The sequence below is a fragment of the Hyperolius riggenbachi genome, chromosome 1, assembly GCF_040937935.1.
Source record: "Hyperolius riggenbachi isolate aHypRig1 chromosome 1, aHypRig1.pri, whole genome shotgun sequence".
Taxonomy (NCBI): Eukaryota; Metazoa; Chordata; class Amphibia; order Anura; family Hyperoliidae; genus Hyperolius; species Hyperolius riggenbachi.
In genome coordinates, this window is record NC_090646.1 from 225,551,012 (window position 1) to 225,839,369 (window position 288,358).

A 288,358-nucleotide genomic window follows, 5' to 3' on the forward strand; every position below is an offset into this window, starting at 1 on the left:
GGACTTCCTCCAGCCCCCTTCAGGCTAATCAGTCCCTCGCTGTCCTCCACCACCCGGATCTTCTGCTATGAGTCCTGGTAATTCAGCCAGTCAGCGCTGTCCGGCCGCATGCCGCTCCCACAGCCAGGAACATTCTGCACCTGCGCAATAGTGCTGCACAGGTGTAGTATGCTCCTGGCGGCGGAGTGTGTGCATGCGCACTACGCCTGACTGGCTCAAGTACCTGGACTTATAGCAGAAGATCCAGGTGGTGGAGGAGGACAACGAGGGACTGATTATTCTGAAGGCGGCTGGAGGAAGCCCCAGGTATGTATAAAACTTTAATTTCATCTGTCTCAGGTTTACTTTGTTACAGTAGTACTATACTCTACATATGCACTCCCCACAGAGCTGCAGGGAATCCACTGAGAATGCTGTGCACATTGAACACAGAGGTGTTGTCTGTTTACAATCTCCTCCTTCCCCTGCAGAGTACCTGCACATCATTCTTACATGTACCCACACTTACATTGCCTAGAGCCTGATAGATGTTCTTTGTTCCGGTTTGTACCTTTTACAAGTACTCTTACCAAGGACTAGTTTTAGTCTAAAGGGAATAAATATAGTAGTCTACATATCCTTCTCACTTCAGTTGTCTTGTAAAATTCCTAAGCGTTGGCAGTTAAGAGACGAATTTCACGTTACATACTTTTAATCAACAAAATTGTAATATGCAAATCAGAGGAGTCGGAGTCGTGGAGTCGGAGTCGGTGGAATCCTAAACTGAGGAGTCGGAGTCAGAGTCGGAGTCGGTGGATTTTTGGACCGACTCCACAGCCCTGCCAGTAAGTGTATTATATTATCATACCACCCTACTTTTGGTGCCAGGAAAAAAGGACGCTAAGACATGCCTCTGCCACACATTTAGCAACACTTCAGTTTTACATGCCCCGTGTCCCCTCCCATATACAGGTTTGTGGTTTCTAGTGGCCTCTCCCTCACCTATACAGTACTCTGGTGTCTAGTTTTTCCCCCATCCCCAATGGCTTTTCTGTTTTTCGACTGTCCCTTTCACCAACAGCTTCCCCGGTGGTCTTCCCCCCCATATCTCCTATATGCACCCCCCCTTGTGACCCAGGATGCCTCCTTAAACGGGCCAGCCTATTCGTGTTGGGAAATTTGAGATAGTGTCCTGACCGCAAAACAAACCTGTGTCTTTGTTGCTGCTCGGTGATTGCTAACCACTAAGCCGCCATGCTGCTTGCACAGTAAGATCATCTCCCTATTCCTGTTCAAAATGGCCTGATCAGGCAATGATCACTTTGTGTTTGCAGCTACCGCAACAATACTATCAAAGTACCTCACTAAAGGGGATCTCTGAGCAGGTCATAAAAATTAACCATGTTCTATGTTCTCATAGATGCCCAGTGAGAGGAGGTAGCCTAGGACAAAAGGGGGGGGGGGGGTGGAGGGGATCAGGGGGGTGCTACACAGGACATGGAACCGTGCCTCTCCTGCCAGAGCAGTTCTGGTGGAATAGGAATAGTTGGGAGGCATGTATTAGGGCCCTTTCACACTTCCTAAGTGCTGCAGAGTGAATGATACCTTAGGGATACATTGTGCAACACACCAAAGGTAACTTCCTCTGTTTGACAACCTCAGTATGATTGCTGAACACCATCCCAGCCTAGACTCTCTCATTGCAGTGACAGCCCCCCCCCCCCCACCTATCGTGTCATCACACCTTTCCTTTAGATTGTAAGCTCCCTCCATTGTATTGCCCTCCCTCCTTGTGTATTTTACCTGATCATGCATCCTGCTCACAGAATTACACGTACTTGCACTAGGACTCTGGTGTATGTCCAATTTCTAGCACAAAATTGTTCGAGCGATCAGAAATTCTGATTGGAAGTGAAATCGTTCACTACACCATCAACGAACTAATCTTTACTTCCTATCTATCACAACCAAAAAGAAAATCCAAATTTTGGTTTGGCAAAAATCCAATCGGACGTATTTTTACAATCGCTCATAATCGATTGTGCCCATCAATAGAGATTATTTACAACCAATCCGATCAGAATTTCTGAACACTCAAACGATTTTACGCTAGAAATTGGACCGTTAGTGTCCACCTTTAGGGTCAGTTAACACTTGTTTAAAAAAGGTATCCGTGGCTCCGCTTTTTGGCCCAGATCAAAATCGGAGCCATGGATACCAATGTTTAAAATAGCGTCCGTCTTCACACACTTTATCCGCGGGATCTGTTTTGAAAAACTGAACTGAGAGTATGGATTTTCAGGCTTTTCAGGGACCCCAGATACACGGAGGAGTAGTGAAAGGCTACACAAAAACAGATCTCCCTCTACACAGAGAACTTTTTCACACACAACAGAGGCAAAAATGGATTGCCTACTGCCTGCTCCTCCCCTCAACATCATCTCTTATCCAATAGAAACACACAGGGAGAAAGGACATTAAATGGACTGGAAACATTTGCTACAAAAGGACAACATTTTGAAAAACTGATCAGTTTTACATCAGTTTTTAGAAAAACTGAAACACACCCCAGTGTGAATGGGCCCTTATGCTGCAAACACACAGAGGTTGTATACAGCAGCAGCAGCAAAACACACAGAGGTTGTATACAGCAGCAGCAAAACACACAGAGGTTGTATACAGCAGCAGCAGCAAACCCCACAGAGGATGTATACAGCAGCAGCAACAAAACACACAGAGGATGTATACAGCAGCAGCAAACCACACAGAGGTTGTATACAACAGCAGCAGCAAAACACACAGAAGTTGAATACAGCAGCAGCAGCAAAACACACAGAGGTTGTATACAGCAGCAGCAAAACACACAGAGGTTGTATACAGCAGCAGCAGCAAACCCCACAGAGGTTGTATACGGCAGCAGCAGCAAAACACACAGAGGTTGTATACAGCAGCAGCAAACCCCACAGAGGATGTATACAGCAGCAGCAACAAAACACACAGAGGTTGTATACAGCAGCAGCAAACCACACAGAGGTTGTATACAACAGCAGCAGCAAAACACACAGAAGTTGCATACAGCAGCAGCAGCAAACCCCACAGAGGATGTATACAGCAGCAGCAACAAAACACACAGAGGTTGTATACAGCAGCAGCAAACCACACAGAGGTTGTATACAGCAGCAGCAGCAAAACACACAGAAGTTGCATACAGCAGCAGCAGCAGCAAAACACACAGAGGTTGTATACAGCAGCAGCAGCAAACCACACAGTGGTTGTATACGGCAGCAGCAAAACACACAGAAGTTGCATACAGCAGCAGCAGCAGCAAAACACACAGAGGTTGTATACAGCAGTAGAAAAACACACAGAGGTTGTATACAGCAGCAGCAGCAGCCTGTTCACCTCAGAGTACCACTTGCCTGTCAGCCTGGTGTGTAAGAAAACAAGATCAACAGAAATAAAGATCTGATGCAGCCCAGGATTAGCAGGCCAAGATCCCCATACAGACTTCCTGGAGCTCTCCTCAGAGCAGCAGGCCCTGCCCCCCAGTCTGGGGTTTGTAACCCAGAAGACCAGTGCACTAAACATCACTCAACTTTATCCAAATCAGACAAAAGGTACAAACTCAGAGTGCAAACTCTAACTCAAAGCTCACAGAGTGACAAAAAACAAACACAAAAAAACACCTCCCTGCCTTAGCAAAAAAGCTCTCCCATGGTGCATCACTTCTTCTGAAAATGCAAATCATCCTTTTCATGCTCAAAGCCAGACACACATCCAGAAGCACTGGAGTGTACATAGCTGATTTAGGCCTCTTGCACACTACATGCAATTCCGATTTGCAAATTTGATTCGATTTTCACATGCAATTCCAATTTCCGATTTTTAACCTCCTGAGCGGTATGCACATTGTCGGGCATGCCGCTCAGGAGATTTTCCACTGCCCTATCCCTGCTCTGCACAAGTTAACTAGCTACATGCGTGCTTTAGCATGTTAGCTAGCACTCTGAGCACCAGTTTTAGTGTCTCTGCTTGGCGATCTCCCCGCGCTGGAGTGATTACCCCCTCCCCCCCCCCCTCCTTGATCCTCTCGCTTGTCTCGCTCCCTTCCTCTCCTTCCCTCCCTCCCTCAGCAGCCATAGCAGGCGGGCAGCTGGGGCTGATACTCACAGTGCCTCTAGCCCACACAGCTCCCATCGTCAGTTCCGATCCTCTCTGTTTACAATATTGGGATGCCACCTGATGATGTCATCAAGCGGCACCCGATACTGTAGACAGAGGGGACCGGATCTGGTGATGGGAGGTGTATGGGCAAGAGGCACTGTGAGTATCAGCCCCAGCTGCCCGCCTGCTATGGCTGCAGAGGGAGAGAGGGAAGGAGAGGAGCCAGAGGGAGAGGATCGTGAAGGTGGGAGGGGGTAATCGCTCAAGGGCTGCAGAGAGGGGGAGGGAGACTAGGAGAAAAGCAATCACTGGCAAGGAGGGGGGGGGGGGGAGAGGGGGGAGAGCCGCTGCAGGGGCATCCTGTACTGGTGCACCTATAGTTTAGAAGCTTTACTATCTAACCTGCACAGTGGCACCCATACAATCTAACCTGCACTGTGGCAACTGTACTATCTATCCTGTACTGTGGCACCTATACTTGGCTACCTATACTGAACGAACTTATACTCACTATCGCTGTGCTGATTCCTCATCGCTTACGTCCGATAGTGACATGTTCCTCGGCGATCAGTGTTGATGATGCCAGGGTCACGTAGCGTCATCAACATCTGGTGACATTTTTTTTATTGAATCCAATCCAATAACATTCAGGGGGATTCTGAAGACGTATGAGCACCGCACAGTGGGTGACACAGGACAAGTAATGTATAAATGCAGACATGGGGGGGGGGGGGGCAGCGGTGAGGCAACGGATGTGGACGAAATTGATCAGGAATCAGCCTGTGGTGTATAGGCAGCCGGTAGATGGACAGACGGCCAAGAGACAAATCTCTCTCTGATCGAATCTGATCAGAGAGAGATTTGTCTCTTGGCCGAATTTGCCCATCATCGTTAGATGTATGGCTATCTTTACATTCGCTTTTGTGCAGGCCGAGCAGCTGCAGCTAGGAAATGTATATGTTCAGAGATTTTAGAGAGTCATTTTGAAATTTTTGTTTTGATTTTGTGTTTTGAACTTTTATTTTACTCAAAATGTATACTAGACCCTTGCTTGACACATTTTGATAAGTTACAGGAAAAAGGGTTGTGAAAATTAACTGGATCATTTTTTGCACAGAAATCCAGGAATAACTAAACGCCAGGGAGGTTCATTGGTACTGCATGCTGCATTTTTTCTGCCTTTTCCTTTTGATAGCATCCAGGGAAAATCGGAATCGCAAATCAGAATCGGAAATGCAAATAGGAACCTCAAATCGGATTTGCAGTGTGCTGGGGGCCTAATTCATGTTTAAGTCAAATGCTATTGGATTGGAATTTCATGTAGATGCCAATATGGCAAATGTTTACTAATTGTTCTCATTTATGTAATGCTAATATATTTCTCAAAACAGTTTCATCTAGACCAGTAAATCACTTACTGACAACAAGAGCATATCCCTTTTCCCAGCTTCTGTTCAGGAAATTTGGAGTTCCTGCTTGTAAATGATTCCCTTGCTGTAACTACTGTATGTAACACTATGACACAATGGGCCCATATGCAATTCAGTTTTTCTCCTGAGTTTTCTCCTAGAAGATACATTTCCATCTTCGATTTAAAATACCTTTCTAACATTTTGCAATTGTAAAAGTACCAAAAAGTAAATAAAAAAGTACTGTCAAAATAATTTTGAATATTTGTTTGCTTGCTGGTGGTTTGAAAGACTTTTTATTTACAAGTTGTGAAAATATCACCTAAGACAGTGATCTGCAAACTTGGCTCTCCAGCTGTTAAGGAACTACAAGTCCCACAAGGCATTTGCCTTTATGAATCAGACTCCTGCAATGCATTGTGGGACTTGTAGTTCCTTAGCAACTGGAGAGCAAAATTTGCAGATCACTGACCTAGGAGAAAACTCAGGAGAAAAATTGAAATGCATATGGCCCAATATATGATAATAATAATAATAATAATAATAATAATAATAATTATAATAATACACAATTAAATGTGTTTACGTGTGCCTACCACTCCCTCCCTCAATAAGCTACATCTACTGGCCATTTACCACCATCTCTAGTCATGTCATATCAGAGACTGGATCAGTGGGTACCAGTCTAGTGACAGTTAGTCAATGGAAACAGTGCGTGTGTCTGTGTGTGTTTTGAGTATCACTCCATAAACAGCTGGGCATAATTTCACTTTAAAAGAGGACCTTGGTGGCTATTCGCAGAAGCTGAGGAAACTGGAGCCTGTGCTTTCCTCAGTACACCTCCTGGTACATGCTGAGGTGGGCAGACCACCACTTTAGGCCTGCAGGAACATACAAAAGCAATTTAGATTGTGACAAATCATTAGAGAGGAATTTTAGAAAAGGTTCAAGTAACATTTTATAGACACGTGAGAGTAGATAGAAAATAATATGCAAAATCATTCATGGTAAAATGATCAATTTGCTCACATAGCCTGATGCAGCAAATGAGACAGCCAGACTTTTCAAATGCATACATTTATTTTATTACCACGAGCAGGACATATTAGAACCATGGTGTCTTCTGTTCTAAACTTATATGTATCTGTAAAACATCCCAGAGAGCTATCAGGCGGCAGAAGAAGAAGAAGCGCCACTGACAGGATATGTTTGAGAGATGAGTGTAGATGTCAGACTCCTTAACTACAGATTTTCCCTTGAAGATTTTTATGTGCAACTTGATATTGTGTGAAGTGCTTATTTTACTGGATACATTTCACAAACACGTGTTTGCCGGATAGTTAAGCTGTGAAATGGACTAAACATTTCATTTTTCAGGCATGAGGGAATACTTGGTACAATGATACACTGTTTTGCTGGGCTGATATGGAAATAAGGTTTATGTGTGGGATTCCCTGAGGCTTTACAGGACTGGAAACCGGTCAGAATCTATTTCAAGGTGCTTGGGAAAAATAACTGATATCCAGATTTTTTTCATTTACACCTTGAAAATACAACCTTAGTCTTAGGGAATATATTTACCTAAAATATCCAATCAGATACAGGATAAATTCCTACTCTGTTTAAATTCTCATGAACCGAAGCTGTGATAAGCTAGCCATTCACGGTACCTGGTTGGTACCCAGTCCTGCTAGACAGAGCAGGATTAAGTTCGGCACTGTACATCTATGGATGCTTTTAGAGCCTTAGCAAACAGTCAATGGACCGTGGAAGATACATATTGATCATTTTTAGGAATGTCTGTGTGCATAGCTATGGAAAAATATCCAGCATAAAAAAAGTGAATGCTAAGCTGTAGTTAAATGTCTGTAAACCAGTCTTTACAGCTTGTAAGCCTAGTCTTAGCAGTACTGGAAAGCTGTAATGCCTGTTCTGTTCCTCTTCATTGGTAGCTGAAAAAACATATTTTCGGTATGGCGCCTATATTTAATGAAAGCAAATCATTCATGACATACTCTCATTTGCGTCATTATTTTTATCCACATATTGTTAGTATGCAGCTACACAAAAATGGTAAGGGGAAACGGATTACTGTCCACAGTCAGTGGAGTATGAATGCCTTTTGATTTGGGCGCTGGCTGATGCCAATAGTTAAAATATTGATAATGTAACATTACTGATTTTTTATTATATACGTACCTGGCCCCCTGTTCTCACACTAACCTTCCCTCCCAATGCCTAACTCTGATCCTCCATCCTAATGCATAACAATAAAGTTCATCCCAATGCCTACCCCTTGGAGCCCAAACCAGTGGCATAGCTAAGGAGCTGTGGGCCCCGATGCAAGTTTTACAATGGGGCCCCCCATGCACTCTATACATAACAATTGATACGGCGCACCAAAACCTGCCAATGGCAACTACAGTGTCTGAGGTGCAAGAAGGGGATGGGCAACAGTTTGTTAATGATTACCACTATTGAAAGCATCTATAGAAGTGATTATTATGAGCACAGGACCAATAGAGAGATAAAACTGTAGTTGAGGGAGGGCCCTTCGGGGCCCCTCTGGCCCAAGGGCCCCAATGCGGTCGCAACCTCTGCAACCACTATTACTGCGCCCCTGGCCCAAACTACCAAACGGAGACTGAAATCTTAAACCAATCAGCTATTGGAAGTACTATCTGTTAAGCTACTGATAGCTGATCGGCGTGTCAAACTATAGCCTATATTTGCTGATGTACTAGCTGATCAGCTAGTATTGGGCACAATGTGCACCCAACTCACTGCCTCTGCGCCTGATTATTGATCACTGGTTTTTATTAGGCGCCTGCTGAAGCCAGTGCCCAAATGGACTGGATCAGTACACACTTACCCTTGTCATTTACAAAATTCCAGTTTCTAACCTGCTGTCATGTCATGGGAAGAACCATTTTTTTTCTTTTTAAGCTCCCTGGGTAAATGCACATTATAGAACTGGAATGCAGGTTGTCACCATGGTTGCTATTTCAGCTACAATGGCAAAAAAGGATAAAAACATCCAACTGACTTTTTTGCCATACACATACAGTACTAAAGCTGGGCTCAAACAGAAATTAAATCAGGGTCTTTTGGTGATAGGTACGCCTCTATGAAAATTCTAGTGGATATCCAGCAAAAATAAACAAAAGAGTGATAATGGTGCATTTAGAATGATGTTTACTGCATTTGGCCAAATGAGTGTTGAGAGCACAGCACCATGACTAAGGACAAGTGTGCTCCAAAACATGTTGGTTAAACTGTTCCCTGGATGTAACTTTGTCATTTGAAGACTGAATAAAGGTTGCATCTAGCCTACTTCGGCATTGAGGGGACTTCCTTTATTGTGTGTTTAGTACAAGGTGTAAAATGTATTCTATGATCACCTCCTCTGCTTGAACTTTTTTATAGGCTTGAGCTGGAGCACCACAGGAGCATCAGCAGTTCAGGGGACTTTTAGAGAGTGTTTTACATGTCCTCATGTCTCAAGTTCACCAGAATTGGCCCTGAACGGTGTGCACAACAACCTCAGAATCACAGAAAATGATTTATTGTATTTAAACTCCTAACTCTAGGATTGACCACTACATTCACTCTTTCGAGAACTATGGCATACCAGGAATAGGGTAACACTGATCCAGCAGACCTTATAATGGAAGTTGAGAAGTGTCTAAGCTCCATGACATGTCACGTCCAGCCTATAGTATCTGCTACAGGAAAAAGCCTGGGCTGGAATGAGGAGAAACTGTCAAATCAGTGAGGAACTGTAAACAATAGCGGAGCCGCCGTCGCGCAGGGCAGCGTGGCAGCGGCCTCCGCATCCCAGCCGGCGGTTTCCGTGCAGCTCACAGAGCCGCTGGCACAGAGCAGGGCGGGCGCCGCCACGGCAGACAGGAGGAATTGTGGGCACTGATGGATGCGGACACCGCCGCCGCCACTAGCAACACGGCGGCGGGTCCCGCAATGCGGCCAGCGGACTTTGGGACGCGGGCGCGCGTGGACTCGGGGCCTGGCCTCTCAAATGCTCTGAGGCAGAGGGTCACACGCGCGCGCAAGAAGGCAGGACTCTTACCTCCTACGTAGGAGGGTCAGCTGACTCTCCTGTCAGCTGACATCAGGAGGGTTCCTGATTGGTCGGGCTTCTGGACGGATTTGCTGAGGGACTCTCAGCATATAAGGAGCTGGGCTTCAGTTGCTCCTTGTCTGCTGTCGTGAATACTCTTGTGTTAGCGCTCAGACCTTAGCTCAGTGCCCTGGTGTTGATACTAAGAATTTCACATCTTAGTTAGGATTGTAGTTGATATTGCATCTGTGTTTTTGACTCCGGCTATCCTTGACTACTCTCTCTCTCTACACTATTGTACTTCTGCCTATCTGATTCTTGTTGCCGACCTCTGCCTGATTACCGATTACTCTTTTGCCTTCCGTTCCTGTACTGCTGCTGTCATCTCTGTTGCCAAACCCTTCCCTGTCTGACCTTCCTTCCTTCAGTGGAACGTCTCCCACTGGAGGGTTATCTCTGAGGCTTGCCTCTCCGAGACGCTTGCCCCAAGCAGACGATTACTGCTAGGGGTCGAGATTCCTCACTCTGCCTGGTTAGAGGATCTCACTCACGGGGTTCCCATTCAGAGGTAACCACACCTCTTAGGAATTGCCGTGAGGTGGATATTTCCACACTTTTGTGATATTACTGTATTTATTGTGTTCCTTTTGCTGGGTGTCCAGAGGTTAGCGATATATCCGTATTATCGGTGATTCTGCAGATCGCCAATAATCGGTTATATATCTGTATTCTTGGCGATACTGCAGATCGCCAATAATCAGATTCCCTCTGGGCGCTGACACAGATCGTTACAGGAACCAGTAAAACCGTGTAAAGAGCAAAGTTTCCAACAATATAAATGCATGGCATTAAAATATAGCCATAACAATCTGTTTCCAATTTTTTTGTTTGCCAGTTGTACTGATAAAAAACAAAGTAGATGTAACTCGGAAAGTAAAAATAGCACTGAATACTTCATTACTACATACATAATTTGGCTCTCTGGAAATAGTTAAAATAAAATGTTCTCCTACAGGATGAGGAAAACATGGAAGCAAAAGACAGTGGTTGCAGTTTGACTGTATCTGTGAACGATGACAGAATGGGAGCCTCTCCATCAGTAGAAGGACTGAGCTCAGAGAACATTGTGGAGGTTCAAGGGCCATCTTTCCCAGCCACAAGTATTTCTTCCCAGAGAAGAAATCAGTCCATACTTTGCACTGATGAATGCCAAAACAGCCTGAGACAGCTGTCTGAATGTTAGATTATATGACTCTGTAAAATTAATAGTGTATAGGCATGCTATAAACAAGTAGTTCTGGATGTGTGCCTGACTTTCCAGAAACATAAATTAATGATTTGCATATTCAATCACAGACCTGAAATTATGCATTATTGAAGTAAAATATTGCTCACAAGAGAAAAAACTTTATTCTTTTGCAAATACCTACTGCTTTTAAAAAAGCAAAATTGTTTTCAGCATTGTTATTTTATCAGGGGAACTTTTTGGTTCCTTTTGGTCTTTTTACTGGACAGGGTACTCTTTAACACATCAAGCATTCTAGTCCTACCACAGATCCATACCTAGCTATCCATGCTTTGCACTGTTAAAGACAAAAACAGCCTAAAGGGGCCCATACACTTACACTATTTCCCGCCAATATACAGCAGATTCGATCACTGTGATTGAATCTGCTGTGAAATCGTTGCGCAAACGCTGACCAAACGATCGATTTCCGTCCGAAATAGATCGTTCCCGTCGATCTGTCCGTGCACAAGATTTCGCTCGATTGCCGGGAGTGCGTCGATAGCGGTGTTTGAATGTCTGACGACCGGCGCTAGTGGCAATACATTACCTGTTCCGCCGGTGTGTGTACCCGCTGTCCCCGCTGTCCCTTCTCCGCGCTGGGCTCTGGCTGGCTTCACTTACTTCCTGTAAAGTGAAGCTGGAGCCCTGGAGCCCAGAGCGGAAAAAAGACAGCGGAGACTGGGGGACTCACGCCGGGCAGATCAGGGAATGTATGCAGGCGGCTGCGGCAAGCTCCACAGATTGTGAATCGGTTTCATAGTGAAATCGATTCAAAATCTGTTTGCAGTGTAGGCAGTCAATAGATCTCTCTGTGATTGAATCTAATCAAAGAGGGATCTATCTGCTGGTCGATCTGATGGCAATCGACCAGTGTATGGCAGCCTTGTTAATTGGATTATATTAAAACCTTTAACCGGGATTGAACATCATCCCAATCAGTAGCTGATAGCCCCTTTCCCACAAGAAGCCTTTTCCTTTTCTCGATTAGATTAGGGACATCTGTACAGCTGACCTAGTAGTGAAACCCCTCCCACAATGCATGTCAGGGCCATGGCTGTTTGCTGTCTGTCAACCTTGTTGCATTGTGGGAAACAAAGGCTATTTCCAACTGCCAAGCAAGCAGTATCTCCCTCTGTGAATAGAACTCTCAGTAAATGAACAGTCAATAGAGATCACCTGGCAGGACTGAAGATGTTGCCACCTGTGCTAAATTTCAAAATGTAACTCAGGGAGCGGAAAGATTTTACAATGGCCAAAAACTGACCCAATAATTTCAAATCAATATTGTAAAAAATAAAATATTTATATTTTCACTACAGTTCCTTTTTCAAGAAATTAATTTCCGATTCACTTGCTTACCTGAAGTGACGCATTTTAAGAATAAATTCTTGCTCACTAGAAGCTGAATTTTTGCAAATTCCTTCTCATTTAGGAATGTAAAATAGAATTTTTGTATTCTCAGAGATGTGTTATTAGCAAGCAACAAAAGGAAAGAGAGAGGATATGGAGAAAGATTGTTTTAAAAACGACTGTGGTAGCCTGTAATTTCTTTTGGGAGCTCCCATTTGGTAAACAAATAGTAATACACAGACAAAGGTTTCCAGCTTGACAGTGGTTTCTCCTTGCAGGACCTGTCCAGCATTGTATCGCCATTGCTGCTAAGCAACCTGTACCACTAGTGTAAACCTGTCTCCCCGGCACTGTCCCCTATTGTAAAATGTGCACCCCAGTGCCCCGTGCAGTATACTTTACCTATCGGTGTCCACCGCTGGCTCCATGCTCCGTCTTTTGTGCACATACATACGCCCCCCGTGATTGCCGGCGTATGCGTGGGCACGTGTGTGACGCCACATTCACCCACATTGCGTTAGCAACCATGCTGGCAAGCTCAGGTTTTACTAGATAAACTCTAAAAACAAAATCATGCATGTATTAAAGCAATAAAAACTGATACTTAACTTTGAAATGTTTGCATAGTTCAAATTCTATGGCCTTTCTTTGCTGATGGTTTCCCTGCTTTCACCATTCTTGCTGAACTCCAAGAAAAACACCTGTAGAACACCATACACCTCAATCTTAACAGAAAAAATGGATTTAGTTCATGAGTGGTCACATAAATCTCTTTTTAATGACCAGCCTAAACCAGTTCTGGATGGCACTGCTGTGGCCCCTTAAAGAGAAACTCCAACCTAGAATTGAACTTTATCCCAATCAGTAGCTGATACCCCCTTTTACATGAGAAATATAATGCTTTTCACAAACAGACCATCAGGGGGCGCTGTATGACTGATTTTGTGCTGAAACCCCTCCCACAAGAAGCTCTGAGTACCGCGGTACTTTTGGCAGTTTGTTACAATGTAACAAGGTTCGCAGACAGGAAATAGCTGTTTACAGCTGTCTCTAACAGCCAAAACAGCTAGGAGCAGCTACATAACCTGCCCACAGTAAAAATGTCACCATGTAATAAATGTCAGAATGTAAATCGGGGAGAGGAAAGATTTTAAAATGAGCAAACACTGACTAAATCATTTATACATAATTATGGTAAAAAATGAAGCACTTTTTTTACTACATTATTTTCACTGGAGTTCCTCTTTAAGTACCAGAGCCTTTTTCAAATGTTTTTCCCTGTGATCATTGTGATTGGTTCACAATAATCACAGGGTGCACTGAACAGCGATATTGGAGGGAGCACGGGAGACCAGTTATTCAAATCCACACCATGGCAGAGATAGGAGTCTCCAAACAGTGCATAGATTTCAATTAGCTGTGCCTGGAACCAGTTAAGCTATGAATGTACTTTGCATTCCTTTTACCCAAAACAATTGTTAGAGCTTATTGTCAGTGGCGGTATATGTATGAGCTCTGTAGAGTTATTGGCTGAGAGTCTTGCTTTATGGAGAATGAAAGGGGGGGATAGATATGCACCTCCAGCTCCAGCCAGTTCAAAAGAGGTTCCAACAGAAAGAACAGCCATCAAATGAGGGCAATACACCTGAATTGCTAGAAAGGAGGCCAGTGATGTCAGAGGACACCTGAGTGTTTTAGCTGAAGATCTAGTGCATGTATATATTACAGTTCTTAGTCAGTTAAAGCTATATACTGAGCAAAAAATATTTTACATATTACACCACAGGTTGCCCCCCCCCCCCCTTTGTTTTTGCAATAGTTATTTGTCATAGGGTCCTGACACAGAGAAATTGGATATTACTTTAATATCTGATCGCAGAAGGCAAGGGGGAGATTTCTACTGAATTGTGCTCTATGGATGATAGCATACTGACTATGTCTGTCTAAACTATGATGTTGACAACTTCTTGCAGCTTATTCTATGTAAACTAAACTGGGAACAGTTCATTTTTCTTGAACATCTGTCAGCTGATGCCACCGCTGTTGCAACAGATGTGAACTGTTCTTAAAATTGATGTGGGACACTTCTGAGTTGACCTTTGGTTGTCCGAGAAATGTAATTGAAATGATTAGTTCTCTTTCTGCTTTCAAGCCATAATTTTTGACATTTACATTAAACCAGTTGTCAGTACCTAGCAGAAACCGAATTGCAGCACTGATGGCAAACACATTTGAGAAAAAAATGTTTTTATGCAAACATCTTATAAACATTAAACATTTACATTGCTCTTGTTTTGGATAAATCAAGATATATGTGATTGGTAAAGTACAAAATGCTAATTATGATGGCTAAAGATTAACAGGAAGCCACATCTAGTCAAGAAAACTGGAAATGTGAGTGCAAAATCTTTCAGAATTGGATCAACACTAACCCAGGAATTTTTAGAATAACATAGTATGTTCATTACATGATAGATCATAGGATAGACAGAACACAGCTATCAACAGATACTTAAAAGCTTACATCAGCCAAAACCTTTTTCCCTCATTTTTGGATATGGAAGTGTCAGAATCTTTGTAACTTTATTACTACTTTCTGTTTACTCGATGAAGAGAATTTCCTTCATACCTTTGCCTATAGGCATTCAGTGCCTTGGATGAATGCTGGGAAAGGAAATGAGGGACATCAGTAAAAACTTGACAGATTATTTTTTTCTCCCATGATTCTTCAGAATGCAATTTGTTGTCTTTACTCTCTTTGCTCTTTTGTAGAGTTTTACCACCTCTTCTTGTCTTTATCAATTTATTGTATTTATAAAGCGCCAGCATATTACGCAGCGCTGGACATTAGTTAAAGTTACAGACAATATTTAGGTGTGACCTACAGCAATAAGACAATACAGGAATACTTGCAAACCAGATCACGCAGCAGAGTATGAGCACAAGGTAATGCTTTGTCAGTCACAGGATAGGAGCATGGAGATTAGGCCAGTTGAGTTCACTCAGATCCATAGGATGGATGTACGGTAATGGAGGTGCATGAACAGGTAGGAGACATGAGGAGGAGGACCCTGCCTGAAGGCTTACAATTTAGAAGGAGAGGTAGGGACATGAACAGTAGGGGACCAGAGTTCAGCTGTGGGTTTAGAGCTCTAGCGAGGGGGGGGGGGGGAGGTCAGAGTGAAAAAGTGCATTTTGAGGGCCTTCTTGAAAATGTTGAAGGAGGGGGAAACCCTAATGGGGGGAGGTAGGGAGTTCCATAGTGTTGGAGCAGCTCTTGAGAAGTCCTGTAGGGGTGCATGGTATTGGGTGATGCGGGGGGCAGTCAGGTGAAGTTCACTGGAGGAGTGGAGTGAGCAGCTAGGTGTGTATCTCTGAGTAAGATCAGAAAAATAGGTTGGGCAGGTTTTGTGTACAAAGTATCTTGAATCTGATTCTGGACTGGATAGGAAGTCAGTGGAGGGATTCACAGAGGGGAGCCGCAGTGGTGGAGAGATGGGAGGAGTGGATAATTTGTCATGCTGTCATGCTGACTACCTGTTACTGGAACAGGAAGTAAATAATATCCTATACAACAGGTAACACAGACAGAACTAAGGTCCCAAATAGTTCTAACCAGGGCCACCATCAGAAATTTCAGGGGCCCCCTGCTGGGCAAACCTACTGGCCCCCCTAGGAGTGTGACGGAAGGGGCATGCGGCCCAGAAAAGTACATGCACAGTGGTTCACAACCCAGCTGGATCAGGGACCTAGAGGTCTCCCCCTGTATGTATAAGCCGAGGGATGAGCAGCACAAACCGAATTTTATGCAATACTATGCAAAGCATGCACGCAGCACTGGAGAACCCCAATCTCCATAAGAAATATATAAATACAGAGGGTACTGCAGCACACATCAAGAAAACAGTGACAGGGGCTCTTGGTTACGCTTTAACGCGTTTAAGCTCACCAACTGCGCCAAAGTGTCCCCGATCTGGTGAGTCCTACTCTGACCAGGCAAAAATGCTAGTTTTTATCAGCGTTCTAGTGGGAACCATGCCAAAAGCCCAGGGGTCAGCTAAATTGGAGAAATGAAATTAAAAACACCTCACCTTCTACTAGCTACTAACTGAACTATGAGCACTGCTCATTTATATGCTTAACTGTGCTAGAGATGGGTGTGGTTATGCACGCTCACAGGGGAAAATAATATAAGCCGAGGGATGAGCAGCACAAACCGAATTTTATGCAATACTATGCAAAGCATGCACGCAGCACTGGAGAACCCCAATCTCCATAAGAAATATATATGTATAGCCAGATGTGTCCCCCTTCCCCAGAATCAGGGCCGGATTTGTACTCTTTACCGCCCTAGGCCACTGTCGCCAGCCTCCTTCAGTATAGGTAGTGAGATGACCCCTCCCCCCTTCCCTCTAGTATAGGTAGCCTGCTGACGCCCCCCCCCCAGTATAGGTAGCCAGATGATCCCTTCCCCCTTTCCCTCCAGTATAGGTAGCCAGATGACCTCTCCCCCTTCCCTCTAGTATATGTAGCCAGATGACTCCTTCCCCTTTTTCCCTCCAGTATAGGTAGCCAGATGACCTCTCCCCCTTCCCTCTAGTATATGTAGCCAGATGACTCCTTCCCCTTTTTCCCTCTAGTATAGATAGCCAGATGACCTCTCCCCCTCTCCCTCTAGTATATGTAGCCAGATGACTCCTTCCCCTTTTTCCCTCCAGTATAGGTAGCCAGATGACTCCTCCCCCTCCAGTGTAGGTAGCCAGATGACTCCCTTAATCCCTCCTTCCCCCTTTCAGTATAGGTAGCCTGCTCACCTTCACACCGCAGAAGCCATCAGTGTCACTTATTTCTACACTCATCTCCAGTGCAGAAGCTTCCTCTTCCTTTCTGTCTCCAATGCTTCCCAAGTCCATAGCCGCTGGCCACAATGCAAACGTGCACAGAGAGAAAGATGGGTGCTGCACAGGTGGCTAGCAGCAGAGTACCACAGTCAGGCACTAGCCTGATCTACCTGCATTGCAGCATTTGCAAACTTGCAAATGCTGCACCAGTTTAGCCTGCTGCTTTGGTGCCCTTCCTCCTGTGGTGCCCTAGGCCGTGGCCTTGTAGGCCTTGGCCTAAATCCGGCCCTGCCCAGAATAGGTAGCCAGATGTACCCCCTTCCCCCATAGATAGCCAGATGTGCCCTTCTTCCCCCCAGATATACCCCCTCATATACATAGTGGGATGTGCCCACCGTTACCTCTGTATAGATAGTCGGATGTGCCCCTCCTCCTTACCACATTACCCCCATATAGTCATTTAGATGTGCCTCCCTTTTCCCTCTGTACCTTCTAGAATCTCAAATAAGCAGAATCTAATAATCTAGTCATCTTCAGAATTAACCTCAGAACCTTTGCATCCCAAGCCTCCTGTCATGTTGCTCCTTCCCTATGGGACTCCTTACCCCATTCAATAAGTACTGCTCCATCCTTTAAGGTGTTTAAACCTAGATCAAAATCCCATGTGATCAGTATGGTATTTAGAGGCACTTTGATTGAATTTTTGCAAAGATACATTCTGTGTACTATTTAATAATGCTCCGCTCCCTCTCTCTGACCATTACTTAACTTAAGTGAGGATTTCATTTCATACAAAAAAGCCTGAGGGTAGGAACGCACTAGGCAGAAATGCTAGCGTTGCTGACAATGACGGCAGAGTTCCTGTGAGCCGGTCAGGAGCCGCTTTCATTGGCTCCTGACCTTGTCTATCAAAGTAAGCCAATGGGAGTTGCTTACATTGATAGACAGGGTCAGGAGCCAATGGAATTGGCTCCTGACCTGCCCACAGGGCTCTGCCATTATAGAGGCAGAAGAGCAAATGAGTTGCGGCGGGAGATAGGAGCGATGAGAGCGGCAACAGCGGGCAGTGTCGGTGAGTTGAAATCTATACACTGCCAGCCACAGCAGCATCAAAACAGGGCGTAGATTTCAATTAGTGCCATCCTTAAATGGTTAATTGTTGCATATTTATTCCATTCTACAATGAGTGCTTCATTCATACAAGCCATTGTGCTCACAGTTGCAGGGTATTTATTATGCCAAATGTCAGCCTATGTGCAGGAATACCCAATTGAGTTCAGAGCAAAGGAAAACAAAAGTAAAGTTTTCTATTTGTTTGCATAAACCTGTGCTGAACAGAATGGCTCATATGTTTTTCCAAGTAAGTGGAGGTTAAATTATCATGTAGACAGCATTCATGAAAAAAAAAAAACTAGTGGCACTTATGATTTCCATAAAAAAAGCCACTGATTGAATTTTGTCAATCATTTTGGCTATAGTTTTAATGCATTGTGTTATTGTTGCATGAGAAGTCACTTGCAATAATAGAATCTATGTTCTGTGTGCAAATGGTTTGTTTGATTGGAAGGGTTTCAGTAATCTTAAAATATCCACAGCAGACTGTCTTACATGTTGATGTCTATATTTGTTTTTGAAGCATTGCTCAGCTGGTTGAAAGGTTCACACAGCAGTCGTGATGATTCTTCAGCCTATGAGAAGCTTGGAGCCACCTAGAGTAGTTCCAGCGTTTCATTTATGACAGACCGAGAATTTTGATTAGAGGTAAAGTTAAAATAAAAAAAAGGAAGCACTTAGATGAAACTGAACCCCGCTGCTTATCCATGCTCATAAACCTTTTATATCAATTAAAATAAATGCATATGAAACGTGAGACACTGGATTAGAGTTGATGTGACTATGGACAAGGCTCCCTCCTTATCTATGTGCTAAATATGAATTGGCTATTTGGCACACGTTGGCAACTTAGCACACCATTAAGCTACAAATACACTGCCCTGGAAAAAGTATGGGTTCTCGCAGTAATTTGGGTAAAATACCTCACGGGCTGAGGGAACCTAACGTTCTGTTTTATCTTTTACTCTTTATATTCTGGTAAACACAAAAATGTAACTTTTTGAGTGGAAGCAAATATAGCATATTATTTAAAGTAGAACATGAAGTGATTCTAATGGAGTAGTACACTGTAACTAAAGTGTGTCACATATGCCATCATAGAACCCCCAACCTGAATTTGGGCCAGGTGTGAGATTACAGCACCTGTTATCAGTAGTGCCCAAAACTGGGATTATGTTTCAGTTGTCCATTACAATTTCGGCAGTTCATTGGGTTTCGATCCTGAAGCCTTAACAGCAACAGGAAGATTTGGTAAAGATGACATTGGTCAGATGTTGAAATGAAGATAATGATTATTGGTTTTGGTTAGGTAAGGGTGTACATCTAAAAAGGGCACTGCAGTAATTTCGGTTTCGCTGAAAGATGGTAGTAGAATATCAGTAAAATTATGATTATGGGTAATATGATAGTAAAATATCAGTCAACCTAGCTCTATTCTCACACTTACTCACAGTAACCCTCCTTCTGCCAAATTGCCAATGCCTAACCCTAATAGAACCCCCGCCACCGGTATGAACCCTGCCTTCACTGCTAAACTCACTCTCCACCAATATCTGTGGCACATAATTCCTATACTTAACGGGCACCACTGACACCCACATTACCCACTGGGTGCCATTATGCCACAATTGACATTGCGGTCTATGCATTGCCCATTTTACCGGAGTGCTGCTGGTGCCTAAGTTGTTGATTTTTTCTGTTTGCGATTGACATTACACTTACATCACAATCAAAATACAGAACTGTTATGTTGGTTTTTGGTGATGTCATTCGTAATGTGGAACACATTGCCGATCAAAAACATAGTTGTATGGATGGCTAGCTTTAGTTTAGGGGAAACAACAGGAGGAATTAAGGATTTTTGTGCAGGGTTAAGAGGTTAAGGTAAGGTAACAGGAAGGTTTTTTTCTTAGTTTTAGATGTCAGAAGGAGCACTGTCATTAAGGGGGGTAGGGGCAGAATAATGGGTATAAATGCTCAAAAACAAGATTGCTTAGCCGCAGCCAAGAGCAGTAGCAAACTCTATAGTTCTAATGCAGCACCAGCACCCAAACCAAAACTCATATGTACTCCAATGTGGGGCCCAACTCAGAAGGGTTTATGCTTACAAATACTGAGGCCCAAATGGGGCTATAGCATATAGTAATATGAAAATTAAGCTAAACACTTACTTGTGTGTTAGGGGAACTGTGCCATATTGCTCCAGTTTTCAAGCAACCATATCTGTAGAGCAATAAACAGTGGTTACAGTGACCCAAACCACACTAAAATAAGCCTGCAGTTTACTAAATGCTTATTGATCACCCTTGTACATCATCACTGTTCTCTTATTAAATGAGTCCAATCAAATCAATATTGTTGCTCTTGGGACATAGCTGGGTATGGCCCTCTGTACAAGATATTTGATGGATAAGAGCAATAGTTACTTGATTTGGTAATAATATTTCAATGGTCATCAAGAGATAACCCTGACTGATCAGGAATTAGTAACTGGTCAAGTTCGGAAACTCTGTCGGATTACTGTTTTTTTTTTTTTGGGTGTAAGTGATAACTGAGTTGTTTTTAAACTTTTCTATCTCTCCTGTCTCCTTCCTGTTAGCAGTTGACATTTCTGGAAGTAATTAGTAACTGTACAAGTTAAGAAACCTTGTCTAAATGGTTTTATTTAACTTGGGTCACTGATAAATAAGTTGTTCGTAGGAAATGTCATAACTTTCCTTTCTCTGTCAACTACATACTAGGGGAGAACTTTGAATTTACCCAATAGTACAATTTTGCCTAACTAACCTTAACCACTTGAGGACCCACCCTTTACCCCCCCTTAAGGACCAGCGCTGTTTTAGCTGATCTGTGCTGGGTGGGCTCTACAGCCCCCAGCACAGATCAGGGTGCAGGCAGAGCGACCAGATCGCCCCCCTTTTTTTCCCCACTAGGGGGATGATGTGCTGGGGGGGTCTGATCGCTCCTGCCTGCCTGGGTGTTGCGGGGGGGGGCACCTCAAAGCCCCCCTCTGCGGCGAAATTCCCCCCTCCCTCTCCTCCCTCCCTTCCCCGGAGATCCGAGGCTGCACAGGAACGGATGTGTCGTGTGCAGCCTCTAACAGACTCCTGTCTGTCATGTGACAGCGATCCCCGGCCGCTGATTGGCCGGGGATCGCTGATCTGGTACAACACTGCTATTGTTAGCAGCGTTGTACGTATGTAAACAAAGCGGATTATTTCCGCTTGTGTTTACATTTAGCCTGCGAGCCGCGATCGCAGGCTATTCACTGAGCCCCCCGCCGTGAATTGACAGGAAGCAGCCGCTCGCGCGAGCGGCTGCTTCCTGATTAATTATCTGGCAGCCGGCGACGCAGAACTGCATCGCTGGTCCTGCAGCTGCCACTTTGCCGACGTGCGGTATGAGTGCGCGGTCGGCAAGTGGTTAATATGAATGGTTTTGCAAAGTGATTTCATAAGAAAGTTACTAAGGATCATGGGATAGGACGAGTCTTAGTAGAACACAAACATTGAGCCTTATATTCTTTGGCCCCTATTCAATTCACTTTTCTTCCATGTTTCCTCCTAGGTGATATTTTCACGCCTTATCAATAAAATGTCCTTTTAAGCCACCAGTAAGCAAGAAAATACTCAAAATAATTTTGACCACACCAGTGGCGTAGCTATGGAGCTATGGGCCCCAGTGCGAGTTTTACATTGGGCCCCCCGGCACGCTATTCGTAACACTTGATGTGGCACAACAAAACCTGCCAAGGTCATCCACAGTATTAGTGGTGCAAGAAGGGGATGGGGAACAGTTTGTTTATGATTACTACTATTTAGAGCATCTATAGAAGTGATTATTACTAGCACAGGACCAATAAAGAGCTAATACTGCAGCTGAGGGAGCGCCCCTTGGGGCCCCTCTGGCCCAAGAGCCCCGATGCAGTCGCTACCTCTGCAACCCCTATTGCTACGCCACTGGACCACACTATTTCCCCCACAATACTTCTGGTGCATTTCCAGTTGTAGAGTTATTTTAAACAGAATATGAAAAATGATCTCCTAGGAGAAAACTTAGGAGGAAAAATTGAATTGAATAAGGGGCTATATTTCCAAATACATGCCTTTGAAAATGATTTTATTTTTTTTCCATCTAGGTGAAGTAGCCAGTTTATGACTCCATCTTAGCGCTAGAGCCTCATGGAAATGCACTTCGATGTTAGCAAAATGCTTTACAGCCAGTAAGTGAGCAATAATATCCTAATGGATCACATACAGCACATGTGGTACATTGACATACCACACAAATGCGCTCAGTTAGTAAAATCAGATGGCGCCTGCTGGCCAATCTGATTAAAACTGTAATGGGCAGAATGAGAAACAAAATCTGGTGTAACATAATTCACAGGGTTATTTGTTTTAATTTAGCAGTGGAAATAAAAAAAAAGCTATACAGGCTGGAAGGCAAATTTTTAGCAAAACATAATATTCTCCTAACAGGTCTGTGGTATTTGGTAACACATTTTAATTTTTTCAGCATTTCATATGTTCTTATTTAGTTACAAAAAGTTGAAAAATCGGCACACAATGGCATGTAAAACAGGCACAGCTATTGGGTGGTCCAAGTAGGTGCCAGAAACTTTCCTGACAAAAGACTTGCTACGATCGCAGGATACCAACGTGTATTTTCTTTTAAATATAATTCTTATTAATGGTGCTATTGACATTTTACTCAGACAAATAAAAAAGAAAATCCTCCCAGAGACGAATATTTGAAAAAAAGGGCTCGGTTTACGTTTTCAGATATAACTTTGCAATAAAATGGATTAATTTATATGACTTCGAAATGTCTTTTTTAGAGCACAAAGCATATTCAGTATTGAACGGTGACAGCAGAACATGATAGCATGCTGAATTCTTGTCCTCTGTTTGACAGTCTTTTCATGGTACAAATCAGCTAGATTAGGAAGTTTAATGCATGTTTGCTCTTTTCAATGGCTCAGTCATGCAAATAATAAAAAAGCTATTTTAAACATGGCAGGGCAAAATGTTAAAAATGAAACAAACAAGGAAAGGATGATGGATCATTGGAAATGAGATAGAAAGGAGCTGTGTGTCCAAATACTAAAATATCATTCTATTATATGGAACAGTGCAAATCTTTTCTAATAAAAGGAATCCAAGTTTTCACATAATGTTATTGTGAGATTTATTACAGCACATCTTCGAGATGCCTGCAAAACAGGAAAGTGGCAATTATCTTTGGACGTGTCATTACAAGTGCATACAAGTGTATTCAAGGACACAAACATTTATTATTCTTTTTTTTAAATATGATTTATTGATGAGGATGGGGATCATTATTAGTGCTGGCATTCAAATTCTGGAGATTGAATTTAGAAACTCGAATTATCACATTTCAGCACCTGAAAAAGTGGGCAGGATCATGGGGAGTTAATTCACTTGCAGTTCATGCTGCACATCACGTGACTCTGAAGCTTTCTCCTTCTAAGCTGGACCGTGACTCTGTCCACTTCTTTGTGTGCTGAATTGTGGGGTGTCACACACGAGCCGTGAAAAAAAATGCCATTGCAATCGGTTTTCTGCACCGATTGTGATTAATGGTACAATTCCAAATGTATGTGTAGTTATAGCAGAATGCAGATAACTTGGGGTCTGTCTATTGTAGCAGATAGCAGAGCTCTATTCATGGGATTACTTTTGTTCTATGATCAGGCCAATGCCAATGTTTGTATTCAATTAATCGGTCCAAAAGAGTCTTATTTCTCAGCTAAGTGTCAGCAGTAGCATTTGGTTTGTCCTGCTGTAGAAGTCAGGAAGCCCACAGCAGAAGGGCCTATTGAGAACTAGGGTCTCGCAGATATTTTGGCTCCAGCCTCAGCATGACTCTCAGGTGTGCAGCACATATGGGAAATACACCCATTCATTTTTTGGTAAGATTGTAGCAGAATGCCACTGACTATCTCTATGGTAATAACACACTTGAGCACAGATGAAATTGCACACCTTTTAAGATATTGTGGAAGGTCATAGGTCTTTCCAAAGCCGAGATATTAATTTTGATGCAACTAATTGGGCTCGACTATTGTTCCTTGGTCTCAATAAAACCACCCGGATCCACTGTGTATAAATCTGTTATCAGCACAAATATGGCATTTATCATTTTTGAATTACAGTGTTCTACAGTTTAAACCTAAAATCTCACGCCAAGGAGATGGACTGGGATTGATTTGTAAACCGGAGGGGGCAGGCTTTGTCCCACCCCAAAACTAGCTTTAATCAAGCCAAGGTGCATGCAGGGAGGAGGTGTTCTCCTGTTTTCCATCTGACCGGAACCAGCTGGAGGACCTTTGAAGCTGGGTTCCCTGTTTCCTTCAATCTGGAACAAAGTATTTTAACTTGCTTCCACAAATGGACATATCCATTTTTGTTTATTTTTCCCTTGTATTTTACACTGGGTTATTATTGTCTAATTGTTACGTTTAACAATTTTCTGTATATATTAATTATTTATATTGCATTTATAATAAAAAAAAACTTGAAGTCATTTATTGTCTCAGCTGCACCCTGCTATTCAGCCAACCAGAAAGAATCCTAGTTTTTCCAAAGATACACTACTCAGAAGTATTGTTCGTTATAGCCAGAATAGTGTGTTCTAACCATTTTATTCGCAGGTCTTAGAATCAGTGAGAATAGGTCATCTGTCCTCTACAGAGGTGGTGGCAACTTTGTACCCTGAAATAGGTGTAGTTTGTGTTACCGTAGCTCACAAGCTTCCTTCTAGCCTGTCTGCTGCCTAATTTCAGTGGTTTCAGCTCATCGATTGCGTCCACCAGGTTGGATGGTCTGTGGGTTGAAATACATTGGAAGGCATTGAGCAGTCCGTCCACTAGGGGGCGTGTGATAGTAGTGGCAGTGGTGGGATGGGGTTCGGGAGAATTCAGTTTTTCAAACTCCATCTCAGGAATCGCGAAAACATCAACACTACTCATTATTATAGTGGTGTTCATCAGTTGTGTGGAGGAAGTAGCGAATATAAATACCCTGTGTACATTTATAATTTTGGGCTATGGAGTAAAGAGGAAGGTTTGGCGTTTTTGCCTGTTTTGCTTAACAGATAAATTGCAGTTTCTGTTCATCACTGCTGCTGATTTGGTGGGCAAGTTACATCCTGTTTCACTATTATGCCTACACAAAGCTGAGGGATTGTACACTGCAATCCTTTGACTTGTGACTCCTCCATTAATATGTAAACTAAGGTCTGAGAAGTTATTTATATTCTGATTGGTCCAAGGGGGATAATTAGAGTTGGTCAAGGAGATTCAATAATTCAGAGTTGATACAGGACTATGCAACCTTTGTATGCAAATTTATGCAGGGTGAAAATGGATTAATCAAATTTTGCCAAAGTAGAATTTGATTGGTCCATTTTCAAGCTGCATACATTTGAATAGAAAATTTGCATAATGCTGCCTCAACTCAATCAATTACTGGCCATCCCTACTGATTACTGATTCAGTAAAGGTGTTCAGCAATGATAGAATCTTCATTGTGCAGTCTTAGAAAATTTATGTATTACAATGAATATACTTTGAATGGATGCTTTAGGTAGTTCCTCATATTACAAAGAAGTGTTAAGATTGTACAATGAAGATTGTATCATCAATGGGCACCTTACGCATACCTAAAACTAATGTATCTTTGGGTATCAAAATTCATTGTTTTACTTGCCATAGAGTGCCATATAGCAGCATGAAAAAGCTTTCCTCATTTCTTCTATTTTTGCTTGTTTGGAACATTTGCAGAAAATTTGATTTTATGAAATATTGCAATTGAAGTAGTCCCCGTGTGTCTTGTGAGTTTAAAAATTGTATGGTTATGGTTATATGGCATGGTATTTTACTATTGTTATTTTTATTACAAAAACTATGAGCTAAACCAAGTTTCACCAACTTTTAATATAAATGCAGCTTCACGGAGCAGCAGTTGTCATGAAGTTAGATAGATTTGTGTTAAAGGATATCACAGCCCAAATGAATATGAGTAACGAGGAGGCATGTATGGTGAGCTGTCCTGATGCTCACCGCTCCCCCCGTTCTCCATTCTGCTCCCTCCATTAGCTGCAATTTCCCTCTGGCACTTTCTTCCGATCGGCCATCACTGCGCCTGCACTGGCTCGGCTGCACGCATTCTAAAGTATGCAACCACGTTCGGGAGTGTTCTGCGCATGATGTCACGATGACGCCATGTGCATATGCAGAGCGCTTCCAGCCACGGTTGCGTACTTTAGAATGCTTGCAGCCGGGCCAGTGCAGGTGCAGTAATGGCTGACCCGCCCAACCAGAAGAGGGTGCCAAAGGGCAATTACAGCTAGCGAAGGGGGCAGAATGGAGAACGAGGGGAGCGGTGAGCATCGGGACAGCTCACCATACATGCCTGCTCCCCCCATTTCTCATATTCATTTGGGCTCTGGTATCCTTTAAAGGACCACTGGCCTGAGTGGAATATGGAGGCTGGCATACTTGTCTACTTTTAAACAATGCACACTGCCTGGCTGTCCTGCTGATCTTCTGCTTCTAATACTTTTAGTCATAGACCCTAAACAACAAGCATGCAGATCAGGTGTTTGACTTAAGTTTGATTCCATTTGCTTCATGCATTTTTCAGGTGTGTGATTCAGACAGACACTGCTGATACATGAAGGATCAGCAGGAAGCCAGGAAACGGGTATTGTTTAAAAGGAAATAAATATGGCAGCCTCCTTATCCCTCTCAGGTCAGTTGTCCTTTAAAGAGAACCCGAGGTGTCACAATGTTAAACAAGTAAATACTTAAGAAGAGGGAAGCCTCAGAATCCTCTGGTCCTGCGCCGCTCATTGGAACCCTCCTTAACATTGAGGCCATATCTACGCAGTAGCATAGAGCTGCTTGTGCATGAGTGGCTCTAGCTTGCTGTGCAGGTGCCAGGCGACGGCGGGGGAAGCCTCTATAGGATCCAGAGGCTTTCCTTTTCTTAGTTAAGAATTTACTTCTTTAACTTTGTGACACCACAGGTACACTTTAAAAAATATAGGAATCAATCTGAAAGCTGCCAGAACTGTGTGGATAGATGTGTGCAGAAGAAGACAAAACATCACAACATACCTAAAACAGTGGCATAAACACAACAGGCTAACAAATTATCCTCCAAAATCAAACACCGCTTGTAAACTATTCACGTGGTGTTCAGCTTGAAGCATCAGGTTCCAATTAAAGGATAGTTACATCTGACGGAAAAATTAATGGCCCGAAAAAGAAATTGTGTGCCTCCCTTCCATGAGCACTTATTTGCAGAATTTCTGCTTTGAATAAAAAGCTGGATGGCAGCCAGTAGAACATTAGCCTGATATCCTTAACAGTTGAATAGGTAGTCATGCAAAACACATGGAAAGTGCAGAAAGCAAGTGTTCTCTATTTTGCTGTGTGTGTCTTTGACCACATAGGTGTTGAGCAGCATTTATAGACTGTTAGGCCAGTGGCAACGATCATGCGTGCAGTAGGGGTGTCACTAAAGGTTTTGCCGGCTACTGAAGTCTATTGCAGGAAATGTTATTTGTAGTTTGTAAATCATTATTATATAATTATGTCATCTGGGATGATTGCTTGACCATTCAAGCATAGTTAGCCTATGAACCAGATGTGTATTGATTTTCCTATTTAATGGTAAACAGAATGGCATTCAAGAAATGTAAAGTACGATAAATCAGTTAAAGGTCTGTAAATGCATTCGGAGTGAACTCAGCAATCCAAATGATATGCTAGCTTGATCTAGAGTGTAGGTTGGATAGTTCCATAAGGCGGTATCTATTGTCTGGCTACTTGTCAAACAGATCACTAATCACTCTGCCTGCTGTACTTACTCTGTCAGCTGCTCTGCCAAAAGACATTTCATGGCCTGCAGTATCAGAAGTATTTTTGTAATGAAATTAATGGAGCTTTGCTGGAAAGAGAAAATCTCTTTACATTTGCTGAGACCGAATATGTTCTTGTCACCCTGAAATTCTGCTTCAGCTTTACGAGTCGGTTTTGGCTCTGGATCTCAGAATAATCACTTCTAGTTTCAAACTCAGTTTTCCTCTCCCTTTGGCTTATTATTGCCACATTTTAAGGGTTATTTATAACCTTTCTATCTTGACGTGGTCACTGTCATATAAATCATCTTCCCTGAGCTCGGGAAATTCAATTATACTGCTCACACTTTTAAGTTTCTCTGTGTTAAGAGTAAGTTGGCTCTTGAGAATATTCTCTAGCGGATCATGGGAGGCAGATTTGATACTGTGCAGCATTTCATGTGTTCTAACCATTATTTAGAATCCCTGGTGTCCTAGTTTACCCCAAACAGTTCCGTTACTTGTCTCTCCATTTCTTTAGTATGGGCTTCTCACTAGCTCACTAGGTTTGCAGTAAGCCCGGACAATATATACATGCATAGTTGTATATATACCATCCCCTACTTGAAACAGGTTCCGTACCGGGACATTGTTTGTAAGTTTCATTTGTTTCTAAGTTGTGTCCTGAGTTAAACAGGGTGAAATGTGAATTACCTCCTCACATTCACGTATACAAGATTTTCCACGTACTTCACCCCTCCTTTGGATTGCCCTTCCACAACACATCCATCACTCTCTAACCTTTGATATCTTTAAACGCTCCCTAAAAACTCACTAGGCCAGTCCCCCTATGACCTCAGGCCAAGTTGCACTCCTACTAGATATTCTAAAAACACACTGCCTCTAGTTATGTTTATTGTATACTACCCCACCTCTTGTTTTCCCCCTATTCCTTTGGATTTTAAGCTCGTAAGGGAAAGGGCTGTTTCACCCTTTGGTGTCTTGGAATCTGTTACAAATTGTATTCATTGTGCTACTTTTGTCACTGTAATTGCCAATTCTGTATTTTGTATCGATTCTATATTTTATCACCAATTCTGTATTTTGTATATTGGTTTATACCATTGTCTGTATTATTATGTACCCCATATTTGTTTCTTGTTTCTTAATTTAAACAGTGCCATGGAATATGTTGGTGCTTTATAAACCAATAATAATAGTAATATGGATAAATAATGTTTTGATGTGCTTATAACAGTTTATACAGTACTGTAACATTAAATACCAAAGATATGTAATAAAAGAGTATTTTATATTTTGTATATGAAGACTTTGTATCTCTAAAAACTCAAGTCATTTGAAGTAGGGGATTGCCTCTCTCTCTCAGTGATATTTGAGAAGTGAAATGAAGTTTATTGGATTTACAGAAAGTGCACCATAATTGTTTAAATAAAATTATGCAGGTGCATAAATTTGGGCACTGTTGTGATTTTATTGATTCCAAAACCTTTAGAACGAATTATTGGAACTCAAATTGGCTTGGTAAGCTCAGTGATCCCTGACCTACATACACAGGTGAATCCAATTATGACAAAGAGTATTTAGGGGGGTCAATTGTAAGTTTCCCTCCTCTTTTAATTTTCTCTGAAGAGTAACAACATAGGGGTCGCAAAACAATTCTCAAATGACTTGAAGACAAAGATTGTTCACCATCATGGTTTAGGGGAAGGATACAGAAAGCTGTCCCAGAAATTTCAACTGTCTGTTTCTACAGTTAGGAACATATTGAGGAAATGAACGACCACAGGCTCAGTTCAAGTTAAGGCTCGAAATGGCACACCAAGAAAAATCTCGGATAGACAGAAGCGATGAATGGTGAGAACAGTCAGAGTCAACCCACAGACCAGCACCAAAGACCTACAACATCATCTTGCTGCGGATGGCGTCCCTGCGCATTGTTCAACTATTCGGCACACTTTACACAAGGAGATGCTGTATGCGAGAGTGATGCAGAGGAAGCCATTTCTCCACCCACAGCACAAACAGAGCCACTTGAGGTATGCTAAAGAACATTTGGACAAGCCAACTTCATTTTGGAATAAGGTGCTGTAGACTGATGAAACTAAAATTGAGTTATTTAGGCATAACAAGGGGCATTATGCATGGAGGATAAAGAACACAGCATTCCAAGAAAAACACATGCTACCTACAGTAAAAATGGTGGTGGTTCCATCATGCTGTGGGCTGTGTGGCCAGTGCAGGGACTGGGAATCTTGTCAAAGTTGAGGGACGCATGGATTCCACTCAGTATCAGCAGATTTGGGAGACCAATGTCCAGGAATCAGTGACAAAGCTGAAGCTGCACCAGGGCTGGCTCTTTCAACAAGACAATGACCCTAAACACTGCTCAAAATCCACTAAGGCATTTATGCAGAGGGGCAAGTACAACGTTCTGGAATGGCCATCTCAGTCCCCAGACCTGAATATAATTGAAAATCTGTGGTGTGAGTTAAAGAGAGCTGTCCATGCTCAGAAGCCATCAAACCTGAATGAACTAGAGATGTTTTGTAAAGAGGAATGGTCCAAAATACCTTCAACCAGAATCCAAACTCTCATTGGAACCTACAGGAAGTGTTTAGAGGCTGTAATTTCTGCAAAAGGAGGATCTACTAAATATTGATTTCATTTCTTTTTTTGTGGTGCCCAAATGTATGTACCTGCCTAATTTTGTTTATTTATTGCACACTTTCTGTAAATCCAATAAACTTAATTTTACTTCTCAAATATCACTGTGTGTGTCTCCTATATGATATATTTAACTGACATTTTTTATCATAACAACCAACGATTTATACAAGAAAATCATGACGATTAACTAGGTTGTCCAAACTTTTGCATCTCACTGGTATGAGCATTTCTGCAACTTTTCATCTCCTGGGATTCTTATGGACATGAGGTCAGATAGGCAGAAATATTTACTTTCAAGCCTCAATAGCTCAGATAACCACTCCACACAACAACTGTGGGGAACAGAAAATCATCTCAGAAGGCACAACACTTAGATACATTTGGGGGTTTCACTCCTGTCACCCAGGAACAGGAAGGTGATGCTGCAGGGATCTCAGACTCACTCAAACTGACCAGATGAGGTTACCATTAATAGCATACACCCATAGACCCATAGTCCCCAACCTGCCACGTTTCTGCAGTCCAGGCTAGTGGTAGTTTGGGATGTGGTAAAACAGGAGATTTGTAGCATGAATCTGCTGATATTGCATGCAGTTATTTTCAGCATGAATTTCCTAAACCATTACAGAATTCAAGTCATAAAGAACTGAGAGTGGCTTGAGGGAAATGAGAGGTCATGTAGTATAGTTCCCGATAAAGTGCCCAAGGGCTGTATGTTATCTAACTCAAGCTCTGCACATAAATACTTTTTTGATCTGTAAGGTCATTTATTAATGTGATTCAGATAAGTGGCATAAATACAAATCATGCCTCCCCCCCTGAAAACCTTTTATGGGGCCCACAATGGTCACATCCTTTCCCTGGTGGCCCTCACAGCCTGAGTAACTAAAATACCATTAAAGTTCCCTACATGTTTCACCCCAGAAGGGCTTCACCAGGGGGAACCCTGGATAAAGTGCTGAGTGCAAAAGTGATGGTTGTAAGGTACTGTAGTTATTATAAAAAAGAGGCCCTCTCCCCCCAAAAACATTTGATGTTGCTTGATAAAAAAGAGTTGATTATCTTTTTTTGCCTTTCTTTGTTTTTAGCTAGAGTTTGTGATAAAGCAAGATGACATATTTTTATTTTTCAGCTCAATGGACCAATGCCACTAAACTGCACAACCTCTTATGATTAACATATACTTGTAGATCATTTCCTGTAATGGTGAAAAGTAAAAGACAGTGAGTCCACAGAAACTAGACAGTTTATTTTCTGCAACTGCTTTAGAGATATACCAGTTTCTACCAAACACAACTTAGCTGTCTTTTCCTCCAGTTTCCTCTAATAGTCAACTGGCTTCATGACTACGTCCAGGAAATAAATTACACTTCTTTAGCTCGTACTTTAACGTCTATCCTAAACACAGAGACAAGAAAAAGGAGTTGCTTCCCTTAAACTTGAAAAGAGAGCTGCATGAAAATTGTTTAATACGCCATGCTAAGGTTCTTGTTTCAGGAGTACATGATGGAATGCAGGTTAGATAACTCCTGCATATGTGCAGACTCCACAGGCTCTCTGAGAATCTGTGTGTCATTCCTCTGCTTCAGTGTCATCAGCTACAAGTTCCTTGAAAATGGCTCATATCATAGTTATTATTTAGACAATGCATGGTCAGTTCTCCAGTTGATGCACTGAAATAATCATAAAATAATCAGTAATTCGCTGGCATTTTTTTTGTGCTAATTTTTATGTATTTCAGTCCTGCTTATTACGCCGTACAGCTTTTGCCTCTGGAGACATTCTGACATAAGCTTAAAAAAGCCTCACAACTTTCCACCTCAAACACTGCCAAAACCCAAACCGATCTCGAGTGGGCAAGCTGAGCTGTTAGGAACACAAATACATCCATTTAGACTAGTGAGGTGAAGTCTATTAAGGAGATGTAATCTGCCAACTCTCCAACTGAAAGCCAGGTTTACCATAAACAAAGCAGACCCTGGCATGGAAAGAAATATTAGCACATTGCATTCAAACCTCATACACTATCCCTCAAAACCACCACATTAAACCATGTTTTTAGTATTTAATAAAAACCCTCAGACACCTACTATAAAAATATAGAAAGTTCCTTACCTAGTTCTTATTGTATTCAACAAGATCTTAACTGTGGGTTTTAATGCATCACTGGTATCCAGAGAGGGAGGTAAGTGTTTGTTCGTGAAGCTTGTGACATCATTCGGAAAAGCAGAAAAGCAGAAATTTGTAATATTCATCATGATGACAGTAGCTGTACAGTGCTTAAGGTGTGTGAGCCACAAAAGATACATGACATACTAAGCTTGCAGGCACAGCTTCCCAACTGCTTTTAGCCAGAGGAGTTGCCAACTACAGATGAGATCAGTGTTTTGTGGTAAGTGCCCACTCACATGCCACATTATCTGCCCCTTGGACCAGAAGTTCAGCCCCCAACTCATGTGTTGTAGGGGGAAATCTCAGAGGCGGGAACAGGGCAGACCTTTTCTTAGATGGGGTTGTGTTGCCATTTGATAAATCACAGACTCCCTGACTCAGCTGTCATTGCTGGGCACCAGAGAAAGCAGACATATGACATGTAAAAAATACCCTCTGAACAGAACACCATGTAGATTCACATGTGAATATTCTTAGAAGACCATTATTGCAATAAATACATTATAAATATAAAAAAATAATAATAATAATAAATACATATAAGATGTTCATTTGTTCCAGAGTACAATGCACTATATACTGTATATTAGACCATCTCCTTGTTAGGCATACTCTGGGTTTTCTTAATTTTCAAAAACACTTAGTGAATGGCATTTGCGAACATATGAATGCAAACTCTATATTTTTGTGAAATAATGCCCACATTTAAAGGGAAACTTAAAGTGAACCTCCGGACTAAAAATCTACTCGGCAGAACTGAAAAGGCTTGGTGTTTCTTTAACAGTTTCACAGCATCAGAACTTTGTTTTTCTTACCAAAGCATCATTTTTAGCTGCATTTTTAGCTAAGCTCCACCCATCAAAGAAAACTGCCGGGCGGTTTTTCCCTGATGCTGTGCAAAGCAGGATGGGATTTCCTATGTTGTTATTCACATTGCCTAGCAACTGGGAAGGGTGATCAGCACACAGGACAGTTGGAACTGTGTCTCATGCTCCCTGTCACCTCCTTTCAACCAAAAAGATGGCTGCCATCATGAAATCAAACATTTGCCTGTCCTTTTAAAACAGGGTGGGTAAGAGATTATATTACCTATCTATTTTAATTAACATAACTAATGTAACCTAATGACAGTATGTTTGTTTAGGCTGGAGTTCCTCTTTAAGCCACATAAAAAAGCCAGTTTTACTTACCTGGGGTGTCTACCAGCCCCCCACAGTCACCCTGTACCCGCAATGGTACTCTAGGATCATCCGGTCCCCCGCCGTGGCTAAGTTTCAATTTTGCCAGGGCTGAGCAGGCGCAGTGGTCAGCGACAGGTTTAGTCGGCTAAAGCGAAACTGAGCAACGGTGTCAGACCCGAGGATCCTAGAGTACCGGTGGGGGCACAGGACGACTGCAGGGGGCCGGTAGAAGCCCCAGGTAAGTATAACTGGCTTTTTTATTGTGACTTAAGGTTTCCTTTAAACTGTGTACAAGATACAGAGGCGCCAAAAGAATAAACGGTAATTAGATGAACTTAAAAAACCAACTGGTTAAACAGAGGAGGCAGCAGTGGTCTTACCCCCTCCAAACAGACACAGGCAAGGACTGCGATTCAGACAGTCAACGATTTATTTGGAACTCCAAAAAACAATGCGACGCGTTTCACGGGCAATACATCCCGCTTCCTCAGGCAAAATACAGTAGGAGTCACAGCATCTGTATTATATCAGCGAGCTCGGCACCTCTCAAAATCGGCCCAATATCGATTGATTGGTCAATCAATTTGCGATCGATCGGCCAAAAATCAGCTAAGTGTATGGGCCCCTTAAGCCAATAACAAAAATAAAAAAATCCAAAGGCTCTGGTCCAAATTATACTGTAGCTAAGCCACAAGCCATAATCATCAATATACAAAATGGCCTGATTTCAAATATTAATGGGCCTATATTTATTACCATCAAAAACATCTGCTGGAAAAGATGAGATGAACTATATTTATTATATTAAGAAAAAAGGTGAAATAAAAATATTTTTCACACCTCCTACAAGTGCATTTGTATTATATTTTAAAATCAAATACATGTGTTGTAATTTTTTTTCCCTACCATATCAAGAAACCTGTAGAAATCCAGAACTATTTATACATGAGACATAAATGGAAACTGCTGCCAATGGCAGAATGCATTAAATGTAGGAAATCGTACACTGTAATGAGGCAGAAGTTGTTTAAAGTCAACCTATACATTAATTAAAGCAATTGCAGCTTTGTGAGTACAGATGTATCTCTAAGTGGAACTGACACTCGTTATTGATCTCATTTTGATGCAAATTGAAAGCTTCCCCTGCAGGCAAGCAGCATTATAGCAAACAATGCTAACCGTTTCCGAGAACAAAAAGATTGACAAGGATAATTAGAAACCCAAAATGACATGTAAGAGACACACATGGTATTGTGGTAAAAAAAAAAAGCAAATGCTTAATCAATGGTCATTTTATACAAAGGATTTATATTTAGGTATCCAAAATGAAATAAACAATATAGCCCTTTCCGATGGTGGTTGACCTCCACATCTTTCTATGACTTACCAATTTTTTGAAGCAGGTAATTTGGGTACTGCTTGGCACCTGAATTACATCAAGAAGTGCCGGGTAGTGTTAGATGATGTAGGATTTACACTAGTGGTTACATTTACATATAGGAATAGCTAGCTAATCATGCCTTTTTTCTCCCCTATAGGTGCTCCCAGTCTGTGCGTGCGTGCAGCTGCATAAGACACTGTACAGTACACCTGAGGGAGCGGGTAGGTCCAAAAGAACATGTCATCCTTTTCTGTGTCCAATTATTATTTCCTCCTACCTGAGGTAAGTTTGTTTCATTGCACACTACATTGCCCATTTTTTGAATATACAGTATATGTTTGGATGATCCTAGTGCCCACGTTTACAGATAGCACTATATTATTGTAATCGTCAACTTGAATACAGTCGACTGAGACACTTTATGGCTAACTAGTAGACCCAAGCCCGGTTAAAAAACGCTCCCTGGTCCCGTCCAGCTGTCCGTTACTGCGCACATGCGCAGTAGCAAAAACAGGGACACAGGGACAGCTGGATGCAGCGACACAGGGATTTTATTGTATAGGATGATATTTGTACTCCAAAACTATGAATACAGTTTTGTAAGCACATGTGGATTGTTTTTCATGTTTTTCAACATTGCTGCCCTTATGTCCTTTCCGTCACCCATTCAACAAAGTGTCCCATTTATTTGTGCTATAGTAACCTTAAAAACTTGGACAGTTTAGTGATGTTTATTATTGTTGTTCCTTTATGCAAATACATTTCACTTTTCTCAGTTACTTTTTAATTCTGTTACTAAAAACCAGCTGGTGCTTTAAATAAAACTATTTTTACAACGGGAATAAAACCTTTTTTTTAATTTTGGTGAAAATATTGCTTCTGCAGTGTGATACCGTGCTGAGGACTATACTTGTAAATGTTACGTAGTGTTTATGCTCCTCTTTTTTTGTACAGGCATCACCTATTGTCACAGTAAGCACTGTGGCTAAAATTAGAAAACAAAAATGAGTTACACCGTAATGGGACACTCTCAGGGATATGACTCCTAATTATGTGATCCCATAGCAAAATATGACAGGACGTCTTATTGCTGCATGCATGTTACATCTCCCCTGGTCTCTCCTGACTGGATAGAACCCTGTAAGGACCTTAACTGTTATTAGAAAATAGCTTTGATTCTAAACTTAACCCCTACTTCAAATAGTCATGATGCTAACATTAACCCACTTAAATAACTTGACATTATCCTTAGCCTTTCCCTTAGAATAACCCCGATGGTACCATAAAAAATCACGAGGGCCCGATTTCAAAAAGGGGCAGGGATTTCAAGATCATATGTGGAATACAGACCCTGGGGGTAAGAAAATCATACATTATTATAAGTGATTTAATAAATCTTGGCAACTTATTAGATCTAAAACAAACTGTAATTTATAATTCAGGTACTCTTTCAGTAAAATAACTCTTATCTTAGCAACAGCCTTCTTTTAGTGTAGGCGCTAACTGTCAGGGTTCTCTTATTCTATGTGCAAATCTTAAAGTTAGGCTCTCCTAACAAGATGGTCACCCTTCCTTGGTCAACCTCATAGATGCTATATAGTGTTGGGCAAATTTGGTGTAGATTATGTAAGGGTAAGAGGCACCCAGAGGTATATAAAAGAAAGTTAAAAACAGATAAAAGAAAAAAGGGGAGACGCTCATTACTTTGGCTTTCTGAACCCTTGGCACTGTTATTGGCCTAAGGAAGTGAATTTCCTGTGCTTATTAAATTTAATGACTCTATGAAATTGATGTTTTTGAGGTAAGCCACCTCCTTTTTTCCTTTTATCTGTTCTTAACTTTGTTTTATATGCCTCTGGGTGCTTATATACACCCTCCACCCTCCCTAGACAGAGGGGTTCATTTTTTCCTCATTCAGTTTTAACCACAGTGAAGGTGATCTATTTTTACCTAGAGATCGACTGCATCCAACCTAGATTGGATACCCGAGTGGAGTCGTACTGTATTTCTCCAACTGCTCTAAGTGGTCCGTTGCCTTCCGGCGCTATTTGGGCTCACGTTGTCTCTGTGCTTTCTTTTTAAGGTGTCAAGACACCCAAACACATTTACGTTGCAGGTATAGAGTTTAACTAAATGTGCATTTCACACTACAGTTGCATTTGCAAAGTTTTCTAATAATGTCTTCCTTTTTGTTCTGGAACATCTTGTTTCTTTTATGTGAAGTTCTCCATTGAGACCTGAGATATAAAAGGACTGCTATTTACTCAAATGATACTTGGTGAGAGGGGTGCAAAATATCCTATGGGGTCAACATTAATAATGCATTCACTTTGCATTATTGATCAGGACACAGCTTTAAAATATTGATGACAAATGTCATTCATCTTATAGACCAAAATCTTTTGGTTTCCATAATTGAAGCTATGGAAAGGAATGATCATTGCAAATGTTCAATGAAATAGATCAAACTGGAGCAAATAAAAAGAAGATGTTTTACTTGAAATTATCCATTTGAAGAGTCTAAAAGATCTTTTTCTTGATCTTGATCATCATGCCAGGTAAATTAGATTGAATCTTTGTGAATCAAAGTAGTGGATTATTGTTCTTTATTGATTTGTACTAGTTGATCTGTTTATAATAGGGCATACATTTGAAAAGGTCGCTAATTTAGCCACCACATTAAATAACAATATTATTAGCAATATCGGTAAATAACAATTTTTTTACTTTTCATTTTTATTGAACATTTTTGATAATAACAATGATAATCACAGATAAAAAGATATTCCATCCCAACATAAAGATCTTGCTAGAATACAACAGCTTGTTCATACACAAATCTATATTGATTCCTCGTATCTTGTACCAGCGTACAAGCCAGGGATCAATATTTAGTAGTTCAACAACAAGTTTAACAGTACCATATCATCAACATAGCTTCATGGCCTTGCCAACATACTTGCTCAAAACTAGTACCTTTGTTAAACTTATATTAATTAAGTCATATGTTGTGTATTTACATTGGGATATCCTTTAACCCTCCTGGTGGTTAATTAATTCTGCCAAATAGGCAGAAATACATTCTTTTAAATTTTTTTTGTTTCATGTAAAGCTACCTAGCTACATGAAACAACACTAGAGGGCGCATGTGTCCTTCTAGTTCGATCGTCGCTGGCATCAATAGAAAACAGGGGAAAGCGTATATAACGCGTTCCCCTGTTTGGCTTTTCCTGTCACCATGGCGACGATCGGAATGACGTCATGGACGTCAGCCGACATCCTGATGTCAGACATCTCTGATCCAGCCCTTAGCGCTGCCCGAAAGTCATTGGTCCGAGCAGCGCAGGGCTCTGGCGAGGAGGGCCCCCTTACGCCGCTGCGTGCGGGCGATTGCCGCAGAGCGGCGGCGATCAAGCTGAACGCGCGGCTAGCAAAGTGCTACCTGCGCCTTCAGCACTTTAAATGGGGCGAATCGCCCCACCAGGGCCTGAGAAATCCTCCTGCATGGCATAGCCCAAGCTTAGCTTGGGCTTACCACCAGGAAGGTTAATCCTTATCACTAAAAGGTACTAACCTTGTACCTTCAACTGCTTACATAAACTAAACTACATATCTCTCATGAAATACTCCAAGTTTACTTCTTTACTCTGCTAGTCTTTGGTCATTGTTGTAAAGAAATAAGTAAAATTATGGATGTGTTTTTCCATTAAAGAAAGAGGTAGGATGTACCTAGGGGTAGAAAATATTTTTTAATCCTATTATTCTTGAATAGACTGGGCACCTTGTTTTACCTAGTTATTCCCGTCTGGCCAGTGGGGAAGTAGATATGATATAGCGGTGGGGCTTTGATTGCAAGATCTAATTTTACTTTAATTTTCTATGGGTAGGTTACTTTCAAACAAAAATTTAAGTTGTGATACAGAAGGTCTATTACTGAGTTTCCAATTTTGTGTTATCAAAGCTCTGGCTGCAGGCCTACAGCTAGTAAATGGAAAATTATAGGTCTATGGTTGGAAGGAATATCATCCATTCCTATGTTGAGTAGGGCTATTAATGGGGAAATAGGCTTTGATACTGATGTAAGGGTATGGATCATTGACTGAACTCCTGTCCAGAGCCGGCCTTAGAGTACGTGGGGCCTGGGGCGAGTGTCATATGCGGGGCCTAGAGGCATAGGTGAAGGCCATGTACAGTACCATACCACCACAGTCACAGGCTTGTCCACCTCTAAAGCAGTATACCTTATTGTTTAACCTCCTTGCCGGTTATCCCGAGCTCAGCTCGGGGTAACCTGCGCAGGAGGATTTCTCAGGCCTCGCTGGGCCGATTTGCATAATTTTTTTTGTTACAAGCAGCTAGCACTTTGCTAGCTGCTTGTAACTTCCGATCGCCGCCGCTCGCCGCCGATCTGCCGCAATCCGCCGCACCAAACCGCACCCCCCGACCCCTGCGCAGCCTGGCCAATCAGGGCCAGGTAGCGCTGAGGGGTGGATCGGGATTCCCTATGACGTCCCAACGTCGATGACGTCGGTGACGTTATCCCGCCCCATCGCCATGGCGACTGGGGAAGCCCAGCAGGAAATCCCGTTCTGAACGGGATTTCCTGCTTACTCCGATCGCCGGAAGCGATCGGAGTGGCTGCAGAGCTGCCGCTGCACAGCGGCTATCATGTAGCGAGCCCTGGGCTCGCTAAATGATTTAAAAAAAAAAAAAAAGTGCTGCGCTTCCTCCTTGCCGGGGGAATTAGACCGGCAAGGAGGTTAAAAACTTATTAAAGGCCCCTAAGCCAACCAATACAGGAACAATTCCAATACGTAATGTAATCAAACTGTACCTGTCCCTAGCTCCCCATGAAACCTAGCACCAATCCCCAGCCAGTCTGGAAGCTCCAGCCTGAGCCCCCTCTAACTCCAGTCCATGCTTGACTGACCTAAATGCCCCTGGGGCCCTCAGGCTGAGGCTCTTGCACGTTACCTTAATCTGACATTTGGCAAGCTTCATGTCAGTGCAGAAAATCATTACAAAAATGCAAAGGGCATAGTACAGTAAAGCATGCTGAAGACGAAAACCTAAGCAATAAAAGGGGGGGGGGGGGGGGGGTGTAAAATATAAGGTGTGTAAAACAAAATAGGAAAATCTGAGTATTTGTAAATGACACACTGCTCAGAACACAAACCGCTAGACTTCTGTAGTCCTTTCCTTCACCACCACCAAAATGAGCATGGTATGGCGGGTATGACATGCGGGCCCTCTTCATGTGCGGGGCCTGGGGCGATCGCCCCACTTGCCACCCCCAAAGGCCACCTCTGCCAGAAGGGACATTTATTAGGACACTCCCAGAATATATGAAGTAACGTTCCTGTTTTGCCACAATTGCGCCAACAAAGATGGGATTGGGTAGTGTCAAATGAGGCCAATTTCCTCGGTGTTATATACCATTTCAATAAAACTTTATGTAACAGTTCCCAATGCGTGATGCATTTAGATAGTTTCGAAGCTGAATGGAAGGCTGCTTGTACCTGTTGGAGTGTTATTTTGGAATCTAGGTCGTATTCCCACACTTTTATATATTTTATTAAAGGATTATCCCTACTTTCCATAATGTAGTGATACCACATAGACATCCCTCCTGTAATAGGGGGTTTACTGTTCAATAATTTGTATATCTGAGATGGGATGTGTGGTATGTAAGGTTTGTTAGAGATAATGCAATGTTTTAATCTCAAATAAGTAAAGATTTTATTGTTCGGTAGCTGGAATTTACTTTGTATATCTGGGAAGGGTTGTAAACTTGTGCCATCCCAAATATCATTTAAAAGGTGTAACCCTCTACTTTCCCATTGCGCAAATGATATATCACCTATCAGAGAAGCGATTGAATCTAAGTCTATCTGCAAAGGAGAATCTGCTGGGTTATTAAATTCATAAGAGAAATATTTCTGCCATTTGTTAAGGGGTGTTTGTATAACCAAGTTAGATGATTTAGGGGTAGTGATATGTATATGTCTTATAAGAAAGGACTTGAGTGATTGTTGAGATTTGTATCGTTCAATTTGGACCCAATGTTTATCAGATCTATTTGCCCACCAAAAACGCAGATTATCAAGAATAGCTGCCGAGTGATATGCCTCAGCCTCTAAATTGGGTACTCCCATTCCCCCATCTTTTTTAAGAGTGGTGAGAACAGAAAATGCTACTCTAGGTTTTTTACCCATCCATAAATATTTAGATATTATGCACCTAGCGTTGGTAAAAAAGGATTGTCTTAGCATGCAAGGAATTTATCTAAAATAATATAATATTTTGGGTAAGGTAAACATTTTAAAGACACTTAAGCGTCCCGCCCAAGAGACTATGTGTTTAGCTAATGAAGTAGTTTCTTGTTTCAGAGCAGAAAGTAATGGGATGAAATTAGTTTTATATAAATCTGCAGGGGAGTTAGATACTTGGATGCCTAAATATGATATGGTTTTCTTTGCCCAAGGGAAGGGGAATTTAGATGAAATCTTTTACTTCAATTTTTGTGGTATGTGGATCACCAACATTATGGATTTAGATTGATTTACTTTATAATAAGAATCCTCTGCAAAGGTCTGAAGTGCAAGGGAAACATGTTCCAAAGAATTCAATGGGTCAACAAGTGATAATATCACATCATCGGCAAAAAGGCCGATCTTGTGACTAATGGGGCCAATATCTACTCCTCGTATTTTATCATTGGATCTGATGAATTGTGCAAGAGTTTCCATTATTAAGATAAATATGAGAGGAGAAAGTGCACAACCTTGACGGGTACCATTCAAAATGGAAAATGTTTTGATAGGAAACCTGCAGCATTGACCTTTGCAGACGGGCAGATATATAATGCCATAATCACTTTTGCTATATCCCCTCGAATCCAAATTTGTATAATGTTTGTCTCAGGAAGTCCCAGTGAACCTTGTCAAACGCCTTCTCAGCATCCAAAGTGAGGAGCAGAGAAGGCGTTCGACAGGAATCAAGGTGGTCCAGTAAGTTAAATATCCTTCTCGTGCCATCTCCAGCCACTCTACCTTTCACAAATCCTACTTGATCTATGTGCACTAGGCAAGGGAGAATATCTAGCATACGTTTCGCCAATAACTTAGAGTATAATTTCAAATCTGTGTTGAGTAAGGATATGGGTCTGAAACCAGCGGGAGTAGAGGTGTCTTTCCCAGATTTAGGCAGTACGCTAATCGTTGCATGGAGAAATTCTTTGGGTATAACACCAGATGTTTTAAATTCGTTAAAAACTTGAGAAAGAAGAGGTACTATGTTATGCTGAAAGCATTTATAGAATTCATTTGAGTAACCATCTGGTCCAGGTGCTTTACCAGATGGAACTGTTTTAATAATGTCAGAAATTTCCTGGGGGGTTATATCTTGATTTTAATGAACATTAATTGGGAACGAGATAGTGATGGTCATTTTAACGTAGATAAAAATTCTTCTATATTGCGTTGAGAAGGTTGGGGAGTGTTGGGTCTGATTGTAAGTTGTAAAGGTCCTGATAATATTCACTAAATAAATCTGCTATTTCTTTAGGGTTAGTAGTTTTAAAACCCGTTTTAGGGTTGGTTAAACATTGTATCTTAGATTTTGATATATCTTCCCTTTATTTTCTTAGCAAGGAATGAACTTGCCCTTGTTATTTTGTGAGTAGTACAGGAGTTTAGCTTTTTGATTATGTTCATACTGATGGAGTAATAACAACCTTAGTTTATGGCAGAGGGTAAAAAGTTCTTGTTCTTGGACCTGGGATAGGGATTTTTTATGTATTGATTCTAGTTCGGAGATCTTTTTTAAAAAATCAGATACTTCTGACTGGTATTTCTTGTTATATCTAGCACCCATTTTTATGAAAATTCCCTGCAGATAAGCTTTATATGTACACCATAATGACGAACTGCTGGTTTCAGAACTCAAATTGCATTGGAAAAAGATATCGCTTTGCTCTTTTATGTATTTTTGGTTGTTCTCTCCGCGAAGGAGGGAGTTATTGAGTTCCCACGTTCTTTGGCAAGGAACAACCACTCCTGTAATCAAGGATACGTGGATAGGAGAGTGGTCCGACCAGATAATGTTACCTATAGTTGCTTTTTTGATATTTTGTAGGGTGATTCCATCTGTAAGGAAAAAGTCAATCCGTACGTAGGAATTGTGGACTTTAGAATGAAAGGTGTAGTCCTTCTCAGATCCATATTTTAAAGGGATACTGTAGGGGGGTCGGGGAAAATGAGCTGAACTTACCTCTAATGGTCCCCCACAGACATGCTGTGTTGGCGCAGCCACTCCCCAATGCTCCGGCCCCGCCTCCGGATCACTTCTGGAATTTCTGACTTTAAAGTCAGAAAACCACTGCGCCTGCGTTGCCGTGTCCTCGCTCCTGCTGATGTCACCAGGAGTGTACTGCGCAGACACAGACCATACTGGGCCTGCGCTGTGCGCTTTTGATGACATCAGCGGGATCGAGGACACGGCAACGCAGGCGCAGTGGTTTTCTGACTTTAAAGGCAGAAATTCCAGAAGTGAACCGGAGGCAAGGCCGGAGCATCGGTGAGCGGCTGCGCGGGCACAGGATGTCTGTGGGGGACCATTAGAAGCCCCGGGTAAGTTCAGCTCATTTTCCCCCGACCCCTACAGTATCCCTTTAAGTAAAGCTGCGCTTAAGGAACAATAACATAAACATGGAGCGCACTAAAAAACAATACTGTAGATTGTCACCAAATGTCACTTTTAGAAGATTAGAAGCGCTCAATGGCTGAAATTAAGGAAAATCACTTCAAACAGTCACCATCCAGTGGTTTAAACTGTGTCCAACTGAATGTCCCAGGACTCTAGAAGATTTCTTTAGTCATCAGCCGACATGTCATAAAAAAGAAACAGAAAAGGGACACATAGCGTAATCCAATTAGCACAAGCGTTGCCCGTCACCACTCCAGAGTGAACACACCACTGTGCTTGGACACACTCCCCCCTATGTGCCCGCACTCACCCAATCAACCTCCAACAGATCCGGAGGTAAGGATATACGGCATGAGCGGGGGGCAAGGCAAGGATCAGACCAACAGGACCAGATTCTAGGACTCAAAATAGCACCATAGTGTAAAATCATTTAATAGAATACGGATAAAAAAAGTATCAAACTCACAAGCGTAGGTGGTTAACAGGCATGTAAACACATATGCGGATGCAGTCCCGGGTAGCCGCTCACACACACGCTGCCTCAGACCTTCCCTTCTTGCGACTTCCTGATTGTGCTGGTCATGTGACGTAGCTCTGCCCTATGCATTTCGTCATGAAAATGACTCATCAGGGGCTCACGTCACTCCAGCAGCACCGGCTCATATATTCCCTTAGCCAAACCCTCCCCCCTTCTTAACCCCGCCTGATATTACCTGTGTCTCAGCGCTCACCCTTCTATATAGATTAAAACTAGGAACATACAGAATAAAGTTTGCAGGCAATTGAGCACCATATACCTATATCTAATGAACAATACTAATGCACACTTCGCAAACAGTACTACCACACAAGCCTTCGTAAGGGCTGGTTCAGACGGGCGTTTTTGTGGCGTTTAACGCAGCGTTTCAGACGCAGCGTTTTTTGGGATCTACTGCCATCCCATGCAAGTGAATGGGAGCGTTTAGAGCTGGCTTTTGCAGGCTTTCATGAAAGCCTGGCAGTAGATCCCAGCGTTGCGTCTAGTCTCAAAAGCAACATGCTGCTTTCAGAGGCAGTAAACGCGAGGAAACAATAGCAGAGACCAGAACTGCTAGCCTTGAACGCTTTTCAAAAGCTTTCAAAAGCTAGCTTTTAAACGCTGGCGTTTAAATGCTGGCGTTTGAACGCAATGCCAAGCAAAAGCTCAGCAGACGCCCGTGTGAACCAGCCCTAAAACCCATTCCTTCCCTTTTCTGTTTCTTTTTTATGACATGTCAGCTGATGACTGAAGAAATCTTCTAGAGTCCTGGGACATTCAGTTGGACACAGTTTAAACCACTGGATGGTGACTGTTTGAAGTGATTTTCCTTAATTTCAGCCATTGAGCGCTTCTAATCTTCTCAGATCCATGTAAGGCCCTCCCAGGGTCATATACATTTTCGCTTACTAGGAGTTTCTGTAGTGAAGGTGACCTCCTACGTTGAAATTTAGAGGAGTCCCAATCATTGGATATACATAAGTTAAAGTCTCCTCCGTAAATTGTAATTCCCTTTTTTATAGCACCTCCAATTCTTTTTTAGAACTCCCTCTGTCCCTTATCAAACAAGGGACAATCAGCCCCTGTTTTCACCCATGCACAGCACTGAACAGAACCCACCTCCCCGAATAATACCTACAACCCCCAATCAGCCCAAAACCAGAAAGAGGGGCTCTAGGGGTAAAGGTAAAAAGAAGAAGCCAGCTACCACCATCACACCCAATGACCCACCTATAAAATGTATCTTTAACCTGTCTAGCCATATCCTCACCACACATGAAAACACACTATTGGAAAAAGGACTTTCATTCTGCCCCATTAACGCTGCTAATATGTTCAATCTCTTTACAGACCTGAATGCTTACATCAGAAAAAGTACATTAAAGAGACACTTCGCCATTAAAAAGAATCCCACACTGTCTACCTCGGTTCCCCTCATCATTACACAGAACGACAATATCCCACTCACCAGGGTCAACCCCAATGAAATTCAATTAGAAAAATGCATTACTACCCAACTTAAGGGCAAATCCAGATTCTATCCCACAGCATCCAAAGGCCATTTCATTGAAACATTCTATGCATTAGTTCTAGATGACCTCCTCACTCTTCAGACCCACACCCCCATGATCAAAGATAATCTCACCCATCATGAGAAAATTGTCCTTAAGTCACTCCTCAAAAACCCCGATCTGGTTATCAAACCCGCCGATAAAGGTGGGGGTATAGACATCCTCAACAGACTTGCCTATCTGGAAGAAGCTAATCGACTTCTAGACAACCCTGACCACTACAACAAACTTACCTCAGACCCAACCATACCCCTCAATAAGATCCTCAAGACTTTCATCAACCAAGCTTTACTCTCAAACATTATTACCAAAAATGAACGTAATTATATTGTCAATCATCATCCCAAAACACCATTCTTCTACTACTTACCAAAAATACATAAAGACTTACATAAACCACCCGGCCGACCCATTATCGCAGGCATTGATTCCATGACCAGCAATTTGTCCCGGTTCATTGACAAACACCTACAACCCCTCGTAATAAACTTACCTTCCTACCTCAAAGATTCCCAACATCTCATACAGCTTCTATCCCCTATCACCTGGTCCTCTGACTATCACTGGCTTACCTGCGACATATCCTCACTTTATACCAATATCCCCCATCAATTTGGTTTATCTGCAATAAAACACTTTCTAAACACTCTTCCATCCATGCCCTCAATACAGCAACAATTCATCCTACAGTGTACCGAATTCATTCTGAACAATAATATATTCTCATTCAACAATAATTACTATCACCAGACCAGTGGAACTGCAATGGGCAGTTCCTTTGCACCCTCTTATGCAAACCTCACCATGGGCCTCATAGAACTTCAATTACTATACATCAATCACCCATTCCATAACAACATCATTCTGTATAAACGATATATTGACAATTTATTTTTTATATGGAAAGGCGATATCTCACGAATCCCATCCTTCATTCAATATCTTAATACCAATAGAGCGGGCCTTCAGTTTACAAACAAAAACATATTTTAAATCCGTTGATTCTAACAATTTTATACACTTTAATAGTTTCCACTATCGACCTTGGACACAGAATACACCATATTGCCAGTTTAGACGGATCTACAGAAACTGCACAGACAACCAAGATTACCACGTTCGATATGATATACTCACTAAGAAATTTTCCGCGCGGAAATACCCCAAAAAACTTATCCGGGACGCACGTCATAAAGCACAACTACCACACAACCCCAAACCATCAACCGCAGAAAGCAATAACCCACCCCCCAGATTCATCACTCAATATTGTAGAGAACACCAAACTAACAGGAAAATTATGAACAAGCGTTGGGAAATTCTACTCCAGGACACATTCTTGAGACCCCTCCTCCCCACCAAGCCACTTATCACCTATCGCAGAGCCCCCAGTCTCCGCAATTTACTAGCCCCCAGTAAACTTCGCTGCACCAAGACTGAACTTACACACAGTTCAGTTCCTTTGACACCTGGTTCACGACCCTGCCAACGTTCCAGATGCCTAGCCTGCACCTTTGTAGCCAATGTTACCACCTTTACGTCCACCGTTACCAACATCCAATACAATATCAAAAAACATCTGTCCTGCCAGTCCCGATTCGTTATCTATGTCATTTCATGTCCCTGCCATCTTCAGTATGTGGATAGAACCACACAGGAAGCCCGGAGCAGAATTGGCCAGCATAGAAGAAACATTCTGAATAAATTCCCTATGCACAGCGTGTCACGGCACTTTCACCAAGCTCACCAAAATAATCCCCAAACACTTTCCGTCACCCTTATCGACAGTACCTGCGATAACGAACCAGCGGCATTCGAAAAATTGAAAAAGCTCAAAATGTACTGGATCCAGACCCTGAGGACACTGGTCCCAGGGGGTCTGAACGAGGTCCTGGAAAAAATATACTAAATTCTCTAATTTCATATGATGCATACCTTTTGTTCCGTTGATTTTTAATTAGTCCTCTCTTTTTATAATTTTATAGTATTATGATTTTTTATCCTTACTTTTATGCAGATTGAAATAAGAATTTTATGTTGTACCAGTTTTATGTTTATGTTAATGTTATTTCTTAAAATTTGTCTGAACGACTGGTTACAAACATTTCTGCTTAAAAACACCCATCAACCCTTTTTTCACTCCCCCCCCTTTTCATCCCCCCCCCTCCGAAAATCATATCTGGCAACTTTAATGATACTCCAGCTTACCGTTGATCTACCATAAGTACAATAGTGTGTTTTTTTAACCAAACTTCAGACCTATTTTTCATAAACGTTTTATTTCACACCTGCTAATCTATGTTGTAAACAGAAAAAAACTCCCCCAAACCCTCTACCTTTCTCTTCTCTCCCCCCCCCCTCCCCAAAAATCATATCTGGTAACTTTAACGACACTTCAGCATACCGTTGATCTACCATAAGTACAATAGTGTTTTTTTAACCAAAACGTCATACCTATTTTTCATTAACGTTTTATTCCACACCTTTTAATACTGTTGGCTATATGCTGCTTTGATTGTTGTACTTATCAAATTAAGAATATGTTAATCTATGTTGAAAACAGGAAAAACTCCCCCCCACAACCCCTTCCCCCCACCCCCCCATACAAATCACATCCAGCAACGTTCCCAAAAATTTTAAGCATACCATGGATCTACCATAAGTTTAGTAGTGAATTTTCAACCAACATCAGACCACTTTTCTTTTAATACAAATGTGACATAGACCTTTTACTTTGTTCTTTTAATATTATAAGCTATATGCTTTATGTATATTTATGTATATGCTTTTTTATCAAGACCTGGTTAATCTCTGCTATTTATTATGCCCTTTTTTTATATATCTTTTTGGCAAATGTTGAAGTTACTGCTGTGTATCTGGGCCACCTCCAAGATGGCGGCCCATCAGTACTGAGGACCAGGCATGCCTCTTCCAAGATGGCGGCCTGACTCCTCTTTAAAAGGGTAAGTCCTTGCAGGCTCCGCCCACTGATGATGCACTTCCTCTCTCTAATTGATGTCACATCCTGCACACTATTTAGCATGCTCAGACACTCTCTGCCATTGCAGAGGCGCTGAGTGTCGTTTGTTTTGCTAGATGGTAAGTCCTGGTGGGTTTATCCACTTACATCTTGTATTTACTGCTGCCATCCATATTATCTAACCCCATACTGTGGTATGTTAGTTTTGCTGCCACTGTTTCGCTTGTTTTGCTGCTATTCACACTCTTTTTACTATCTTTGACCTACAGTCACCCCTGATGCTACTTGCTCTGTAACTTGCACGTCCCATGGCCACAATAGATAAACCCCTTCCTTTTCTTTTTCCCCCCTCTTCCCCCCCCCTACTCCCTCCTCCTGACACACACCCTTCCCTTGGTCTCCCCCCCCCTCCCCCCCTAGATTTCCCCCAACCCCCACCCCTGTGTGGTTCTCCCCCCCCCTCCCCTCCCTCTCTCTCTCTCTCTCTCTCTCTCTCTCTACCAAATTCTTTAACCCCCCCACCAACACAGCCCACCAACATAACAATTCTATAATACAAAATACTGTAACTTTACTGTCAATGTACTATATTATTTTGCACATGTTTGTCACTCAATGATTGAAGTTTTAAATGTAGGATGTATTATAGCAGAAACAATATAACCTCTGATCTCTGTCATTTGCAGCTGTAACTCCTTTTTCTATTGCCTGAGGAAGCGGGCGCTGACCCGTGAAACGCGTTGCTTTGCTTTATCTGGAGTTCGTTAATAAATAGACTGAATGTACAGTCGTGTTGTGTCTGCTTGGAGGGGGTAAGTCCACCACTGCCTCCTCTAATTACCAAGTTTTGGCTTTTAAGCTCCTTTAAAACCCCTTTTATCCTTTTGGCGCCTCTGTTCTCTTTTATATAATATTGTATCCACCCTTGGTGGAGGGTTGCGACCCTTTCTACTATCTACAGAGAGCGACTTCTTATTCCTGAGTGGGGTCAGGATAGTAGTGATCTGCATTTCTGCAGTGTTTGCTGAGAAAGGTCTGTGTAGAGACTAGTGTTGGGCGAACACCTAGATGTTTGGGTTCGCGAACGTTCGCCGAACATCGCCGCGATGTTCGGGTGTTCGCGCCGAACTCCGAACATAATGGAAGTCAATGGGGACCCGAACTTTCGTGCTTTGTAAAGCTTCCTTACATGCTACATATAATTTGCAGGGTATGTGCACCTTGGGAGTGGGTACAAGAGGGAAAAAAATATTTGAAAAAGAGCTTATAGTTTTTGAGAAAATTGATTGTAAAGTTTCAAAGGAAAAACTGTCTTTTAAATGTGGAAAATGTCATGTTTCTTTGCACAGGTAACATGCTTTTTGTCGCCATGCAGTCATAAATGTAATACAGAGAAGAGGTTCCAGGAAAAGGGACCGGTAACGCTAACCCAGCACAAGCAGCAGAACACGTGATGGAACAGGAGGAGGCGCAGGAGGAGAAGGCCACGCTTTTTGAGACACAACATCCCAGGCCTTGCATGAGGACAAATAGCGTGGGGATATAGCAATGCTTTTTGCCGCCATGCAGTCATAAATGTAATAAAGATGAGAGGTTCAATAAACAGGGACCGGAAACGCTAACCCAGGCCAGCAGCAGCAGCAGCACACGTGATGGAACAGGAGGAGGTGCAGGAGGAGAAGGCCACGCTTTTTGAGACACAACATCCCAGGCCTCGCATGAGGACAAATAGCGTGCGGGTATAGCAATGCTTTTTGCCGCCATGCAGTCATAAATGTAATAAAGATGGAAGGTTCAATAAACAGGGACCGGCAACGCTAACCCAGCAGCAGCAGCAGCAGCACACGTGATGGAACAGGAGGAGGCGCAGGAGGAGAAGGCCACGCTTTTTGAGACACAGAGTGGCAGTAAACACAATGCTATATAGTGTGGCTGAGCGAGGTACACAGAGTGGCAGTAAACACAATGCTATATAGTGTGGCTGAGCGAGCAGTGTACTACTGTTCCCAGCAGACACAGAGTGGCAGTAAACACAATGCTATATAGTGTGGCTGAGCGAGGTACACAGAGTGGCAGTAAACACAATGCTATATAGTGTGGCTGAGCGAGCAGTGTACTACTGTTCCCAGCAGACACAGAGTGGCAGTAAACACAATGCTATATAGTGTGGCTGAGCGAGGTACACAGAGTGGCAGTAAACACAATGCTATATAGTGTGGCTGAGCGAGCAGTGTACTACTGTTCCCAGCAGACACAGAGTGGCAGTAAACACAATGCTATATAGTGTGGCTGAGCGAGGTACACAGAGTGGCAGTAAACACAATGCTATATAGTGTGGCTGAGCGAGCAGTGTACTACTGTTCCCAGCAGACACAGAGTGGCAGTAAACACAATGCTATATAGTGTGGCTGAGCGAGGTACACAGAGTGGCAGTAAACACAATGCTATATAGTGTGGCTGAGCGAGTAGTGTACTACTGTTCCCAGCAGACACAGAGTGGCAGTAAACACAATGCTATATAGTGTGGCTGAGCGAGGTACACAGAGTGGCAGTAAACACAATGCTATATAGTGTGGCTGAGCGAGCGGTGTACTACTGTTCCCAGCAGCGACACACAATGACTGGGGGGACCCTGGCTAGCGTGGCTGGAGCGCGAACTACCCTGCCTGCCTACCCAAAGCTAAACCCACAGACAAATGGCGGAGATATGACGTGGTTCGGGTATTTATTTACCCGAACCACGTGACAGTTCGGCCAATCAGAGCGCGTTCGGGTCCGAACCACGTGACCCGTTCGGCCAATCACAGCGCTAGCCGAACGTTCGGGGAATGTTCGGCCATACGCTCTTAGTTCGGCCATGTGGCCGAACGGTTTGGTCGAACACCATCAGGTGTTCGGCCGAACTCGAACATCACCCGAACAGGGTGATGTTCTGCAGAACCCGAACAGTGGCGAACACTGTTCGCCCAACACTAGTAGAGACGAATGTGACTATAAGGGTCAGGCAATGATCCGTTTTCCTTCACAGCATGCAGTAATTTTTCTTTAGTTTGAAAGAATAAAAACCGAGCGATGACGTCTCGGGGCACTGACTCCGCCAAGGATTTCGGTTTGGGGAGTCTGTGGGCTTGATCAATGGTTAATTCCACCTCAGTTATTGAAGGTAGTGTTGCTTTCATTAAGCTTTTCATATAATTTTCCAGGTCGTGTTGTGATACTTTTTCGCTTACATCTCTAAATTTTAGATTGTTCCTCCTCCTATCCTCCATATCTGCCGCTTTATTTTTAAGCCATGTAATGCCATCGGTATGTGCATCAGTTAAATCCACCAATTTGTTGTGTTCAATGGAGAGCTCTGCAATCCTGTCTTCATTTCTAGAGACTCTATCCCCTATGTCAGATAGTGAGCGCTGCATTGATAGGTTGATGGTGTTTATCTCTGCTGATATGGATTCTTTAAATGACAGTAGAATGTCTTTAATAAATGCTTGTGACACCTCCTGGCCAGACACTGGGAAGCTCTCAATGGCTGCTTGTGTGGAGGATAGTGAGCCTGATCCCCTGTCTGGGCTAGGCCCCCCTTCCTCGATCATGTTGGAGGGGTCCTTTAGCTTATATTTAGATTTAACTGAGCTCCTTGCTGAGGGAAGATGTCGGAAGAAGAGGATGCGGTATCGGAGTCTTCTCCTACATGATGCGGCTGAGTGCTTGGCTGAGAAGAAAGGTTTTCCGGTGGTTCTGCAGAGGAGCTGCGGGCGCCATCTTGGGAAGTGCAGCTGGATCTCCGAGCCTGCTTGGTGAAGAAGTCTGTCAGTTTCTTAGGCTTAGCATCGGCTTTCTTCCTTTTTTTACTCGCCTCCAACTCCATTGCATGTTCCTAGTTGTTGTCTGTGGACATGGTGTCTGTAAAAGTTGTGTGGCAAATAACAATTTAAGCACAATGTTGAATAACAAAATCGATAACAAAAAAACAGTAAATAACTATCTAATTGTGATATTACATTATCTGTATATTTACTGATAATGTTGAACCGAACTATAACCTAACCTCTCCCTACTCTCACACAGAACCCTCCCCTGGTGGTGCCTAACCTTAAGAACCCCCTGGTGGTGCCTAACCCTAAGATCCCCCTGGTGGTGCCTTACCCTAAGACCCCCTTAGCGGTGTCTAACCCTAAAACCACCCGGGTGGTGCCTAAACCTAAGACTCTTCTGGTGGTGCCTTACTCTAAGACCCCCCTGGTGGTGCCTAACCCTAAGACCTCCCTGGTGATGCCTAACCCTAAGACCCTCCTAGTGGTGGCTAACCTTAACACCCCCTGATCCCAAATACCAATAATACAATACATTTAAATTTAATTACAGCCTGTCGCTAAATAGAGTAACGGCTTTCTGTACTATGATAAATAACAATTATGCCCACATATATTGATAAATAACTATTGCGCCCACATATGTTGATAAATAACAATTGCGCCCATTTTTGGCCGCAACTTTTTCAACTGCTCCTATAATGGGCGGTGTCGAGGGCACGTCCTGCCAGCCAGGGGCTGGAGGAAGCCCTAGGTAAGTGGATTAGTATTTTTATTCTTTTAACCAGCGAGCATTAGAACCTGTAATTGGAAGTGCTTGTATTTTCCTCTGACATTAATTTCTGAGCCACTTATAAGGGCATCTTAATCTCATCTGTACCTTATCACAAACTGGATCTTGACACCCTCTGGAACTCAACACCCACTCCATTCCATGCTCTCTGGACATTGGCACGTATGCCCTTCAGCACGAAGGACTACTTGGCACTTACTGCTGCTTCACACTCACAGCATCTTAGCCTTCCAGACAATCTGCCATTCCTGACCTTTTGGCGACATACTCGGGGCCACTGTACACACTAGATTTTGGCAGAGATAGCCCATGGTTGCATACACACATCCAATTTTGATTGCCCAATGTTTGGCCAATTTTACCACCTACATGTAGTATGAGAGCTTGCTTAAGAATATTTTCATGGAAAAAGTAGCCAATCATTGGCCAATCAAAATTAGATTTTTGTACACACCCTTAGCCAGCCACCTCTGCATAGTTTGTGTAAAAATGGCACCACAGTAATTTGAGTGCCATCAAAAGCCTCTAGTAGAATACAGGTGAAATTATGAATATTCTATTATTGGGCAGTGGCCAATTCCAATAGCAGAATATCAGTAAGGTTTACTAATATTTTGCTATTACCTAACCCACTTCTCACAATTACCCTCCCTCTACTGAAGCCTACTGAAACATTAACTAGAACCCCACCACCCCTGCTGCAGTATCCGCCAATATCAGCACTGTCTTCCACTGCTAAACACTTCCTCGGACAATATTTGCGGCACCTACAGTATAACTGCCATTTATCGGCCGCTGCTGATTCCCAAATTACACAGTGGGTGCTGCTGTAGCCACAATTAGCATTGTGGTCTATGCAGTGCCCATTTTACTGAATGGCCACCGGCGCCCAAATGCTCTGCTTCGGCCTAGTTTATTAGCATCTGTTTGCACTTTTAGTAGTGTTACATTGCTCCCAACTATCCCTGGTGTTAAGTTTATTAATGACTTTAATATCTTCAATGCACATCAATGTACACACTGAGAACATTATTTACAATTGCTAAAAAACAATTTTTTCTTCTTTTAACCATGCTTTCAGTACTCATTTTGTAGACAGGAGTTATCAAAATATTGCACAATATCTTTATCCAAACTAGAGGCAGCTGGTTGTACAGAATTTGGAATTCCCCACAATGTTTTTGTGCTTATCTGCTTATTCTTTATTGAGATTCTGCAAACCTAAATGTACTTGGGAGTGCATTGTATCTAAGTATAGGACAGATACTGACAATGTGCAATAAGGACATACTGTCTTATCAGGAGTTGGTTTCATAGATTTATCTGAATTCTTTAGCATTACTTCTCTCAATACATAAAAACACAAAGGAATGTAGAGATTCATGGCATTGAATATAGCTAGCATGAAAAGATGCTCTTCTTCAACAAAGCTGACATTTAAACTCAATATTATGTTAATCTGAATAATAGACTCAGTCTTTTTCAACCTTAGTAACTGGTTGCACCAACTGTGGCAGCAATCATGACAGCTAAACATTTCCTATAATTTGATATCAGCCCTTCACATTGCTTTATAGGAATTTTGGCCCACTCCAGTCTTGAAGAACTTTTGTATGCATACACACTACAAGGACTTAGCTTATTATATTACAGGACTAGATTAAGCTGACAATGCTACATCAGCTCAAATAAGCCCCCAAAGCTGGGTAAAGAATGTTCTGGCATGTGCCACAGATGTCAGGTTACAACCCTGGTCTACCATAGGTATCATTGTTTGACTATTATGTTGTACATGCCTGGTGTTATTCAGGCATTATATGACATCAAAGAGCATTAGAGATGGCTCAAACTGTTCGCCAGTGAACAGTATTGTGCAAACTTCCGCTATTCACGTTTGCGGCAAACAGCGAATATTTGGCCTGTTCGACCCGCCCCCTATACATAATCATTGAGCTAAACTTTGACCCCTTATCTCACAGTCAGCAGACACATGGCAGCCAATCAGCTAGCAACCCCTCCTGAACCCCCACCCCCTATCAAAATAGCAGTAGCGGTGGCCATATTGGATTAATTCTCTGCTAGCTGCTGACTGTTAGTGAGAGCAGGGTCAGACTTACTGCAGATAGGTAGGGAAAGCATTAGTTAGGCCAGTGTTCTTGTTCATGACTTGCTGTTAAAGCACTCCAAACAGCCTTTTTGAGGGCTAGTACATTGGTCTCCTGTGTTTTTTTTTTGTTTGTGGCACTCCACAGCCCACTGACACCCAGAGCTGTGTGCACACTACTGCTGCTGCTGCTGTTGCTACATTAAGTTGCACACACACAACCACTTGAGTGCATTATTATTTCACTGTATTCTGATAGTACTATTGCATTTCTCTGTGTGTGACACTCCACAGCCCACTGACACCCAGAGCTGTGCATAATGTGATTTCTGCCCTTTAGGGATTAAAACCCGACTTTGCGTCAACTCCGTTATTTTTGGTGGGACTTTTGGCTTGGATTCCCTTCTGGCATGCCACAGTCCAGGTGTTAGACCCCTTGAAGCAACTTTTCCATCACTTTTGCGGCCACAAAGATCTTTGTTGGTTTTAAAATTCACCTGCCCATTGAAGTCTATTGCGGTTCCCAGATTAGCCTGTTCGCTAACATTTGTGGAACTATGCGTTCGCCGTTCCCGAACCCAAAATTTGATGTTCGCGACATCTCTACACAGCATACTGGGTTAATAACACAAACTTGATATCCACAAAATATGGTACTCCTGTGTAGCCTCTCCTGCCCTCAGTCTCCCTACTCAAAGTGAAGCTGTAAGGAATAGCGGAGATGCCGCCGCGGAGACAAGCGGCATGGCGGCTATCTCCGTGTTTCAGCCGGCGGCCTGTGCCCGCAGTTAGATGCTCAAGTTATGCCTGGTCCTTCCATTGCTCACAGGTTAAGGGCTATGCGCAAGTGAGCAGAGCGACAGGATCTTTATGCAGCTAAAAGGGGGGTCAGCTGATCTTGCGGTCAGCTGACTCCAGCTGGCATCCGGATTGGCTGGGGAATTGGGGCGCCGCTATGGAGCTTGCTGGGTATATATAGAGCAGGCCTGTCAGTAGCTCCGCGTCTGCTGTTGCGTATGCTATATTGTGTTAGCTCTCAGACCCCAGTCAGTTCCCAAAGTGTGTTAGAACCCGCCGGAGCTGGGAATTCACACTTAGCTAGATTCTGTTGATAGCTTTAAAGTACTAGTGCATTGTTTATTTGTTAGGACCTATTGCTTCCTCTGACTATTCTTCCGTTTGTCGATTCTGTACCTCAGCCTATCTGATTCAAGTTGCTGACCCTGCCTGTCCCTGACGCTGAATCAGTCTTCCGATTCTGTACTTTGTCTGTCCGCTCGTTGTCAACTCTGCCTGTCTGACCACTCTACCCGCACTGGTGGGCCCTGCCGCTAGTGAGGGAAATCAGTTTCCTGCACCAATCTCCTAGGTGTAGGATACTGTCTTGTAGTCGGGATACCTGCTCCTCAGGTATGCTAGGCTACAGTACTGTCTGTCTCACTCCATCCTCGCCTGCAGTACTATCTGTGTCACTTGCCATTAGGCTGCAGTACTATCTGTATCACTTGCCAGTAGGCTGCAGTACCGTCTGTCTCACTCTAGCTTAGGCTGCAGTACGCCTGAATTATACGGGGCTACAGCACCAATTGTATCAACTACTCCTAGGCTGCTAAACAGTCAGCTCCATCTGTTCTCCGGAGGAGCCTGAGTTCAGTACTACTGTGGTTCTCTCCTTATACTGTGCACCAAAACAATACCAGGCTGCAGTACACTCTGAATCACTTGCCCCACAGGTGATCAGTTATCCAGCATTATTGTATTATACACATTAGCCCTCTTGCCTGCAGTACTGTCTGACTCGCCCCACCATTAGGTGAGCAATCAGCTGCAGGCTGAGTCACCCGCTCCTCGGGTAGGCCTCTCATCTGAATTACTGTTACACCCAAACACAATCCTCCACTGGTTGTCACGTGTCAGGCTATACTAGTATTATTGGTGATTCTGCAGATCACCATATAATCAGGTATAGCATCTGTATTATTGGTGATACTGCAGATCACCAATAATCAGAGTTCTCTGTGTGCTGACACCGATAGTTACAGAAGCATTGGTAGAAGGAGGGTTCAGTGGGAAAATAGGGTTAGGTGTAGCTGTATTAAAATGTCAGCATCTATTTTCTGCAAGACTAAAATATTAGTTAATTTACAAATATTCTACAATCAGGTATTTCTGGGCAACCAAATCTCCGGACGCCCTTTTTTCATATACTGTACGTCCACTTTTGTTCACAAAAAAGGAATCCCTTCAGCTTGGCTATACATATTGTTAGGATTAATAGCACTTATTTTTCCATGAGCTTAATTTGTATGACTGCTCAGCTATCGATTGTAACAGAGCACCTGTGGTATTTATAACGCCTATTAAAGCTCAGCATGATAACCAGGTAACCCGCATCTTTTTGAATGAAGTGCAGATCAGTGATGGGCCTAAATTTTGCATCGTAATCGTAATGCAAAATTGCAGGGAAAATTGTAATTGATTTCATATGTAATAGTAGTATTTCATAATTTTCCATAATTTTTCGCGTAATATTCCCGCAATTTCGTGAAATTTTTTGCCGACTTTGGCAGTTAATAGCAAAGCCCCCATACATGCTATTGCTACCAAAATTGGTACATATGTTAAGGAGAATATTGCGTGACAATTAAAAATGGCGCACAGCGCCAGGGGAATGAAAAGGGCGCCTCATACACTTACATTATATAACGCTATTTAGCGTTATAAGTGTTAAAAAATGGCGCAGGCAGTGGACCTTACACTTATAACGCTAAATAGCGTTATAAGTGTTCACAAATGCAGAGGGAGGAGAGAGGCAGCGGGGCTCGGGGCAGAGAGAGGCAGCGGGGCTCGGGGCTGAGAGAGGCAGCGGGGGTCGGGGCTGAGAGAGGCAGCGGGGGTCGGGGCTGAGAGAGGCAGCGGGGGTCGGGGCTGAGAGAGGCAGCGGGGGTCGGGTTAGGTCGGGGCAGAGAGAGGCAGCGGGGCACTGGAGGGCAAAGGCATCAGGGGTGGATGTGTGCAGAGACATACATTACCTTGTCCTGGGCAGCCGATCGCTCCTTCCCTCCGCTCCTGCACTTCTTCCATGTGTTTGCTGTAGTCCTGCAGCCGGCCAATCACCATGCGGAGACTGAAGCTATATGGTGATTGGCCGGCTGCAGGACTACAGCAAACACATGGAAGAAGTGCAGGAGCGGAGGGAAGGAGCGATCGGCTGCCCAGGACAAGGCAATGTATGTCTCTGCACACATCCACCCCTGATGCCTTTGCCCTCCAGTGCCCCGCTGCCTCTCTCTGCCCCGACCTAACCCGACCCCCGCTGCCTCTCTCAGCCCCGACCCCCGCTGCCTCTCTCAGCCCCGACCCCCGCTGCCTCTCTCAGCCCCGACCCCCGCTGCCTCTCTCAGCCCCGACCCCCGCTGCCTCTCTCAGCCCCGACCCCCGCTGCCTCTCTCAGCCCCGACCCCCGCTGCCTCTCTCAGCCCCGACCCCCGCTGCCTCTCTCAGCCCAGACCCCCGCTGCCTCTCTCAGCCCAGACCCCCGCTGCCTCTCTCTGCCCTGACCCCCGCTGCCTCTCTCTGCCCCGACCTAAGCCGATCTCAGCTGCCTCTCTCTGCCCCGACCCCGCTGCCTCTCTCTCTCTGCCCTGACCCCCGCTGCCTCTCTCTGCCCCGACCCCCGCTGCCTTTACTAGCAGCCCCTGTGTGTTTTTTCATGGCGCACCGCTCTGCAATAAATGTATCATAAAACGCTATTTACTGTTTTAATGTATTTACATTAAAACGGTAAATATCGTTTTATGATACATTTATCGGCAGAACGGTGCGCCATTTTTCTCCCTGCGCCATTTTCAGATGGACCCGAATATTGAGTACAAGTCAAAAAAAGAATTTTTCAAAAAGACATTGTAGTTTTTGAGAAAATCGATTTAAAAATGCAAAGAATAATGTTTTTTCAACTGTCACTTTTCCAAGTTTAAAAACCATTTTCTTTGCATTCTTTAAATCGATTTTCTCAAAAATTATATGGTCTTTTTGGAAAATTCTTTTTTTCCCTTGTACTTACTATTCCCTTTAACATAGGTAGCAATTTTAGTGTCAGTAGCATGTATGAGGGCTTTGTTATTAACCTCCAAAGTCGGCACAAAATTACGCGAAATTTCACAAAATTACGTGGATTTTTATGCGAAATCGTAATTTTGCTGATTACGATCATCACTGGTGCAGATGAGATCATTTATATTTTTCTCAGTATAAGCTTCCATTAAACTACATAAAAGAAGAATAAAGTCAATAGGCCAGAGGGTGGATGATCACCTGGTTGGGAACTGGCAGTGTCTCAGGTAATCCACCAAGTCAGACATATACTGTAAATCCACTGCTCAGGACAACCAAATGCAGCTTCCAACCTGGCGATACAATCACTGATAAACTAAAGTAAAGGTGGCCATATACATTGCAGCAGATTCGACCATCAGATAGATTTCTGTCAGATGCCTGTCAATTCAAATCTGTCAGGAATCTATCTGATGTGTGCCACACACTAGGAACAGATTTCCAATAGATTTCAGAATGAAATCTTTTGGAAATCTATTGAAAATCGATCTAAATGCATTATTTGACCATTAGATCCAATGCAACTCTATCGGCCATCGATCTGCTGCCAGCAGCAGATCCACCTAGATTTTCCATCCTTGTAAGATAGATCAAATCAATCGAAATTGGCTGCAAATCGATTGATCAATAGATTTGATAGAATCGATTTCTGATCGTTCAATCGATTCTATAGAATCAATTGATCGATCATTGGCTGAAATCAACCAGTTTATGGGCATCTTAAGAAGGCAGTTGCCTGCAGAATGGTTCAGAACTATATTCTAAAAAGCTTAAAATGTGCTTTTGCACTGTCAAGTACTAGCATGTTTAATCTCTAGAGAATATGGGTTCCCTGAAGCTACATGTATGCCATGGCAAATAGCTACTCTGTGTGGTCCTTTCCCTTGGAAATGTCTTCTGTCACCCTAGTGGCGTAGCTAAGGAGCTGTGTGCCCCGATGCAAGTTTTACAATGGGGCCCCCCAAGCACTCTATACATAACAATTGATACGGCGCACCAAAACCTGCCAAGGGCAACTACAGTGTCAGAGGTGCAAGAAGGGGATGGGGAAGAGTTTGTTAACCTCCTCGGCGTTCTATTGAGATCGCCAGGGAGGCTGCGGGAGGGTTTTTTTTTAATTAAAAAAAAACTATTTCATGCAGCCAACTGAAAGTTGGCTGCATGAAAGCCCACTAGAGGGCGCTCCGGAGGCGTTCTTCCGATCGCCTCCGGCGCCCATAATAAACAAGGAAGGCCGCAATGAGCGGCCTTCCTTGTTTTGCTTAGATCGTCGCCATGGCGACGAGCGGAGTGACGTCAGCCGACGTCCTGACGTCAGCCGCCTCCGATCCAGCCCTTAGCGCTGGCCGGAACTTTTTGTTCCGGCTGCGCAGGGCTCAGGCGGCTAGGGGGGCCCTCTTTCGCCGCTGCTCGCGGCGAATCGCCGCAGAGCGGCGGCGATCAGGCAGCACACGCGGCTGGCAAAGTGCCGGCTGCGTGTGCTGCACTTTATTTGATAAAAATCGGCCCAGCAGGGCCTGAGCGGCAGCCTCCGGCGGTGATGGACGAGCTGAGCTCGTCCATACCGCTCAGGAGGTTAATTATCACCACTATTCAAAGTATCTATAAAAGTGATTATTATGAGCACAGGACAAATTGAGAGCTAATACTGTAGTTGAGGGAGGGCCCTTCGGGAGCCCCCCTGGCCCAAGGGCTCCGATGTGGTCGCAACCTCTGCAACCCCTATTGCTACGCCCCCCATATCTTAATACCTAGGAGCTGGAAGAAGCCACTATTGTGCTTTTGGGTAGATGGTTTGGTGGACTTACCACTCCACTATTTTTAAGGAGATGTGTCTATTTTAGCCATGTCTCCCCATGTGATGTATAAAGGAGACATGGCTACAGCATGGAGTTAAGTGACGGGGTGCAGCATTAGAGAAACAGCATAGGGGTCCCTAGGATGTGGTCCAGGGATTTGTGGTGGTGGATGCGTTTGAATTGCCACTCAACCTCCCAATGCATGGGCCAGGCATAGAGGCAGCATCTAGACAGGCAAATGACAGAACTGGAAGTCTACTTAGAGGGGTGTCAGTGTCACATGACCTATGAAGCTGTGGGCTCCTCTGTCTTGATGACTTTTAGGGGGCATTTGATATGGTGTGATTTGTCAGCTGCTGTCAGGATACCAGCAATCAGGGGCGTAGCAATAGGGGGTGCAGAGGTAGCGACCGCATCGGGGCCCTTGGGCCAGAGGGGCCCCGAAGGGCCCTCCCTCAACGACAGTATTAGCTCTCTATTGGTCCTGTGCTCATAATAATCACTTCTATAGATACTTTGAGTAGTGGTAATCATTAACAAACTGTTCCCCATCCCCTTCTTACACCTCTGACACTGTAGTTGCCATTGGCAGGTTTTAGTGCACCGTATTAATTGCTATGTATTGAGTGCTTGGGGGGGCCCCATTGTAAAACTTGCATCGGGGCCCAGAGCTCCTTAGCTACGCCACTGCCAGCAATGCACCCTGTTTCCGCTGATTGTGGCCACTTAGATGATAAAGAATCCCTTGGAAGGCTCCTCTTTTACCATAAGAAGCTTTACAAAGCAGCTCATACAGGTCGGGGTCTCAGGGATGGTGCATCTCCCTGCTGCAAGAATGACAGTTTATACAGACCCTGTAATGTGAAAATGGAATAAAAAACGCATTTGATTTATTTTTGCTGGGGTATACTATGCTTCATGTATGTGTCCTGGAACAGCAAATGCTTCTTCTTTTGTTTAAATGTGAACAGAAGCAGACCTGGGAGGAATGGGAGAGACAAGTATGTGGAATGTGTGGCCTGCAATGATTTCTCTTCTACTGTGACTCGCATTTTCAAAAGAACATGATAGGTGAACCTGTCACCTTTATCTTCAAAAAGAGGAATAGCAAATTAAACTTCTTATTATATAAACAGTGAATCGTGTCCTTGGGATCTATTTATCTCAGTGATACTCTAGGACGATATACACTTTATGAAATATACACATTGCTAAGAATAGTACATTGTTAAGAATAATGCTTGAAATTTTACAGTTTAAAGCTTTTAAGCAGACATGGAGAGAGGAATCATTTACATTAAATGTCAGTGTACAATGTTTTTACTTTAAAGTGTAACACTGCAGTTACTGAAAATGCTAAGGTAATGCAGTGATTGGCTTGTCCTGAAGGCCTTGTATAGGGTGAGTCACTTGTAAAACTTTTGTGCATTCTTTAGCTGGCGAAGTTGAAGCTATAGAGATAAGAGATAATAGAAAGAAGAGGACACCAGTGATTTTACCAAGTCTTTTATTGCAGAAGCAGGCACAGCACTGGTAGTAGCTTCCGTAGCACATACTGCTCATAGATCATCCAGGAATAAAACTGTTAAGACAGAAGGTGCTTGTACCTGCATCTGGAAGAGTGTTCAGTGAATGAAGGAGTGCTCTAGACAGAGTTTACTGGTCTCAGGTAGCCTTTTTGAGTTTTGCGGACTTGGGTTTAAGTCAAGGCATGGACCACAAAACAGAAGGCAGGAGATTCATTATCTTTAATATGAGAAACTGGCACCCACTCTAAAACACACTGGCCATCCAATCTGCTGGGAACTGGTTGTACATTTCAGGAAATAGCTCCTTATAGTGTTAGAACACTTATTAAAAAATATTTTTCATTTTGCCTTGATACTCAAACTATTTTGTAATCTAGTAAACTTAGGATTGTAGCTCTCTACCTCTCCCCCTCAAGAAGCACTTCTGAACTCACTCACATAACCCAAATCCCAACACCAAAACTATGGACAAAATGCATTTCAGCCCCTGAAAAAGTAAAACCCCTGCACCTGCAAAAAAATATCTGGCAACATTAGAGATGTAGCTAGTTGTATGGTAAGCACACCTGCAGTGTTCCACAATTGTAAGTTACAAGGGTCTGATGAAGAAACTCATACAGTTTTGTAATTTTGTTATTAAATTCACACCTAATTTCCATTTTCAGGGTGACACGGTGGTGTAGTGGGCATACTTGGCAGCAATGGGTCCCAAGTAAAAAGTTTGGTCCAAATTTCAAATTTACTGGATTAACAAAAAACAGGTGCATTGGGTGCCCCAACAGAGATATGAAATCAATTCTTAGTTGAGCCTCCTTTTGCAAATATAACAACCTCTAGACACCTCCTATAGCGTTTGATGAGTATCTAGATTGTGGGCGGAGGTAGTTTTGACCATTTTTCCATACAAAATCTCTCCCGTTCAATTTCATTTGATAGCTGTTGAGCATGGGAAGCCTGCTTCAAATCATCCCATAGAATCTTGATGACATTCAAGTCAGGGAACTGTCGTGGCCATTCCAGAACTTGTTTTTCCCTCTGCATGACTGCTGTTGTAGATTTTGACCTGTCTTATTGGAATGGCCAATCCCTGCATAACTTTGTCTTTGTGACTTATGCATGAACATTATCCTGCAGAATTATCCTGCAGAATTTGTTAACCAGTTCGGCCTATCTGGACGAGTTTCCTCGTCCAGATAGGCACTGCTGTTTTCCCTGCGTGGTGCGCGCGCACCCGTGCGCGTGCACCCGCCGCCCGCCGCTAGCCCCCCGATCAGTGAATGGGAATATAATTCCCATTCACCGATCTAGCTTCCCCGCAGAAATACCGACGCTTTCTCTCCAGAGAGCGCGGTATTTCTGCCCCCAGGAAACTTTTCCCCAGCATTTTAGTTCCTGGATGCGAGATCGTTCGCATCCAGGACTTTTTTCACTGTGGCCATCTTGTGGCCAAATAGTAAACTGCACCCACATACATTTTTGATTAAAAAAAAATATAATTTTACATTTAAAATTAGCAGTTTCCCTCCCACACCAAAAATTACCCACATACAATTTTTTTTATTTAAAAAAAAAAAATACAATTAAAAAAACAAACAAAAACAACATAAATAGTTACTCAAGGGTCTGAACTTTTTAATTATGCATGTCAAGAGAATATGTTATTATATTATTTAAAATTATAAGCTTATAAATAGGGATGGACGCAAATTGAAAAAATGCACCTTTATTTCTAAATGAAATATCGGCACCATAAATTGTGATAGGGACATTGTTTAAATGGTGTAAGAACCGGGACATATGGGCAAATAAAATACATGCGTTTTAATTACGGTAGCGTATATTAATTTCAAACAATAATGGCCAAAAACTGAGAAATAATGATTTTTTTCCGTTTTTTTCTTATTCTTCCTGTTAAAATGCATTTACAGTAAAGTGGCTCTTAGCAAAATGTACCCCCCAAAGAAAGCCTAATTGGTGGCGGAAAAAACAAGATATAGATCAATTCATTGTGATAAGTAGCAATAAAGTTATAGGCGAATGAATGGGAGGTGAACGTTGCTCGGATGCATGAGATTTTCGGACCGCGGCGCTGAACCGGTTAATATTGGGTTGAATTCATCAGACTCTCAACTATAACAAAGGTTCCAGGCCCAGAACCAGCCACACAACCCTAATGCATAATGGAACCTCCACCAAGCAGGTGTTTTTCTTGAAATGCAGGGTTATTTTTCCAATGTTCCATCATGTAAAGCACTTTTTGTTATGACCAGATGACTACATTTTGGTTTCATAAGTCCAAAACAATTTGTTCCAAAATGAATCTTGCTTGTCTAAATGAGCTTTTGCATACAACAAGCAACTCTGTTTTGTGGCAAGCGTGAAGATATGGCTGCAGCAATCTGCAGCAAAATGTTCTTGCAGGTCTTTAACCTCCTTGGCGGTAACCCCGTGTGTGACACGGGGTAAGCCGCCGGAGGGTGCCGCTCAGGCCCTGCTGGGCCGATTTTAATAATTTTTTTTTTGCTGGACGCAGCTAGCACTTTGCTAGCTGCGCCAGCACTCTGATCGCCGCCGGCCCCTGCCCGATCGCCGCTATCTGCTGCGGCGCGGGCCAGAGGCGTAGCTAGGGCTTTCAGCGCCCGGGGACAAAGACTATTAATGCGCCCCCTAAGGTGAAAAAAGGGGCGTAGCCACGTACTAAATGTGGGCGTGGTTATGGGTGAGGCCAAATGTACAGAAAGTTAGCAGTAGCGTAAGCAGACCTGCCAAGCATGCTGTTGGATGAAGATATCCAATAATATAAATACATAATAATAATATGGTAGAACATAGGCAGGATTACACTAGGAGTGTGGTAGGATTAGATTGTGAGCTCCCTGTAGCCAAGGGTCTCTGGCTACAGACCTCAGGCTCAGGCCTTGAGCCTGAGGCCTCTAGTCAGAGACCCCACTAGGCCGCAGGCAAACTGCCTGGTGGTTTGGTGGGCAGTGGACTGGAGACCTTGGTCAGCAGTGAAGGGGGGGGGGGGCTGGTGAGTCTGGGAGTGAGGGGTCGCAGTAGCCAGTAGGCTGGCAGAAAACGTACAACACAGTCAGGCCGGTTGCAGCCTACAGCTGCTGGATAAAAATGGATCTGGGCTGGGCTCTGGCAGGCAGCACCATTGCCAAAAAATATGTGGGCGTAGCATCCAAAATTGCCTTTGTGTCCTGTAATGGAATTATGGTAAGACAGGAGGAGGGAGGGGGGTAACTCAGAGGATGCTGCAGCAACAATGGCAGGCAATACTTATATTGATTTCTAATAAGAAATTATTATTATCCCATTTCTTGCTCCCCCCCCCCTCATTTCTTTCTTTGCCTGGCTGGGGTGGGGCGCCAGGCAGACTCGGAGGGCTTTTACATACATTTTTAACTGGTGGAGAATTTCTTTGCATGCTCCCACCTGATGCCCCCTGGAGACACAAAGATAAACCTCAACATATCACGACATGGCACATACCCCCCACCTACTGACCCCCTCCTTCACATCATATATACCTAAATTAAATATAGATCGATAGACCCCACCCTTCATATATACCTTCATACATACATATCATCATGTCATATATAACTTCTTACCCCTCCACCTCCTCCCAATCAACTATACCCAACCTTGCTTCCTGCACATATTATTGATATGTGTATGTATGAAGGTATATATGAAGGTAGGGTGGGTCTCTCTATCTAGGGGGGTCAGTATGTCTCCTATAAACAATTTATGGAATCTGCAGGAGGGTTGGGTATAGTTGATTGGGAGGAGGTGGAGGGGTAAGAAGGTATTATATATGACATGATGATATGTATGTATCATATATACACCTTCTTAACCCCCCTACCTCCTCCAATCAACTATGCCCAACCTTCCTGCAGCATTTTCCATAAACTGTTTATAGGAATAGTAGGAGACTGAGACATTCTACCTAACCTAACCGCTGCTCTCCCCAACAGTACCATTTCCCCCCCCCCCAGGCTTACCCACCCTCCTTCTGCCAGGCTTCCTCTCTCTCTCAGTGAGCCTCACCGTCAGCGTCAATATATGCCTAATAGGCGCTGGTCCTCCTCCGCCTGGCAGCCCTGGGCTGGCTGTCTGATGCAAATCGTCGTCCCCGTCCGGCTCCACGCGCTGTCTCCTACTCCGGCCTCCACCTGTCTTCTTCCTCCCTTCCTCGTGACTCGTCCTCTGCAGCCAATGGGATGGCGGCGCCTCGGTCTCTCTGCCGCTCTGCGTGGCGTTCCATTGCAATGGACGCTGCGCGGCGGTGCGGCGATGACGTGTGACGTCACTAGTGACGTCACTGACTGTGGAGACCCGGCCCGGAGCCGCTGGCAGCAAAAATAATAAATTTAGAAAAAAAAAGACACTGCAGCTGGGCGCCCGTGGGGACCCAGCGCCCGGGGGCACTTGTCCTACCCCGACCCCCCCAAGCTACGCGTCTGGCGCGGGCCCCCCCCCCCCTCCAGACCCCAGCGCTGCCTGGCCAATCAGTGCCAGGCAGCGCCGAGGGGTGGCCCGGGACTCCCAATGACGTCCCGACGTCAGTGACGTCGGTGACGTCATCCCGCCCCGTCGCCATGGCGACGGGGGAAGCCCTCCAGGAAATCCCGTTCTATGAACGGGATTTCCTGATCGGAGATCGCCGAAGGCGATCGAAGCGGGCGGGGGGTGCCGCTCAGCAGCGGCTATCATGTAGCGAGCCCTCGGCTCGCTACATGATTAAAATTTTTTTTTTTTTTTTAAAAACTGCTGCGCTCCCTCCTGGCGGTATTTTTCATACCGCCAAGGAGGTTAAAGGTGATCTGTGAGTTGTCTGTAACCATTCTCACAATTCTGCACATGTGCTGCTCCTATATTTTTTATGGCCTGCTAGGCCTGAGTTTAACAGCAACTGTGCCTGTGGCCTTCCATTTCTTGATTATACTGACAGATTGACACTGACTGTTTAAACTTCTGAGATGGCTTTTGTAGGATTCCTCTAAATCATTACACTGCACAATCTTAGTTTTCAGATCTTTGGAGAGTTGCTTTGAGGATCTCATGCTGACAGCCTGCCACTCTTCAGATGAGACAGATGCACAACTTGCAACTGGCCACCTTGTGCAGCTGTCAGTACTTTTATTTGTTTTTAAAAGGCAAATTTGGTGAGAGGGATACGGAGGATGCCATATTTGTTTCCTTTTAAACAATACCAGTTGCCTGACTATCCTGCTGATCTTCTGCCTCTAATATTTTAGCCATAAACCCTGAACATGCATGCAGCAGATCAGGTGCTTCTGACATTATTGTCAGATCTGACAATATTAGCTGCATGCTTGTTTCTGGTGTAATTCAGACACTGCTGCATCCAAACAAATCAGCAGGGTTGCCATGCAACTGATATGGTTTAGAAGGAAATAAATATGGCAGCATCCATACTCTTTTCACTTCAGTTATCCTTTAACTGGACATAATATGGTTGTAGTATTGCATTGTATTTGTATTTGGTTTGATGGCCAATAAATTAAGTAGAATCATTTACCTAGACTCCCTTATGCTGTATTTGTAGTATTACATTAATAGGTCAAACTTGGAATATAATTGGTTGATGTTTGGTTCTTGATAGTGTATGATATTTATATGGTTGATATCACAAACAATAATCAAGGTTAAGAAAAGGCTTATGTACCTAGATTTGAGAGTGAATTAGAAATATAAAGGGCATTCAGTAGGGGGAATTAGGAGTAGCAGATGAAGATAAATTACTTCTGCATAAGAAAAATCTCATTAAAATATGTAAGGAAAAAATGGGACATTATAAGTATGGACAGATACATTAATAAGCAAACTATTCCCAGAGGAATTAGAGAAATGGTAATCCCAGCAGAGCACCTACAGACCTTGCCCGATTGGGAGACAGAATGTAAAAGTCATGGGATCAAATAATGAATTTTTTTGTTAAAGAGGAAGGAATTCAGCTTAAAGATATAATGAAAGAGCCAGAAATAAGTGGACAAAAATAAAATGATTATAAGAGTAATGCCCATTTTGAGGGAGCTGTATAACAGATTAAACATGATGTGGAAAAAGAGCAGACGAGAGTAAAAAATCTAAAAGAAAATATGTTTTAGAGGGATGCTGAGGATTTTAAAAAAAGGTGATATTTTTAATGTTATTTTTGAGATGGGCTCTCTTCAGGAAAATGTTCACTGGAAAACCAGTGAATACATCCACTAATCTGGAATATATTCCAGAACCCACAGATGTCGACGATGTAGATTTTGAATTATTATATCAAAACGTTGACAGGGAAAAGAATGTGGCTCTACATACTGAACTGCGTCCAAAATCACAGTTTGTGAACAGTAATAAGTATGCATCCATGTTTATGGACCTAATGTCTGAGTACCTAAAAAAGATAGATTGGAGAAGGATGGATAATACAAGGCTGAGAGTTAGATGCTTTGAGAGAACTTCAAAATAACCCCAATATAGAGATTAAAAGAAATGTTGCTATGTAATTATGAACAAAGATTATTAAGAGGGTAAAATTAGGAGATTAAGCAATAGATCCACATATGTAGGATTGGTAACAATGCCCTTAAAGAGACTCTGTAACAAAAATTTCATCCTTTTTTCTACTATCCTACAAAGTTCCTCAACCTATTCTAATGTGCTCTGGCTTACTGCAGCACTTTCTACTATCACCGTCTCTGTAATAAATCAATGTACTGTATCTTTCCCCTGTCAGATTTGTCGCCCTGTGTCTGGAAGGCTGTCAACTCTTCAGTGTTGATGATCTGTTATGCACGCCCCCCTCCAGGCCCCCTCTATGCACACTCCCGTGTGTGTTATTTACATTAGGCAGCCTCTCTGCTCTCTTGTCAGTAAGAGAAGTGAGATGCCTTTTACAAGCTGGATAAATAGTCCTCTGTTAGGCTGTGAAAGGAGCTGGGCTGTCACATGCTGAGGAATTACAGACACAGCAGAGCTGTCTGCAGGAAGAGACGATCAGCCTGTCACTCTTCAGTGCATGAGAGATGCAGGGGAAAAGAAACACACAAATGATCTCTACAGATTAAAAAGTAAGGCTGTATACAGCCTGTTTGTGTATGGATGTATTTTCTATGTGTGGACATACTGTACATCAACCTACTTCCTGTTTTGGTGTCCATTTTGTTTGTTTATAAACAAACTTTTAAAAACTGTTTTTGACTACTTTTAATGCGGCGGGGTGCGGTGAAATTGTGACAGAGGGGAATAGGAGATGTCCCCTAACGCACTGGTATGTTTATTTTTGTGTGATGATCCGCTCAGCTGGCTGCACTGGCAGACAGCTGTTTGACCATTCCTCTAGTCTGTGGGCTGCAGATCTCTGGAAGAGAGACCTGTCTTTCCATTACAAGTTTCTGGTCTGTTCTGCTGCTAAGGAATTTGCATACACTCGTTATGCAAATCCCCTACCTGCCTCCTTTGATGACTGGCAGTATAAAGAGCTATGTTTCCCAGAGTCCTTTGCTGGTCATTCCTTCAGGGTTTGTAGTAAACACTCCTTGAGTGTCAGCCATGCTACTTCTTGTTAAAGTTAGCTTAGAGTAATTAATGGGACTGCACTAGGCAGTTTCCCTAGTGCAGTTAGGATTGCATATCTGTTTGTTTGTCTGTTGCGATTGTCTGTCCCAGCGGTGGTTGACAGGAAATCGTTCTGTGTGTCTGGGTGCTAACCTGAACAGCGGTTGTTACTGGTAGCCCCTTCTGATCTGTCTTGCCTGGATCGCACTCGCCTTGCGCTAGTGCTGTGGATCCTTCTGTTCTGTCTTCCTGCATCGCACTCGCCTTGCGCTAGTGCTGTGGATCCTTCTGATCTGTCTTGCCTGGATCGCACTCGCCTTGCGCTAGTGCTGTGGATCCTTCTGTTCTGTCTTCCTGGATCGCACTAGCCTCTAGCGCTAGCGCTGTGGATCCTTCTGATCTGTGTTCGTGCTTGGATCACACTTGCTCTGGCGGAAGAGCGGTGGATCCTTTCTCCCTAGTTCTTGTTTCTTGTTCGTCTGTCTTGTCTGATACGGGCGTTTGCTGTAGGCTCGGTGAGGTAACCGTTAAGCAAGCGTTCACGTTCTTTGTTTCGTGTTTGTCTGTCGGTGGTTAGTTAGGCGTGCTTGTCTCGGTTGTGCTTAACACGCGGAGACCGTGCATAAACGCGTTCGCTGTTGCGAATGAGTGCGGTGTTCGTGCTTAGTTAGCGTTTGTTATTTTCTTTATCATTCTCATTGTATTATTTGCTGTGCCTTTGCTCCTCTTGTGTTCTGTTCTAGTCTGTCTTGTGTCACTTCTGGCGATCGCCTTTCTCGCGATCGCGTTCCTACTTTTGTTTCTGCTGATGTGTGTTCACCGTCGCAGGGTCGCGACTAGATTGGTGAACACACATTCGTCCTGTCCCTGTGCTCTTTCTCTTTATGGGCTGTTCAGCCCCGCATTGTCTTGATCTGTACAATCCCCAGCTGGCATCTGTGGCCGTGCAGCGATTGTACTTATCTGCACTCCACAGCGCCATCTGCCGGTGGGAATTGCCCTCTGCTGGTGCATTGCACCTAGCCTGGGTTCACCCAATTATACGCTTGTGGAAGGTTTTCGCCGTGTCAGTGCGCATCTCGTGCGCTGACCACGAAAACAATTCCTCAAACGTTACATACAGATTCTCTTTAAAGAACTAGTTGCAAAAGTAAATGATAAGGTGCTTTAGGGTTATCTTGATGGAGTCTAATTGGAACAAGAAATTACATTTTTAGAAATAGAGGAGTATACTATTCCTACATTCTGTATACTCCAGAAAACACAAAAAAATTGTACTCCCCACCAGGACACCCAGTTATGTCTAGGAATAATGGCTCTCCCCTCAAGAGGATCTCACAGTTTGTTGATCTAAAAATAAAGGCAATGGTGCAGTGTTGCCATCTTTTGTTATGGATACGAAGGAAATGTTATTAGGAATTGAAGGTGTCCATTGTGAGGAGAGCAGGAATCTGGTCAGCACGAAACGGCCGTCAGGCATCCTGTGCCCAGCACCCACCACCACCCACGCCTCCTCTCACAAGGGTATGTGCTTGTTTTATGCATTTTTGCAAGATGTTGCACGTTTGCACTTTATGAATGCTACAATAAATTGAACACCTGCAGCAGTGCCAGCTTTCCTGCTTTCTTCATTTTGCTTGCTGCTTGATGTCCTAGCTTGAGCACGTTGAAGAGGTTCTAGAGAAGAGGTGTACCTTTAATCCTCCTGTGCATACTGCATGTCCTTGAAGCTGAGCTGTCAATGTTATAACCGCTGTAGTGCCAACCTTCTGCTTTTTTTTGTCTTTGGAATCTGGTAGGACTTGATGTAGTGTCCCTTTTTACCTCCAGGAGGGGTCGCAGCATAGGAGGAGAGTGTGGCAGATCAGTGGGGAGGGGGGAAATTTCCCCCCCCCCACCTCGGGCTCTCCTCTCAGCGCTCCCCCTCCTGCAATAATTGGTGGTGTTTGTGGCATCAGCAGCGGCGGCGGCGGCAGGCTGAAGCTGAACACATTACCTCCTCTCGCTGGAGGTCTTCCGATCTCTAAGAGCAACTTCCTGTGTAAACAGGAAGTTGCTCTTAGAGAACGGATGACCTCCAGCGAGAAGGAGGTAATGTGTTCAGCTTCAGCCTGCCGCCCCCTCCGCGGCTGCCACGATCACCACCAATGATTGCAGGAGGGGAGCGCTGAGAGGAGAGCCCGAGGTGAGGGAGGGGGGGGAATGTCCCCCCTCCCCACCGATCTGCCACACTCTCCTCTTATGCTGCGACCCCTCCTGCCCCCCAAAAGTCCCTGAGCAGGCTCTAGGGGGGCCCCGGACCCCCCTGCGATGGCGGGGGTCGCATCCCCTATTGTTACACCAGTGGGTGTTGTTTAAAGGGAAACATCCATATCCCTCTTAGTTAAGGTTCCCTTTAACTGGGGAGAATATGGTTGTAGTATTGCAGTGTATTTTTATTTGGTTTGATGCTCAATAAATTATGTAGACTCATTTACTTAGGCACCCTTACACTGTATTGTATATGTGGCCACCTTTCATACCTTTTCTCATGACTGGATACACCTGTCTTTGAAGCTTAATTGCTTTTTGATGGCAGTGATTGAAATCTACACCGTTTGGAGGCTGTTATTACTGGCAGGACGTAGATTGCACTCACTGCCTCCACGCGTTCTCGCTCGCTGTTCCCGCCAATCGCGTCACTCTCTCCTGACCCTGTCATCAATGTGAGCCAATCTCATTGGCTTACAATGATCATAGGGTCAGGAGCCAATTAAATCACTCCTGACCACCAGCTCACAGAGCTTTGCTGTTGTAGAGATGGCAGAGTGGCTGGCCTGAGGTGACAGGTGTGCAGGGTGAACAGCAGTAGCGGTGATTTGCTGCGGCGATTCATAGGTATGTGCCAGTTTCTGGTACCAGTGGTCTTTGGTCCTTAAGGGGCCAGAGACTGCTGTTACTGAAGGGGTTAAGACTTATCGAACTAATCCAAACAATTTGGCGCCAAGTTACCAGTATTGAACAGTTACAGGCATTCAAATCAGCAAAGTTGCAAGGGTACCCACGTTTTGGCACGTTTGATTTCATTTCAGACAACTAAATACTGATTCACTTAAAATCTTTGTTTGGAAAACACCCCAGTACACAGATGTTCCTAGGAAATGAAAGACATGCCACTGTTATCTTTTTCATTGACGGTAGAGTAAATTATTCTGTGGGATGAGAGGGGTTCCCTAACATTTTCTAATGGCTGTAATTTTAGAGCTCCACAAGACTTTTTGCAATTTATTAAAAAACAAACAAACCCAGAACGGCTAATGTACCTTCTTTTTTTTATGGAAATGGGTCTCAAGTAGCTAAGCTTCTGCACTGGATAATTATCATTGTTTAGGTTAACTCCTGCTTATTTAAGCTCTGAACTGCTGGCCATTTATGTATGCAAACTGTATTTCTTTCTGCTGTGCAGAGCATGGAGCCCCTGAAAGATTCATGTACAACTGTATTCCCTGAGCTGTGCTATATCTGCTCCCATAGTCTGTTGCAGGGACTAGCTTCCATGAAAGCATTAGTGCAGTGCAGTAGAGTCACGGTTATCTGGAGCTCAACTAACCAGCAGTCTCACAAAATCTCGGACAGTACTTACAGTGGAGAAGACCAATTTCTTAGGCTGTTTGTGGGCTCTGCTATGCTTAAAGATATCCTGTGATACCATCTATTTATATTTACCTGGGGCTACCTCCAGCCCCATGAGGACGCAGCCTCTCTCACCATCCTCTTCCGCCCCTCTGTTCTTGTGGTATGCCTCCCAGTATTCCAGTCAGCTGTAGTAGTAGTACTGGGTACTGGGCAGTAGTACTGGGTGGGGATGGGAGCATGGAGGGGGTGTGTGCGCCGAGCCGCGCATGCGCAGAAGTCCACGTCTGCCGGGAGGAAGCGTGGTGGCTCTATTTAAGAATAAACACTGTTTTTGAACAAAAACTGTGTTTATTCTTGGCGGACATGTACGGATTGGCACAGGGGACTTTTGTCTCCTGCAGCCAATCCCCCTGCTCCCGGCAACATCGCGATCGTGGGCATCTGCCCGCACAGCCCCCCCAAGCTGCAGGGATGTGACTATCACATTCCTGCAGCTGTAGCAGGTGCCGCTATGGACGTGAGGATCAGCAGCGGCATAGATGGTTAACAAACAACCAGAATGCAGTATATAGAATGCAGTACTCTTATGTCACTGTAGGTGGAGCAGACATATGGATCTCAACATCCTAACAGTATGGTCAATCTTCCGGGGGATTGCACCATTAATGGGCACCTTTTTGATGCCTTGAAGTTTTTTTATGCAATAAAGGGATCAATGAATTTTATATAACAGTTGTTGGTCTCATTCAAAACGGGGATGAGTCTGCATACAGGCATGTGGTGGGGCAGCTTTCCTCCTGGTGCAGCAGCAACAACTTGGAACTAAATGCTCTCAAAACCATGGAGATGATAATAGACTTTAGGAGATCTCCCCCCCCAGCACCTTCCCATAACCATAAATGGATCCACAATAACCCAAGTAGAGTCATTCAAGTTTCTGGGTCCACGATCTCAAACGACTTAAAATGGGACAACAACACCGCCACTATTGTCAAGAAAGCACAACAGAGAATATACCATCTGCGGCAGCTGAAAAAGTTTGGCCTACCTCAAAATCTAATGGTGCAGTTCTACACTGCAATCATCGAATCCACCATAACATCATCCATGACTGTATGGTTCAGCTCCTGCTCAGCATTAGAAAAGGGGAGGCTGCAGCGCATCATCCGATCAGCGGAAAGGATAATTGGCTGTAGCTTACCTTCCCTGCAGGATCTTTACACTAGCAGGTGCAGAAAGAGAGCAACCAAAATTGCGTCTGACCCCTCTCACCCAGCTCACTCCATCTTCCAGCGCATGCCTTCAGGAGTAAGATTCCGGTCAATCGCTACCAAAACCTCTAGACACAGGAACAGTTTTTTTCCTCAAGCGGTAGCCATACTTAATGCGGAACCACGTTAGAGCTGCTAGGACTGAAAGTAATCAGCACAGAACTAAACATGAACAATTCTCACATTGCTTACTGCCACTATACTTATAATGTCCTTAACTTGTAATATTCGCACTGTCTGTCCTTGTATTGTTTTTGTTTGTGTTTGTTAAGCAACTGCCAAGACAAATTCCTTGTAGGTGCAAACTTACTTGGCGAAAATAAATTGATTCTGATTCTGATAAAACATAAAATTAAAAAGCGTTATAAATGGCAATCAGTCAACAAGAAAACAAGAAAAATTGCTAAAAGTAAACAGAGTAAGAATTGCATAGAACATACAAGGTTGTAGTCGTGGCATATTTGGAATTTAAGGAGCTTTTCAAACATAGGCTAAGATAATGACTCTATCCTGGATGTGCCACACTCACTTTGCAGGTTTCTGCCTGCACAGGTGCTAACAAGTGGGGCACCCAAACTCATAGAGCTATTTGTGAATAATGTATTATATTGAATATTTGTTTCCAGAATTTTGTAAGGGCAGGGAATTCCAACAAAACATGTATAAGAGTCCCAGCCTGGGCAACGTCTCCAGCAAAAAGGTGAGGTCTTTGCATAAAATGTTGCTGCTATTCTCCTAGGATTCAAGTTACAACACATTGTGATTGCATATAGTGAATATGCAAGATACAGTGAGTATATTTCCTTCATTTTAGATTCACTTGGGTTAAAAGTTTGCTATCTATGGGAATACTCAAGTCCTTACTCAAAACTGTGGAAAATTTCAATGGGGTTCTCCAAACTGTGGAAAATTTCAATGGGAGTGGGCTAGTAGTTCCTTGTACCAGAAAGAATTTCCACCAGTTGTTTTTATGTTAGTAATGCTTAGGTTTGCTAGTCTTGTTAGTAGTGATAGTTATTAGTACGTAGTGACTTTTGTGTACTTTTAGTTTACCTACCCTTTATTAATGTTTTAGGTTTTTAAAGGATCTCAATTTATTGTTGTCAAAAAGGTTGTTAACAAGTTTGAGGTTGGCCTCCAACCAAGGATTAATATAGATATTAGAGAGGAGTAGTTTGATAGTTTCTAATGGCAAGTCAAACTTTTTGCCATCTTCTTTTGAGCCAGGATTGTGTTTTTGGGATTGGTTTTCAAAATCTTAGATTCTATTAGTACCATTTTTTATAGAACTTTGTCCACCAACTGTTTGAGATGTCAGGTACCATATATACTCGAATAGAAGCTGAATTTTTGGGTTAAAAAAAGTGGCCCTGAAGTGGGGGTGTCAGCTTCTATGCGAGTCACCAAAAATGTTGTGCCCCCCCCGCCAAATGTATAATACAAGTATGACATCAAATAGCCCCCCCTTACACAAACACTGTCCAAGTTCCCCCAGGAATTGCAGAGCCATGTAAAGCATAACCGCATTCTTTTTTACCTGACCCGAATGCCCCCCCCGTCAATGCACAGTGGTCTGTGCTTCCTCCGATCAAGCGGGTGCCCTGCCCGGCATTAGCATTGTGATACTCAGTGGTGCGTGTCTTCTCTCTGGCCCGCGCTGACAGGATTCAGCCTGCTTCTACCTCACAGTCTCTTCTCTACGACGTAATAACAGGGCGCCATGGAAACAAGACTGCGAGGGAGAAGTAGTCTGAATCCTGTCAGCGCAGGCTAGAGAGAAGACGTGCACCGCTGTGTATCACAATGCTAATGCCGGGCAGGGGCGCTTGATTGGAGGAAGCACATACCACTGTGCATCACCGCACTAATACCGGGGAGGGCACTCACGTGAATGGAGGAAGCACACACCGCTGTGCATTGACTGGGAGGGGGCACTCAGGTCAGGTAAGGAAGAACGTGGTTATGCTGCACATAGCTATGCAATGTTTGGGGGCACTCGGGCAGTGTTTTTGCAAGGGGGACTATTTTGTCATAATTGTGTTATACATTTTGATGGGAGGCACTCAGGCAGTGTTTGTGTGTGTGGGGGGGCTATTTTTATTGTCATACTGGTAATTGTGTTATACATTTTGGTGGGGTTCACTCGGGCAGTGTCTGTGTAGGTGGGAATATTTGATTTTCATTATTGTGTTATACATGTGGTGGAGGGCATTCTTGCCCTCAAATGCCCCACATAAAAATTGTCACCCGCAAGAATGCCCGGTGACAATTTTTATGTGGGGCATTTGAGTAGTGTGTATATGTGTTTGTGGGGGGTTACATTGTCACTATTTACATTGTCACACCATCAGTGCACTATATAGAGGCACCTGTGACTGTGGTTCTGCTTGCGTGCCTTTGCTGCGATTGCTGCTACCCTCAGCTTATATGAGAGTCAATCAATTTTACCCCTTTTTTAAGTAAAACTTGGGGGGGGGGGGGGGGGGGTCGGCTTATATGCACAAGTCGGCTTAAATGCGAGTATATACGGTAAGCATGCAAAGTAGTAAGATTCTGAACATGGTAGGGCTATTCCACCTCTTGTTTTTCGGGTTAGTAATATATAATAAGCTAGTCTGTGTTTTCTTCCTTTCCAAACATAGGCCGCAATTATTTTGCGCATTTCTGTAAAAACTTTTTTTGGGTAAAGGAATATTTATAGTTTGGGACCAATCAATTGTTCTTAACTTATCAGACTGATTTTATATAAGTCAGTAAGTGATTTCTATAGAATCAAAAGTGCCATTGAACAAAATTGCAAATAAAACAAGTATGGTTAGCAGATGGTCAATGAGATGCTAATAATTAGAGCTTGCATGCAAATGTATGCATCTTGGAATCAGGCAAATCAAATTCAGCAGGAAGTTCATGTGATTGGCTCAATTTCAAGGAGCTTAAAGAATCGCTTTAACCTGCATTGGCCATCTCAGGTGACCGGCATAACATCTGATAACAGTTACTGCCACCTTGCCACGTACTGCCCACCTTAAGGCCTATTTATAAACTGGAAAGGTATAGGCAACATGCTTAACCACTTGAGGACCACAGTCTTTTCGCCCCTTAAGGACCAGAGCCTTTTTCTCCATTCAGACCACTGCAGCTTTCACGGTTTAATGCTCGGTCATACAACCTACCACCTAAATGAATTTTACCTCCTTTTCTTGTCACTAATACAGCTTTCTTTTGATGCTATTTGATTGCTGCTGCGAGTTTTACTTTTTATTATATTCATCAAAAAAGACATGAATTTTGTCAAAAAAATGACTTTTTTAACTTTCTGTGCTGACATTTTTCAAATAAAGTAAAATTTCCTATACACTTGAGCGCAAAAGTTATTCTGCTACATGTCTTTGATAAAAAAAAAACCATTCAGTGTATATTTATTGGATTGGGTAAAAGTTATAGCGTTTACAAACTATGGTGCCAAAAGTGAATTTTCCCATTTTCAAGCATCTCTGACTTTTCTGCGCACCTGTCAGGTTTCATGAGGGGCTAAAATTCCAGGATAGTACAAATACCCGCCAAATGACCCCATTTTGGAAAGAAGACATCCCAAAGTATTCAGTGAGAGGCATGGTGAGTTCATAGAAGATTTTATTTTTTGTCACAAGTTAGCGGAAAATGACACTTTGTGAAAAAAAAAAAAAAAAAGTTTCCATTTCTTCTAACTTGCGACAAAAAAAAATGAAATCTGCCACAGACTCACTATGCTCCTCTCTGAATACCTTGAAGTGTCTACTTTCCAAAATGGGGTCATTTGTGGGGTGTGTTCGCTGTCCTGGCATTTTGGGGGGTGCCTAATTGTAAGCACCCCTGTAAACCTAAAGATGCTCATTGGACTTTGGGCCCCTTAGCGCAGTTAGGCTGCAAAAAAGTGCCACACATGTGGTATTGCCGTACTCAGGAAAAGTAGTATAATGTGTTTTGGGGTGTATTTTTACACATACCCATGCTGGGTGGGAGAAATATCTCCGTAAATGACAATTTTTTTTATTTTGTTTACACACAATTGTCTATTTATAGAGATATTTCTCCCACTCAGCATGGGTATGTGGAAAAATACACCCCAAAACACATTATACTACTTCTCCTGAGTACGGCGATACCACATGTGTGGCACTTTTTTGCACCCTAACTGCGCTAAGGGGCCCAAAGTCCAATGAGTACCTTTAGGATTTCACAGGTCATTTTGAGAAATTTCGTTTCAAGACTCCTCCTCACGGTTTAGGGCCCCTAAAATGCCAGGACAGTATAGGAACCCCACAAATTACCCCATTTTAGAAAGAAGACACCCCAAGGTATTCCGTTAGATGTATGGTGAGTTCATAGAAGATTTTTTTTTTTTGTCACAAGTTAGCGGAAATTGATTTTAATTGTTTTTTTTCACAAAGTGTCATTTTCCGCTAACTTGTGACAAAAAATAAAATCTTCTATGAACTCACCATACTCCTAACGGAATACCTTGGGGTGTCTTCTTTCTAAAATGGGGTCATTTGTGGGGTTCCTATACTGCCCTGGCATTTTAGGGGCCCTAAACTGTGAGGAGTAGTCTTGAAACCAAATGTCGCAAAATGACCTGTGAAATCCTAAAGGTACTCATTGGACTTTGGGCCCCTTAGCGCACTTAGGGTGCAAAAAAGTGCCACACATGTGGTACCGCCGTACTCAGGAGAAGTAGTATAATGTGTTTTGGGGTGTATTTTTACACATACCCATGCTGGGTGGGAGAAATATCTCTGTAAATGACAATTATTTGATTTTTTTTTTACACACAATTGTCCATTTACAGAGAGATTTCTCCCACCCAGCATGGGTATGTGTAAAAATACACCACAAAACACATTATACTACTTCTCCTGAGTATGGCGATACCACATGTGTGACACTTTTTTGCAGCCTAGGTGCGCTAAGGGGCCCAACGTCCTATTCACAGGTCATTTTGAGGCATTTGTTTTCTAGACTACTCCTCACGGTTTAGGGCCCCTAAAATGCCAGGGCAGTATAGGAACCCCACAAGTGACCCCATTTTAGAAAGAAGACACCCCAAGGTATTCTGTTAGGGGTATGGTGAGTTCATAGAAGATTTTATTTTTTGTCACAAGTTAGTGAAAAATGACACTTTGTGAAAAAAACAATAAAAATCCAATTTCCGCTAACTTTTGACAAAAAATAAAATATTATATGAACTCATCATACACCTAACAGAATACCTTGGGGTGTCTTCTTTCTAAAATGGGGTCACTTGTGGGGTTCCTATACTGCCCTGGCATTTTACGGGCCCAAAACTGTGAGTAGTCTGGAAACCAAATTTCTCAAAATGACTGTTCAGGGGTATAAGCATCTGCAAATTTTGATGACAGGTGGTCTATGAGGGGGCAAATTTTGTGGAATCGGTCATAAGCAGGGTGGCCTCTTAGATGACAGGATGTATTGGGCCTGATCTGATGGATAGGAGTGCTAGGGGGGGGGTGACAGGAGGTGATTGATGGGTGTCTCAGGGGGCGGTTAGAGGGGAAAACAGATGCAATCAATGCACTGGGGAGGTGATCGTAAGGGGGTCTGAGGGGGATCTGAGGGTTTGGCCGAGTGATCAGGAGCCCACACGGGGCAAATTGGGGCCTGATCTGATGGGTAGGTGTGCTAGGGGGTGACAGGAGGTGATTGATGGGTGTCTCAAGGTGTGATTAGAGGGGGGAAATAGATGCAAGCAATGCACTGGCGAGGTGATCAGGGCTGGGGTCTGAGGGCGTTCTGAGGTGTGGGCGGGTGATTGGGTGCCCGCAAGGGGCAGATTAGGGTCTAATCTGATGGGTAACAGTGACAGGTGGTGGTAGGGGGTGATTGATGGGTGATTGATGGGTAATTAGTGGGTGTTTAGAGGAGAGAAGAGATGTAAACACTGCACTTGGGAGGTGATCTGATGTCGGATCTGCAGGCGATCTATTGGTGTGGGTGGGTGATCAGACTGCCCGCAAGGGGCAGGTTAGGGGCTGTTTGATGGGTGGCAGTGACAGGGGGTGATTGGTGGGTGGCAGTGACAGGGGGTGATTGATGGGTGATTGACAGGTGATCAGTGGCTTATTACAGGGAATAACAGATGTAAATATTGCACTGGCGAATTGATAAGGGGGGGTCTGAGGGCAATCTGAGCGTGTGGGCGGGTGATTGGGTGCCCGCAAGGGCCAGATTAGGGTCTAATCTGATGGGTAACAGTGACAGGTGGTGATAGGGCGTGATTGATGGGTAATTAGTGGGTGTTTAAAAGAGAGAAGAGATGTAAACACTGCACTTGGGAGGTGATCTAATGTCGGATCTGTGGGCGATCTATTGGTGTGGGTGGGTGATCAGATTGCCCGCAAGGGTCAGGTTAGGGGCTGATTGATGGGTGGCAGTAACAGGGGGTGATTGGTGGGTGGCAGTGACAGGGGGTGATTGATGGGTGATTGACAGGTGATCAGTGGCTTATTACAGGGAATAACAGATGTAAATATTGCACTGGCGAATTGATAAGGGGGGGTCTGAGGGCAATCTGAGCGTGTGTGCGGGTGATTGGGTGCCCGCAAGGGCCAGATTAGGGTCTAATCTGATGGGTAACAGTGACAGGTGGTGATAGGGGGTGATTGATGGGTAATTAGTGGGTGTTTAAAAGAGAGAAGAGATGTAAACACTGCACTTGGGGGGTGATCTAATGTCGGATCTGCGGGCGATCTATTGGTGTGGGTGGGTGATCAGATTGCCTGCAAGGGTCAGGTTAGGGGCTGATTGATGGGTGGCAGTAACAGGGGGTGATTGATGGGTGGCAGTGACAGGGGGTGATTGATGGGTGATTGACAGGTGATAAGTGGGTTATTACAGGGAATAACAGATGTAAATATTGCACGGGCGAATTGATAAGGTGGGGGGGGTCTGAGGGCAATCTGAGCGTGTGGGCGGGTGATTGGGTGCCCGCAAGGGGCAGATTAGGGTCTAATCTGATGGGTAACAGTGACAGGTGGTGATAGGGGGTGATTGATGGGTAATTAGTGGGTGTTTAGAGGAGAGAATAGATGTAAACAATGGATTTGGGAGGTGATCTGATGTCGGATCTGCGGGCGATCTATTGGAGTGGGTGGGTGATCAGATTGCCCGCAAGGGGCAGGTTAGGGGCTGATTGATGGGTGGCAGTGACAGGGGGTGATTGACGGGTGATTGACGGGTGATTGACAGGTGATTGACAGGTGATTGACAGGTGATCAGGGGGGATAGATGCATACAGTACACGGGGGGGGGGGGTCTGGGGGGGTCTGGGGAGAATCTGAGGGGTGGGGGGGTGATCAGGAGGGAGTAGGGGGCAGATTAGGGACTAAAAAAAAAATAGCGTTGACAGATAGTGACAGGGAGTGATTGATGGGTGATTAGGGGGGTGACTGGGTGCAAACAGTGGTCTGGGGGGTGGGCAGGGGGGGGTCTGAGGGGTGCTGTGGGCGATCAGAGGGCAGGGGGGGGGAAATCAGTGTGCTTGGGTGCAGACTAGGGTGGCTGCAGCCTGCCCTGGTGGTCCCTCGGACACTGGGACCACCAGGGCAGGAGGCAGCCAGTATAATAGGCTTTGTATACATTACAAAGCCTATTATACACAGTACACGCGGCGATCCGGGTGCTAGTAACCCGCCGGCGCTTCCGAACGGCCGGCGGGTTACAGCGAACGGGGGACGGAGCCAGTCCCCGGCGGCTGATCGCGTCACGAATGACGCGATCGCCGCATAGCCACTCCTGCAGCCGCCCCCGCCGATGGGCGTATTGCGGTCGTTTGGGCCCGGACTTTGCCGCCGCCCATCGGCTGGGGGCGGTCGTGAAGTGGTTAATTTAGATGATTTTTTTTATTTTTCTTTTAATATTTGAAAATAGAGCAGTGACAGCTTAAAGCGGACCCAAACCAAACATTCTTTTAATTCAAAATATTTAGTTGCACCACTCTGACACATACAAAGATAAATAAACACTCCTTCAAGCCTATGAGCATTTCAGTGCATGCTTTTCACCCTTCTCTTTTCATAACTAGGGTTATACAGGTGGCAGCCATTAGCAATTCCTCCTTTGCTGGACACCATCTACTCCACCAGTTTGCCGGATTATTTGCCGGCAATATGAAAGGAAGGGAGGGGTTTCTCCAATAAATGTAAAATATTTTATATTTGTCATCATGCAGCTGAAAAAAAGGCTGCTATTTATTATTATAATTTAGAAAATAGATTTTATTTCTGAAATCTTTAGTTTGGGTCCACTTTAATAAAAAATTGCCACCCACTTTTTTGCCTTCTTGTGTTATTTTAGTACATTGCTACAGAAGTAATGCAAATTATATATTTGTAATTGTAGAGAGTTTTTAAAACCTCTCAGGCAGTGCTCACGCTTAATAATATGTTGTGTGAATTTGGGTTCGCAAATTTCCTACGTTTAAAATTCAGATCGCAGATTCACCCTTTTTCATGTGCAATGTATAATTCTTGTTTCAGTGTAATTCAATGGCTGTCTCTGCCTCTGACACAGGATACCTGGGTTCAATTCTAGGCTCTTCCTGTTCAGTAAGCCAGCACCTATTCAGTAGGAGACCTTGGGCAAGACACATTAACCATGCTATAGAGCGCGTCCTAGAGACTAGAATTCTGGTGCTTTGAGTGTTCCAGGAGAAAAGTGTGATATTAATGTTATTTGTTTTGTAATGCATAAAATTCACAATTTTTTTACATGAACATTTGTACAGGATTTTGAAGTTTATTAGCTAGATTTTCATGTAAATTAACTTCATTGATTTTCACAGGGAAAAAATGACAATGCAAAATTTCACATGCAAGCACATAAAATTAGCAAAAATGTGCACAAAAGTTCATACAAGGTATATAAATTGCAAACGCAGAATCTTGAATATGGAAATTTGCATTTTTAACCATAGCAGCTCCTGGGAAAGTGATGACTGCATGCAGTGTACCTGTCTTTATGACTTCACCATTGAAGGATTTTGTCCCTTGAACACCGGAGCAATTTTCCCCTTTCAGCACTCCTTCCATTAATTTGCCAATAACTTTATCACTACTCCTCACAACAAAATGATCTACAGTATAAAACCACACTTTTTATTTGCCCATTTGTCCCGGTTATTGCAACATTTAACATTTTTCCCTCGTACAATATATTGTCCCAATAGTTTATTTGGAAATAAAGGTGCAGTTTTTTAGTTTTGTGTCCATCACTGATTAGGTAGCTATTTGTGTATTTTTTTAATTGTCATTTTTTTTCATTTTTATTTTATGCAAAAGTTTTATTTAGGTATTTATGGGAGAGTGGGGGAGGTAAGGAGTTAATTTTAAAAGTATGTGTATGTCTTTTTATTAAAATAAATGTATGTAGGTGTAATTTTACTATTTGGTCACAACATGTCCTCACTCATTACTTTCCTAAGTGTACTAGTAGTAAACAAACAGGAAGTAATGTGTGCATGTATCATTTTGCAGCATTTTTTACAATGACTCTCATCTCATTGATGCCAGCGATCATTGCAATGGGGACTTAGATCAATGAATGTAAGATCCCATTCACTGATCTCCCTATTAATGGGCGGCGATGCGAACGTGCACAGCAGCGCATGCATGAGCAATCGGGAGCATGCACAGCGGCGGTCACAGTGGAGATACGTATATATATATGCCCCTGGAGCTAAGATGAAGTCTGCAGGGGCATAGATATACTGTATGATATGCATTAAGTGGTTAAAGTTTTAGACACTGAAGCAAAAAAAAAGCTTGACATGATATAATGAATTTTATGTGTAGTACGGATAATTAATAGAACATTAGTAGCAAAGAAAAGTCTCATATTTTTATTTTCAGATATATAGCATTTTTTTATAACATTGCATAATTCTGTCATATTTGCAATTTACAAACCATACTCTGCATTTTAAACTTTAAAACAAAGAGCTAATGACCCTTTACACTTCCCTGCAGTAAAAATCTTATCTAAATCTGTCTCTGACTTTTTCTTTGATGTATAGGTGTTCCAGAAAACAGCACTGTAGCTGACCAAGTTTGGTCAGAGAGCTCAGAGAAACTCTTTTGCATAGATAACAACTAAAGTTTCTTAACTCTTCCTGTACTGGAAACAATCTGAGAATCATTTGTTTGCTACTAATGCTCTATTTCTTAGCTGTACTACACATACAAATCATTATATCATAAGTTTAGGTTCACTTCAGGTTTGCTTTAACATGGCAACATTACCACACCTACGGCTTGTAGTTCGCCACTTTCAGAACTAAGGTTATGGCAAAAAACAATGCATCCTTGTGCATTTTGAACTTTATAAATAGTGATGACATTTATAATGCAAATAATTGCAGAATGATGAGAAGACTGAAGTATTTAACACTTACCAGTTTCATTAACGGCCCCTTAGCACAGTCACTCCGCATACACTGCAGCTGTTGCTGTATTTCAAAAACATTTTCATAGCACTAAAAATACCAGTGGACCCCAACTCAACTTATGATTGACTGCTATTGTTTCTTTTTTTTTAATTTGCAAACTACAAAGTAAATTGCGTAAATGATTACTTAAATCAAAGTAAGTGATGTTTCAGCTAAGACAAGTAATATCAGTCATCCAGGCCTGTACAACAGCATGTGAGGCAAGCATGCTGTGTAGAGAACCTGTTTGCAATGCCTTTGTCCCATAATATTGTGCTGATGTAATCACATTCTCATTAAATTTGGTTTACATATCTTTTTATGCCAACATATGCACACTTCTTTTCTTGTTTGTCTTGGGGTATAAATATTTAGAAGCAGTGCTAAGCTGAAGACCAGAGCATTCCTAATTAATTCGAGATGGCTACATGAATATGCTGATAGCGCTTACTGCAGAAGTTAACAATGAAATGCCTGTCATCCAAGCACTGTTCATCCCCTACCATGCTGCTGTTAGGGAGAAGGGGAAGCGGTGTTTAAAACACAGGATAAAGGAATAAACACAAAGATAAGTGAAACTGTAAAAACTGTCTTTGCCATTTTTATCCCATGCTCAGTGCAATCTAAACATGGTGTCACCAAGAGGTTGACGATGTACAAGTTTCATTCACAAAAAAACGCCATAATACATTTTATTAATGTAAAGAATTTGGAAGCATGACTATGTATAGTCAGTGACTGAGTACAGTTATTATCTGCAGAACATACACAAGTAATGCTTCCATATCAGGTCTGTGTTCAGAGAGAGAGATCTGATATTTTAATGGATTTAGAGGGACTAATAAATTGGCCCAGTAGCTGTTAATCGATTGTGGGAATGATTAATCAATAGCAAGCTGTCACTGAGCACATCAGGGAAATCATTCAAGATTTATATTATAGTAATGGCATGAATATATTGAACCGGTCCTGCGCTTAAGAAATCAAATACATTGAAATCATCCAGGAACTTATGTTCATCAATTAATAGCAATTAAAAAATACATTAATGCTGGTTTACATTTCTGGAGAATATGTTATTGCAATGCTCATGAAACATATATTTAAAGTAAACTCAAATTGAAAATAAACTGATGAGATAAACAGTTGAGTTTATCCTCCTACTCCTAAAAATGACTTAATTTTAGATATCCCATGGTTTTATTTTATATTTTAGCATTTACAAAGTAGAGTGAATGTTTTGTTGCCTCTGCTCAGTGGCAGCCTATTACGTGTCCCAGAGTTAAAACACATGAACTATTGACCTTTTTTTTAATGTACTTCAGCTCTTAAAAGTTGCATTCTGCCAGGAAATCTTTTATGGTTGTAATCTGCTTATCAGTGAGGTTTACTATATTACCGACAAGGTACCAACAAGACAGACGCTGTCACTTCTAGGCCTAAAAATGAACTCTTTCAGGCAGCAAAATACAACAAGTAAAACTGCTGCACCATGTAAAGAAGATCAGTCAAATCCAGGCGCAAACATTTTTCAGTGGTTGCAGAGGTTGCAGTGGTGACCATGCCCTCCTCATCACAACTTCCGCTGGACAATGCAATGCAAAGTAATGGCCGAAAAAAGTGCTGCGGTATTTAATTTTCTTATGTATCCTGCTGTCATGTTCTCTGCCCTCCAATCACAGCTCGGGCCTTCTCGCTAAAAACATTTCACTCACTGTCCCCACACAGTCTGGGATGAAATGAGGGGCAGCAGTTGTCAGAGGTCAAGGATAAGTAAGAAAACAACATTTTGCAAGTAAATACCCCTGAGGGTTTTACAAGTGGTTATACAGAGCACTACTGATGAAACAAGTGCTTCCATGAACAGCAATGCAAATAAGGCACCATGTGCTTTTTTTGGGCAGGGGCCAAAGGCTATGATATAGCTGAGCACATAGATGAATTATGAGTTCAGCTACAGTGTAGCTGAACTCAGATAGTGGTGGGGATGATGCATGGATAATTTATGAGTTTAGTTAGCTGTACTCCGATAGTGGTAAAGACAGCACATGGATCAGTTATTAGTTCGGGTACAGTGTAGCTGATCTCACATAGTGGTAGGGATGATACATACATCAGTTTTGACTTCAGCTAGCTATACTCAGATAGTGGTAGAGACAGGACATGGCTCAGCTAGCAATACTTAGATAATGGTAGAGACAGTAAATGGTTCAGCTAGCCATACTCAGATATTGGTAGAGACAGCACATGATTCAGCTAGCCATACTCAGATAGTGGTAGAGACAGTACATGGCTCAGCTAGCCATACTCAGATATTGGTAGAGAGAGTACATGGTCAAGCTAGCCATACTCAGATAATGGTAGAGACAGTACATGATTCAGCTAGCCATACTCAGATAATGGTAGAGACAGTACATGATTCAGCTAGCCATACTCAGATAGTGGTAGAGACAGTACATGGTTCAGCTAGCCATACTCAGATACTGGTAGAGACAAACACGTGAATCAGCTAGCCATACTCAGATAGTGTTAGAGACAGTACATGGTTCAGCTAGCCATACTCAGATACTGGTAGGGACAAACACGTGGATCAGCTTGCCATACTCAGATAGTGGTAGACAGTGGTAGAGACAGCACACAGATCAGTTATGAGTTTGGGTATAATGAAGCTGAACTCTCTAGTGTGAGGGAACGGGAACCCGGTTCAGCTATAATATAACTGAGTCCCAATAGTTAGTGTTAGGCAAAATGGTAGTAGGGAGGTAGGTGAGTGTCAGCGTGAGGAGGTGGAAGGTTAGTGTTAGGCATGGATTAATTGTATTGTACTAAGTAAAACTGGTCAGTAAGATGCTACTATTTCTGTGCTGATAGTGCATGCACACCATGATCTCAAAGGCACAGGAGTGCAGCCAGAGTGGCGCTCAAGCGGGAACTGTGCATGCGTGGGTGAAAAAAGGTCTCCGACCCCTGGTGGTCTAGTCCGGGAATGATTGCGGGAAAACGGATATAGTGATCTTGGTGTGGATAGCCTACTTAAAGTATTTACAGACTCTTTTTGGCCAGAGTTTTCAACTTGGATGTCCTTTAAGCTGAGTTAATGTCAGGCTCTACCGAGTCACATGATCAGCCATTGAAAACGTTGAAGGAAAAGGAGTTGGACTTTTATCCCAGAAAGCAGAAGGTGATTGGTTAGTAATTTCTGGAAATGATACAACTGACAAATAACCTCTCTACAAATATCTCGAAGCTGTGTGCTGCTATAAAAATAAAAAGTACATCTATAGTAGGCAGTAGATACACTCTATATAGTGCTTGGATTATTTTGGCTTCGGAAGAGACAGTTTCATTGTAAGTACAGGAAGCTCTGAACTCTCAACTCAGAGTGAATAAAACTCTGACTAGGATGAATACAGACCTATATTAGGAATGAAACACTCATAAGTGAAACAGGCAGAAGTGATGTGACAACTGGCCTTTCAATGCTGACAACATTCTGTGCTTCCAAAGTCATCCACAAACATCTGGTACTCATTTTCTACCTTGTTAATGTATACATCTGGTTCTGCTTCACACCCTCACTTGTAGCATTTCAACCACCACTACAAACATCAGGTGCTGCTTCCCGTCCTTCATAGCACACATCTGGGGCTGCTACATGCACTTTTCTGTGGCTGTAAGAGTTGCAATGTTTCTTAGTGGCACCTCCTGCTGTCAAGTGTAGTTTAGCCAGTACCAGCAGCACATGCATTAACTGTACCTCTGTGCCACTCTCCACCTCATACCTCATACCTTCTCCTCCACATGTTAATAGCAGTCGTATGTTCACTGTGTGCTGTCACTCATTTTGTTTTCTGATTTATTCTTTTTCATGCAGTTTAAGACCACAGTGCTTCCATGGGAATAGCAGTGAGACAATAAATATCATCTACAGATGATCATCATTCCGATATAAGCGCTCAGGACACCATGCATATTTCCTTTATTAGGGCAAGTGAAGGCAGTTTACTGAAACGAGACACATTTATACTTGGAATCAATTCAGAAAGCGTCTCTTGTGAAGTTACTGATGCCTCCCCAGATTGTCTGGAGGTCATGATGTTCAGGTTCAGAAAAGGAAAAGTCTGCTTGAAATATTAATAACGCACATTAATAAGGTGGTTTTGGACCAGATGTGAGACTGGAAACTATATGATAGGAGTGGGTCAGAAAATGTCATGTTCAGCCAGATGTGAGACTGAATAGGACAACCAATGATTTGCAGATGCCAAACTGTCTTCATAGAAGTGCCTAGAGCTTATTTCAGGGTATTCTGTGATCTCTGAAGCCGCACGTGCTTAGTGGGCTGCTTGTTAAACTGTTACTTTCACCAGTCAAATTCTTACATATCACTTGATGACTATTATGCATCATAGGTGGATGTAAAAAAATGGAAACAGCTATATTTGGTTACTACTGACTTTCCCCATCAATGCCAGGTCCAGGTGCAGAGCAGAGAGAAATAGATAATAAAGCAATCAATAGAAAAAGACATACATAAAAGTACATACATTCATCTTTATTTCTCTCGCCTTTGTTTTTGGTGCCTGCTGTTCATGTGCCTTGAATCTCATCTCTGGTTTCTTTTTGAGATACACTCATCTTTCCTCATTCATTATAGTGCAGAGTTAAAGGAAAACTCCAAGAATTAAACAAAAACAAAAACCTGTAATAAGTTGCATATATCATTCAGTTAAAATATCTGAATTTTGAAAATATCTACCAAGCCATTAAAGCACACCTGACTGAAAATAATTATAGAAGTTGGCTGTGTCTGCTTCTTCAGTTCCCTTAATAATTTCTAAGGCCCCTCAGCTTTTCTGACCTCCCTTCTCTCTTCATGCTTTGCCCTCTGCTTTTGCCTGAAGGGTGCAAGCTCTGTCCACTGACACGCCCCTTTTGTGTATATTCCCCAATGGCTCTGTGCAGGAGTGTCTTGGGCAGGGGTGCATGCCCAGAAACCTCCTGGCTGTGACTTTTGTGTACAGCTGTTTGGGAGTGTGATCAAAGAGGGCACACGCAGAGGACAGGAACAGGGTTTGTGCCGGGGGGGGGGGGGGGAGAGGGGGATTAGGTTAGGCACTACCAGGGGGTCTTAGAATTAGGCACCACCGGGTAAGGGGGGTCTTAGGGTTAGGCACCACCAAGGGGGGTTAGTGTTAGACATCAGTAGTGTAGGGTTCTGTGTGAGAGTAGGGTTAGGCTTAGCTATAGTAAAATATCGGGAACAAATACCAATATTTTACTAACAAAAATGTACACTTTATATAGTAGCGTATCGGTAAATTTACAGACTTTCTACTATTGGCACTGTTTTCCATGGTCCCCGAAATTCACATACGCATCTGAAACATTTTGAGACATACAGGTGAAACATTTCATCCACTCTTAGGGACTGCGATTCTCCCCTCAGTAGGACTGCCTTTGCGCAATAGTGCTATGAGAGTCCTCTTGTCTGGCACTATCACCCTAATACAGCCTTTCTCAACCTTTTTACCCTGGAGGAACCCTGCAAATACTTTTTGGCTCTCAAGGAACCCCTGCAAGTCATTTTTAGATCTCAAGGAACCCCTGACATGGTCTTTAAAAGCTGATGTGGCTGTTTATGCCACTACCCCCTATTGCAGTGCCCCTTATTACAATTTATAATGCTTTTTATGAATGTGCTCATTATTCCGACCCTCAACTTAGTACTTCTTTTTACAGTACCCCCTATTATAGTGTGCTCGCTATCATACTTCCCCCAACCCCCACGATGAGGAAAAATGCAGAGGAACCCCTGCAGAGTGCTCAAGGAACCCTGGTTGAGAAAGCCTACCCTAGTCAATAACAGCCTATCACTTTCTAAGCTCTCTTATGTTGCTTAATGGAAGCATAACCTACATTTTATATTCAAAGGAAATTACTTGTGTCGAATGTGGAATGATACTTCTCAGTTTTTAACCAATGATTGAGTCCAATTACAAGGTCATTCTAAGTTGGTATCTTACCTCCTCTAGAGTCACTAGGTTTGGAATGTAAGGAGACGTGTTTTCAAACTGTGGAATGGGAGTCTGCTACATGGTAGCTCTTTAGCATGGCGGGAAGGTTTATGAATCACGGTTTAGGGAGCAGCCGCTTTGCAAGAACACAGTGTGTTCTCACTTGGTAATGAAGGCATGGTAATGCAAATAATGAAAAGACCATTGGTCTGCATGTGATTTCTTTATTCATGCAGTGCACAAACAATCTCTGTATCGCTATACATGTGAGTAAAGTTCATTCAAGTGGCACAAGCCAAAGAGGGTGGGTTGGTGCCGGGTGCCAGGTTGGCTGTTTCATGCAGTCCGCTTCATTGTAGGCTGTGACCACAGTATGCCCCACTTGAATGAATTTTGTTTACATGTATAATGATACGGTGATTGCTTGTGCACTCTGCGAAGAAAGAATAACATGCAGTGCTAACTGACATTCTTTTGAAACATAATGTGATGGTCTTTGAAAAGATTAGAACTGTGCATGAAAACACAGTTCCTACATTTGAGAAAATGTGGTCTCTATATTTTAATCACCAGTGCTCCTCCCTGGTCTCTGCTGTCTGGAAATACTGTCATGTGTGTGCTATTGCTCTCCTGAGATGCCTCTTCTTCTTCTTCCTTCTCTCTCTCTTTTGTCTCTTTCTCACCTTAACCTTACTAGCACATCATGAATATTATGCATGTCTACTTGGACATACGTATTATTGAGCTGCTGGTGAGCTGGGCGCAGGAAGAGCCAAATGACAGCTCTCCCTGCTGCCACTAAACTCCCTGGCAGCGTTAAAGAGAGTCTGAAGCCAATTAAATACTTGTTTTATCCTGTTATTTGCAATAAGCAATATTTGCAGTGCTGAAATGCCGCCTTACAGCTGCAAAACGATTGCTTTATACCCCCAAATCCCCGGAGCAAAAGTGGGGGAGCATTTCCTGTTAGAGGCAGAGCTTTGCACTGTACCTCTGCCTCTACTGGAGTCAATTTCCGCCGATCGCCGCCTCTCCCTGCCCCTCTCAGTCTTCTTTCACTTAGAGAGGTGGGGAGAGGTGGAGATCCGTGCAAAGATTGACTCCAGTAGAGGCAGAGCTACAGCCAGGGCCGGATTTTTGGCCTAGGGCGCCAGAAAATTCAGCCTTGTTTAGGGCGGCTAAGGGGAAGTAAGTATTTGTTGTGATGTGAGCGGCAAGTAGGATTAAAGTGCCCAGTCACGCTAATTTGCCTTGCCTGCTGCCAGCTGCACACTCTGCTGTGAGTCCGACTCCTCTCCTTCACAATGCCAATGCAAACAGACAGTAGACAAGAGGCAGTCAGACCTGGGCCTGCATTAGTTTAAGATAGCAGCGGCGCTGCAAGCAGACATATGCACATCACACCGGCAGTAAAAGGACACGTGGCTGGCAGGGAAGATCCCGGTGGTGGGAGACGCCGCACAGCAACTGCAAAGAGGAGCAAAGTATGCACAGCACAGTGTGGGGACACGGAGGAGACTTGGGAGCCTGAGGACCGGACCAATGCCCATGCAGACTCGCTGGCACTTGCTGCTGATTCCCACCTTGATCATTGACGCAGGCTGCCAGGCAAGTAAAAGCGCGCCCAGACGTTTAGAGCAGCATCCACACTAGCTGCTGCTGCCTCCAGTCTTGTTCCAGCCTCGCTGGTTTGCTTGAACCTCTCCTCCCCACCCCCTGAAGCTTCACACGTGGAGGAAGAAGATCGGAGTTGATATGCGTCCCCGGGTCATCATACAGCTGCTGCTGAGAGGGACACTCACTCTGCAAATGGATCATCATCACTACATCCTGGCTGCTTCGGTGTGGGTAAGCATGTGTGCATGAATTTGCAGCCTGCCTGTGCTGGAATGCTGGGGGTGATGCGAGGGAAGGAGGAGGGGGAGCAGTTGCCGGGACTCAGGGCAGAGGTCTGCTGTTTTCTCCAGTAGAGGCAGTAGTCTTAGCTGCTGTCCTCCTGTCTGATCTCTGCCTCAGATATACATGGGCGTAGGGCCCGTGGTCGCAGCGGTCGCCTTGGCGACCGGGCCTGGCTCCTGAGGAGGCGGGGGAGGGGCCCGGGGGGCCCATCTCCGTTTGGAGGGCCATGCGACCGTGCGCGCTGGTAGGAGGGAGCCGCAGCCGCGGGGAGGGCAGCCCGACCTCTCCCTCCCTTCCTCTCCCCGGGGCCGCCCCCTCAGATGCAGAGTGAGCAGCTCACGGAAGCGCTGTAGGCAGAACTCACCTCCCTGCGTTCCACTCGCCGCTGATCTCCTCTCTGGCTGGCTCTGCATAGATGCTGTAGTGTTACACACGCAGCTTCCGGCTAAACAGGAAGCTGCGTGTGTAACAGCATCTATGCAGAGCCAGCCAGAGAGGAGATCAGCGGCGATTGGAACCAGGGACGGAGGTGAGTTCTGCCTACAGCGCTTCCGTGAGCCGCTCACTCTGCATCTGAGGGGGGGGCCCCGGGGAGAGGAAGGGAGGGAGAGGTCGGGCTGCCCTCCCCGCGGCTGCGGCCCCCCCCCCTCCATTATGGGGACGGGGCACCTACCTACCTGCCCTATCCTGGGGGGCAGCTACCTAATCTATCCTGGGGGGCACCTACCTAATCTAACCTATACTGGGGGCACCTACCTAATCTATCCTGGGGGGCAGCTACCTAATCTAACCTAATCCTGGGGGGCAGCTACCTAATCTATCCTGGGGGGCAGCTACCTAATCTAACCTATACTGGGGGGCACCTACCTAATCTATCCTGGGGGCAGCTACCTAATCTATCCTGGGGGGCAGCTACCTAATCTAACCTAATCCTGGGGGGCAGCTACCTAATCTAACCTATACTGGGGGGCAGCTACCTAATCTAACCTATACTGGGGGGTACCTACCTAATCTATCCTGGGGGCAGCTACCTAATCTATCCTGGGGGGCAGCTACCTAATCCTGGGGGGCAGCTACCTAATCTATCTTGGGGGGCAGCTACCTAATCTATCCTGGGGGGCACCTACCTATTCTAACCTAATCCTGGGGGGCAGCTACCTAATCTATCCTGGGGGGCAGCTACCTAATCTATCCTGGGGGGCAGCTACCTAATCTATCCTGGGGGGCAGCTACCTAATCTATTCTGGGGGCAGCTACCTAATCTATCCTGGGGGGCAGCTACCTAATCTATCCTGGGGGGCAGCTACCTAATCTAACCTATACTGGTGGGCACCTACCTAATCTAATCTATCCTGGGGGGCAGCTACCTAATCTATCCTGGGGGGCAGCTACCTAATCTATCCTGGGGGGCAGCTACCTAATCTATCCTGGGGGGAAGCTACCTAATCTATCCTGGGGGGCAGCTACCTAATCTATCCTGGGGGGCAGCTACCTAATCTAACCTATACTGGGGGGCAGCTACCTAATCTATCCTGGGGGGCAGCTACCTAATCTATCTTGGGGGCAGCTACCTAATCTAACCTATACTGGGGGCAGCTACCTAATCTATCCTGGGGGGCAGCTACCTAATCTATCCTGGGGGGCAGCTACCTAATCTATCCTGGGGGGAAGCTACCTCATCTAACCTATACTGGGGGGCACCTACCTAATCTATCCTGGGGGCAGCTACCTAATCTATCCTGGGGGGCAGCTACCTAATCTAACCTATACTGGGGGGCACCTACCTAATCTAACCTATACTAGGGGGCACCAACCTAATCTAATTTATACTGGGGGCACCTACCTATCTAACCTATACTGGGGGCACTTACTTATCTAACCTGTATTGGGGGCACCTAGCTAGCCTATACAGGTGGCAACTAAACTGGCTACCTATATTGGAGGCACCTACCTAACTAACCTATACTGGGGGCACCTACCTATCTAACCTACGCTGGGGGCAACTATTCTGGCTACCTATATTAGAGGCACCCACCTAGCTAACCTGTACTGGGGGCACCTATCTATCTAACTTATACCGGCGGCGCCTGCCTATCTCACCTATACCGGGGGCAACTATACTGGCTTACCTATGCCTGACTACCTATACTGGGGGTACCTATAGCTGGCTATAGGGATTTTGATATGTGTGTGCATCCGTCGGGTGTTGCCGGGGGAGGGGGGGCTGTTGTTGCCGGGGGGGGGCCCCACATCCAGATTCCGCATCGGGGCCCAGAGGTTTGTAGCTACGCCACTGGATATTGTTAAGGTATAACACGCAGAGGAGATGTTCTCAAGCCCTGTAATCACTGTTAGATGGCTCAGAACGCTTAGTGACGCGGCCCGGCAAACGAGCGTTCCCAGAGCCATCTTCCTGCCCGCGGAAACATGCACCGTCACGTGACGGGCTTGAGTTCAAACGTTTGTGGCACTTTGAGTAAGAGTTGTCTGGTATCTTAAAGATGTGACAATCATTATCACCGTGCTTCCCAAAGCGTTGTTTGCCTAATCACGCACACGTCCCCACGACACAAAATCACGGAAACGATCGTTCGTTGCGCAAAAAAAAGTCAGTGGCTGGAAAAATTGTTCAAAAAATGGTGTCATGGGTACGTAGCATAAAGTGGAACTGAAGATAGTTGTAAAAAAAAATTGTTTCACTTACCTGGGGCTTCTGCAAGCCCCCAGCAGTCGTCCTGTCCCGCGCCGGTCCTCCACGATTCTCCACTCTCCCACTGCCAGCTACTTTCGGTTTCGCTGTCAGTCCACTGCGCCTGCGCGGTGCAGGCCACACGTATCCTTCTTTGCGTTCCAGTCTGCAATAGCGCTATTGCAGATGGGAACGCGTAAAAAGGATGCGCTTGGCAGGGCTACGCATGTGCAATGGCCTCCAACTTACAAGTCAAGGAACGAAACGGAGCGGCGAAAGGGAACGGAGGATCGTGGAGAACCAGCGCGGGACAGGACGGCTGCTGGGGGCTTGCAGAAGCCCCAGGTAAGTGAAACTGTTTGTTTTAAAATTATTTTCACTTCTGCTTACAATTTAAGGTAGCCATACACTGGTTGATTTGCCATTAGATCGACCAGCTGACAGATCCCTATCTGATCGAATCTGATCAGAGAGAGATCGTATGGCTGCCTTTACTGCAAACAGATTGTGAATCGGTTTCAGCCTGAAACCGATCACAATCTGTTGAGCTGCTCCTGCCGCCTGTCCCCCCCCCCCCCTCCCGTATACATTACCTAAAGCTGGCTCCGGGCCCTCTTCTCTGCGCTGCACCCCGCACCGCATCCCAGCATACACTGTGTCACTCCGTGACCAGGAAGTTCAAATAGAGCGCCCTCTATTTGAACTTCCTGGTCACTGCAGTGACACAGGAAGTTAATGTACGCCGGGATGGAAGCAGGAACAGAGCGGTGCAGCGTGGAGAAGATGCCCGGGAGCCAGCGTCAGGTAATGTATACCTGATCGGATCGGCTGCCGCTAGCAACGCGCTCCCTACCCGCGGGCGATCGACGGTATTTTTCCGCACGGCGCGATCGACGGACCGATCCGATTTCGGGAGGAAATCAGATCGGCGGGTGCGTTTAGCGCGAACGATTGGCAGCAGATTCGATCCCAGTAAACGAATCTGCTGTCGAAACGGCCGCAAATCGGGCCAGTGTATGGCCAGCTTTAAAGTGGTATATGTATCTCAATATAAACCAATAGCTACCTGGCTGATTCCTCAGTCTGATTGCAGAAGGGTGCCGAGCACACTACCGCTCCTCCCCGCCTCCTCCTTCCTAGTGATGCATCAGTCACATAAATGGACCTGATCTGTCCAGAACATGCTGACGTCACAGTGACTGACAGTGTGTTAAAGTTCAACTGAAGTGAGAGGTATATGGAAGCTGCCATATGTATTTGCTTTTAAACAATATCAGTTGCCTGGCAGCCCTGCTGCTCTCTTTGGCTGCAGGAGTGTCTGAATCACACCAGAAACAAGCATGCAGCTAATCTTGACTGATCTGCGGCATGCTTATTCAGGGGCTATGGCTAAAAGTATTAGAGGCAGAGCAGAGGATAGGTATGACAGCCAGGCAACTGGTATTGCTTAAAAGGAAATAAATAATGCAGCCTCCACATACCTCTCACTTCAGTTGTCCATTAAGGCCAATGAAAAGCTGCACGGATCAGGTGCATTTATGTGGCTGAAGAAGCGTCACTAGGAGGGAAGACCTCAAGCATGCCTTGCGCGCTTCCTTCCTCACTCGGCTGTAATCACACTGGGGGATCAGCCAGGTACTTATAAGTATATTTATATGTATATGGAGATTTTTTTTGTTTACTCCTGTACCTAAGAATAGGTACAAGAGCTTTAAAAACTTATTTACATAATAAAAAAAATATTTCCTCTTTAAAAAGGTGCAGGGCAGGGGGCGGAGATAGGTCATACTAGGGATGGGGTGTTGGTCCAGGGGCGGCTGGTGAAAGTTGGCCTAGGGCGGTAAAAAGTACAAATCCGGCCCTGGCTACAGCACAAAGCTCTGCCTCCCCAGGCAGCAAAAACCATGACCTGGAAAGTTGTGGATTTTTGCCTCGGTATTTGGGGGGTATAAAGCCCTTGTTCTGCCGCTGTAATGTGGCGTTTCAGCACTGCACATAGGAAAAAACGAATATTTAAATTGGCTTCAGAGTCTCTTTAAATACTGTTCCCCTTCCAAGTTGTAGCAACTCGGAGGGAGATGTAATTCGGGGTCTGGTGATTGCCAGATCCCTGAATTACTCTTACGCGCCCTGCGCATCATAGCATTGCTGCTATGAGGGCGCCCAGCTTATTACCTGCTTCGCTACTTGGGCATTATTGTTTTAGATGTTAAGGTTGCACTTATTTTGTGTATTTTGTTGTACATTTCATTCTCAGTAATTTATCATTCAAACTTGCACAGCAACATTCTGCTGTCGTTTGGCTGTTTTTGCTTTATTAAAATAATATTCATTTCACTTTGCAGACAGTACTGACCATTCAAAACTGAGTTGCATTACTTTTTTAGTCTGGAATCTGAACTCTGCACTGCACTGGTTTTCAGTAGACAACCCAGCTGTCTGTACTGTCCTGCAGGGGTAATTAGCTGGACTTAGCAGTAACAAATTTTTCTTTTTCACACCTGCACAACTTAGTGATTCTGTCTGTTAGGTGAGCACTTGAATTCAAATATACAAGGTAAGCAATCAAAAATAATATGTTCTATTAATCCAAGTAATTTTGTAGAACTGAAGTGAAGTGAAGACACCTGAGCAGAAGTCATGGTAAAAAAAAATAAGTATTTGAAAACTGGGAAAAGAATTATGATTTCCATAGTCTGTATTACACATTCAAACTTAAGGAGCATAATAGAGTGCATATGAGAAGAGTCATTCAGATAACAATCTAACTTTACACAGATTTAATCAGGTGGCACTTTAGAAGGACAGGAGTTATTATATTGCGTTGGGCTGTGTGAAATGTGTGTTCTATTTTTATTTTATTGAAATTCTAGGCCAGCAGCTACAAAGGGACAACAGCATCAGAGCTATTTTAAGTCAACTTAATTGAAGTTGAATTGAATGTAATCTCACATTTGTTCTCCATGCAGTAATAACTTGTATGTCACATAGCTTTGTCGAACTGGTGCTCATCGTCACTCATACATTAGTTTAGATCTGAAAATTTAATTAAATGAAGATTTCACTGCTGTCCTATCTATAGTGGTAATATTTGACCAGTGGGGTCTTTTTTTTCAGGTAGAAATGTGTGCTGTAGAACATTATCAGAACGATAAGTGTGGCCTTCCTTCAAGAAAACACTAAAAGTGAGATAATCCTTGTGTAAGGAATCACTAAGTATGGTCTGCCTAATCCAGTCCCAGTGTAAAACTGTTGACATTTGTACTTTTTTTTCTATCATTATGTGACTGGGCCTGTTTTTTGCTGGATTAGGTACAAATCTCCTATGCGGCACATTTGGCATGTTACAAGTAGTTTAACTTCATTAATAATGGATGAGGTTTTTCTAATCTGTGGCAGGGAAAAAAAATAAAAGAAAACTATTTTATGGTTACCAAATCCTTTGGAACAGTTGATTAGTTAACATCTGAGGTTCTGTTTTAAATTCTCCTTCAATGCTTGTTTAATGCAGTTTTTGATATATGCTAAAAGAAATCTATACAAAAAATGAAAACAACTATATATGTATATGTATATATATATATATATATATATATATATATATATATATATATATATATATATATATACATATATATATATTTATATATATATATATGTATATGTATGTATATATACATATATATATATATATATATATATATATATATATATATATATATATATATATATATATATATATATATATATATATAATACAAATAAACAGTAGCGCAGAGGTTGTATTTATGAAGCCAAGGTTACATCCTATGCTTTTTCAGCATAAAATGATTATTAGATAGTAAGAGTAATGAAGTAATGACAGAAAGTTTAAAGGGAACCTGGAGCGAGAGGTATATGGAGGCTCCTTGTTTATTGCCTTTTAAACAACTCCATTTGCTGCCTGGCAGCCCTGCTAATCTCTTTGGTTGCAGTATTGTCTGAATCACACACCTGAAACAAGCATGCAGATAATCCAGTCAGATTTTTGTCAGAAACATCTGATCTGCATACTTGTTCAGGATTTATGCTAAAGGTAATAGAGGCAGAGGATTAACTATGGCAGCCTCCATATATATTTCTCTTTGCGTTCACTTTAAGGCAGGGCTGGTTCAAGTAACAGTTTGGCCCTAGGGCAAAATTAGCCTGGGGCCCCCCCAACAGACACCCCCCGACCAAAAAAGCGTCATTAGGGGCCCTTTGCTGCAGCCAAATTTTCCTCCTGGGCCCAAGAGCTGGCTGCTAATTCTCCCCAAATCACTTCCCAACTTAACAGACTCTGGGGAGCAACAGTTAAGATGGGGGAGGGACACCTTGGGGACCCCTACAGGCTCAGTGGCCCTGGGGCAATTGCCCATTTTTTCCTGTGGTAGCTCCGGCCCTGCTTTAAGGCCTCTTTCACATTGTAAAGTGCGTGTAATGATACTACCTGAACTGCGTGCCTGCGACGATCCGGGTGCTTCCGGCTTGCGTCCCACGACTCTCTCCTCGCCGCAGGTGCGCAGGCGCAAGCGTTCCAACTCCAGGGTGGCTCATACGCGTCATAGTACGTGTCCCCTCCACTCGCTCAGGAGGCAGGCGTTCCGGAAGTGACACAGCCGTCAGGTATATACAGGCTTCCGGAACGCCGCTCCTCGCCTGTGATAGCGTTAGCTAGGGCACTGCTGGTCACTTCAGTGACATCTCAGTTAGTTTAGGGCCCTTTTATACTTAATCAGTTGCTCTCAGTTATAACTGAAAGAAAAACAAAAGTTTGATTTCCTAAAACAGAAAGAATTTGCGATAATTCAGGTTGGAGTGAGCTTGACATGTCTCCCAGTGCATCACCTTAGAAGCTAAACACACCTCCAGAACCGCTGGAATGCAATGATGTGTCAGCTTGTTAATTTGTACAGAGCCATAATAATCCAACATGCATACAGACTGTTTCGGATTGTTTGATCCTCATCAGTGCATGGCATGGATTAATTTGGCTCTATGGAGTAGGGCTTGTAAATCCGAGAGGTACAGACTAACCAGCAAGCTCATGGTGACCCAGAACTCATTGGGGTGTGTAAGGGGCTACAATGGTCCTAAAAGAAAACTGATTTTCAAAGTAATGCTCATGTTTTCCTATGACACGTTTCACACTTAACGCATTTTAACTGAAATCTTTTTCACAATGCACTGTTATGGAAAAAACGCACACTAACGCGTACCAATGCATACTAACGCACACCAACTGATTAACTGTTATTATTCTGTGTATGATTTATGTGTATGACTCGGACTGATCTTTTGACTATTCTCCTGCCTGATCCCTGAACTGTTATTATATACTGTGTACGACTCGGCTTGTTCCTCTGACCACTCTCCTGCCTGACCCCTGAACCGTGATTTGTTATACTGTGCATGACCTGGCTTGCTTCCTGACTATTTGCCTGTAGACCCTGGAACCACTATCTGATCTACTGTGTATGACTCAGCTTGTCCGTTTGACTACTCGTTTTGTCTAAGCCATTTGAAACAACCAGTATACTGTGTATAAGCACCTGTTACACAAATAAAGTTATATATATTCTGGGGTCCATGATAGTTTACTCCTCTCGCACCTATTTGGGGTTCTTGATTACACCTACTGTACTGTGCCGTTACGGCCAGTTGGCCGTTACAGTGCATTTGTGAATGCATCTTTTGCCTGCAAATTCTTCAATACATAATAGTGTTGGGCGAACATCTAGATGTTCGGGTTCGGGCCGAACAGGCCGAACATGGCCGCGATGTTCGGGTGTTCGACCCGAACTCCGAACATAATGGAAGTCAATAGGGACCCGAACTTTCGTGCTTTGTAAAGCCTCCTTACATGCTACATACCCCAAATTTACAGGGTATGTGCACCTTGGGAGTGGGTACAAGAGGGAAAAAAAATTAGCAAAAAGAGCTTATAGTTTTTGAGAAAATCGATTTTAAAGTTTCAAAGGGAAAACTGTCTTTTAAATGCGGGACATGTCTGTTTTCTTTGCACAGGTAACATGCTTTTTGTCGGCATGCAGTCATAAATGTAATACATATAAGAGGTTCCAGGAAAAGGGACCAGTAACGCTAACCCAGCAGCAGCACACGTGATGGAACAGGAGGAGGGTGGCGCAGGAGGAGAAGGCCACGCTTTGAGACACAACAACCCAGGCCTTGCATGAGGACAAGAAGCGTGCGGATAGCAATTTGCATTTTGTCGCCATGCAGTCATAAATGTAATACAGATGAGAGGTTCAATAAACAGGGACCGGAAACGCTAACCCATCACAGATGTTCATTGTTCATGTTACTTGGTTGGGGTCCGGGAGTGTTGCGTAGTCGTTTCCAATCCAGGATTGATTCATTTTAATTTGAGTCAGACGGTCTGCATTTTCTGTGGAGAGGCGGATACGCCGCCGATCTGTGACGATGCCTCCGGCAGCACTGAAACAGCGTTCCGACATAACGCTGGCTGCCGGGCAAGCCAGCACCTCTATTGCGTACATTGCCAGTTTGTGCCAGGTGTCTAGCTTCGATACCCAATAGTTGAAGGGTGCAGATGGATTGTTCAACACAGCTACGCCATCTGACATGTAGTCCTTGACCATCTTCTCCAGGCGATCGGTGTTGGAGGTGGATCTGCACGCTTGCTGTTCTGTGTGCTGCTGCATGGGTGTCAGAAAATTTTCCCACTCCAAGGACACTGCCGATACCATTCCCTTTTGGGCACTAGCTGCGGCTTGTGTTGTTTGCTGCCCTCCTGGTCGTCCTGGGTTTGCGGAAGTCAGTCTGTCGGCGTACAACTGGCTAGAGGAGGGGGAGGATGTCAATCTCCTCTCTAAAGTCTCCACAAGGGCCTGCTGGTATTCTTCCATTTTGACCTGTCTGGCTCTTTCTTCAAGCAGTTTTGGAACATTGTGTTTGTACCGTGGATCCAGAAGGGTATAAACCCAGTAATTGGTGTTGTCCAGAATGCGCACAATGCGTGGGTTGCGTTCAATGCAGTCCTAGGCCGAAGAGGTCATAGCCTAGGGTCACAAAACCTGTTTATTTGGGCAATTTCAATGGTGGCGAGTCTGACGTACATAAATCGCAGCAATGGCCGTTAGCAACGTCTGAATCTCACGAAATGTCTCATGCAGGTAGAAGACATATTGTTAGACTTGGGCTCCAAAGATGGGTTCCCTACATCTCTGCAAACCAGAGTTACAGGGCTCCAAATTTGGTAAAATCCCCCATAGGCTTTCATTGGGCCTCCTATTTACAGTTCCAAAATCTCACATCTTTTCAAAGGGCAATTACTCAGCAGTACCAAATTTTCTAGCATTGTAGGGACCCTTAGGGGGAACATGACTGGTGAGTTTCGGGCCCCTAGGCCGAAGAGGTCATAGCCTAGGGTCACAAAAACCTGTTTATTTGGGCTATTTCAATGGTAGTGATGGTGGCGTACATAAATCTCAGCAATGGCCGTTAGGAAAGTCTGAATCTCACGAAATGTCTCATGCAGGTAGAAGACATATTGTTAGACTTGGATTCCAAAGATGGGGTCCCTACATCTCTGCAAACCAGAGTTACAGGGGTCCAAAATTGGTAAAATCCCCCATAGGATTGCATTGCCTCCCTATTTCACTTTCCAAAATCTCACATCTTTTCAAAGGGCAATGGCTCAGCAGTACCAAATTTTCTAGCATTGTAGGGACCCTTAGGGGGAACATGACTGGTGAGTTTCGGGCCCCTAGGCCGAAGAGGTCATAGCCTAGGGTCACAAAAACCTGTTTATTTGGGCTATTTCAATGGTAGTGATGGTGGCGTACATAAATCTCAGCAATGGCCGTTAGGAAAGTCTGAATCTCACGAAATGTCTCATGCAGGTAGAAGACATATTGTTAGACTTGGATTCCAAAGATGGGGTCCCTACATCTCTGCAAACCAGAGTTACAGGGGTCCAAAATTGGTAAAATCCCCCATAGGATTGCATTGCCTCCCTATTTCACTTTCCAAAATCTCACATCTTTTCAAAGGGCAATGGCTCAGCAGTACCAAATTTTCTAGCATTGTAGGGACCCTTAGGGGGAACATGACTGGTGAGTTTCGGGCCCCTAGGCCGAAGAGGTCATAGCCTAGGGTCACAAAAACCTGTTTATTTGGGCTATTTCAATGGTAGTGATGGTGGCGTACATAAATCTCAGCAATGGCCGTTAGCAAAGTCTGAATCTCACGAAATGTCTCATGCAGGTAGAAGACATATTGTTAGACTTGGATTCCAAAGATGGGGTCCCTACATCTCTGCAAACCAGAGTTACAGGGGTCCAAAATTGGTAAAATCCCCCATAGGATTGCATTGCCTCCCTATTTCACTTTCCAAAATCTCACATCTTTTCAAAGGGCAATGGCTCAGCAGTACCAAATTTTCTAGCATTGTAGGGACCCTTAGGGGGAACATGACTGGTGAGTTTCGGGCCCCTAGGCCGAAGAGGTCATAGCCTAGGGTCACAAAAACCTGTTTATTTGGGCTATTTCAATGGTAGTGATGGTGGCGTACATAAATCTCAGCAATGGCCGTTAGCAAAGTCTGAATCTCACGAAATGTCTCATGCAGGTAGAAGACATATTGTTAGACTTGGATTCCAAAGATGGGGTCCCTACATCTCTGCAAACCAGAGTTACAGGGGTCCAAAATTGGTAAAATCCCCCGTAGGATTTCATTGCCTCCCTATTTCACTTTCCAAAATCTCACATCTTTTCAAAGGGCAATGGCTCAGCAGTACCAAATTTTCTAGCATTGTAGGGACCCTTAGGGGGATCATGACTGGTGAGTTTTGCCACTGCTGACTGAGCCATTGCCCTTTGAAATGGTGTGAGATTTTGGAACGGTAAATAGGAGGCCCAATGAAATCCTATGGGGGATTTTACCAATTTTGGACCCCTGTAACTCTGGTTTGCAGAGATGTAGGGACCCCATCTTTGGAATCCAAGTCTAACAATATGTCTTCTACCTGCATGAGACATTTCGTGAGATTCAGACGTTGCTAACGGCCATGGCTGCGATTTATGTACGCCACCATCACTACCATTGAAATAGCCCAAATAAACAGGTTTTTGTGACCCTAGGCTATGACCTCTTCGGCCTAGGGGCCCGAAACTCACCAGTCATGTTCCCCCTAAGGGTCCCTACAATGCTAGAAAATTTGGTACTGCTGAGCCATTGCCCTTTGAAAAGATGTGAGATTTTGGAAAGTGAAATAGGGAGGCAATGCAATCCTATGGGGGATTTTACCAATTTTGGACCCCTGTAACTCTGGTTTGCAGAGATGTAGGGACCCCATCTTTGGAATCCAAGTCTAACAATATGTCTTCTACCTGCATGAGACATTTCGTGAGATTCAGACTTTGCTAACGGCCATTGCTGCGATTTATGTACGTCACCATCACTACCATTGAAATAGCCCAAATAAACAGGTTTTTGTGACCCTAGGCTATGACCTCTTCGGCCTAGGGGCCCGAAACTCACCAGTCATGTTCCCCCTAAGGGTCCCTACAATGCTAGAAAATTTGGTACTGCTGAGCCATTGCCCTTTGAAAAGATGTGAGATTTTGGAAAGTGAAATAGGGAGGCAATGCAATCCTATGGGGGATTTTACCAATTTTGGACCCCTGTAACTCTAGTTTGCAGAGATGTAGGGACCCCATCTTTGGAATCCAAGTCTAACAATATGTCTTCTACCTGCATGAGACATTTCGTGAGATTCAGACGTTGCTAACGGCCATGGCTGCGATTTATGTACGCCACCATCACTACCATTGAAATAGCCCAAATAAACAGGTTTTTGTGACCCTAGGCTATGACCTCTTCGGCCTAGGGGCCCGAAACTCACCAGTCATGTTCCCCCTAAGGGTCCCTACAATGCTAGAAAATTTGGTACTGCTGAGCCATTGCCCTTTGAAAAGATGTGAGATTTTGGAAAGTGAAATAGGGAGGCAATGCAATCCTATGGGGGATTTTACCAATTTTGGACCCCTGTAACTCTGGTTTGCAGAGATGTAGGGACCCCATCTTTGGAATCCAAGTCTAACAATATGTCTTCTACCTGCATAAGACATTTCGTGAGATTCAGACGTTGCTAACGGCCATTGCTGCGATTTATGTACGTCACCATCACTACCATTGAAATAGCCCAAATAAACAGGTTTTTGTGACCCTAGGCTATGACCTCTTTGGCCTAGGGGCCCGAAACTCACCAGTCATGTTCCCCCTAAGGGTCCCTACAATGCTAGAAAATTTGGTACTGCTGAGCCATTGCCCTTTGAAAAGATGTGAGATTTTGGAAAGTGAAATAGGGAGGCAATGCAATCCTATGGGGGATTTTACCAATTTTGGACCCCTGTAACTCTGGTTTGCAGAGATGTAGGGACCCCATCTTTGGAATCCAAGTCTAACAATATGTCTTCTACCTGCATGAGACATTTCGTGAGATTCAGACTTTGCTAACGGCCATTGCTGCGATTTATGTACGCCACCATCACTACCATTGAAATAGCCCAAATAAACAGGTTTTTGTGACCCTAGGCTATGACCTCTTCGGCCTAGGGGCTCGAAACTCACCAGTCATGTTTCCCCTAAGGGTCCCTACAATGCTAGAAAATTTGGTACTGCTGAGCCATTGCCCTTTGAAAAGATGTGAGATTTTGGAAAGTGAAATAGGGAGGCAATGAAATCCTATGGGGGATTTTACCAATTTTGGACCCCTGTAACTCTGGTTTGCAGAGATGTAGGGACCCCATCTTTGGAATCCAAGTCTAACAATATGTCTTCTACCTGCATGAGACATTTCGTGAGATTCAGACTTTGCTAACGGCCATTGCTGCGATTTATGTACGTCACCATCACTACCATTGAAATAGCCCAAATAAACAGGTTTTTGTGACCCTAGGCTATGACCTCTTTGGCCTAGGGGCCCGAAACTCACCAGTAATGTTCCCCCTAAGGGTCCCTACAATGCTAGAAAATTTGCCACTTCTGAGTAATTGCCCTTTGAAAAGATGTGAGATTTTGGAACTGTAAATAGGAGGCCCAATGAAAGCCTATGGGGGATTTTACCAAATGTGGAGCCCTGTAACTCTGGTTTGCAGAGATGTAGGGACCCCATCTTTGGAGCCCAAGTCTAACAATATGTCTTCTACCTGCATGAGACATTTCGTGAGATTCAGACGTTGCTAACGGCCATTGCTGCGATTTATGTACGTCAGACTCGCCACCATTGAAATTGCCCAAATAAACAGGTTTTGTGACCCTAGGCTATGACCTCTTCGGCCTAGGACTGCATTGAACGCGACCCACGCATTGTGCGCATTCTGGACAACACCAATTACTGGGTTTATACCCTTCTGGATCCACGGTACAAACACAATGTTCCAAAACTGCTTGAAGAAAGAGCCAGACAGGTCAAAATGGAAGAATACCAGCAGGCCCTTGTGGAGACTTTAGAGAGGAGATTGACATCCTCCCCCTCCTCTAGCCAGTTGTACGCCGACAGACTGACTTCCGCAAACCCAGGACGACCAGGAGGGCAGCAAACAACACAAGCCGCAGCTAGTGCCCAAAAGGGAATGGTATCGGCAGTGTCCTTGGAGTGGGAAAATTTTCTGACACCCATGCAGCAGCACACAGAACAGCAAGCGTGCAGATCCACCTCCAACACCGATCGCCTGGAGAAGATGGTCAAGGACTACATGTCAGATGGCGTAGCTGTGTTGAACAATCCATCTGCACCCTTCAACTATTGGGTATCGAAGCTAGACACCTGGCACAAACTGGCAATGTACGCAATAGAGGTGCTGGCTTGCCCGGCAGCCAGCGTTATGTCGGAACGCTGTTTCAGTGCTGCCGGAGGCATCGTCACAGATCGGCGGCGTATCCGCCTCTCCACAGAAAATGCAGACCGTCTGACTCAAATTAAAATGAATCAATCCTGGATTGGAAACGACTACGCAACACTCCCGGACCCCAACCAAGTAACATGAACAATGAACATCTGTGATGGGTTAGCGTTTCCGGTCCCTGTTTATTGAACCTCTCATCTGTATTACATTTATGACTGCATGGCGACAAAATGCAAATTGCTATCCGCACGCTTCTTGTCCTCATGCAAGGCCTGGGTTGTTGTGTCTCAAAGCGTGGCCTTCTCCTCCTGCGCCACCCTCCTCCTGTTCCATCACGTGTGCTGCTGCTGGGTTAGCGTTACCGGTCCCTTTTCCTGGAACCTCTTATATGTATTACATTTATGACTGCATGCCGACAAAAAGCATGTTACCTGTGCAAAGAAAACAGACATTTCCCGCATTTAAAAGACAGTTTTCCCTTTGAAACTTTAAAATCGATTTTCTCAAAAACTATAAGCTCTTTTTGCTAAATTTTTTTTCCCTCTTGTACCCACTCCCAAGGTGCACATACCCAGTGGCGTAGCTAAGGAGCTGTGGGCCCTGGTGCAGGTTTTACATGGGGCCCCCCCAAGAACTTTATACATAGCAATTGATACAGCGCACCAAAACTTGCCAAGGACAACCACAGTGTCAGAGGTGCAAGAAGGGGATTGGGAACAGTGTGTTAAGGATTACTACTATTCAAAGCATCTATAGAAGTGATTATTACCAGCACAGGACCAATAGAGAGCTAATACTGTGATAGAGGGTGGACCCTTCAGGGCCCCTCTGGCCCAAGGGCCCCGGTGCGGTCGCTACCTCTGCACCCCCTATTGCTACGCCCCTGCACATACCCTGTAAATTTGGGGTATGTAGCCTATAAGGAGGCTTTACAAAGCACGAAAGTTCGGGTCCCCATTGACTTCCATTATGTTCGGAGTTCGGCCATGTTCGGCCCGAACCCGAACATCTAGATGTTCGCCCAACACTACACGTGACCCGTTCGGCCAATCACAGCGCTAGCCGAACGTTCGGGTAACGTTCGGCCATGCGCTCTTAGTTCGGCCATATGGCCGAACAGTTTGGCTGAACACCGTCAGGTGTTCGGCCGAACCCGAACATCACCCGAACAGGGTGATGTTCTGCAGAACCCGAACAGTGGCGAACACTGTTCGCCCAACACTAATACATAACATGCACAAGTCAAATATGGTGCGAATGTCCATGGCTGGTAATAATGCATTTTAGTAACTAAATGCAGATAGGCATGCAGAAAATAGTGACCTGAAGACCAGATGATGCATGTCTGTATGCCCACCCAAAATTATTTAGTGTGACAACTCTCTTAAAGGGATCTGAACAGTAGGGAAAACAATCTATAAAAGGAACCTCCTCCTAACGGAGGATTGTAAATAGTGTAGGCTGTTGGTGGGGCAGGAAACATTTAATTACCTTTGGGGGCTTCTTCCTAGCCCCCTGTCTATGCTGTCCTCCATGTTGTGGGTCTTTGTCATAGCTTATACAGTTTGAAGCGGCTGCAACAATGTCATGTGTTCCTGACTGCCGCAGTGCTTGCTGGGAGATGTAGTCCATTAATGTGGTTACATAGTCCAGTAGATGTAAGCACATTAATGGACTACATCTCCCAGCATGCATTGTGATGACTGGGGATGTGCTATATCCCTGCAGCCACTTAAAACTGTATCAGATGTGGCAGGGGCCCACACAGGGGTGTAGCAATAGGGGTTGCAGAGGTAGCCACCGCATCGGGGCCCTTGGGCCAGAGGGGCCCCGTAGGGGCCCTCCCTCAACTACTGTATTAGCTCTCTATTGGTCCTATGCTCATAATAATCACTTCTATAGGTACTTTGAATAGTGGTAATTATTAACAAACTGTTTCCCATCTCCTTCTTGCACCTCTGACACTGTAGTTACCATTGGCAGGTTTTGGTGCGCCGTATCAATTGCTATGTATAGAGTGCTTGGTGGGCCCCATTGTAAAACTTGCATCGGGGCCCACAGCTCGTTAGCTACACCACTGGGCCAACAGCATAGACACCGGGGGGGGGGGGACTAAGGAGCAGCCCCCCCAAAAGCCCACACCATTTGTGATGCTCCCATAGGGATAGGTTTGTCTTACAGATTTTTTTTATCCCCACTGTTCATATCCCTTTAAGTGTGTGCAAAGCTCAAGATCAGCTAGTAGACCAGGGCTGCCCAATAGGTTGATCGCAATCTACCGGTAGATCGCGACCGCCTTCTTGGTAGATCGCTGCCTCTTGGCCGCGTCTTGTATGTTTGTTGCGGCCAGCAGCTCATTGTGTTTAGCTGCTAGCCGCTGGCCAATAAGGATGCAGGTGAGGAGAGAGGGAGGAGAGAGGCGGCGCGGCCGCTACGTCATGGCTGGAGGTGGCGGCGGGCAGCCTGCAACGTGCGTGCTTGTAAGGTGCCCGGCGCCGCCCCAGCCATGACGTAGCAGCCGCGCCGCTTCTCTCTTCACCGCCTCTTCTCCCATGCATTCTTATTGGCCTGTCAGAGTCTCTCCTCGCCGCCTCTTCTCCCCTGCCTGCCTTCCAGGAGTCCAGAGGAACTGGATAACCTACGCTGCAGGTACATATACCTGGCTAACCCACACTGAGGGCCCATATACCTGGCTAACCTACACTGAGGGCCCATATACCTGGCTAACCTACACTGGGGGCCCATATACCTGGCTAACTACACTGAGGGCCCATATACCTGGCTAACCTACACTGAGGGCCCATATACCTGGCTAACCTACACTGAGGGCCCATATACCTGGCTAACCTACACTAAGGGCCCATATACCTGGCTAACCTACACTGAGGGCCCATATACCTGGCTAACCTACACTGAGGGCCCATATACCTGGCTAACCTACACTGAGGGCCCATATACCTGGCTAACATACACTGAGGGCCCATATACCTGGCTAGCCTACACTGGGGGCCCTTTTACCTGGCTAACTACACTGAGGGCCCATATACCTGGCTAACCTACACTGAGGGCCCATATACCTGGCTAACCTACTCTGAGGGCCCATATACCTGGCTAACCTACACTAAGGGCCCATATACCTGGCTAACCTACACTGAGGGCCCATATACCTGGCTAACATACACTGAGGGCCCATATACCTGGCTAACCTTTTACTGAGGGCACGTAACCTATGCTGCAGGCACATACACCTGACTAACCTATGCAGGGGGGGGGGGGGCGTGCTTTGCATTTGACACGTTGGTAGATCTCCTGGCCTCGGCAAATTTTAAAGTAGCTCACGAGCCGAAAAAGTGTGGGCACCCCTGTAGTAGACCCTGTACAAGCACATTTATTTCTTTGAAAGATAAGGAGGAAGAACTTGATGCCCCCTGCTGCAGAGGAATACAATAGCAATCAGCATGGAAAATTATTATTCCAGCAGGATTATTGTTCCACCAAGTAGTATAAGCTTCAAAGTCTAGCCAATCACAAATCTTTGATTTAGGTGATAGAAGTCAAGGGCCCTAATGCATCTCTTCTCTGGAAGAAGATGTGAGTTTTCACCAAAGTCATTTTTGCATCAAATTTTGCATTTTTCCCAACTTGAAATTTTCATGCAAATGAAATGGTATTTTCACAAGATATACATTTTTGTGAAAATGTTGATCTTTGTGAAAACATGTTTTCTTGTGCTCATTGACGTCAATAAATTTTAAAAAATGTAATTCGTTTTCACGTGCATGCCCATAAATGTATTTCCTAATGCTTATAACCTTCAATGCATTTGGTAACACTGTTTTTGCATGCCTGCCCATACATTTTCACACATATACCCATCTATTTACTAAATGATGGTAAAATTGTTGTGGGCACTGGGTAGGAAGAGTACAGAAATTTTAAAGGTACTTAAGCCACTGACATAGCGCATGTTGCGACATTACATGAGTGTTGCTAGGATAATGCAGATTATGCTGCCTCCATAGCCCATTACAGTAGCAACATGTGCGTTACTTAGGTAACCAGAGTTGCACAAGTTATGGAACATGAACTACATCAGTGGTTTAAAGAGAAACCGAAACCAAGAATTGATCTTCATCCGAATCAGTAGTTGATACCCCCTTTCCCATGAGAAATCTTTTCCTTTTCACAATTGGATCATCAGGGGGCTCTGTATGGCTGATATTGTGCTGAAACTCCTCTCACAGTGTGATGTCAGGACCATGGTTCTGACATCACACTGTGGAAGCCTTGTTGCATTGTGGGAAATAATAGCTGTTTACAGCTGTTTCCAACTGCCAAAAAAGCAAGTAGCATCTCCTTCCACTGACATCACCTGCCAGCAGTAAAAATGTGACCATGTGATAAATGTCAGAATGTAAATCAGGGACAGGAAAGATTTTACAATGGGCAAACACTGACTAAATCATTTATTCATAATTATTGTAAAAATGAAGCACTTTTTTTTATTACATTATTTTCACTGGAGTTCTTCTTTAAGTACCCATAAAATTGCAGTACTTTGCCTTGCACTGCAATTTTACAGTAGATTTGGAAATACGCCCAAATGTGTTTTTATGAGGCCCATAGACTTAAATGCATTTGGTGAAAATGAGTTTTCTCATGCCTATATATTTTCACAAATATTCTCATTAGTGCAAAAAAGGCCGTATTCACCCATCAAATGAAAATGGCCATATTCACCCATCACTACTCATGACATATCTCACTTTTACATTTTTTAACCATATCTACACAAGGAATTTCAACACGTAGATAGTAGATGAAAAAGAACAAATACTAAGGAGCAAAAAGGAAAATAACAGCAAATTTAACTTGATCAAAGGCAACTGATTTTGTGTGGCTACTGTCCAGGTTTGCTGTAACACCCCCCCCCCTCCCCCAATGAAAAGAAAGAAAGAAAGAAAGAAAGAAAGAAAGAAAGAAAGAAAGAAAGAAAGAAAGAAAGAAAGAAAGAAAGAAAGAAAGAAAGAAAGAAAGAAAGAAAGAAAGAAAGAAAGAAATAATCATGTAAGTAAGATGAGGAAACAAGAGGTGAAAAATCTATTGATATCATTTTCCTGTATTAGGGCCTGTGGGGTTGAATCAAAAACAATCTTGTAAAAATATCAATCATTATTTATAGATAAGCAATACATTATTATTTTCTCTCAACTCATGTTTTAGCTCTCATTATCCATCTTCTTAGCTCATGTTTTATCGCTTTTTATTTGTCTTAACTCTTGTTGTCATATCTCTTATTTTCTGTTTTGACTCATGATTCAGCTCTTTTTATCTATTTATTTCATGAGTTATCTTTCCTTGGCATTGATTCACTAAATGCTGGTAAATTTACTGTGAGCAGACAAAGCGCACAAGTTTCCTAATGCTTATGTCATTTGGGTTGTGCTTGTTGTGCAATTAGCACAACCCGCTGTACGCGGGTAACGCATATTTTTGTTAATAGTGCGTTACACAAGTACCAGAGATAGCGTTAATTGCGCACCACCTCCCATTCGCTTCAACAACTTTTCTGTGGACACCCGTTATACGAGGCTTAGAGTCACAGACCACCATCAGCTTGTATTATTAGCTAGGGTCTCTACATATTTTTAAACATGAAAAATATTTGTTTTGTCACGATGTGGGAAAAGAGATGGAGATCAATTATTAATAACTGGCTGATCTGCAGACATTTGGCAGTCACGTGTATTTATACAAAAATCCAATGTCTGTAAATATATTTTTTCATTTATTTTTGATTATGGGGATGACAGAAACAGTATACAACATGGCACTGATTGGCTCTTGCCTTAAGAGCAAGTTCGCAATAGGCCTAAAAACAGCATAATTCAGCAGGGTGGATGGATGAATGGATCCTATATAAAGCATACGATCCATTTAAACTTTCCACTTAAAATTGAGTGCAATTAGAGTGGGAACGAGAGCGCAACGCAGATCAGTGACTAGCATGATTTTTCCGGAAACAGCAGAAATGCCCACAGATGTCACTGCAAGCCTATAGGAACGGACAGTTCTAGGTGGTACCTTCTCTACTCACCTGTCCTGTTTCTCTGGTCATCTCAGGACCTCCTCCTTGCGCTCTACATGAAGGAACAGAGGAAGGAGGTGGGTGTGGTCAGGTGATGATCTGAGGAAGAAGATTATCCTCTTCTAGCAGCTCTTTAATTTTTACACAGATCTCTGAAACTCTTGACCGACTTTCTCAAGGGGATTGTCTATGGAAGTGCTGCATCAAGCATGATAAAATTGTGTGAGGAAAAGTCTCTATTTTCCTTCAATAAAAATGAAAAATCCAGGAGGGAGAATTGACCTATTTTATTGATAGATATTGACCTATTTTCTTTGTGAATAGAGCTTACTGAAACAATGATCCTGTGCTGTTCTTAAAACAGTTTTCCACTGTATTATTATTGTTATCCCTCTTTGGTTAGCTTTTGTTTCCTATTTAAAAACTAGACCTACGCAATAAGGTCCTACAAATCAGTGGTCCCTGCCTAGTCATTTCTTGTGCTTCATTCTGAACATCACATTTGTGCTGCTCTAGCAACAGCTGCGAATACTTTTTTTTTCAACAAAGATGAGTGTCAGATAATCCTGATGAGATTCTACCGCCACATCTTTTGTAATTATGTCACACTCAGCTTTAATGGAATAATTCAAACTGAAAAAAAAGCTTTGATCCCTTTGGAGGCTCTCTCCTTTAGATTGACTTTGCAAAGAGATCTCAAGATTTTCTGTTACAAGATCTAGTTGTTCCCTGCAGGATATATAGCTCTGAAATGAGGGCAAATGCAAACTATTCATATGGGGCACATAAACATTTGTTCAAGCGAATCCTGGATTGTTTAGTACGGCTCAAATTATGCTAAACCAGAATCTCAACAATGGACTTGGATTGAGTAACATTCACATCAGAAGCACTTTGTGTTATAATAATATACTTATAATACATCAACACTCACACAATTCTGTACAGTTAATAGGCAGTATAAATAACTCAAGCTTCTGGGGAACACATTTCCTGTGGGCAGTCAGATTGAGCTTGCCCTCACAATTCTACAGCCACGCTAAGACTTATGCTTAATAATATATTTCTAAAGCAAGTGCCGAAAACGTGATACAATGAGGGTTATTCAGTAAACTGTGGTAAAATGCAATGCGTACATTTCTTTAAAAGCTCACATCAGGCACATCAATTTGTTTCACAGTTTAGTGAATTTGTCTCGAGATGTCTGCAAGCAAGGAGACAAACTTTCCTTTTACGTCTGTGCTCAGCTGTAAAGATAAGAGAGATGCGAGGGCTTATCAACTTTTAAACGTACCAAACGCACCCATAGCAAGCACTCAACTGAACATACAGCATGCCTACTTACCTCACATTACATTCAATTTGTTACAAAATACAAATATGACTTGTGGAAGAAGCATATCATTATGCCTTTGTATCATTTTCATGTTACGTGTTACAGTAAACCTGGGAGATCCTATAGTCAAAACTTTTGATACTTATATCAGGAGAGGGAAGTCTCTCTATCCTATAGAGGCTTCCCCAGTCCCCCTTCATCCCTCCGTTCCAGCATCGGGATCCCCAAAGTTACGCGGAGCTCACCTGCACTCCGCAGAGGGCTCGAGCCTGTGCAGTAGCATGGATAAGGCCAGATTTATACTTTGTGTGCCCATAGGCCAAGTATGTTGCATGTGTTGCTCCATTTTCATCCTTACTTTCATATATAGCAAAGTCCAAAGTCGGTTAGCACACCAATAGCACACCAAGCACCTGTTCTTTCCTGTTCAGGTGCCCCCTTGAACTGCAGCCACCCAAAGCCCAGGCCTTGGTGGCCTTTCCAGAAGTCAGGCCCTGAGCATGGAACTGCTGCTCGGGCTCAGTGGAAAAAATTGTTGCAGTTCAGTTCTGTGCTAGTGCGCAGTAATGAGCTGTCTGTGCCTGCTTGCAGGGGTTCAAGCACTGGAACAGGGAGGAGGAGGGAAACTGGGGAAGCCTCTGAAGGATTTAGAGGCTTCCTACTTTCTAGTACTCTAATTGGGACCTTTTTTCCTTTCAGATTTACTTTATAGTACAACTAAAGTGAGAGGGGTATGGAGGCTGCCATATTTATTTTATTTTAAAGGACAACTGAAGCAAGAGGGATATGAAGGCTGCCATATTTATTTCATTATAAGCAATACTAGTTGCCTGGCTAACCTGCCGATGCTCTGCTCTGCCTACTTTTAGCCACAGACCCTGAACAAGCATGCAGCAGATCAGTATCAACAACAAGGTTGTTAAAGGATACCCGAGAAGACATGTGACTGTTATAAATCACCTTTTTGCTTTGACACCAGCAAACTAATCAGCAAGAGTTTGCAAACACGACTCCTCACACAGCAAGCAGGAGATAGACTTTTCCCAGGCTTCTTCAATGAATAAGAAGTTTATTCAGGAAACATATATACAGATATAGTTCATCATATCCTAGCCAAGCAAGATTCTCATTTAGTCATTCCGTTGCGTTGCAGCTTCTTGATTAAACTTCCTGCTGAAGTCAATCAGGTCTTCTTGTGTCTACTCTATGTTACATCTAGACTACCTATGTACAGCATACATTATATCAGATTACAGAAAGGAATGAAATACTTAGAGGTTCCAGTCAGCATTAAAGTAGGAAGCATAGCAGGAATCAGAGTGCCCTTTTTCAGCTCGTCCGGCTATTTAATACCGACTAGGAAAGAGTTAAATGTGACCTCATCTTCGCCACGACTATTGGCTTAGCCCCCTCGTGGTGTCATAATACCCACCTACTCGATTAATATTTAATGAGGCTTTTGACATACTTACAGGAATTTGGTATTTAGAAAACATGGCCTATGTTTACTGTTCTTGTGGTGTACATGTTGAGGTCAGTGCAGGCCTGTGGCCTTCTTTCAGGAACATGTTCTCGGTATCTGCATGTATCATGTGTGGTCGTCTTGGATCAAACCCTGTTCCCCTTTGTCCCATGTCGTGTTCTCTTTCAGGATGGGAACTTCACGTGAAACTTTGAACTTTAGAGTTCTCTTAACAATTTGAGAAATAATGTCATCAAACCTGGATGACTTGATCCATATGGGATCTCCGTTCACACAATATGTTCCCCTTGACAGATCCCCCTTCTCGGAACAATTATGCAAATGTACCTTAAATGTGTCATTAGACGCTATGTTAAAAAAACAAACCTTTCCTTCAGCCACCGGAACTATCGGTTTGGCTTCAGGGTGGATCTTTTGAATGGTAGCCTCGCATTCTGTGTTATTGAGCCAGCAGGCTTCTTCACTAAATTTGACTTGCCCCGGCAAACACAGGTACCTCTGTGAGAATTGCCCGCATGAGGACAACTTTACTTGTTTCACCTCCCCGTCTAGCACCAAAAAAGGTTGACCTCTCAGGTCATGGTGTAAGACATGTGTTGAGGTGGGAACTAAGGAAGTGGCGGTGCCTAAAGAAATGTTGCACCGTTTCCATTTGTTCACCCAAACATCTCGAAGCTTCCATGCAAAAGATCCTTCTCCAGAAAAATCGATATACCGTTCCTTGTCCAAACTCAGTTGTACAGGATCTTTTAGCATCTCTCTGACAACATATGTCCCCAATTGTCCTGATTGGACCTCTTCCCCCCTTATGTCCTGAGGCACAATGTGTACCTGAGGTCGGGAAGACTGTACTCTCTGCAATCTTTCAATTAAGAGTACCTCTTCACTTATCCAACTAGCATGAGGATAAATGGCTGCATATGGGCTGTGTAATATCGTCCCCTGTTGTGACCCGTGTAGTGTGAATGGGGTTCCCTATGTTGGCTTTGGATCGGTGCATCGATTCTGGGAGTGTGACATTCAATAGCAGATTTACACTGCCGTTCACGTCACCCTGCCAGCACACCTGACCTTTCAGACCTTTCACCCACATTGTGCCATGAAATTTGTCTGCACCTGGCACTTGTGCTCTTTTCCTCCATCCCTGCTTGGTCCATCTGTGCCAATCAGAGGGAGGTGTGAAAGGATCCGTACCTTTGTCACCCAACATTAACATGCTTGGGCCTTGCATTCTCATTAACCCCTTATTATTCATGAGAATGTTCTCTCTTCGTTCTCCTAGGACGAAATGGCAGCCTAGGATCACCATCATCACGGTACTCTTCATTATAAAAGCACCTCCTTGGGAAAGAAAAACATTAGCAATCTGCACTATGCTTTGCTCAGTCAGTTTTTTAGTCGTTTTCCGATCTCAGGAACCTCGTTTTTTAGTCTCTTTCCAATTTCAGGAATCCCGCTGTTCTCCAAACTCAGATTGGCATCTGGAACCTTTTGCTTATCCGACTGACATCTCCATCTTTGCTGCCAGCACTGCAGCTGTCTCGAGTCCATATTGCCAAACTCCTGAAATCGAAATACAAACAAATCAATTCTTATTAATGATTTGGGATTCACCCTGCGGCTTGTAGTCTGTACACTTTAAATTGATCAATATATACCGTAATTGATCTCGTTGCTTTATGGTTCTCATGAACTCTGTTTACTCTTTTTGGTAGATTGGAGTTAAACTTCTCTCCCCTACCTAAGTACTATCCTAAGTACCTACTTGTGTAAAATATGCTCCCGCGGACTTCACCTTTGGACGCTCTCACCTCATTGCAAGCCCCCTCCACATCCCTCCCTATCTGTACATACGTGGCCGTCGCATGCACAGATTACGGATGCCACACCTGTTGCTGCTTTGCAGGTGAGCCTGCAATGCTCTTACTCATTTTCGCATTTACTTATCTAGAACCTCATTGCGATACCAGCTCTGCTAGAAGTTCTGTGTGTTGTACCCTCTGACCAATGTTTGCCATGCTACTACCCCCATACTACAAAAAAAATGGCTGCCTCCCTTTAGGAAGGAGCACTTTGCACTTAAACTACACAGGGTGCAGGGCTAAGCATTCCAGCGTCAAATGTCTGTATGCAGATCCCTGAATGCCCACTTGGTAGGTAGTCGCATGGCAAACCTGTCCTGATACATTGTCACTCTGTAAGTGGCAATTCTTTCATCTGTATAATTGCCCCATGAACTGCGATCAGTTCTTGTTTTTTGTGCTACACTTGGTAGGAGCTGGAAAAACATATTTGACCAATCAGTGGACGGAAAAATGCATAAAAAACAGCCCCAGCCCAGCATTGACCTCTTAGTCAAACTCTGGACCTGTCCACGACAAAAAATGGAAAAAAACCTTACCGCTCTGCAGCCCCGGCGACGGTTACCTGGATTGGTAAACTCCCTTTTTTCCACCTCCGGCACCCCCTGATGCACTGTCCCACCTTTACTCTATTGGGAACTCATGCTGCACCACCCGTTAAAGTCCCTCACTTAAAGGAATAATCCCATAAGCAACTCAGTACAGACACTTTCCTGATCTGCGCTGCTACATGTCTCCCTGCACCTAGCTGGGAAACACTTCCGTGACCATGCTAGTCTCACAGCAACAGCTTGGTGCACGTATTCTGGCATTCCTTTCCCTGGACCCAGGCTCTGGGGAAATACTTCGGGATCCGAGATACTCAGTAGCATGTCTCTGTATTTCTACCCCCCTTCCTTTCAGCTGCTCTGCCCGGAGCCGCGACCCGCGAGCACAGCCTGACGTGACATGGATCCCCCAGCCCCTCCTCCCCCCCTGCCATGACGTGTGGGGGCCATGACTCTTGGGGGCGGGCCCTCCCCATGACTCTTGGGGGCGGGCCCTCCCCAATGCCACCATTTTGAGTCCTGGACTGCCAGCTAAGACGGCTGCTATCAATCTCCCGTAGCAACCTCTTAATCCTATAAACATTTGGAGAAAAAACAAACTCAAACAGAACAAACATTTTATGCATAGTTACACACAGCATCGATACACATTGCAGAGAATCAGCATTCCGCTACATACACTCTTGGATGCCTGCAAAAACCAGAGAAAAAAAAACCCCGTCACAGCTGTAATCCTAAATGCTATCAGACCTAAGGATCCCCAGTGACGACTTTCCCCAGCCTGCAAAACAGCTCACAAACACCCCTACGGACAGAGGAAAGACAAAAAAAAAACATGCTGACCAACCAAAAACACCAGAGTACAGTAGCACCTCACCCACTATCTCAGCTGTAGCTATAAACTGCTCCATATCTTCCAAGCGACCCAGAGACGTCGGCTGTGCATTCCTGTCTACCCAGCTCACCGAAGAAAGAAAAAAAACATACTTCAACAGCTAACACGTGCTTTAAATCCTACACACTTCTAACACCTCACAGCTTACAACCTGGACTGTCTCACACTCTCTCTTCCCTCTCTACCCTTCTCCTCTCCCCCCCTCTACTACTCAAAAGCCTTAGCCCCCCCTTATCTCTCCTGCGGGGGACACCCATATCTGGCAAACCTCCCAGACTCACGCTGTGACACACGGGAGAAAGAGAAAAAAAAACCTGAAACTGCACGCAGCAGCCACTAGCGTAACACGAGAGAGAAAAAAGAGCAGGAAGAAGACTCTCTAGAAAAAGTAGAATAAACAATGCTGGAACAAACTGTCAACATGTAATACCAAACACTTGCATGAAACTTATACAAAGGAAACTCTACACTTGCCTGATCAGCGGACACTTGGTAATTCATCAGCTTTTCACAACTGTTCTCCGCGAAACTTCAGATTGGACCCCGGAACTTCTGGCCCCCATTCCCCCTCAGTGGATCGATCTCCCGCAGCAAGTTGCCAGCTGGCCTCGGAGCGTACCTTCCGATCCTGTTTTAGGCTTGTAACTGCATGTGCACCTGCAGATTAAGTTTAACGTCCAAGAGTTTCGCCACTGCTTTCCTCGAATTGCCGCCCGTGTGCTGGCTCACGCACATGACTTATCAGCTTGATAAGCTTTCCAGTCCGCTTCTACTCCGCTTGTGTTGCTGTGGAATACCTTGAAAACTTCGGCCCCTGGCCCCTGTCTGCCTGTTTTGCTAGACAACGAAGGGTTTCAGCACCACTGTTATAAATCACCTTTTTGCTTCGACACCAGCAAACTCATCAGCAAGAGTTTGCAAACACGACTCCTCACACAGCAAGAAGGAGATAGACTTTTCTCAGGCTTCTTCAATGTTTAAGGAGTTTATTCAGGAAACATATATACAGATATAGTTCATCATATCCTAGCCAAGCAAGATTCTCATTTAGTCATTCCGTTGCGTTGCAGCTTCTTGATTAAACTTCCTGCTGAAGTCAATCAGGTCTTCTTGTGTCTACTCTATGTTACATCTAGACTACCTATGTACAGCATACATTATATCAGATTACAGAAAGGAATGAAATACTTAGAGGTTCCAGTCAGCATTAAAGTAGGAAGCATAGCAGGAATCAGAGTGCCCTTTTTCAGCTCGTCCGGCTATTTAATACTGAGCTTAAAGGCTTAGCCCCTTCATGGTGTCATAATACCCACCTACTCGATTAATATTTAATGAGGCTTTTGACATACTTACAGGAAATTTGGTATTTAGAAAACATGGCCTATGTTTACTGTTCTTGTGGTGTACATGTTAAGGTCAGTGCAGGCCTGTGGCCTTCTTTCAGGAACATGTTCTCGGTATCTACGTGCATCATCTGCTACACGCAGACCCCGAGATGCTTCTGCCTGCATCACAAGAAACTCTATTTATTTTAAAGGCATACTCTGCGGACAAGCCTTTTACCTATACTCAGGCCAAGTAACTGAGGCCTACTTAAATTATAACAGTGACATGATAAAATAGACATGGGCATGTACAGTGGCTAGCACACAAATAACTATGCTGTGTTCCTTTTTTCTTTCTCTGCCTGAAAGAATTAAATATCAGGTATGTAAGTGGCCGACTCAGTCTTGACCCTCACTGATAAGAAATTCCAACTATAAAACATTTTCCTAGCAGAAAATGGCTTCTGAGAGCGGGAAAGAGAAAAAAAGGTCAATAGTTCATAAATGTTCGCTCTGGCATACTTCAATGAATGTGTCATTGAGCAAAAACAATAAAACAGTTAAAACTTAAAAAGTAGATTTAAACATAAAATAAAACTGAAATATCTTAAAAAGTCATTTTTAGGAGAAGGAAGATAGACACAATAGTTTATTTCATTCGTTTATTTTCGCCTCGGGTGTCCTTTAAGCAAAGTGAAAGAATCCTTTAAGCAACAAGAATGGAGTCAGACTGCCATCAACCCTGCTAGGAAAATGCAGTCAACAAGAAATGAGCCAGGCTTCAAGGCTGATGGATAAGGAAGGAGGTTCAAGAGCAGAGCTAGGGGCGTAGGAATAGGCCCTGCAGCCCCTGCGCCCGCGGGGGGGCCCGGCCCCCCCCTGGGGCCCGCTTGGGGCCGTTTTGTGGGTGCTGGAGGGGTGGCAGCATGAGGGGAAAGCCTTGCCCACAGTCGGCGGGGAGAGGGGTAGTTCCCCCCTCTCCCTCACCTCGGGGCTCTCCCCTCTGTGCTCCCCTCCAGCTCGTAAGTGTCTGTGGGGCTGTGGTGGGCAGCGAGCGGCGGGCAGATACATACCTGCTTCCGTGCGTTCCATCGGAGACTTCTCCCTCTAGCGGCTGACGTCACTTCCGGAAGTGACGTCAGCCGCTAGAGGGAGAAGTCTCCAATGGAACGCACGGAAGCAGGTATGTATCTGCCCGCCGCTCGCTGCCCACCACAGCCCCACAGACACTTACGAGCTGGAGGGGAGCACAGAGGGGAGAGCCCCGAGGTGAGGGAGAGGGGGGAACTACCCCTCTCCCCGCCGACTGTGGGCAAGGCTTTCCCCTCATGCTGCCACCCCTCCAGCACCCACAAAACTCCGAGCGGGCCCCGGGTGGGGGGGGGGGGGGCATATTACGATTTTCTGGTGTCTGCTGCCCACATTACGATTTTCTGGTGTCTGCTGCCCTCATTACGATTTTCAGGTGTCTGCTGCCCTCATTACGATTTTCAGGTGTCTGCTGCCCACATTACGATTTTCAGGTGTCTGCTGCCCACATTACGATTTTCAGGTGTCTGCTGCCCTCATTACGATTTTCAGGTGTCTGCTGCCCTCATTACGATTTTCAGGTGTCTGCTGCCCTCATTACGATTTTCAGGTGTCTGCTGCCCACATTACGATTTTCAGGTGTCTGCTGCCCACATTACGATTTTCAGGTGTCTGCTGCCCTCATTACGATTTTCAGGTGTCTGCTGCCCTCATTACGATTTTCAGGTGTCTGCTGCCCACATTGTGATTTTCAGGTGTCTGCTGCCCACATTACGATTTTCAGGTGTCTGCTGCCCTCATTACGATTTTCAGGTGTCTGCTGCCCACATTACGATTTTCAGGTGTCTGCTGCCCACATTACGATTTTCAGGTGTCTGCTGCCCTCATTACGATTTTCAGGTGTCTGCTGCCCTCATTACGATTTTCAGGTGTCTGCTGCCCTCATTACGATTTTCAGGTGTCTGCTGCCCACATTGTGATTTTCAGGTGTCTGCTGCCCACATTACGATTTTCTGGTGTCTGCTGCCCTCATTATGATTTTCTGGTGTCTGCTGCCCACATTACGATTTTCAGGTGTCTGCTGCCCACATTACGATTTTCAGGTGTCTGCTGCCCTCATTACGATTTTCAGGTGTCTGCTGCCCTCATTACGATTTTCAGGTGTCTGCTGCCCACATTACGATTTTCAGGTGTCTGCTGCCCACATTACGATTTTCAGGTGTCTGCTGCCCTCATTACGATTTTCAGGTGTCTGCTGCCCTCATTACGATTTTCAGGTGTCTGCTGCCCACATTGTGATTTTCAGGTGTCTGCTGCCCACATTACGATTTTCTGGTGTCTGCTGCCCTCATTACGATTTTCTGGTGTCTGCTGCCCACATTACGATTTTCAGGTGTCTGCTGCCCACATTACGATTTTCAGGTGTCTGCTGCCCTCATTACGATTTCCAGGTGTCTGCTGCCCTCATTACGATTTTCAGGTGTCTGCTGCCCACATTACGATTTTCAGGTGTCTGCTGCCCACATTACGATTTTCAGGTGTCTGCTGCCCACATTGCGATTTTCAGGTGTCTGCTGCCCACATTGCGATTTTCAGGTGTCTGCTGCCCACATTGCGATTTTCTGGTGTCTGCTGCCCACATTACGATTTTCTGGTGTATGCTGCCCACATTAGGATTTTCTGGTGACTGCTGCCCACATTGCGATTTTCTGGTGACTGCTGCCCACATTGCGATTTTCTGGTGACTGCTGCCCACATTGCGATTTTCTGGTGACTGCTGCCCACATTAGGATTTTCTGGTGTCTGCTGCCCACATTACGACATTCTGGTGACTGACTGCTGCCCACATTAGGATTTTCTGGTGACTGCTGCCCACATTACGATATTCTGGTGACTGCTGCCCACATTAGGATTTTCTGGTGACTGATGCCCACATTGCAATTTTCTGGTGACTGCTGCCCACATGGCGATTTTCTGGTGACTGCTGCCCACATTGCGATTTTCTGGCCCACATTACGATTTTCTGGTGAACACTGCCCACGTTACGATTGTCTGGTGAATGCTGTCCACGTTACGATTTTCTGGTGAACGCTGCCCACATTACGATTTTCTGGCCCACATTACGATTTTCTGGTGAACACTGCCCAAGTTACGATTGTCTGGTGAATGCTGTCCATGTTACAATTTTCTGGTGAACTCTGCCCACATTACGATTTTCTGTCCCACATTACGATATTCTGGTGAACGCTGCCCACATTACGATTGTCTGGTAAATGCTGCCCACGTTACAATTTTCTGGTGACTGCTGCTCACGTTACTATTTTCTGGTGACTGGTGCCCACATTACGATTTTCTGGTGAACTCTGCCCACATTATGATTTTCTAAAGGCCCACATTACGATTTTCTGGTGAACTCTGCCCACATTACGATTTTCTGGCCCACATTACGATTGTCTGGTAAAATGCTGCCCACTTTACAATTAATTTACAGTGAAACGCTGCCCCATTACGATTATTTGGCACCTATGGGGGGGGGCCCCATCCAAATATTCGCAGGGGGGCCCAGTGATTTCTAGTTACGCCCCTGAGCAGAGCCTTGAAGACGTCTAGCAAGTTACAGATAATAAATCAAACCTAGACAATCTTTATTGATTCTAAGCTTTATGCATCTTGCATCAATGTGTATGTGTATGGGGTCCAAGTAAACCCTTCAACACATAAGTAGGAGCGAAGGTTGTTTTTGACCACTCTGAACTCAGAGTTGTTGAGTAACATCATCATAAACCTTTGGTACAGCCACAGAGGAAGGTATCACACTCACCCCAGCTTTCTATGGCAAGAAAAATATTCAGGACCAAGGAAAGCTTCATAGGCTGTATATTAGGCAGTGTTTTTCATAATACACCATCTCACCAATGAGATATAAGTATAGCCAGGTGAATTTCACAAAATTGACTTGATCCTGAAATGTGGGATTTTTGAAGCGGAGACATTTTTGTAAAAATGTGTGCAATTTTTGTCACTCAACAAAGAATTTGTCCTAACCATAACAGTTTATCATTTACATAAAAAGCTTAAAAAATTTGTTTTTCTATAAATTGAATTTAAACATTTTGACAGAAAATGTGGTTTTACCTTTTTTTTTTCAGCCTACATAATAGAAAATATAAGGCTTTAAAAACACATTTTGGAGAGGGAATGCCCATGCTGCTTTTCAATTGTGTACTTCCATTTTTAAAGTATAATCAATTAACTCTAAAATACTAAAACAAATTACCTGTTTTAGATTAAAAGATGATGCTAATGATATAATGAAAAAAATCCCCCTCCCCCCCAAAAGATAAACAAAAATGTACTCCCCTAGGTGTTTCAATCTTTTCACTGAAACATTTGTAAAAGTATTTAAATCAAGGTGAAGAAAATTGTACAATGAGCAAACACTGACTAAATGATTTATAAAGCAATATTGTAAAAAATTATTAATTGTATTCATTACACTATTGTCAGTCAAATTCCTCTTTAATGAAATATGGAGTTTCCCCTTAAAACATTCCATTCTCCTTAGAGGAACATTATCAATTAACATTTTTTTAAAATTGAGATAGGAAATGTTTGGAAAGTGCTTCTAAGTACTGGTGTATACAGTTGAATCCTTATCTCTTTGTTTACTGTTATCTAATGCCTTTCACAATTTTATGACAGCAGTCTTCTCTAATCTAATGCCAGATTGAGCCATGAGGGGAGAGGGGAATTCCCTCACAGTGCATCTGTTAACTCTGTGTGTGCAGAGAGCTCAGTCAGAGACAGGCAGAGCTTTCTATCACAGAGAGCAGAGGAAATGTATCTTATGTGCAACATAAACATTTGTAATTTTGTGTGTGAAACCTGATACCTGACAGGCTTTTGTTTTCATATAACTCTGCTTCAATATTACACTGTTCTTAGCATGTCAGACTGCAGAGATTCATACATTTGCAAATGAGACATTCCAAATGTAGCTAAAATATGTATATGAATATGTATATGATATGTAACATGAAAAGTAGGAAAATGTTTACATAGCTACTTAGACATTATTTGCATTGTCATTTTAGAACACTTGGGCATTGATAGTGTTCCTTAAAAAACAAATATGATACATTTTACATTGATTTTCTGAAGTTTATCAACCAGTAGTGTGATTGGGATTGGAGATAATTTATTTTTTATTATATTATTATATTAGCAAAGAATGGCATTTGCTGTAAAAAATGTTTCCTTTAACCCTCCTGGCAGTCAATTAAAACCGCCAGGGGGCAGCGCAGCACTACTTTTTAATTTTTTTTTTTGTAATCATGTAGCTAGCCTAGCGCTAGCTACATGACAGCTGCTGTGCAGCGGCATCCCCCCACCCTCTTCGATCGCTTCCGGCGATCAAACCCGTCTGGAAATCCTGTTGTGAACGGGATTTCCATTAGGGCTTCCCCCGTCGCCATGGCGATGGGTGGGATGACATCACCGACGTCATTGACCTCGTGACATCAAAGGGAGTCCCGATCCACCCCTCAGCGCTGCCTGGCACTGATTGGCCAGGCAGCGCATGAGGTGAGGGGGGCAGCTCGGCGGGTAGCAGCGAATCGGCGTGGAGCGGCGACGAGCGGGCAGTACACGCACCTAGCAAAGTGCTAGCTGCATGTACAAAAAAAAAATTATGGAAATCGGCCCAGGAGGGCCTGAGAAATCCTCCTGCGTGGCATAGCCCGAGCTCTGCTCGGGCTTACCGCCAGGAAGGTTACAGAAATAGTTGGTTTCTGCAGTTTATCAAGCAGTAGTGTGACTGGTGGTTATCTATTTTTGATTAACCTCCCAAACACAGCTACTAGACTTCTTACAGGCTGGCCACATTTAGTGGACCATTCTTTCTCATCCAAATACATTTTTTTCTGACCTTTAAGATGTTAACACAATCTCTTGTAAATTACTCCTTCTGAACTGCTTTCCTGTCTCTGTAACCAAACCATTCACCAACGTATAATACTGCGCACCTGTTGGAGGTTCCTCCATCATGTATTCCCCCAAATTCTAAGCCTGTAAGCATTATAAGGCAGGGTCATATTTTTATTACTTCTACTACTACTACTACCACTACTACTACTATTACTACTACTACTACTACTACTACTACTACTACTACTACTACTACTACTACTACTACTACTACTTCTTCTTCTACTATTCTACTACTGTTGCTACCACTACTATTTCTTTATCTACTACAGCTACTACTACTATTACTACTATTAGTACTACTTCTACTACTATTACTACTACTACTTATACTACTTTTACTGCTTCTTCTTCTACTACTACGGCTCCTACTACTAATACTATCTAATTAGCATAAGAACATGCTATGTGGTATATTATTGCTGTTTTTTGATGGATACCAACATCTGGTTATATTGATATTTTGCCTTCACCAATCTACTATTGGATCATGTATGATTATTACTCTTTAGTTTACTTTGAGGTAATTTTTCTTTCAGCAAATATCCAAACTGTAAGCATTATGAGGCAGGGACATGTTTTTATGATTGTTTACTTTGTGTTTTTACAATAAGCATCTCTTTATTTTACAGGGCTGCTTCTACTACTTCTACTTCTTCTTCTACTATTCTGGCTTTTACTGCTACTACTACTACTACTTCTCCATCTTTTCCTTCTTCTACTACAATGGCTAATACTACTTTTACTACTACTTCTTCTTCTGCTACTACTACTACTACTACTACTTCTTCTACTACTACTGCTATTTCTACTACTATTATGTGGGGTTTGCATAGAACTCAAGGTGGCAAGGTCTGCATAGAACTCCCATGACCAGAAAGAGAAAAAAAGACACAGAGCAACCAGGAGCTCCAATAGTGTAGTATGTAATGCCAAAGGGATTATGGGATTATACAGGGAGTGCAGAATTATTAGGCAAATGAGTATTTTGACCACATCATCCTCTTTATGCATGCTGTCTTACTCCAAGTTGTATAGGCTCGAAAGCCTGCTACCAATTAAGCATATTAGGTGATGTGCATCTCTGTAATGAGAAGGGGTGTGGTCTAATGACATCAACACCCTATATCAGGTGTGCATAATTATTAGGCAACTTTCTTTCCTTTGGCAAAATGGGTCAAAAGAAGGACTTGACAGGCTCAGAAAAGTTAAAAATAGTGAGAGATCTTGCAGAGGGATGCAGCACTCTTAAAATTGCAAAGCTCCTGAAGCGTGATCATCGAACAATCAAGCGTTTCATTCAAAATAGTCAACAGGGTCGCAAGAAGCGTGTGGAAAAACCAAGGCGCAAAATAACTGCCCATGAACTGAGAAAAGTCAAGCGTGCAGCTGCCAAGATGCCACTTGCCCCAGTTTGGCCATATTTCAGAGCTGCAACATCACTGGAGTGCCCAAAAGCACAAGGTGTGCAATACTCAGAGACATGGCGAAGGTAAGAAAGGCTGAAAGATGACCACCACTGAAAAAGACACACAAGCTGAAACGTCAAGACTGGGCCAAGACATATCTCAAGACTGATTTTTCTAAGGTTTTATGGCCCGATGAAATGAGAGTGAGTCTTGATGGGCCAGATGGATGGGCCCGTGGCTGGATTGGTAAAGGGCAGAGAGCTCCAGTCCGACTCAGATGCCAGCAAGGTGGAGGTGGAGTACTGGTTTGGGCTGGTATCATCAAAGATGAGCTTGTGGGGCCTTTTCGGGTTGAGGATGGAGTCAAGCTCAACTCCCAGTCCTACTGCCAGTTTCTGGAAGACACCTTCTTCAAGCAGTGGTACAGGAAAAAGTCTGCATTCTTCAAGAAAAACATGATTTTCATGCAGGACAATGCTCCATCACACGCGTCCAAGTACTCCACAGCGTGGCTGGCAAGAAAGGGTATGAAAGAAGAAAAACTAATGACATGGCCTCCTTGTTCACCAGATCTGAACCCCATTGAGAACCTGTGGTCCATCATAAAATGTGAGATTTACAAGGAGGGAAAACAGTACACCTCTCTGAACAGTGTCTGGGAGGCTGTGGTTGCTGCTGCACACAATGTTGATGGTGAACAGATCAAAACACTGACAGAATCCATGGATGGCAGGCTTTTGAGTGTCCTTGCAAAGAAAAGTTGGCTATATTGGTCACTGATTTGTTTTTGAATGTCAGAAATGTATATTTGTGAATGTTGAGATGTTATATTGGTTTCACTGGTAAAAATAAATAATTGAAATGGTAATATATTTGTTTTTTGTTAAGTTGCCTAATAATTATGCACAGTAATAGTCACCTGCACACATATATATCCCCTAAAATAGCTAAAACTAAAAACAAACTAAAACTACTTTCAAAAATATTCAGCTTTGATATTAATGAGTTTTTTTGGGTTCATTGAGAACATGGTTGTTGTTCATTAATAAAACTATTGCTCAAAAATACCACTTGCCTAATAATTCTGCACTCCCTGTAGGTACCAAAAATTACCACTTACAAACTCGGGTTGCAATTAGGCAACCACTGTTGTGAGCATGTGGAGAAATCCATTGCCTCTTGGATGGAAATTCCTCTTGCGGACTTGGGTACCATTACAAAAAAAGTGTCCACTGTAACCAGTAGGCTGCAGGGATAGACCCTAAAAAGGGGAATGGAAATATACTGGGAAGGAGGAGGTGCCCCACTGATGTGTCAGAATAAACCTGCGCAGTACAGCCCGGCGCGCCCGCGTGGGACGCAGAAGTGCCAGGCCTCGGAGTGCAGAAGAGCCCGACCTGGCAGCCGGCCTGGCCAGGTCGGGTCGGCCACCGGAGACCACCCGGGAGCCTGCGGAGCGGCGGCGAGGGCACCTCCTGCCTGCCACGGGCTGGAGGAAGCCCCAGGTAAGTGGATATTGATTTTTATTTTTTTACAACCCTCCCTGAACCTTCCCTTTAAGGACAGTTTTTTGTTGGCAGGACTTTTTTTTTTTTTTTTAGTTTTATTGGACACCACAAACGACGTGTTTCTTGGGATTCACCCCGTTCTTCAGGTTCATAATACAATGTCTTAATAATCACAGCAATTAGCCAGGAGTGCCGGTCTACTGGGTGAATCCTGAGAAACTCGTTGTTTGTTTTTGGTGTCCAATAAAACTCAAAAAAAAAATCTCCTGACGGGGTAAGACTGTTCTTTATTATACCAACAATTAATCTGGCACATCAGTGGGGGTGCCTCCTCCCTCCCAGTATACTACTACTATGGCTGCTACTTCTTCTTCTTCTTTGTCTACTACTACGGCTACTACTATGGCTACTACTACTTCTACTACTACTTCTACTACTACTACTACTACTACTACTACTACTATTACTACTACTACTACTACTACTACTACTACTACTACTACTACTACTACTACTACTACTACTACTACTACTACTACTACTACTACTACTACTACTACTACTACTAATTAATAAGAACATGCTGTCGTATATTATTGCTGTTTTTGATGAATACCAATATCTGGGTATATTGATCTTTTGAATCATCAGTACACTATTGGATCATGTACAATTATTTTTACTTTTTCGTTTACCGTGAGGTCATTTTTCTTTCAGCAAATAGCCAAGCCATCCCTGTACTTATTTTTCTTTTACCAGAATTCTTAACAAGATCCTCTTGATGAATAAAGCACACTTAAAAGTACGAAATAATAAAACAATATGTTTTGTTTGGCAACAATAGGTTCAGTTTTTGGTGGAAACAGTACATGTTTTACGGGATAAAGGAAATTGCTTTGGAGGGTTTTTGTGGTGTGTGGTAAATTGATTTATTGAATACTGCACAAGCTTTTGTGGTTGTAAATAAGCCATCACTGGTGACTGGGAAAAGTGGAGTAATATCTTTTATTTTCAGTTCTTTAACGTTCTAGACAGATAACTTCTTAAGTGTTTCAAAGGCTTTACTGTGAGTTTTTTAAATGAAGTAGTGGGATTTTCCTCACAAAGCCCAAGTATTTGACACAATCTTTTAATTCACAGCTGTGCCAGGTTATCATTTGGCCTTTCATATTTTCTCAACAATCATATCCTTGGCTCTTAATTATGCTCACACAGAGGTTTCCTGAGTGACACTGAAGAATTCCTCAGCAGTTGTGCTTATTGATCACTCACAAATTAGCGCATAAGATTTACGGTACAGCAATAGAAAAAGTCAGACTATGCTTTGAAGCTGTCATGGTTAGGATGCTTAAGAGATCACTGGAAGCAAACAGGCATTTTTTTTCTTTTATTCACAGGTCCTTTGGAATGGGTTTACTTTACTATAGTCAAAGGTTTACTATGCTTTCAAACGCCTGAAGAATGGATATATATATATATATATATATATATATATATATATATATATATATATATATATATATATACTCAATGATGCAGTGGCGTAGTGAAGGAGCTTTGGATCCCAGTGCAAAGTTTACATGGGCCCCCCCCAAAGCATTATATACATAACAATTCAAATGGAGCAACAAAACCTGCCAAGGACATCCACAATATGTGAGGTGTAAGCAGAGGAGGGGAACAGTTTGTTAATGAATACCACTATTCAAAGGATATGTAGAGCCGATGATCATTACTAGCATACTAGCATAGCATCATTGAAAAGCAAGTACTACAGTTGAGGGAGGGCCAGGGGCCCTGGTGTGGTTGCAACCTCTGCATCCCCTATTGCTATGCCACTGCCATGATGTATTGAATGAATGAATATAATGTAGTACCCGTATAACATAATCATAGGTTCAAAGGACAGCTGAAGTGAGAGGAATATGGAGGCTGCCATATTTATTTTCTTTTACACAATACCAGTTGCCTGGCTGTCCTGCTGGTCTATGTGGCTGAATAACACCAGAAACAAGCATGCAGCTAATATGGTCAGCTCTGACAATAATGTCAGAAATACCTGATTTGCTGCATGCTTTGTTCAGGGTTTATGGCTAAAAGTACTAGAGGCAAAGGAACAGCAGGACAGCCAAGCAACTGGTATTGCTTAAATAATGCCTTGTACACACCATGCAATTTCCCTTCTGATCGATGGATAGAAACAATTTCTGACAGGCCTGATCAGATTTCCTATCTTTTTTTCTAATCAATTTTCCAATCACTTCCATACAAAAGTAATCGGAAAATCAATAAGAAACCTGGTCAGACCTGTTGGAAATTATCAATTTGACCTGTCAATCTGATGGGGAATTGCATGGTGTGTACTAGGCATAAAGATCCTTCTTAAAGGGATCTTTGACTGAGAGGGATATGGATGTTTCATTTTAACCTTTTGGGGACCGCCTCTATGAGATCCTACTCCGCACTTGTGGCTGTTCTAGCCTGATGTAGCGTAGGATGTACACCGCCCCCTGTTTCTGCTCCTGACTCGATCGTGCGTACCCGAGACGGGAGATTAAGCTTTGATATGACAGCTGACATCTCCCCTCAGTGATCAGATACCAGCACGTATGGCTTGTGATCACGTGATCACTATGATTGCCGGCGGATCATAGTGATCATTGTGACAGCTGCGGCAGTAGGGGGGGGGGGGGAAGAAGAGGATCCAATGATCTCCCTGGCGTTCCCACGACAATCGGTGCTCCCCGCTCGCTCTGACATCAGTGCCGGGTTCCGTCTTGATGACGTCATCAAGCCGCAACCTGGAACTGAGAGTCAGTACGAGAGGGGATGCCGGCCGGAGCAAATGGATCTACTGCGGCTCATCGCTAGAGCCTGGGAGGTGTGTAAAGGCTGCCAGCTACAGAGGGGACACCTGGCCACGAGGACACACAGCCCAGCAAACCCTAAGAGGGATCCGTCTGCCTGAACATCCCCCAATAGCGCCCCCCATGCAAAAATGTCTGGTCTTTACGGGGGGTTAAGCGGCCAGTCCTCAAAGGGTTAAAGTGGATCCGAGATGAACTTTTACTCCTTGCATAATTGTGTTCCTTACATATAGTTTATAGGGCATTCCTCAAGCCAAATACTTGTTTTGTTTTAATACTCTAATTCCCTATAAACTAAACAAGCCACACCCACAGCTTCTCCAGAGTGCCTTGGCGCTTGCAAGGGATTGTGGGATTTCAGTCTGGGCAGGTGAAAAAGGTGTTAAGGCAGCCATACACTGGTCGATGTGCCATCAGATCGACCAGCTGACAGATCCCTATCTGATCGAATCTGATCAGATAGGGATCGTATGGCTGCCTTTACTGCAAACAGATTGTGAATCGATTTCAGCCTGAAACCGATCACAATCTGTTCAGCTGCTCCTGCCGCCTGTCCCCCCCCCCCCCCGCGCATACATTACCTGATGCGGGCTCCCGGGCGTCTTCTCGGCATCTTCTCAGCGCTGCACCCGCTCCATCCCGGCGCTTCCTGTGTCACTCCGTGACCAGGAAGTTCAAATAGAGCGCCCTCTATTTGAACTTCCTGGGTCACTGCAGTGACCCAGGAAGCGCCGGGATGGAGCGGGTGCAGCGCTGAGAAGATGCGGAGAAGACGCCCGGGAGCCCGCATCAGGTAATGTATTTTTCATCGGATCGGCCGCCGCTAGCGACAAGCACTTTACCCGCGGGCGATCGAGGGTAATTTCCCGCACGGCGCGATCGACGGACCGATCCAATTTCGGGAGGAAATCGGATCGTCGGCGGCGTTTACCGCGAACGATTGGCAGCAGATTCGATCCCAGGATCGAATCTGCTGTCGAAACGGCCGGGAATCGGGCCAGTGTATGGCCACCTTTACTAGCTATAGATTTCAGAGGCAGAGTTTTCACAATCTGAGAGCTGCAGTGCAGATACAGATCAGTTGCCTGTGTAATGGAGGAGATAAGAGTGGAGTTTTCACGGAATATGCAGATTAGCATGCCTAGATACAGATAAGCTTGCCTGTGTGTGTAATTGTGTAATAGTGACAAGCAGAAAACATGTCTGCTCCCATTGTATCACAGGAAAAAATATTAATATACTGTTGAAGCGGTTTGAAGATAGATTTGCTGTGTAAACGATCTAAACTTTAGATAAGATATATAGACAAGTCACTTGTTATATTTAGTTTTTCATCTCGGATCCGCTTTAAACAATACCAGTTGCCTGGCAGTCCTGCTGATCTCTCTGGCTGCAGTAGCGGCTGAATCACACACCTGAAACAAGCATGCAGCTAATCCAGTCTGACTTAAGTCAGAGCACCTTATCTGCATGCTTGTTGAGGGGTATTAGTGACACAAGATCAGCAGGAAAGTCAAGTAACTGGTATTATTTTAACAGGGAAAAATCCATATCCTTCTCAGTTTAGGTTCCCTTTAAGGTGATACCATTTTTTGTTGTCCAGTTTTACCAACTCTATGGAGTAGAAGGAAAAACTGAGTAAATATACTTTGAATGGATACTTAATCCTTCATATTATGTACAAATGTAAGATTGTATGATTAGTGAGCACCTTTAGGTTTGGATGACACAATTGTAAGTATTGTAAATTCTTTCACAACAGACACATTTGATGCTAAAATCATGCCATAGTGCAAAAATTAGCTAAAGTTTTTTTTTTTTTTAATATGCTGGTCCTGTTTGTGTCATGGCCTAGCTCCAGAATCAAAGTAAGGAACTGCAGGCATCCATGGAGGTGGACATACACCAGTGTCTTTGGGGATATTGATGTGAGACCCTTATTCTAAGACGTGATCATTATTAAAAAAAATGCAAACCTTGATAAATATGTCAGGGAAAATATTTAAAACAAATTTCCACCACACACAGCAAATGTATTGAAACAGAAAGCATTGCTCATTAATGATCTGGTGAATGTTGCACTCCTGCAGATGACCAGCATTTTCCTGCAGATGACATCACTTTACTGAAATCCCACACGCCCATTGCTGGCTGTGCTCTGGGTGTTAGCTTTCTATATTCCAGCCTTTGGCATATGCACCATTGCAGTGCAGTTGTAACACACCTCAATTGTATTTTCATTTTTGGCTAAATGCATTGGTTGCAAAAGCTTTAGCATAAATATAGAACATGTTTTTGAAAAAGAGGTCACTGAATGGCAAATGCCGGTTTCTATTTTGGCATGTGTTTTAGAATAAAGATTTTGGAAATTAATCCCACCGAGTTATTTTGTTTGTGCTAATAATAGTTGCAATTTATGACGTGGAACGTATGGATCAAAGGTGATTTCTGTTTTCTGTTAGTATCTTTGTGACATAACAGCAGTGTTACATTCACATTTTCCCGGTTATACTTCAAATGCAAGAATATTTCAGTAGCTAGTAGCTGCAGAGTACATCAGTGAGGTGAAAAGCAGTGATTGTATTTGTAGAGTCTGTGAGGGAGGCTGTTTCAGTAATGAATCTGGAGAGTGCAGAATTCCCAGCTCCCCCCAGGTGTGTTTGGTAGTTCCCAGCATGATGCAGTGGAGTGGCCGTGAAGCAGGCCTGTTACTCTAGGGTGTGAATCTAATCCCTGCTTCTCCCTCAGAAGGCATGCTATGCTGTGATCTTATCCACACGAAGAAAATCTGTTTTGAGATTTGAAGACTGATAAAATCCTTTATTTTATTTACAGTTGGTGCAGCTGAGACACAAGGCATGCAATTAATTAGGCTATTTCTGGTGTGGTAAGAATAATAATGTAGACAGACTACAAACAGATGACATCCAAAGGGAATTTTAGTCCACACGACTTGCTCCTCTTTCCTTAAAGTAATTGCCTCTATTTAAAAAAATAGGTTTAAAAAGTTAACATTGGCATTTTTCTTTTGTCTTCAGGAACTTCCAAATTGCTTCCATTTCAAGATATCATTCATTGTGCAGTTGGAGGAAGCTTTGATCAATGTCGTTGTAATTAATTACAATGAAGGAAGAATAGGCGGCTCTCAGATGTCTGTTGTATGCGGATGCAATGCTGATGGTAAAACATGTCATATGTTTGCATATTGAGACATTCAGCTGGGAGACTGGAAGGAAAACAAACAAACAAACTCATTATGTGTTTTGATTGTCCTGCTTAAAGTCAGTAAGAAAAGAATGCATAATTTATATGATTGTACAGCGTATTAACACAAGGAGAGGCTGTGCATTTTCCATCACCGCGTCTTCAATGTCACAGGATTTGTAGCTAAACATATTTGCATTAGAGTTTTCCATATATTTTGTCAAATGGTTTCCAAGTATTTATGCAAAATATATTTTTATATCTTTACTCTGTTATAATGATGTCGGGCCTAAAGTATCCTATATTGCATTAAAATGAAAATGGTACTTTTGTACTTAGTGATGATTTAAAGCGAGCCTGAGCTGAAAATTAAGTCAAAATAGAAATACACACCTGATACATATCTCCTGTGCAGTCTACTTTTCAATCTTTTTCTCCTCTCTTGCGTCCTTTTTGTTCACTGTGATCGATGGAATTCTCTGTCCTCCATTTTAAAAATGGCAATGACCCTCAATAACAGCTTCCGGGTCAGCAAATTGTAATATCGCGCACATGAGCCATGGGGAAACATTGACATTACCTTGCACATCAGTTGTCCTTTCAGTTTTAACTGACAGCATACTATCAGTTGTAATTGACAGCAACTTATATATTACTGACAGCAACGAATATATTTCAGTTTTCACTAAATCTTGTCAGAACTGGAAGGAATCAGTGTTAAAAGCAAATAGTGAGCTTATGAGAGGAATTGATGGCGAGGTAAGTACAGTGCTGCCCATAATTATTCATAGCCCTGGCAATTTTTGACTTAAAGCTTCTTATATTCAAACAGCAAGTCATTTTTTGACAGGAAATTATATAGGTGTCTCCCAAAAGATAATACGATGATGTACATTATTGTGGAAAAAAACAACACATTTCTCACCTTTTATTTACATTTGAGCAATACGTGTCCAGTCCAAAATTATTCACACCCTTCTCAAAAATCAATAGAAAAGCCTTTATTGGCTATTACAGCAATGAAATGCTTCCTATAATTGCAGACCAGCTTTTTGCATGTCTCCACAGGTATTGTTGCCCATTCATCTTTAGAAATACAAATTTTTCAGGTTGGAGGGTCTTCTTGCCCTCACCCTGATCTTTAGCTCCCTCCACAGATTCTCAATTGGATTCAAGTCAGGACTGTGGCTGAGCCACTCCAAAACGTTAATGTTGTTGTCTGCTAACCATTTCTTCAGCACTTCTGCTGTGTGTTTTGGGTCATTGTCATGCTGAAATGTCCACTGGTGCCAAAGGCCAAGTTTTTCTGCAGATTGCCTGATATTATTGTTGTTGGGGATCCTCGTGTATTGCTCTTTTTTCACGGTGCCTTTTACTGTGATTAGTTTTCCTGGTCCATTGGCTGAAAAATCACCCCCAAAGCATTAGGTTCCCACCACCATGTTTGACAGTGGGGATGGTGTTTTTTGGGTTGAAGCAGGGCCGGGCCGAGGCATAGGCTGGAGAGGCTCCAGCCTCAGGGCGCAGTGTAGGAGGGGGCGCACAATTCATTCAGCTGTCATTCCTAATTGTGTTTGAAGCACAAGGGGGAGGCCCCCAAAACTACAGGTCCCCTTCACCCCACCCCATGCCTCAGCACCACCATGCCAAAACTCGACCCCCCTGGCTGTAAGTGAGACAGATGTGGCGCGCCACCTGTCTAAACTAAATGCCAGAAAAGCCTCAGGTCCGGATGGGGTGTCGCCGGCCTGCCTGAAAGCATGCGCACAGCAGCTTGCTCCCATCCTTTCCTCCATCCTCAACAAGTCTCTTCAGAGTGGCAAAGTGCCAACATGCCTCAAGAGGTCCACCATCATTCCTGTCCCCAAAAAACAGGGTGCCTCAGACCTCAACAACTTCAGGCCTGTTGCACTCACATCGGTCATAATGAAAACTTTTGAGAAAGCAGTCCTGCCCCTCCTCAAACACAAAATTGAAGCCCAGCTAGACCCGTATCAATTTGCCTATAGGGCAAATAGGTCAACAGACGATGCCATTAACATCTGCCTGGAACTCGTCAACAATCACCTTGACAAACCAAATTCATATGCCAGGGTCCTCCTCCTCGACTTCAGCTCGGCGTTTAATACCATTAGCCCCCATATAATACAAGAGAATCTGGCTGAGCTTGGGGTCCACCCCACCCTTCAACTGTGGATCAAAGACTTCCTGACTAACAGATCACAGGTTGTCAAGCTGGGCTCCACCTCCTCGCAACCAAGGATCACCAACACAGGGGCCCCACAAGGCTGCGTCTTGTCACCATACCTGTTCTCCCTGTACACGAACAACTGCAGATCCTAAGCGAATTCTGTCAAGGTAATAAAATTTGCAGATGACACCACCATAGTCGGCCTGATCTCCAACAATGACGAACAGGAATACCGCCAGCAGGTTGACAGGATCTGCCACTGGTGCAGGGAGAACAAGCTGGTCCTCAACAATGCAAAAACCGTTGAGACTATCATCGACTGTAGGAAGCACGCCCCCACCCCGCCTCCACTGCACACTGGAGGGATGGTGGTGGAAAGAGTGCCCGGTGTACGCCTCCTGGGCACCACCATCTCCAATACCCTGAAGTGGAAGGAAAACACTGTCTCCACCCAGAGGAAGGCCCAGCAAAGGCTTTACTTCCTCCGCCAACTGAGGAAGTTCGGCATGTCCCCAAAACTCCTGAGGAGCTTCTATACCGCAACCATTGAATCTGTCCTCTGCTCCTCCATCCTAGTCTGGTATGCTGGCTCCACCGATAGCGACAGACGCAAACTACAGAGGGTCATCAGGTCAGCGGAAAGGATCATTGGTAACCAACTCCCTGCCCTGGACTCCCTCTATAAGGCCAGACTACGCTCCAGAGCACTGAATATTGCAAACGATCCCTCCCACCCTGGCCACCAGTTTTTCAGTCAGCTCCCTGTGGGGCGGAGGTATCGGAGGTTTCGGTCCATCGCGACAAAGGCCTCGATTCATAAAACTGCCTGCGAGCGGGGAAAGTCGAGCGGGGAAACACCGCTGTCGGTATTTCCGCCTTCAGGGTGGTAATTCATAAAAATTTAGCTACTTGTGATATACGTGCGGAGATACTCCGCTGTAGGCAGGCGTTAGGCTGTCGGGAGACGTGCGGAAACAGGGGAAGCAGGCGGAATCCCTCCGTGCGGTGTTCTCTCTGCAGCTGCTTGGGAGGTCTGTCCCATTCACTGCACTGTATTCCGCACGCTTCTCGCCACATCAGAGGTAGCGGTAATACCCGTCCGCATACCGCTACCTCTAATCTTTATGAATTGACATTTGTTACTGTTGCTGTGATAATCACCGCGCAAGGCGGTGATTGATCACTCTGCTCGCAAATGTCGGCTTTTCATGCGGAAAAAGCCTTTATGAATGCATATTTTGGTGTGTGGTCGGTAAAGTGAGCGTTTTTTTGCATTTCCGAATGCGGGAATGCTTTATGAATCGAGGCCAAAGACCACGAGACACAAAAACAGCTTCTTCCCCTCAGCGGTAAATTTGCTGAACGCGATGAACTCTGCTCATGCCCTCCCCTGTTAGGCTGCCCCTGCTCCTCCACGCTGACTTTAGGCATGTAACTCACCTGGTCAGGGAAAACTACGGCCTACGGTTATGTTTATGTGATGAAGTGATGGGAATGGTGGTTTATGGTTATGTTTATGTGGCTTATGGTTATGTCTATGCGATGAAATATTGTCTACTATGTTCTATGTCCTGATGTATCTTATGTTTCTATGCATACGCCCTGTATCTGTTGTGCCAAGCCCAATTCCGGGCACGACCCAGTCGTGCTTGGCGAAAATTTTTAGATTCTGATTCGATTCTGATTCTGAAGCAGAAAGAAATAAGAAAAGGAGATACATAGAAGTGACTACAAGCCAGATAACTAAAGATTAAGGTGTTGGGGGCCCTGGGGTGCCTCTTAGTCTAAGAGCAATCAGTGTGTGACGGCTGGGGTGGGGGGATGGAGGGGCTCACTTTGGTGTCTCAGCCTTGGGTGCTGGAGGACCTTGTCCCGCCTCTGGGTTGAAGGCTTCACCTTTTTTATGCCAAATGAAGGAAACATTATTGTGACCAAACAATTACATTTTCGTTTCATCTAACCATAACACAAAAGACCAGCAGTCTTCTTCTTTGTCCAGATGAGCATTTGCAAAGGCCAAGCAAGCTTTTGTGTGCCTTATGTGGAGAAGGGGCATCCTTCTTGGGCTGCATCCATGGAAACAGCAGTGTGCATGGTCCGTTGGATAGTCTGCCTTGAGACATTGCCACCAGCAGAGCCCAAATTCACCAGGTTGGCCTTGGTGGTTCCTTGGATTCTTTTTCACCTCCCTCACTATCTTCTTGGCCAACACTGGCGTCACTTTTGGCTTCCGAACACTTCCTCTGAGATTTTCCACAGTGCGGAACATCTTGTATCTTTTAATAATACTTTGCACTGTAGCTACTGCAACTTGAAAACATTTAAAAATGTCCTTTGAGCCTTTTCCTGACTTGCGAGTAGCCACATTGTGCAGCCGCAGGTCTTCACTGAGCTCCTTTGTCTTAGCCATGACTGTCCACAAACCAACTGCAGTGAGTCAGGGGCATACCAATAGCCCCTGCAAGGGATGCAGCCGCAGGGGGCCCTTAGGGGAGATGCCTAAGGGAGGGCCTTGGCTCTGGTGCCCTCCAGGGCCATTCTTAGGGGCAAGAGGGGTGCAGCACAGGAAAGGGGTGAAGCAGGAACAAACAGCAGTGGGGAGGGGAGCCCGACACCCCCCTCCCTCACCTTGGGCTACCATCAGCGCTCCCTCCTCCAGCAATGACAGTTGCGGGGGGCCCCATCCAAAGTTTCACAGGGGGCCCCAGTGATTTCTAGTTAGGCCCTTGCAGTGAGCTGCTTTCACCTGTTCAGTTAATTAAAACAGCTGTTCCCAATTAATCAGGGTAACTAGGATGCTTTAGAACAGCTTGGACTATTTGGAATGGTATAGAACTTTGGATTTTCCCACAGACTGTGACAATAGTGCCTCTTGTACATCGTCTTATTATCTTTTGGGAGACACCTATGTCATTTCCTGTCAAAAAATGACTTGCTGGTTGAATAAAAGTAACTTTAAGTCAAAATTTGCCAGGGATATGATTATGGGCAGCACTGCATGTAATATTTTTTTTCAGGTACATTGTGTTTATTTTAAATAATTTTACTTGGTTCAGGTTCCCTTTAAGCATTTGAGGACCACAGGCTTACACCCCCTAGTGACCAGGCCATTTTTTTACAATACAGGTCACTGTAGCTTTAACCCCTTGCTGCAGGGCCTTACAACTAAGCACACAAATGAGTCTGCCCTCTTTTTCTTGACACCAACAGAGCTTTCTGTTGGTGGCATCTGATTGCTGCTGCAGCGTTTTTTTTTTTAAATTTAAATATTCTTTTTTTTTTTTTAAATAAAAATCAATTTTTTTAAATTTTAATTCCAACTCTCCCTCCCTCCCCCCCCCCCCGAGAGCCAATGAGCATGATTGTCTCTCAAAGGCATCAGCCTATGAGAGTGATCGTTCTGTGAAGCTCTCCTGGGGACAGCTCAGTTACAAAGCTGTTCTCCGTACAGCACTGCACTAGATCGCAGCGCTGTACAAACACTCTCTGTTTTTTTTTTTCTGTTTTTCAACCTGCGCGGCTGGCATGTTTTTTACGGAGCATAGCTCCATGAACAAAATGTGGATGCACGTGCATCAGCGCGTGTGATCCCCGCTAATCTCCGCCCACCGCAATTGACACCTTTCGGCATTAGGTGGACCTGGGACTGCCACCTTCTTGATGCCTATAGGTGTTAGGTGGTCGGGAAGGGGTTCAACTATTTTAAACTTAATTTAACCCAGAACCGGCTTTAGGGGGGGGGGGGGGGGGCAAGAGGGGGCAGAGCCCCCTCAAATAGACTTCTTGCCCCCTCAAATATGCTGCTGCTTCCTGGTCCGTGGAACGCAGTCACATCTCCTCTATCTCCGCTGTGCTGTGTGCAGGGGGCGGAGATAGAGACACTCAATAGCCTGGTCGGGTATCACATGGGGCTAGGCAGCCAGTGAGAGAGGAGTGAGACACTCTGCTCTCTCACTGGCTGCCCGGCCCCATGTGATCCCGGCCAGCCAGCCACAAGTATCTGTATCTGTATCTGAAGGAGAGCGATGGGCACGCTGGGGAGACATGAGAGGAAAAGGCAAGTGATTTATGTCTCCAGTCCCAGCTGCCCAGCTCTCTGCATACACAGGACACAGCCTGTCAGACTGTGCCTGTGTGCTACTGATGGACGCTATGTTGTGTATAATGTATGAGTCCCCTGACCTCCCACACTGAACTGAGGACCCTGTGCCCACATTACTGTGATGATTGGTGGGCAGGGGATACTCTTTTATTAATAACTGATTCCTATCTGCAGCTCAGGGAGCAGGAACAATCCACACAGAGGTCAGGTACACTCTGTGTAATGGCTCACCCCCCCTTCTTTTCACTATTCAGTCTCACTGACTGACCTGCCCTCTGCTCTTTTATCTGCTCTGCTCACTTCAGCCTGCATTTTCTTTTATTAACTCTTTCACTGCCTGTCCTAGCTTCTTAAGCTTTGTGCATCCTAATTTAATCATTTGTAGCTGCTGCTGGTCTCCTATTAAGAATGTCTTAAAGTGTACCAGAGATGATTGACAGTGTTGTATACATACCTGGGGCTTCCTCCAGCCCCATGCGCACAGATCGCTCTCACGCTGCCGTCCTCCGCTGCCTGCTGCTGCGGTATTGGGTCTCGTTAGTTCTGCCAGTCTACACAAGAGAAGTGTGCCCTCTACGTATCTCTCCGGCAGTCGCTGGAGAGATACGTAAAGAGCGCAGTTCCAATCATCTCTGGTTTCCTTTAAGGGTGCCATACATTAGCAACTTGGCAGTGTATTTTTGGTGAAATGCTGTCAGATCACATATATTTTTGGGGGATACACTACAGCAGAGCTCAAACTATCCCAGCAGACCTTTAACACCACTGCTAAAGTCATGTATATTTGGCCCCACCCATGACCACGCCCACGGCCTGCTGCATGACCACGCCCATTTTTTGGCGTGCCGCGCTGCGTCATAAAGATTTCCCCAGCTGCCCTTGGAGTTCGGTAAATTACCGCAGCCCATTGAGCGGTAGAGTAGAGCAGTGTCTCGATTCTCTCTTTGCCCTGCAGAAATGAATCACAGAGACGGCTCTCTCTGGCTCTCTCCACTGATGACTCAGACAGATGAGTCACACAGTCTTTCCCTGCCTGCTTAAATTATTCACACAGAGGGCTCTCTGGCTCTCTCCACTGATGACTCAAACAGACTTTGGCTCTCTGCACTTTTGCATTCATCAGAGCTGTCAGAGCTGTCGGTAAGGTGTTAAGACCTCAAGCTTACCGCTTGTTGAAGGCTTTATGAATTGACATTTGCTGACAATTTACTGACATGTGTTGTCGGTAACTGCAGCCAAGTCGGTAATTTATCTCCCTGGTCGGTAATGTCAGCTTTTCATGCGGTAACAGCCTTTATGAATTGACACATTGCTAAGTGGTCGGTAAAGTCTGCTGTTTTCAGCATTACTGCATGAGGTAATGCTTTATGAATCGAGGCCATTGTGGATGATCATTATTTTGTCAAGGCATTGTTGGAGTCTGGAGGTCATTCAGAATGTGCTCTTTACTTAGGTAAATGTTTGGAAGTTGAATCTGTATGCTCAGGAAGGAATTATTCCTGAAAGCTTATCCTTCAAAAACTAGTATTAATGAAAATAAAGAAAGAATGTCATATAACCTCTTCTTCATGCCAGTCTGACAAAGACCAAATCTTCCTTTACTGGAACAATCACAGTATAACGGTACATTTTGGAATTTTTCTCAGGTCTTACCAGGGTAGGACTGGGACCTTTGGGCCTGAGGGGGAAACCAAACCTAGAGGCCCTTTCACGCCAGCCTCAGCCCAAAATGCATATCTTTTTGTGTTAAAGGATACCCAAGCACAGAACCAATTTAAAAACAGCGGGAGCCGTCATGTGTAGTGGGCTCTCCTTATGCCTACTGCTCCCCCTGTTCTCCACCATCCCCCCCCCCCCCTGCTACCACATACTGATTCCCCGAACTCCCCGAACTTACTTCCCGGTCGGGGTGGTTGCGGCTGACTGCGCAGATGCTGTCCAGTGAACGGGGGGGGGGGGGGGGGGGGGAGCGGTAGTCATGAGGAGAGTCCACTACACATGCCTGCTGCGTCCATTTTTAAATTGGTTTTGCGGTAAAGTATCCTTTAAGCAGCAATACATTTTGCAGTTACATTAAAAAAGCAAGGATTCATCCTGTCTTGTGCCAACAGTTGAAGCTGGTGGTGGTGTAATGGCATGGGAGACATTTTCTTGGCACACTTTGGGCCCCTTAGTACCAAATTAACTTTGTTTAAATGCCACAGCTACCTGAGTATTGTTGCCAATCCCTTTATTATTACTGTATATTGTAATAATCTTCTAATGGTTACTTCAGGCCTCCCCTTTTCTTAAACTCTATATGGAAACAACAGAAATGGTCACAATTCAATGCCCCTGCGTGATATCACTATTTCTGTTGATGGCACTTCAATAACCCCTGCCCCCAGCCTCCCTACCTAGTTGTAATACTGGACTCAAGTCTCTCGTTCAAACCACACATTGACAAACTATCTTCCTCTTGTTGTCCACTTAAAAAACATCTCCCGTATCTGCCCTTTTCTCACACAGGACACTACTAAAATGCTGGTACATGCTCAGATTACTTCACAACTAGACTATTGCAACTCTCTGCGCTCCGGCCTTCCTACCAACCGTTTAGCCCTGCTACAGTCTATCATGAACTCTGCGGCACAAGTCATCCACCTCGGCTCCCGCTTCTCCAGCCTTATAACCTTCTGTCACTCCCTTTACTAGCTGCCAGTTACATAAAGGATACAATTTAAAATCCTGACACTCGACCACCCTACACACAATTTCTGCTCTTCAGTATTCTCCTGTCTTCTTCACTGGCTACCTCTTATTACTCCCATCTACAAGACTTTTCTCGATCCTCTCCCCTCCTTAGGAACACCCTCCATCAACACATCCACATTCACCCACACCCTTTTTAGACCAAAACTCACCTCTTCAGGCAAGCATACTCTCCTACCTAGGACACTTCTGACAGCTATTCTTACCATCTCATACACAGCTTACCTTCACCTATTGTCCTATCCCTTAACCCTTAAAGCAGACCTGAGCTCAGAAGTTCCTCTCTGCTCTAAAAGATACAGAGCAGCATAATAACCTTTAAAGCAAAATATTTCTTTTTTACAGCTGATACAAAACCTGCAATAAATCCGCAGTGTTTCTACTTCCTGCTATCATGAAAGCAGACATATTGTTAACATCCTGTGCTTTCACATGAGCTTATCTACTTATCTGCCAAGGCAGTCAGGTGCCAGGATAGAGATCAAATTACACTTGTGATTAGTCACAGATGAGAGGGAATTAGACAGGCTAAACTCTCTAAATACATACAGGAGGCATTTCTCTGTTTTCCTTCTGTCTTGTGCAAGAGTTCAGGTCCACTTTAAAGGCCCATACCTACCACACAATTTTTTTGGAACATTTTTAGCGATATTGTGCAATATGGTTTAACAAAAATTTGTTTAATGATGTTTTGCGACACATGCAACCCGCAGCAATTGTAAATTTTTGAACCACCGCCATATTGGATTGAATTGCAGAGGATCATTCCGATCCTCATTGACTTCCACAAGTTTTGCCACAATAATTTACGATGATGCAAATGATGCTTGCCGATACAGCCAGATGAATCGGGAAACGTTAGTTTGTCAGTGGAGATCCCGATCCATCATAGACTGTAAGGCTTATTGGCCAGGGCTTTCTCAGGTCATTGTGAGAGGTAGCTAAGGAGGAGATATAATTGTGGGTGGGGGGGAGAGGTCACTGTGAGAGGTGATGGGGGGAGGAAACTGGGGGGTTAGCTGGGGAGAGAAAGAAGTCACTGGGGAAAGGGGAGATGTCACTATGAGAGGTGGCTGGGGGGAGGTCACTGTGAGAGGTGATAGGGGAAAGGCAGAGGTCACTATGAGAGGTGGCTGGGGGGAGGTCACTGGGGGTTAGCTGGGGGAGGAAAAGAGGTCACTGTGAGAGGTGACAGGGGAGAGATCACTGTGAGGTTGGCTTGGGGGAGGGTCACACTGGGAGTGAGATGTTACTGACTGGGGGGAGGTTATGGGTCTGGGAAAGGTCAGAGGGAGGGGGTGGCTGGGAGGGGAGAGATATGTTGATGCTGTTGGCATCACACAAATGTGAGCTTACTTTTTTCCAGACAGGAACATAGCTTCTTCCTAGGTGGAGGTGGAGCTTACTCCAGAATATTAGCTATTGCAGCCCCTTCCTTCTTACTTTTGTGAGTCGCATGTGGGGGCTTCCTCTGGACAGGAGGCGGGGCCTCCTCTAGACAGGGGGCGAGGCTTCCTTCTGGCTAACGCTCTTCTAAACTTCAGCTCAGATTTTCTCAGCTCAGTGACAGTCTGTTCCGTGCTTCAGAGAGCTATAATATATGAACTATTGACCGTTTTTATCTACACCCTGCTCTCAGAAGCCCAGGGTATACTGTATATATTAGGGCTGTAATTCCTTATTAGTGATGGACACTATAGTTCAACTGGGTCCCCTGACTGGAAAAAAACTGTCAGTTGCATAGCTAAACATTAACTCTTTCAGGAAGGGATACAGAAAAAGCACACCATAGGTATTTGTATGTTTGCCACTGTACATATACACGTCTATCTCATCATGTTACATGTCACTTAAGGTTTCCTTTGAAATGAGCACCTACACAATAGTGTCAAAGTGCTAATAAATTATATGGATAGTTGACATAAGGAGATTACTTGTACTTATAAATGCCTAGGAATCTTCTTCACGCATCAGAAATGGTTTTTCCTTAATCTGGGTAGGAGAGATTCATGATGTTAATGATGATGGACAAAGTTTTTTTAAACTATGCAAATTTGCATACAGTACTTTTGAGCAGTAATAATTATGGTTAATTCCCATTTAACCTCTTGTATTTTTTTTTTATTATTTTTAACCTTAAATTATTCTTCAGAAAAACACTAGCCTTGGTCTTTATGCTTTTACCTAATTATTTGACGCATTTTGAGAAAATAATATGCGGATCAAATATTGGCATTAATGTGTAGGAAATAAGCCAATGATTACGTTTGTTACATAACAGCTTTTGAGAAAAAATAAATATTTTACGTTTTGTAAATGAAGTTAAAGCTTTAACACAATCTATAACACATCTAAATATACATGTAAAATTCCAGTATAAGTGAATCATAAGTGCAGTTGGGTAAAAGTACATTAATCTTTCACCACTAATATATCAATATGTCAATGCACCTTTCAATCTCACATGCTTCAGTTTCATCATGAGTTATTTTGAGTATTTGTTATTGAATATGGAGCAGACAGAAGTTATAGAAGAGAAGCTACGGTATATGATACAGTGAACATGGGATCGGGTTCCGAATTTGTGGATGTTGTTATCTACTATAGACCTGAAAAATTTAGGAAACCTCTCTAAGCAAATGGTCTTGCTGTAAATTAAATTCAGAGATTGCTGATGCACTGAAAAACTGATACATTGACACCGATTTGTATAGCTTTTACATATCACTGCATAGGAACAAGGCCTTCATCTGAGTGAAGGAATACTGCCATATGGAATTTTGAAGGACTGCTGCAAAGTATTATTTTTGTTTTCTGTATTTTAGTGAATGTTGCTGCTTTTGTGCTGTAATTATTTTTTTCAAATTGTCTTCTGGCTTTAATCTACAGTCATAGATAATTCAGGATCATGAGCCAGACCATTTAGCTTTATGTGCATCTTGCTTTCATTCATTGTAATTAACTGGTAGATTAACATATCTATAAATAACTGGAGAACTTATTGAGCATCAAACTTACATTTACTTCACAGTTGTTTTCTTTTTCAGTATTCATATTATTGTAGTTTTACATATAAGACATATATTATCTGAATAGGAAACGATATGTCATTATAAATGTTATTATTATTATTTATTTATAATGCGCAACATATTCCGTGGTGCTGTGCAATGTAAGAAAACAAACAAGGGATGCATAATGATACAGACAATGATATACATCAAATATGGACACTGGTACAAAATACAGAACTGGTGATTACAATAGAAAATGTAACATGATGACTAAAATGTATAACAGAGTGCAAGCTATTAAATGAATAACATTCCAAGACACAAAAGAGTGAGAGCCCTGCTGATTCGAGCTTACAATCTAAAGGAATGAGGTGGAATCGAGAGGTGGGGAAGTAAACAGTATATGTAAAGGCAGTGCTTAGGTTATTTAGTAAGGAGTAAATCTAGACGTGAGGTTGAAGAGTGCATGGTCTAAGATAGAGAATATTCTTGTCAGAAAAGGTGGGTTTTAAGGGAGCGTTTAAAGATTTCAAAGGTGGGAGAATGGTGGATGTGCTGTGGAAGGGCATTCCAGAGAAGTGGTGAGGCACGTGAGAAGTCTTGTACACGTGAATATGAGGAGGTAATTGTAGAAGAAAATAAAAGAAGCTTGTGTGCAGATCTGAGATTGCGGTTTGGTTGGTATCTGGAAACTAGTGAGGAGATGTACAGGGGAGAGAGATTGTGGAGAGCTTTGTAGGTTAGGGTTAAGAGTTTGAACTGGATCCTCTGGTTTATGAGTAGCCAATAAATGTCTTTAGAATCCTGTAAGATAGTAATCCAATTATAACCAAAACTACGACAGACTTGGAATCCCAATTTTTTTCTCTCTTCCACTTTCTGTAATGTTACAAAACACGTCCATGGCAGGATAAAAAGAGTCTTACCACTAGTGTTGATCGAACAGTGCTTGTCACTGTTCGTTATTTCCCGAACATTGGGGTGTCCGGGTACGGGTTGAGCACCTCATGGTGCTCGGCCACGTTGTTCGGTCTCCTCCCCTTGCTTATTGGCGCCTTTGCAAGCAGCCAATAAGCTGCGACAACGCTTTTTCCACAGCTGTGGTCACACAGCCAAGCTGGCTGTGACCATAGCTGTGATTGGCCGAGCGGGTCACGTGGTTCGGGTATATAAATACCCGAACGTGCGCTGGCTCCGCCATTTGCATGGGGGTTTAGCTTGGGGTAGGTAGGAGACAGAGCTAGCGGTTAGGTGCCAGCACTGCCAGCCAGGCCAGCCACAGTGCCCCAGGCTTACCACCACTGCCAGCAGCAGCCAGAGTGCCCCAGCCTCACCACTGCCAGCAGCAGCCACAGAGCCCCAGCCTCACCCACTGCCAGCAGCAGCCACAGAGCCTCTGCCTTACCACTGCCAGGCATTGGCAGCAGCCACAGTGCCCCTGCCTCACCACTGCCAGCAGGCACTGCCAGCAGGCACTGCCAGCAGCCACTGTGCCCATTGTTTTTGTTGCCAGGCCAGCCACAGTGCACCTGCCTCACCACTGTCAGCAGCCACCAAGCCCATCATATTTGGTCCCAGTTTCAGTGCCAGCTGGGAACAGTTGTGCCCATAAAAAAAACACAGTTTATTGAATTTTACTCTTGCTTTTTGTTGGAAAAAAACAAAAAAAATACTTTCAGTGCCAGCTGGGAACAGTTGTGCCCATAAAAAAAATACAGTTTATTGAATTTTACTGTTGCTTATTGTTGAAAAAAAAAACACGTACTTTCAGTGCCAGCTGGGAACAGTTGTGCCCATGAAAAACACACTTTATTCAATTTTACTGTTGCTTATTGTTTAAAAAAAAACTGTTACATTATACAACATCAACCTTTACCATAACTTTTTATCATTGCTTTATGTTGCATAATATATTGTGTTACACTATAGCTACAGAATATAAGATAAAGCAATGTATGGTTCACACTAGACACAGCATAGCTATGTTGTAAACAGCAATTGTTCACTGCTATGTGCTCCAGAGCATACCCAGTACCCTATTAGAATAGGCAGGCAGTTGGAGTGCAACATTAGATTAAGCTTTTGCGGGCTGTACTACTTTGCATTGCATTTGTAAACAAAAAAAAAAAAATACTTGCAGCTTTTTATGCATGTATCGGTCAATACACAGTTAATGTTTTAATTGTTGAAATAAAATGGTTAAAACACACACTTCAGTGTATATACAATTCTGGTCATCCAGTCTATCCAGTTATTATGGAGAGTCTGTCATTTTCTTTGTGTCTCCAAGAACAGGACCTGTTTGTAAGTAGGAGACTGCCTGCACATGACCTGGCATTGTTACTATTTTAGTGACACTATTGACCCTTTTGCATGTGTATGACTTTGTTGCAAGAAGTTAGCATTACTGTTGTTAAAAAAATGACTTAACTGAAATACTTATAATATTTCATTTCTTTTTTCATTTTTTTGGAAGCCCCCCTCAAGGTCCTTTTGGATATTTTAAGGGCGTTTATGGGATTTTTTTTTCATTCACAATCAAGGGTAGTCACTCTCACCCTGCAGGGATTCCAACAAGGGAAAAGCAGGTGCTGAGGGGAGTGATCAGTTTTTATACAAGCAATCACTAACTCTCTGCATTCAAAAACACATTCTCGCAAAAAGTTGGAACTCAAGTAGTGATAAAAACAACTAGGTTGCCAAATTGTATTTGGTAGCAAAAATGGAGGATTTTGGCTTCTGAAATGGACTGCAGTTATTTTGTACTAGATCAATTTATTAGCATTAAGGTTTCCTCCTTAGAGTTGGTCTCTACTCTACTTATGCCAGTAAGGAAGGAAGCAAACACTTCATGCTGTTGAACCTGAATGCCAAGCTGAGGAAATCTTTAGTTCTTACTTTAAGTAGTTAATGCAAAATGGACGTTTTTTTCCAAAACGTCCTGTTTTTGTATTTTTCAGTGCAAAATGAACATTTTAAAACTTTCATTTGGCATTAACTGCCGATCAGAGTACACCCGCTTGTGCCAGGGGGGAAGGGAGGACATGCACGTTCGTACGTGCACACGCATTATGCTGCCAATGGGCTGGTGTGAACTAGTTAATGAAGGGGAACACATGCATGCACACAAATCAGTCCCTTGTCTCCAGGGACTGCACCACTCACACCATTAAAATAAATGGGCTGTGCTGGTAGAGATGCAAGAGAACTACATCCTCCTGCCTGATCCCAATGCTTTTTTTCACTGGAATTTTTTTTTGTTCAAATTAATGCTGAATGCAACCTTCAACAGTTGATAAGTAGTGCAATAACTTAACTACTTCGCCGCCCGGGTACAGTATATCTACGCTTCTTTGAACTTCAGTTCCCGCTCAGACCGTAGATATACGCACCCCCCGCCGCTGCCGCCGCTGTCTGCGCTCCCACGTGCGTGTGCTCTTGCAATCGTGCACGCCGCCGCCCGCTTGCCCGGACCATTCCCGTTCGTTGATCTCTGCCCCCCAGCAATAATCGGCTGCTTCTATGAGAAGCAGCGTGATCATTGTGAAAAAAAAAAGTTTCTCAGCCTCCCCGAACATCCTGTAAGCGTACTTCCGACGCTTACAGGACGCATTCACAAAAAGTTACTGTGGCCATCTTGTGGCCAAAAAGTAAAACTACACCCAAAAACATTTTTCATATACAAATACATTATAAATTAACTCATTAACTCCCACACTCCCCAATTGTTACCAATTTTTTTTTTTTTTTGTAATAAAAAAAAAATTATAATAGAAAAAACAAAAAACAAACATAAATAGTTACCTTAGGGACTGAACTCTTTAAATATTTATATCAAGAGGGTATAACACTGTTACTTTATACATTATGGGCTTGTAATTAGGGATGGATGCAAAACTGAAAAAAATGCACCTTTATTTCCAAATAAATTATTGGCACCAAACATTGTGATAGGGACATAATTTAAATTGTGTAATAACCGGGACAAATGGGCAAATAAGTTAAATGGATTTTAATTACAGTAGCATGCATTATTTAAAAACTATAATGGCTGAAAACTGAAATATAATTATTTTTTTTCCGAATGTTTTCCTATTTTCCCATTAAAAGACATTTAGAATAAAATAATTCTTGGCATAATGTTCCACCTAAAGAAAGCCTAATTGGTGGTAAAAAAACAAGATATAGGCCCATACACACGTCGGACTTTTGCAAACGACGGGTCGTTTGAACATCCCGTCGTTCAGTCGTCCGCACGCCAAATCGGGCGTGTGTACAGACTGTCGTTCGGGTGATAAGACTGGTCTTGAGCGATCCGCCGGTCATTTCATTGTGATAAGTAATGATAAAATTATAGGCGAATGAACGTAAGGAGTGCTGAAAGGAGAAAATTGCTCGGATGCTAAAGGGGTAAAACCCCTCAGTTGTGAAGCGGTTAATCTAAACATCATCAATTTTTGCAGTGACTTTTGGAGCTGAGCAAATGTGCTACCTTAGGTCATGGACATTTACAAATGTGTTGTTATGCAACTGTTTGCTATGTTTACAAGCCACGAGGCTGTGTATTTGTAAGCTCCAGATGCCAGGGACGTAGATATGCTTTTTTACATTTTTTACTTAAATAATAGTTGCTGTACATTGCCATACCAATTGTGACTGTGGTTACTGAGTCTTGAAAACTGTAAAGAGAACATTTATTTTGCCACTTGCTCATAACCACAAACAAATAATAGCAAATCTACATCTAGTAGTACACAACTGTTTATGTCATGGAGGCAGGGCCAGGCCGAGGCAAAGGCGAGAGAGGCTCCAGCCTCAGTGAGCAGTGTAGGAGGAGGCACACAACTCAATCAGCTATCATTCCCCTATTGTGTTTGAAGCAGAGAGAAATAACAAAAGGGGATACATGGCAGTGACTGCAAGCCAGATAACAAGAGATTAAGGTGTTGGGGTCCCTGGGGGCCGTTTAGTCTAATAGCCAATCAGTGTGTGATGGCTGGGGTGGAAGGGATGGAGGGGCATACTTTGGTGTCTCAGCCTTAGGTGCTGGTGGACCTTGTCCTGGCTCTGCATGGAGGCAATAAAGGAATGATAGTGAAAAAAAAGGAAAGGGTCTCTCTTAGTGCTGGACACAGTAAAAAGAATAACTCTGCAGGGTACTGAGCAGTGGAATTAAAGGGTAGCTGAACTGACATGAAGAGATGAGATAAACATGTGTATGTGCAGTTCCAATTCTTCATAGAAAAAAGTCTGTGTTCCTTTTTCCCACTGTAAAGGTTAGGAATTCAGAACTGTCATTCAAACTTTTTCTTCAGGACTTGAGCAAGACTGATCTCACTGATAACTAATTACTGGCCATAAAACTTCCAGCGCAGAGAAACACTTCTGAGCACAGGAAAAGGTTAAAAAGGTCAATGGTTCAAGATGTGAGCTTTATAACATTAAAAACTGCTGTGATTCATCTGAGAGAATAAAAATGAGAAGCGGCAGGTAAACAGATGGGTGGCGATGCAGTGCATTTGCTCAGGATGTACCCACAACCTTAGCGTTTGCCGTTTATGCATATGCTGTGTTTCCATCCTAGTGTGAACCCAGCTTAAAATCCCTGGAAAGTCCTATTTAACGTGAACCTCCAGACTAAAAATCTATTCATTAGCACTGAAAAGGCTTGGTGTTTCTTTACAGTTTCACAGCATCAGAACTTTCTTTTTCTTACCCAATCCTCATTTTTATCTGCACAGAAGCTAAGCTCTGCCCCATCAAAGAAATCTGCCCAGGCATTTTTCCCCTGATGCTGTGCAAAGCATGATGGGATTTCTGATGTTGTTGTCTCACGTGTTGTTGTCTCACGTGACTAAAAACACTTCCTCCTTCCGGGTTGAAGGAGGAAGTGTATAGTCACGTGACGCCGGATTTGAGCGCATCGTGGGAGGCACCGAGGGACGGACGAAGAAGACGTCATGATAGGTAAGATTAAACCCCCCGCCCAGCCCGCAAAGGTTTACTGGGAGAAATCCGGATAGCTACTATCCGAATTTCATCCAGATCGGATTTGAGCAGCCCTGGTGATCAGGACACAGGACAGTTAGAACTATGTCTCAGGTTCCCTGTTACCTCCTTTCAACCTAAAAGATGGCTTCCCCCTCACAAACATTTGCCTGTTCTTTTAAAGCAGGGTGGGTAAGAGATTATATTACCTACCTATTTTAATTAACATAACTAATGTAACTTAATGCCAGTATGTTTGTTTAGGCTGAAGTTTCTCTTTAACCACTTAAGTCTATCTGGATGGATATATCCGTCCAGATAGACTGTGCTGCTGCAGTGGCGCCGTGTGGAATATTGACACAATTTTTTATCTCATCAGTTTATTTTAAGTTCAGGTTTGCTTAAAGGTGCGTACACACGCACTACGGCTGCCAACGACGGGTCTGTCAGACCCTCCCGCTGGGCGGACTTTCAGCCGACAGTAGCGCGTGTGTATGCGCTGTCGGCGGACTGATAAGGCTGTTTCTTAATGATCTGCAGCGGATCATTCAGAAACAGCCTTAGCAGTCCGCTGACAGCGCATATACACGCGCTACTGTCGGCTGGACATCCGCCCAGCAGGAGGGCCTGAAGGACCCGTCGTTGGTGGCTGTAGTGTGTGTGTACGCACCTTTAATGTGACTGACCAGGTATTGTAATGCAATGCATTTTGTCCTTTACAATTACGATTATTCTGCATGTTGATACGCTGGGTGGCCTATTGTAGCACCTAAATGTGTGTTTTGTTCCCTAATACTCTGTTAATGTGCTGTTGTTTAAATACATAAGTAGCACTGCTGGGACAGAATAATTGAAATATGCAGTGAAATGTATTAAAGAGTCAGTAATATTCAAATTAAAGAACAAAAACACAGGTTTGAGGTTTGACCATAAAAATTAATTATTATTTCAAAATTGTAACAAAGTAATTTTCCCCCAATACCTAACACTTGTATAAACTCCCTCTAGTGTTTCTTCTGTCAGCTGTACTTATCCTGAAATGAAACGTCCATATTGCAATCTGTACAGTGCTATTTAAGATGATAGTGTAATGTAAATAATAATTGTATTAATATTAACAAATAATAGTAACAACTTTTGTTTTTCTACTTACATTTCTAGTTGACATTTTACATCATACAGCTATAACTTAGAATACTATAACAATATTTTGCAGAAAGCATAGTAATAATTGAGGCATGCTTGCAAACTGTCAGCTGTTGCCTTTATGTAAATTGTTCATCATTTAAATTGATTGCCATATTTCTCCAAATATCTTGGCTCGATTGTTAAATTTGTTGCCGCATTTGTAATGATATTTTTAGCTTCACACACTATGAGCATTCCCCCGCTGTGAGAGTGCTTCCTATTTCTGTCCTGCTCCTCATGGTTCCCTGCATGCAATTGATGAGTACAAATTACCAGTCAGTCATGCTTTGGAATATGAGCACACTCTTTCCTTTACTCACTGAAGAAAATAGTTCCTACACTGGAAACCTGGAATACGTTAGGCAGGAAAATCTGGACCTTTAAACAAGTGGTGGTGAGAAAGATTGTATAATTCATCATTCATGTACAGAGTTTTTTGTTTATAGTATGCATACTTTTCATGAGTAGGTTATGTAACCTATGTATGCATATATTCAGTATGTGCTGCTGATAAGGTACAGACAGAGCCAACCTTAGGTTTCATAACACCCTGAGCGTAACTTGACTTTGGTCCCCCACCAGGATTTCGACCCCCACACTGGGCCAATAAACAATACTGGCAAATGAGCAACAAACAAGCACATTGGGACATTTTCACTAAATACAGCTAAAATTGCCATGTGCATGAAGTGAAGGGCAATTTCATCATTACTTATTTAAATTACATAGTGCATGTTACTCTAGCAACATGCACATTACTTAGATAACGTGGACTATGCTAACATGCAACTGGCTTAAAGAGACACTGAAGCAAAAAAAAAAAAATGATGATATAATGATTTGTATGTGTAGTACAGTTAAGAAATAAAACATTAGGAGCAGAGACATAAGTCTAATATTGTTTCCAGTACAGGAAGAGTTAAGAAACTCCAGTTGTTACATATGCAAAAGAGCCATTGAGCTCCACGACTTTCAACGTCGCAGAGAGCTCTGTCTTCTGAAGCTTGTTATCTCAACTATCAGTCACTGTATTTTCTTTTTCTCTGCAGCGAAGGGTTCAAAAGTTTAGTAGGCTGCACTGTAAAATCATTTAGAATGCTGAGTAGTGTGTAAACTGCAAATATTAGAGAATGATGCAATGTTATAAAAAAAAACAAAAAACTATATAACTGAAAATAAAAATATGACAATATTTTCTTTATTCTAATAATTATCCGTACTACACAACCTATTCATTATATCATAATTTTTTTTCTTCAGTATCTCTTTAACCACTTGCCGACCGCGCACTCATAACGCGCGTCGGCAAAGTGGCAGCTGCAAGACCAGCGACGCAGTATTGCGTCGCCAGCTGCAGGCTGATTAATCAGGAAGCAGCCGATGGCGGCTCGCAGGCTAAATGTAAACACAAGCGGAAATAATCCGCTTTGTTTACATTTGTACGGCGCTGCTGCGCAGCAGCGCTGTAAGGCAGATCGGCGATGCCCGGCCAATCAGCGGCCGGGGATCGCCGCCATGTGACAGGGGACGTCCCGTCACTGGCTGCACAGGACGGATAGCGTCCTGTGCAGCCCGGATCTCCAGGGGGGGGGCCAGGTAGGAGAGGGAGGGGGAGGATTTCGCCGCGGAGGGGGGCTTTGAGGTGCCCCCCCCGCAACATCCGGCAGGCAGGAGCGATCAGACCCCCCCAGCACATCATCCCCCTAGTGGGGAAAAAAGGGGGGCGATCTGGTCGCTCTGCCTGCACGCTGATCTGTGCTGGGGGCTGCAGAGCCCACCCAGCACAGATCAGCTACAACAGCGCTGGTCCTTAAGGGGGGGTAAAGGGTGGGTCCTCAAGTGGTTAAGTACTACTGCCTGCATATGCCAATTTTACCAGTATGTAGTGAATATGCCTTATTGTTTTTTTGCTTAACCAAGCTCCCCGCACACTTCTTGCTTATGTGCTGTCGTCCCCCGTCCCTTCAGTACAGGCTGCTCTGATACAGCCACGAAGAGTTTCTGTATAGCACTTGTCTCCCAAACTATTGTCCTAAAAAAAAAGGTGATTTAAAATTGTTTAGGGCAATGAAAAGAAATATAAATAATATCCTGTCAAATTGCAAGGGTCTGATTTTGAGGCCAATTGAGACTGGCCACTTCAATAGGATCAGAGAAAACATGTTGTGCCATTTTTTACTGGTTCAACAAAGGCTTATATTGTTGTGGTCCATTGAGCAGAGCCCCTTTTTGTCAATATCTAATAAGTACAAGGCCTTGGACAATTATTAGAATGAGGTACCATAATGACGCATGGTAAAATGTAATCCATTATTCAGGATATCTAATTTTACATTATTTATCCTGGTTTCATCATCAGTAACACTTTTCATATCAATGCATTGCTGTATATTGCTATGTTACCGCTCCCTCCTAGTAATGTTCTGCATAGACTATGAGGTCACACACGCTTCTGACCCAGTGCACTCTGGGAGACCAAGTGTGTCTGCCCACTTCAAAAACAAACATTCTGCCGTGCTGCATCTTGCCAGGCCAGCAATAAAGATATGGTCATCTGTAAACATTTAAGAATGTAAATCCAGGTGAGTAAAGATTTTACAATAGGCAAACATTGACAAAATCATTTATGAATGAGCAATTTTAACCACTAAGTTACATTTATTGAAGTTCCTTTTTAATATATCATTCTATTGGGTAGGAAATAAATTGGATCTTCTAAGTAAATCCAATAGAGCCATCATTAAGATAGGTATGTCTGATAGGCTTGCTGGTCTCATGTGCCAAATTAAGATTGGTGGCTTAAAGATGGGATCTATCCTCTAGTGCAATGGACCATTGTACAAGGGTGCAGATGCAAGTCACCTAGACTAATATAGTTATAAAAATAAAACAATTATATATGTACCACTTCTAGCTTATTGTCTATATGTTTGTTTTTCAAAAAAATTTCCATATTCTTTAGATGTCCACAGCATCAAAGAATCGTCTATTTGGCTAATTCCAAACGCCATCAATGGCATATAAAGCTCAGTAGTTCAAACTATCAACCACTGCATGGGATGTATATTCCACTTACAGAACTGCAATGTTTGGCATAAAGAAAAACATTGTGATAATTAATTAATGGTTTATGAAAATAAGAAATAAGCAGAGCATCAATACACCAATATGTGGCATCAACCTTACTGGAAAATACCAGAGCTTCAACATTTGTAGGTTTGGTCATGTTCCTGGTCACCAAAAGGCATCCCGTTACTATAAAGGAAATCTGAAGAGATAGAAACATAGGGGACAGTGGCGTAACAATAGGGACTGCTGCCCCTGCACCCACGGGAGGTCCCTCTAGGGCCCGCTCAGGGCCATTTTGGGGGTCCGAAAGGGTCGCAGCATGAAGAGAGAGCATGGGCACACATTGGCGGGGAGGGAGGAATAGTCCCTCCCTCACCTCGGGCTGTCCCCTCAGCGCTTCTCTCCAGCATCAATCAGCGGCAGCAGGCAGTGGGCAAGAACACATACCTTCATGCGTTCCACCACCAGAGGTTCCTCTCTCTAAGTGTTTGATGCTACTTAAACAGGAAGTAGCGTGAGGCACGTAAGGCTTGATCCACAAAAGAGTGCTAACTGATAGCACGGTTGTTTTCGCGTGAATTTTCGAGTTGCGCGCGATCGCAAATTTCCGTGCAAAACGATAACGTTTTTGCGCGCAAACACAAATTTTTGCACGCAAACGATATCGATTTAGTGCGAACATTCGCATTTGCGCGCAAAAACGTTAACGTTTCGTGCAAAAATTTGTGATCGCATGCAACGTGAAAAATTTGCACGGAAATGGCCGTGCTATCAGTTAGCACTCTTTTGTGAATCAAGCCCATAGAGATCGGACCTCCACGGTGGATGGAGGTGTGTGTTCTTGCTTACCACCTGCTACAACTGATGCTGGAGGGAAGTGCTGAGGGGAGAGCCTGAGGTGAGAGGGGGGGGACTGTCCCCTCTCCCCGCCGATGTGTGCCCATGCTCTCTCCTCATGCTGCGACCCCTCCGGCCCCCCAAAATGGCCCTGAGTGGGCCTGGGGGGGTGGGGGGCATATACATTTTTGCAGGGGGCCCAGTGATTTCTAGTTAGTCAGGGGATGATCATGTTTATGACAGTAGAGTAGGAACCACATTTCCTCTGTGGGTATACATTCAGATTAGAAGTTATCTGCTATGACCGCAGGTGATCAAACTCAGTGTCAAAAGCTCTTCCAGATTTTGTAAATTTCTGCATGCTGCTACGGTTTTTTTTTTATCGAAATCAAACATCGTATCGTATAAAAAATGGGAATCACATGTAGTGTGCAAGAGGTCTGACCAGGGGCGTAACTAGGTCCCACCGGGCCCCCCTGCAGAAATACTGAGCGGGGCCCCCCCTCTCCCCTGGGGCCCACTCGGGGCCATTTTGGGGGGCTGGAGGGGTTGCAGCATGAGGGGAAAGCCATGCTGCACTTCGGCAGGGAGGGGGGATGGTCCCCCCCTCCTTCACCTCGGGCTCTCCCCTCTGCGCTCCCCTCCAGCATCAATATGTTTGTGTTTACACTGTGCAGGAGGTGGAGCAGGAGCAGATACATACCTTCAGTGCGCTCCAGCGTGGACGCTTCTCCTTCCAGTGTCTGACGTGACTTCCTGTTTAAACAGGACGTCACATAAGAGGCTAGAGAGAGGAAAGTCCACGCTGGAGTGCATGGAAGTTATGTATCTGCCGCTGCCCCGCCGCCTGCACATACCTTCCGTGCGCTCCAGCGTGGATGCTTCTCCCTCTAGTGTCTGACGTGACTTCCTGTTTAAACAGGAAGTCGCGTCAGAGGCTAGATAGAGGAACGACCACGCTGGAGCGCATGGAAGGTATGTATCTGCTGCTGCCTTGCCGCCTGCACAGTGTACACACAAACGTATTGATGCTGGATTGGGAGCGCAGAGGGGAGAGCCCGAGGTAAGGGAGGGGGGACCGTCCCCCCTCCCCACTGAAGTGCAGCATGGCTTTTCCCTCATGCTGTGACCCTTCCAGTCCCACAAAACGGCCCGAGCGCCCCCCCCCCCCCGTGGGGGCAGGGGCTGCAGGCCCTATTGTTACGCCAGTGGGTCTGACTTTCTCTTTTGTATAAATGACTTCTTAGAGCTATGCAAAAACTAGCCTTCCTTTTTTATAAACAAAAATGTGAAAATGTATAGGAAAAAATAATTGATGAGGATGAGGAATGGGGAAAGATCTGTGTCCAACCCCCCAGGAGTACAATTAAAATCTCTGCACAATAGGCTAATTTTAAGCTGCTATCTAATTAATACAACATAATACACACCTGGTGTGTCTATGAATCCAAGAGTTTTGGAAATGAGTCCAGAAAATTATCATGAGACAGCAGGATGTAGACTGGAGACCAGTTGTTTTCTTCTATGTGGGACTTTTACTCACTTGAAATGTACTAAAACCTCACTTGCTTGTCATGTGGTAAATGCTGGAAAAGTGTCTATACCAATTTTGTGGACAAGATCGAATCCTTCCAGCCCTACGTTATTGTTTGAAAAATATATTCAGCTCTGGAAATTTAAGAAGTAATTTGCACGAAAAACAAAATAGTACTGAAAATGAATAAATACCTGGCTATTCTGGACAGAGTTTAGAGATGATGTGTTATGTAAGCCCTTGAACTTGACTTCATAACTTAAAGCCTAGAATAGCTAGAGTGGAAAACAAACCTGGTGGGGAGGCCAAATCATAGAGACTAAATTGAACCTTCAGTTGCAATCTCCTTTTACCTTTTGTTTCCTTACACTCTTTCCTTTTTTCTTCTTTTATTTTATATTGGGGGTCCTCTCTTAGGTGTCCTCATCTTTTTTCATTTCCTCATATTTGGGTGTCCTCATCTTCCATGATAGGGATGAGAAAGGGACCACACATATATACTGGTAGAGAGATCTAACACCATGATAATGCTTACTGGATAAGGAAAGAAAGATTATTTTCTTACTGATTCAAGAAAAATTAATTGTTATAAAAAAGTGTTTCTCTTACTGCAGTAGTGAACAATTATCTAACACTACACTAGTCAAGTCTCTTCACATGGTAAGGGAATTAAAGGGATACTGTAGGGTGGTTGGGGGAAAATGAGTTGAAGTTACCCGGGGCTTCTAATGGTCCCCCGCAGACATTCTGTGCCTGTGCAGCCACTCACCGATGCTCCGGCCTCGCCTCTGGTTCACTTCTGGAATTTCAGACTTTAAAATCTGAAATCCACTGTGCCTGCGTTGCCGTGTCCTCACTCCCGCTGATGTCACCAGGAGTGTACTGCGCAGACACAGTATGGTCTGTGCCTGCGCCGTACACTCCTGGTGACATCAGGGGAATCGAGGACACTGAAAATCACTGCGCCTGCATTTCCGACTTTAAAGTCTGAAATTCCAGAAGTGAACTGGAGGCGGGGCCGGAGCATTAGGGAGTGGCTGCACAGGCACAGAATGTCTGCGGGGGACCATTAGAAGCCCCGGGTAACTTCAACTCATTTTTCCCCGACCACCCTACAGTATCCCTTTAAGTACTGTACCGTACGTACATGATTTTGTTTGGGAGAAAACACAGTGCATTCATTTTGAGGTAGGCTTTAAGAGATTGTACTAGTGGAGCCATAGGCTTCCTTCTGACAAGGATCCCCATATCCTGGTCAGCTCCTGTATGAAATTTGCCTCAGGGAAAGTGGAGGCACAAGGTAAAGTGAGTACCATTCAAACAGAAGAACACAGTGGAGTCAGTGGGAAGGGAGAAAGGGAGCTTTTCCAAAATCTTGCTCACAGACTATTGAAACAACTTGATCTATGAAACAGGTTCATTTTAAATGGTAAGGCATATAAACATGCCAACCAATGTGACTTTCTCATAAGCTGCCTTTTTTAGCACCCAGGGCATCTGAATAGTGCATTAAAAATGCATGCCAACAACAGTGTGTCTCATTTTACCTTTATTTTTTTACATTTAAAAGTTCAGCAGTGGTTTTGTTAGCCAATAGCCTACTTCCACGGCCTGTAATTTCAGGCAGCTAAGGACTAAAGCCTCATCTACATGATACAATTTTCCATTAGATCGGATCTATTAGACGGATCTAATTAGATAATTTCCAACCAGTCCAATCAGATTGCGTTAGATTTTGCAATAGATTTTGAGTACTTATCAAAGCAAAATCTATTGCAAAATTGATCTGAAATAATTTGGACGTCTACACATGATGCAATTTCTTATTAGATCTATCTAATAGATTTGTCTATCTGATGGAAAATTGTACCATGTAGATGAGGCTTAATGTAATTGTTCTATTGCACACATTAGCAGACAAGTAAACAATACCTTACCTTAAGCGAGGGGAATTGGGTAATTAGAAAAACTGCTTCAAAAAGTTTACAGAAGTCACAGATGCTATCTTCACACCTTCCCTCTGCATAAATAAGGGCAGCTAGAAGGAGAGGAGGAAACATGGCAGCTCATATAGCTATTAGAATACAGGACACATTTCAGGGAAAAAACGGTGCTTAGTTTCCTTTAAAATATGCCTTTTTGGTATAATTTATTATCAGGTAAATGAAAGGTCACCTAAAGTGAGAGGGATGTGGAAGCTGCCATATTTATTTCCTTTTAACCAATCCAGTTGCCTGGCAGTACTGCTCATCTCCTTGCATGAAATAATGTTTAAATCACACACCTGCAACAAACATGGGGCTAATCAAGTCAGACTTCAGTCAAAAACATTCGATCTGCATGCTTGTTCAGGGTCTATGGCTAATAATATTAGAAGCGGAGGATTAGCAGCACAGCTAGGTATTTTGCATTGTTTAAAAGGAAATAGATCAGCCTCCAGTATCCCTCTCAGGTGTCCTTTAAAGGCAATAAATAATCACTGTGCAAAGCAAAATATTTAACTGTGTGTAATGATAAAAATCTTGTCATCATTGTGTTTCGTTGTTTAATATCAGTGCAGCATGGTGTAACTGCAGTACTGCTCTGTTATTATAATGTTATCATTATGTCCATGAACACATTTAAGTGAAATGACAGTAATTATCTGAGCTTTTCTTGGTCTTGCTGTGGTCCCTGAGGTATGTCATGCTCACTTCCTGTCCACCGACTGACTGGAAATTCAAATCTATAGTTACATGCACTTAGCAATATATGAAGCTGAAATTGTGGTTTTCTAAAGTGGTTTAGTCTCTGATTTTGTCTTTTTAACCATTCTTGCTTTTATTTCTGCTCCAAGATCTTTAGTCACATTGTCTCACTTATTCATAAGCCTGCAACCCAGGTGACAAATAGCCTTCTATATTTACTAAGCAGAGAAATACAGCGAGGATACAGTATTAGCAGCTGAATCTACAAACACCAACGTCAATCAAAATGGCTGGCAATAGACCATATTTCTTGTCACTAAGAGGCTTACTGAAAAGAATCTGTGCCTAATTCTCTTAAACCTTGCAGGTCAAAAGGTTTTGAAATTATTTTTCACACCATTTCTTTGCTTTGTCAACAGGCCTTAGTACTTTTTTAGCATATAAAAATGCTTCTTAGTGCATCCTCTAATGATAGAGTTTTATATATCAATTAAACACATGCAAGAGCTGTTTGGCTTGGTACAGCACTTGAATAAGCTGTCAAGGCAGCACAATTAAATAAACAACACAGCATATTTCATCATTTGGATTGTGTTAGAAGGACCACCCCTGTTTACAGTATCAACTGTTCGCTCTAAGATGCTAGGATAAATTATAGTGCTTTTTAAGATTAGATTAGCATCTGTAATGTTAGTGGTGTTTATTAATGTGCTAGTGACTGCCAAATACTTCATGCCTTGAAGATGGTCTGTTACTTTAATTCTCACACACTTGCAGAATTCAAGGTCAAGAACTCATACAAGCAGAGGGGCTCAAAGTGAACCACGGTGCAACTTCAAATGTGGCTGTTTAAATGATTCAGACATTTTTTCATAGTCTGCCAATGAGGCACATGGCTGGCACCATTGTGGCAGGGCGTAGGCAGTGTGAGCTATGAGAGATGAGGCTGGTTCATCTGTCTGTATTCTACCATCCAGACATCACTTGTGGCTTCCAGGGACAAATTGAAGGGCAGAGGATCTGGGCAGTAAGGAGACACACAAAATAAGAACGTCGGCAACAGACTGAAAGCAGCAGACTTCTTCAGACTGAAAGACCTGTTTGGACAGCAGCTCAGCATGGCCAACATAGTAGAAGGAATTAGAAAAATGGCTTACCTGGGGACAGACCGCACTCAGCAGCAAGTTTTTTCCCAGGGATGTAACTAGAGGGGAGCAGGCCCTGCGGCTGCAGTGGGGGCTCAGAGCTGTATTACTTCACTCCCTCTGACAGACCCGGATTTACATCACAGGAGCCTATAGGCACAGATCTCCTGGCACCTTAGACTTCGTCCTCCATGAACCTAGAAACCCCTGCTGAACCGCACAACAAGTGTGCTAGCTGACCCAACTGTCACTTCTCCCTTACTTCCCTTGTCCGTCATAGGCAGCTACAGGTGTCTCCTAGCATTAGGTAGCCAGAGGTCTCAGTATTAAGTAGAAGTAGCTAGTGGTGCCCTCAACTGCAGGGAATACCAAGAGCTGAGTGAGTAACCTCTCATTTACACTCTGCTCTGGACTCTGCTTAGTAATGGAGAGAGGGAGGCACTAGGGGAGGGGAATAAGCCGCCTTTCCATCATCAGGCGCCTGTAGGCACATGCCTACAGTGCCTGATGGTAAATGCGGCTCAGCCCTCTGATAAATGGGTCCATCCTTCACATCAGATGTTTTTGTGGCTACACTTGTTATGGGTGTGAGAATAATGATGGCCACACTTCACCCTCAGGCTGTGAGGGTCACAAGGGGTTTGCAAGTATAAAGGGTGAGAGCATTGGGGAGCCCCATCAAAGTTTTGCTGGGGGGCCCCATGAGCCATAGTTACGCCCCTGCTTTCTCCACTAAAGATAAAGCTCTAATGCTATAGGCTAATTTAGAAATTGTTCACAGTGAGCTCAAACCAGTTGCCATCAGCCTTTTTATTTCCAATTAAAGACATGACAGACAGAGTGGATGCACTTAACCCTTAGACTGCTACCTAGGATTTTTTTTTTTAAGTTACAATTATGTTTATATTGTGTTCATTTAATGTCTTGCCCAAATCTACATGTATCAAAGTCCACATTAGTCAGTAGGGATGTCATGGAGGTACAAATGAGTTTGAGAGGTTTGAAAACTATGCTAATTATTATGATACAGAATTATGCAAATTAGAAATATCTATTGTAAAATGGACCAATCAAATCTTGCAGTGAGAGCATATGATTGCCTAGTCCATTTTCAAGCGCAATAGATTTGCAGTAAAATTTGCATAATTCTTCATCAGTTTAGAATTATTTATGTATTTCAAGTGTAGAAGAAAATTGCCACTGAGGCAAAACTTTGTACTAAACATCTTTTAGATTTCCTTGGCAAAGGAATATGGGGAAACAAAACAGCCTACAGGTATCCACTACAGGCGGAAGTAGTTTTGTACTAAAATTACTTTAGACATCCATGGCATATGGATATGAAAACACAGAAAACATAAAGGTGTTTGCGGCAGTCTAAGGGTTAAAGGAACACCATGAGGATAATGTGAAATACAGTACATAGGTGAGCCTAAAGGTTTTCTTCATTCTTTTAAAAGCACTTCCTAAGGATCTTCACAAAGATGTCGGATGGCCAGCCTGCTTGCTTGCACACCATTATGGTAGGCGGACAGAGCAACCGCCATTCAGTAAGTGCTTTTTAATGGAATGAAAACCTTGGTACCCCATCAGGAGATGGACTAGTCCATCCGTTTCCAAGCAGAGAAGTAAGTACATAGCAGAACGTTTATACAGAAGTGCTGTAACGATTGGTCATGCAGATCGTGGTCGTGACTGGAACCAGACTGCCAGATCCACGATCTCTGCATGGCAATCGTTTTGGTTTAACAAAACCAGAAGATCACAATGGAAATACTGACGTCTGCACAACAGAGTAGAAAATAAATGTGTTTTATTTACAATAATGCAAGTGTACAAATGCAGATCACCATACACATACAATATACAATCAAACAACGCGTGGTGCACCACAAAAAACCGGGACCCTGACTATCTATCTATCTATCTATACAAATATATACAGCAACACACACAATATGAGAATATATACAATAATACAATATATACAGACACGTCTCAGCAGAATCAGCACACGGAAGAATAGTCGTACAAGCCAGGATCAATAATCAGAGAATACAAAGTACAAAGGCAGAAGACAGAGAATAGTCAGACTAGCAAGGATCAAATACCAGGAGTACAGAATACTGGAACAGAGTTCAGGAACACAGGACTTGATGGCCAGAGTCCCAACTGCAGCGAGCAGACAAACGGAATGACCTAGCAATGTGCTGCTAGGAAGTACGGCCTTAAATATGCAGCACATTGCTCAGGTGACTGGCCAGAATCTTCCACAGTTCCATCTGCTGGTGAGCCTAGGAATTGCACTGCTCCCAGCAATATGAGAGCCATCTGCTGGTAGACAGCGGAAGTCCACCTCAAGTTCCTTAGTGCTGCCACCAGCAGGATGACACAGGCACAGATCATTACAAGTGCCTTTTAAGCTGTCAGTAAGCAAGAAAATACTCTGCCTACATTTTAGTACTTTTTCAATTGCAGAGTGCTGAATAGTTATGTTAAAAAGAAGATGGAAAAAATATCTTATAGGAGAAAAAATATCTCCCACTGTAGTATTAATTATAAAAGACCCTGATGCAGGGAAAAATCGAAAGCAAAAGGAAGAGAAGTTGGCAGAGAATGAGATGGTTAGATACTATCATGGAAGCAACAAACATGATCTTGGACAAGCTTTGAGAGGCAGTAGAGGATAGAAGCCTGTTATGCTGTGGTCCATTGGGCTGCAAAAAGTCAGACATGACTGAATAGCGACTGAACAACATCAACCTCACATTCTGGTTAATACATAAAGGTATCTCCTGAGATCCCTTACACATTTGCATTGCAAGTGTAAAAGTTACAGTCCATAAATTCAAAGCTGAATTATCGAAAATACCTTTTGTTTTAAAGAGAATCTGTACTGTCCGATTTGTACAATAAAAAACATACCAATCGAGTCACTGTGATCTAATGGATCCCTCTTTACCGTTTCCACCGCTCACCGACGCGATCCTGGCTTTTAATCGCCAGCTTTAGGCAGTGTCTACAAACAAAAAACATGGGCGCTAACCAGGACGTGATGTTTGTGTATATACAGTGTATATATATATATATATATATATATATATATATATATATATATATATATATATATATATATATATATATATATATATATATAATATGTTACTGTATACTACAAGTTTTCATTACATAGTGTATTATCTGCACTCCAGTCTGGGATTCCTGAGACATGCAGCTCCCACCCCCCTCAGCACAGACAAGCTGAAACTGAGAGCAGAGAGTGGGGGGGAAACAAAGCACATAGAGCCTGCATGGGGCATGCATAACTTATATTCATTACAACAGAGGCAGCCCATTCCTCCCTGGGTCGACAAAGCTTGAGAAAGAAAAGAAGATTAGATATATTACAGAGACAGTGCAACTAGAAAAGGCTGAAGTAATGCAGACCACATTAGAACAGGTATAGGAACTTATAGGATATAAGAAATAAGGCTGAACATTTTGTTACAGAGTCTCATTAACCCATTCGCGTTCCGTCGTTTTCACTTGAGAAATGTTCACCTCCCATTCATTAGCCTATAACTTTATCATTACTTATCACAATGAACTGATCTATATCTTGTTTTTTCCGCCACCAATTAGGCTTTCTTTGGGGGGTACATTTTACTAAGAGCCACTTTACTGTAAATGCATTTTAACAGGAAGAATAAGAAAAAAACTGAAAAAATGCATTATTTCTCAGTTTTCAGCCATTATAGTTTTAAAATAATACATGCCTCCATAATTAAAACTCACGTATTGTATTTGCCCATATGTCCTGATTATTACACCATTAAAATTATGTCCCTATCACAATGTATGGCGACAATATTTTATTTGGAAATAAAGTGCATTTTTTCCGTTTTGCATCTATCACTATTTAAAAGTTTAAAATAAAAAAAATATAGAAATATTTCATCTTTACATTGATATTTAAAAAGTTTAGACCCTTAGGTAAATATTTACATGTTTTTTTTATTGTAATGTTTTTTTTTTTATATTAAACATTTTATTTGGGTAGTTTTGGGAGGGTTGGAAGTAAATAATAGGTTTATAATGTAAATGTTTGTTGATTTTTTTTTTTCTACTTTTAGTTGTAGTATTACTTTTTGGCCACAAGATGGCGGCCATGAGTTTATTTACATGACGTCACTCTAAGCGTAACATACGCTTAAAGAGACGCATGGGGGAGGTAACAGCCAGAAAACAGCCAGAAAAGGCGCAGCTTCCGAGAGAAGCTGTCGCTTTTTCAGCGGGGGAGAGCAATCAGTGATCGGGCACCATAACCCGATTCACTGATTTCCCGGCTAACGCACCGCGGGCACGCGTGTGATCGGCCACAGGAGTGCGCGTTGGCACGCATGGTTCCTGGACGTAGTTTCTACGTCCAGGAACTAAAATAGGTTAAGAATGCATACTATACCGAGAATTGGCTTTTTAGTAGGAGGGCTTTTCAGGCTCTTTTAGTCCCCTATACTTTCCTAGTAGTTTTGGGTCATCCCAAGCTGCTTGGGTATTCTGTTAGTCCATACATTATAATTGTGTTGTAATGCTTTATTATCTGTAACTTACTAGAAGACTTTGAGATCCGCATCTTTATCCTCAGCTTGATTGTAGTCTTGCTTCTTTCCTGTTGTTTGCAGTTTTCCATCCTACTGATTGCATTCTTGTCAACTTGCATGATGAGGGTGTGGAAGAATGTCCATCTTCTTTACATCGTCTACTCAACTACCTTTTCCCCTCCAGAGACTTTGCAAGCAACAGGACAGCAATCTGAGTCAGCCAAGTGGTGGATTAAGAGGAATTGACCAATATGGAGGCAAACCTTTACGCTCACAGGGTTTTTTCTGCGTACTTCAATCTACTATAGCTGGGAGTGGAGCTTGTATAGCTCCGAGGATGTGATGATTTTTCCATAAAGCTGAACCTATTCAGCATCATGGTGAGCTTTCTGGGTTACAGTGGCTGGGAAGTAATGATCAGCCCGCTGCTAGCATGCAACAAGTACATCTTAGTCATAATGCATATTCTCGAGCTAAAGTTCATGGCATTAAAATGAATTAACCTGCTGAGCGGTCTGGACGAGCTCAGCTCGTCCAGTACCGCCGGAGCCTGCCGCTCATGCCCTGCTGGGCCGATTTGGCTCAAGTAAAAAGCAGCACACGCAGCCGGCACTTTGCCAGCCGCGTGTGCTGCCTGATCGCCGCCGCTCTGCGGCGATCCGCCGCGAGCAGCGGCGATCCGCCGCGAGCAGCGGCGAAAGAGGGTCCCCCCAGCCACCTGAGCCCAGCGTAGCCGGAATAAAAAGTTCCGGCCAGCGCTAAGGGCTGGATCGGAGGCGGCTGACGTCAGGACGTCGGCTGACGTCCATGACGTCACTCCGCTCGTCGCCATGGCGACGAGGTAAGCGAAACACGGAAGGCCGCTCATTGCGGCCTTCCGTGTTACTTCTGGCCGCCGGAGGTGATCAGAAGAACGCCTCCGGAGCGCCCTCTAGTGGGCTTTCATGCAGCCAACTTTCAGTTGGCTGCATGAAATAGTTTTTTTTTTATTAAAGAAAACCCCTCCCGCAGCCTCCCTCTTAATAGAACGCCAGGGTGGTTAAAGGGCACATGAAGTGAGAAGAATGTGGAGGTTGCCATCCCTTATAGACAATGAAAGCGGCCTGGCCGTCATGCTGAGCTTTAGGCTTTAGTTATCTTTGAATCACACACCTGTGATAAGCATGCTGGCAGGACCAGAATCAAAGCATCTGATATGAATGCTCATTCTGGGCCAGTGACCTAAAGGAAATATGTAATGCGCAAAAAAAGTCAGATACAGTAGCTATCTATGGAGAGGGATGGCTCTGGATCCAATTGAGCCTTCCTTGTGCCCTCTCAGTGCCCTCGTTTCAACGTTGTCCCCCGGTGAATTTGCGCTGCCTCTGTGAGCCCTCAGAAGGCTTCGGGAGCACTCAGGTCTCTGAGGGCTTCTGAAGACAGTCAGCTCCATACTGTACATGCACAAGCACGTGCGAGTGTGCACTTATGCATGCGCAGAACCAGGGGCGTAACTAGAAATCACTGGGCCCCCCTGTGAAACTTTGGATGGGCCCCCTGCCTTCCCCTTTTTGCACAGGTAAACTGAGATCCAATGTTATTCAATTGGCTAGTGCACAAAATGAGTTTTCCCCATGCAGATACAAACAGATAGAAGTTGGGCACTGCAGGCATTTTCTTGATCAATTACATTAGCTTCTGTTATAAAATGTGCATGTTGTCACTCATATAGACACACATGGTGTGCTGAAAACACTCACAGATAAACAGACGAGTGTGCTACCAGCTTCAGCTTATTACACTCACTCTGTCCTCTGATGGAGCAGAACTGGCTCTGCAGTCTCATCCAGCATCACTACAGTACAGAGCACTTGGGGAGAGGTAGAGAGATTGGGGGCAGGGAGCTGTACACAAGAGCCTGCTGCACACTAAATAGGGACTTTCTACAAATCTTTGTCTACAAAACTTTGTATGATTCTTATCAGTGGCTGAGCAGATGCAGTCAGAGCAATTGTGCAGAGAGTAGAAAGTGTTTTCTCTCCCTGCCCTTAGTTGTCAGTCTTTCAGGATGGGGACAACAGTGGTCAGAGGGACAGGGACAGTGCAGGAATGAAGGAACCGAGAGGGGATTGGGAAGGCTCAATTGGTTCCAGAGCCTCCCTCTCCATAGCTAAGTGTCAGATTTTTTTACTTTAAAGTATTAGAGGCAGAGCATCAGCACAGAAGTCAGGAAACGGGTAATGTTTATCAGAGAATGAAGATAGCCGCTTCTGAATTCCTCTTACTTTAGGTTCCCTTTAAGCATTTGGTAAGAAAGTACAGAGTAACCTAGTTTCATGCAGTCTTTTTGAATCAACCTCTTGTTGTACTTGCACTTGGACAACAGTGTTGATTACCTAATGCAGAGTTGTGCTATGCAAATTTTAGCAAAATAGTCAGTTCAGCCTGAAAATGCAAATATTTACTGTATCCATACATATAAAACAATTGCATATATGATCTAGTAATGGTAAAAACAGGACTACTGTAGAAACTGATTTACGTTTAAATACAAAATGGCACAATTAAGCATTTAAAGGGGCACTACAGCGAAAAACTGTACAATTTAAAGTATGTGCAAACATATACGAATAAGAAGTACATTTTTTCCAGAGTAAAATGTTCCATAAATTACTTTTCTCCTATAATGCCGTCACTTACAAAAGGCAGTAGAAATCTGACAGAAGTGACAGGTTTTGGACTAGTCCATCTCTTCATAGGGGATGCTCAGCAAGGCTTTTATTCTTTATAAAGATATCCCCAAAATAGTATTTAAACAATGATGTTGGCCAGCTTCCCTGCTCCCAACACAGTTTTTTGGCAGTTGGACAGAGCAACTGCCATTCACTAAGTGCTTTTGAAAATAAATATATCCCTGAGAATCCCCTATAAAGAGATGGACTAGTCCAAAACCTGTTGCTTCTGTCAGATCTCTACTACCTACTGTAAGTGACAGCAACATAGGAGAAAAGTAATTTATGGCTCATTTTACTCTGGAAAAAATGTACTTCTTATTTGTATAAGTTTGCACATATTTTAAATTTTACAGGTTTTCACTGTAGTGCCCCTTTAAATATAGCTGTGTTATAAGGTGGTGAGATCACTACAACCAGGACAGAGTAAATGCACAGCAAAATATGACATTGGTAAATCATAAAATAAGAATTACATATGTCTATGCAGGAAGCAGACAGCATTTACACCCACATATGAATTATTCATATTGCTTTCTGTGTTACTTCCTGGCAGCTTGAAAACTCAATGTATATGGAAATAGCACTTGGCTAGTCTTTCTGCATCCCAGCCATCTCATTATTCGGAAATGTTCCCAGAGCATAAGGAATCATCACAGCTCAATTAAATGCTTAATATAATACAAATAAAGCACAATTATCAAAAAGCAGGAGGGCTTGTAGTCTTTTCACACAGACCACAGGAAAATGTTTACAAGCGTGAAAGTTCCAATAGAATAATAATCTGCTTAAATCTTCTGGCATTGCAAACTATTATGTTAGACATCATATTTAAATTAAACCCGGGCTAAAACTAGTTTATATAAAATAGATAATAATAGGTTTTATTTAAAGTGTAACTGTCATAAAATAAAAAATCTATTCTTTATTTTTATCTGGTAAACAAGTAATAAGGATGCTAATCAGGCAATCCAAAAATTAAAATCTCTATTACTTTTCTTGTTTATAAATGATCATTCCCCAGTTTACCTGACTCTTATTTGGTACGTTGCCGCACAAAGGAAGTTGCAGGGCATGCTGGGTTGTCCTTTTTTGCTTCTGTATATTAGTTAAGTCTGAGGGGAAATAAAGAAGCAAAAAAAGACAACCCAGCATGCCCTGCAACTTCCTTTGTGCGGCAACGTACCAAATAAGAGTCAGGTAAACTGGGGAATGATCATTTATAAACAAGAAAAGTAATAGAGATTTTAATTTTTGGATTGCCTGATTAGCATCCTTACACTTTAAATACATATATAAAATTAAGGTTGGCAAAGAATAACAAGTTTTTGAGCAAATGCTATAATTTTGATTTCATTAGCAATACATTTAATCATGTTCTCAAAATTGATTGATAACTCTTTTCCTTCAAAATTATGATTGCCTGAAAAAATTCTCAGTCAAGTGAAATGCTCCTTTGATACTTAGTATGGTACATTATATAAATATATTGATTTGGCATCAGATTTTGCCACTTGTGAATTGTGTGGATGATATCAAATATGCAGTGTTTTAATGCTTATGTTATGAGTATCAGCTATATGTCGAATCTGTGGTGATTTAGGTGATGTATTTCAGCTAATTCTAGTTTTATATAAAATTATTTACACTTTTAATTTGCCCATTAATCCTTGTTTTTCCTAACATTTACATTTTGTCCCTAGTTAATACATGGCGATAATACATAATTTGGAAATAAAGGGGTACATGTATTTTGTGATTTTCATTTTGTCATTGTACCTTAGTAATGATTTAAAACCCTTGTAGCAAAAATAACAGTAATATACCCTCATGGCATACAAAAGCTGAGTCCCCAAGGTAATAAATTATTATTTTAAATTCTGTCACTTTGTTTTTTTTCGTTTTTTTTTTACAAACTTTTTATTTTGGTACAGAATATATCAAAATAAACATTTTATTGCTTTTAATTAAGTTTGTCACAGTTTATCACTAAAAAGAATTCACAAGACATAGGCCTCAACACTAAAACACCCTAACTTTTCACGGTTAAAATAATGCCACATATCTCTCAGTTGGGTATCTAGCAGGCCATTAACTCTGAAGTGTGCAAGTCTCACCAGCAGAAAAAGGCCACAAATGTCACCATAATGGAAAGCTACTAACCAGGACTATTCAAAAGGGTGTTTTGTAAGCTACCAACTTGTGTAGTTTTGCTGAAACTTTTCCAAGTTTGATCATAATTTTGAAAATTACATGAACATTACATTATTTTTTTCATGATGGATTGAGTTTGTCTCTACCTTTTTTTAGGTGCACCTATGGCTTTTTTGCAGGTTACTTTGTGTACTAATTGTTACAGCACCATTCTTTGTTTGCCCAGAAGAGCCAGTAAATCACAAAATGCCACAAATGTCACCATTAGGGAAAGCTAACAACCAGAGCTATTCAAAAGTGAGTGTTTTGTAAGCTACTGACTCATATAGTTTTGCTGCAACTTTCACATTTGATCATAATTTTGATACAGACATTTTTTTGAATGATGTATTGAGTTTGTCCCTACCTAATTTTTATGTTATAGGGGTCCAAGCTACAGTATAAAACACAAATGTATTCTACAACTCATTTTGATTAAAATGAGGTCATATATTTGTCATTTGATAACAAACTGCATGCACAGCAATCCATTATTCTCATCTCAAGGTGTGCCTATGGCTTTTTTGCAGTTCATTCAGATAGGGGCTGGTTAATGTTAGAAGTAGGTTGTAGGCGGTTAGGGTTAGGAGTAGTTGAGGGTGATTAGGGCTAGGCATAGTTTGCAGAGGGTTCAGGGGAGAGTTAGGAAATAGTGGGTGATAGTAGAACATTGATTAAATTACTGATATTCTACTATTGTGGATAATAGAAAATCGGTAAAATTATCAATATTTTATTACTGTTATTTTTTGCCTATTACCATTATTTTTGCACCCATTTTCCTTGCAGCTCTATTATAAATATGTCCTATCTATGCCTAACACCAACTCTCCCCTATCTATGCCTAACCCTTGCCGCCCCACACAGACTCCTCTACAGACAACACTAATCCTGCCCAATCTATACCTAACACTAATGGGCAACACCATAGGCACCCATGTAAAACCTCCCTAATAGCGGCTATAACAGTAAATTTGGGCGCCAGAGTCACCCAATAAAATAATGGGCACTGGGACCGCCCACTATTAAGACTGCAGCTATAAATAGTGGGTGCTGTGGTGTCCACTATTTTATATTTATAGCCTGTATTTATAGCCTCGGTTTCTATAGTGAGCAGTCTCATAGCCCGCTATTTTATTGGGCATCTTTGGTGCCCAAATTTACTGTTATGGCTGATATTAGTGGAGTTTTGCATGGACACCTATGGCAGCACCCAAATTTAGCGGCACGAACTGTGCCCAAATTTACGTGACCCCTCACAGCAGCTCCTGTCACCTCAGAACACAGATCTGGGGTAACACAGAACTGCTGTGAGAGGGGAACAGTTAGGGAGAGGCCAATTTGTTTTATTTATCAGGATCAATTAGTGTGACAATGAGCATTTTGTGAGTACCAGTTTAAGTAGAGTCACAAATGTGAGGTATTTAAACAGCTTTTCTATTTGTCCATTTACAACGTCCCAGTCTCTTTTACAAATGGTTGCTTTCTGTCTAGTTACAGCCATTTGAATGTCAATTTAAAACTCCTCAGAAATGGTGCAGAAGTAGAAAATCTTATACAATTTCACATTTCACATCCTCTGCAAATTATTCCCTATGACACATCTTTGCGCCATGCCATTATCTCGTCTGTACTAGGATCTTGCCACTTTGCTCTATGTGATGATGTATGTGCTGAAGGCTGATTAGCTACAGTCATCACATCATTAGCGCTGGATTAAAAGTGGACAGGAAAATAGATCTAGACAGTTAGAGAGATTGGATTGCAGCATTGTAATCATATGTTTGATAGACTAGCCCGTCAGTGACCGTCACGTTGTTGTTTAGGTTTTAGACTGTATTTTGCTTTCACTGTAGTCTGAAATGAACTTTAACTGCCACTATTATTATGCCAACTGCAACAGCAAAATATTTCCAAAGCAATGTACTTAAACATTCCAGCAGCTGGAAGGACGGGGCATAATGTCTTGTTCATATGTCAAGTCCTGGCGTTCTGATTAAATCGCCAGGGTGGCTGCGGGAGGGTTTTTTTTAAATAAAAAAAAAACTATTTCATGCAGCCAACTGAAAGTTGGCTGCATGAAAGCCCACTAGAGGGCGCTCCGGAGGCGATCTTCCGATCGCCTCCGGCGCCCAGAATAAACAAGGAAGGCCGCAATGAGCGGCCTTCCTTGTTTTGCTTATATCGTCGCCATAGCGACGAGCGGAGTGACGTCATCGACGTCAGCCGACGTCCTGACGTCAGCCGCCTCCGATCCAGCCCTTAGCGCTGGCCGGAACTTTTTGTTCCGGCTGCGCAGGGCTCAGGCGGCTAGGGAGGCCCTCTTTCGCCGCTGCTCGCGGCGAATCGCCGCAGAGCGGCGGCGATCAGGCAGCACACGTGGCTGGCAAAGTGCCGGCTGCGTGTGCTGCACTTTATTTGATAAAAATCGGCCCAGCAGGGCCTGAGCGGCAGCCTCCGGCGGTGATGGACGAGCTGAGCTCGTCCAGACCGCTCAGGAGGTTAAGGATTGGATTACCAGAAGTATGCCACCTTTTTACAGCTAAGCAGCACCGAAAGAATGTGTGTGAGACAAGATGGCAGCAAAGAAATAGTACAGTGATAAACATTCTCTCTAAAAGAAAACACATTAAAGAATGTTAATGTGGGGAGGAACTTTGAGGCAAGAGATGAATATAAAAATAGTCATTGACTTTTCTGCGCATATGTAAACAAAGACATGGTGTCTATCTCTCTCATTAGTCCCTGCCTGTGTTTGCATTGTACAAGCCAATGAATACATATCAAATCAGTTTGGTTAAAGAAATATCTCTGCCAGAAGTTATTTTGTTTTAGAACACATATGACGGATGTACAGTAACCATTTAATGAGGATCAATTGCTTTTGTTCACATTATAAAATTTATCAGCTTTCAAGCACAACTCCAAATAGATATATTCGATTGATTTGGGAGATGCAGGGAAAGAAATTGAGCCTCTCCAAGTTGAGATCATTTCAATTATGTTGATAGCAGCTGTCCCACAAATGGCATCGATAACATATTATTAAGGGGTCTCTGGACCCTTCTAGTGATGTATTTAAAGAACTGTTTTTTTCAAAGCATGATGTGTCTACTAGTCTTGTCTTGGAGCGTTTGAATTTCAAACACTAAAATCATAGCGCTTGTCTGTTCTGCCCATGTTTGTGAGAGTTACCTTCAGATATTTCAATTTTTTTCTCAGAACTTAAAATAGCACTGGTAGGTTGATTGGATTTTTCCCCTAAAGATTTCCTAGTTTGTAAAAGACACATTCGATTTTAGTTGCTTTTGAGGGACAGTTAGTGCCTTGTTCTTGTACTTTGTGAGTGTTTAATAAATTGTGTCAGAGGCCGGTGTATTAATGCACCATAATGATTTAAGATGTTTGTATGTTAGCCTCACTATCATTTTCATGGTGAAGACTAAGTTTTCTTTGAGAATTTTTTTTTTTAAAAACTACATTGTATTTTCACAAAATATGATTTTTTGCAAAATATAGGAATTTTCACATAGCTGTGAATGTTCATGAAAATATACTTCCCTGGCCCCTTTGACTCCTGTGCATGGAAAATGTCATATTTACTTTTTGGTAATGGCAATAATAATATTCCTGATTGAAATTGCTGGTTGGTGCTTACTTATTGGTCATCTTCGATATGAGAAAGTCAAGAACCAGCTGGGACCTTAAAGCCTTTTATAGGGAATATGTTGTTTCTCTTATTGATATAAATGCATGTCACAAATATATTGCATGTTTTCTCCTCAAAAAAATAAAATAAAATAAAAAATAAAAACTCAATGTTCACAGAAATCTTTGCAAAGGGGAACAACTCAGTTTTGCTCCACACAGTACTATACAGTTGCTAAATAATATTAACTATAGGCTTTACGATTAAATAATTTAACTGGTATGAAACTGGGTATAAACACTTTAAAGAGAACCTGAAGCGAGTAAAATTATTTAAAATAAACACATGACGTAGCCGCAAATGAATATTACATACTTACTTCACCGTCAGTTTCTCTCAGAAGCTCACCATTTTCTTCTCACAGTGATCCCTTCTAACTGAAATATACCAGTTGCTGTCAGTTATATACCAGCAACTGTCAGTTACAACTGAATGTGCAAGGTAATGTCCATGTTTCCCTACGGCTCAAGTGGACAATATTACAGTTTAACAGTGTGCTGACCAGGAAGCTGTTATGGGGTAATGGCCATTTTCAAAATGGAGGACGTGGAATTTCAGTGATCACAGTGGACAAACAGGATGCAGGAGAGGAAAAGAAGATTTATAAGTAGACTACACAGGATGTGAGTAAGACATGTTTGTTTATTTTGACTTTTAATTTTCAGTTCAGAATCTCTTCTCTCTAAGCACTAAATTATTTTTCTGCAGGCAGGACAGATCCGGTTAGTTAATAGTCTGAATGTAGTTCAGTTTCCTAGAAAGTATGTAACTATAGCCACTGTCTTGCTGAAATTCTCAATATAAAATAAAATGGCATTTTTTTCTAAGGCAATTTCAGACCATTTACAAATACTCACCCTGAAAAATATGGCAGACTTTATCAATTTAGAAGATTTCCCCCCCTGATATATGACCTTATACAGTTACACTGGGGTATTCATCTCAGAAGCATTGATCATATTCCCTTGAGCTCCTAGCTTGATCTACTGTAGCACATGTGAGTAGTGACAGAAGCCTGGACAGTTTGACACTAAACTCATAATTCATTGTTGCTCTCCCATTATTTGCACATTCAGGAAGTGTTAGCTCTGAAAATATTGACAAGTGTGTGTTTTCTTTTGTGTAGGGTCTCCTTAGGGCAATTTAAGTCCAGGGAAGAGGTGAAAATGATTGTATCGGTATTAGGCAGTCAGCTAGCCAAAACATGCATTCTTTTAACAGATAACTACATAGGTATGCACACACCAGAGTTTTAACTTCAGAAGTAAACAGAAATATTTTTGGATGTTTGTGAATGTAAAACTTTGCTATTGTTATTTTAGCCATATATAGTATGTAACATTATGTAATTCCATTCTTGTCTGTATCCCTTTTTCCTAGACATTAACCATTTCAGCCCGCAGGCAGGGATGCTCGAATGTACCCAAATTCGATTTGGGTCCGGGTCAAAATCGGATACGGCCGTGATCACGACCATAAATTTCGATTTGAATTCGAATTTGAGTCGTGATCAGTAATTGAATTCGGGTAATAGTCATGATCACGAATTCGGATGGCCTTAAAGCAATTTTTTTAAAGGGAAATCACAATTAAATAGGTGTAATATATTAAAAAAATGTTTTGATGGAAAACTTTTTTTCTGCATTTCTTGTTTATTCTTCTTCGCCGTCTTCACCTTCTCCTTTTTCTTCCTCATCTTCTTTTTCTGTTTTACCATCTTCTTTCTCATCACCATCATCTTCTTCTTCACTGGCACCTGGTTATTCTTCTTCTTCACCTGGTTCTTCTTCTTCTTCTTCTTCTTCTGGTTCATCCTGACTTGGTTTTTCATCTTCTTCATCATCTGTTTCTTCTTCTTCATCATCTGGTTCTTCTTCTTCTTCACCTGGTTCTTCTTCTTCTGGTTCATCCTCACTCGTTTTTTTTATCATCTTCTTCTTCTTCTTTTCTTCTTCTCCACCCCCGGTTATTCTTCTTCTTCACCTGGTTATTCTTATTCTTATTCTTCTTCACACCATTTTTTTTGTTCATATTCTTCCTCTTGTACCCAACTTAATGTTTTTTCCCTTACAGAACTCAGCTGTTGTAAAATTTTGTCTTCAACAGCATAGCTAAATTTGTGGCGTAATAGCTAGTGGTGCATGGCAGCAGCGCAAAATTCTGTGGACCCTGGCGGTGGGAACACAGACAGCAGGAGGTTAAATACAGCAGCAGCAGCAGGAGGAGTGCCACGTGGCAGCAGGCAATGTAACAGGCCATGGTCCCTAGTGGTGGTACCACAGCACCTACAGAAAAAACAGGCCAAATTAGCAGGGGACTGAAGGTTGATGTTGTAAAAAATAATTCCCAGGCACCTCATGTCCTCCTCTTGCCGACAACAGGTGCCTGGAACGTGCCTTCAATCCAGGCCTGGTTGATCTTCAAAATTGTGAGTCTGTCCACGGACTCTGTGGACAGGCGAGAGCGCTTCTCCGTGACCACGCCTCCAGACGCACCGAAGCACCTCTCGGACAGCACGCTGGAAGGGGGGCAAGACAGGACTTCCAGGGCGTACTGCGCCAGCTCACTCCAGATCTTCAAGCGCTCGACCCAGTACTCCAAGGGGTAGTGTTGGGCGAACAGTGTTTGCCACTGTTCAGGTTCTGCAGAACATCACCCTGTTCGGGTGATGTTCGAGTTCGGCCGAACACCTGATGGTGTTCGGCCAAACTGTTCGGCCATATGGCCGAACTAAGAGCGCATGGCCGAACGTTACCCGAACGTTCAGCTAGCGCTGTGATTGACCGAATGGGTCACGTGGTTCGGACCCGAATGCGCTCTGATTGGCCGAATGGGTCACGTGGTTTGGGTAAATAAATACCCGATCCACGTCATTTCTCCGCCATTTGTCTGTGGGTTTAGCTTTGGGTAGGCAGGCAGGGTAGTTCTCTCTCCAGCCAGGCTAGCCAGGGTCCCCCGGTCATTGTGTCGCTGCTGGGAATAGTAGTACACCGCTCACCCACACTATATAGCATTGTGTTTACTGCCACTCTGTGTCTCTCTGCTGGGAACAGTAGTACACCGCTCACCCTGTATAGCATTGTGCTCTGTGTCGCTGCTGGGAACAGTAGTACACCGCTCACCCACACTATATAGCATTGTGTTTACTGCCACTCTGTGTGTCTGCTGGGAACAGTAGTACACCACTCACCCTGTATAGCATTGTGCTCTGTGTCGCTGATGGGAATAGTAGTACACCGCTCACCCACACTATATAGCATTGTGTTTACTGCCACTCTGTGTCTCTGCTGGGAACAGTAGTACACACCTCACCCACCACTGTATAGCATTGTGCTCTGTGTCGCTGCTGGGAACAGTAGTACACCGCTCACCCACCCACCACTGTATAGCATTGTGCTCTGTGTCGCTGCTGGGAACAGTAGTACACCGCTCAGCCACCACTGTATAGCATTGTGTTTACTGCCACTCTGTGTCTCTGCTGGGAACAGTAGTACACCGCTCACCCACCACTGTATAGCATTGTGCTCTGTGTCGCTGCTGGGAACAGTAGTACACCGCTCAGCCACACTATATAGCATTGTGTTTACTGCCACTCTGTGTCTCTGCTGGGAACAGTAGTACACCGCTCACCCACCACTGTATAGCATTGTGCTCTGTATCGCTGCTGGGAACAGTAGTACACCACTCACCCACCACTGTATAGCATTGTGCTCTGTGTCGCTGCTGGGAACAGTAGTACACCGCTCAGCCACCACTGTATAGCATTGTGTTTACTGCCACTCTGTGTCTCTGCTGGGAACAGTAGTACACCGCTCACCCACCACTGTATAGCATTGTGCTCTGTGTCGCTGCTGGGAACAGTAGTACACCACTCACCCACCACTGTATAGCATTGTGCTCTGTGTCGCTGCTGGGAACAGTAGTACACCGCTCACCCACACTATATAGCATTGTGTTTACTGCCACTCTGTGTCTCTCTGCTGAGAACAGTAGTACACCGCTCACCCTGTATAGCATTGTGCTCTGTGTCGCTGCTGGGAACAGTAGTACACCGCTCACCCACACTATATAGCATTGTGTTTACTGCCACTCTGTGTGTCTGCTGGGAACAGTAGTACACCGCTCACCCTGTATAGCATTGTGCTCTGTGTCGCTGCTGGGAATAGTAGTACACCGCTCACCCACACTATATAGCATTGTGTTTACTGCCACTCTGTGTCTCTGCTGGGAACAGTAGTACACCGCTCACCCACCACTGTATAGCATTGTGCTCTGTGTCGCTGCTGGGAACAGTAGTACACCGCTCACCCACCCACCACTGTATAGCATTGTGCTCTGTGTCGCTGCTGGGAACAGTAGTACACCGCTCAGCCACCACTGTATAGCATTGTGTTTACTGCCACTCTATGTCTCTGCTGGGAACAGTAGTACACCGCTCACCCACCACTGTATAGCATTGTGCTCTGTGTCGCTGCTGGGAACAGTAGTACACCGCTCAGCCACTCTATATAGCATTGTGTTTACTGCCACTCTGTGTCTCTGCTGGGAACAGTAGTACACCGCTCACCCACCACTGTATAGCATTGTGCTCTGTATCGCTGCTGGGAACAGTAGTACACCACTCACCCACCACTGTATACCATTGTGCTCTGTGTTGCTGCTGGGAACAGTAGTACACCGCTCAGCCACCACTGTATAGCATTGTGTTTACTGCCACTCTGTGTCTCTGCTGGGAACAGTAGTACACCACTCACCCACCACTGTATAGCATTGTGCTCTGTGTCGCTGCTGAGAACAGTAGTACACCACTCACCCACCACTGTATAGCATTGTGCTCTGTGTCGCTGCTGGGAACAGTAGTACACCGCTCAGCCACCACTGTATAGCATTGTGTTTACTGCCACTCTGTGTCTCTGCTGGGAACAGTAGTACACCGCTCACCCACCACTGTATAGAATTGTGCTCTGTGTCGCTGCTGGGAACAGTAGTACACCGCTCAGCCACACTATATAGCATTGTGTTTACTGCCACTCTGTGTCTCTGCTGGGAACAGTAGTACACCGCTCACCCACCACTGTATAGCATTGTGCTCTGTGTCGCTGCTGGAAACAGTAGTACACCACTCACCCACCACTGTATACCATTGTGCTCTGTGTCGCTGCTGGGAACAGTAGTACACCACTCACCCACCACTGTATACCATTGTGCTCTGTGTCCCCAGCAGCTATGACGAAGAAGAGGAGGAGGAACAGCTGGAGTTGGAGCAGGAATTTCATGCCACCACTGACGAGGGCCAGAGCGGTGCACGTTGGACTTCCACAATTCCGCGCGAATGGTCAGCAGAAGCAGACCAGGAAGAAGGTGACGACTATGATGCATCACAACAACTATCACAACGCTCACAAGAGGATGATGAGGATTCTGGCAGGACTCTGGCACACATGGCTCAATTCATGCTAGACTGCATTGAACGCGACCCACGCATTGTGCGCATTCTGGACAACACCAATTACTGGGTTTATACCCTTCTGGATCCACGGTACAAACACAATGTTCCAAAACTGCTTGAAGAAAGAGTCAGACAGGTCAAAATGGAAGAATACCAGCAGGCCCTTGTGGAGACTTTAGAGAGGAGATTGACATCCTCCCCCTCCTCTAGCCAGTTGTACGCCGACAGACTGACTTCCGCAAACCCAGGATGACCAGGACGGCAGCAAACAACACAAGCCGCAGCTAGTGCCCAAAAGGGAATGGTATCGGCAGTGTGCTTGGAGTGGGAACATTTTCTGACACCCATGCAGCAGCCCACAGAACAGCAAGCGTGCAGATCCACCTCCAACACCAATCGCCTGGAGAAGATGGTCAAGGACTACATGTCAGATGGCGTAGCTGTGTTGAACAATCCATCTGCACCCTTCAACTATTGGGTATCGCAGCTAGACACCTGGCACGAACTGGCAATGTACGCAATAGAGGTGCTGGCTTGCCCGGCAGCCAGCGTTATGTCGGAACGCTGTTTCAGTGCTGCCGGAGGCATCGTCACAGATCGGCGTATCCGCCTCTCCACAGAAAATGCAGACCGTCTGACTCAAATTAAAATGAATCAATCCTGGATTGGAAACGACTATGCAACACTCCTGGACCCCAACCAAGTAACATGAACAATGACCATCTGTGATGGGTTAGCGTTTCCGGTCCCTGTTTATTGAACCTCTTATCTGTATTACATTTATGACTGCATGGCGGTAAAAAGCATGCTATCCGCACGCTTCTTGTCCTCATGCAAGGCCTGGGTTGTTGTGTCTGAAAGCGTGGCCTTCTCCTCCTGCGCCTCCTCCTGTTCCATCACGTGTGCTGCTGCTGGGTTAGCGTTGCCGGTCCCTGTTTATGGAACCTCTTATCTTTATTACATTTATGACTGCATGGCGGCAAAATGCATGCTATCCGCACGCTTCTTGTCCTCATGCAAGGCCTGGGTTGTTGTGTCTCAAAGCGTGGCCTTCTCCTCCTGCGCCTCCTCCTGTTCCATCACGTGTGCTGCTGCTGCATGGCGGCAAAATGCATGCTACCTGTGCAAAGAAAACAGACATTTCCCGCATTTAAAAGACAGTTTTCCCTTTGAAACTTTAAAATCGATTTTCTCAAAAACTATAAGCTCTTTTTGCTAATTTTTTTTTCCTCTTGTACCCACTCCCAAGGTGCACATACCCTGTAAATTTGGGGTATGTAGTAGCATGTAAGGAGGCTTTACAAAGCACGAAAGTTCGGGTCCCCATTGACTTCCATTATGTTCGGAGTTCGGCGCAAACACCCGAACATCGCGGCCATGTTCGGCGAACGTTCGCGAACCCGAACATCCAGGTGTTCGCCCAACACTACCAAGGGGTCCACAGGCTCCTCACCGGTGTCAAGCCCACTGAAGGACCCCATGTAGTCGGCCACCATCTGGGTCAGGCGCTGGCTGTGACTTTGAGAGGAGGATGCTGCTGCACGTCGCTCCTCTCTCGGCTGCTCTACCGCCATGTAGAGTGCCTTTGCCAAGGACAGCAGGTCTCCTGGGCGCCTGATGCTGCTGCTGCTGGCTGTAGGCACCGGTTGCGATGTTGGCTGGACAGGGAGTGAGGGGGTGGAAGGCTGGGGGAAGGCTTCCTCCAATCGCCGAACAAGAATCTCCTGCAACTCCCTTCTTTGTTCGCTGCTCAGGGTCTTCAGCAGGCAGGAACTGAGCCACCTTCCCCTTCAGCCGTTGGTCCAGGATCATGCTGATTCAGGCGTCCTCCCGAGCACGCATCTGCTTCACCCTGCGGTCTGTGCACAGGCACCGCAGCATGTGCACTGCCATGGGGAACAGTGTGGTCTGTCCAGCAGAGACATCAGGGTCAGTGGCCGCAACGTCACACTGTCCTCCTCCTCCTCTGGCCCCTGAGCCTCTTCCTTCTCTCTCCACCCCCGCACCACTGCAGCAGTGCTCCGCTGTTCCCCCTCAACAGCAACGTCCAGGACCTCCAACTCCTCCTCCTCCAACAACTCAAATTGTGGAAGTGGACTGCGCATGTGGCTGCTGTTCCAGCTGGATCAGGGCCTCCTCTTCCATATCCAGCAGATCACAAAGTGCCCTGTCCAGCAGACAAACAAAGTGCACCCATTGGCAGAGGGATGCCCATTCCACGCTGACCAGGTTGGTTCCCTGCAGGAAGGGAGCCAACACCAAGCAGACCTGCTGCATCTGCCCCCACTGTGCGTTGGAGAGAAGCTGGAGTTTGGTGGTGCCGGCGAGAGTGGCCTCAACGATGTAGCAGTTGACAGCCCTCCTCTGCTCAACCAGCCGCTCCAACATTGCCAGGGTGGAATTCCAGTGAGTTGGCACATCGATGACAAGGCGGTGTTGTGGCAGGCCCTCAAGCTGCTGCATGTCGGCCAGGTTTGCTGCAGCAGCAGCTGAGCAGCAAAAACTGCACACAATTTTCCGAGCCGCTTCCAACAGGTTGGTCCCCCACCTCATCATCATCATCATCCCCAAACATCTCTTCTGAGCCCTCAATCAACTCCTCTGCCCCAACACCCCCTACATCAGGCCCCTTCTCCTCCTCATGAAATTTTGGTTGTTGTGCGCCAACAACAAACTCCTCCACCTCATACTCCTCCTCCTCCTCCTTGCATGCCCCCATCATCTCCACCTCAAACTGTTCCACAACATCTCTCAAAAGGCTCGCTGTTCCTGGGGTGAAGAGCGAGGTCAGTGAGGGCAGACTGGTGGTGAAGGCCTGCTGCAGACCGGAGTGCTGGTGGTGGTGGCACTGGTCTCACTGGTGCTGGAGGTCTGGCTGGAAACAGTGGCTTGCTGCTCCACCATCATTTCCACGACAGCCTGTGCCTGACTCTCCACAATGGGCCAGGGGGCGACGACCCACGGTAAAGATGGGCGAAACACGCTACGGCTGCACCTCTGCTCCCTCCTCCACAACTCTGCGGTCAGTGGCTGGCGGCGGACCAGTCACAGACCTGCTGGTGCTGCCAGTGGCTGCAGAAATGGCGCTGCCTCTCCTGGTGGTGCCTGGTGTGCAATAATATACAAACACAATAAAAAAAAAATATATATATATATGTGTATATATATATATATATATATATATATATATATATATACAGTGGTGTGAAAAACTATTTGCCCCCTTCCTGATTTCTTATTCTTTTGCATGTTTGTCACACTTAAATGTTTCTGCTCATCAAAAACCGTTCACTATTAGTCAAAGATGACATAATTGAACACAAAATTTATCACACCAGAGTTCAATTTCTGTAGTCAGCCCCAGGCCTAATTACTGCCACACCTGTTTCAATCAAGAAATCACTTAAATAGGAGATATCTGACACAGAGAAGTAGACCAAAAGCACCTCAAAAGCTAGACATCATGCCAAGATCCAAAGAAATTCAGGAACAAATGAGAACAAAAGTACTGTAATTGAGATCTATCAGTCTGGTAAAGGTTATAAAGCCATTTCTAAAGCTTTGGGACACCAGCGAACCACAGTGAGAGCCATTATCCACAAATGGCAAAAACATGGAACAGTGAAGAACCTTCCCAGGAGTGGCCAGCCGACCAAAATTACCCCAAGAGCGCGGAGAAAGCTAATCGGAGAGGCCGCAAAAGACCCCAGGACAACATCTAAAGAGCTGTAGGCCTCACTTGCCTCAATTAAGGTCAGTGTTCACGACTCCACCATAAGAAAGAGACTGGGCGAAAACGGCCTGCATGGCAGATATCCAAGGCACAAACCACTTTTAAGCAAAAAGATACATTAAGACTCGTCTCAATTTTGCTAAAAAACATCTCAATGATTGCCAAGACTTTTTGGAAAATACCTTGTGGACCGACGAGACAAAAGTTGAACTTTTTGGAAGGTGCGTGTCCCGTTACATCTGGCATAGAAGTAACACAGCATTTCAGCAAAAGAACATCATACCAATAGTAAAATATGGTGGTGGTAGTGTGATGGTCTGGGGTTGTTTTGCTGCTTTAGGACCTGGAAGGCTTGCTGTGATAGATGGAACCATGAATTCTACTGTCTACCAAAAAATCCTGAAGGAGAATGTCCGGCCATCTGTTTGTCAACTCAAGCTGAAGCGATCTTGGGTGCTGCAGCAGGACAATGACCCAAAACACACCAGCAAATCCACCTCTGAATGGCTGAAGAAAAACAAAATGAAGACTTTGGAGTGGCCTAGTCAAAGTCCTGACCTGAATCCTATTGAGATGTTGTGGCATGACCTTAAAAAGGCGGTTCATGCTAGAAAACCCAAAAATAAAGCTGAATTACAACAATTCTGCAAAGATGAGTGGGCCAGAATTCCTCCAGAGCGCTGTAAAAGACTTGTTGCAAGTTATCGCAAACGCTTGATTGCAGTTATTGCTGCTAAGGGTGGCCCAACCAGTTATTAGGTTCAGGGGGCAATTTCTTTTTCACACAGGGCCATGTAGGTTTTGAGTTTTTTTTCTCACTAAATAATAAAAACCATCATTTATAAATGCATTTTGTGTTCAATTATGTTATCTTTGACTAATAGTTAACGGTTGTTGATGAGCAGAAACATTTAAGTGTGACAAACATGCAAAAGAATAAGAAATCAGGAAGGGGGCAAATAGTTTTTCACACCACTGTATATATATATATATATATATATATATATATGTATATATATATGTGGATCTTCTCAAAAGATTAGCATATTGTGATAAAGTTCATTATTTTCTGTAATGTACTGATAAACATTAGACTTTCATATATTTTAGATTCAAATACACACAACTGAAGTAGTTCAAGCCTTTTATTGTTTTAATATTGATGAATTTGGCATACAGCTCATTAAAACCCAAATTTCCTATCTCAAAACATTAGCATATTTCATCCTCCCAATAAAAGAAAAGTGTTTTTAAAACAAAAAAAAGTCTACCTTCAAATAATTATGTTCAGTTATGCACTCAATACTTGGTCAGGAATCCTTTTGCAGAAATGACTGCTTCAATGCAGCGTGGCATGGAGGCAATCAGCCTGTGGCACTGCTCAGGTGTTATGGAGGCCCAGGATGCTTCGATAGCAGCCTTAAGCTCATCCAGAGTGTTGGGTCTTGCGTCTCTCAACTTTCTCTTCACAATATCACACAGATTCTCTATGGGGTTCAGGTCGGGAGAGTTGGCAGGCCAATTAAGCACAGTAATATCATGGTCAGTAAGCCATTTACCAGTGGTTTTGGCGCTGTGAGCAGGTGCCAGGTCATGCTGAAAAATGAAATCTTCATCTCCATAAAGCTTTTCAGCAGATGGAAGCATGAACCGACTTTTGAACCAGAAACAGCGGCAGAAGCGCCTGACCTGGGCTACAGAGAAGCAGCACTGGAGTGTTGCTCAGTGGTCCAAAGTACTTTTTTCGGATGAAAGCAACTTTTACATGTCATTCGGAAATCAAGGTGCCAGAGCCAGGAGGAAGACAGGGGAGAGGGAAATGCCAAAATGCCTGAAGTCCAGTGTCAAGTACCCACAGTCAGTGATAGTCGGGTTGCCATGTCAGCTGCTGGTGTTGTCCACTGTGTTTTATCAAGGGCAGGGTCAATGCAGCTAGCTATCATGAGATTTTGGAGCACTTTATGCTTCTATCTGCTGAAAAGCTTTATGGAGATGAAGAATTCATTTTTTAGCACGACCTGGCACCTGCTCACAGTGCCAAAACCACTGGTAAATGGTTTACTGACCATGGTATTACTGTGCTCAATTGGCCTGCCAACTCTCCTGACCTGAACCCCATAGCGAATCTGTGGGATATTGTGAAGAGAGAGTTGAGAGACGCAAGACCCAACACTCTGGATGAGCTTAAGGCCGCTATCGAACCATCCTGGGCCTCCATAACACCTGAGCAGTGCCACAGGCTGATTGCCTACATGCCACGCCGCATTGAAGCAGTAAGTTCTGCAAAAGGATTCCCGACCAAGTATTGAGTGCATAACTGAATATAATTATTTGAAGGTTGACTTTTTTTGCTTTAAAAACACTTTTCTTTTATTGGTCGGATGAAGTATGCTAATTTTTTTAAATAGGAAATTTGGGTTTTCATGAGCTGTATGCCAAAATCATCAATATTAAAACAATAAAAGGCTTGAACTACTTCAGTTGTGTGTATTTGAATCTAAAATATATGAAAGTCTAATGTTTATCAGTACATTACAGAAAATAATGAACTTTATCACAATATGCTAATTTTTTGAGAAGATCCTGTATATTGGGTTGGTGGTGACTGGTGGTGAGTGACAAAAAAAAGAAAGGTTTTTTTTTTAATAGTAGTACTACTACCAGTAGTGTAGTGTACAGTAGTCGATAACTAACTCGTGTGACAGTCAGACAGTGACAAATAAAAGTCTGTCACACACGGACGCAATCAATAGGGTCAGGCAGATGACAGTCACAGATCACAACAGATGCTGGCCTGGCCTAGTGGCCTGTGAAGTAACTATTACATAGTAGTAGTGAAGCCTGCGGCACTAAATAAACTCACAGACTATAGCAGTACAAATTAAGTAAACTAGTACGTTGGTAACAACTAACTATAACCCCTAGTAGTAGTGTAGTAGTCGATAACTAACTCGTGTGACAGACAGTGAGTGACAATAAAAGTCTGTCACACACGCACGCAATCAATAGGGTCGGGCAGATGACAGTCACAGATCACAACAGATGCTGGCCTGGCCTAGTGGCCACTGGTCTGTGAAGTAACTATTACACAGTAGTAAAGCCTGCGGCACTAAAATTCACAGACTATAGCAGTACAAATTAAGTGCACTAGTACGTAGGTAACAACTAACTATAATCCCTAGTAGTAGTGTAGAAGTCGATAACTAAGTCGTGTGACAGTCAGACAGTGACAATAAGAGTCTGTCACACACACACACGCAATAAATAGGGTCGGGCAGATGACAGTCACAGATCACAAGATGCTGGCCTGGCCTAGTGGCCACTGGCCTGTGAAGACACGCAGCAGCACTGGAGATGCTCTCAGTACCGCAGAGTCACAAGCAAGGACGGGCTCCCTAAGATGGCCGCCGCCTTATATAGAGGAGGGGAGGGCCAGGCTCCCCTCCTCTGATTGGTTGCTAGGGCCTCGGCTGGGGTCCTTCTGATTGGCCCAATGACGTCATCCCCTGGATACCGAAGCCGAATTTGTGATCACGCGTTAACACCCGTGATCACGCCTGAATTCGAGAGTGACTATTCGGGTACATTCGACTTCGAATTCGGGAGCAGTATCGCTCTTCGAATTCGAGTTTGGCAATCAGGAAAATATACCCATAATCACGGGTAAATTTGAACTCGCAATCTCTGGTGAGCAATCCTGCCCGCGGGTATTTTTCACCTTATAGATGAGAGGAATTTTCACCTGTCAGCGCTCCTCCCATTAATTTCCCAATAACTTTATCACTACTTATCACAACAAAATGATCTATACCTTGTTTTTTTCTGCCACCAATTAGACTTTCTATTCTATTTATTCTAAATGCATTATGATGATGGGAGTAATAAGAAAAAAATTGAAAAAAATCATTATTTTTCAGTTTTCAGCCATTATAGTTTTAAAATAATTCATGCTGCCATAATTAAAATCCACACATTTTATTTGGCCATTTGTCCCGGTTATTGCAACGTTAAAATTATATCCCTAGTACAATGTATGGTGACAATATTTTGTTTGGAAATAAAGAAGCATTTTTTCAGTTTTACATCCATCACTCATTTTTAGCCCATCGTTTCATAATTATATGCCCTCTTGTCATATATATTATTATTTTTTCTTCCCTAAAGTCAGTAGGTGTACTTTACTATTTGTCCACAAGATGAGCAGAGAGACTATTTGAAAACACAATGGTCCACCAGCCTCAGATTTCTGATGCAAATTCTTTGGGGAGTCCTATAAGGATGAGGGGTCCATCACACCTCTCAGTGTATACAGTTTTAGAAGCACAACGCATTCCAAACAGGACTCGACCCTCCAAGGATATATAATCCAATATTATGTTTTATTCCATGATGGCGGATATAAAAGTATACAAAGATAGCACCATCTTTGTATACTTTTATATCCGCCATCATGGAATAAAACATAATATTGGATTATATATCCTCAGAGAGACTATTTGTCCACAAGATGAGACTATTTGTCAAAAATCCTATTAGCGTACTTCGTACGCTAAATAGGATACAATGTATCACTACATTGTAACTAAGGAAGTGAAGCAGGTTTCCATCGGAAAATCTGCAATCACATTGTTGGCGGGGAAATTATGAATGGAAACATTATTTCCATTCATAAATTTAACGATCGGGTGGCGGAAACCGGTGGAAATCAGCGGCAGTACGATGGCTCTATGTAAGAATAAACACTGTTTTTGAACAACAACAGTGTTTATTCTCGGCAGACATGCACGGATTGGCACAGGGGACTTTTGTCCTCTGCAGCCAATCCTCCCTGCTAGCAGCAGCAGCGTGATCGACTGCAAATCCCCCAAACTGCAGGGACATGACTAGCGTGTCCGTGCGGCATCACTGGTTAAACAAGCAAATAATTGTAAATTAAATTGAAAGTGCCCAAATGAAGGTGATACTTTAAACACATTGCAACAATGATAGGGAATAACTTTTACTTTAATCTACCTTCTTAAAAATATATCAACCAACACAGCTGCAAAATTGCATGTCATAGCATTTTTATTTACTGTAAAACCTTTAGCAATATATCTGCCGAACTCACAAGTTCTTGGTGAAATTTGCCTTCTTAACCTAAGTGTTACCCCGCTCAGGAGGTTTTGTTACTTTTTGCCCGATTCCAAAATAATTGTACCAAATAACTGTAAAGCTTATAGCTAGGCTAGCTAGTAGAAGTTTCCGGCATTCTCCGATCCACGCCACTCCCCCGTTTATACATTACCCAGCCTGGATCCAGTGATCGGCGCATCCTCCCTGTACAGCTCCGGTCTTCTCTATGGGGAGGATCGCACATGATGTCATGCACAAACACAAGACAAGACAAGACAAATAACATTTATATTGCGCTTTTCTCCTTGCGGACTCAAAGCGCCAGAGCAGAGCAGCAGCCACTAGGGCGCGCTCTATTGGCAGTAGCAGTGTAAGGGAGACTTGCCAAAGGTCTCCTACTGAATTAGTGCTGCCTTACTGAACAGGCAGAGCCGAGATTGTAACCCTGGTCTCCTGTGTCAGAGGCAGAGCCCTTAACAATTACACCATCAGCCAACAGCCAACAACACGATCCTCGCCATAGAGAGACCGGAGCTGTGCAGGGAGGCTGCGCGATCGCTGGATTCAGGTGGGATTAATGTATAAATGGGGTGATTACAGTGTCGGGCATTCCGCTAAGGAGGTTAAAACAGAAGGAAACTTGCAATAATTCAGCTATAAGTGGACATTTGTGGTTACCCACAATGCACTACTACTGAATATGCAAATGATCTCTTTTCGCCCCTGTAAGCGAGACAAGCATCCAGAATTGCTGGTGTATAGCAAGCCTATAGCTTTAAATATTACACAGCCACATTAACCCACCCCACATGTAGACAGTCTGTTTCGGGCTTTTGGCCCTCATCTGTACATGTCAGGGATTGATCTGACTGTATAGGATAGGGCTTCGACCAGTACAACAGAGTAACCAAGCAGCTCAGGGTGACCCAAATAGAGATGGCTTGAACCTCCAATTTTCGGTTCGCAAACCTCGAACGCGAACATGCGAAAAAAGTTTGGTTCGCGCGAACATTCGAACCGCAATAGACTTCAACGGGGAGGCGAACTTTGAAAACTAGAAAAATTTATACTGGCCAGAAAAGTGATGGCAAAGATGTTTCAAAGGGTCTAACATCTGAGTTTTTGCATGGCGGAGTGGGATACACGCCAAAAGTCCCGGGGAAAAATCTGGATTTGACACAAAGCAGCGTTTTAAGGGCAGAAATCACATTGCATGCTAAATTGGAGGCCTAAAGTGCTTTAAAACATCTTGCATGTGTATACATCAATTAGGGAGTATAATTAGAGTACTGCTTCACACTGACAGACCAAACTCACTGTGTAACGCCCCACACACAGCTGTTTGTGTAGTGACGGCCGTGTTGGACTAGTGCGCACCATGGCGATAGTGCAGGCCATGGCGGTTTTCAAGCCCATGTGGTCACTGGGCTGAGGTAGCTCAATGACAGAACAGTGACTGTCCAGCTGATCGAATATGGTCTGTCCACAATGAAGCAAGACCTTATTATCTTGGATGTGCACCCCCCCCCCCCTCCGACACACTCATATAGCCGGTGGTCATTGCTTCATTATGATATGCAATTGCAAGCCCCTTCACCGCAGCAAGGTAACAATCACGAAGGGGAATTAACAAATTTACATACCTTTTGTTTTGTTGTTGCAGCTGCAGTGCAGCCAGAAAAATTTGGCAGGCACGTACACGCACCAGAAAAATTATTATAGCGGCCGCTGCTAGCAGCGGCCTTAAAAATTCAGGAATCCTCTAGCATAAACAAACCGAATGGGAGTACAGGTAATATTTATTCACAAACTATGTCCCAACAAGGACCTAACCTATATGTACAAAATAAGTGACATGAGGAGTCACTGGTCAATCAGCTGGATTGTAGTCTTGTAAACCAGTGATCAACAGGTCTCCAAAAAACATATATACAAGTATGAGGAGAGACTTGACACAGGTGTCATAACTGTCAGTCTCACTTAAGTACTGATACACATATATATGCACGAAAGAAATAAAAATACGTTGCTGTGAGGTGCGAGGTCTTTGCTGATCCCCCCCAGTGCTGGCAATCAGTCAGAGGATACTGGGGTGTAGCTAGTCCCACCACGGCAAAGTACTGTTAAAAGTAATTGCAAAAGCACATGGCAAAATAGGAGTATGGTAACATAACTGTGATGGAGGCTAAGTGTGAGACTGCCATCAATCACAGAGAGACCTGTATGCTCCTACACAGTAGTATTATAGCCATGAAACAAATGCCTTCACAGAAGGTATAGAGCTGGGGTAGAAATGGGTGATATATACAATTTACAGTGCTAGTGTCATTCAACTAGAGCCAGTGGCGTAGCTACAAACCTCTGGGCCCCGATGCGGAATCTGGATGTGGGCCCCCCCCCCGGCAACAACAGCCCCCCCTCCCCCGACAACACCCGACGGATGCACACACATATCAAAATCCCTATAGCCAGCTATAGGTACCCCCAGTATAGGTAGTCAGGCATAGGTAAGCCAGTATAGTTGCCCCCGGTATAGGTGAGATAGGCAGGCGCCGCCGGTATAAGTTAGATAGATAGGTGCCCCCAGTACAGGTTAGCTAGGTGGGTGCCTCTAATATAGGTAGCCAGAATAGTTGCCCCCAGCGTAGGTTAGATAGGTAGGTGCCCCCAGTATAGGTTAGTTAGGTAGGTGCCTCCAATATAGGTAGCCAGTTTAGTTGCCACCTGTATAGGCTAGCTAGGTGCCCCCAATACAGGTTAGATAAGTAAGTGCCCCCAGTATAGGTTAGATAGGTAGGTGCCCCCAGTATAGGTTAGATTAGGTAGCTGCCCCCCAGTATAGGTTAGATTAGGTAGCTGCCCCCCAGGATAGATTAGGTAGCTGCCCCCAGGATAGATTAGGTAGGTGCCCCCCAGTATAGGTTAGATGAGGTAGCTGCCCCCCAGGATAGATTAGGTAGCTTCCCCCCAGGATAGATTAGGTAGCTGCCCCCCAGAATAGATTAGGTAGCTGCCCCCCAGGATAGATTAGATAGCTGCCCCCCAGGATTAGGTTAGAATAGGTAGGTGCCCCCCAGGATAGATTAGGTAGCTGCCCCCCAGGATTAGGTTAGATTAGGTAGCTGCCCCCCAGGATAGATTAGGTAGCTGCCCCCCAGGATTAGGTTAGATTAGGTAGCTGCCCCCCAGGATAGATTAGGTAGCTGCCCCCAGGATAGATTAGGTAGCTGCCCCCCAGTATAGGTTAGATTAGGTAGGTGCCCCCCAGGATAGATTAGGTAGCTGCCCCCCCCCCGGGTTAGGTTAGATTAGGTAGGTGCCCCCCAGGATAGATTAGGTAGCTGCCCCCAGGATAGATTAGGTAGGTGCCTCCCAGTATAGGTTAGATTAGGTAGCTGCCCCCCAGAATAGATTAGGTAGCTGCCCCCCAGGATAGATTAGGTAGGTGCCCCCCAGTATAGGTTAGATTAGGTAGCTGCCCCCCAGGATTAGGTTAGATTAGGTAGGTGCCCCCCAGGATAGATTAGGTAGCTGCCCCCAGGATAGATTAGGTAGCTGCCCCCCAGGATTAGATTAGATTAGGTAGGTGCCCCCCAGGATAGATTAGGTAGCTGCCCCCAGGATAGATTAGGTAGGTGCCCCCCAGTATAGGTTAGATTAGGTAGCTGCCCCCCAGGATTAGGTTAGATTAGGTAGGTGCCCCCCAGGATAGATTAGGTAGCTGCCCCAGGATAGATTAGGTAGGTGCCCCCCAGTATAGGTTAGATTAGGTAGCTGCCCCCCAGGATAGATTAGGTAGCTGCCCCCAGGATAGATTAGGTAGCTGCCCCCCAGGATAGATTAGGTAGGTGCCCCCCAGTATAGGTTAGATTAGGTAGCTGCCCCCCAGGATTAGGTTAGATTAGGTAGGTGCCCCCCAGGATAGATTAGGTAGCTGCCCCCAGGATAGATTAGGTAGGTGCCCCCCAGTATAGGTTAGATTAGGTAGCTGCCCCCCAGGATTAGGTTAGATTAGGTAGGTGCCCCCCAGGATAGATTAGGTAGCTGCCCCAGGATAGATTAGGTAGGTGCCCCCCAGTATAGGTTAGATTAGGTAGCTGCCCCCCAGGATAGATTAGGTAGCTGCCCCCAGGATAGATTAGGTAGCTGCCCCCCAGGATAGATTAGGTAGGTGCCCCCCAGTATAGGTTAGATTAGGTAGCTGCCCCCCAGGATTAGGTTAGATTAGGTAGGTGCCCCCCAGGATAGATTAGGTAGCTGCCCCCAGGATAGATTAGGTAGCTGCCCCCCAGGATAGATTAGGTAGCTGCCTGTCCCCATAATGGAGGGGGGGGCCGCAGCCGCGGGGAGGGCAGCCCGACCTCTCCCTCCCTTCCTCTCCCCGGGGCCCCCCCCTCAGATGCAGAGTAAGCGGCTAACGGAAGCGCTATAGGCAGAACTCACCTCCGTCCCTGGTTCCAATCGCCGCTGATCTCCTCTCTGGCTGGCTCTGCATAGATGCTTACACACGCAGCTTCCTGTTTAGCCGGAAGCTGCGTGTGTAACAACATCTATGCAGAGCCAGCCAGAGAGGAGATCAGCGGCGAGTGGAACGCAGGGAGGTGAGTTCTGCCTATAGCGCTTCCGTTAGCCGCTTACTCTGCATCTGAGGGGGGGGGCCCGGGGAGAGGAAGGGAGGAAGAGGTCGGGCTGCCCTCCCCGCGGCTGCGGCTCCCTCCTACCAGCGCGAACGGGCGCATGGCCCTCCAAACGGAGATGGGCCCCCCGGGCCCCTCCCCCGCCTCCTCAGGAGCCGGGCCCGGTCGCCAAGGCGACCGCTGCGACCACGGGCCCTACGCCCTTGACTAGAGCTCTGTCTTGGGCTATATTGCTGTGGGATTTCTTGTGGTGGGGGGATACTTTTTATGATTTGTACACTGTGTGTTCTATTTCCTGACGAAGCTCTTGTTTTATAGAGTGAAACTAGTCCTAGTTGAATGACACTAGCACTGTAAATTGTATATATCACCCATTTCTACCCCAGCTCTATACCTTCTGTGAAGGCATTTGTTTCATGGCTATAATACTACTGTGTAGGAGCATACAGGTCTCTCTGTGATTGATGGCAGTCTCACACTTAGCCTCCATCACAGTTATGTTACCATACTCCTATTTTGCCATGTGCTTTTGCAATTACTTTTAACAGTACTTTGCCGTGGTGGGACTAGCTACACCCCAGTATCCTCTGACTGATTGCCAGCACTGGGGGGGATCAGCAAAGACCTCGCACCTCACAGCAACGTATTTTTATTTCTTTCGTGCATATATATGTGTATCAGTACTTAAGTGAGACTGACAGTTATGACACCTGTGTCAAGTCTCTCCTCATACTTGTATATATGTTTTTTGGAGACCTGTTGATCACTGGTTTACAAGACTACAATCCAGCTGATTGACCAGTGACTCCTCATGTCACTTATTTTGTACATATAGGTTAGGTCCTTGTTGGGACATAGTTTGTGAAATTCAGGAATCCGTCTGGAGTCCTGAAACCTGTTGGTGGTGGCGGAGAAGGCAGTCAAGCGGGCTGCAGGCAGAGACGCTGTGTGGGGAACGACTTAGTCTTGGGGCAGGCAGTCACACGGCGTGCAGGCAGAGATGCTGTGTGTGGGGGCTGACTTAGTCTTCGGGCGGGCAGTAGCCCTCCGGGATCCATGCCTCATTCATTTTGATAAAGGTGAGGTACTGAACACTTTTGTGACTTAGGCGACTTCTCTTCTCAGTGATAATGCCTCCAGCGGCGCTAAAGGTCCTTTCTGACCGGACACTTAAGGCAGGGCAAGACAGAAGTTGTATTGCAAATTGTGACAGCTCTGGCCAAAGGTCAAGCTTGCGCACCCAGTAGTCCAAGGGTTCATCGCTGCTCCCAGTGTCTACATCCACACTTAAGGCCAGGTAGTCGGCTACCTGCCGGTCCAGGCATTGCTTGGAAGGGCTAAGGCGAGGCGCTGGACTAAAGAATGTCCGCATGTGCGACATCACCATGAGATCGCTGGAGCGTCCTGTCCTTGCCTGCGTGGACATGGGAGAAGGATTACTGGCAGTGGTACCTTTATTCCGTTGTGCTGTGATATCACCCTTAAAAACGCACTGTAAAGCATAGTTGCCAGCTTGTACTGCAAGTGCTATATCCTTTCTGCCTTCTGGTGATTTGGAAACATCTCCGCCACTTTGTGCCTTTATCGAGGGTCTAGTAGCGTGGCCACCCAGTACAGCTCATTCCCCTTGAGTTTTTTATACAGGGGTCCCTCAACAGGCTGGACAGCATGAAAGACGCCATCTGCACAAAGTTGGATGCAGAAGTACTATCCATATCCTCTTGCTCTTCCTCAGTGATGTCAGCTAAGTTCTCCTCCTCCCCCCAGCCACGAACAATACCACGGAAATGTTGAGCAGCACAAGCCCCCTGCGACGCCTGCTGCGGTTGTTCTTCCGCCTCCTCCTCCAAAACAACACCTTCCTCATCATCTGACTCCACTTCCCCACACAACTCTTCCTCCTTCCCTCCCCTCTCTGTTGAGGAAACATCTGGTTCTGATGAGAATTGATCCCACAACTCTTCCTCCTGTTCCTGTTCGTGTTCACGCTCCTCCACAGCTTGATCCACCAGCCACCACTCTACGCACGGCAGGCTCCAGGAAGAAAGCATATGGGATCAAGTCACTGATGGCTCCTTCACTGTGACTCACCAGGTTTTTCACCTCCTCAAACGGCCGCATTAGCCTGCAGGCATTTCGCATGAATGTCCAGTACTTCGACTAGAACATCCCCATCTCCCCAGACTGTGTCCTTTGACTGTAGTTGTAGAGATAATGTCTGATGACTTTCTCCTGATGTAGCAGGCAGTCGAACATCAGGATGGTCGAGTTCCAGCGAGTCGAGTCGGGCTATCGCAATTCAAGCGTCTCACCAGCAAGTTGTTTCTGCGCTGAATATCGGCAAAGCATGCCATGGCCGTGTAAGACTGCCTGAAATGCCCACACACCTTCCTGGACTGCCTTAGGACGTCCTGTAAGCCTGGGTACTTAGACACAAATTTCTGAATTATGAGATTCAGCACATGTGCCATACAGGGTACATGTAATGAGATTGCTGCCTTTGTCACACACCACGTTGCCGATCTCTAGTTGGTGCGGGGTGAACCACTGATCCACCTGTTTGTTAAGAGCAGCCAGGAGAGCTGCTCCAGTGTGACTCTCCGCTTTGAGGCAAGACATGTCTAAGATGGCGTGACACCGTCGTACCTGGCATGCAACAAAGGCCTGCCCCCGGGGAGCTGGAGCTGTGTAGCTGGAGAGGAGATCACAGCACCAGTAGAGTTGAACTGCCTCTCAGCCAAGGAGGAGGAGGAGGACAACAGCAAAGAGGATGTAACAGGAGGAGAGGAGGTGGCAGCTGGCCTGCCTGCAAGCCGTGGAGGTGTCACTAGGTCTGCTGCACAGCCACGTACTCCCTGCTTGCCAGCGGTCACCAGGTTGACCCAATGGGCTGTGTAAGTTATGTACCTGCCCTGACCGTGCTTGGCAGACCAGGCATCCATGGTCAGGTGGACCCTTGACCCAACGTTGTGTGCCAGGGATGACACTAGTGTTGGGCGAACATCTAGATGTTCGGGTTCGGGCCGAACAGGCCGAACATGGCCGCGATGTTCGGGTGTTCGACCCGAACTCCGAACATAATGGAAGTCAATGGGGACCCGAACTTTTGTGGTTTGTAAAGCCTCCTTACATGCTACATACCCCAAATTTACAGGGTATGTGCACCTTGGGAGTGGGTACAAGAGGAAAAAAAAATTTAGCAAAAAGAGCTTATAGTTTTTGAGAAAATCGATTTTAAAGTTTCAAAGGGAAAACTGTCTTTTAAATGCGGGAAATGTCTGTTTTCTTTGCACAGGTAACATGCTTTTTGTCGGCATGCAGTCATAAATGTAATACATATAAGAGGTTCCAGGAAAAGGGACCGGTAATGCTAACCCAGCAGCAGCACACGTGATGGAACAGGAGGAGGGTGGCGCAGGAGGAGAAGGCCACGCTTTGAGACACAACAACCCAGGCCTTGCATGAGGACAAGAAGCGTGCGGATAGCATGCTTTGTACCACCATGCAGTCATAAATGTAATAAAGATAAGTGGTTCAATAAACAGGGACCACGCGGCAACGCTAACCCAGCAGCAGCACACGTGATGGAACAGGAGGAGGCGCAGGAGGAGAAGGCCACGCTTTGTGAGACACAACAACCCAGGCCTTGCATGAGGACAAAAAGCGTGCGGATAGCATGCTTTGTACCGCCATGTAGTCATAAATGTAATAAAGATAAGAGGTTCAATAAACAGGGACCACTCGGCAACGCTAACCCAGCAGCAGCAGCAGCAGCAGCACACGTGATGGAACAGGAGGAGGCGCAGGAGGAGAAGGCCACGCTTTGTGAGACACAACAACCCAGGCCTTGCATGAGGACAAAAAGCGTGCGGATAGCATGCTTTGTACCGCCATGTAGTCATAAATGTAATAAAGATAAGAGGTTCCATAAACAGGGACCGGCAACGGTAACCCAGCAGCAGCAGCAGCAGCAGCAGCACACGTGATGGAACAGGAGGAGGCGCAGGAGGAGAAGGCCACGCTTTGTGAGACACAACAACCCAGGCCTTGCATGAGGACAAAAAGCGTGCGGATAGCATGCTTTGTACCGCCATGTAGTCATAAATGTAATAAAGATAAGAGGTTCCATAAACAGGGACCGGCAACGGTAACCCAGCAGCAGCAGCAGCAGCAGCAGCAGCACACGTGATGGAACAGGAGGAGGCGCAGGAGGAGAAGGCCACGCTTTGTGAGACACAACAACCCAGGCCTTGCATGAGGACAAAAAGCGTGCGGATATAGCAGCAATGCTTTTTGCCGCCATGCAGTCATAAATGTAATACAGATGAGAGGTTCAATAAACAGGGACCGGAAACGCTAAACCATCCCAGATGTTCATCGGTCATGTTACTTGGTTGGGGTCCAGGAGTGTTGCGTAGTCGTTTCCAATCCAGGATTGATTCATTTTAATTTGAGTCAGACGGTCTGCATTTTCTGTGGAGAGGCGGATACGCCGATCTGTGATGATGCCTCCGGCAGCACTGAAACAGCGTTCCGACATAACGCTGGCTGCCGGGCAAGCCAGCACCTCTATTGCGTACATTGCCAGTTCGTGCCAGGTGTCTAGCTTCATGCCCGGTTTCAGGTCCAGCGGTGCCAGCCACAAATCCGTCTGTTCCTTTATTCCCCTCCAAATTTCCTCCCCTGTGTGCTGCTTATCCCCAAGGCAGATCAGCTTCAGCAACGCTTGCTGACGCATGCCAACAGCTGTGCTGCACTGCTTCCACGATCCTACTGCTGCTGGTGCTGGGTTAGCATTTCCGGATGAGGTACAGCTTTGAGATGCGTTGGAGGAGAAGGAGTCAGAGAGGTAGGTGCTGCTGTTGTTATCCAGCTGTTTGCGGCGTGGGCAACACCCGCGCCGTAGCAGGTGAAGAATCGCTGCCAGGCTCCACAAGGTTCACCCAGTGCGCGGTAAGGGAGATGTATCGACCCTGGCCGAACGCACTCGTCCAGGTGTCAGTGGTGAGGTGAACCTTGCAGGCAACGGCATTCTTCAAGCTTCGGGTTATTTAGCTGACCACGTGCTCATGCAACTCAGGCACTGCAGAGCGCGCAAAGTGGTAGCGGCTGGGAACAACGTAACGTGGGATGGCCACTGACATCATGCCCTTGAAGCTGTTTGTCTCCACCACTCGATATGGCAGCATTTCGCAGGCCAGAAGCTTGGCTATGCTGGCTGGCTGTTACTGCCACGGCCCGGGGGTCATTTGCTGGCAATTTCCTCTTGTGCTCAAACATCTCAGAGACAGACAACTCAACCGTAGCGCTGCACACCGAAGGGCTGTTGGTTGTTGTGTTTGATGAACACTGGGAGACCTCAAGAGCACTAGTCCGGAAAGTGACAGTGTCAGCATCGTCTGATGTTTGTGAATGTTGTGAACCACGCAATGGCTGGGCTACTGCTGCTGCTGAGGCGGGTCTGGTGGTGAGTCTGGTGAACCCAAGGGAGGCAGTGTTGCTGGTGGTACCCTGTCCTGCCGCGTTTGCCCACAGAGTGGGATGTTTGGATAGAATGTGGCGGCTCATGCTGGTGGTGGAGAGGTTGTTAATACTTTTCCCCCTGCTCAGGCGGGTCTTGCACACCTTGCAAATCGCCATGGTAACATCCTCAGTGCAGTCTTCAAAGAAAGCCCAGACTTTAACTGGCTGAGGACTCGGACCTCGTGCGTGATGTGCTGGTGCTGCTTAACCCACTGCTGGACGCTTGAGAGGTCATCCAAGTAATTATCTGGTCCTGTTCTTTTGGATCTGTGAGGGTTGTTGTCCTGGACAACATGGGCAGTATTGAGTGGGTTTTCTTGGGTGCTCCCCTGTGGCCTGTACGTGAACCGTCAGGGGAAACACCTCTTCCCTTGCCCCTCCCTCTTTCACCGGATTTCTTCCTCATTTCACTTATCCTTAAAGTACACGCTGACTGGCAGCAGTACAGTGGCAGTACAGAAATGCTATACAGTGGTGGGTGAGCGGTGTACCACTATTGTCAGCAGTGACACAGAGCACAATGCTATACAGTGGCGGGTGAGCGGTGTACTACTGTTCCCAGCAGACACAGAGTGGAAGTAAACACAATGCTATATAGTGTGGCTGAGCCGTGTACACAGAGTGGCATTAAACACAATGCTATATAGTCTGCTATATAGTCACCCCGAACAGGGTGATGTTCTGCAGAACCCGAACAGTGGCAAACACTGTTCGCCCAACACTACTGGGAGGGAACGCAGATTTTAGTACCTAAACACACGATACAACATGTTTTCCGGGGTCGGACTCTGAGGCACATACAGATGGTCCCGATCATCATCCTCATCATACAACTCTTCTCCTGAGTCTGACCCACCCACCACCTCTGCCACCCCAACATCCCCAGACACAGACCCCTCATCGTCCTCAACATTAACTTGGGATGCTGGCCTGAGCCAGACCTCCTCCTCCACATCAGGCCCCATCATCTCCTCAATGGCAGCCCTCATTAATCGCTCTGGCGACGGACTGATGGACACAACGTTCTCCTCCGGGGAGGGCTGCTGCTGACCACTGGCTGCTGGGGTGGATGTTATAGCTTGCGTGGGGCGTTGGCTGTTGCTGTTGTTGGGAGTGCTGCTCACAGCGGAGGTCTCTGGGGAACTCATGTTGAGCTCATATAGTGGTTGACGGTGAGTGGAGTATTACTGATCCCAGCAATATACACACTGACTGGCAGAGTACGCAATGCTATATAGTGTGGCTGAGCGGTGTACACAGAGTGGCAGTAAACACAATGCTATATAGTCTGGCTGAGCGAGCGGTGTACTACTGTTCCCAGCAGAATCAGAGTGGCAGTAAACAATGGTATATAGTCTGGCTGAGCGGTGTACACAGAGTGTCAGTAAACAATGGTATATAGTCTGGCTGAGCGAGCGGTGTACTACTGTTCCCAGCAGAATCAGAGTGGCAGTAAACAATGGTATATAGTCTGGCTGAGCGGTGTACACAGAGTGTCAGTAAACAATGGTATATAGTCTGGCTGAGCGGTGTACACACAATGCTATATAGTCTGCTATATAGTGTCAGTAAACAATGGTATATAGTCTGGCTGAGCGAGCGGTGTACTACTGTTCCCAGCAGAATCAGAGTGGCAGTAAACAATGGTATATAGTCTGGCTGAGCGGTGTACACAGAGTGTCAGTAAACAATGGTATATAGTCTGGCTGAGCGAGCGGTGTACTACTGTTCCCAGCAGAATCAGAGTGGCAGTAAACAATGGTATATAGTCTGGCTGAGCGGTGTACACAGAGTGTCAGTAAACAATGGTATATAGTCTGGCTGAGCGGTGTACACACAATGCTATATAGTCTGCTATATAGTGTCAGTAAACAATGGTATATAGTCTGGCTGAGCGAGCGGTGTACTACTGTTCCCAGCAGAATCAGAGTGGCAGTAAACAATGGTATATAGTCTGGCTGAGCGGTGTACACAGAGTTTCAGTAAACAATGGTATATAGTCTGGCTGAGCGGTGTACACAGAGTGTCAGTAAACAATGGTATATAGTCTGGCTGAGCGGTGTACACAGAGTGGCAGTAAACACAATGCTATATAGTCTGGCTGAGCGAGCGGTGTACTACTGTTCCCAGCAGAATCAGAGTGGCAGTAAACAATGGTATATAGTCTGGCTGAGCGGTGTACACAGAGTGTCAGTAAACAATGGTATATAGTCTGGCTGAGCGGTGTACACAGAGTGTCAGTAAACAATGGTATATAGTCTGGCTGAGCGGTGTACACAGAGTGGCAGTAAACACAATGCTATATACTCTGGCTGAGCGAGCGGTGTACTACTGTTCCCAGCAGACACAGAACAGTGAACAGAATGCTATATAGTGTGGCTGAGCGAGCGGTGTACCACTATTCCCAGCAGACACAGAACAGTGAACAGAATGCTATATAGTGTGGCTGAGCGGGCGGTGTACCACTATTCCCAGCAGACACAGAACAGTGAACAGAATGCTATATAGTGTGGATGAGCGAGCGGTGTACCACTATTCCCAGCAGACACAGAACAGTAAACAGAATGCTATATAGTGTGGCTGAGCGAGCGGTGTACCACTATTCCCAGCAGACACAGAACAGTGAACAGAATGCTATATAGTGTGGCTGAGCGAGCGGTGTACCACTATTCCCAGCAGACACAGAACAGTGCACAGAATGCTATATAGTGTGGCTGAGCGAGCGGTGTACCACTATTCCCAGCAGACACAGAACAGTAAACAGAATGCTATATAGTGTGGCTGAGCGAGCGGTGTACCACTATTCCCAGCAGACACAGAACAGTAAACAGAATGCTATATAGTGTGGCTGAGCGAGCGGTGTACCACTATTCCAAGCAGACACAGAACAGTGAACAGAATGCTATATAGTGTGGCTGAGCGAGCGGTGTACCACTATTCCCAGCAGACACAGAGTGGCAGTAAACAGAATGCTATATAGTGTGGCTGAGCGAGGTACACAGAGTGGCAGTAAACAGAATGCTATATAGTGTGGCTGAGCAAGCGGTGTACTACTATTCCCAGCAGACACAGAGTGGCAGTAAACAGAATGCTATATAGTGTGGCTGAGCGAGGTACACAGAGTGGCAGTAAACAGAATGCTATATAGTGTGGCTGAGCAAGCGGTGTACTACTGTTCCCAGCAGTGACACAATGACAGGGGGGACCCTGGCTAGCGTGGCTGGAGCGCGAACTACCCTGCCTGCCTACCCAAAGCTAAACCCACAGACAAATGGCGGAGATATGACGTGGTTCGGGTATTTATTTACCCGAACCACGTGACCGTTCGGCCAATCAGAGCGCGTTCGGGTCCGAACCACGTGACCCGTTCGGCCAATCACAGCGCTAGCCGAACGTTCGGGGAACGTTCGGCCATGCGCTCTTAGTTCGGCCATATGGCCGAACGGTTTGGCCGAGCACCGTCAGGTGTTCGGCCGAACTCGAACATCACCCGAACAGGGTGATGTTCTGCAGAACCCGAACAGTGGCGAACACTGTTCGCCCAACACTAGATGACACCACTTGCCTTTCAACTTCACGGTACAGTTTGGGTATTGCCTTTCTGTAAAAATAATTGTGGCCTGGTATCTTTCACTGCGGTGTCCCAATGGCCACAAATTTTCGGAAGGCCTCAGAGTCCACCAGCTGTTATGGTAACAGCTGGCGAGCTAACAGTTCCACCAAGCCAGCTTTTAGAAGCCGGGCAACGGGGTTACTGGCAGACATTGGACTCTTCTGCTCAAAGATTTCCCTCACGGACACCTGGCTGCTGCTGTGGGCATAGGAGCAGGAACCGCTCAAGGTGAGAGGCGGAGTGGAGGAGGGTGGCTGTGATTGTGAAAGTGCAAGGGAGAAAGAGGCTGAAGATGATGCACCTGAAGGAGGAAGAGGAGAAGGAGGGTGGCTTTGCTTTTGTGTGCTGCTTTTCCTCTGGTGTGCTTCCTATTGCAGTTTGTGCCTTTTCTCCACATGCCTTCGTAAGGCAATTGTCCCTATGTGGTTGTTAGCCTTTCCACAGCTCAATTTTTGGTGGCAGAGAGAACAGATGGCATTGCTCTGATCTACGGCAGACACACGAAAACATTTCCAACCCACTGAGCCCCCCTGGGGTGATGGCACTATGGTGGCATCAGCAGCTGACGTTGAAGGGCATGTTGGCTGGCTGTCCATAGGTGGCGATAGATGGCGCCGGACACTGCCACCAGCTGTTTCTGAAGACGAGCTCCCCCTGATTTTTTCAGCAACTCGTCTCCTCCTACTCCTCTCTGATTCCCCTTCTCAACTGTCCCCTTAGTCATCTTGTCTCTTAGGCACGTGGCATCCGTATCATCATAATCATCATAATCATCCTCCCCAGCTTCGCTTGCCTCAGACACCTCATAAACTGCACCAACAGCAGGTACTTCATCATCCTCCTCCTCACATGTTATGTCCACAGTGTCGCCTAACTCAGACATATGAGGTGGTGTAACTTGCTTAGAGCCTTCATCTAGTTGTAACAATAATGCCTGTTAATCAGTTAATTCCCCACCAAATAACTCCTGCGTCGTGTCAAATGCAGCGGATTTGGTGCTTGTAGTAGCGCTGGTGGCTGCGGAAGATGTCAACCACGTCCTGACAATCTTGGGAGTTGATGGGACATGCCTTCTTCTGAGTACTGTAATTTGGTCCAGGGCCGTACAAAATCACGTCAGCACGACCTCGAACAGACCTGCCAGGTGGCCTGCCTCTGGGTCTGCCCTGCCTCTGACTCTACCTGTTTTGTCCATATCGGGGGGGATGGAGTGAAAGGTATGCACTGACTTGACTAATACAATGTGTAGTCACACAGGTGCAGTGAAAGGTATGAAGTGACTGGTATTAAATATAATGTGTAGCTGTCACACAGGTGCAGTTAACAGGTATGCATGGGCTGGTATATTACACAGCGGGCGGTCACACAGGTACTGTGAACAATTATGCAATGACTAGTTGTCACACTCACCATACTTTGGTCCGGCGGGGTCTCCGTGCGCGGCCCTCTGTGCACACACGCGGGAGCTCGCTGTGTTTACTGTGTCCTTTTCCGGTTCGGCGCGATGTTGCGCGCGTGCGCATAAGCGTTTCCGCGCGCAGAAGTTTGCACGTGTGTGCGCATAGAATTATGTGTGCACGCGCATGCGCGGTCGCTTGCGCGCGCTCTGCGCATGCTGATTTTGGCGCCAAAACTCAGTATTTAAGCAGCACTGCCTGTAACCACAGTGCTGCTCGTTCTGACAGCTTGGCTGACTGTTCCCCGTGAACCGTAGTTCCAGTGCGCTGTTTCCTGATCTGATTCCTGTTGTGACCCCTAGCTTGTGACCCCAACCTCCGCTGATTGCTGCCTGCCTCCACTCTTGGCTCTGTTCTTGGACTATTGCAGATTGCCGCCTGCCCTGACCTCTGGCTTGTGACCCCGACCTCCACTAATTGCCGCCTGCCCCGACCTCTGGCTTGTGACCCCGACCTCCGTAGACTGCCGCCGGCCCCGGACCTTTGGAGACCATCTGACCAAGTCTTCTCCACCATTAGCGTCAACAATTTCCTGACCACTTGCTGAGGTTATCCCAGTAGCGACCTGGTAGGGCACTAGGCAGCGAAGTCCCACATCCCCCTCAAGGGGGTGTGATCCTGCATTCCCCTCAAGGGAGTGTGGGTGAAGACACGTGGTCACCTAGACTCCGCTACTGGACAACACCTCTTCCATCGTGGGAAGGTCAACGGAGACTGAAGACCTATCTGAAGTCTTACACTGGTATTACAAATTTGCAGCTGTCACACACACAGGTACCGTGAACAGGTGCAGTGACTGTTGGTATATAACACTGCGTGCGCTCACATAGGTAGGAAGGTAGGTGCACTAAACAACAACAGGTGGGTATGCAGTGATTGGTATTACAAATGTGCACCTGTCACACACACACACACACACACACACACACACACACACACACACACACACACACACACACACACACACACACACACACACACACACACAGGTACCCTGAACAGGTGTAGTGACACTGTGTGCACTCACGTAGGTAGGTAGGTGCACTGAACAACAACAGGTGGGTATGTAGTGATTGGTATTGCAAATGTGTACCTGTCACACACACATACAGGTACCCTGAACAGGTGCAGAGACACTGCGTGCACTCACGTAGGTAGGTAGGTAGGTGCACTGAACAACAACAGGTGGGTATGCAGTGATTGATATTACAAATGGGCACCTGTCACACACACACACAGGTACCCTGAACAGATGCAGTGACACTGCGTGCGGTCACGTAGGTAGGTAGGTGCACTGAACAACAACAGGTGGGTATGCAGTGATTGTTATTACAAATATGCAGCTGCCTGTCACACACACAGGAAGTCACTGAATGTGCTGGGCCTGGCAGTCGCACAGTAGGAATTACCAAGGCTGTATATGCAACACAAGTGTCTGTGACACACACACACAAAAAAAAATAGATCACAAGAACAACATTAGCTCTCAAAAGAGCTGTTGAGGATGAGAAGTGCTTTTTAGCACTAAGAAGGAGCAGCCTAACAAGCCTAACACAAGAGCCTAGCTAAGCTTTCCCTGTCAGCAAGGTTCTCTCCCTTCTCTAATTCCTGCAGCCACACGAGTGAGTGAAATGGCTGACGCTGCCTGCGTTTTATAAGGGGGGGGGGGGGGGCTGCAGGAGGGAGTGTAGCCTGATTGGCTACCCTGTGCCTGCTGACTGTGATGTAGAGGGTCAAAGTTGACCCTAATGATGTAATATAGGGGGCGAGTCGATCACGCATAAAGTTCGCGGTTGGCTGACCGTTCCCGGTGAACCGTAGTTTCAGTGCGCTGTTTCCTGATCTGATTCCTGTTGTGACCCCTAGCTTGTGACCCCAACCTCCGCTGATTGCTGCCTGCCTCCACTCTTGGCTCTGTTCTTGGACTATTGCAGATTGCCGCCTGCCCTGACCTCTGGCTTGTGACCCCGACCTCCACTAATTGCCGCCTGCCCCGACCTCTGGCTTGTGACCCCGACCTCCGTAGACTGCCGCCAGCCCCGGACCTTTGGAGACCATCTGACCAAGTCTTCTCCACCATTAGCGTCAACGATTTCCTGACCACTTGCTGAGGTTATCCCAGTAGCGACCTGGTAGGGCACTAGGCAGCGAAGTCCCACATCCCCCTCAAGGGGGTGTGATCCTGCATTCCCCTCAAGGGAGTGTGGGTGAAGACACGTGGTCACCTAGACTCCGCTACTGGGCAACACCTCTTCCATCGTGGGAAGGTCAACGGAGACTGAAGACCTATCTGAAGTCTTACACTGGTATTACAAATTTGCAGCTGTCACACACACAGGTACCGTGAACAGGTGCAGTGACTGGTGGTATATAACACTGCGTGCGCTCACATAGGTAGGAAGGTAGGTGCACTACACAACAACAGGTGGGTATACAGTGATTGGTATTACAAATGTGCACCTGTCACACACACACACACACACAGGTACCCTGAACAGGTGTAGTGACACTGTGTGCACTCACGTAGGTAGGTAGGTGCACTGAACAACAACAGGTGGGTATGTAGTGATTGGTATTGCAAATGTGTACCTGTCACACACACATACAGGTACCCTGAACAGGTGCAGAGACACTGCGTGCACTCACGTAGGTAGGTAGGTAGGTGCACTGAACAACAACAGGTGGGTATGCAGTTATTGGTATTACAAATGGGCACCTGTCACACACACACACAGGTACCCTGAACAGATGCAGTGATACTGCGTGCGGTCACGTAGGTAGGTAGGTGCACTGAACAACAACAGGTGGGTATGCAGTGATTGTTATTACAAATATGCAGCTGCCTGTCACACACACAGGAAGTCACTGAATGTGCTGGGCCTGGCAGTCGCACAGTAGGAATTACCAAGGCTGTATATGCAACACAAGTGTCTGTGACACACACACACAAAAAAAAATAGATCACAAGAACAACATTAGCTCTCAAAAGAGCTGTTGAGGATGAGAAGTGCTTTTTAGCACTAAGAAGGAGCAGCCTAACAAGCCTAATACAAGAGCCTAGCTAAGCTTTCCCTGTCAGCAAGGTTCTCTCCCTTCTCTAATTCCTGCAGCCACACGAGTGAGTGAAATGGCTGACGCTGCCTGCGTTTTATAAGGGGGGGGGGGGCTGCAGGAGGGAGTGTAGCCTGATTGGCTACCCTGTGCCTGCTGACTGTGGTGTAGAGGGTCAAAGTTGACCCTAATGATGTAATATAGGGGGCGAGTCGATCACGCATAAAGTTCGCGGTTCACCGCGAACGCGAAACACCAAAGTTCGAATGTTTGAATAAGTTTGCGGTTGAACCGTTCGGGCCATCTCTAGACCCAAAGCACTAGGAGTGTTTAGGGGGATAAAAGAGACTGAAAAGCCCTCCCACTAATAAGCAATGCTTGGTGGTAACTCACACAGATTTTCAATAGCTTTCTCAGAGATATCTATTGTAATCTATCAGAATACAGCATGGCATTGTTTGGTCTAGTGAGGTTCCGCCACTGAATCCAATTGATACAAATGTACAGTCCAGTCCAATCATAATTTTGTAAATTGATTGAAATTACAATCTGGATCACTGGTTGTGTTATAGATAACCAGCAGACCTTAGTGGAAAAACAAAACAAAAAGGTTACCAGCAGATTCGATCAGAGGGATTAAACCTGCTGGTAAAAATCAGTGTGTGTATAGCCAGCTTTAATAAAATAGCCTTCATCAGACATGCTCATATAATTTTGGTTATGTATTGCTGTAATGTTATAGTTTTAAGTTATAATTAAAAAAAATCATTAACTTTACTTTACCATTCATTGACCATACCATACTAAAATGAATTGCATGAATAGCATGAATAGCATGGACTTCTGACTCTTGTGAGAAAAGGAGGAAACAGAGACACTTATAGCAGAATCTAAGGATGTATTTCTGAAATTTGCTCTACACAGGGGCTAAGTACGGTAAGTCAATACAGAAATGTATAAACCAAAATTTTATGGATATAATTAAAATAATTTATATCAATTATAGGTTTATGTATTTTATTCTGGTCACATGGAAAGCAATACTGTCCTATTCCTATGACTGGACACTTTATTATGCAGGGTGTTTGTAAGTGTTACTGAGAAGTGCTTTCTTGTCAAAACGGGTTATTTGTATAGGGTCTTCAAGACAACTATACAAGTCCACAATACAAAGATGCATGCATGAAAAAAAAGGTGCCTGGAAAAAAAGGGCACAGGGCACTGCTGCTAGTAGAATATCGCTAAAATTAGCGATATTCTACTGCTGGATTCCGATAGTAAAATTTCGGTAATGTTTACTAAGATTTTACTGTGGCTAATCCTAACCGTACTCTCACACAGAACCCTCCCTCTACTGATGCCTAACTCTAAGACCCCACCCCGGTGGTGCCTAACCCTAAAACCCCCCTGGTGGTGCCTTACCCTAAATGTACACCAGTTAAACTATAGCCATGCCTATTTTTACAGTACTGAAAACATGCAAAAAAGCATTAATGTCAAAGTCACTTCAAAGGGAAAATTATTAAAAGCTGACTCACTTACTATCCGTGCATGTAGTAAATGCTAGTTTAAATTAACACTGATGGAAGCCTCACTAGCAAACAGCACAAACATTCTTTGCAGGTGGAGGAAGAGGGCTGTGATTACAATTCTAATGATAAGCATTACAGATTAACCATCTACACACTATTATTAATCTAGCTTTAGCTTATGTAACTGTAGCTCTATAAAATGTTAACTGGAATAAACATGCAATCTCGGCATAGTAAGTATAGAATATTAAACAGTAAAACATGTTCCAAAGTATGATTTATTCTAAAGATCAGATCATTATGCATTATCTGAATGCATTTACAGTTAAATAAAGTAGGAAAAACTGCACGTCATTCAGAAGTTAATACCCATTTAACATCTCACACACTATAATCAATGGCACATGTCTAGCGCTGCCTGTCTTGGATCATTATCTTGTATTGACAAGTCTGGGATCAAGCTACCTTGCAACCTACAGATAATTTAACACATTGCTTAGAAATGCTTGATAAATAGTTCTACAGTCCACAGGCATCCTGTCATTAGAAACATGTGAGTGAAATAAAATGTTTTATGCTGTCTGGTGTGCCAAACATCCATTTACTCATACATTTTAAACAAAATACAGCACCACATTGTAGATTGACAGCCTAAAAACCAGTGCAATAAATATTGATTTTTATAAAACATTTTGGGGAAATTTTAGCAAAAAATTCCTGCAAAATGTTGATCAATTTTCAATTTTTTTCAGCAGCAGACAAATATTACTATTTTTTAATAAATCAAATTACCAACACATTTTACCCCTCTCCCCCTTAATTTTCTGCAACTTACATATTTTGAGATTGCCCTCTTCACTGTCAGGATATTTCCGTCTTTTTGATTCAAAGTAAGTGACTATAGAATCTTCCTTTGCTAGCTGTATAACTGGGGAGCATGCCATCTGATGCATGATAGGTACATATTCATATTCAAAGAGATATTTCAAACACAATAAAAAAAAACAGCATGCTTTTCTTTAAAGGGAAGGTTCAGGGAGGGTGGGTAAAAAATCAAAATCAATTTCCACTTACCTGGGGCTTCCTCCAGCCCGTGGCAGGCAGGAGGTGCCCTCGCCGCCGCTCCGCAGGCTCCCGGTGGTCTCCGGTGGCGCGCCCGACCTGGCCAGGCCGGCTGCCAGGTCGGGCTCTTCTGCGCTCCAAGGCCCGGAACTTCTGCGTCCCACGCCGGCGCTCTGACGTCATCGGACGTCCTCCGGGCTCTACTGTGCAGGCGCAGAACTACTGCGCATGCGCAGTAGAGCCCGGAGGACGTCCGATGACGTCAGAGCGCCGGCGTGGGACGCAGAAGTTCCGGGCCTTGGAGCGCAGAAGAGCCCGACCTGGCAGCCGGCCTGGCCAGGTCGGGCGCGCCACCGGAGACCACCGGGAGCCTGCGGAGCGGCGGCGAGGGCACCTCCTGCCTGCCACGGGCTGGAGGAAGCCCCAGGTAAGTGGAAATTGATTTAGATTTTTTACCCACCCTCCCTGAACCTTTCCTTTAAGAAAGAATCTGAAGTGAGAGAGTACAGAGGCTGCCACATCCCATTCTAAATGTGCAGCTTGGCTGCTGTGTAGTGGATCGCACTGTTGCCTTGCAGTGTTAGGGCTGGTTCAGACGGACGTCTGCGTGGCGTTGCGTTTGGGTGCGCAGCAGCGGCTGCGTGGTCAGGCTTTCAGTAGCCTTCGCGTCGCATTCCGATGCAGTCACGTTTTTCTTCCCCTAGGGGGACATTAGCCGTCACGGTTGGCCGCCCCCTGGAAGCTACATGTTGCTTCCATGGGCAGCTCGAACACTAACGAAAATCGGGACCCGAACGCCACGTTCGTGTAAACGGGCGCAAAAGCTCGGTGTAAATGCTCCCATTCACTTGAATGGGTGCATTTACCGTGACGTTCCGAACACTTGCGGTAAACGCTCCGCAAGCGTCCGTCTGAACCAGCCCTTAGGGTTCAAGGCTCAACTATAGGCCAAAGTATTATCTGCATAAAGCTTATTTGTTATTATTTATTGTATTTATAAAGCACCAACATATTATACAGTGGTGGGCATTAAATAGGGATTAGAGATGGCCCGAACCTCCGATTTTCGGTTCCCGGGTTCGCAAACTTCCGCGAAAGGTCGGTTTTCGCGAACCGCAATAGACTTCAATGGGGAGGCGAACTTTGAAAACTAGAAACATTTATGATGGCCACAAAAGTGATGGAAAAGATGTTTCTAACATCTGAGTTTTTGCATGGATGAGTGGGATAGACGCCAAAAGTCCCGGAAAAATCTGGATTTGACGCAAAGCATTGTTTTAAGGGCAGAAATCACATTGCATGCTAAATTGCAGGCCTAAAGTGCTTTAAAACATCTTGCATGTATATACATCAATCAAGGAGTGTAATTGGAGTGCTGACATACTGTAGCTGATTCCTATGAGTCCTTATGTTGAACAATATATAGATATGATGTTTCAGCTGAGGCTGCTACTTCATTACAGAGAAGCGGTTTTATTTAATACATTTCAGTACAGCCATCACCAACGATGCCCAGTGCATGCTCACTGCTGGCTTTTGCTTGGTAAAAATGTGCATACAAGTTTTTCGGTGCACACACCTTACCAGGGATTTATTAAATTATCCTAACCATGTACTCTGGTTGCAAAGTAATGGTCTGTAATCAATGAATATTATATATTACTGTATTCAAACGTCATACCTATTAGTACCATGAGGTGTGTACAACTGCTTGCTTATTTCAAAATTGTATGAGCAAATATTGTGCATTGTTCTTATAGAGGGAAATAATATTAATGTGTGATATTCTATGCCTTATTTCATATGGTAATTAGTTAACTTTTGTACTATCAAAGTTACATGCAAGCATAATTCTACTCTGTTAATTTTAGCATTGTAGTTTTACCAATTTCAATGAGAAAAATAGAACTCTTTGCATTAATGCATGACAATCTGTACCTAAATTCCAGTGTTACATCATTATTGCTTCATACATTCACCCCATAGGGTAGGCTCTGTATGACTACCTTGTATGTGTGTATACTATAGATTTCAGGTAGTTGTGTGCTGATTTAACAGCTCATATGTAGGACATTCTCCATTCCTTGCCATCATTGCCCTACATATGTATACATATGTAGTGGTAAAATCCTATTTTATCTGAAATGCTTGTGAATGCATTCCTTACAGCTTAATATGAACCTTTGCTATCAAGTGCCTGCATTATGTCTCCTGAAATCCTTCATTTAGCATACAATATATCATATTAAATGAGATGCCAGTTAAATAAATGGTTGATTTTTTTTAATCTAATCATCACTTCATACATTAATTTTGCAATGAATACAGCCTTACCAGTAGAACTAGGGATATATAAATGACAAAACACATTATACAAAAATTGTTTAATGAATACTCAACTTTAAATTGTATTCTTCATATTTTCAGAATCTACATTTTTTCAGGAATATTTTATTGTAAACGTAATTGGAAATATTGCAGTCTTTCCTAACATTAGGGTTGACTCACAATGTAGTGTTATTCTGTAACACGGAGAGTTATGCACATTAATTTAATGCATCAAACATCTATAGACTCCTCTCGCTCAGTGGGGTGGCTGATGAGAAGGGTAATGTATGATGTTATCCAAGTCCCAAAATCGGAGCAATCAGATGAGCAGATACTCCTTAATTATTGAGCATAGAGTTCTCTTGAGAATCTTTACACACTTGCGCAAAGTGTGTAAAATGATCAATAAACTGCATAGATAAAACATAAACTGCATGCCAATGAATGAAAAAAAGCCTTGCAAATAAAATGGATGAACCTGGGTTGCTGAGTGATGAGAGATAGAAGCTATAAAGCTATAAAGTTGTAGGAGTAATGGAGACATTTGTGGATGGTAGTCAAATAGTTGGTACATTTGGAGGGATACATTGTGTTTAGAAACAGATCGAATGGAAAAGGAGGAGGGGTCTTAATGTTTATTAAACTACCATATTTTTTGGACTATAAGATGCTCTGGACTATAAGACACACCTAGGTTTAGAAGGCAAAAACCAGGGGAAAAAATACTAAGCCTAGGTGCATCCATGGTCCAGGAGTGTCTTATGGACCCAGAGCCGGGACAAGGTCCTCCAGCACCCAAGGCTGGGACACCAAAGTGCGCCCCTCCATCCCTCCCACCCCAGCCGTCACACACTGATTGCTATTAGGCTAAGAGGGCCACAGGGCCCACAACCTCCCCAACACCTTAATATTTAGTTACATGGCTTGCAGTCACTGCTATGTATCCCCTTTTCTTATTTCTTTCTGCTTCATACATAATTAGGAATGACAACTGAGTGAGTTGTGCGCCCCCTCCTACACTGCGCCCTGAGGCTGGAGCCTCTCCAGCCTATGCCTTGGCCCAGCCCTGTATGGACCTTTACCCCCTCTCCAAGATGTCTCTAAATTACACTGCCCAGCTTCACTAACCACTGCTGCCCCCACTAACTATACTACACTTCACTTCACAAATCCACTGATGCCACCTTCTCCAGCTACACTACACAAACCCCTGCTTCCCCCCAAAAAACTAGCAATGCTAATGCTAACCACTACAATTTCAATGAGCTCTATCTCACCTATCCAGCCTGGGTGGAATCTTCTTCTTTAACCTCCCTGGCGGAGGTTAACAGTGTCGGGCTAGCCGCCGAAGGGGATTGCATCGCTCCGGGAGGATTTTTTTAAATAAAATGTTTTACATACTGTTAAGCTAGCACTTTGCTAGCTAACTATGGTGCCCAAGTCCCTCCGGTCCTCTCCAATTGCCCCCGATCACCTCCGGAATACATACCCCCCAGGGATCCCGCGATGGCGCAGCCTCCCAATCAGCACCCGGCTTCGCTATGGGGAGGATCGGAACTGCGCATGACGTCATGACGAGTGATGCTAATTGGGAGGCTGCGGCTCTCGCGGGATCGTGGATGGATGAGTGTTGCCGGTGGCAATCGGGGGGGGGGGGGGGGTGTGTCAGACTGGACTTGGGCAACATCGTTAGCTAGCCTAGTGCTAGCTAACATTAAAAAAATGTAATTCAAAAAAATCCCTCCCGCGGATGCAGCCACTTAAACTGCGTACCGCCAAGGAAGTTAAAAAGCAGTTGGGCCCAGTGTGGAGGTTCAGGCTGTAGACTCCCCAAGTGGCACAGCAGCTTTCCCTGTAATGACCTGTAATCCTTGTTCCCTACAATGCTTGTCCTCTGATCAGCACATTTCACATTGTCTCTTGCAGCAGCAAGATCTGAAGTGTTCCCTGCTTCAGCCTTTATCCTGTCCCCGCAGCAGTAGCAGCAGAAGCCCGATATGAAGTTTCCCTGCATCAGCAATGATCCTGTCCACACGGCGAGGAGGCAGCAGACAGATTCAAAGTTTCCCTGCATCAGCCTTTATAGTGCCCCGGCGGCGAGTCAGCAGCAGCCCGACCTAAAGTGTTCCCTGCATCAGCGTGATCCGAGCAGTACAGGACAGCATCAGCCGCTATAACGGCAGAGTCCTCTGAGGCCTCCGTACTGCATTGTTTACTGGTGTCAGCCCATGACCCCGCACGTGTGCTGCAGGTCATTAGAGGGCGCCAGTAAACAACGTCCTGTGCTGCTCGGATCATGCTGATGCAGGGAACACTTTAGGTTGGGCTGCTGCTGACTCCCGCGGGGACACTATAAAGACTGATGCAGGAAAACTTCATATCGGGCCGCTGCCTCCTCACCGCGGACACACTATAAAGGCTGATGCGGGGAAACTTCATATCAGGCTGCTGCTTCCTTGCCACGGGGACAGGATCATTGCTGATGCAGGGAAACTTCATAGCAGGCTGCTGCTATCACCAGACACGTGCATTCAGATAGGTAAAAGCTGCATTCGGACTATAAGACGCAGTAACTTTTTCTTCCCACTTTTGGGGTAGAAAAAGTGCGTCTTATAGTTAGAAAAATACGGTACGTTATCTCCTGTTATCAACGAAGAACTGACTAAAGACTGTGATGGTGTGGAGTCCATATAGCTAAGTATTTATGCTGGAAATAATAGAGGTCAGTAGCTTACAGGGATGTGTTACAAGCCTGCACACAAACAACATGGAGGAAGTACAATTTGTTCACCAGACTGAAAAAATCTGGAAAAAAAAAGTTGTCATAGTTATTGGTGATTTCAACTAACCAGACCTTAACTGGGATATTGAAGCTACTCTCACAAGCAAAAGTAGCATGATTTGTATCAACACTACAAGACAATTACATGACTCAATTGGTGACTAAACCAACCAGGGAAAATTATTTGGTAATTTTAAATAGGCTATCTATTTCATCAAATTTGCAAGTTTGAGCACATTTCATGAATAGTGGTCATAATATGGTAACATTTGACATAGTATTTAACAGAAATGTGAGCAAGGGCACAACCAGGACCTGTTATAGACTTTTTGCCGCCTGAGGCAAACTTGTGAGGATGCCACCCCCCCATAGGTAGCCTGGAGGGGGGAGCTGCCAGGAAGGGGGAGCAGAGGGCACAGCGGTGGGAGGAGGGTCAGACCCCCCATACCTGGGGCTCCCACATTCGTGCTCCCCCTCCAGCTATTTCTTATAAATTTAAGTCAGCTAGCAGCGAGCGGTGAAGCAATTACTCATCTACTTCCTTACTTGCATTTAAAAAATAATAGTAACATACCCTCTTGACATGCATATTAAAAAAAAGTTCAGATCCTTAGGTAACTATGTTTTTGTGTGTGATTTTTTAATTTATTTTTTAGTTAAAATTTTTATTTGGGTACTGTTTGGGTGTGGGAGGTAAACAGTTAATTTTAAATGTAATTTATTGTGAAAAAAATATATGTGCATGTAGTTTTACTATTACAATTATTGTTTTTAATTCCATCCTGTAAGCGAGCACTCTCGCTTACAGGAAGTATAAGGAGGACGGGATTTTTTTATTGTTGTTCAGAAAGACCGCGGCTTGTAATTTTTTTAATTAAAAATTTTATTTGGGTATTTTTTTGGAGAGCGTGGGAGGTGAACAGTTAATTTTAAATGTAATCGTATGTCTGTTTATTACAAAAAAATGTATGTAGATATACTTTTACTATTTAGCCACTCATTTTTTAAAGCGTCCTGGAAGCGTAACATATGCACTTACAGGAAGTGAAGAGGGGACATAGAGCTTAGAACGATCGCGGCTTCTCATAGAAGCCGTCAGTCTTTCTAACGGGGACTTAGATCAATGAATGGGAACTGGGTTCCCATTCATTGATCTCCGGGCTAACGGGCGGCTGCACGGGAGCGTGCGTTATAAGGCGTGGGAGCACACAGCAGCAGCAGCATTTTGGACGTAGCAGCTACGTCTAGAGGGCTTAAATGGTTAATCAACGTGTCTTTCAAAAAAAACCAAAATGTCACACAGGTTCAAGAAGGAGATGTGACATGGGGCTTGATGCACAATTTTGAGGTAATATTGCTGTGCACAGACATTGTACAGCAATATTATCCTTACTAACGGCGCTGTGTACCACTAGTTACACAATTAGCAGTCTACTAGTGTAGACTGCATTGAATTTGGTAAAGTCTTAAGCCAATGTGTTGTAAAAGACACAAGTAAGCTTTAGGTTAGCAGGAATGGTTGCATTGCCACCTAGCTTTTCATCCTTCCCAGGCCAGCTAGGCTGACTTCAGCATGTAGTGTTGGTGGTATAATGGTGAGCATAGCTGCCCTCCAAGCAGTTGACCTGGGTTTGATCCCTGGCCAATGTATGCGAGTTGGCTTTTGACATCCTACAGATCCCTAAGCAAGCTAATTTTTCTCTTGGATATATCACAATGGTACATGCTAGGCTGGCTTCAGCATGTATCATTGTAGTGGCTGAATGGTGTAATGGTTAAGGGCTCTGCCTCTAACACAAGAGACCAGGGTTCGAATCTCGGCTCTGCCTGTTCAGTAAGCCAGCACCTATTCAGTAGGAGACCTTTGGCAAGTCTCCCTAACACTGCTACTGACTATAGAGCGCGCCCTAGTGGCTGCTGCTCTGGCGCTTTGAGTTCACCAGGAGAAAAGCGCGATATAAATGTTATTTGTCTAGTGTGTTGTGTTGGTGGTATAATGGTTAGGATAGCAGCCTACCAAGTGGTAGGCCTGGGTTAGATTCCTGGCCAATGTATGTAAGTTGGCTTTTGACATCCTACAAATCCCTAAGCAAGTTCATTTTTCTCTTGGATATATCACAATGGTACATGCTAGGCTGGCTTCAGCATGTAGCATTGTAGTGTGTTGTGTTGGTGGTATAATGGTTAGGATAGCAGCCTACCAAGTGGTAGGCCTGGGTTTGATTCCAGGCCAATGTAAGTGAGTTGGCTTTTGACATCCTACAAATCCCTAAGCAAGCTAATTTTTCTCTTGGATATATCATAATGGTACATGCTAGGCTGGCTTCAGCATGTAGTGTTGGTGGTGGTATAGCAGTGAGGAGAGCTGCCTGCCAAGCACTAGACCTGGGTTCGATTCCCGGCCAATGTATGTGAGCTGGCTTTTGAAAGCCTACAATTCACTGGAAGACAAGACCCTCCTCCGGAGGAGGGAGGGAGAGAGAGAGGATTACACTTCCTGATGTTGGAAAGAAGTGTAGGCCTGCAATTGAACAATCAATTAGATTTCTGACCTTAAAACACTGCTTTGTGTTAAATTCAGATTTTTTTTCTGGGACTTTTGATGTCTATTCCACTCAACCATGTCTCCCTCCAGGTATTAGACCCCTTAAAACATCTTTTCCATCACTTTTGTGGCCAGCATAATTTTTTTTTAATTTTCCAAGTTTGCCTCTCCATTGAAGTCTATTGCGGTTCGCGAAAGTTAGCGTGAACCAAACTTTCGCGGTAGGTTAACGAATCGGGTTCGCGAACCTAAAATCGGAAGGGGCAGGCCATCTCTAATAGCGGGTCACGTTAATAGCAAAACTCGAGGTACACAGTGCCAGTAGTAAGGTAAATATTGCTGTTTGATGTCTGTGCACAGCAGTATTACTGCAAGTTCATGTATCAGCCCCACGGTCACAAGGAGAACAAGTCAGCTGGGTGGAGACATTCTGCAACTGTAACCATGACCGATAAATATAAACACTAACTCTCATACTTCCCTGTGCTACTCAGCATGGGTGGATTTATGGAGCAGCGGGGGAGGGGATGGATATTGCATAGCAGGGAGGTTCTGATAACACACTAAAGGATCCGAGCCTAGGAGAAGTGCTGCCTTTGCTCTCCTTCCTCCCCCAAAAACTGGCCTTGCCTGATTATTATCTGGAGCTTTGCTGTTTGCAAAACCTATTACATCGGATCATCATTTAAAGCAGAACTCCAGTGAGGATTAAACATGACAGGAAAATAGAACATGCTGCATGCGTAGCAGTATTTGAACAGTGAAGTGTGCACCTCACTTAGGCGAATTCTGCAACTGCAGATTCCTAGTTTTTCCTGCATAAGATGCAAATAATAATAACAGATAACATAGATAGCATAGAGTCTAGATTCCCCATCAAAGGACTTTCTAAAACAAGCTTAAGTTCCACAGCATAAAAAAAGCAGACAATGGGCTTGATTCACTAAGACAAATAGCACGCCTTATTAAAGTTAACACGCCTTATCAGAGAAGCATAGCGAACGTATGCCTGCTAATTGGCAATGACGAGAACTCCACTCATCCCGCCCTGAGCCCCTGCGGGTTCGTAGCGTTCGCTATGCTACTCTGATAAGGCGTGCTCACTTTGATAAGGCGTGCTAACTTTGATAAGGCATGCTATTTGTCTTAGTGAATCAAGTCCAATGAGTATTAGCTTTTTTATACTATTGATATATTTCTTGCAGAGTTCTCCTTAAAGATGCAGTAATAATTAAAATGGAAGCAGTTCATCACTGAGCAGCATATATTTTCCAAGCATTTAGGAAATCATTTGCTTGTATTAAACATTATGATTTCATCACAGGGTTGTTGTCAAACTAATTCCATCAGGACAGATCTATTTTGAGTGAATACGTTACTAAAATTGTCCTTTAACATTACAAGATACTATAGTCTTTCCCTGAATGGCAGCACTTGGTTACAAATAGATTGCGGGCCGGTAGTGCCAGGCACCCCTTGTTGTGAAGCCTTGGTTTGCAAAAGCAGACAGCTGGGAGAGTTCAGAGTTTTGAAGGTTATGATCACAGCATGTTCATAAGTGCTTTATTTCAGTTCTCTTCTGGCTACAGTTGAGACAGGTGCGATCTGGTTCTGATTTCACTGGTCTTAATTTCTTATCTGACCTGCTAGTCAATCAAGGGCATGAGAGGGAAAGAGTGTGTTAAAGGGAAAGCTAGAGCAAGGGAGCAATGCTAAGCATTTGACTTTTCTCATCCAGGAGCTGGCAGACCTGCCTGTCATTCAGTGCTTCTCTGTATACAAACGGCTGCTCTGTGCAAAATGGATTTTTGAGTGTTAACCAACATGTACTTCTTTTCCGAAGGGTCTTCTGTTGGATTTCATTTGCAGAGCACGGAGGGCAATATCTAGGATAATTCCAGGGCTTAGTATCGGTGATCTTTTGTCAACTCAACTTGTGAGGGAAATTAAACTTGGTATGAGCACCCAAACGCTGAGCTACAGCAACGCAATTCCAAGCCAATGAGTTCCTCTGTGTGAGTCAGACTAGAAGTTATGAAGGGACAAAAATGAAAAATCATAATGTGACAGAAATGTGTTAATTAAATCGACCCCTGAGGTTTAAGTCATAAGACTGGATGGCCTGGGTAATTATAATGTACAAGCAGATAAAGGCAAGCTCAACACACGGAAATTGGGGGAGACCGTACAATATTATTCTACAAACTTCATTCTTCGATATCTCCATTTATTGTGACTTTACAGGATTGTCCTTAAATTAAACATTTGCTTTGTTTTGTTCTGCTCATTTATATGGTGAGAAGATATTACATAGGACTGTATGGTAAATAAATTGTGTAAATTTCAAATTTAGGTAAAAAAAGAAAAGTATAATCACACACACACCAGTGATCGCTACTCCCCTTGTCTGATATACAATTTATAAAGGTTAAAGTGGAACTCCAGTGAAAATAATTTAGTAAAAAAAGTGCTTCATTTTTTACCATAATTATGTATAAATGATTTAGTCAGTGTTTGCTCATTGTAAAATCTTTCCTTTCCCTGATTTACATTCTGACATTTATTACATGGTGACATTTTTACTGTGGGCAGGTTATGTAGCTGCTGCTAGCTGTTTTGGCTGTTAGAGACAGCTGTAAACAGCTATTTCCTGTCTGTGAACCTTGTTACATTGTAACAAACTGCCAAAACTACTGCGGTACTCAGAGCTTCTTGTGGGAGGGGTTTCAGCACAAAATCAGTCATACATCGCCCCCTGATGGTCTGTTTGTGAAATGCAATAGATTTGTCATGTAAAAGGGGGTATCAGCTACTGATTGGGATAAAGTTCAATTCTAGGTTGGAGTTTCTCTTTAAAGTGAAACTGTACTTTTGTTGAATGTAATATTCCAGTCAGGTTCCGTAGTGTATATAGATTGCAGGAGCTAAAGCAAATAACATCTTACCAGCTTCTGTTGTACAGATATTGGGATTAGCCATGCCAGTGCATTTCCTGCAATTGGGAGCTAAGTGGGAAGACAAGCCTAGCCAGTGTCAGTGCTGTAACTAGAAATATTGCAAAGCCTTGGGGTTCCCTTATCTAGTTAAAATTATAAAATATGCTGGAAAACATATTAAACCCTTATTAGCCCATGGGAGTCGGGTTCCAGACTGTTCTTAGTTGGGATTCCTTGTTCTCCTACCCATAGGAAAGTAAGTGGTTAGCAGTGACGTAGCAATAGGGGGTGCAGAGGAAGCAACTGCACCGGGGCCCCTGGACTGGAGGGGCCCACTAAGGGTCCTCCTTCATCCATCTTATTAGCTTTTCATTGGTGCTCTGCTGGTAATGAACACCTCTATATGTGCATTGCATAGTGGTAATCCTTAACAAACTGTTTCCTTATTCTTAATCCTCCTCTTGGACACTGCAGCTGTCCTTGATAGGTTTTGGGGCTCCAAACCATTAGAGTGCTTGGGGCCCTGTGTAAAACTCTCTCTGGGGCTCAAAGCCCCATGGTTACACCACTGGTGCTTAGCATCAGTCCATGGTAGGTTTTTTCTGTCACAGCTTGAACATGCTAGACTGACCACCCCGTCCACCCATCCAGTTCTCTATTCTCTGGGGGGGAGGGGGGGGGAGTGAAGTCAGTGCCGTTCCAGGTTGAAGAGCCAGAAGAAGTGAAGAGGCAATGGATGGGTCAGATGGGGATGGTGATGTCAGCAGGTCCAGGATAAAGCACATGAAGTGTGGTCCGGTGTTAGTTGAGGAGCATAAATGCAGACATCAAACCAACAATCGTTGATTCTGATTGTACGATTCTGATTCAGTTCTGTATAATGCCTGAAGAAGAAACTTAATGTTTCGAAAGCTTGAAATAAACCATGTACAGTTAGTCAATAAAGGTATCACTGGAATCAACATTTGTTGGTTTGATGTTTGCATTTCAGCTCCAGGATGGTAAAGCTAGTTTAAAGAGTAACTGTCAGGCTGCAGAAGCTAATTGAAACCTCTATTCTCCTGTGTTAAACAGTTTAGAAGGAAGCCCAAAAGCCATTAGTGAAGATAAAAATCTCAGTTACCTTTGATGTGTGCTTATCAGTAAGGCTGTTAAAACCCAAGAGGACGCAAGCCGCATACTATACTGCAAAGCATTCTGGGGCCCTCCCCTCGGCTGCTAATGAGACGTTACAGCAGCTTGTAATCAGTCCAGCGCGTAGCACTGATAAATCTCCGGGCAGAGTACACTGCAGGAGTCAGCTATTGTTCCTAGCCACATGGCTCATTAATATTCACTGCACACTGTGTTGTTCAAGTACAAGCTTATCTGTGATCAGGAAGCAGGCAGGACATGACGACACATTTGACAGAAAAACATGGAGCATACCATGAGCTGTCAGGAGCATCTATCTCTGCATATACTATATACAAATTCTGTGAAATCCAAACGTGGACAGTGAAATGCATATGTAATGTAAGTACAGCCAATCTTTAGCTACTGATATATGTGTTTATTTTCTCTGAGACCTTATACCTAACAGCTCCTCTTTAAGATGGAAAGAGGTGATTGCTGGGCTGGCAATGAGCATCATGTTTGCCCAGTGAACTACACTGCAGCAAGTTCCCCTATAGTAGTTAGAGATGATTGGTGTTAGTTCAACCACTCTGCTACATACATCTTCATGGTACTGCAGTTGCACAGAACAGCTAACAACATTTGTAAGAAATAGGAAGCACGACTGGCCTCCTAGAAGCTAGGAAACCCTACTACAACTTGGTTGTGCTGGCGGCGCGCTAATGAAGTGTCCAATGCACTCTGTCCCTTACCACTAGAGATGTTCCGAACGGTTTCCTGTCGAACGGTTCCAGGAGAGCTTCCGGGGTTCGCGATCGTGGAGAACCGCAAACTTTTCCAGAAGTTCGGTTCGCCCCCATAGTGCATCACGAGGGTCAACTTTGACCCTCTACATCACAGTCAGCAGGCACATTGTAGCCAATTAGGCTACACTTACTCCTGGAGCCCCCCCCTTATAAAATGCAGGCAGCATCATGCAGTGGACTCACTCGTGTCCCTGCAGTAATTAGAGAAGGGATAGCTGCTGCAGACTCTCATAGGAAAAGCTTAGTGAGGCTCTTGTAGGCTTGTTAGCTTGCTCCTGGCTGATTGTTATTGCTAAAAAAAACACCCCTCAACAGCTCTTTTGAGAGCTAATCTTGTTCTTGTGATCTATATTTTTTTTTTGTGTGTGTGTCCCACTGACACTTGTGTTGCATAGATAGCCTTGGTAATTCCTACTGTGTGTGCCACTGCCAGGCCCAGCACATTCAGTGACTACTTCTCCATGGGTTTTAACTACCATCTGTATGCAGATGACACCCAGATCTACCTCCACACCCCTGACATATCCACCACTACCATGGACAAGGTCTCCTCCTGCCTATCCGCCATCTTCTCCTGGATGTCTGCTAGGTTCCTGAAACTAAATCTAGACAAAACGGAATTTATGATCTTCCCACCCTGGCCATCCACGAATCTCCCAGATGTGCATGTCACTGTTAACCACACTACCATTCGCCCTACCTCTCAAGCCCGCTGTCTGGGTGTCACCCTGGACTTCGCACTCTCCTTCACTTCCCACATCCAAAACCTCACAAAGTCCTGCAACTTCCACCTTCGTAACATCTGTAAGATTCGCCCTTTCCTGACCTCTGCCACCACCAAACTCCTCATCCATGCCCTCATAATTTCCCGCCTTGACTACTGCAATGCCCTGCTGTCTGGTCTCCCTATGACCCGAACAGCCCCACTGCAGTCCATCATGAATGCGGCAGCCAGAATTATCCACTGCTCCCATCGCTCCACCACGGCAGATCCCCTCCTAGAATCCCTCCACTGGCTTCCTATCCAGTCCAGAATCAGATTCAAGATACTGTGTCTGACCTACAAATCTGTCCACAAAACCTGTCCAACCTACATTTCCGATCTTACTCAGAGGTACACACCTAGCCGCTCACTCCGCTCTTCCAATGAACTTCGCCTAACCGCCCCCCGCATCACCCAGTCCCATGCACGCCTCCAGGATTTCTCAAGAGCTGCTCCAACACTATGGAACTCCCTACCTCCACCCATTAGGGCAGCCCCCTCCTTCAACATCTTCAAGAAAGCCCTCAAAACTCACCTTTTCACTCTGGCCTACTACCCCTCACAAGTGCTCTAAACCTACAGCTGAACTCTGGTCCCCTACCATTCGTGTCCTTACCTCTCCCTCTAGATTGTAAGCCTTTGGGCAGGGTCCTCCTCCTTTTGTGTCCTACCTGATCTGGCACCTCCATTACTGTGAACCCATTCCATGCATTTGAGTGAACCTAACTTGCCTAATCTCCATGCTTCATCCAGTGACTGACTAAGCATTACCTTGTACTAATACTGTGCTGTGTGATCTGGTTTTCTTGTATTCCTGTATTGTCATATTGCTATATGTCACCCCTAAATATTGTCTGTAACCTAAATTAATGTTCAGCGCTGCGTAATATGTTGGCGCTTTATAAATACAAAAAATAATAATAATAATAAAAAATACTACCTGTGTGTGTGACAGGTGCACATTGTAATACCCATCACTGCATATACCTTCTACCTGTTGTTCATTTCAGTGCACCCACCTACCTACGTGAGCGCACGCAGTGTCACTGAGCCTGTCCGGTACCTGTCTGTGTGTGACAGGTGCACATTGTAATACCCATCACTGCATATACCTACTACCTGTTGTTAGCTTCAGTGCACCCACCTACCTACGTGAGCGCACGCAGTGTCACTGTGCCTGTTCGGTACCTGTCTGTGTGTGATAGGTGCACATTATAATACCCATCACTGCATATACCTACCTGACAGTCACTGTTGTTCTGTCATTGAGCTTCCACAACCCAGCGACCATATGGGCTTGAAAACCGCCACGGCCTGCACTCTGGCCATGGTGCACACCAGTCCAGCATGGCCGTCACTACACAAACAGTTGTTTGTGGTGCGTTACACAGTGAGTTTGGTGTGTCAGTGTGAAGCAGTGCTCTAATTACACTCCCTGATTGATGTATACACATGCAAGATGTTTTAAAGCACTTTAGGCCTGCAATTTATCATTGCAATATGATTTCTGCCCTTAAAACGCTGCTTTGCGTCAAATCCAGATTTTTCCCTGGGACTTTTGGCATCTATCCCACTCCGCCATGCCCCCCTCCAGGTGTTAGACCCCTTGAAACATCTTTTCCATCACTTTTGTGGCCAGCATAAGTGTTTCTAGTTTTCAAAGTTCGCCTCCCCATTGAAGTCTATTGCGGTTCGCGAAAGTTCGCGCAAACCCAACTTTTGCGGAAGTTCCCGAACCCGGTTCGCGAACCGAAAATCGGAGGTCCGGGCCATCTTTACTTACCACAACCATACTGCCCCTTCTCTTTTGTCTGTCTGAAAAATACATGTTTTTCTTAAAGCAAACTTCAAGCACTTCAGGTTAGATACTTACCGTATTTTTCGGACTATAAGACGCACTTTTTCTCCCGCAAAAGTGGGGAGAAAAAGATACTGAGTCTTATAGTCCGAATGCAGCTTTTACCTATATGGGGGCGCATGTGTCTGATGATAGCAGCAGCTCGCTATGAAGTTTCCCCGCATCAGCCTGAGTGTCCGCAGCGTGGAGGCAGCCGCTCGATACAAAGTTTCCCCGCATCAGCCTGAGTGTCCGCAGCGAGGAGGCAGCCGCGCGATACAAAGTTTCCCAGCATCAGCCTGAGTGTCCGCAGCGAGGAGGTTGCCGCTTGATACAAAGTTTCCCCGCATCAGCCAGAGTGTCCGTGGGAGGAGGCAGCTGCTCGATACAAAGTTTCCCGCATCAGCCTGAGTGTCCGTGGGAGGAGGCAGCTGCTCGATACAAAGTTTCGCCGCATCAGCCTGAGTGTCCCCGCGGCGAGGAGGCAGCCGCTCGATACAAAGTTTCCCACATCAGCCAGAGTGTCCCCGCAGCGAGTCAGCAGCAGCCTGACCTAAAGTATTTCCTGAATCAGCGTGATCCGAGCAGTACAAAGACACCTTCAGCCGCTATATTGGCAGAGTCCTCTGAGGATTCCATACTGCGTTGTTTATTGGTGTTAGCCCATGACCCCGTGCACGTACGCTGCAGGTCATTGGAGGGCGCCAGTAAACAACGCAGTATGGAAGCCTCAGAGGACTCTGCCAATATAGCGGCTAAAGGTGTCTTTGTACTGCTCGGATCACGCTGATTCAGGAAATACTTTAGGTCGGGCTGCTGCTGACTCGCCACGGGGACACTCTGGCTCATGCGGGAATCCTCCATTCAAAGATTCCCGCATGAGCCAGAGTGTCCCCGTGGCGAGTCAGCAGCAGCCCGCCCTAAAGTATTTTCTGAATCAGCGTGATCCGAGCAGTACAAAGACACCTTCAGCCGCTATATTGGCAGAGTCCTCTGAGGCTTCCATACTGCGGGGACACTCAGGCTGATGCTTCCTCCCACGGACACTCTGGCTGATGCGGACACTCAGGCTGCTGACACTCAGGCTGATGCTGGGAAACTTTGTATCCAACTGCTGCCTCCTCCCACAGAAACTCTGACTGATAAGGGGAAACTTCGTAGTGAGCTGCTGCCTTCTCGCTGCGGTGACAGGTTCATTGCTGATACGGGGAAAACTTATATCGGGATATTGCTTCGGGGACAGGATAATTGCTGAAGCAGGGAACAGATGCCACCCAGGCTGGATAGGTGAGATAGATCTCATTGAAATTGTAGTGGTTAGCATAGCTAGTGTTTTGGGGGGAAGCAGGGGTTTGTGTTTGTGTTTGTGTAGTGTATTGTAGTGTAGTGTATTGTAGTGTAGTGTCGTGTAGTGTAGCTGGAGAAGGTGGCATCAGTGGATTTGTGAAGTGTAGTATAGTTAGTGGGGGCAGCAGTGGTTAGTGAAGTTAGGCAGTGTAATTTAGAGACATCTTGGGGAGGGGGTAAAGGTCCATAAGACACTCCTGGACCATGGATGCACCTAGGCTTAGTATTTTTTTTCCCTGGTTTTTGCCTTCTAAACCTAGGTGCGTCTTAAAGTCCGGATCGTCTTATAGTCCGAAAAATACAGTACCTAGTTTTACTTTCTTAACAAAATTATATAAAATAATAAAGTCTAATCATCCTGCCCTTAGTATACACAGTTAAAAACCATCTCTGAACATTAATGTAGAGATATTGGGGTTTATTCACTAAACCGTGGCAACACATAGGACGTCCGTGGTATGCGTTTAGCGCGTGTTGTAACAGTTTTATGCATGCTAACAAAGTTTTCTGTGCATTAACGCGGTACAACTATTTACATAACGCGTGGTCGGCGTTACGCTGTTCGTGTGCTAAAATTAAGATGTGCGTACACATGCGCTATTTCCTAACATGCGTGCTATAAAATAGCACGGTTTAGTGAATCAATCCCATTGTGTTTTGCATAGAGCAAAGGATTCAAGAAAACCTGAGATTAAGATAGTGGGTATATTTATACTTGCGCAGAAAAAGTGGGATCAGCGCATCACCAGGCCGCCTCTGAATGGCCTCAGCTCAGAGATGTGCTGAGCCCCCCCAGGAACTAAAAACGCACCTTGAACCCAAACAGAGGCTCTGCATATACACCAAAGAAAAACTAACAAGTGGGAGCAGCTGACCAGAATTAAATCAAACATAGCAAAGAAATGAACAGCGCTACTTAAAAACAGATGAGTGCTTACCTGCAAAAAAGTGCAGACCCCACTCATGGGATACAAATACACAATGAGCACACATACAACCTGTCTACCACTTGGAGGATGTTAGTTTCCACTAACAGCTTGCAATGCAATTTGTTAGGTACTCGTCCCTCCCACTGTCGAAGAAGTCTTTCCTCCATGGGAGGGGACCTAACACTAACTAAAACCTACCTATGCATATGCATAGCCTGGGCGCGCTACCAGTAAAATTAAGAATTGCGCAGAAAAAGTGGGATCAGCGCATCACCAGGCCGCCTCTGAATGGCCTCAGCTCAGAGATGCGCTGAGCCCCCCCAGGAACTAAAAACGCACCTTGAACCCAAACAGAGGCTCTGCATATACACCAAAGAAAAACTAACAAGTGGGAGCAGCTGACCAGAATTAAATCAAACATAGCAAAGAAATGAACAGCGCTACTTAAAAACAGATGAATGCTTACCTGCAAAAAAGTGCAGATCCCACTCATGGGATACAAATACACAATGAGCACACATACAACCTGTCTACCACTTGGAGGATGTTAGTTTCCACTAACAGCTTGCAATGCAATTTGTTAGGTACTGGTCCCTCCCACTGTCGAAGAAGTCTTTCCTCCATGGGAGGGGACCTAACACTAACTAAAACCTACCTATGCATATGCATAGCCTGGGCGCGCTACCAGTAAAATTAAGAATTGCGTAGAAAAAGTGGGATCAGCGCATCACCAGGCCGCCTCTGAATGGCCTCAGCTCAGAGATGCGCTGAGCCCCCCCAGGAACTAAAAACGCACCTTGAACCCAAACAGAGGCTCTGCATATACACCAAAGAAAAACTAACAAGTGGGAGCAGCTGACCAGAATTAAATCAAACATAGCAAAGAAATGAACAGCGCTACTTAAAAACAGATGAATGCTTACCTGCAAAAAAGTGCAGAGGGCCAAAAAGTCTAGGGCCAATTTTAGGGAGAAGCCAATTAACCTATCTGTATGTATTTGGAATGTGGGAGAAAACTGGAGTGCCCGGGGAAAACCCACACAGACACAGGGAGAACATACAAACTCTATGTAGATAGTGCCCTTGCTGGGATTCGAACCAGGGACCCAGTGCTGAAAGGCGAGAATGTTAACCACTACCAGACCATGCTGTATGGTGGAAAATCTATGTGCAAGCTGTGAAAAGTGTGTCTTAACCCCGCCCACTGCATGGCACCACTCCCACCCCCACGTCACTCCACCCCCCGCATTGGGCTTAGGTAGTTTTAACTCGCAGAGGTATATGGAATATGCTGCACTATATGGAATATGTTGATCCTCACAAAACATATAAAACTGATAAAATTGCAGAAGGATTGGACAATCAAATTGTAAGGTATATACACACACACACACACACTTCGTTTGTGTTCCGTTATTATCTTGGTAAAAGCTTTGTTACTAGTGCTTTAAATAGCAAACATAGCCGGCTCCAAATAAGATCTCCATGTACAATTCTGAAAATGGTGACCTTGCATCAGGCTCTTAATCACCTTCATTAATTGCATCCTCTGCTACAGGAACTTAATGACATATTCTTCAGAGTGAGGATGCCTGCATGGAACAAGCACACACTGCTTAGTGAAGTCATCTTCCTAACTAGTGCCATTGTTGACACGTTCTTTCATCAAGCATGAATCGCAACAATTGCTTCTGTTGAAAGGCATCAAAGGCCAACTTGTAGTTAACAAAGTCATTTTGAAAACAGAGATAAGTAACAAATGGCCGCTGAAGTGAAAGTTTGAAAACATACAATCCAATAGTTACAGTATGATAACATCTGGCATACAACAACATCATTAGCTCTGTGGTCTCCAGACTACATATTCACTTTCCACTGATGTAAAAAGCCAACTGTTTCTTGTAGAAAAAAATCTATATTGCAATGCCTGAGATATTTGGAAGGCTTTATGAATCTCTTCTGCTAGTTTCTAGTTTGTTATAGTAGAACATATTGTTTGTAGGTTAGTCCAAGTTATGGTTCTTCATATTTTATGCATTTCGGTGTTACTCTGTAACTGATGGTAATTCATAAGCAGCAATTAAAGCATTTTTAACTACTTGTCATTATACAGACAGTATATCTACACCCCACAGGACTTCACTTACCATCCCAGATATGTGTCTGTGGCTTCTAATGTGAGGTGGCATGCGGCTGCAACCTCCACCTGTGGCAGAGTAGTCATCAGTGAAAGGGAACGTTTTTTTGGAATGTGTTCCTATTTGCAGATCAGAGTCCTGGTAGTGAAATGATTCAGCATCAATGAGATGTGAATTGTCATTCACAAAACGAAAGTAAACACACAGGCTTACACTACTTCCGGTGTACTGTTCCATACACAGACAGGTTAGTGTGGGGACATCTAGGACATCTAGTGCCCCCCCCCCAAAAAAAAAAAATAATAATAATTCAACAGCACTCTTATAACATCCAATAATCCAGTAATGTATTATTGCATAATTCAGGCTGGTTGTACTGCACTGCACTTTGCACATCTTTTGTCACATGTGTCATACACTGGACAATCATAACAATACAATACCAAGAAAACCTCTCCAGTATCCAACCTTAGGAACATTACTTGCTCAAATAAAAAAAAACTGATATTTACTTTTCACAACTTTAATTCTTTATGGTTGCAGCATCAGGACTGTGATTTGGTCTGCCAGTTTGGGTTATACCCTCTCCCACTAATCTCCATTTACAGTAGCAGCCCATGCCAATACCATGACTTCCCCTCATAAGGTATGGTGGAACACAGTGGGGTCTATCTATAAAAGGGCATAAAAAAGCCTGTTGAGTCACACTTATAATGCAAGAAGAATGCCAGCGTCATGTTTGTTAAGAGCAAACATGTGCAGTTGTGCATCCCTGGTGTCACCTCAGGACACTTTGCAAGAACAGTATCACCACTTCAATGTTGGTTAATGTTAAAGAGAACCTGTACTGAGTAAAATTATTTAAAATAAACACATGAGGTAACTTCAAATGTACATTACATAGTTACCTTGCCATCAGTTCCTCTCAGAAGCTCATCATTTTCTTCTTACAGTGATCCCTTCCAGTTCTGACAACATTTTGTCAGAACTGAAATATATCAGTTGCTGTCAGTTATATATCAGTTGCTGTCAGTTACAGCTGAGAGGAGAACTGATGTGTCCATGTTTCTCTATGGCTCAAGTGGGCAATGTTACAGTTTAACTGTGTGCTGACCAGGAAGCTGTTATGTGGTAATGGCTATTTTCAAAATGGAGGACGGAGAATTCCATTGCTCACAGTGGACAAACAGGACGCAGGAGAGGAAAAATAGATTGAAGAGTAGACTACACAGGAGGTAAGTATGACTTGTGTATGTTTATTTTGACTTTTAATTTTCAGTTCAGGTTTTCTTTAAGCAGGGTATGAGGCCACAGATGAAATTTAGTTGGCAGTGACAAAACTCCTCCCTCTCAGGGGGCTGATCTTGATGTATAACATAGGAGCCATTCACTGTCCGGTAGTAATGAGCAGAAAACAGACAGAAAAAGTCAGTTATCCGCTCTAGTGGGAAGAGAGCCTAAGCCCCAGGAAGCAGGAGAATTTACTCACGGCCTTTTAAACAATCCTCATGTGTATTGCGGTGGTAACCTCTCCAGTAGTCTTCACTTCTATCTGAGCATCTGGCAGGGCAAGAAAGGGTGGGTATTGAAATGAAGCCCCAGATAGAACAGACTGTGAGATCCTATCACACATCTTTCCTGATTAGTGTTGCTGTCAGGGCCGGATTTGTGGGAAGGCCTCCGAGGCAGAGGCCTAGGGCGGAAGGGGCAGCTGGGGCGCCTGCTATGCAACCTAGCTATGTACCGTTACTGCCCGCTTGCTCCCCACTTTCACCCCCGCTTGTCTGTCTATGTGTGAGACGCAACTTCCCCTTACTCCGCTGCCGATATCAGACCTGCAGCAATCAGCGTGGCCCCCAGTGATGAGTCAGGCGAGTGGTGACCAATCACAGCACTGTATACTTCACACTTCCTTTATGTGAAGTATGCAGCGCCCTCATTGGTCACCACTCGCCTGACTCATCACTGGGGGCCACGCTGATTGCTGCAGGTCTGATAGAGGAAAGCCCGGGCAGCGAGCAAGGGGAAGTTTGGGTCTCAATTAAAGGCGGACAAGTGGAGGTGAAAGCTGGGAGTAAGCGGGCAGTAACAGCAGAGCTAATACACCAAGATGCGGGAGAGAAGGAAGCGGACAGCCACCAGCGAGTGGGGCAGCAGACCAGGGAAGCTGCTATCATACAGGGGTCAGGTGAGTCATGGCTCAGCCCTCCAGATGGCTAATGTGCCTGTATTTATTCAGCATTTTCAGTGTGCATGTACACAATTAGGCAATACTGGTGCTGTCTCCGTGAGTGGCCGCCCCCTTTTCCCCGTCGCCAGATTCAGACTGTAGCTACCTGCATGACAGACAGTCTATTATGTAGTGGGCTGTGCAGAAGCTCCAACCACCCTTTCACTCCCAGGCTTGCATCTCTGGTTGTCGGCAACAGCTGCAGTTTGCCTTTCCCTCTCTGAAGCACACTAATACAGGGACAAGTGACATCCTGCAGACACCAGCGGTATGCCAGGTAAACGGCCCCCTCTTCCTCCCCCCTTGTCATTTTCTCACTGACCAGCTTTGATCTCTGCTGCTCTTATCTCTGCTCCCACCAGCTGCATCCCTCCTTGTCTTGTAACCCTTCCACTGCTGATCTTAAGCTGAATACTCACCTAACTACGTAGGAAGATGGCTCACAAAGACGTCCACGAGCATTCTCCAATCCATCTTCCTGCTGGCTGGTACATGCGACGATGGCACACGAACGCGAACAAGAGTTCAATAGTTGTACTTTGAGCAGGAGTTGTTGACGCTTAAAGATCTGATCCTCCGTGACAGACATTGTCGCTGCGCATCTCAAACGTTTATGTAATCGTGCAACTGCACCAATGTTGTGATACCGAAACAATCACTTGTCGCTCAAAAAAATTGCCAGTTGTCGAAAAAATAGTGTAGTGGATAGGGGCCTTTAGCTTTTTACTCTATTACACAGGTCAGGGCATCCTAATCATCCTGTAGCCATGGCTACTTAAAGGGACTCAGAGCTCAGTAAAGGGCAAAAATGTATACATACCTGGGGCTTCCTCCAGGCCCGATATGCTCCAATCGATCCCACGCCGCTGTCCTCGACCTTCTGCAGCGCCGGCACTGGTTCCCCGCTCTGCCGTCAGTCGGCTCCAGTCTATGCAGGAGATGTGCGCTCTTCGCGTATCTCTCCAGCAGTTGCCGGAGAGATACGTAGAGGGCGAACTTCTCTTACGTGAGACTAGCTCAGACTCACGGAATGCAGGGACCCGGTACCGGCGCTGCAGAAGACTGAGGACAGCGGCGTGGGACCGATTGGAGCGTATGGAGCTGGAGGAAGCCCCAGGTATATATACATTTTTGCCTTTTACTGAGCTCTGCTACACTTCTTAATAACTACTTATTTATTTTATCTAGGGGCATAGTGGTTATTAAATTATGTAATCTGATGAAAAGGTGCATATAAATTATGTGCGTGTGTGAGGGGTGCTTTTGGTCGGTGGGGGGAGGGAGAGGGGGGGGGGGGCGGCTGGTGATGATCGGCCTAGGGCGGCAAAAAGCACAAATCCGGCCCTGGTTGCTGTGATATCATTATCAACACTTGTAATCCGTCCTCCTATCTGATCATGCAGGTTGAAAACAGTTGATCTCGGTACAATATCAGCCTTCTTCTCTTCAGTGAAATAAAACTTACCGCTAGAGGGCAAATTGCCTAAGATGATACCACCACAATACTAATGAGGATGGGCAGAAGAATCATACAGTTCATAAATACCTTACACTTTACCTTTGGTCACTGTAGATTACCACTTTTGTGGTCACTGTGGGGTGCTGGCAAGAAGAGAAAACCATTGCTGCTCATAGCAGCTGTGTTAAACATCATAAGGAAAATTAGCATTGATGTTGATGTTTTGTTTTTCACTGCATTGCACTGAGCAGTGATTAGGAGTGAACTATAAAGCAACAATCTATCACTGCTTTAGAAATAGGCCCCACTCCAGTGCTTGAGGAGTATATATATGAAGACTTCTTATTAAATGAAAAAAGGGAAACCAAGGAGAGGGCCTCCATCTGGATGACTTCTACAGAGCAACATAAACTTAACATATTTTAAACTTTCTGCAACCAAAATGACCTTTTATGATCCTTTTAGGTTACAGTTTCCCAACGATCCCCATATGAGCACAGCTTGAACACTTTTATGGTGGGGGTTGGTGGGAGTGGAAAAGTAGTAGGTGTCCCAGTGTCAGTTGTTGTGGAGAAACATAATAACAATCAGCTGGGAGTTTGCTCAAGAGGAAGAGGCAGACTTTAGTAAATCACTATAAACATGGTAGATTGTCACCTGAAATGATCATGGATTGTTGATTTGTGCGACAAATGACTACTGTGTGTATGTACCATTACAAATAATCTTTGGTTTAGTGTGGACTACTAAAATTCACTTGCCCTGCTCAGGGCCGGATTTGGGGAAAGGCCGACAAGGCACATGCCTAGAGCGTCAGAATTTAGCAAAGTCAGAGGGACGGGTGGTGGCAGGTTGAATGCTCCTGTCACCAGCCCTAAGAATCACTGACAAGTCCACTACCGTGGCTGCCCCTTCACTGGCTTGGAGCAAGCATGCAGCAGCCAGTAGGCTGCAGGCAGACTCTTCCTGAATTTGGAGACCTGGTTGGGCAGTGCATTCTTGAGGTGAGGCTGTTAGCGGCGGGCAATGGCCAGATCACTTAGCTCAATCACCGAGCAGAACAGAGTCACTCACCTCTCTCCAGACTTCCAGCGCCAAAGTTTCCTCTGTCCCTCTGTAAGCCGCTGCTTTGCATCTCTATCTCCCGCTGGCGATCCCTGCCAGGTGACATGCCGGTAATGTGCCAGCGAGTCACATGTGAGAGATGCCAGCGAAAGATAGAGATGCACATCAGCGGCTGACAGAGGGACTGAGGAAGTTTCAGCGCTGGAAGTCTGGAGGGAGGTGAGTAACTTTGTTCTGCTCGCGCGGGGGGGGGGGGGGGGGGTCGATGGACATCCGCATCGGCTCCTGTTAAAGAGGGGGTGTTGTGACAGGACAGCATCTGTCTACCTATACTAAAGGGGAGGGGGAAAAGCATCTAACTACCTATACTAAAGTGTGTGTGTGTGTGTGTGTGGGGGGGGGGGGGTTACACAGCATCTGGCTGCCTATATTTAGTGGGGAACACAGCATTACATTACACAGCATAAAGGGGGTTTGGGGTCAAGGGGTCAAGATCTAACTAATCTATACTAAAGGCGGGGGCACAGCATCTGGCTGCCTATGGGGGGGGGGCGCACAGGTGTCAAGATCTAACTACCTATTCGAAAGGGAAGGGGGTGATGGGACAGCATCTGGCTACCTATACTAAGAAGGGGTACAGCATTTGGCTACCTATACTAAAGGGAGGCAATGGGGGACAGCATCTGATGACCTGTACTAAAGGGGCGTAGTGACCAGGGATCGCATCAGGCTAACTATACTAAGGGGGGGAAGAACAGCATTTGGCTACCTATACTAAAGGGGAAGGGGGGCAATGGGTACAGCATCTGACTGTTAATACTGAGGCGGGGGGTGGGGGGGCTAAAGGGATGGACATAATCTGTCCACCTATACTGAATCATAAACATATTCAGCCCCACATTGCTGAAATGTTTTGTCATGGCTGCACTCCCATGTACAAGTGCAACTGTTATGAGCATGCACAAGTAGGGTCCTTACATTCCTATTAGTCCAAAGTCACTTGTGCACAGAGGAGACAGACATACACGAAAGGCTTTGAACTACTGGGCATGTGCAGACCATACTCGCACAGACCCAGTACGGTTGCACACAGACGGAAGTACAGCCACATGGAAGAAGATGCTTCCAGGCAGCAGTGAGGGGTCTGAATATGTTCAGAGGGTCCCAGTACAGGAACAGAGGGCACTGGGAGGATCTATTAAGGTTTTTTCTATTTTGGGAAAAAAGTGTGTGTAAGTTTGGGGGTGTTGAGATGTTGGTGGGGAGGAGGCTGGTGACAGTGGGCCTTGGGCAGCAAAAGGTACAAATCCGGCCCTGACCCTGCTACTGAAATACTGGCCTTACTTCTCTAACAGCAGCCCTTATGCTGGGTACACACGATTCGATTTCCTGCTCGATCAGCAGGATCGATTATTTCCGACATGTTCGATTGGGTTTCGATCAATACAGCAGTCGATTTTGCATGTTCGAAACCCAATCGAACATGTCGGAAATAAGCGAGAAATTGCATCGTATGTACCCAGCATAACGCTGAGCATGCTTGATAAAAAAAATCTGTTTAAAGCGGACCCAAACCAAACATTTTTTTAAATTAAAAATATTTAGTTGCACCACTCTAACACATACAAAGATAAATAAACACTCCTTCAAACCTATGAGCATTTCAGTGCCTGCTTTTCAGCCTTTTCTTTTAATAACTAGGATTATACTGGGGGCAGCCATTAGCAATTCCTCCATTGCTGGACACCACCTACTCCACCAGTTTGCCGGATTTTGTCCGGCAATATGAAAGGAAGGCAGGGGTTCTTCCAATAAATATAAAATATATATATTTGTCATCATGCAACTGAAAAAAGGCTGCTATTTATTATTATAATTTAGAAAATAGATTTTATTTCTGAAATCTTGTATTTTTAATTTGGGTCCACTTTAAGAGAGTAGAATGTGAGAGTATACTGCCATCTAATCTAATTTATCCATACACTTTGAAAATATACATTTGTTTACATGTATAAACATCATATTTATTTTACTATTATATTACAACATAGTTTGATCAGTAAGAAGTGTATAAACAGGAATATATGTAAACTGTATTGTAAATTATATCTATGTATTCAAGAAGGCTGTCTGCTTATGAAGAGGTTGCTTGTAGCTTTGAGTGTTACATTTAGATCAGCATCTGTATGTGAGGCAGACAAGATACAGCTGCCTGTAGCCACTACAGTTTTATTCTTAAACACGATAGCCATAGTTTCTCTTTGATGGGCCAGAGCTCTGCACAACACAGGTACTTTTTCTTCAAATTATAGTATTTCACTTGAATAGGATTGATGGCTATAAATTCTGCTTACCAGAAATGTGGATACGGGAAGAAAAAATGGAGGATAGCCTAGCCTAGAATATAATTTTAACTCTTTGGTGCAAGAAAAATTCAGGTAACAATTTCAATAAGCTTATGGGGAAATTAAGGCCAATCCAAATCAGATATGTGTGGACAGATTACACAGAAACAAAATCAGAGGAGCAGTCTTAAATAAATTAAGGATTAAAGAATAAAAGAAGGCCATAATGGTCCTCCATAAAGACTACAGTAGCTTTAACTTTTTTAATCATTCTATCATTATATCTGTTTTGGACAACTCTTTAAGTTGTTTTTTTGGAATAACCAAGTTGTAGATATCTCATAAAAATTTAGCTATACAGTACTTTAGTGAAGGTTCTTTTGATGATCTGATTTTCAAAAATATGTTCAAACAGTAATAAACATTTTTAGTCGGTTTTCCATTTGGTGGAGTTAAAGTAAACCTGTGACAAATCTTGGGAAAATAAACTAAGCATTTAAGTGCAAAATCAGTGGTTAGCGATGGTGAAAACCACATGTTAAAATTATTTTTGTTGGCTTATTTATTGGAGACAGGACATTTAGGAAACGTTTGGGGGCCTTTGGCAGTGCCTAAATTTTTTTATTGTACTGTACTGGCAGCAGGGGGGATAGTTAAGGTTAAACATGGGGGGGGGGGGTTAAAGTTAGCTGTGTGTGTGTGGGGGGGGGGGGGGGTAAGGTTAGGCATAGGTAGTGGGAGGGTTCCATGTGGAAATAGGGTTATGTTTAGTTGAAGTAAAATATTGGTGTTTGTACACATAATTTTACCAAAATGTTACTATCGTTCATTTCCACTTTGACAGTAGAACATTGGTAAATGTACTGATATTCTTCTATTGGCTTTTCTGTGCACCCACATTTCCGGGTGCCCTTTTTTGATCTATGCCATTTATTATTACCCCCTGCACTCCACAGTAAATTCCTGACCAAACTTCAGTCCATTTATGGAAAACCGAAGATGACCCTATATATGAGACTGGCAATGAAGGAGCCATTATGCTATCCTCTTCCAGATTATCTGCATGACACAATGCAGAATAGCTAATAATGATGATAGGTAGGTGGTCTCAGGGATTACTTGTTTGTGTTAGAACAGGGGATAGTGGCTGGAGATTCAGTAATTGGTTGCTGAACATACCTCCTGCTCTGCACAGATCAAGGTCTAATCCCAGGGAAAGAAATAACATTGCTTAACCAAAAAATATGTATATTGCATATATTCTAGATTGTTTATGACACACCTCCGACACTTTTTGATTGGGGGGGGCGGAGACACAAGGGGATGGCTCTTCCAAGATGCAATGAATAAAGGTGATGCACAGCAACCCGAAGGAGAAATATCGTATTGAATATGAGACTGAATGTAATCATCAAATGATCTGGATTCTCAACTTAATTGAAAGACAGCTGTAAACTTGCACATTGCCAGCTGGTAGCTGGGGAAGTCGTATTGCTGAGCTTTGTGCTTGGAAGCACTTAGGAAGTTCACCTAAGCTCATTAGTAAATATGCTCAAATTCACATAATTTCAATATTTTTAAATTTACATTGTTCATAGAGAATGTGGCCTTTAGTTTTAGAAACGGTCATGACTCATGAGAAAGGGAAATTAAACCTCCTTTCAAGATTTACATATCAGGACATAATAAAATTCATTTGGTGTTTAGCAGGGTTTGAAATTAGTTAAATCTACCCTCAGGTGTTAAAAATTCCATCATCACATTATGTAACAAGCCATGTGGGAAAATAAATTACATCCCATAATTCAATAACTTAAAGGGAACCTGTACTGAGTAAAAATATTTAAAATAAACACATGAGGTAACTTCAAATGAACATTACATAGTTACCTTGCCATCAGTTCCTCTCAGAAGCTCACCATTTTCTTCTAACAATGATCCCTTCCAGTTCTGACAACATTTTGTCAGAACTGAAGCATATCAGTTGCTGTCAGTTATTTATCAGTTGCTGTCAGTTATAGCTGAGAGGACGACTGATGTGCCAAGTAATGTTTATGTTTCCCTATGACTCAAGTGGGCAATGTTACAGTTTAACTGTGTGCTGACCAGAAAGCTGTTATGGGGTAATGGCCATTTTCAAAATGGAGAACGGAGAATTTCCTTGTTCACAGTGGACAAACAGGACGCAGGAAAGGAGAAAGAGATTGAGGAGTAGACTACACGGGAGGTAAGTATGACCTGTGAATGTTTATTTTTACTTTTAATTTTCAGCTCAGGTTTTCTTTAAAGAACCACTTTTAGCAGCAAGAACTTCATGTAAGAATTTTCTGTATGACTTTTTAAAGGTTTATACACACCTACCAACTATCTGTCCAACTATCTGTCCAACTATCTGCCAAATGTGTCTGTTGAGCCCCATACAACTTTTGTTGTGAAACAAGTTGAAACAACTAAAACAAGTATTTTGCTATTGTTCAAACAGCTGATAAGACTGATAAGAAGTCAATCCAACTGGATTGGATTGACTTCTTATCAGTCGTATCAGCTTTATGAACAATAGCAAAATACTTTTTTTAGTTGTTTCAACTTGTTTCACAACAAAAGCTGTTTGACAATTGTGCTGCATAAAAGACCGCTGATGAGTGTGTGAATGGGGTTTAACATACAAGTTTGGCAGATAGTTGGACAGATAGTTGATAGGTGTGTATGAACCTTTAGTCTTTGAGCCCGATCCAAATTACTTTTTCTCCTAAGTGAATTTTCACATCTTATCATTAAAATGCCTTTTTAGCCACTAGCAAGCAAGAAAATACTCTTAATTAATTTTGACAGTACTTACTAACCTACTTTTTGGTACTTTCTCAATTACAGTGTTGAAAAGTTGCAGATGAAGATGAAAAATAATCTCCTGAGAGAAAACTTTGTTTATGAACAGATCTCTTTCAATCAGGTTGAGGTCTGTACCATTGCAATGCCATGTTTTTTTCAGCCATTCTGTTTCAAATAAATTGGTGTCCTATTAGAGATGGGAATTGATCCCACAATGCTTCCGCCTGTAACTGTTCCTCTTCATGCTCCTCCACAGCTTGATCCACCACTCTATGCACGGAACGCTCCAAGAAGTAAGTGTACGAGATCAAGTCGCTGATGGTGCCTTCACTGCGACTCACTAGGTTAGTCACCTCCTCATCTAGGTTGGTAACCTCGCATCAGTGTCCAGTTGTTGGGCCAGAACATCCCCATCTCCCCAGATTGTGTCCTTCTACTGAAATTGTAGAGGTACTGGGTGACGGCTTTCTCCTGTTCTAGCAGGCAAGAAAACATAAGGAGGGTCGAATTCCAGGAAGTCGGGCTATCGCAAATGAGGCGTCTCACCGGCAACTTGTTTCTACGCTGAATATCGGCAAAATGTGCCATGGCAGTGTAAGACCGCCTGAAATGCCCACACAACTTCCTGGCCTGCTTCAGGACTTCCTCTAAGCCTGGGTACTTTGGCACAAATCTTTGAATGACTAGATTCAGCACATGTGCCATGCAGAGTATATGTGTCAGCTTTCCCTACTTCAACGCGGAAATAAGATTGCTGCCGTTGTCACACACCACGCTGCCGATCTCCAGCTGGTGCGGGGTCAGCCACTGATCCACCTGTTTGTTAAGAGCAGCCAGGAGAGCTGCTCCAGTGTGACTCTCCGCTTTGAGGCAAGACATGTCTAAGATGGCGTGACACCGTCGTACCTGGCATGCAGCATATGCCCTGGGGAGCTGGGGCTGTGTAGCTGGACAGGAGATTGCAGCACCAGAACTGAAACTCAGTCAAGGAGGAGGAGGATGAAGACAGCGAAGAGGATGTAGCAGGAGGAGAGGAGGTGGCAGGAGGTCTGCCTGCAAGCCGTGGAGGTGTCACAAGTTGGTCCGCTGCACAGCCACGTACTCCCTGCTTGCCATCGGTCACCAGGTTGACCCAATGGGCTGTGTAAGTAATATAGTGGCTCTGACCATGCTTGGCAGACCAGGCATCCGTGATCAGGTGGACCCTTGACCCAACGCTGTGTGCCAGAGATGACACCACTTGCCTCTCAACGTCACGGTACAGTTTGGGTATCACCTTTTTAGAGAAATAATTGCGGCCCGGCATCTTCCACTGCGGTGTCCCAATGGCCACAAATTTACGGAAGGCCTCAGAGTCCACCAGCTGGTATGGTAACAGCTGGCGAGCTAACAGTTCCACCAAGCCAGCTGTCAGACGCCAGGCAAGGGGGTGACTGACAGCAATTGGCTTCTTCCGCTCAAAGATTTCCTTCACAGATACCTGGCTGCTGTGGGCAGAGGAGCAGGAACCGCTCAAGGTCAGAGGCGGAGTGGAGGAGGGTGGTTGTGAAGGTGCAAGGGAGAAAGTGGCTGAAGATGATGCACCTGAAGGATGAAGAGTAGAAGGAGGGTGGCTTTTCTTTTGTGTGCTGCTTTTGCTCAGGTGCTCTTCCCATTGCAGTTTGTGCCTTTTCTCCATGTGCCTTCGTAAGGCACTTGTCCCTACGTGGGTGTTGGCCTTTCCACGGCTCAATTTTTGTAGGCAGAGAGAACAGATGGCATTGCTCCGATCTGAGGCAGACACATTAAAACATTTCCAAGTCGCTGAGCCCCCCCTGGTGTGATGGCACTATGGTGGCATCGGCAGCTGATGTTGAAGGGCATGTTAGCTGGCTGTACATAGGTGGCGATACATGGCGCTGGACACTGCCACCAGCTGTTTCTGAACAACAGGTAGGTATATGCAGTGATGGGTATTACAATGTGCACCTGTCACACACACAGGTAGTCACTGAATGTGCTGGACCTGGCAGTGGCACACACAGTAGGAATTACCAAGGCTGTCTATGCAACACAAGTGTCAGTGGGACACACACACACATCACACAAAAAAATAGAGACCACGAGAACAAGATTAGCTCTCAAAAGAGATGTTGAGGTGTGCTTTTTTAGCAATAATAATCAGCAAGGAGCATGCTTAGAAGCCTACAAGAGCCTAACTAAGCTTTCCCTATGAGACTCTGTAATAGCTTTCCCTTCACTAATTAATGCAGGCACACGAGTGAGTCCAATGCCTGATGCTGCCTGCCTTTTATAAGGGGGGTGGGGCTTCAGAAGGGAGTGTAGCTTAATTGGCTACAATGTGCCTGCTGACTGTGATGTAGAGGGCCAAAGTTGACCCTCATGATGCACTATGGGGGCGAACTGAACTTCCGGAAAAGTTTGTGGTTTTCCGCGATCCCGAACCACGGAAGTTCGCCTGGAACCGTTCGCCGGCGATCCATTCGGGCCATCTCTAGTGTCCTATTGCACAATCTAATTTTGTCCAAGCTTTAGCTGTTGCAGATAAACACATACTTTATTCTAGAATACTTTAGTAAACAGTTCATGGTGAATGTAATGACTGCAAAGTGCCCAGGTCCTGGGGGTGCAAAACAAGCCCAAAGCCTCACTTCTCCACCACAGCGTGAAAGTTGGTATTAGGTGCTTGCCCTGGTGTGCTATGTTTGTTTTTTGTCAAACCTGGTGCTTTACATTATGGACAAAAATCTCCACTTTGATCTACTATTATGTTTATACAGTATATAGATGCAAATTATGAAGCCTAAGCCATGCCATCATTTTTTTTTTAGAGATAGAATAGGTTTTCTCAGGGCAACCTTTCCAAATAAGCTATACATGTTCAGTCTTTTTACAATTGTACTGGACCCTAAAGAAGAGGCGGAGCATATTTCTTATTATCAGTACATCATTCAAAAGCAGCAACTGCAATGCTATTAGGGTAGCTTGCACAGCTGGGAAGGCAACATTCGTAATATGATAGGCAGGTTTTAGAGGAACACACAGGCCCGGCCCGCTCATGAGGCGGGGTGAAACATTTGCCTCAGGCGGCAGATCTGGGGGGGCGGCACCCGCCTGTCTGTGGATGCTGGGTGCCGCCCGCCGAGCTGGAGGGGTAGCTGGCAGAAAGAGGGTATTGGGCCTAGCGGTGGGGAGGGGGGTCGGACCCCCTCTCCCTCGCCTGGGTCCCCCGATCTGCGCTCCTCCTCCAGCGTTAAGTAACCAGCTGCGTGCATAAAGATGAAGAGGCAATTGGCGGGGGAATCACTCACCTCTTCCGCGTTCCATCGTGTGCTCCACTGACGTCACTTCCGGAAACGCCGCCCACTGTATTGTAAGTGGACGGCCTTGCAGGAAGTGACGTCGGTGGAGCGCACGATGGAACGTGGAAGAGGTGGGCAACATTTTTCTTTTAACACAGCTATTGGTTTCCTCCGTTCCCAAACCTAATTTATGTACATACTTTTTTCTTTTCCACATTTTGAATCATGTTGCTGGCAGCAAATGAAAATTAACATAAACATATGAAAAAGAACAATGATATGATATAAGATTTAAATATTCACCATATTTTCTTTGTATCATTTTCAATTTAATATAGAGTTTATGTGACTCGTAATTCACTGCATCCCATTTTTATTTATATTTTACAAACCTTTCCAACTTTCTTTGAAGTGGCGTTTTATATCATTCCAATATTGTAAATGTACCAATGTACTAATTTGCAAATAAAATAATTCATTTTATTGAATTCCAGTAATAATACAGGGGGTATGCACAAAGGCATAAACTGAAACAGATTCACATACTGTACATGCACAAACACAAGTAAGTGTGTGTGACACACAAATACATTACACAACAGACAAAGTAACAGAAGCCAAGAGAGTAAAGATAGATTTATAGTGTATTTGTCTTTATATATTACTGTATGTCATTTATCTGTGTGTCTGGCCAGTTTCTAACTGTCTTCGTGTCAACCTGTATGTGTGCTGGTATGGCTTGTCTGTATCTGCTATGTGTCTGTCAGTCCTAAAAAAAAAATAAAAAAAAGCTATACATAGATTATAGCTAACTGACTCTGGACGAAGCTGTACAATGTAGTCTATAATTTTCTTCATAGATTGCTTCATATTTTGTTTGGGAAGAATTTTTATATGATGACTGTCTCACTCAAGTTAACGAGGAACTCCAGTGACACAGAGTAGAATGTAGTCAGTTATTCAGGATGCCCACTTTTACATTAATTATCCTTTTTTCAGCAGGGATGGTCGTAGTCAGTTATGGTTACATAAGAAAGACGATTGGCTCTTGGGTGCATGCAAAAAACTACAAATTTTATTATTATTACTTATTATTACATATCAAAAGGAGATTCAAAAAATACACATATATGTTACACAAATACTACAAATATCAAATACAAAAACACACCCATTAAAAGAATCTATCTGACTCTGAAACCTCCCCTAGAAAACCCCCCGTACACCCTGTGGAGGCTGCAGTCCTCCCCCTAAGACTAGGTACTGGTACTATAGTGCACTTATATTGATCCTGGTGCCGAAGTTGATTGACAAGGCATAGGCTTTACTCCATGTATATATATATATATATATATATATATATATATATATATCACTCATAGCACTTGAGGTCTCCACTTCCATACACAGTTCAATCCCAATCGCAGATTGCAGCAAGCAAAGCAGATGTTCTGAAAAGCACAGTTCAATCCCAGTCGCAGATTGCAATAAGCAAAGCAGGTATTATAGGAAGCACAGTTCCATTGCAAGCAAAGCAGGTATCATGCAAGGCACAGTTTCTGATGCAGAGACATAAAAAATGCAGAGGAGACTCACTCGCAGTCCCAAAAACATGCCTTCTATTCTGGATGGTCGTAGTCAGTCAACTTCGCTACGCTGGAACTACGCATAGTTTTACGCAATTACGCTTCGCCAAACTACGGCTTCGCAATCAAATATTCGCTTCGTATTTATTTCGTAGACTATGCGTTAAAATACGCATTTACGCGTAGTAGTAGTGTATGCGGATGCTTATGCCCGTATGCAGAACATTTTACACATTAATTCCTCTGTGAATGCTTAAAGAGACTCTGTAACATCAAAAACATCCCCTGGGGGGTACTCACCTCAGGTGGGGGAAGCCTCGGGATCCTAATGAGGCTTCACACGCCGTCCTCGGTCCCACGGGGGTCTCGCTGCAGCCCTCCGAATAGCCGGCGACAGACCCGACTGTCCAATTCAATATTTACCGTTGCTGGCTCCAGCGGGGGCACTGTGGCTGCTTTCGGCTCCGAACTACACGGAAATACCCAATCTCAGTCGGGTCCGCTCTACTGCGCAGGCGCCGGAAACTTGCGCCTGCGCAGTAGAGCAGACATGATGGCGATCGGGTATTTCCGCCTACTTCGGAGCCGAAGGCTGTCAGAGCACCTGCGCAGGAGCCGGGAAGGTAAATAATGATGTCATCTTGTACGGAGGGCCGCAGCGAGACCCCTGAGGGACGGAGCATGGCGTGGGAAGCCTCATTAGGATCCTGAGGCTTCCCCCACCCGAGGTGAGTACCCCCCAGGGGACGTTTTGACGTTACAGATTCTCTTTAAACCAGGAACTCTTCTATACGTACATTCCCCTTTCCAATGCGTCAATTTGTAAGCATACAATCGCACGCGGAAAATTAGATGCGAGTAACGCATTCGTAGTTCACTACGCAATACACATGTTAACTACGCATAGTGGACGTAAGCTACGCGTAGCTGTACTTCGCTATGCGTACATTCGTAAGCGTAGTTTTGAAACTTCACCTTCGAACTACGATGCGTAGATGTGAACTACGATGCGTAAATTCGCACTAGCGTAGTTTCTGCTCATCCCTGGTTTTCAGCATCAGAAACACTTCCTGTATGTATGTATTACTGTATATTAGTATGTAATCCCACCTTCCCAGTGATATCACAGCCTAGGCTGTTTATTATGCAGCCTTCTTCTCCTACTATATTCTGGGAGGCCAGGTGTTGTTTCTAATCACTTTGGAACGCACAAAGATCAAACATTCTGCAGTAAGGCACCTTGCCAGCAGTAAAGATGTCATCGCCTGTAATAACATTCAGAGTGTAAATCAAGGTGAGGATAGATTTTCCAATGGGAAAACACTGACTAAATCATTGTATAAAGTAATAGTAGTGACAAATTACCAATTTATTAATTACATTATATTCAATAAATTTTATCTTTAAATACGGTGACCCTGATTTACTAAGCTGAGAATATGCACATTGTAATTCTCTGGCTTAGTTCTGCCATGATTGCCTAGGCAGAATGATAGCAGCAGGAGAAATATAAAAGTATGAGCTACCAGTTGTGTTGGTCCCAAAACATTTTTCAAATAAATGTGTGGCAACCATCGATGCATTATGATGGTTGGCACACTTTTGACAACACTGTACATATGTGCTAGTTTTGTACATAAAAATTGGGCATTAACCTCCTTGCTGGTCTAAAAAATCCGGCAAGGAGGCAGCGCCGCACTTTTTTTTTATTTTTTTTTTTTTAAATCATGTAGCGAGCCCAGGGCTCGCTACATGATAGCCGCTAAGCGGCGGCATCCCCCCACCCACTCCGATCGCCTTCGGCGATCAGAGTATGCAGGGAATCCCGTTGAGGACGGGATTTCCTGCAGGGCTTCCCCGGTCGCCATGGCGACCGGGCGGGATGACGTCACCGACGTCATAGACGTCGTGACGTCAGAGGGAACTCCGATCCGCCCCTTAGCGCTGCCTGGCACTGATTGGCCAGGCTGCGCAGGGTCTGGGGCGGGGGGGGGGGGGGGGCGGCTCGGCGCGGTGGGTAGCGGCGAATCGGCGGCGAGCAGCGGCGATAGCGACCTACACGCAGCTAGCAAAGTGCTAGCTGCGTTGTAGGGAAAAAAATTATGCAAATCGGCCCAGCGGGGCCTGAGATATCCTCCTGCGCAGGTTACCCCGAGCTGAGCTCGGGATAACCGGCAAGGAGGTTAATAAAGTGTAATATTAAAAAATATTTTTTTAATTAAAATAAGATTAAGAATATAGACAAAAACAAAAACGCATAAATCCAGGCACATTGCCTCTAGTTAGGACTTTTAAATAAGTAATTTAAGGAAAGGGAGGTGCTAAAAGGGGTGTGGCCAGAAAAATTGCAAAAAGTTGTAGCCCTTTGCACACTTGCATGCAAATGTTCAAACAAATGCATTCACAGATTCACTCATCCAGGCACCACTGTTATCTCTACAGCTAAGTTAAAAGCCGGGGTCTTAGTTCACAAAGGAATGCATTCTCTTGCTTAAGGTGTATACATGGTACAATTTTTCATTTTTTTTTTATTAGATAATTTAGTTCGATTATTCCGTAAGATATATAATATAAAGATTTTTCCAGCATGTCCGATCAGTTTTTTCTCGAAAAAACGGGATAATCGTTAGAATTTCTTGATCGAAAAAAAAAATATTTTCAACTTTCATTCGATTCGATCATTTAGATCAAATAAATGGGAAAATCGAATGTATTTATTGTATCGTATATGGGCACCATTAGTCACCTATACTGCGCAGAAGTACCCAGGTAAACGTAGGTGTCCTAACTCTGGCCCTGTAACATGCATAGTGCAGACATGCAAACATTCATTGCATCAAACCTATCAATGGATTAGGAGCACACATCCTAACGTCCTCTCCTGGGACAGATAGTGCATCTTACCAATCGCACAAGGGAGCTAACGTAATGTATCCATGTGCACCATGCACATACACCAGCATAAGCTGTGTGCATGCTGACAAAACACACAAACAGGGAAAGGAAGGAGTGCGCTAGATTAAAACCCTGGCCACAGGGGGTCAGTAACAAGAAAAAAAACACATAAATCCAGGCACATCGCCCCCTCCCCCCCGCACCCACCTTTAATTATAGACAAATCCTCAACTATCTGCTACCTCTCAGGAAAATGGATAAGAGACAATTTTAACAGAAAAAAATGTTCAACAGTTCACTGCAGGGCCATACAACTTAGCACACAAATGAATCTTGCCTCCTCTTCTTGCCACCAACAGAAATTTCTGTTGGTGGCATCTGATTGCCGCTGCGGTTTTTAGTATTTTTTTTAATTTTTATTTTTTAAATAAAAATTTCAGGTTTTTTTTAATGATCCCTCCCACCCACACATCCAATTTTGATTGGCCAATGACTTCCCAATATTCCCACCTCTGTGTCGTATGAAGGCTTACCTACACAATCTGCTCATTTTATTCAAAATCTGTTGTCCCTCATACTATATGGAAGTGGTAAAATTGAGCGATCATTGGTCAATACAAATTTTATGTGTGTTCTCACTCTTAAAACGAGTCTGAAGCAAGAATAAATCTCGCTTCAGACCTCATAGATAGCAGGGGCATGTGTGCCCCTGCTAAAACACCGCTATCCCGCAGCTAAACGGGGGTCCCTTCAACCCCAAATCCCCTCCGTGCAGACGGGGAGCGCTTCCTGGTTGGGGCAGGGCTAACCGCCGCAGCCCTGCCCCACGCGCGTCTGTCAGACGCGTACCTCCGCCTCTCCCCCGCCCCTCTCAGTCTTCCTTCACTGAGAGGGGCGGAGGAGAGGCGGCGATGCACGTCTGATAGACGCGACTAGAGGCAGGGCTGCAGCCGTTAGCTCTGCCTCCAGGAAGAAAAAATTCACGACCAAGTTTGCGACCAAGTTTTGCGGGGGTGGGTTTTGGGGCTAAAAAATTAAGCCTGGTGCACACCTTCGATTTTGATTGACCCAATGATTGTCCAATTTTGCCACATCCATGCAATAGAAGGGTCAACAGATTTTGAATACTATAAACAGATTGTGTAGGTATACTCTCATATTACATGGAAGTGGAAACATTGGTCAGTGATTAGATAATTAAAATTGAATGTGTGTACCAGGCTTTAGGGTGCATGCACACTTTTAAATTTGATTAGGTATTCAACAGCCATGAAAGAGGTAAAATTGGTCAGTCATTGGCCAATCAGTATTGGTTGTGTGTACGCACAATTTTTGACTATAAACAGAGTACCTTTGTATAGTTACAAGGAAGATTACCAATGGGTAATCTTAGATCAGTGCTGGGCCGAAATTACGCATGAGCGTAATTACGCATCGTAATTCAATGTAAATTTACGCGTAAGCGCTACGCGTAAATTACAGTCTTATGCGTAATTATTTACGCGTAAGCAGTAGAGTGGTATCGTAATTACACTGTCTACCGTAATTGTTAGGTATGCGTAATTTTACGAACACTTACGCGTAATTTTACGCGTAATTACTAACTTAAAAACTCCCCTTTTCTAAGAGTAGCCAATCAGTCAACATCCTAAGCAACCAATAGTATCTTCTCCCGCCCTTCAGTATAAGCGTACGTTTTGACGCATACGAATGATATGTACGCAATAACTGTCACATTGATGGCTATTGCGTACATATCGTCCGTATGCGTAAAAAAATACGCATTAATGGGTATTACGGCACTACGCGTAACATCGTAGTGTAAGTGCCTACATTACGGTATCCTTACGCGTAACTGCGTAAGTTTACGCGTAATTACAGTGATGTACCATAGATAATTTCCTACGCCGTATCCGTAATTGCGTAATGCGTAATAGCGTAAAATTACGCGTAATGATCCGTAAGCGTAGATTTTTCCATTACGACCAGCACTGTCTTAGATTACTTGTGGCTTGTACGTCACTTCTTTACACTATATTCTTGTTTCATTTTACTATAATTATTTGTTTTTTGGCAAACATGGGGATTTCCTTTCCTTTTAATTAACAGCTTTCTTCCACTTGCAGTGTATTTACTTGCTGTTATAGGGGCAGACATGGCAAGATTTCAGGCAAGGCCACAAAGGTCATGGCCTAGGGCACCAGGAAGCAAGGGGCGGGCAGCAGGCTGGCACATTCCTATAGTTAAACTTCCAAATATGTGGACTACAGCGCCAAGTGCCTGACCATGCTAACCCTAATGCTGGAGCTGTCTGTATACTCTGCTACAAACATTCTCCCAGTCCCAGTGCATTTCCACCCTGCTTCCTCCACAGAGTCTGCACATGTTTGCAGCAAGCAGCTACAGACAACCGGGTCTAGGATGAAGGGGCAGCTGATGGGGGCAGCTTACAGTCTGTGACCTGAGCTGTCAGCGTCAGCGCTAGCTGCTCTTTGAATCTGACTCTGCCCTCCACCCAGCTCCAACCTATCAAAGCTGTGGAGAGGCAGGAAAGTTTGTTGCATCACAACATATGTGAGCATTGCTGAGGCTGAAAGATAGGTCAGAGAAACTCTAGGATGTAGGTTCAGAGAGAGTGACCTCCCTGAAAAAGAATAAATAAAAGCAGTGTGCCCACTGCCTGATGAGAGAGTGACCAGAGGCTTGGAGCTGCAGCAGATAAGAGAGGAGAGAGCCAAGGATGGATGCAAATTGCATGCTATGTGATTTAAAAATGTGCAACCAAGGTCTTATATACATTGATTTCCTTCCAGGACAAATACAAGCGTGTGTATGGGGAGGGGGGTTGTCAAGGGGGTGGCTGGTGATAGTGGCCTTGGGCAATAAAAGAACAAATCCAGCCCTGGGGGTAGTAGGTATTCTTCTGCAGCTGTCTTTGAGTGGCACAAGCACATGCACGCACATGCTCGGCCCCGCTGGTTGCCGTTAGAGAATAGATTGGTGAATGAGAACATATGTTCCCAAAGCCAATCTAAGTGCCAGATTAATGAGTAATCTCTGCTGTAATGAACAGCATAGATTATTCATTGAAAAAGAGTAAAAAAAAAACCAAAACCCTACAACTTACACTTTTATTTTAGTAGGGAAAGCTGTGACCTAGCTTTCTATACTGGACGGCACCATCTAGTAGGCAAATATAATAGTGCACTAAACTATTATATTTGTCCACTAAGAAAAAACACATATAAATAAAAATACAATAAACCCCCTTCTGTTCCCATAGTTGAAAAAAGAAAAGAAAAAATGTTTTGAAAAAAAGATCCAAAGGGACGGAATTTTAACCACTTGAGGACCGTGGGCTTTACCCCCCTTAAGGACCAGACCCTTTTTTTCCATTCAGACCACTGCAGCTTTCACGGTTTATTGCTCGCTCATACAACCTACCACTTAAATGAATTTTGGCTCCTTTTATTGTCACTAATAAAGCTTTCTTTTGGTGCTATTTGATTGCTGCTGCGATTTTTACTTTTTATTATATTCATCAAAAAAGACATGAATTTTGTCAAAAAAAAGGATTTTTTTAACTTTCTGTGCTGACATTTTTCAAATAAAGTAAAATTTATGTATACATGCAGCACGAAAAATGTGGACAAACATGTTTTTAATAACAAAAAACCCATTCAGCCTATATTGATTGGTTTGGGTAAAAGTTATAGCGTTTACAAACTATGGTGCAAAAAGTGATTTTTCCCATTTTCAAGCATCTATGACTTTTCTGACCACCTGTCATGTTTCATGAGGGGCTAGAATTCCAGGATAGTATAAATACCCCCCAAATGACCCCATTTTGGAAAGAAGACATTCCAAAGTATTCACTGAGAGGCATGGTGAGTTCATAGAAGATTTTATTTTTTGTCACAAGTTAGCGGAAAATGACACTTTGTGACAAAAAAGAAAAAAAAAGTTTCCATTTCTGCTAACTTGCGACAAACAAAAATGAAATCTGCCATGGACTCACTATGCTCCTCTCTGAATACCTTGAAGTGTCTACTTTCCAAAATGGGGTAATTTGTGGGGTGTGTTTACTGTCCTGGCATTTTGGGGGGTGCATAATTGTAAGCACCCCTGTAATGCCTAAAGGTGCTCATTGGACTTTGGGTCCCTTAGTGCAGTTAGGCTGCAGAAAAGTGCCACACATGTGGTATTGCCGTACTCAGGAGAAGTAGTATAATGTGTTTTGGGGTGTATTTTTACACATACCCATGCTGGGTGGGAGAAATATCTCTGTAAATGACAATTGTTTGATTTTTCTTACACACAATTGTCCATTTACAGAGAGATTTCTCCCACTCAGCATGGGTATGTGTAAAAATACACCCCAAAACACATTATACTACTTCTCCTGAGTACGGCGATACCACATGTGTGGCACTTTTTTGCACCCTAACTGCGCTAAGGGGCCCAAAGTCCAATGAGTACCTTTAGGATTTCACAGGTCACTTTTGTTTCAAGACTACTCCTCACGGTTTAGGGCCCCTAAAATTCCAGGGCAGTATAGGAACCCCACTAATGACCCCATTTTAGAAAGAAGACACGCCAAGGTATTCCGTTAGGAGTATGGTGAGTTCATAGAAGATTTTATTTTTTTGTCACAAGTTAGCGGAAATTGATTTTAATTGGTTTTTTTTTCACAAAGTGTCATTTTCCGCTAACTTGTGACAAAAAATAAAATCTTCTATGAACTCACCATACTCCTAACGGAATACCCTTGGGTGTCTTCTTTCTAGAATGAGGTCATTTGTGGGGTTCCTATACTGCCCTGGCATTTTAGGGGCCCTAAACCGTGAGGAGTAGTCTTGAAACCAAATGTTGCAAAATGACCTGTGAAATCCTAAAGGTACTCATTGGACTTTGGGCCCCTTAGCGTACTTAGGGTGTAAAAAAGTGCCACACATGTGGTACCGCCGTACTCAGGAGAAGTAGTATAATGTGTTTTGGGGTGTATTTTTACACATACCCATGCTGGGTGGGAGAAATATCTCTGTAAATGACAATTGTTTGATTTTTTTTACACACAATTGTCCATTTACAGAGAGATTTCTCCCACCCAGCATGGGTATGTGTAAAAATACACCCCAAAACACATTATACTACTTCTCCTGAGTACGGTGGTACCACATGTGTGACACTTTTTTGCAGCCTAGGTGCGCTAAGGGGCCCAACGTCCTATTCACAGGTCATTTTGAGGCATTTGTTTTCTAGAATACTCCTCACGGTTTAGGGTCCCTAAAATGCCAGGGCAGTATAGGAACCCCACAAGTGACCCCATTTTACAAAGAAGACACCCCAAGGTATTCCGTTAGGTGTATGGCGAGTTCATAGAAGATTTTATTTTTTGTCACAAGTTAGTGAAAAATGACACTTTCTGAAAAAAAAACAATAAAAATCAATTTCCGCTAACTTTTGACAAAAAAAAAATAAATCTTCTATGAACTCGTCATACACCTAACAGAATACCTTGGGGTGTCTTTTTTCTAAAATGGGGTCACTTGTGGGGTTCCTATACCGCCCTGGCATTTTACGGGCCCAAAACCGTGAGCAGTCTGGAAACCAAATGTCTCAAAATGACTGTTCAGGGGTATAAGCATCTGCAAATTTTGATAACAGGTGGTCTATGAGGGGGCGAATTTTGTGGAACCGGTCATAAGCAGCGTGGCCTTTTAGATGACATGTTGTATTGGGCCTGATCTGATGGATAGGAGTGCTAGGGGGTGACAGGAGGTGATTGATGAGTGTCTCAGGGGGTGGTTAGAGGGGAAAATAGATGCAATCAATGCACTGGGGAGGTGATCGGAAGGGGGTCTGAGGGGGATCTGAGGGTTTGGCCGAGTGATCAGGAGCCCACACGGGGCAAATTAGGGCCTGATCTGATGGGTAGGTGTGCTAGGGGGTGACAGGAGGTGATTGATGGGTGTCTCAAGGTGTGATTAGAGGGGGGAATAGATGCAAGCAATGCACTGGCGAGGTGATCAGGGCTGGGGTCTGAGGGCGTTCTGAGGGTGTGGGCGGGTGATTGAGTGCCCTAGGGGCAGATAGGGGTCTAATCTGATAGGTAGCAGTGACAGGGGGTGATTGATGGGTAATTAGTGGGTGTTTAGGGTAGAGAACAGATGTAAACACTGAACTTGGGAGGTGATCTGACGTCGGATCTGCGGGCGATCTATTGGTGTGGGTGGGTGATCAGATTGCCCGCAAGGGGCAGGTTAGGGGCTGATTGATGGGTGGCAGTGACAGGGGGTGATTGATGGGTCATTGACGGGTGATTGACAGGTGATTGACAGGTGATCAGGGGGATAGATGCATACAGTACACAGGGGGGGGGGGGCTGGGGAGAATCTGAGGGGTGAGGGTGATCAGGAGGGAGCAGGGGGCAGTTTAGGGCATAAAAAAAATAGCGTTGACAGATAGTGACAGGGAGTGATTGATGGGTGATTAGGGGGGTGATTGGGTGCAAACAGTGGTCTGTGGGGTGGGCAGGGGGGGGGGTCTGAGGGGTGCTGTGGGCGATCAGGGGGCAGAGGGGGGGGAATCAGTGTGCTTGGGTGCAGACTAGGGTGGCTGCAGCCTGCCCTGGTGGTCCCTCGGACACTGGGACCACCAGGGCAGGAGGCAGCCTGTATAATACACTTTGTGTACATTACAAAGTGTATTATAGACTTTGTATGCGGCGATCCGGGTGCTAGTAACCTGCCGGCGCTTCCGAGCGGCCGGCGGGTTACAGCGCGAGGGGGGTGGAGCCAGTCCCCGGCGGAGGATCGCGTCACGAATGATGCGATCGCTCCGCCCATGCCCGTACAAGGACCGCCGCCTCTCGTACATGCGGAGGTCCTTGCGGGATCCACTTTCCGGCCGCCCATGTGCGGTCGTTAAGTGGTTAAATAGCTTTCCATGAGAAAATGTATGCGTGCTCAAATACCAAGTTTAACCCTAGCAAGACTGGCTTTGCAAATCTGGCCTAATTGGCTATTCATGAGGCAATGCTCATGCAAATATGCATTTGTTTTCGCATGCCAAACTATGCAGGGTCAAAAAACCAATACCACAAATCGGTCGCCCTGCTGGAATTAGTTCATGCTACATTAGCACTATCCAGGAGCGCCACGGGGAGGCTTCCCAATGCCTCCATACAACCGGGGGACCGCGGGGTCCCAGACTCTCTCACTGCCTGGGAACCACAGCGGCATCCCGGAGGGGGAGGCTGGGTGGCACAGGCGACCCCCCCCCAAGCGTGGCCAGCGCCGAAGAGAGCTGTCCGCACTTACCTCCCAATATGACAAAACAGGCACTTACCTTAACGTCCATTGCGTTCTGCTACATGCGCATTAACTTGGGGGCACCACCTGAGAAAGGAGTGAAGCATGGGTCACCCCGAGCTTTAGAGCTCAGGGCTGGCTCACATACAACGCTCCAGAGGGGGGGGAGGACAGGTGCAGACAACTCACTCCAGGGCTCACACCACCAGAGCAAGCCATCCACCACCTGCCTCCAAAGGATACAACTGCAAAAAAATGCTTTTCATGAGAAAATGTATGCGTGCTCAAACAACAAGTTTAACCCTAGCAAGTCTGGCTTTGCGAATCTGGCCTAATTGGCTATTCATGAGGCAATGCTCATACAAATATGCATTTGCTTTCACATGCCAAACTATGCAGGGTCAGAAAACCAATACCGCAAAGCAGTCGCCCTGCGGGAATTAGTTCATGCTACATTAGCACTATCCGGGAGCGCCACGGGGAGGCTTCCCAAAGCCCCCATACAACCGGGGGGACCGCGGGGTCCCAGGCTCTCTCACTGCCTGGGAACCACAGCGGCACCCCGGAGGGGGAGGCTGGGTGGAGCAGGCGACCCCCCCAAGCATGGCCAGCGCCGAGGAGAGCTGTCCGCACCCACCTCCCAATATTAAAAACAGGCACTTACCTTAACGTCCGTTGCGTTCTGCCACATGCGCATTAACTTGGGGGCACCACATGAGAAAGGAGTGAAGCATGGGTCACCCCGAGCTTTAGAGCTCAGGGCTGGCTCACATACAACACTCCAGAGGTGGGGGGGGGGGCAGACATCTCACTCCAGGGCTCACACCACCAGAGCAAGCCATCCACCACCTGCCTCCAAAGGATACAACTGCAAAAAATGCTTTCCATGAGAAAATGTATGCGTGCTCAAACACCAAGTTTAACCCTAGCAAGTCTGGCTTTGCAAATCTTGCCTAATTGGCTATTCATGAGGCAATGCTCATACAAATATGCATTTGCTTTCGCATGCCAAACTATGCAGGGTAAAAAAAAACAATACCGCAAGGCAGTCACCCTGCGGGAACTAATTCCCGCAGGGCGACCGCTTTGCAATATTGGTTTTCTGCATATTTTAGCAAGCGAAAGCAAATGCATATTTGCATGAGCATTGCCTCATGAATAGCCAATTAGGCCAGATTTGCAAAGCCAGACTTGCTAGGGTTAAAACTTGGTGTTTGAGCACGCATACATTTTCTCAAGGTAAGCATTTTTTGCAGTTTGTATCCTTTGAGGCAGGTGGTGGATGGCCTGCTCTGGTGGTGTGAGCCCTGGAGTAAGTTGTCTGTGCCTGTCCTCCCCCCCCCCCCTCTCTGGATGTATGTGAGCCAGCCCTGAGCTCTAAAGCTCGGGGGTGACCCATGCTTCACTCCCTTCTCATGTGGTGCCCCCAAGTTAATGCACATGTAGCAGAATGCAATGGACATTAAGGTAAGTGCCTGTTTTTAACATCGGGTGGTTGGTGTTGACGGCTCTCCCCGGCGCTGGCCACGCTTGGGGGGGGGGGGGGGCATTGGGAAGCCTCCCTGTGGCGCTCCTGGATAGTGCTAATGTAGCATGAACTAATTCCCGCAGGACGACCGCTTTGCGGTATTGGTTTTCTGACCCTGCATGGTTTGGCATGCGAAAGCAAATGCATATTTGCATGAGCATTGCCTCATGAATAGCCAATTAGGCCAGATTTGCAAAGCCAGACTTGCTAGGGTTAAAACTTGGTGTTTGAGCACGCATACATTTTCTCAAGGTAGGAATTTTAAGTAGAATACATAAACTGTAAAGTAAGGGACTTTTTATATATGTGTTGCATGAGGATATATTACTGTTATTTTTGCAAATAAAGGCTAGTAATTATTGATGGGGGTACAGTGAAAAAGCTAAACAAAATACACCTTTATTTCTAAATAAAATATTGTTGCCATACATTGTACTAGTGACATAATTAAAACTTTGCAATAACTTGGACAAATAGGCAAATAAAATGTGGGGGATTTATATAAAGTTGCACATTTTACTTTAAAACTATGGGGGCTAAAAAATATTTTATTTTTATTTTTTTTCTTCTTATTCCTGTTAAAATGCATATAACATAAAATAATTCTTATCAAAAAGTACAATCCAAAGAAAGCTTAATTGATGGTGAAAAAACAATGTATAGATCATTTAGGTGTGACAAGTATTGATAAAGTTTTTAAACGAGCTTAGGTAGCCTAGTTTAAGTATAGAAATCTAAAACAGCAAATTCCATAATACAAAGACATCACAGCTATTGCACATTAGCTAAAAAGACCTCAGTCACGAAAATCTTAAAATGTAAAATATATGTAAACATACTGTGAGGATCCGCTCGGCTGCTTTTTGACCACTGTTCAGGTCTGCATTCTGCAGGTCTCTGGAAGAGAGACCTTTTGTCAGTTTTGCAGCTTGCTGCTGCTGAGGAATTTACATACGTTGGTCATGCAAATTTCCTAGCCACATGCTCTGGAGGTTTGTACTATAAATACCATGTGATATCACAGACCTGGGCTGGTCATAAGGATTAGTCCTGTGAAACACTCCTGAGTGTCAGCCGTGCTCATTGTTAGAAGATTAGCCTAGAGTAATTCCTGGGACTGCACTAGGCAGGTTCTCTTGTGCGCTGATCATGGAGAGAATTCCACAATCGTTACACATACTGTATACAATTAAGAAGTAAATTTCTTCCAGACTAAAATGAGCCATAAATTACTTTTCTCCTATGTTGCTGTCACTTACAGTAGGTAGTAGAAATCTGACAGAACCGACGGGTTTTGGACTAGCCCATCTCCTCATTGGGGGTTCACAGGGATTTCTTTATTTTCAAAATGCACTTAGTGAATGGCAGTTGCTCCGTCCAACTGCCAAAAAAGTATACGGTGAGCAGGGAGGCTGGTCAACATCTTTGTATAAATCTTTTTCAGGGAGTGTCTTTATAGATAATAAAGGCCATGCTGAGACTCAACTATGGAGAGATGGACTAGCCTAAAACCTGTCGCTTCTGTTAGATTTCTACTTCTTACTGTAAATGTCAGCAACATAGTAGAGAAGTAATTTATGGCTCATTTTACACTGGAAGAAACAAACTTCTTATTTGTATGTGTTTTAAATGTTAAGATTTTCGCGACAGTTCCTCTTTAAAGACATGCCACTTTACCTTAAATTGACGAGTGTATTGTAAATAATTACTTGCCACATAAAACTCAAATCCATTTTGGTTTTGTGTCCCTTCTTGCAACACTGTGTTTGATAATCAAATAGCCTTTCGGCACCATTTAATTCCAATAAGGCAAAGCTAACAGTGCATGCGCTGGCTTTTCTGGAGGAACAAAATATATTAGCACTAAATTGGGAACAGGAGTGTGTTGCTGGAAGACATCAAACTGAGCCAAGCATTTAGTATAGATTACTTTAAGAATTCGTCATGGATGCAATTAGAGTCATGGATGGCCAGACCTTTGTCACCAGTTAGTCACTAATTAGGTAAAACAGACCCCTGCAGATCCACAAACAAAATCATGTTGCTATAATAACACACATGGCAGCTTAAGCTGACAGCATGATTTGCATATTTTGACTTGAAGTCAAGACTGTCTCCTTCATTGCTGATACTTAATGTGTCATTAGCAACTACAGCATGTGCATGCATGTAAGTCTATCTATCTATCTATCTATCTATCTATCTATCTATCTATCTATCTATCTATCTATCTATCTATCTATCTTATATTTGTGTAGCATATTATTTAATTCATGTCATATTATTTCACATCTGTGACACAGGATTCTTATGATTATCCCCAGTGAATAAACTGTTGTTTTTTTTTTTTTTAAAATGTTTGAAGCTCTAAACAACCTGTAGTTCTGGTGAAACAGTGCTGATGATTTTCAAATACTGGCAACATTGGGACATTTGCACAGGAAGTACTCATCAATTTTACCTTTACTTATAGTGACAAGATAGCGCACAGTGCACAATTAGCGTGACCTGCATTACCTAGGTAACCTAGGTTACCTAAGCAAGTAGCATAGCGGGTTACTGTTACAACATGTTAATCTAGGTAATGCGGGACACACTAATCGTACAACACACACTACCTTGTCACTCTGAGTTACAGTAACATTTATGCACACACCCTCCAAATGACAATTGTACTGTAGTTTTGTGCATATGCCCCATTAGAAGACAATGGGGTGTATTCAGCATTTTTACCATATGTTGCAAAATATACTGCATGGACTTACCACTGGAATCAATAGCATGTTGATTTGTCCTATAGTTTCCATTACCCAAGAATAAAGTCTGGAATAACCAGGGGGATAAACAGCCAATACAATATAAATTAATCGATAAACAAACTCTCAGGCACAGGCCATGCTATGCACACCGTATATGCTGTCTGTGTCAAATGTGCATTGATTCTTATGTGAGTATACACAGCATTCTGTATATGTACCCCTGACAAAGACCCTATATGGGAGCAAAACACACACACACACATGCATGCACGCATGCACACACACACACACGCACGCATGCACACGCACACACACAAACATACTGTATATATTGTTTTCCAGTATGCATTTTCTGAGGTCTTTTCACCTTTGTACTTTTAGCTTGTATTTGAATAAAAGGTGCACTTTACTTGGCTAAAAAGGCTTTTTATAAAACCAATTTATTGATATTGTGTTGGTTGTCCCATATTTTGAGCAGAAATCAGTTTGTATGGCATGTATATAAAACTAAATACAGTAAAACCATGGATTGAGACTAACTTAGTTAGCATTGCAATACACGCAAAAAAATTTGTGAAATTTCGACTTGATTTACAAGCAACATCTTGATATACAAGCAAAAAAAAAGTATACATGCATCACGTCATCACAACTGAGCCGATAGTTCTTCTCCCTTTTGCGCTGCAGGATTGTACTTAATCTCAGTGTAAAGTCGGGGCCAGGGGGTCGTCTTATACGTCAGGTGTCATTGATGCCGGATGAAATGTCCAAAATGATTTAAGGATCAAAAGTCCACAAGTCCACTGTGATGCTTGACACGCAGTAGTGATGTATACAGTATATAGCCTCTACAGTGCGTACCACCACCACACCCTTAAGATGGGACACTCACCACAATACATTGACCCGCTATGAGACACTATGGGTCAAACAGCGCCTGCAGGGACATCAAGGCCTCCCTCTGCCTATACTGATCATCACCGATCCACTCCACAAATTCAATAGTGACTCCGTATCAATAGCACCTCAAAATAAACCAATAGGCTCCATAGCATAATACCGTTAAAACAATTTATAAAAAATTATCCAAACAACTCACATGCTAGGTTCTTTGTAAATGGCACTGAGTTTTTACGGGCTCAACCCCGGTCGTGGGCCACCTGACAGGCTTTCAGCGGCGCTGTCTCGCTGCACTCCGGCTCTCGTATGTCACGCCGACCTCACTTCCGCCCACTGCGTTGTACGTACGTGTGTCCCGCCCGACTGGTTTTGTCACATCCGGTGACTCATCAGGGGCATGCGCGTATGTTAGTACGTGTGGAACTTAACCCGTATAACCCCTCCCTCCCCTGTCGTCATCATCCTCGTCATACGCAATCGGCTGCACGCGTCGCCAGGGGATACCGGGCAGTTATGCCCATAGAAGTGAACACCCGCCCACAAGACATCGCGTGCCAAAGCCTGCTAGGACGCACATAATAGACATAATACACAGCAGATTAAAACCACACACTAACAGTGAACTATACAAGTACTCCATACTGTATGAAAATAGTTACATACATTTAGACTAACGGCAGCATAATGAATATTATCAAGGTACAATCTTCCCAATACAATTTTCCCTACATATACTCCATATTATCAACCTATGCATATGGGAGGAGATAGCATAACTTAAGAACTATTAAATTCACCAAATTAAATAAATGAAATATCAAAACCCTCAAAAAAATTCAAATACCACAAAATGCCCCAAAATACAATATTCAGGAGATCAGGAAAAACATCTTCCTCCATCCCTTCATACTACCCCCCTACAGACAAGTGAAAACTATCAACATACCCTACATAAGATCAGACTTTCTAAGCATTCCACCATACATAATGTAATGTCATCCTAATCATTACTCAAATAGCAAATCAGATCTATATCTGCATTGAGACCTCTTGGCTTCAATGTATTTAAGTAGTGGATCCACCAGGTTTCCCTTTTAGATACCTTTCTTGTAAAATTGCAAACCCTCCAATTGTGCTGTACCTTCTCTAACCCACAGAATGACAACACACTAGGGTTACATTGATGGACTTCCTTAAAATGGGCGGAAAGACTATGCCCCACCAGACCGTTGCGGATGTTGCGCACATGTTCTCCTATTCTCTCCCTCAACGGTCTGGTGGTCCTCCCCACATATTGATAACCACATGGGCACCAGGCCAAGTAAATTACCCCCCGATCATTACATGAAATAAATTGCCTAATTTTTGTACTTTTTTGATCATACGAACTGGTTACTTCCCGTGTTCTTGAGGCTTGCGCCTCCCTACACCCTATACATCTTCTACATGGAAAAAAAACAGGAGTTTGCCACCCATATGGTCTATCAGTGGTGGTACGCACTGTAGAGGCTATATACTGTATACATCACTACTGCGAGTCAAGTATCACAGTGGACTTGTGGACTTTTGATCTTTAAATCATTTTGGACTCCATATGTGCACTGTTTTAATATGTATAATTGTACATTTTGATCTGGATAACGTACCACCGAGTATTTTACACCCTTTCATTAGCGCAGTGTGTTGTATTTTTAATTCCGGATGAAATGTGATGCTGATATGCAATGCTGATGTTTAATTACCAGGTGCTGGAGATTCATCGGTCGGGGGTCGTCTTATATGCCCAGTCGTCTTATACGCCAGAAAATACGGTAACTGTCATTGGATAAGTTCCTTGTTAAAGCCACACAAAAAAGGTTAGGGCAAGCCAACAGGTGGCAATGATGCTGTTAGTTATAGTGAAAGTCTTGTTTACATTTTTATTTTATACTATAACTCTTTTTGGATTGTAGTAGAACGAATCAACTGGGTTTCCATTAATTCTTATAGGGAAAGTCGCTTAGATATAAGAGTGCTTTGGATTACGAGCATGTTTCCAGAACAAATTATGCTCACAAACCCGGGTTCCACTGTATTATGTTTTATATTTTTTAAAAAGAAGTGGCAGAAAGCTTTTGTAGCTACCAACACTGAGAGCCTTCTGGTCCAGGTTGTATGCCTATAGAGGGGCCATTACAGACCCTTTCATTGTATGCACTATACCAAATTGAAACTGTGAAGATCATTGCAAAATGAACATTGTATGTCCCAGATCTGCTAATAGATAAGCAAGAAATGGAAAAACGATTGATTTTAGAATATAAAACAAATGTATTAATATGTTATACTTATACATACTGTATACACAGCCCTGTCAAATATTGACTAATTTTACATATGATACATATTTGTTCACTGCACTCTACACACTCATTGGACTAAATTTTGTTGGGTATACCGATTACTGAAAAGTCTCAATGGATATATAGGTTTATATATTTCTTATTTACTTTTGCAAGCACTTCACAGTTTTAGGGTAATGATATGAATGGTTTATTTTTGTTGATTTATTGACATTTTCCTTTTTTTTTTAGAATGTTGCCACTGAGAAAACTTACTTTGAGAAAGGGACCTGGTGTCCTGAAACATTGGCTCTTGGTTTCTTGTCTTGTAATAAAGTTGAATTCATAAGTACCAGTTTTTTAATTGGTTGATTTTGGAGAGAGATGTCATCCTCCTAGCAGGGGCGTAGGAATAGGCCCTGCAGCCCCTGCGCCCGCGGGGGGGCCCGGCCCCCCCCTGGGGCCCGCTTGGGGCCGTTTTGTGGGTGCTGGAGGGGTGGCAGCATGAGGGGAAAGCCTTGCCCACAGTCGGCGGGGAGAGGGGTAGTTCCCCCCTCTCCCTCACCTCGGGGCTCTCCCCTCTGTGCTCCCCTCCAGCTCGTAAGTGTCTGTGGGGCTGTGGTGGGCAGCGAGCGGCGGGCAGATACATACCTGCTTCCGTGCGTTCCATCGGAGACTTCTCCCTCTAGCGGCTGACGTCACTTCCGGAAGTGACGTCAGCCGCTAGAGGGAGAAGTCTCCAATGGAACGCACGGAAGCAGGTATGTATCTGCCCGCCGCTCGCTGCCCACCACAGCCCCACAGACACTTACGAGCTGGAGGGGAGCACAGAGGGGAGAGCCCCGAGGTGAGGGAGAGGGGGGAACTACCCCTCTCCCCGCCGACTGTGGGCAAGGCTTTCCCCTCATGCTGCCACCCCTCCAGCACCCACAAAACTCCGAGCGGGCCCCAGGGGGGGGGGGCATATTACGATTTTCTGGTGTCTGCTGCCCACATTACGATTTTCTGGTGTCTGCTGCCCTCATTACGATTTTCTGGTGTCTGCTGCCCACATTACGATTTTCAGGTGTCTGCTGCCCACATTACGATTTTCAGGTGTCTGCTGCCCTCATTACGATTTTCAGGTGTCTGCTGCCCTCATTACGATTTTCAGGTGTCTGCTGCCCACATTACGATTTTCAGATGTCTGCTGCCCACATTACGATTTTCAGGTGTCTGCTGCCCTCATTACGATTTTCAGGTGTCTGCTGCCCTCATTACGATTTTCAGGTGTCTGCTGCCCACATTGTGATTTTCAGGTGTCTGCTGCCCACATTACGATTTTCTGGTGTCTGCTGCCCTCATTACGATTTTCTGGTGTCTGCTGCCCTCATTACGATTTTCTGGTGTCTGCTGCCCACATTACGATTTTCAGGTGTCTGCTGCCCACATTACGATTTTCAGGTGTCTGCTGCCCTCATTACGATTTTCAGGTGTCTGCTGCCCTCATTACGATTTTCAGGTGTCTGCTGCCCACATTACGATTTTCAGGTGTCTGCTGCCCACATTGCGATTTTCAGGTGTCTGCTGCCCACATTGCGATTTTCAGGTGTCTGCTGCCCACATTGCGATTTTCTGGTGTCTGCTGCCCACATTACGATTTTCTGGTGTCTGCTGCCCTCATTACGATTTTCAGGTGTCTGCTGCCCACATTGTGATTTTCAGGTGTCTGCTGCCCACATTACGATTTTCTGGTGTCTGCTGCCCTCATTACGATTTTCTGGTGTCTGCTGCCCTCATTACGATTTTCTGGTGTCTGCTGCCCACATTACGATTTTCAGGTGTCTGCTGCCCACATTACGATTTTCAGGTGTCTGCTGCCCTCATTACGATTTTCAGGTGTCTGCTGCCCTCATTACGATTTTCAGGTGTCTGCTGCCCACATTACGATTTTCAGGTGTCTGCTGCCCACATTGCGATTTTCAGGTGTCTGCTGCCCACATTGCGATTTTCAGGTGTCTGCTGCCCACATTGCGATTTTCTGGTGTCTGCTGCCCACATTACGATTTTCAGGTGTCTGCTGCCCTCATTACGATTTTCAGGTGTCTGCTGCCCTCATTACGATTTTCAGGTGTCTGCTGCCCACATTGTGATTTTCAGGTGTCTGCTGCCCACATTACGATTTTCTGGTGTCTGCTGCCGTCATTACGATTTTCTGGTGTCTGCTGCCCTCATTACGATTTTCTGGTGTCTGCTGCCCACATTACGATTTTCAGGTGTCTGCTGCCCACATTACGATTTTCAGGTGTCTGCTGCCCTCATTACGATTTTCAGGTGTCTGCTGCCCTCATTACGATTTTCAGGTGTCTGCTGCCCACATTACGATTTTCAGGTGTCTGCTGCCCACATTGCGATTTTCAGGTGTCTGCTGCCCACATTGCGATTTTCAGGTGTCTGCTGCCCACATTGCGATTTTCTGGTGTCTGCTGCCCACATTACGATTTTCTGGTGTCTGCTGCCCTCATTACGATTTTCAGGTGTCTGCTGCCCACATTGTGATTTTCAGGTGTCTGCTGCCCACATTACGATTTTCTGGTGTCTGCTGCCCTCATTACGATTTTCTGGTGTCTGCTGCCCTCATTACGATTTTCTGGTGTCTGCTGCCCACATTACGATTTTCAGGTGTCTGCTGCCCACATTACGATTTTCAGGTGTCTGCTGCCCTCATTACGATTTTCAGGTGTCTGCTGCCCTCATTACGATTTTCAGGTGTCTGCTGCCCACATTACGATTTTCAGGTGTCTGCTGCCCACATTGCGATTTTCAGGTGTCTGCTGCCCACATTGCGATTTTCAGGTGTCTGCTGCCCACATTGCGATTTTCTGGTGTCTGCTGCCCACATTACGATTTTCTGGTGTCTGCTGCCCTCATTACGATTTTCTGGTGTCTGCTGCTCTCATTACGATTTTCTGGTGTCTGCTGCCCACATTACGATTTTCAGGTGTCTGCTGCCCACATTACGATTTTCAGGTGTCTGCTGCCCTCATTACGATTTTCAGGTGTCTGCTGCCCTCATTACGATTTTCAGGTGTCTGCTGCCCACATTGTGATTTTCAGGTGTCTGCTGCCCACATTACGATTTTCTGGTGTCTGCTGCCCTCATTACGATTTTCTGGTGTCTGCTGCCCTCATTACGATTTTCTGGTGTCTGCTGCCCACATTACGATTTTCAGGTGTCTGCTGCCCACATTACGATTTTCAGGTGTCTGCTGCCCTCATTACGATTTTCAGGTGTCTGCTGCCCTCATTACGATTTTCAGGTGTCTGCTGCCCACATTACGATTTTCAGGTGTCTGCTGCCCACATTGCGATTTTCAGGTGTCTGCTGCCCACATTGCGATTTTCAGGTGTCTGCTGCCCACATTGCGATTTTCTGGTGTCTGCTGCCCACATTACGATTTTCTGGTGTCTGCTGCCCTCATTACGATTTTCTGGTGTCTGCTGCCCTCATTACGATTTTCTGGTGTCTGCTGCCCACATTACGATTTTCAGGTGTCTGCTGCCCACATTACGATTTTCAGGTGTCTGCTGCCCTCATTACGATTTTCAGGTGTCTGCTGCCCACATTACGATTTTCAGGTGTCTGCTGCCCACATTGCGATTTTCAGGTGTCTGCTGCCCACATTGCGATTTTCAGGTGTCTGCTGCCCACATTGCGATTTTCTGGTGTCTGCTGCCCACATTACGATTTTCTGGTGTATGCTGCCCACATTAGGATTTTCTGGTGACTGCTGCCCACATTGCGATTTTCTGGTGACTGCTGCCCACATTGCGATTTTCTGGTGACTGCTGCCCACATTGCGATTTTCTGGTGACTGCTGCCCACATTACGATTTTCTGGTGTCTGCTGCCCTCATTACGATTTTCTGGTGTCTGCTGCCCACATTACGATTTTCAGGTGTCTGCTGCCCACATTACGATTTTCAGGTGTCTGCTGCCCTCATTACGATTTTCAGGTGTCTGCTGCCCTCATTACGATTTTCAGGTGTCTGCTGCCCACATTGTGATTTTCAGGTGTCTGCTGCCCACATTACGATTTTCTGGTGTCTGCTGCCCTCATTACGATTTTCTGGTGTCTGCTGCCCTCATTACGATTTTCTGGTGTCTGCTGCCCACATTACGATTTTCAGGTGTCTGCTGCCCACATTACGATTTTCAGGTGTCTGCTGCCCTCATTACGATTTTCAGGTGTCTGCTGCCCTCATTACGATTTTCAGGTGTCTGCTGCCCACATTACGATTTTCAGGTGTCTGCTGCCCACATTGCGATTTTCAGGTGTCTGCTGCCCACATTGCGATTTTCAGGTGTCTGCTGCCCACATTGCGATTTTCTGGTGTCTGCTGCCCACATTACGATTTTCTGGTGTCTGCTGCCCTCATTACGATTTTCTGGTGTCTGCTGCCCTCATTACGATTTTCTGGTGTCTGCTGCCCACATTACGATTTTCAGGTGTCTGCTGCCCACATTACGATTTTCAGGTGTCTGCTGCCCTCATTACGATTTTCAGGTGTCTGCTGCCCTCATTACGATTTTCAGGTGTCTGCTGCCCACATTACGATTTTCAGGTGTCTGCTGCCCACATTGCGATTTTCAGGTGTCTGCTGCCCACATTGCGATTTTCAGGTGTCTGCTGCCCACATTGCGATTTTCTGGTGTCTGCTGCCCACATTACGATTTTCTGGTGTATGCTGCCCACATTAGGATTTTCTGGTGACTGCTGCCCACATTGCGATTTTCTGGTGACTGCTGCCCACATTGCGATTTTCTGGTGACTGCTGCCCACATTGCGATTTTCTGGTGACTGCTGCCCACATTAGGATTTTCTGGTGTCTGCTGCCCACATTACGACATTCTGGTGACTGACTGCTGCCCACATTAGGATTTTCTGGTGACTGCTGCCCACATTACGATATTCTGGTGACTGCTGCCCACATTAGGATTTTCTGGTGACTGATGCCCACATTGCAATTTTCTGGTGACTGCTGCCCACATGGCGATTTTCTGGTGACTGCTGCCCACATTGCGATTTTCTGGCCCACATTACGATTTTCTGGTGAACACTGCCCAAGTTACGATTGTCTGGTGAATGCTGTCCATGTTACAATTTTCTGGTCAACTCTGCCCACATTACGATTTTCTGTCCCACATTACAATATTCTGGTGAACGCTGCCCACATTACGATTGTCTGGTAAATGCTGCCCACGTTACAATTTTCTGGTGACTGCTGCTCACGTTACTATTTTCTGGTGACTGGTGCCCACATTACGATTTTCTGGTGAACTCTGCCCACATTATGATTTTCTAAAGGCCCACATTACGATTTTCTGGTGAACTCTGCCCACATTACGATTTTCTGGCCCACATTACGATTGTCTGGTAAAATGCTGCCCACTTTACAATTAATTTACAGTGAAACGCTGCCCCATTACGATTATTTGGCACCTATGGGGGGGGCCCCATCCAAATATTCGCAGGGGGGCCCAGTGATTTCTAGTTACGCCCCTGCCTCCTAGATTTACTGAGCAGCTCTCCTGCCAAGTACTGTGGCATTACCATTAGTAAGGGTTAGAGTTGGGCCGAACGGTTCGCCTGCGAACGGTTCCATGCGAACTTCTGTGGTTCGCGTTCGCGTCCCGCAGGCGAACCTTTGCGGAAGTTCGGTTCGCCCCATAATGCACATGGAGGGTCAACTTTGACCCTCTACATCACAGTCAGCAGGCCCAGTGTAGCCAATTAGGCTACACTAGCCCCTGGAGCCCCACCCCCCTTATATAAGGCAGGCAGCGGCGGCCATTACGGTCACTCGTGTGCCTGCATTAGTGAGAGTAGGGCGAGCTGCTGCAGACTGTCTCTCATAGGGAAAGATTAGTTAGGCTTAGCTTGTTCCTGGCTGCATACCTGTTCTGTGAACCCAACACTGCATACCTGTTCTGTGAACCCACCACTGCATACCTGTACTGTGAACCCACCACTGCATACCTGTTTTGTGAACCCAACACTGCATACCTGTTCTGTGAACCCACCACTGCATACCTGTACTGTGAACCCACCACTGCATACCTGTACTGTGAACCCACCACTGCATACCTGTTCTGTGAACCCAACACTGCATACCTGTTCTGTGAACCCACCACTGCATACCTTTTCAGTGAACCCACCACTGCATACCTGTTCAGTGAACCTGCCACTGCATACCTGTTCTGTGAACCCACCACTGCATACTTGTTCTGTGAACCCACCACTGCATACCTGTTCTGTGAACCCACCACTGCATACCTGTTGTGTTCAGTGAACCTGCCACTGCATACCTGTTCTGTTCAGTGGACCCGCCACTGTATACCTGTTCAGTGAACCCGCCACTGCATACCTGTTGTGTTCAGTGAACCTGCCACTGCATACCTGTTCTGTGAACCCGCCACTGCATACCTGTTCTGTTCAGTGGACCCGCCACTGTATACCTGTTCTGTTCAGTGAACACGCCACTGTATACCTGTTCAGTGAACCCGCCACTGCATACCTGTTCTGTTCAATGAACCTGCCACTGCATACCTGTTCTGTGAACCCGCCACTGCATACCTGACCTGTTCTGTGAACCCGCCACTGCATACCTGTTCTGTTCAGTGAACCTGCCACTGCATACCTGTTCTGTGAACCCGCCACTGTATACCTGTTCTGTTCAGTGAACCCACCGCATCAGTGCGCATACCTGTGCAGTTAAGTGAACCCACCTACCTACGTGAGTGCACGCAGTGTGATATACCACTCCGTGCATACCCGATATGGACAAAACAGGTAGAGGAAGAGGTAGTGCCAGAGCCAGAGGAAGGCCACCCGGCACTGCGGGCAGCTGCAACAACAAAAGAAAAGGCATGTACATGCGCCCATTCCCCTTCGTGATCATTACCTTGCCGTAGTGAAGGGGCTTGCGTATCACAATGAAGCAATGACCGGCGCCTAGATGAGTGTCTCGGGGGGCACACAAAAGATAATAAGGTCGTTGCTTCATTGTGGTCAGACCAAATTTGATCAGCTGGACAGTCACTGTTCTTTCATTCAGCTACATCAGCCAGGCGACCATATGGGCTGTAAAGCCACCAAAACCTGCACTCTCGCCATGGTGCGCACCAGTCCAGCACGGCCGTCACTACACAAACAGCTGTTTGCGGTGCGTTACACGGTGAGTTTGGTGTGTCAGTGTGAAGCAGTACCTTAATTACACTACCTGATTGATGTATACACATGCAAGATGTTTTAAAGCACTTTAGGCCTGTCATTTAGCATTCAATGTGATTTCTGCCCTTAAAACGCTGCTTTGCGTCAAATCCAGATTTTTCCCAGGGACTTTTGGCGTGTATCCCACTCCGCCATGCCCCCCTCCAGGTGTTAGACCCCTTGAAACATCTTTTCCATCACTTTTGTGGCCAGCATAATGTTTTTTTTTTCAAAGTTCGCATCCCCATTGAAGTCTATTGCGGTTCGCGAACTTTAACGCGAACCTAACCTTCCGCGGAAGTTCGCGAACCCGGTTCGCGAACCTAAAATCGGAGGTTCGGCCCAACTCTAGTAAGGGTGAGACATTACTTTATCTATCCAAGCCTGCCTATTGCTTCTTCGATGTGGTGGATGGCTTCTTTGTCCAAGCTCAGCTCCCTTTTTACTTCGAATTTCCCTTAGTAAATCTGCTTACATGTATGAACTACAAAAAATGTGCATATGCTTCTAAGGACAGGACAAGGTCCTCCAGTGCCCAGGGTGGAGGTGTTAATGTGCGGTCTCCACCATCACTTGCTCAGTCCGATATTAAGAGGAATTACGCAGCACTCCAGTGCTACATAAGTATTGCATTGGTGGTGTTTAGCTAGGTGCGGGGAGAAGCCAAGACACGTCTCTCCCTACACTAGGCAATGTAGGGTAATTTAACAAATATATTCCCCTTTAGATTACCTAGTTTCTCCCTTTGGACATGTATTTGGGGTCTGGATCTCATAGGCACCTGAATTATGTTGATTTCCTGAGAAATCACCCAGGCGCCGCTATAGCCATAATTATTATTATTGTTTATTGGATTTATATAGTGCCAACATATTACGTAGTGCTGTAAAATACATAGGATTACAGACAATGGTAATGGGTTCACCGACAACACAACAATACAGGTAATAAGCAAGTACCAATAATACAAGTTCACATTATTCTAGGTAAAGTGCATACTCAAGTATGATATATAAGGAGAGAGGGCACTGCCAAATGTTTACAATCTAGAGGGAGGGGATGGTGACATGAAAGGAGGGGAGCTACATTGAGAGATTTTCGGCAGAGAGAGTTAGAGCAGCATTGAGGTGAGGGCTTGTTTAAAGATGTTGAAGGAGAGGGCAAGCCTGATGGGCAGTGGGAGAGAGTTCCACAGGATGGGGGCAGCTCTAGTGAAGTCTTGTCATCGTGCATGGGAGTGCAAAATGCGTGGGATGGTTAGGAGGAGGTTTTTGGAGGAGCAAAGTGGGCGACCAGGTGTGTATCTGCTGACCACATCAGAGATGTACGTCGGGCAGAACTTGTGTATAGATTTGTAGGCCAAACATAGGATCTTGAATTAACATTATGGTCTACAGTGGCACACAAGTCAGGTGCTATGCAGTGCCATGCAGGCCCAGAGATGAACTGACTCACCACTGCCACTCTTTGAAATCAGACTCTACTTACACCTTGCTCACTTACTCAGTCAGTGAATAACAACAGCCTGACTCAAACACCGCCTGTTGGCCCAACTGTAATTGCAACAAATATATCCATGTGAGTAGAGCTGTTTGGCTGTATTATTAAAGAGAGGTCCAAATCCTTCTATTTAAGCAACAGACTTAAGCCATAAGAAGCCATAAGAAGTAATTGTTTCAAACACAACTGTTCCAAAGTTCAAAAGAAAGCTGCTAGCACTGTTCAAAAATAAATGACTTCAGGTTACAAGATGGTGATTTTTGATTAAAGTGTTTCTGCTCCGCCAATTGTTTAATGTTAAATATTACAAAGGAGAGACACCGAAGTTTAAAATAACAGATAGTCTATATAGTCATAGATATTAAGGAATTAAGAACACTTGCAAAAATATCTGTAGGATGAACAAACAGCAACCAAATTGGTTCCTGTGGCAAACCATAACATTTACTTTAAACTATCAGTAAATGACTCAGTAAAAAGCAAACTACTAGTCTTTTAATAGATCCCAGACTCAAGAACTTAGTCACCAGTATGTTGTGACCAGGTCAAGAGCAGGTCAGAGAAAAGGGTGTGAAAGTCATTCAGTCAGCTAGGAGAACCATCAGACACTGTTGGAATAAAAAATCACTCAGATATTTGCCTGCTGTCTGTGTTGCACCCAAAGCAGCGCAAGAACATGTATAGAAACTGATCAAAAATGCCTACACGAAAATGTCAGTTTATTTTTGACATATAATAGTGGTGCATAATTACAGTACTTGGAGGAAATAAGAACATTAGAAAAAGGTAGATATTTTTAATTTTTGCTTGTTTTATTAGCTTGTGTTCTTCATACACTTAAAGAGACACTGAAGAAAAAAATGATATAATAAATTGGTTGTGTAGTATGGATAATTATTAGGACATTTACAGCAAAGAAAATATTCTCATATTTTTATTTTCAGTTATATAGTTTTTTTTTATAACATTGCATCATTCTCTAATATTTGCAGTTTACACACTACTCCGCATTGTAAATGATTTTACAGAGCAGGCTAATGAACTTTTGAACCCTTCTCTGTAGAAGAAAAGACAGTGACTGACAGTTGAGATAATAAGCTTTAGAAGACAGGGCTCTCTGCGACTTTGAAAGTTGCGGAGCTCAATGGCTCTTTTGCATAGATAACAACTGGAGTTTCTTAACTCTTCCTGTACTGTAAAAAATATTAGACTTATGCTGACTCCCTGCTCCTAATGTTTTATTTCTTAGCCGTACTACACATACAAATCATTATATCATAATTTTTTTTTGCTTCAGTGCCTCTTTAAGCCCAGGCTATAGTAGCTAAAATTATACAGAAATCTATGTGTTCCTTTAAATTATAGGAGTCCTAATGTAATGTAAATCTATATTAAACAAACTTTTTTTAAAAAACAAAAACAAAATCAGACTTTCACTAAAACAGTTGTAACAGGGTTGTACCTCTTTAATTGCAAATTGCCGGGGTGGAGCGGCCAGGGAAAAAGACAGGGTGGCTCTGCAATTTTTTTTCTCTGCTGCAATTCATTATGTCCGCAGCAGAGGGCTGAGTTCGTTTTTTTTTTAAGTAAAACTTTGTGGTGCCAGACCAGGAAGTGGGCTGTCTCAGAGAAGCACAAGGTGTGACTTTACAAAGGGAAGGCTGCAGAGAGCAGGCCTGGGACTGCAAGAGCTGTGCTGGGCTTGAGAAGAGAGAGACCATGATTGCAGAATCTGAGCTGGATCAGAGGAGAGAGCAAGATACCGATGTGACAGCATGGCCCAGTGAGAGCCTGAGCATATGGCATTGGCATATACCTTGTGGAGGGAAGAAAATGACCACTTGTGAGTGCATCACAACGGCAATCTCACCAGAGTGATTCATTTCAGAGCCTCCGAGGACAGAAAGGAGAATGGCTGCTGGCGTCTGGATCTCCTGGGAGGTGAGTAAAAAGTCCACTGTGCACCATTGTTCTGCATTGATGGTTACTGCCAGGGAGGTCAATTGGTTCCTTATAGGGGGTCTTAGAATTTTACAGACATTACACTGTTACCATGCTAACAATTATGTTTTCACAGGAGGCTACCAAACTAGGATCACTGACATTAGGTTCTCTCATGTATAATCGATGGGATAATACACAAGTACAACCCTAGCATAAAGAAGGGCCTTTCTGCATAGAAGGTCTCTGGGGCCCTTTTCTTTAATCCCTATTATATCTTGGTACATTGCCAACAGGTTTCCATACTGCCATATTTATGGGGAATCCCTGTCGCTAAGTTAAAGGGACTCCGAGCAGTGCAGAACCTATGGAAAGATGCATATCATTTTAAAGCTCTTTTTCTCCTCTTTCCAATGATATATAAACCGCTGCCCTACGCCTTTTAGTTTTCGCTATTTTCTCGATTGAAATTGCCACGGCCGCGATTTCAATCGCGAAAATAAAGAAAACTAAAAGGTGTAGAGCGACGATTTAGGTGTCGCCAGAAAGAGGAGAAAGAGAGTTTTAAAATGATATCCATCTTTCCATAGTTACTTGTATTACACAGGACGACACTTTCCCCAGTGTCAGCAGCTCCATTCATCAGAAAAAGTCGGCCTGTGTAATACAATGTAACTATGGAAAGATGGATATCATTTTAAAGCTCTCTTTCTCCTCTTTCTGGCGACACCTAAATCGTTGCCCTACGCCTTTTAGTTTTTTTTATTTTCGCGATTGAAATCGCGGCCGTGGCAATTTCAATCGCGAAAATAGCGAAAACTAAAAGGCGTAGGGCAACGATTTAGGTGTCGCCAGAAAGAGGAGAAAGAGAGCTTTAAAATGATATCCATCTTTCCATAGTTACATTGTATTACACAGGGCGACTTTTTCTGATGAATGGAGCTGCTGACACTGGGGAAAGTGTCGTCCTGTGTAATACAAGTAACTATGGAAAGATGGATATCATTTTAAAACTCTCTTTCTCCTCTTTCTGGCGACACCTAAATCGTCGCTCTACGCCTTTTAGTTTTCTTTATTTTCGCGATTGAAATCGCGGCCGTGGCAATTTGAATCGCGAAAATAGCGAAAACTAAAAGGCGTAGGGCGGCGATTTATATATCATTGGAAAGAGGAGAAAGAGAGCTTTAAAATTATATGCATATTTCCATAGTTTCTGCACTGCTCTGAGTCCCTTTAATGTCATAAAAATAATAATAACCTAGAAACTGCAAACTGGTTATATTGCATTGAGTACTTCCTCCATGCCTCTGGAGGTCTTCTTCTTATTCCCCCTCACAATGATATCTTCTCACTTCACCTTCTCTATCTTATTAGGGTAAGCAGACTGAGTGATAGTGCCTGTACAATCTGCCACCCTCTCTTGAAGTGAATCAGCATTTTGTAAGCGTGACTAAATACTGAACACCATCAATGGCAATTTCATATGCATGAGTGGGAATGTTGCTGAAGGACAGGAAGCTGTAACGGAGATTCCTGCCACTGCATAATAAACTCCCAGGGTGATGAGGCAGAACATGTTTATGTTGCAAAGAAGTGTTAAAAAGTTATAAAAAAGTCGGTGGGTGGTTTCCGCGGGCTTCGCAGTTTATGTGACAGCTAAAAGCTAAGGCTGAGAGCCAAGGAAAGATGCGAGCAGCTCATAAGTGTTTGCTGAAATCTTTGCTATGTAGACATATGTTACAGAGACCATTTTTTTTTATTGGTACTTGATTGAAGATATTTTAACTGATACATTTCAGGATATATGTGCTGTTGGTCCTAGAAGCCTATTCTCACAGGAGACAGAAAGACAGAAGTGGCCAGAAATACTGCTGGCTGTCACACATTCCTGGAACTGGGCCCAGCTTCTTGTGGTGAAGGAATAGCTTGGAGGGGACACTCAATTCTCAAACCTGTTTGACCATCGAATTACAGAGTTAATCCTCCCACTGCAGGATGGACAAATCAATACTATCAAATATTAAAGCTGATTATCACTTCATACGTTTGCATCCCTTAAATATGATATAATATCAGTAGCTTCTAACACAGTCATAAATCAACATCTCAACCAACGAAAACTGAAATAGAGAATAAGGGCTTGTTCACACTAAGGGCGCTTTCAGGATTTTTTTAAGCGCCTGCAATTTGGAAAATTGCCCTAAAAGCGCTTGTGTAATGACTCCCCATGAGAGCGTTCACTGCCTGCACCATTTTTGGGATGATTTGCCTATAATGGCAGGTATAGGGAAAGCACTTGGTATATCGATTTCCCATGCGCTTTTAAAAATAAATACATTGTATTTATTCTTTCTCTGGTGAAAGAGTTCACTTCCTGATTGACGTCAGGAAGTGAAAAAACATAATCGCTCTGCAAAAGCGCTTAGAAAAGCGCTTTCTAAAACATTGCAGCGGGCCGGTAAGCGCCAGGAGGCACTAAAAACATAGCAAAACGCTGGTGTCAGCGATTTTGATTTTAGATGTGAACAAGGCCTAAATATCTACTGTATTTCTTTATCTATCTGTTTGATTGTAGGCACTGCAAAAAAAAATAAATAAAATAAACTTGTTTTCTACCAATTACAATTTAACAAAGCTTTCTGTTGGTGGGCTCTGATCGCTGGTGCCCTGTTTCTTAGTTTTTTTTATTTATTTGTATTTTTTTTATAATAAATTTTGCTATATTTTTTTATCCCTAGCCATACCTCGCCAGACAATCACCACAATCGTCTGTCATAGGCATCAGCCTGTGACAGCCGATCCCTCCTGTGCCACCCAGAGGGACAGCCGTGTCACACGGTTGTCCCCAGTACAGCGCTGCCTTAAATCGCAGTGCTGCACATTGTAAATAGACGGCGATTGCTGCTGGGAGACTGATGCTACATCATTCAAGTGGGGATCGCGCGCATCCCCACTTGAATGACGGAGCTCCATTCCGCCATCAAGAGACTGTTAGGTTGCGAATCCACCGCATTGTAAATAGGTGCACGCGATCCCCTACATTCTCCACCCCAAGGACTTCACGACAATTGGCGTTGAGCGGTCCTGGGGCTTCCACCACATTCACACCAATTGACGTGGAGCAGTCGGCAAGAAGTTAAGCAGAAGATTTCAAAGAGGACAGACCTCCTACAGATACCACTCACGCAACATAAAAATGTGCAAGCAAAAGAGTCACATTGCAATCAATTTTGGAACGTGTACAATTAAGAAAAAAAGGAGTCAGACTACACTTAAAGTGGTGAATAAAGTGCTTCCTGGTGAACCTCATGAATTTGATTGCTTCCAAGCCAGAGTGATCCCATAATTACTGGTCAGGGGGTGTTTGATAGAATATCATGCCCACCAGCACTGGAGGAGAATGTGGTGCTTTGCAAGAAGGGGAGCGCAGAGGAGGCCATTGTTTCATGTTGGACTTTTCCCTGCCTTCCATGGAGTTGAACATGCTCTGGGCTGTGTCAGTCAAGCAATCAGCCAGCTGCAGCCTACAGTGGATGATGCATACTCATAATGCCTGTGAACATGGGTGTAGCAATCACCCCTGTGACTCCTGCCATCGCAGGCCCAGAGACTTTGGGGGTCCCTCCTCCTCCCTCTCCTCACCCTCAGGGGCAGCCAATTACCAAAAAAAACCTAACCGTATGTAATTTTTTTCCTGCTTCCAGATGCTGCTTCACAGCAGAACACTCTCTGCTGCCATTTGCCGGCTCCCGATCATGTGACCCACATTGGGTTCATCGACCAAAGGGGCCCCATGCTGTCATTTTTGCAGGGGGGCCTATAAATCTAGTTACGCCCCTGCCTGTGAAATAAGCTTTGCACAGTTTTACTGAAATAGAGGTGCAGGAAACTGTGGTACCCATCAATAATTTATACACAAGGTGACACAGTTTACTGCATTGGTTCTGAATTAACCCCAAAGTCTCCTACTTATAGAACACCAGTGGCTCTTTAACTTGGAAGATTAGATTATACGGGTTGTGATAAAAAAAAAAAAAATCACTGATGTTTTTCTGCTGCCTTGATAAATTAGCAGTTGTGACTCTCCTTTGTTAGTCTGGGTGAAAATCAAATGAAATCCAGCAGGAGTTCCCAGGGTGCATTGTCCAATAGTGTAAAAATGCTGTGCCGATGACAGATCATACTGTTTTTATTAAGAATAAGAACACTGACTTTACTTTGCTTTTTGACCTTAGTGCGTTACTGTCAAGCTGATTTTATTTCTACAAATTCTCCTTGTACATGCCTCCTTTATGAACCGCCATAAAACGTAAAACAAATTCCCATCATCTGCATGTGATTATGGCAGGTTCAGCTGCTCCTATTCAACAGCACTGAAGATATTATTCTCTCCATGGTCCGCAAAGAAATTACACGTAGTATAACTTAAATTCATTGTTAAACTTTTTATAGTGAGCAGGCCTCTTTGAATACTGTGGATTTTTAGGCCATACAGTATATAAATATAAACTGATGTCCACTTGAAATGAACAAACATATCTTAATAACATCCTCTATAATAAAACCCCTGTGTCTCTGCGGGTGCTGTCTCTGTGTAGCTGGGTCCGTGCTGCACTCATGCGCAGTAGCAAAAAGCACGGACCCAGCCTCACAGAGACAGGAGGACAGGGTCGAGGACAGGGAGCCAGGCGGGTGTGTGAGCGGGTGGCCGGGTGTGTGCATGTGTGAGGCGGGTGCACGTGCATCAGTTATGTGCGCGTGCGTAGTACATGCGGCGGGTGGCGGCGAGTAAAACAGACCCTAGAGCCCGTTTTTAAACAGGCTTGGGTCTGCCAGTGTATTTGCAATGATCCGCTCAGGCAGCTTTTTGACCACTGTTCAGGTCTGGATTCTGCAGGTCTCTGGAAAAGAGACCTTTTGTCAGTTTTGCAGCTTGCTGCTGCTGAGGAATTTGCATACGTTTGTCATGCAAATTGCCTAGCCACATCCTTTGTAGGCTGGCTCTATATATACTATGTGATTCCACAGTACTTCGCTGGTCATAAGGGTTTGTCCTGTGAAACACTCCTGGAGTGTCAGCCATGCTTATTGTTTAAAGATTAGCTTAGAGTAAATCCTGGAACTGCACTAGGCATCCTTGCTAGAGCAGTCAGGATTGTATTATTTGTATTGCCTGTTCTGTCTGTCTGTGGGGTGCTAACCAGAGCAGCGGTTGTTACTGGTAGGCCCTTCTGTTCATCTGTCTGCTGTACTTGGATCACACTCGCTCTGGCGGAAAGAGCAGTGGATCCCTGCTAAGCTCTTTTGCTATACTTGGATCGCACTTGCTCTGGCGGAAAGAGCAGTGGATCCTGCTAGCTCTATTGCCTTACTTGGATCGCACTTGCTCTGGCAGACAGAGCAGTGGATCCAGCTCGCTCTGTTTCTATACTTGGATCGCACTTGCTCTGGCGGAAAGAGCAGTGGATCCTACTAGCTCTATTGCCTTACTTGGATCGCACTCGCTCTGGCGGAAAAAGCAGTGGATCGTATCTCTCACTTATTCCTATTTTCGTGTATCTGTCTTGTCTGATACGAACGCTTGCTGGAGGCTCGGTGAGGTAAACGTTAAGCAAGCACTCGCGTTCTTTGTTTCAGTTTTGTCTGTCGGTGGTTAGTTAGGCGTGCTTGTCTCTGTTGTGCTTAACACGTGGAGACCGCGCTGTAAACGCGTTCGCTGTTGCGAATGAGTGCGGTGTTCGCGTTTAGTTAGCGTTTGTTGTTTTCCTTATCTTCTTATTGTATGGTTTGCTGTGCCTTTGCTACTCTTGTCCCCTGTCTTGTTTAAACCTTGTGTCACCTCTGGCAATCGCCTCTCTCGCGATTGCGTTCCTACTTTGTTTCTGCTGTTGTGTGTGCACCGTCGCGGGTTGGCGACTAGATTGGTGCACATACATACATTCTGTCCCTGTGCTCATTCTCATTCGCAATCGCTTCCCTTGCGATTGCGTTCTCACTTGGTTTCCTCTGCTGTGTGTCCACTGTCGCAGGTTGGCGGCTAGATTGGTGGACATACATACATTCCTCATCTGTGCTTATTCGGTCTTGTGTCGCTGTTAGCAATCGCCATCTCTTGCGATTGCCTTCTCACTTGATCTTCATGGTTGTGTGTTCATCGTCGCAGGGTGGCGACTAGATTGGTGGACACACATACCCTCTGTCGCTTTGATCTCTCTCTTTCAGGGCTATCTTGCCCTGCGTTTCTTCCCTTCGTACAATTCCTGTCTGGCGTCTGTGGCGGGGCAGAGGAGCTGTTCCTCTGCTCTCCACAGCTCCACCTGCCGACAGGAATTTCCCTCTACAGGTGCGTTGCACCTTTTGCTGAGTTCCCTCAAATTATACACTTGTGGAGGATTTCCGCAGTGTCAGCGCACGTCCTGTGCGCTGATCACGGAGAGAATTCCACAATCGTTACAGTATTATATTAGCTAAACGATTTATATGCCTTCTTCCGATGTTCAAGTGTATATAGCTCATGTTGTGCCTTCTAACGAAGGAAACTTGTTGAATTGAAAGCCTTTCAATTTATTAAAGTTGTGATCGTCCCAATTTCATCCTGATTGTAAGTACAGTAAATAAATTTCTTACTTAATTGGTTACCTATCTATATCTCTCCGCTAGTGGGACTCCTGGCCTCCTTCAGTGTTTGACATCATCCTGAGTGCTGGTACCATGTGACTCTGCACCTGTTGTGACATCATAGCATTTGCCAGCATCACATGGAACAGGAGCTCACAGCGGTGGCAGACATTGGAGGTCAGGGGTTGTGCCGGTGGATAGGTGAGCCTAACACTGCACATGGGCACGGACACTATACAATTGGGGGGACACGAGTCAGGTGTATGTAGGCTGTTGCGATATCAAACACTGTTAACACCGCACACCCAATTACGCATTTGGCTGAGATTTTTCCACAATTCCCGATCATCCCATTCGACCAGTTTCAGTGAAAAATCGATAAGGCCGCCATATTGCACACCAATTCTCTTCCGGTTTGATACATTTTTGGAATCAGAAGGCAGATTGGGCCACAATATTGAATAAAGTGTGGGCACCCATAGTCCCATTTCTCTTATCACGACCCCCAGACTGATAATTCATATCAATGACTTGCATCAGGAACGCACTACAATAAATAGTGCCAGTTGACCTATCAGTATGATTATTTTCCTTTGCAGAAGGAAACTGGGGTATCTAGAGATTTTGTAATTCTTTAGTGGTTAATAGCACAGCCCCTGTACATGCTATCCTCACCAAAAGTTAAGGTTATGAGTAATGTTCAGAGTGTGGGAATGCTTTAGAAACATGAATGACTGTTCAGAATGTGGGAAGGTATTGAAATTCTGGGGCAAAGTACAGGGAGTGTTCAGAATGTGGGAAACGGGAAAGAAGAAAATGTGTTTTTGATCAGGTTATTAACAGTGAATGTTCAGTGTGTGGGGAAAGGGGATATGAGTGAAAAGTAAAACTGAGCACAGGGTATATGGAAACTTGAACCAATGTAGGCCAAAACCTGGCATGTAAAGCTTCAGAGTGTGGAAAAAAGTGAAGCCAGGACAGTAAGTGATGCCTGTATGAGAAATGGGCATGTTAAGTTGTAAGGAGAGGGTGTCTTGCACTGAATGAGAAGGAATTCAGTGTGTGGGAAATGGTAAAGGAATGCTGGAAGTGTATGAAGTGCGGGCAGGGGTAGATAGTACCCCTGTTTGAAATATGGAAAGCAGTAACAGGAAAATGACCCCCAAATTAAGGGGTGTGAACCTGATGTGGCATAATTAAACGGGAACATGGGCAGCAAAAGTGTTCAGATTGTGAAAATTGGGCATGGTATTAAGGGGCGTATGTATGCATGTGTCACCGGTGAGTTGGCGCAGGGTGAGCCAAATGACGCGCTTCCTGCTGCTACAAAACTCCTCGGCGGCGTTAAGTACTATTCCCCTCTGAGTTGTCGCAACTTGGAGGTAGAAGTCATTCTGGGTCCGGCAACTGCCAGAGCCCCTAATTACCCTTACGCTCCCCACGCAGTATTACATTACTGCTATAGGGCACCTAGTTTCAGTGCTCGGTGCTGAGCACCGTGCACCGTGCACCGAAACAACCTGCTTTGATACAGGTCACCAGAAGTGGCAAATAGAAAAAAAGGGGTTTAAAGAGGCTTGGGAGGGGTGACCCTACGCTGTCCATTTTCTTAAAATGTCTAATGTGTATAAAGAGCTCAGAAGTGAGAACTAATATATATTCAAGAAAATTTTAATTGACATTAAGGTGGCCAGTTTAACTTGCCTGGGGCTTCTTCCAGCCCTGTGCAGCAATCTGCTCTTTTCAATTCATCCGCTGTGCCCCTCTGAAATCTGTCTGGCTAAGCCAGTTACGGGCTACTGCGCATGTGCGGCCCTAGCTGCACCTCCTTGATTGCACTCCCTTAACTGGGAGCACTTGGCGCATGCACAGTTGCAATTTTTTCAAACTGCACAAGTGCAAAATGCCCCTAGCCTTGGGAGTGCAATTAAAGCATGTGTGGTCTGGGGCCATGCCTGTAGCTTTCAGACAGGCACCACAGTTGAAGGGGAAAGAGAGCAAGGGACCAGGACAACTACAGGTGGCTGGAAGAAGCCCCAGGTAAATTAAACTGGGGACCTTAGTGTCACTTTAGGTTTCTTTAAAGTGTATAACAGCAAAATGTAATTTTACAGAGTTTAATGATTTTTACTTTGAATTTAAAAATTGAAGAACTACAAGATGTGTTTGAAATTTGTTTTTTTTACTTGTTTCCACTATTCCTCTTAACATACGTAGCAATATTGGTGATGATAATGTATTAGCCGTCTGAAATCCATGAAAGTATGCAAAATTGCTTAGTTACGGATCCTGATTTTGGTTATTAACAAAATTAATTAAGATTTTTAATAATTTTTGTATTTCAATTTTGCATCGTAAGTGCGAATTATGACGCAATATTACAATTGTACGAAATATGTGCTCATCACTTTTATGCACATGAGATATAGTACATGGAATTATGATTGAGTATTCTGGAAAAGGGATTTTTTATGGTACATTTATCCTTTGTGTGTTTGTATTGTGCACATGAGATATAGTACATGGAATTATGTGTGAGCTGTGGTGCAAAACCAAAGATTGCACTGTTTTCGAAAAGGAATGTATTTTTTTTATTGTTCTGAAAATTTTCATAACAAAAAGTAAGACAAGTGTTCCGTGAAGTAGCCCTATTAATGGGCCCAAGCCAACACACTTTTTCTGCTATGTTTTCACCTAGGAGATTATTTTAATCTTCTGTTTATAATAACTTTTCAATACTCTGCACTTAAAAAAAGGACAAAAAAGTAGGTGGAACAGTACTGTTAAAGTCTTTTCTTTCATATTTGTGGCTTAAAAGGCTTAAGTATTGATAAAATGTAAAGTATCACCTAGGAGAAAACTTAGGAGAAAAAGTGAATTGTATCGGACACATGCCATAAATTATGTGTTAAAATGGCAGAAGCTGAGCCTAAATTGAAACAATACTGTGTAATGCTGGATACACACGGTGCGTTCCCGCACTCGATTTCCCGCTCTATTCTCGTCGATTAGTTTATTTCCAACATGTCCGATTTGCATTTCGATGGATCGTCCGGTTGATTTGGCATACTTTACATGCGAATCGACCTAACGATCCATTGAGATGCAAATCGGACATGTTGGAAATAAACAAATCGACGGGAATCGAGCGGGAAATCGAGTGCGGGAACGCACCGTGTGTATCCAGCATTAGATAGTACAGACATAAACTGCAAGTTTACACAACAAAATAGTTAAAATGTTCAAAGGACAGTGTACAGATATCCTCAGCATGTAGTCATCTTACTGTAGTCAGTTCAGTAGACTTGACACATATCTTGAAATAGGCCAATTTAGAAACTGTACCTTGTTGGCCCAGTGACTCTTATACAAAATCTTTCAATACCTTCAATAATCATTCAACAAAAGCAATGTATCATTTAATAGTAGTCTAGTAAATGTTGACCAAGTTGAAATACATAAAATTAGTGCATTTGAAAAAATCCTAAACCAATTTATAATGACCACTTTTTTTAACGTGACCTATGCAAGAAAAAGTTTTTAATACATCAACTTGATGCTCAGACTGTTGATAGCATAATTTGTTTTATTCTGAATGTAAAATCAGTACTCAGCTGAAAAATGTATAAACCCTCCAATGTAATTTCAGTCTCTGCACTTCTAATACAGTATATATCAACTAGTGGATTAGCAAAAGGTAAATTCTGATTCGTTGCTTGAAAGGAAATATACCACATTGCATAGTTCTCTCTGCCTATAAATAATAATTGGCATACATGTAAAAAATATAATGTCAGTAAAATGATTGATGTTCTACTAAATTCTGATTTATGATATTTTACTATGATTTAACCGAACACTATTCTCCCACAGAGCACTCCCTCTCAATGCCTAACACTAACTGATCACCAATGGTGCTGTCTAACCCTCAAACCCTACCCTACACCTACCCTAGTGGTGCCTACCCTTCAATCGCCCCCTTAACTAACTTTATCCGCCCTAACTAAGACTAAGCCCCTCCACCCCTCGGGTCTAGGCCTAAAGATCCCTTGCCGCCTAACTGATATTTTCCGCGCTTCCATAGGTGGCAATGCTAATAGTTATGATTAGCAGCTATTAGTGGTGACTTGGGTGCCTAGGAAGCTTAACAAAATAGCATGTGCTGGGGCCACCCACTATGAATTACGACTATAAATAGTTGCGCTTTTTACCTTCTTTGCTTCGGGTAATTTAAGATCTAATTATCTTTCATAATGTCCATGATATTACTCACGCCATGCTCTACAAGCTTTTATTTATGAGTACCGGTATCTTAAGTATTGTAGTCCTCTGTTGCATTCAACTTGTATCCCAGCTTATAAAACTGGAATTTAATAAGACTACTCATAGCACTGGTTGTAGGATTCTACAATGATTAGTCAGGGCTAGAGTTTAAAGCTACCCTAAAATAAACTTGAGTAATAGAAAGTGAGCATATGATGATAAATCAAAAAAAAAAAATCAACCAATCAAAAGTTATTATAATGACCTTAAGCAAAAAAAAACTACTCATGATCAGGAGGTCAGAAAATAGTACTCAAATGTCAGGAGCAAGATTTTTTTTCTGTAACTGTTTTAGTATTATTATTATTATACATTATTAATATG

General features: G+C 44.2%; 1 long non-coding RNA gene across 1 annotated transcript; it reads left to right on the forward strand.

The window, feature by feature from the left end:
- Positions 1–4,241: 4,241 nt before the first annotated feature.
- Positions 4,242–137,637, forward strand: LOC137547198 (uncharacterized). Its single transcript, XR_011026514.1, has 3 exons — positions 4,242–4,302; positions 35,672–35,796; positions 137,284–137,637. It is a non-coding gene; the product is annotated as an uncharacterized lncRNA (long non-coding RNA).
- Positions 137,638–288,358: the final 150,721 nt, after the last annotated feature.